A 286,432-nucleotide genomic window follows, 5' to 3' on the forward strand; every position below is an offset into this window, starting at 1 on the left:
TCTGACAGGTTGAAGTTACTGACTAATGAAGTTTTTAAACCTGGTCAGAAAATTTGTACCAAATGTAGACATGAAGAGGCCCAAAAACAATCATCCCACCAGGATAAGCAGGAACCACCATCCACTGAAGACATGGATGTTGTTGATGCTTGCTTTACTGCTAATACTTCATTAGCATCAATTGGAGAGTCACCATTAAAGCTTAAACGGATCAGCAAAAAGGATTCAATGGGATACATAAAGTGCAAAGTTCTGAAAGCCCAAGACAGTATTACTAAGGTAATTGCCCCAGCTGCTGGTGTGAGCCAAGTAGATGTTGCTCAGATGCAAATGGAAGAGTGCCAAAAATGTACAGACATGGACATCTTAATTCAAGAACTGAAGATTAAGCTTCAGACTTCAGGCAATTGCAGTAAAGTTCAAATTTTGACCTGGCCCAAAACAGATGGACTATTGAAAAAAGGCTAAAGAATTTACTGTTCAACTAAAATGGTGAAGAAGGCTAGGAAACTAAAGATGGAAGATGGGCTTTTCCCCTTTTCAGTTTTGCCAAAATCCCAGTGTTGAAGTAAAACAATATGTTCTCACCTTTCTAAAAATGAGTTGTATGTTTATGTCCATGGAAAAAGAATTGTGTTGTAGTAGGAATAAATAGGCAAAAGAGTCACAAGTAGAAACGCCTGCTCCTTCGTAAGCTGAAAGAAATGTACATTGCTTATTGTAAGCAATATGGAAATCAATTGAGATCCTCTAAATTTTTTGAGCTCAGGCCGATATGGTGTACTGCAGATGGTGATCTGAATCACATTCAGCATGTGTATCTGCCATTCATCAAAATTTCAAATTAATGTAAGCTTCAGCAACATCCATCCAAGATGACTACAAGAATTTTATGAAAAATAAAAAACTGTATGCAGTTTGGAATCAAAAGAGTGTATGCTGCAACATTCTGAGGAATGTTTAGGAAACTAGAGGCTTTTCTTGAAGATGCTTTTAAAGATGATGACTCTGAAGAAACAATGGAATGCAAGCAATGGTCCATACTGACAGACACACATTAGAGACATATCAGAGAACTGTTGAAGATTTCACGGAGGCACCAATTTTGAAAATTACCGGTTTAAGACCACTTTGTGTCAAAACGCCGAAGTTAATAATTTAAGCAGTTAAAAAGAACTCTTGCAGAAAATGAATTAATTATATTGATGGAGTTTGCTGAGAATTATTTATTTATTGTTCAAGATGCTGTACAAAGATTCCATTGGGACAATAGTCAGGCCACATTACATCCATTTGCTGTCTAATTTGGTGGCAAAGAATATCAGAGTATTAGCATTTGTGGATCAGAAACTGTCTCTGTGATGATACTATTGCTGTTCATGCCTTTCAGATAAAGTTAATAGCATATTTAAAGACAAAGTTTGAAAATATTAAGAACATTTATTATTTTAGTGATGGTTCAGCTGCTCAGCATAAGAATTTCAAAAATTTCATCAGTTTATGTTTGCACAAAAAGAATTTTGGTATCACAGCCAAACAGAATTTTTTTGGGACAAGCCACAGTAAATCGCCTTGTGATGGCACTGAAGGAACAGTAAAAAGACTAGCAGCCCGTGCTAGTCTGCAGAGCCCCTTGTTGTTGTTGTCTTCAGTCGTGAGACTGGTTTGATGCAGCTCTCCATGCTACTCGATCCTGTGCAAGCTTCTTCATCTCCCAGTGCTTACTGCAACCTACATCTTTCTGAATCTGCTTAGTGTATTCATCTCTTGGTCTCCCTCTACGATTTTTACCCTCCACACTGCCCTCCAATGCTAAATTTGTGATCCCTTGATGCCTCAGAACATGTCCTACCAACCGGTCCCTTCTTCTTGTCAAGTTGTGCCACAAACTCCTCTTCTCCCCAGTTCTATTCAACACCTCCTTATTAGTTATGTGATCTACCCATCTAATCTTCAGCATTCTTCTGTAGCACCACATTTCAAAAGCTTCTATTCTCTTCTTATCCAAACTATTTATCGTCCATGTTTCACTTCCATCCATGGCTAAACTCCATACAAATACTTTCATAACGACTTCCTGACACTTAAATCTATACTCGATGTTAACAAATTTCTCTTCTTCAGAAATGCTTTCCTTGCCATTACCAGTCTACATTTTATGTCCTGTCTACTCCGACCATCATCAGTTATTTTGCTCCCCAAATAGCAAAACTCCTTTACTACTTTAAGTGTCTCATTTCCTAATCTAATTCCCTCAGCATCACCCAACTTAATTTGACTGCATTCTATGATCCTCGTTTTGCTTTTGTTTATGTTCATATTATATCTTCCTTTCAAGACACTGCCCATTCCGTTCAACAGCTCTTCCAAGTCCTTTGCTGTCTCTGACAGAACTACAATGTCATCGGTGAATCTCAACGTTTTTATTTCTTCACCATGGATTTTAATACCTACTCCGAATTTTTCTTTTGTTTCCTTTACTGCTTGCTCAATATACAGATTGAATAACATCGGCGACAGGCTACAACCCTGTCTCACTCCCTTCCCAACCGCTGCTTCCCTTTCATGCTCTTATAACTGCCATCTTAGGTAACAAAATATTGGCTCCATACAATTTGTTGAATCCATGGATAAAGTTTTTTTTATGTACCAAAAGAAGAGATTGAAAAAGAAAAAAAAAAAAATCTGCCCGATCAAGAAACAAGTTTGCCATGGGACATACAGTATCTGGAGCAAGAGAAAATCATCAATTTAACCAAATTAATTGCAATCAGTTTGGAGTAAGCAGAGTTTCAGGTGACACCACAGCAGTTGAGTTCAAGCCGTTGAAGCAGATGAAGAAATTCCAGCAATCTCAATTGCAAGTTTACAACCAACAATATATTGCATGTATGTATGACATGTTTTGGTGGATTGGAAGCTTGTGTGAAGTTTCACATGAACATCAGCTTTATGCACTCACGTGGTTCTGCTCGTTCCCTCCACTGGCCAGCTGCTAAAGACATCTGCTGGTTTCCTGAGCTACATATTTTCATGACTTTAGAAGCACCATCATCATCATCATCATGAAGACAATACAGTTATTCACAATCTGTCCTTGACAAAACTGTAGAACTGTTTAACCATAAATAGAACTGACTCTTTAGTATTTTTTATTATTTTAGTATTTTATATTAGTATTTTTTGTGAATCTGCTGTGTTGTGTATTATATTTGTTTTTATGGTATGTGTTAAATTAATTTTTGAAACTGATTTATAATCTGGAATAAAAAAATTAATTATGGTGCTTAATGAGCAAAATATTTCACATTTTTATCTTCTCAAAGTGCTAAAATAATAAATTTTGAAACGTATTCTTACTCACCAATATGCAAGATCCAGGAATTAAGCAATATAACTTTGAAAGCCTAAAGCATGCTCTTTCCACCAAAGACAAGAAAAAGGGATTGAACAAGACAGAGTTGAGTTAATGCCCCCCAAAAATTACCCTAAAATTTGCACATAGAAAGTTTTGGCCAACTTTGCAGATGCATATCTTTTCATTTAGGCACCAAATGTTAGTTAAAACTAATACATACATAGACATCACAGGTAAGAATAACTCTCTGAAGTTTTGGTATGATTGGTTCATATGACAAGCAGCAGTGGTTGGTCAATCCTTGGCCCGCAGAAAAGTGTGGCATATCTTTTAGCCACTTTAGAAGCTTGTATCCCTATTTAGGTATGGCTAAATCGCTAAATTTTGCCATCGTGTGATTCACATTAAAAGGTGTCTATGTATATTAAAGCAAATGACCAAATGTTTTCTATAACTTCTAAAAAAAAAGCCTAGCAAACTTGGCACATTTGCACCTTTGTATGTGGTGTGAAGATGAGTAACCTCTCTTTAAAAGCCCATAAAAATTCAACCACTGAAGATACTGGACTGAAATTTGGTATGCAACCATCCAAGACCATATGCAATATTCGCACGAAATTTCATTAGATTTGGAGATGGTCGAGTGGGAATCCCTGGTTCCCTTGATGTGGAATGTTTATTTCTTTTAAGTTCTTCACAGGAGGACATCTCTCAGTTTACACTCATCTGTATTTGTTCCTTCCAAAACTCATAATATTTATGAATGCAGTGTCTCTTTAGCCTCTGCAGGATTTTTTTTCCGTCTGTAGGAATACACCTGCAGTAAACTGCTCATCATTTTCAACTGAGTTGATCGATTTCGATAAACTTTTCACAGCCAAAGGACCCAGTTGTAAGTTGATGAAAAAAAGTCATGCACTACTAGGCAATGACATGAAGCTCCTTTATCAGGGTATATACGTGGACAAGGGGAAAAATCCGGATTTTTCCCGGATTTCGCGGTTAAAAATTAAGCTTTTTTCCAGGTGAAAATACACTTTTCCATGTTAAGTGACATTATACTTTCCCACGGAACTTATTAGTCCTTTAAATGGTTAACGTTTTGTACGTCATCGGCGTAGAACTTCCCGCCGCCACTTTAGTAAACGAAATCCATCAGAAAAGATATCTTGGATGATGTGCACAACGTGTACGCTACATATTTTCGTAATTACGAAAGTGTAAAGTGGAATTTTTCAGCAGCTCGTGGTCTTGCGGTAGCGTTCTCGCTTGCCGCGCACAGGGTACCGGGTTCGATTCCCGGCTCGGTCAGGGATTTTCCTTACCTCGAGTTCACTGGGTATTGTTCATCATTCATCCGCAGTACGGTCGAAGGAAGGCAATGGCAAACCACCTCCACTGCGACCTCTGGGCGTCCCGCATCGTTCCCTACGCTCCTCGGAATATGGAACCTCCTCCTCCTCATCATCATCATGAAATCCGAATTCCACCAAAGAAAGCACTGAAATCGAGATTGCGAAGTCCTATTGTAAGCCAGTCATAGCTCATGTCGCGTGATCTCGCCAGCCGATATTTACAGCATAGGACACTTGATGTAGTCAGCCAATACGTGGCGCGAATACACAAATAGGAAAAGTTGATGGTCTAGATTAATATACATAGTGTAGCTACAAGAAAAGCGAAGCTTTCGCACATTATATTGATCTCGAAGATTAGTAAGCTACAAGAGAATCTAAGATTTCACATGTAATATTGGTCTTTCTTTTGCGTGTGTTATACTATGTAAACAAGTCAAACGCTCTATGATGTAAAAAATTCATCGCACATTCTCACACGTAACGTAATTTATCTTTCGTAAAAGGAAATTTACTTTGAAAGTAACGCTTTTGAAACCACCAACTGCAGTATTTTCCCGAGACCTGTTAGAAATACAGTAGGTTCTTTTATGCAGTTGCCATGGTGTGCCAGAAAACAGGCGTTACTACGCTTGCGCAGCTACGATAGCGTAGGAAGCCCGTATGTTCGTACGTATAATGCATTAAGATATCTTACATTACATCATAAAAGAAACAGGGCATCAAAAGTTCGTAAACCATATTAAAATGTATAATTCGGATTGAAGTACACATTTGTATGTCCATATTCACAAAGAAGTAGGACCCAACCTCATATTACCCTTTCTAGTGTGGTTTTCGGGATGTCTATTTTCTCAGAGTACCAGTACTGTACTATCTCATGTTTGGTTCTTTATTATGGCAAAATGCCATACTTGCCAGAAGACGAAAACGTGCACTTGAAATTCAGCACACTGGACTATACTGTGGAATGAAAAGTTTTGTTTCAAAGGAATTGACTGCGTCAGCGGAAAACTTTAATAAAAGCCCAATTTCTCTAGCAAACCGACAAAAATAACTTCAGTGTTCTGCAAAGCAAGTATTGCTTGACTGTCAAAGATGAGGAAATGAAATAAAATCCGAAAATTGAAACTAGTAATATATTTCAGCCTTCCCTAACTATGTGAATGTATTTTAATTCACTTGATAGCTCCCGGCCACAGAAATCAGTTTTGTTTTCATTTGACAGGCACAGCAAAACGGGCCACGTGGAGACTAACCACCTCCCCACTACAACTCGGACTGCTCCGCGCGAATCCGGCAGCTTGGGAGCACCAGAAAAAGATTTTCGGTTAGCATCTGTCTTCAAGTAGCCGGAGAACCGGGAAAGACAGCTCTTGTGAGACAGAACTGCGCATGCGCCCCCTGGCAACCTCTCAAACGAACCTATGTAATTAGTTGTGACGTTACGCTCATCGGAAGCAGTTTGTTGTTACGAAGTATTGCAGTCTTCGTTCTAAGGCCTTCGACACATTTTGCTGTTTGCAGATGCTTGTGTGTGCACGGTGTTTTGTAGTTGTAAAAGGCACATTTCCTTTGGTATTTTTCTCTTGTGTATGTTTTATTGCTGCAGTATTATCTTGCAGTAGCGGGATATAGTAATATTCTCTGTTAGAGTATCAATTATTACCAGTCAAAATTACAAAAATTTACCTGAATATAAAACCATGAAAAATCACCGGTATTCCGAATAATTTCCAGATGACAAAAATTGTAGGGTTTTCCCGGATTTCCCGGTTGTCCCGGGGCATATACATTCTGTTTATGTTGTGAGAAAATAGTTATTTATTCATCTCATCATATAATTTATTAATATTCTAATTAGAGTACATGAGACATGCCAAAATTCAGTCAAATAATCCACTTAATTAAACTACAGCTAATGAGAACCGGCAGTATTGTGAAATTAATATATCTTTTTCTGAGAACAAAAAAATGGTTCAAATGGCTCTGAGCACTATGGGACTTAACTTCTGAGGTCATCAGTCCCCTAGAACTACTTTAACCTAACTAACCTAAGGACATCACATACATCCATGCCCGAGGCAGGATGCGAACCTGCGACCGTAGCGGTCGCGCGGTTCCAGACTGTAGCGCCTAGAACCGCTCGGCCACCCCGGCCGGCTGATCTGAGAACAAACAGTTATATACACGTAAATGGGTAACTAGTATCGCCTATGATCGAAATCCGACCATTCGTATCGATGCCATAAAACTGTAAGTGCACATAACATGGTGAATTACCGTATGTAGAAGTGACTGATCTATGATAAAAAAAAAAAGGTCATACATCTTAAAGTCACACACTCCACATAAAAGTGTCTGAAATTTTAGTTTCAGAACTGACGATAGCAAATTCTGCATTGTAGCTATGAATATTACTGAAATAATTCTTTGATTCCTCTTTAATTGTTCGATCATTTGAAGTGAGTCCTTGATACAGCGCATTGAAAAATAAATTTTGTGTTGACAGTGGCAAATTAACTTTCCTCTTACGACAACACAAAGCCGGCCGGAGTGGCCGAGCGGTTAAAGGCGCTACAGTCTGGAACCGCACGACCGCTACGGTCGCAGGTACGAATCCTGCCTCGGGCATGGATGTGTGTGATGTCCTCAGGCTAGTTAGGTTTAAGTAGTTCTAAGTTCTAGGGGACTTATGACCACAGCAGTTGAGTCCCATAGTGCTCAGAGCCATTTGAACCATTTTTGACAACACAAAATGAATCAGGCAAAATAACCTCACACGCAAAATGGCAGAATGTTTTGCTCTGTCTGCACTATAAATTTAGCAAACAGCAATGCGCCATTTTCCGCTGTTATAAGTATGGTTCGAATTATGTTATTCTGATAGATTATAATATTTCAATAGCATCTACTGTCAATATTCTTACCAAATACCTGTTACTTTTATGTAATTAAAGCTCAAAAAGTCATTAAGTATCAAGATCTGGTCGCGTGATCGAAAACGTTCTGTTATTGACTGATGCTCTGACGAAGTCACAGGCAATAAAAAGATCCTTGTGTTATCGGAGCGTTAAATGAAGTTACGAAGTTTTTACGTATTTTTACTGAAAACAGTTTAGCTATGTAGTGACAGAAAACGCAATTACAACTTTTAAGTAACAACAGAAAGGAATTTTGTGGACGCTGATAATGGAAGCCTTGCGAAAGTTGATGCGTTTATGCTCCACCCATTTAGAACTGCGATATCTGCTACGATGTACATTGTTTTCCCTGTGCCCTGCAACGTCATTAAACTCGCTCAAAACTAAGGAATTGTATAACTTTGGCACATGGATACATATATTATAAATAGATTGTCGACTATCAGTCATGAACTACGACCCAAGCGCAAATTATTCCTGGTAAAACTGATTTCCTGCCCAGAAGGCACTCAGCAGAGATTCTGTACCTGTCAGCCGTTCTGTCGCGCAAGTGACAGCGCATTCGACTGCAGTATAAAGGCGGGTGTACACTGAGCGCGCCGTGCCGCGCCGCGCTGCGCAAAACTGCTGTGCGCGTCCAGTGTGGACGGCGAACCGCGCCGCGCAGTTTTCCGGCTGTTGTCGGTACATCAAAGGGAGTGGCGCGTTTGCGCGCGCTCAGTTTAGACGGGGTTTCGGCTGGCGGGCGCGGTAGTTTATTGCGTGCGTCAATTTGCGGTGACAGGTCGTGTGTTCTCGCGTAGGTGTCCTCGTTATGGAGTGGGACCGGAAGCAAAGTGAGAACCTCATAGAGCTGTATAGACAAAGGCGGGAACTGTGGGACCCAAAAGACAATAATTACCACATGAAAACCAAAAAAAGTGATGCTTGGCAGTGGGTTGCGAGTGGCGTCGGCTGTGGAATCGACGAAGCAAAAAAAAAAAGAATGACATCATTGTTGTCTTCCTACAGAAGGGAGAAAATGAAAATGAAAAAGTCGAGGGGCACTGGAAAAGGTAATTATTCATAAACGATGTTTGTAACAACACAGTTTCCCATTTACATTTATTATAACATCGCACTATTGTTTCAGGGCTGACAGACACAATAGTAACTGGTTTGCTTTCCCATTATCTGAATTCCTGAAGGAACGAGACACTCCCACTGGTACCATAAACACAGAATATGTACGTACATGTTATGTAACAATTATCTATACTATACAGTCAGGTTCTATTAGCACTTTAACACAATAGATAATTAGGCCATAAAGTGTGGTCTTCACAACGGTGTAGTGATAACAAACACGTATATGCTTTCATGCTGCCTCATCTTGCCAAGGTATACGTCCATTTTTGATAAAATAGTCGGCTATCTCTTTGCGAATAGCTCGGGCATTTGACGAACTTTTTCTTGGCACTGCCTTTAAATTGCATAATGACATTGGTTGTGCTTCCCGTCTCCATGTTCCTTCCACTAAAGTACCATCTGTCCACTGTGCCGTCTGGAGCATACAAACTGGAAGATTTCTTGCTCTGTCTCAAATAATTATGCAAGTAAATAGTTGTCAGTACAATAACACTGGCTTTTTCTGGGTCCAGAAGCATTGGTTTCCTCATGACCCTAAAAACGGATGTCAGGATTCCAAAACAATTTTCGATAACCCGACGGGCTCTTGAAAGTCGATAGTTGAATGTTCTCTCTTTTGTACCTTTCGCATAGACGCCTGCGTATGGTTTCATCACATTCTCATGCAAAGCAAATGCTTCGTAGGCCAATATAACATATGGTGTCATCTGTTCACGTTCACTAGCGGTTCTAGGCGCTTCAGTCTGGAACCGCGTGACCGTTACGGTCGCAGGTTCGAATCCTGCCTCGCGCATGGATGTGTGTGATGTCCTCAGGTTAGTTAGGTTTAAGTAGATCTAAGTTGTCCCATAGTGCTCAGAGCCATTTGAACCATTTGTTCACGTGCAGGAAGTGGTTCAGGTCGAGGTATATTAAGGAAGTTGTCTTGCAATTTCTTCCACAATTTAGTGCTTTTGAATATTCCGCCATCAGATATACGACCTTGTGAACCTACATGTGCACACAAGAAATTGAACTTTGCATCCACCAGAGCAAATAACACAATGCTAAAAAAGTTCTTGTACTTATAGTACTCGCTGCTGTTATTTATTGGTGCCTGTAACATTACGTGTTTACCATCTGTAGCAGCCAGGCAATGGGGGAAATTCCATGTTTTATCAAATTCCTCCGAACATCATTTCCATTCTTCTGTAGTACTCGGCAACTGAAAAGAAAGGGTTTCAAAGAAGTTACAACATATCTTGTCTTAAAAACTGAAGAATTGAAAAATGTCTTCGTTAAATAATCGTGTCAAGTGTGGTTGAAATGAGCGTCTACAATGGGCAGTTCTAGAATGAAAGCTTGCCGATAACAAGAATTTCTCTTGTGCGGGGTTCACAGTGATATAATATTTTCTGAAGGAAATCATGGCGCGATTGACTGTTGACAAATTTTTAGTATCACGTCACAACTGCAGTTTCGGCGTTAAGCCATAGTCCTGCATTTTACATAGAATTTTCATTCCATATATGAAATTCGTACTGCAATATTTTATGCTCAGAACAAGTGCATGCCGGTTACAATGATATAACTTAACATATTTCGAAATTCAACTTAACGATGGCTTACGGCCGAAACTGCAGTCGTGACATTGTCATAAGAGTTTGTTAACAATCAGTGCCATCATGTGTGCCTTCAGAAAACATCCGATATCAATCCATCGACCACTGTTCACAAATTTAACCGTACTTGTCACTATAGTGGAATTTCCGAGTTCGCCAAGAAATATTGAATTAAAAGAATAGAAATTACTTCGTACTGTACCATAATGAAATAGAATTCTGGCTGTGGCATTTACTGTCAAACCTAATACATTATAGCCTAATGTTTCATTTCAGAGTTCTGGTGATGAAGAAAGCCAACAGGATTCTAGGTAAATGTCGCCGAAGAAGTATTACATCTAAATGACACCACTCCGGAGAGTCCTGGAGAGTCACCTCGTATTAACAAAGAAGAAGGAATGGCGTACAGGGGAAAGGATTTCCAGTCCCCCCCCCCCCCCCAAAAAAAAAGAAACCGGCCAGTAAACGTAAGAAGAAAGAAGATCCGATGCCCATGAAGGCCTATGGCATCTTGGAAAGTGTGGGAAATGTACGTCCCGACGAGTGTTCCACATTCGGAGAACATATTGCAATGAAGCTCCGCAAATTTGACACCCACAGGCGATCAGGGCTAATGCACAGAATAAACAATTTGATTTTCGATGCCGAGACTGATTTGTATGCACATCATCTGACATCAGATAGTTCGTCTCCTTCTGCCGTCCATTCTCCCCAAAGCAGTCCTGTTCCCCACCCACCCCTCTCCCGAATGCAGTCCTATTCTGCAACTTCTCCTTCGAGTCACTCCCAGTCACCTGTGCTCATCAAACGGTTGTCCCTATTCAACCAAGCAGCAGCAATGAACAACATGACTCTATCTCGCTCCGTCTACCAGATTCAGCTCTGCTCCAAGAACCTCCATCATATACTTTTCTGTAGTGCTTCATAAATACATTTGATTAAGCACATTCTGTTAACAATAACGTGTTTCAGACATTTTTATTTGTATGCGGATATTTACGTACATAAGGCTGTAACGAATAACAAAACTACAGTCAATAAATAATTGTTTGTAAGGAACTTTCTTTGATGTAAGTCTTTCAGCCCTCAACCTCTTTTACCTTGTACACATTTGACTTCGGACAGGTATCAACTTTATGCAAATAACGTAACTACAAATCCTTTGAAAAGGATGGTTTCATTTAACGACAATGAACAATAATAACTTCTTATCTTCACAAAGGGTTTCAGTGCATTATTGAGAGCGGTGCAAACTTCGATGACATTCGTTGATATACTTTGTTTAGATATTTGGAACAGATACATCAGACTTGTAAAGGAATCTCCAGTTACCAGAAAGCGCAAAGTTATTGCCAGTCTCTCTTTGGTAGATATAGCACATCTACAATTTGTGTCTTTCTTCATTACGTCTGGTTCGATCACTTTCAACAGATATTCGAAGTCTTCGAAAGACATTCGATAAAAGTTTTCGAACTGTATACTGTCCCCTGCAAGTAGTTCACTGAAAAGACCATGTCCACCGTATAATGCACTACTCTTTAACACTGGGGTTACCCAATGACGACGATTCTTCCTCTTCTTCCTTAACTGATGGTACAGCACAATAAATGCGGCACTCACAATCTTGGCTCGCTCCATCTTCAGACGTGCGCGCGCTCCAACTGGAACCACAGTGCGCGCCTCGGAACGGCGCGGACGGCGCATTCTACTGTGCTACAGCAGTGCGCAGGCTGCAGCGGCGCGGCGCAGCACGGCGCGCTCAGTGTGGACCCGCCTTAAGAAGTTCGAATCCTTGCCAGCATGGTTGCTCAGCGTGTTAGATCAGAGGACTAGCTGCCCTCTGTAATAAAAAACTGAATGAAAGGATCAGCGATGAAAGTGAATGGATGTCATGGGACGTCTGACACAGACAAATACAACGAACAAAATGAGGTAAAAAAAAAGAATCCTGGGAGGATCATATATTTTTAAAAGCTTTACACGAAATACGAAAATAGCATTATCAAGAACTGATTGTTGCAGTTGTTTCGAATGTGGGCTCTGTTATACACAGCTTCACATTAATCTTGGTCTGAGAAACCAGCAACAGAGAAAAAATGCATTTACTTTGTGAACAAACAATTTACTGTTTTTGGAAAGCATTGTTAGTAGTGATGGTATAACCATACATCTACAGTACAACGAAATGTAGGACGATGAGGTTATACGGAGAGATATAAAAGCGTGTACAACACTCAGGTGTGACAAACGTAAGGGCTGTGATGTTTGTGAGCGTAAACTAACATTAGCGTCTGAAGCAGACTTACCGTAATTCATCTTCATGTAAGATGATGAAATTGCAAAACTTTAAACAATAAGGATGCAAACTAGACAGTACGAAGATAAAAAACATTGTTTCAATACAGTAAAAAATGTGTGGTCACATTAACTAGAAATATCATTTTTTAACGTGACGCATGTGAACAGTGATTGCAAATATAAGCGCATGTGAACAGCAACGACTAGAGTACTATCCTGTTTCTGATCGGCATGGTTAAGTTTTGTAATTGAGATTTGGTTTTCGTATGAGAGGACTGTCGAGTCGTTAAACAAGTTAAAATGTTCTTTCACGTTTCGCACCAGTGATCTATGGACATTGCCTTATAAAATTCGACGGTTAACCCCTCTAAGAAATGAGCTACCGAATAATTGAGGTGTAGTTAGGTAAAACGTCAGTTTTCAGTTGGAATTTAATTTCGTTGCATAACGACATCCTTCGTTGTAACAGTGGGAGAACATACCTCGGAGATGAGTTAATGTAAACTTCAAAATGCAACAATTTTTAATTAAGTTAGTAAACTTGAACGTCGACGTGTTGGAAATTTGCTGGTATAGGGCAACCACATATTACGCATCTTCTCATACTCCGGACCATTAAAAAACAATTTCCCACGAGTTTTTTTAGATGTATTTGTACAGTATGGTACAACACACATTTTGTAACCCATTTTCCAAAATAAGACATCACTGTTAATTGGCATTATGACAGTAGGAGCAGCGAAATAACCAGTGGAATCACAGGGATAACATGACTCAAATGGAGCGTTGTAGCGAGCGTTCAAATTATTTGATTTTAATTTCCGTTTTTATAAAAGAATACTGAAATTGAAGAGGAAAAAAAGTATGATAGGAACATAAATGATATAACTAACCATTGAGACAATTTCCAGAAAAAATCTGCAGTTATAACTCACAAAATTATTTGGAACTAAGATCAGTGTACATTTAAATGTATCTTTCAAAACAACAACAGAATTAGGAAAACACGTTTGTGCCATCAGCTGAACAATTTAATGTTTATTCTCAACTGGTTTTAATTGTTACAATCATCTTCAAGGATAAAAACACTGTACACCAATGGAGCAACCATACATCTGCGTCATATATGTATATAATGAGCCATACAAATGTAGAACATGTCTATTTTTCATAATAGTCTGTCTTAACACAACCCATGTGAACACACTGTGCCATGGCAAAATCACAGCAGTACAGTGACAGAAACGGATGGCTGATCCATTGATGTAGATATGCTTCTCATTGATGATGGTTGTAACAACCGAAACCAGTAGAGAATAAACATGAAATGTACAACGGATGGCATAAATATGCTTTTTCCAAATTATTTAATGTCTGTAGACAGTCACCTACGAAATTTTGTGTTAACAATAGACTTATCGTTATCAGTATCCACATTATTCCTGTTTCTTTGTCTATGCGAAGACTGTGTCTCTCCAGCTCTTTGTCTTTCAGTCCGACTCTTTAATGTTCTTCTTCGAGACATAGTTATTCAAAACGAAGAAATTAAAAATTAGGAACTTACTTCGGAATTTGTGGTAACAGCAGCAAATGAACACCAAGTTAATTCCGTTCACTCACTGAAAGAGTTAAGAGAAAAAACGACTCCAGTACACAACGTTTTGTACTGTTCGTGTTGCCCGCAGAGCCTTCGTTTCTACATTTTATTTTCCATTGCTGATAGCATCAACCCCCCCCCACCTAGATGTTGGGGCAGATTAATTATGGCATGCACAGAGGCATTAAAACTATAATTCTTTCTGTGCTCCATGTGTGAATGGATGGGGAGAAAGGCTAATAACTGGTACAATAGAATGTACTGTCTGCCGTGCCTTTTACAGTGGTTTGCAGAGTATAAATATAGACATAGGTGTTGAGGGCACCACATTTGTCATGTGATACAAATTGTATGATTGTCTCTGGATGAAACCGTAATTCCTGATTAAAAGTAATCAATCATCATTCTGTTGTTACAGAGTTGACATTCACATTTTCTCTAAATTAACATCTTCTTCTTTGCTACTAAATTATTAAGGTGCTTGTGAATCTCTATGGCCTCTTTGTACATGTATACATGATAATACATTATCTTTGCTAAAATACTTGTATCACTGAATTTTATTTTGTGATTTTCATCTCAAAAAATATGTTCTGCTATGGCTGATTTGTCAATATGTTTCACATAGCAGTTCCTTTTGTGTTCAACTAAATGGTTGTTAACACTTCTTTTTGTGGTTCCATTGCATACTTACCTATATTTATATGGAATTTTATACAACCCAGGTGTCTTAGTGTATGCCCTACATCTTCTGCTGATCTTAAGCATTCCTTTATCTTCTTGTTGGGCCTAAAGGTACATTTCAAATCCGTTCTTGTCCAAAATTTTTCCAGTCTATCCAAAAGTTTGTTAAGATATAGAAGGAAAACTTTCCCATTAGATGGCCATTGTTCGTCATTGTATATGGCTTTCTCTCCTCTTGGTTGGAATGCGCGTTACACCTCCTTTCTGGACAAACCATTCTTCTTGAAAACTGACTGTAAGTGATTCAGTTCATCTTGTAAATAAACTATTTTACAAATTTCATTAACTCTGTCCATCAAGGTTTTAATGACACCTTTATTGTCTTGGAAGATGATTGGAATTCTTATGGAGGTATCAATCAGTGTATGTAGCTTTCCTGTATGCCTTATGGCCCAAAGTACCATCCACCAATTTGATCACACATACATCCAGGAAATTAAGTTGCCCATTCCTTTTTTTTCATTGTAAATTAAATTTTTTGGGTTGAACTTACTGAGATACACCGAGTGGACAGCTTACTCCTCTTCACTGTATGACCACACTAGAAATGTATTATCCATATAATGATGCCACTGAGCTGGTCTTTTACTGGCTGTCTGCAGTGTTCTTTGCTAGAAAATCTGTATAAACAAATAGACAATAGCTAAATTAAGATAGCTGCTCAGCATTAAACCATCAATATTCTCATAAAATTCATTTTCTGCAGTGGAAATAGGTTGTAGTGAGACAGTGTCTAAATAAAGCTACTGTACCAGTCAGAAAAATGTCTACATCTGAAATATCTTCATTCAAAAGAACCATCAAAAATAAAAACACAGTATTAAAGCAGGTAAGATGATCACCTGGGCCCATGTTCATGTCATCTAGTTTTTCCATAACATGTACTGAGTTTTTAATACAACTGTAAGTTCTGTGAGAGCGCAATTGCACAAGTGGCACTAGATATAACAGCACATCATGCATGGATGCCCCATTGCACTCACAATAAGTCTCAAAAGAGCTTCCAGTGTGTGCACTTTTCGTAGGCCGTATGGTCTGGGCAGAGAAGCTTCTGTCCTGCAGAGTCATTTCTTATGATCTAAAAGAAAGAAGACACTTTTACCAGTTGACTGGTAATTCTTAAAACATTTGTTCTAGGGATTTACAAAGCCTTTTATAAGTAGTTGACTCCAAAAGGTCATTAATCTTCTTATGATAATCTTCACTATTCATTACAGCTGTGGCATTCCCTTTGTCAAAGACAAGGACAGGCATTAAAACCTTGATGGACAGAGTTAATGAAATTTGTCTACATTGATATCCCCCATTGCCTTCTTTTTTGCTTGTAAATATTATTACCATAGATGGCTCAGATTCAATAATATTCTAGTGGTTTACTCCATAATTTCATGTCATTTCACTGTCTCATCTTGTCCTTTCCAGTCACAAACAAGGTTGTCCTGCAGTACATCTTTGTGGTAACTCATCAAGTCAAGCTAAAGTTTTCTGAGTACAAAAAATGTATAATTAGAATCATTGTCTAATGCGAAATCAAGATCATCCTACAGATGCCTGTCTAGGAAACAAAGTATACCAACTACTGCCTCCCAATATACTCATTCCTTAATGAAATTTGTAATTAAAAATTATATACCTCTTTTTCAAATGATGTACTTAGTTTATGGAATTAATATTACAAATATGAATAACCTTCACAAAGATATGCAGTCAACCACTTTGGTCAAGAAAGGTATGCATTATTCAGGAATGCACTTTTTCAATAACTTGCCAGCAGCCATATAAAGTTCATCTACAAATGAAGTTCATTTTAAGAGGAGCCTAAAGCATTTATTGATGGCTAAGTCCTTCAGCTCCACTGATGAATTTCTTAGCAGAACGGATTGATGTGTATATGTTACAAAATAATATCAAATAATGTGAGTATTATGTACAATCAGACTTCTCTACAAATTCGGTGCAATAATGCAATCACTGTAAATAAGTATTGTAAAATGACTTTTCTATCTGATGGTGCATTGCTATAACAGCCTAAGAATTATCTTATTCGCCTCAGTGTATTAGACATTTACACGTATAGTAACAAGTTTGTTATTACAGGGTGTCAATATTATTGAACTATATTAAAAAATGTAAATTAGTTACAAACTACAGCATGTCCATACTTTGTTCAACATGTAAACATCACTATATATATTCAGATTTAGTTTATGACTTATTCGATATGCCTGACATCATTGATGATAATGTGGCGCAAATGAATAGCAAAATTCTGCATGACCTGCTGAAGCGTCGGAACATCGATGCTGTTGATGACCTCCTGAATGGCTGTTTCAGCTCAACATTGGTTTTGGGGTTATTCCTGTACACCTTGTCTTTAATATAGCCCACAAAAGAAGTCACACATATTCAGATCTGGAGAATATAGCAGCCAATCGAGGCCCATGCCAGTGGCCTCTGCGTACCTCAGAGCCAGAATGCAGTCCCCAAAGTACTCCTCCATGACATCAAACACTTTCCTGCTTTGGTGGGGTCAAGCTCTGTCTTGCATGAACCACATCAGGGTCACTTTGGATAATGGAAATCACATCATCTTCCAAAACCTCCACATACTGTTTGGTAGTCACTGTGCCATCAAAGAATATCACAACAATTATTCTGTGACTGGACATTGCACACCACACAGTCACCCATTGTGGGTGAAGAGACATCTTGATCATAAATTGCTGATTCTGAGTCCCCAAAATGTGCCAATTTTGCTTATTGATGAACCCATACAAATGAAATGAGATTCATCGCTAAATCAAACCATACAGTGCGTGCTAATTCTCATCATGCCCCATAGCCAACCACGCAGTTTGAACTTCCTAATGCGAACCATTCAGAAGTTATGATGATTTTATTTCATATAGTTCAATAACTGTCACCCCATACCATTTAAATGAACATATATTTAAGGCTTTTTAACTTATTTGACATCCAATTTTTGTTTTATGTCGTGTTCTACACCCTGGAGTAAAATTGCATCTAAAAAATACAAAACACAGCTGAGCCTATACTGTGCATGATGTCGTATAGAACCGTATTGAATAGTGTTTTATTTGCCGAAGAAGTTACAATGCTGTATAATGCATACATATGATTTTGGGCCATTCAGTTACACAATTTATCAAGTACAGAGCACAAGTGGTTGGTTTGTTTGATGGCTAGGTAGCCTCCACTGTGGATAAATCATAGGGGTAGGTGTCTGCAGTGCCAGGGGAATTGGATCTACTATTTTGGACTGCATTCATATCAACAGGTCAGCCATCTTCGTTTCTAACATCACTGAAGATGTCATGATTGCAATATTTTATTCTGAACCATGCAGGTTAGTACTTGTGCAGGAATAATGATATCCTCCTCAGTAGTTTATTGTCTTGGAGAAGTGCTAGAAATTCATAGCAGAGCCTTCATTCTTGATGCGTAGGAAGCCTGGATGCTACAGGTAAGCTGTAGATACAAATCTGCTGGAAATCTTAGATGTCATACATACAAGCCTCACTGCCACCCTATGTGAGCTGCAAAATTGCCGCCTCCCCCCTCCACCTCCATTTTTTTAAAAAAGTTTGTGTAATGTTAAAAAACGTCCATTATTTGGTATGTGTGGTAACTTGACTTAAATAGTTAGTCACATGATTTAACAACTCCAGCTCTTAACAGTTATTTTAATAAACAATGTGACTTTATTGTTACCATAAATGAACAGTTTTTACAGTTATGTCTCAATAATCTACTCTGTGGGAAACAAAATATATTACAACACAGTTTAAAATTTTCATGTTAATTTGCTTTGAAGAATAAGGTATAAATAATAATTTATTTCACATTGAATAAAATAAAGCATAATATTCGAAAGAACTATACCTCTGAATACTAAGAAAAGGAAAAAAAAAACAGACAAATCAGACTTTCCTGGCTTTTGCTTATGCAAACTCTTTCACTTGATCCACATAATTTAAGTCCTCTGCAAGCTTGTGCTCAGTAAATATTGTTGGAGGTTCACTTAAATGAGATTGGCTCATTGTTGAACTGAGATATGTTTTCATCAATTTCAGTTTTGAGAAACTTCTCTTTATTTATTTATTTATTTCATTCGTGTTCTGTAGACCCAGTAGTGATAAATCGCTTGGGTGTAGAACATGTCATTTAGATAAATTTGAGACATTTCTTTATAATAATAGGTTGTACAATGAATAATATATTACATAGAAAAAATATTTACAAGAATTGTTTTTTTGTAAAAAGTTACAAATTACATTGAACAGACTTACAATAGATCAAAATCAATTCACATATTCTCTTAGATAAATTCGTCCAGTGAGTAAATGGTTTTACTTAGCAGATATTGTTTAGGTTGATCTTTAAAAGTATGTGGATCAGTAACTGACATTTTTATTGCCTGAGGGAGAGCGTTAAATATTTTTATACAAGAGTAGTGTACTCCTTTTTGTACCATGCTTAGATTCTTTTGTTCAAGATGAAGATCATTTTTTACCCTAGTGTCATAGTTATTATACATGCTCTTCATTTCAAAAAGGGAATGGTTTTTACACAAGAAACACATGAGAGAGAAAATGTATTGAGATACTGTTGTGAGTATTCTCAGCTCTTGGAAGTGTTTCCTGCAGGAACGTCTGTACTTGACACCACACAGAATCCTAATGACTCTTTTCTGGGTTATGAGGATTTTGTTTGCCTTTGGCTGGTTTCCCGAGAATACAATTCCATAGGCCATCAGGGCATGAAAATAACCAAAATAGGCAGCTTTCAAAGTATTTAAGTCACTGAAGGATGCAATCGCATGAATAGCGTAAACTGTTGAGCTTCGTTTTTTATATAGGTAAGGAAAGTGTAAGGACCAGTTTAGATTGCTATTAACAAGAAGACCCACGAACTTTGTTGACTCCACTCTTGCTAAATTCCCATCATTTTATTTAACTTTAATCTCACCTTCGATATTTTGGCTTGTATGGAACTGAATCAAAAGAGTTTTCTCAAAATTTAGTGTTAGTCCATTAGAGGTAAACAAGTTAAAGGTCTCCTGAAAAATTGCATTTACAGTGATCTCAAGATTAGTATTTGTTGAATTGTCTACCAGAATCGTCGTGTCATCAGCAAAGAAAGTAAATTTTACCATAGCCCTTGTACACATTGGAAGGTCATTTATGAAAATAAGGAAAAGTAGAGGACCCAGAATAGCGCCCTATGGGACTTGACAGTTTATTGTACCCCAAGAAGACGACACTGGTTCCCCATGAGTGTTGTTTACCATGACTTTGTGTTTCTGGTCCTTTAAATAGGAGGCAAGCCACATCCCTGCTTCTGCAGTTAACCCATAAAATTCTGCCTTTCTCAGAAAAATCTTATGGTTCACGCAATCAAACGCCTTAGAAAGGTCACGAAAAATTCCAGTTGGAGAAATTTTATTATTGATTGATTCAAGAATTGCGTTGGTGAAAGTATATATTGCATCTTCTGTTGAGATGTTTTCTGGAAACCGAATTGACTTTTATTGAGAATATTGTATTTACTAAGATGTTCAATGAATCCTTCTGTGTACAAGTTTCTCGAGAATCTTGGAGAAACAAGTTAAGCGTGAAATAGAACGATAATTGGTTACTTCGTTTCTGTCACCCTTCTTGTACAATGGTTTCAACAACTGTCATCAGAAGTGTTTGGAGAATTCTTTGAGAAATGTTAATACCGGGACAAAAATTATGTCTTTCTATAAACTTCGAAGTATCTGTTGGACTTATTCTGGGTTTTGCAAACGCTGAAAGGACTTTAAGTTCTTGCCTTAACTCCAGCACGTCAATGATGCTTGAATCATTAACTGTACCTCTAAATGTAGTTGCGTGTGTAGAACTAAACGTTTCAGTAATAGTAACGTTAGATCTTCTAGCTCTAATTCTGTGGTATGTTCTTTGGAATCTGTCAAGAAAGACACAAACTTTTCTTCTGTTTTGCAGTTCTCAAAATATACTTTCATACTTTCAAGTATTTCTACAGCCTCAGAAATATTTATGTCAGTACTTTGCAGGAGGGTCTTACTGACTACACTGATGTGAAGCAGTACATCATATCAGATTACTGGAGAAGTTAGAAAGGTGTAATTTTTTATTTGATTCACAAGTCCCATAGCTTTGTGAGCAGTCATACAATTGAATTCTTCTGATATGTGAACAAACGTGACATAAACTCCTCCAGCCTGAAACTTCAGGGGAGTTGTGTGCATCAATATAGCTTTCCCACCTAGTATTGCTCAGCAGTTTTAGTGTCAAGTTAGAAAGATACTTCTTCAAGGTAGTCCAACACTGAAATGGAGGAGGAGAAGAAATCGTAGAAGCTATTCACTGTCAAAAACATGGAAACAGCATATTGAGAAGACATAGCAGAATCCTTTACCACAAGGATGAATGACTGACTGCTACATGGTGCATAAAATGCTCTTTTGTTCAAATATAAAATTCTTTTCTGGAGACCAGAATACTTTCCATTCATGGTCACCCCACTGTCACACCATTGACCTCTCATATTCTAAAATGAATTTTTTTTTATCTTCCAAGGACTTGAGTATGAACCTGCATCAGAGTGGAGCTTGAAGAATTGGATATTGAAAGGAATCTCAGGAAATGCCCCAGAACTCAGGTGTCGTATACCCCTCCAAGTCATGTCTCCTGGATTAAGCATACCACAGTTGTCATAAGCTCAACATTTAAAATACCTGGTGTGCAATCCAGAGTGATACTGTAATACTTTGCAGACATCATCATTACTAAAATAATGACCCTTGTCTTACCTTTCTTTGTTCTATACAGGTTCTCTATCATCACAGCTCCAAACTTTTTCAAATAATTCAATGACTTTAAAGAACTATCCATTGTCATGCTGAAAAAGTTTATCAGTACTTCTTCTCAAGGGCAGACATTGCTGGTCCAGGAAACTTATTATAATTATTAAATGCTGAAGAACATTTTTCCAATGTTTGCTTTCAATATTCAGTAGCCTTTTATGATGGGTGTCAACAGTTCATGAATTTTTCAGTCCTTTAGAAAACGCAATCACCTTTTTGTGTGAATTCAAATCCTCAGTAGACTGCCCATGAGTTTTGAGTTAAGAAGTAAGATGCCATCAGCTGCTTATACTGGTCCTTGCAAGTTTTACTGTAGATGACAAAAAAAGTTTGCAACAAAAGCGGAAGATAGCTCTTGGAGTTCACCAAGCAATTTCTGTCTGCTTTTCATAGATTTGTTAAAGAATAGCTGTAATGTACAGGGCTGAAGCGACAGTTGTCCACGTTTTTAGGACGTTCTTCAGCTTCTTTAACATGCTCTGGAGGAGCTTGTATGACCAAGATCATTCAAATGCAATCATTAATAATTTCCAGCTATCTTCTGGAATCGGAGTCCACTGTGTCTTCAAGTTTAGGCTTGCCTTCAATCCCACCTGTGGTGATGCCTGCTAAAGCTGATTTTCCCCTGGTATTTTAAAAGTCGAGTCATCTAATTTCATTTCTGCATGATGTGTCATTCTCGGAGCTTCTCTCATAAACCAGGTCTTCAGTCGAGTGGAGGCCTGTAGAACATCCTGTGGATGGCCCACTCTCAACATTGCTGCTGTCTTCACTGGTCACAAGGATGTTCTTGCCAGCTTTGTGGTGCTGTCCTGAAGAACTACGTCTTATTAAATTCAGTAGTTTTGCCAGTCTCTTTGGTCTATGGCTCAGCATACATCTTTCCATTCTCGATGCTCCTGGATTGTTCTCCCTTTGGGCTGAAATATCTTTGTAGTGCATCCTTTTACTTCTCATTGTCTCTTCTGTTGCACGTGTCTTGACCCAGCTTGTAAAGAATGAGTACATAAAACTAACTGTTGATGTCAGTGCTACTGTAAGATTTATCTTCATTTGGCTTTCATCATCTCCACTTGCCCCTTTTTTAAACTAAAAAATTATAGAATAGTGGGAAGGATGTCCCTTGGTGGAAACTAAGGAATGATTCCGGCATTGGTCTCATGGAGCTGAGGAATCCTTTTCTTTTCCTATCATTTATTGAGATTATTTTCCATTTCATCATACCCATAGACTTTTCTTTCTAACTTACTAATTAGGCCCTCGGAATTTTATGTAGATTGGGTTTCTGGCAGTTCTTAGAAATCATTTTTTCTGAATTAAAATTTCTTGAACTCACACATTAACAAAACTAATCAGAATATTATAGAACTTCATACCATGAGTTATTGATGATGTAACAAGTCAAAATTTATACAAGGAGTGAGCTGAAGTACAGTGAACATAATAAATAACTTGTTGGCACAACAATTTAAATTTAAAATTCTATTCAAACAACTAGGCTGTTCAGTTTGAGTTCAACATATTTTTTGTTGGGGAAAAAATGCTTACACACAGGGCTCTCTGTGTTCACTAGTAATTTCTATAAATATAAAAAATTGCGTTTCTCAATCAAATACTTTAGGAGGAATAACCACTTAAAGTTGTCATCCCAACAACCTGTACTCTTGATTGACTACGTGATATAAAATTTGATTTCTGATAACCAAAATATACAATATTATTATGTTAAAATCAACTTAAATCCCTCTCTCCAGTTGCCTTTTTGTCCACCCTGTGAAACATGGTCTTTTCCTCCTCATTCCTATGATATTTTTCTGAACTTCTCATGCAACAGCAAAGCAAGCATTTCAGACAAGTGCAGCCTGCTGAGAGGATCTGACTTCATGGTTCAATAAGGCTCAATTTCATAAATTTTTATCACTTTCTTTGGAATTTGCTGTTTCATATGTAGGACGTAGTGGAGACTATGTGATTCATAATAGCATCTTCAGAGATAAGGAAAAGATTTCTCGCAATGCGAAGCAAACTGCATGATGTTCTTTACCTTTTTGCTTTATAATTCTGAAATTAAGAACATCATAGAAGGTAAACAGAAAAGTATTAACGCAGGGCACCACAGTCACTAATTAGAAAGAACTACCACTGGACATATGTCACCCTTATGAGGTAAGTCTTTCATGTCTGATTATTCAATAAAGGGTAACAAACTAGTCTTCATCATCATATAATTTCACTTTTCTTCCCTTTATTTTCAGTCTTGCTATTGGGGTAACACATGCTTATTTGCAGCCCTGCCATTTTTTCAAGTAATAGATCATAAGAAAACAAAATTTTCCTTTCTGCAACATTGAAGGAAAAATGTCTTAACTTATGAGCAACATGCATGCACAATATTAATTGTACTGTACATAACATCAGTTCAAATTACATAATCCAAATTTATAACAAGTTTTTTTCTGTGGTTAGGGAAAGTAATGAATGTACATCAGATCAGTCTTGACTCTCTCTATTGTTGTGACTCGCCAATCTTTCAAAGTGCGTCCTCTACATGCGGCGCTGTCTGCCAGCCATGCAGCACCCGCCCCACCTAAGCGGCCAGCCAGCCAGCAGCCGCTAGACTCGGACTCAGTTGTGATTTGACTGTGAAAGTGTACACCCGTCTTACTCTGTTTACTTGATCTGTGACTTTCATGTATTGCATCTTCCTTGAAATACATTTCTTCAACTTGAAGTTATAACAATTGGCGACGAGGTATTGAATTTTCTTTTCCATCGTTGACCCACATGTTTCCATGGCTACTTTAGAGCAACTACTGCAAGATCTCATAGAACAGCAAACGCTTCTCACAAATGCGATTCGTGATTTCGTCACGGCATCAAATGCGGGGCGTCTCTTGTCGTTGTCTATACCTCCTTTTCCTCCTTACGACGAGACGGCGGAAGACTGGTCTGATTACGAAAACCGTCTTCGACAGCACTTCTTGGCATTTCATGTCGCGGACGAACAAACGTGTAAGTCTCTGTTCCTTTCATGGATTTAACCTCAAATGTATCGGTTGTTGTCGCAATTGGCTCCTTTGAAAGAGCCTGCGTCTTTGTCCTTTGCTGAAATATGCTCACTTCTCTCCGTCTATTTTCAAAAGCAAAAGCATGTGGTAGCCTCTCGTGTTGCCTTTTATCGTTGCAAAAACAACCAAATCAATCCCATCGCGCTTGGGCTGCTGATCTTCACGGCCTCAGTAGAAAGTGTCAATTTGTTACTGATGTTTACAAAGAATCCTACGCCGATTCCTTGGTACGGGATGCTATTATGCCATCGGCGCCAGACAAAGAAGCTAGGCAACGTGCCCTTCAGTTGACAAATCCGACTCTAGATGAAGTCCTATCCACCACTCAGTCTTTTGAAATTTCTCGCGCCGCTGGAGCGCAAATAGAGGCATGGGGCGACGTCGGGGAAATACTCTGTGCGATGTTGACGAAGCGTGCGGCGTGTCCCCCACCGGCCGGCGTGGCCGCAGTACGCTCCCAAGCGCAGCCTTGGCCTAACCGTAAACAAACTTCTAACAAGGGAACCTCCCCATCGCACCCCCCCAGATTTAGTTATAAGTTGGCACAGTGGATAGGCCTTGAAAAACTGAACACAGATCAATCGAGAAAACAGGAAGAAGTTGTGTGGAACTATGAAAAAATAAGCAAAATATACAAACTGCGTAGTCCGTGCACAACATCAAGGACAAATGTCAGCTCAGGAGCGACGTGGTCCCTTGGTTAGCGTGAGAGTGAAAAGCTTACATTCTTTATTTTCGGAAAGTTATGATCTGTCCGTTCGTTCATTGACGTTTCTGTTCACTGTAATAAGTTTAGTGTCTGTTTTGCGACCGCACCGTAAAACCGTGCGATTAGTAGACGAAAGGACGTGCCTCTCCAATGGGAACCGAAAACATTTGATCGCAAGGTCATAGGTCAACCGATTCCTCCACAGGAAAACACGTCTGATATATTCTATACGACACAGGTGCCGGCATGTGCTTCACATGACAGAAATATGTTGTCGACCCACCTAACTTGTACACTTGGCGAATGGGTTTTAGCTTGCACGATTTAGGTTTTCTTGTGGATGTGATAATCACTCCCAAAAAAGTGATGAAAACATAAGAGTGTCACATAAACTGCTACAAATGAATGCAACAGTTTCACAGTCGCACGGTTTTCCCTGTGCTCTGTCAAAACATATGTTTTAACGGTTTTTAACGTTTCAAATTTTTCCTTGTGTAGAGCGTCAAATCCTGAATATGTCCAAGCAAATCTGAACATGTCCTGGAATTTTGGAGAGCGAAGTTGATTATGTGTGAGTGCCTGAACTTTGATAATTGTCTGAAAATAAAAAATTAAACTTTTCACTCGAGGAAAGACTTGAAGCAAGATCTTCTTTCTCCGCAGCTGCACACACTAACCACGGGACCACGTCGCTCCTGAGCTGACATTTGTCCTTGATGCTGCCTATGTTGCGCACGGACTACTCAGTTTGTATATTTTGCTTATTTTTTTTATAGTTCCACACAACTTCTTCCTGTTTTCTCGATTGATCTGTGTTGAGTTTTTCAAGGCCTATCCACTGTGCCAACTTATAACTAAATCTGAGGGGGGTGCGGTGGGGAGGTTCCCTTGTAAGAAACATAAATTGGGTTCAATAGCTGCTGCAACATCATTAAAAATGAGCACCCTTGTACCCAGTAGAGCATTACATATGTTAACACAATACTGTAATATTGAAATCTTATACTTTCGTTCTTAACTACTGCAATTTTTTTTCTTTGTTAGTAACTTTTACAAATTCATTCTGTCTCATGCAAGGAAGAATTAAAATTGGCTGCGTAGAAGGAACATCTACCTACCACACTGTGCGTCACAGACACAGCTATAGTTCCATGGACTGCACATTGAAAATGATTAAGAAACTGTATGATACCAAGTTTAGTTGTGCAAGGGCAAAAACAGAATGTATAGTTCACAATGTATTGGATCCATCGTGCAAAGAGCTTCTTACTGAAGACCTTAATGAAATGAATTTTATAAGCATTTCTATTGATACCAGCAATCATAAATCAACTAAATTACTTCCTCTCATTGTCAGATATTTCAAACCTGTAAGTGGGGTACATGTGAAGTTATCAGATTTCTGTTCTGTTGAAAATGAAACATCAGCCGTCTTATCAGCATGTACAACATGTTCTACAGGCCAATAACTGGAAGTCAAAATTTGTGTGTCTCTCAGCTGATAAAATGAATAGTATGTTTGGTGGAGTTAAGAGAGGGGCTAAACAAAATGTTTCCAGCAAATCAAAAGTCAGTCTTAAAAAGCCTCCTATAGGGATTGATTGCATGGCATATATAATTCACAACACCACAGTAACAGCAGTAGCCCACTGGTGTGGAAAACAATGTGTGTAAAATTTATAAGCATTTCCACATATACAGTGTTCTGGTGGAACGAATACATAATTCTGTGAAGTTGTGAGTATTGAATATTAGCAAGTACTGAGTTACAGCAGAGCAAGGTGGTTAGCATTATTGCCTGCACTTTTAAGGATTGTGAAACTGTATCCTGCTTTAAAATCATTTTTCCTGTCAGAACCAGTGTGTTCTGCTACTTTGTATTCATTTTTCAGTAATAAGGAATCAGAATTATGGTTATGCTTTGTGCACAGTCAGCCAAATATCTTTTGAACAAGCATTCTAGAAACTTAAAGGCAGAATATTTGTGTTGCGTAAGCATTGCATTGTTATAAGCTACTAAAAACAAAGGTAAAAAATCTACATCTACATTTATATTCCGCAAGCCCAACGGTGTGTGTGCGGAGGGCACTTTACGTGCCACTGTCATTACCTCCCTTTCCTGTTCCAGTCGCGTATGGTTCGGGGGAAGAACGACTGCCAGAAAGCCTCCGTGCGCGTTCGAATCGCTCTAATTTTACATTCGTGATCTCCTCGGGAAGTATAAGTAGGGGGAAGCAATATATTCGATACCTTATCCAGAAACACACCCTCTCGAAACCTAGAGAGCAAGCTACACCGCGATGCAGAGCGCCTCTTTTATTTGTTAAACATCTGCGTAACGCTATCACGCTTACCAAATATGCCTGTGATGAAACGCGCCGCTCTTCTTTGGACCTTCTCTATCTGCTCTGTCAACCTGACCTGGTACGGATCCCACACTGATGAGCAATACTAAAGTATAGGTTAAACGAGTGTTTTGTAAGCTACCTTGTTTGTTGATGGACTACATTTTCTAAGGACTCTCCCAATAAATCTCAACCTGGCACTTGCCTTACCAACAATTAATTTTATATATTCATTCCACTTCAAATCGTTCCATACGCATACTCCCAGATATTTTACAGAAGTAACTGCTACCAGTGTTTGTTCTGCTATCATATAATCATACAATAAAGGATCCTTCTTTCTATGTATTCGCAATATGTTACATTTGTCTATGTTAAGGGTCAGTTGCCAGTCCCTGCACCAAGTGCCTATCCGGTGCAGATCTTCCTGCAGTTCGCTGCAATGTTCTAATGCTGCAGTTTCTCTGTATACTACAGCATCATCCGCGAAAAGCCGCATGGAACTTCCGACACTATCTACTAGGTCATTTATATATATTGTGAAAAGCAATGGTCCCATAACACTCTCCTGTGGCACGCCAGAGGTTACTTTAACAGCTGTAGACGTCTCTCCAATGAGAACAAGATGCTGCGATCTGTTTGCTAAAAACTCTTCAAACCAACCACACAGATGGTCTGATATTCTGTAGGTCCTTACTTTGTCAGGCGACAGTGCGGAACTGTATCGAACGCCTTCCGGAAGTCAAGGAAAATGGCATCTACCTGGGAGCCTGTATCTAATATTTTCTGGGTCTCATGAACAAATAAAGCGAGTTGGGTCTCACACGATTGCTGTTTCTGGAATCCATGTTGATTCCTACAGAGTAGATTCTGGGTTTCCAGAAATGACATGATACACGAGCTAAAAACATGTTCTAAAATTCTACAACAGATAAATGTCAGAGATATAGGCCTATAGTTTTGCGCATCTACTCGATGACCCTTCTTGAAAACTGGAACTACCTGTGCTCTTTTCCAATCATTTGGAACCTTCTTTTCCTCTAGAGACTTGCGGTACATGGCTGTTAGAAGGGGATATAATAATTTTTTGTCCAAGTTAAATCCATCTTACTGAAATTGTATGTGTGTGACCGAGCAGCTGAAGATAGATTTTATTCATCTGCAAATATCTTCTACTGTGTAGCATATGACTATCTAGTTTCATGGAGTCAGAAATTTCCGTATAACACTGACTTATGTTGGTCTACTTTGAAATCAGAACTAAAATGGTCAGATGAAGAGGCCAGTATTTCCACAGTACAAGACATGGGTAATACAATCCTTGATTGTTCACTCTTGTTTGATGAATTTTGTATGGCTAAAACAATTACAGTAGAAAAATTATGTGAATGGAATGCTAACACTGTAGCAGTACAGGATAGGTGGGTGGGAATTTTCGATCTATTTAAGGAGAAAAACATTCCAATAACAATCCTCCCTAAGGTTAAAGAATTTATCATTTGCCTTCCGGGCTCAAATGCACTCATATAACGTATTTTTTCAAAAATGATTAAGTGCTGGTCATGTAAAAAGACCAATGTTTTGGAATCTATGATCGTGAATTCTTTAATGCTGCAATGTAATTTCACTTTCCCATGCACAGAAACGTATACCAGAGAGTTGACTCTCAGAAACATTTGTGAAAATATTCACTGCAGTGCAAAATATGTAAATAAGCAAACATGAATGACTGCATGAGATTTGCACTATACAGAAAAGATTTATAAAAATGTTAAATGGTTTTAAACGTGATAGTGTTCTTTCTTTTAACTACTTGTTACTTGTTTTACATAAATAACAATGGCTCTTTGTTATCTCTGAAATGCAATTTCCTTACATGAATATCGATGGTAAAAGTCATTATTATCATATTCCAGTCACAAAAAGCAATTGTTGATCCATTTCAGTTCCAGTTAAAGAGGATCAATAAGTTGTTTTAGTGGATGCCTAGGTCATCTTTGTGTCAGAGAGTGACACTGGAGTATTTTTGTAGTTGTCCCGTATATTTGAAAAAAATATATGGTAGGCTGAGCCAAAGTCGTCCACACATCTGTATGGACTATTATAGCACTTTTTCTTACACAAGAACCTTTACAAATGTGTTGCGTGTGGTGTTAAAAACTTTGATGCTGCTTCTGCTATGCCTCAAACCTTAGAAAGATAGCTGTGTATAGTCTACAAGCCTACATACAACACATTGTGGGGAATATCTTAAATTACTGCTAACTGGCCCCTTTTGCTATTCTACTTGCATATAGAGCAGTGGGAGAATCGATATATACCACTGACAAGTACCTTTAAGTGTTCAAATGGGGTGAACACATGTGACTTGTACTCTGCAATATGGATCGTTAAGGAGATACTACTTATGGTCGACATATCTGAACTGATGTTCTATTATGTCAAGTATTAGCTGGAGTTCTTGACATGTAGAGAGAGAGAGAGAGAGAGAGAGAGAGAGAGAGAGAGAGACAGGAGACAGGAGACAGAGAGACAAAGACTGGAGACAGAGAGACAAAGACAAAAGACAGGGAGACAGACAAGAGACAGGGATACAAAGACAAGAGACAGGGAGACAAAGACAAGAGACAGGGAGACAAAGGCAAGAGACAGGGAGACAAAGACAAGAGACAGGGAGACAAAGGCAAGAGACAGGGAGACAAAGACAAGAGACAGGGAGACAAAGGCAAGAGACAGGGAGACAAAGACAAGAGACAGGGAGACAAAGACAAGAGACAGGGAGAAAGGAGCGAGGGAGACAGGAGAGAGGGAGACAGGAGACTGGGAGACAGGAGACAGACAGAGGAGGGGGAGGTGTTTGGACCCTTTTGCTACTCCATGTGCTTATGGAGCAATGGGAGAACAAATACATGCCTCTGTTAAGTACCTTCATGCCTTCAATTGTTGTGAGTCTACGTGATTTATACTCTTCAATATGGGTCGCTATGGGGAGACTCAGTCTGTGGTGGACATAGCTTAAACTACTCTTTGATTATGTTTATTTATTTATCTATGTATTTAGCTTTGGTCCTGTGACATCTTGTACAGATATTGGACAAGTCAATAAATGATTCACGAAGTTAAAAATTACACACACACACACACACACACACACACACACACACACACACACACAGGGTGGTCCATTGATCATGACTGGGCCAAATATCTCACGAAATAAGCGTCAAACGAAAAAACTACAAACAACGAAACTTGTCTAGCTTGAAGGAGGAAACCAGATGGCGCTATGGTTGGCCTGCTAGATGGCACTGCCATAGGTCAATTGGATATCAACTGCGTTTTTTTTAAATAGGAACCCCTGTTTTTTATTACATATTCGTGTAGTACATAAAAAAATATGGATATTTTAGTTGGACCACTTTTTTCGCTTTGTGATATATGGTGCTGTAATAGTCACAAACATACGCCTCACAATTTTAGACGAACAGTTGGTAACAGGTAGGTTTTTTAAATTAAAATACAGAACGCAGGTACGTTTGAACATTTTATTTCGGTTGTTCCGATGTGATACATGTACCTTTGTGAACTTATCATTTCTGAGAACACATGCTGTTACAGTGGGATTACCTGTAAATACCACATTAGTGCAATAAATGCTAAAAATGATGTCCTTCAACCTCAATGCATTTGGTAATACATGTAACAACATTCCTCTCAACAGTGAGTAGTTCACCTTCTGTAATGTTCGCACGTGCATTGACAATGTGCTGATGCATGTTGTCAGGCATTGTCAGTGGATCACAATGGCAAATATCCTTCAACTTTCCCCACAGAGAGAAATCCGGGGACGTCATATCCGGTGAACGTGCGAGCGATGGTATGGTGCTTCGACGACCAATCCATCTGTCATGAAATATGCTATTCAATACCGCTTCAACCGCATGCGAGTTATGTGCCTCACATCCATCATGTTGGAAGTACATCGCCATTCTGTCATGCAGCGAAACATCTTGTAGTAACATTGGTAGAACATCATGTAGGAAATCAGCATTTAGATTTCCATCGATAAAATGGGGAGCAATTATCCTTCCTCCCATAATGCCGTACCATACATTAACCCACCAAGGTCATTGATGTTCCATTTGTCGCAGCCAACGTGGATTTTCTGTTGCCCAATAGTGCATATTATGCCGGTTTACGTTACCGCTGTTCGTGAATGATGCTTTGTCGCTAAACAGAACGCGTGCAAAAAATCTGTCATCGTCCCGTAATTTCTCTTTTGCCCTGTGGCAGAACTGTACACTTCCAAGTCGTCGCCATCGCCATGCAATTCCTGGTGCATAGAAATACGGTACAGGTGCAATCGATGTTGATGTAGCATTCTCAACACCGACGTTTTTGAGATTCCCGATTCTCGCGCAATTTGTTTGCTACTGATGTGCAGATTAGCTGCAACAGCAGCCTTCTTGGGCATCATCATTTGTTGCAGGTCATGGTTGACGTTTCACATGTGGTTGAACACTTCCTGCTTCCTTAAATAACGTAACTATCTGGCGAACGGTCCGGACACTTGGATGATGTTATCCAGTATACCGAGCAGCATACATATCACATGCCCATTCGGCATTTTGATCACAATAGCCATACATCAACATGATATGGACCTTTTCCACAATTGGTAAACGGTCCATTTTAACACGGGTAATGTATCATGAAGCAAATACCGGTACTGTCCGCACTGGCGGAATGTTACGTGATACCATGTACTGATGCGTTTGTGACTATTACAGCGCCATCTGTCACAAAGCGAAAAGAGTGGTCCAACTAAAACATTCATATTTCTTTATGTACTTCATGAATATGTAATTAAAAATGCACTCACTCTGTCTTCTGCCCACGAGTGGCCTACCGGGACCATCCGACCGCCATGTGATCTTCATTGGAGGATGCGGATAGGTGGGGCATGGGGTTAGCACACCGCTCTCCCAGTCGTTATGACGGTATTCTTGACCGAAGCCACTACTATTCTGCCGAGTAGCTCCTCAATTACAAGTCTAAGTACACCCCGAAAAATGGCAACAGCGCATGGAAGCTGGATGGTCACCCATCCAAGTGCCGGCCACGCACAACAGCGCTTAACTTCGGTGATCTCAAAGGAACCGGTGTATCCACTGCGGCAAGGCCGTTGCCACAATAAAACATGGGGGTTTCCTATTTAAGAAAAACGCAGTTGATATTCATTTGACCTATGGCAGCGCCATCTAGTGGGCCAAACATCTGGTTTCCCCCTTCCAGCTAGACGAGTTTAATTTTTTGTAGTTTTTTCGCTTGATGCTTATTTCATGAGATATTTGGCCCAGTCACTATCAATGGACCACCCTGTTTCATTCTGAGTGGTATTCATTTACAGAGTAGAAACTGTGGTCCATCAGAAATGACTTCAGCTTTTTTTTTGAACAAGCTGTCTTGCTTTACCAACTTGATGTTGTTAGGGAGGTGGTTTAGACGATTGTGTGCTTCTATGAAGGACACTTTTCTGGTAGGCTGTTGTTCTAGCATAGGAGACACGAATGTTATTGCCATTTCTTCTTGTATAATTGTGCACAGATCTCTTCAGCTGATAGGCATTGGAGGTTCTTAAATATTCTGTTATATTCTGTTACAAAGACTATTGTTTCAAATATATATAGGCATGCAAGGTTCAATATCTTTAGAGTAGGAAAAAGAGAGTGACATGATCCTTGGCTCTTCATGTTGCAGATGATTCTGATAGCTCGTTTCTGGGTTTTGAAAACAAATAGACTATAGGGTGCATATTATTCCATATCTGATTGCTGACTGGAAATGTGCATGATGTGCCTGTATTACTATTTCTCTATTACAGCTTGTGCTTAGTATCAGATTCAACAGATTGATGATAGCTTGATTGTAAGAGCTTTAATGTGTGTATTCCACTTGAGATCACTCTGCAGATATATTCCAAGGAACTTAACATCACCATTAATTCTACAATCTTGTTGTTTATTTTCAATGCGTGTTCATTTTGTTGTTTATAGTGGGACATATGAAAGTTCATGGCCACCATTTTCCCAGTGTTAATTATAAGTTTATTTTTCTCAAACCAATGTGTTAGCTCCAGCAATGATGCACCTGTAGTTAATTGAAGCTCTTTTCGGTCTGACCCTGTAATCGAAATAATGGTATCATCTGCTAATAAAGTTTTCTGTTTGGCATGGACAATGTCATTCAGGTCATCAACATACAAAAGAAATAGGATAGGACCTAATGTTGATCTTTGTTGCATACCATATGTAATGGTAGTTTTTTCTGAAGTGTATGTTGTTGTTCTTGAAACGTTTTCAGTTATAGCGTCCTGTCTGAGAACAACTTTTAATTGACAGCTAGTAAGATATGATCCAATCCATTGATTTGGAATACCTCTAATTCCCTTTCTTTCCAACTTACATAGCAGGATACCATGATCTAAAATGTCAAATGCTTTGGATAGGTCCAAGAATATTCCAGTAGCCATTTCCTTTTCATCTACAGGTTTTAGAATGGTGTGCAAATATTCATAGACTGTTGTGGTTGCGGATCTAGATTGCCTGAAGCCATGTTGATAATTTGACAGCAATGAGTTTTTGTTAACAAACTCTAGCAACCTATTATAAAAGAGCTTCTCAAAGAACTTTGAGAAGCCTCTAAGCTGTGCTACAGGTCTGTAATTGTTAACATTGTCTGTGGCTCCATTTTTGTGCAAGGGTGCTAATTTTGCAATCTTTAGAAAATTTGGAAAGGTACCTTTGGAAAAGGAGTGGTTAACAACATGCTTCAGAGGTTCTACAATTTATCATTTTGTTTGGTTTATAATACAATCCGGAATCTCATCAAAACAACATAAAGTTTCCTTAATGAGCTCATTGCCAGTATGAGCTCACTCTGTGTGACCTGCTTGGGTAACAAAGACCCCATCAGTGGTTTATAGTTCTCAATGTAGTTCATATTAGTATTCTGAAAGTTGCTTTGGATAAGATCATTTGCAGTTTTGCCAAAGTACTCATTGAAGATATTAGCTACAGAGGTAGCATCTGATACTTGTTTGTTTTCCAGCTTTAAGTTAATATTTTTTGCCACTGGTTTTATGTGTGTTTCAAATCTGATGATGTTCCATGCGGCCCGTGTTTTGTTGTTTGATTTGCAGATATATTCATCATTCCCCCTTTTCTTTGCCTCTTTAATAACTTTGTGGTAGATCTTACTGTATTCTTTGATATAATTTTGCATTTCTAATGATAAAGTGTTTTGTTTTTTATACAAATGTAGAAATCTTTTCCTTGCACTGGAGATTTTTATGCCATTAGTAATCCAACTTTTGTTTCTGGTTGGTTTTAATTTATGTTGCTTTAGTGGGAAGACTGTGTCAAAATAGTACTTATATGATCCATGAAAATTATGAAACATTCTATTTATATCTGTTTCATTAAACACTTCAGCCCATGTTCCTCACCTTATTATGTTGCAAAAGTTTGTTATATTGCCATCAGTGAAATCCCTGCACTCAGTTATTTTAATGGGAGATATTTTCTCTGAACATAATTCCAGTGATAACAACACAGAATCATGATCACTGTATCCCATCTTAACTGCTTCACTACTGTAGTGAGAAAAGGCTTCTTGAATAAAAATTTGGTCTGGTGCAGTTTTACTACGCCTAGTGATTCGTGTTGGTGTATTTACTGTGGGGATTAACTTGAAACTCTTTGTCATGTACAGTAATTCATCTTTGTAGTTTGAGGGTTTCAAAAAGTCTATGTTGAAGTCTCCACAAATGATTTTCTTTTCTTTAGTTCTACAATATTTAACATCATATCAAATTTATACAGGATTTCTTTTATGTCAGCATCAGGGGATCTGTATATAGTTATAATAACTTGTTGAATGTCAGTAAGTTCAATAACCACCATTTCAAAGACTTTTTCTTTATTCAGTTCAGAATATGTTTGGATTGCTTTATACCTCAAATGCTGCTTTGCAAAGATAGTTCTCCCTCCATGATTATAATAAGACCTGCAAAATGAACTGACTAGAGAAAAACCATGGATCTTTAGAGTTTCTATTTGTGGTTCTTCTAGCCAATGTTATGTTATGCAGATAACATCAACATTTAGGTCAGAACATAGTATTATTTCTAGTTCTTGCAATTTGTTAGTCAGAGACTGAACATTATGATACATTATATGAAATGGCAGAATGTTAGATTTAATTTGCTTACTGCAGCTACTGCTTTTAGTCATTTCTGATGAACCATTCACCTCCAATAAAGCCCTGACCCTGTTTATCTTGTGTTGTTCTTCTTTGCTCTGTTTTCTACTAAAAATCATTCAGGTGGGAAGGTGGTACCATCAAATGGGGATACTTTGACCAAAATTTTCAATATAAGTGTGATATCAGAACACACAAACAGTTCCTGAAACTGAATATTGTATATTGGGGGCTAGCCACCTAGCTACTGATTAATTTACCTAATAATTTTTTCATGTCACTGGTCAAAGTTACCCCATGGTTGGGGGTTCGCTGGAGAGCTTCTGAAAAGCTTGGAAGGTAGGAGACGAGACACTGGCAGAAGTAAAGCTGTGAGGACGGGCCGTGAGTCATGCTTGGGTAGCTCAGTTGGTACAGCAGTTGCCCACGAAAGGCAAAGGTCCCAAGTTTGAGTCTTGGTCCGGCACACCGTTTTAATCTGCCAGGAAGTTTCAACTCAACAGATCTGAGCTGGATTATGATGTTATAGTGCCTGTTCCAGTATTCCAGGTCAGCCAGCATGACAATGGACCATTTTTAATTTCCTTCAAATTTATATTTTGGACCACAGACCTCCTTCCATAGGAAACCCACCAAGCTGTTGTAAATAGCCCAAAAGGTCTGAGCTGGATTGTGATGTAATACAGCCAGTGCCAGTATTCCTGTTCTTGGATTATGATGTTGTAGAGCTCGTCCCAGTATGGGCTAGCCGCCATCTTGCATTTTTGAATTAATATAATGTCCTACTTCAACAGGAAAGATGCTAGCACAGTTAGGCTATGTTTTGAATTGCCCATCAAAATTTGAATTTCCTGCCAAAATTTGCACTTTTGACCACTTTATGGAGGGGCAATTGACCTTTGTCAGGCAAGGGAGGGGTGGGGTTGGGAACATCTGATGACCCATCAAGTGCATCATCGATGACATCATCAGCAACATACTTTGTATAGTACCTCTACTTGTTAACCTACTCATTACTTCTATCAAGTCTTCCCATAGTGCGAGAAAAAATGGCGGGCCCCACACTTGCCTCTACTTGTTAACCTACTCACTACTTCTATCAAGTCTTCCCATAGTGCAAGAAAAAAATGGCGGGCCCCACACTTGCCACCACCTAAGCATGTTGATTAACTTTTTGGGCTATAATTTCTGTAAAGTATTTATGATTTGTAGAATATTATTGTCTATTAGCACTCACAATGCACTCAAGTAACACCCTCTGTCTATCACCATCTGTCTATAAGTTTCTTAGCATTACATGTTGGCCCTATAGTTTCCAACATGTTATGATGCACTGATCTCCCAGGTGCATGACATGGTGCAGTCAAGTCCACACTTTTCCACTTGGTGCAGTCTCTTCACTCTAGCTTCTAGATGCTGAGATGAATGTGATTATTTCCATTTTCTTCCTTGACTGTGAGTAGGGGTTTGAGGCACCACAGGAACTGAATCTATAAGAACTGGATTATTTGTGTGTTGTTTTACAGGTTCTGAATATTCATCTTGCACCTCAGATGATTCCCCATGTTCTGTTTCATGAAGCTGATATTCTGTGTCATCTTTGACATCTTTATCATCCAACTCATCAGAATCATAAATATCTTCTCGTGCAGACTCTTCTTCTGGTAAACTGTTCAAGTAGTTCAGTAATTCTCTACACATGTGGAAACACCAATGAGCCACAATAATGAGGAGCCCTGAACTTCTGCAGAGCACAACAATATACTGACAGAGAGCAGCAAGAAACACACGTTTACACTTCCACTACATCAAGTAAAATGGAAAGAAAGATAGGGATGATCAGAAGAATGAAATAAAATAAGTTAAGCAGATGTAAAAATCCATTTTTGCACATGTAGAGATGATAAATGTAAAAAATACTCTGCAGACAACATAACTGGGTGCCATTTTATGATAAAAATGTTTATAGTTATCCACTTTTTGTAATAGGTTTTTGTCTTTTGCAGAAGCTATAAACCACCAAATTACATTAAATACAGGCATACACTATTTATTGAATGTTAAACAATGCTCACCAGTCAGAATGACTGGTACAGACCTTCTAATGATAAACAGAAAGTGATATTCTAGCTCTCTCTCTCTCTCTCTCTCTACACACACACACACACACACACACACACACACACACACACACACACACTCCCCCCCCCCCCCACACACACACATACACACACAGTGTAATGCTTTCAGGGTGTGGACATCATTATTAGCCAGATGTCCAATTCTGCCCTAGAATGAAGTGTGTGGGAAGTGTGGTTTGTGTTCCACCAGTATCACAGCAAGTGCAGATCAGGAGAACTCAATCAGTAATAATATTCTTTATGCTGCAAGACTTCTGTACAGAGGTTGATGACAGCATCCCAGTGGTCACCCAGGCAATGGTCACTATTTCAGTATAGCTCCATGCTACATGTCCAGCTCAAAGGAGTGTTTGTTTACTAAAGGCAATGATGCTTGCCTCAGCAGAAGACCACAGCTAGCGCCCCAGCTATACTATGTATGGTAGGCACCTATGGCAGCCAGCAGGCTTATGAGGCAATGACTGTGAACAGCAAGTCAGATTCACAGATGCCCAGCACTTGGCCCAGGGTTCTTGATGGTGGCTAGGGTAGCAGATGAAGACACCCTAAAGGAGGTCTTCCCTTGGTAGTCCCAGTTCCAGACCCAAAACTATCAGTTCTAGCAGTGGTTCCTACAATGTGCTAGGTGAAGTTGAAGCTGATTTGCCCCACAGAGGCAGCTGACCTAGAGGTGGTGTCAGCTGTTGTTGGACATCCCAGAGCCAATCATAGTATGAATAAAAGTGCTGGTAGGTGCTGAGTAATGAGTATGTATAGTAACTCTGCACAGCTACGGTATGATAGGGCCCCGTCTCTAGTCATGTAGGTGACCATGAAAGTGTAGAATTGTGTCATGACATGTGGAATTTCAGCCCACCACTGTGGCAGACTGTGGTCTTGCAGCATGCTGTGCCAGCAGAATTCTAGCACCCAGTAACAAGATTTCATATTCAGCTCACCTGCCTGACTCTCAATGGGTTGTGAAGTCTGGACTGTGTTACACAAAACATCTTCCTCTTCAGGAATATTCAGTCCTCTGAATCCCTGGCTTGTTCTAAGCCTGTTAATCATTTAAAATAACCTAACACTGTAGCATCTCTGTCCTCTGACACCATTATTTACAATTTCTACATTGAGCGCCTTCTTTCTTTGTTCACTTGATCACATGGTTTATGGAGGCTGGTAGACCCACAATTGTTCAGCACTCTGGGGCTGACACACTTGATCAGTATGTAATAGACTGGAATTTTGGGTCGACAGTTGGTTCTCTAGCATTCATAGACAGAGGTTCGGACTGGGATTAAGATGGTGCCCCAGGATTAAATTACAATTACCATGAATCTGTGCTGGTACCTGCTGCAATATTACTGAATCTATTGGAACATCTGTTCCACACTTATGTGCCCCTTTCTGTGCAGCTATATGATCAATGAGTGATGTCAGTATGGAGTGATGTAGAGGATTATCAAGAAAACACAGCAGTAAATTTGTTATGTTCAGAGTCATAGCTCTTGTTATTGTTGCTGGGAGCTGAAAAGTCAGTCCCAAGATGTCACATTTTGTACCATTCAACAGTGGCCCACTGTTCCATAGCTCTAAGCACTCTGTTCCCCTTGAACATCCCTGCTCATAGCAAGTGCTGATAACTCTAATTAGGTCACACACAGATTGTGCCCAGTAGGGTCCTGTGTTTTGGAAATATGCTTGTGCTGTGAGGATGCCTGTGGACATCTTCTTGCTCCTGTCCCCTTGAGAAACAGCTGTATCTTGCACATCTCTGTGACAGTTTGAACCATTGTCACAAAATCACTGCACACCACCCCATTACAGTAATACAATTTCTCTAATGCTGTACCATGTACCAACTGTGTGGGTTACTTCCTCTCCCAATGTTCCATCTAAATCTACAACCTGAAAACATTAGTACCTATACCTCACTTACAGTATATTTATAGAGAAAAATAAGCAAACACCATCTCCCACCATTGCAAAACAATAGAAATCCCCAAATTACTATACTAACAAAACACTAGAATCAATTCAGACAACCCAAAAGATATTTCCTGCACAGCTGTTAAAATATCACAAGAATGAAATTCATCCACTAATTGCAACCACCAAATTAACATCTCAGTCAAAATACATACAAATTAAAACAAAACTCATTCATCATGTGCACATAATACATTCAGACACTCTCATTATCATGGTACATGAAGCAATAAAATATAAGCACTGCTGTTCTTGCCACAGATGAGTGAACTGTGCCTGACCAACCACTGTGTCATGTATCAACTAATGGCATCATGTGGATGTGGTATGGAGGAGCGGGAGTCAACACACCTAACCCCCAGACATTGTTGAATAAATATGGTGTCATTATGATGTGGTCGAGTATCTCCTCAGTTACTGGCATCATGAACCTGCGTGTAACCTGTTCCAGTCCTCCCACCAATGAAAAATTTCTGGCAGCATGGGGAATCAAAACCAAGTCCTCTGTATGGTAATCAATCATGCTGACTTCTCAGCTATGGAGCTGAATGTGATACATGATATGAGCTATAAAATGCATCTTATAAAACTATAAGAAAATTTAGTACACTGTCATTTCCTCTATACATTTGCTTAACTGTCTGTCTTAATGTGAAAGTGACTTGTATGCAGATTGCACAGAAGTAATCCACTCCACTTGTGTTACATTCTCCTTCCTACATCTTCCCCTTTTTTGGAAATGACACCAGTAATGGCAGTAAAGAGTCGAGTACACCCTAAGGCAGATGGATATGCCCAATATGGATGTCTCGTGTACTTGGAGGAGGTTGTAGCTTCATGTTCACTAATGAAGTATGGACCTCGGTAATAAGTCAAGAATTTGGTACCTTTCCCTCTGGGGTGTAACATACCAGCTGTCCTACATGGTATTCAGGTAACTTAGCATTTCATTACCCATCCACTGAAGATGTTCTGGGGCCTTTGTATTTGCTCTTTGCACTTCTGTAAGGTTGAGCCAGATAGTAGGGGATTCTATCTTTATTTTATTTCAAAAGGTTTATTTCATTCTCTTGTTATGGTCAAGCATTAGCCAGTAGATCCAGCTGACTGTAATTTTCTCGTCCCATGGTCTGGCAGCAGCAAGTCACCACCGAGGTGGGCAATCTCAATCACGCACCTCCCTCGTGTGCTGATGAGGTAATACCACTTAGGCAAAGCTGACCAAGTCATGCTTCGGAACTTTCCATGGTGCTGCTGTGGTTTTCTCGGCTCCTGGCCAATCAGGGTGGAGGAAATTGCATGGCTGCGCTGGAGGTACCCTGCTGCCCATCAGCTGAAAACGCTCTCTGCCACGCGCCCTGTGGCTGTGAACATCATCTTCTCTTCCCGGTGCTGCGGCACCGAGGACTTTGTTTCTGTAGCTGCCATGGCATTCAGACTTGTCCGAATGGCAGCCACCACTTTTCTTTAACTTCACCTAAGTTTGCTGCAAATTATGTTTTGCCCACCACTACATCTTGGCTCACCCTTGCCTTCCCAGGCCTGACTCATGTTGTCCATTTGAATTCGCATCTGTTGGTTTTTCTGCCAATAAATGGCCTCATTTCAAGAAAAGGTGTCAGAACAAATTCTTTCAACAAATTCGCCCACCGCCTTAGCCCCTCCTAGCAGAGCCGTTCCTGCACACTTCATTCCATACCTTCTGTAAAGCTCTTGTGGAATTCCATACCTATTCTCCATTCCTCCCTACTTTAGCCTTCACTACCTCAAATAGTGAAGGCATTTTCTGGCCATATACTACCTCACAGTGTGACAGACTTGTACTCTCAGAAACCTTAGAAGAGCCTAAGATCTCCATATCAATCATTGCAAATGATTTACTAGCCTCTGTTAATCTTTGCAGTGGAATATGCTGATGGCTTAATTCAACCCACTGTGCACATGATACATGTACAGTCTTACATCTTCTTCAAGTGTCCACTGCCAATATTGTTTTGCTATATGCTGCTCCATGGTTCTTCGACCCCCATGGCTGGCTAACAAATGATCATGTACCTGTCTCAACATTTCCTTCCACAGTGTGGCTGGAATCACAAGATGGGGGTCCTTGTTTTCTTTTCTTACATAACACTCCACCATGCTGAATGAACTGTAGCTGCATAACTTGCAGTCTTCATCGGATCTTGTGCTTTCTATCACTCTGCAGCTGTGTGACCCACTCACCATAATACACAAACCTTGAGACTGAGGCCATCTGCATTCCCTTGTGTTCTGTCTGGTCCATGGATTACCTCAAAATTGAACTCGCTAAGCTTCAGTATCCAGTGCATCAATCTGCTTGATGGATCCTTCAAACTTAATATCCGTGTCAACACCACATACCTGTTATTACTTTTAGTATACTACAATGTGAGTAACATCAAAAGTATGTTATGCCACATATGAGGCTTAAGCATTTCCTTTTTTGTTTTAGAGTAAATTCTTTACAATGTATTCAATCAATGTGAGGAATAGGCAACTGCATGCTCTGCTCTGTCCACTTCCTAACTCAATAAACAGCTAAGCAAATTATTGCTTGCATCATATGACAATACAAATTCATAGTTTGAAAAAATCAACACTGTACAAGATCTTAACAATTCTTTTAATTTACTGACTGCATCCCTGCACTCTGATGTACAATGACACATCATTCCTTTTCTCAGTTGGTGAGTAAGTGGCCATGCTACCTCTGCAAATTTCACATTGAACTTTCTATAACAATTCAATAAAACCAAAAACTACTATAGCTCTTCCTCAGAACACAGTGCAGAAAATCTTGCATGGTCCTTACCAACTAGCATCAGTCCAGACCTCTTCATGATTAATCACATGTTTCAATACTCAGTCTTGGGCAAGATGGCGGCTCGTATAGAAGTTTTAGTAAGTGGCTCCGTGAAAAACATGTATACTGCCGATATAAAGTGCATCTTATGCAGTGAAAGACTTTTTAATGGTTTCAGACTATGTTCAGCGAGTCAAAAATGGATTCATTCAAAATGCATCTCGAGTTCTGCCGCGGTAAGCGCAAAATGTGACTGTGGTGTAATTGGCTGTTGTTTGCGATCGATGTGCTTATCAAAACAAGATACTGTGCGAGAAGAAAACGTTGTTTCCACATTAGAACAGGATTTATTGTACGCTAAAGAGTATATACATAATTTGGAAACAGTGATTAGTGATCTCAAACAAAAACAAAAAGTGGAAAACGAGCCTTTTCTTAGGCCTAAAATAAACAGGCGTGTGAAACAAAGTGGAAATCGTTTCGAACTAAAAACAAGGAATAAATATGAGCTGCTAGACACCTATGAAGAGACGAACAACCAGGGACATAAGAGAAATGAATACACGTCTCTAGGGCATACTCTGAAGAGTGAAGAAAACACTAAATTTTCGCAAAATGGTTCACGAAGTGAGAGTAAGGGCGATGTTTACATTTTTTCAGCTAGCCACGGAAGAGGCTTAGCAGGTAAAATGGCCACTATGCAAAATAAACGAAAAGTAAGTGGAACCACCAAGCCTGGGGCTCCTCTACGAGAAGTGCTAAAAAACTGTGAAACATCAGTAACAAAAGGTTCGAAATGTGTCATTATTGGAGGAGGTAACGACGTTTATAGAAACGAAAGTGTCAATGCAACAAGGGCTCTACGTGAAACCTTAGGGAAAATTACACATTCAGATGTATATGTTGTAAGCATTCCACAAAGACACGACTTGATGGAAGCTTCATGCGTAAATAAAGAAATTATTCGAACAAATAGAAAATTTAGAAAGATCTGTAGCAGTTTCGCCAATGTAACATTTATTGATGCAACAAGCTCTCAGAGAGATCATTTTACAAAGCATGGGTTGCACAGAAACAATTTTGGTAAAACAATTCTGTGTAAAGAAATATTAGAAAAAATTGACAAACCACAAGAACAGATACATCCACCCATAACACTGCCAGTGAAGGAAGAAAAGGAAGAGTCACCACTTTGCCCTATAAAGGAAAAATCAGTGTTATTACCAGCAGAAGAACCAGTGTTGTCACCTCCAGAAGAAGAAGTTGTGACACCACCAGCTGAAGAAGAAGCACCACCTTCAGAGATCCTGCAGCCAAGATATGGGAGAGGAGAGAGAAGAAAGAAACAGCTAAAGGACCAGGATTTTGTATACAATGAAGCCAGCAGCAGCCGACCAATTCACAAGAGGCAACCACCTGCGAGAAGTCAGGATTTTTGTTGGCCCCAGATCAGCAACAGCACACCATAACAGACATGGGGATCAACAATCTGACAAGCACACCACTCGTAGGTAATGTAAAAAATATAAACTGTGATTCAAAGTCAAACTGTATCCAGATAAACAAAAAGGGAGATAATATGCTGACATTACTTCAAGTTAATATTTGTTGTATTAGAAATAAGATGTTAGAATTGGAACATTTCTGTAAGATTAAGAATGTTGATGTAATATGTGTATGTGAGCATTGGTTAGTTGCAAATGAGGTAGATATGTTTGTACCTCAAGGATACGTCACTGCAGACATAATGTGCAGAAAGCAGAGGCGAAATGGTGGGGCTGGGATCTTTATCAGAGATAATTTCAACTTTACAAAAATAGATGTATCATCTTACTGTACAGAGTTAGATGCAGAATTTAGTTGTATAAAAATGACTGATGAAAATCTAATAATTGTAAGCCTATACAGATCTCCCAATGGCAACATTGATACATTTTTTGAAAGATTTGAACTACTGGTTAGAAAAATACTAATGCATAAAACAAAGATTGCCATATGTGGTGATCTTAATATAGAAATGGTAAACACAAGTAATGAGCCCTCAAGAACTTTTCTTAATTTATTAAGGTCCCTTAATCTGTACTGTACCATCCAGTGTCCAACACGTAAAAATTCATGCATAGACAATATTATTGTGAATTTTCCCCGTGGCAGCTACACTGTTAGCCTTGCAAATGGGTGCTTTGCAGACCACGACCCATTGCTTCTCAATCTCTTTAGTAAGCAACCAAATTCCACTAGTGTGCTCAATATGACATGGGTAAGAAGACAAAAAGAAGAATACATTATGTCATTTATTCGTATACTAGAGGATGCAAGTTGGGACTTTGTCTATAAGTGTTCATCTGAGAAGTCTGATGTTGAAACTACCTTTGAAAACTTCCTTAAAAATTATACAGAATTATGGTATTCATGCTCACCACTAATTAAAACCAACTCTTCTGGAACATATAAAAATAAAAAGCTGGAATGGTACACAGACGAACTGGTCCAGATAAGAAAAAACATGCTCGTACTATACACAGCATATAAAAATGCATGTAAACAAAGATCAGAGCAGGAGGGCACCTTTTATGCAGCATACCAAAAATGTAAAAAATTCTACAAACTTAAGCTGATACAGACAAAAAAGGCTGCTTATGAAGGGTACATAGAAGGTGCAACAAACAAGTGCAAGGCAGCATGGCAGATTGTAGCACAAGAAAATCCCACACGTCACACACATGAAACTCAGCTCACTCCAAGGGAACTAAATGACTACTTCATTAGCTCAATTAAAGAAATTGAAAGTAAGATAGAAAAAACAGATACATCTGCAAGCGATTTACTTAATGCCCTTCCACCAGTAGATCATGTCTTTAACTGGTATAGTATCACACCTGCTCAGATTAAAAGAACAGTCACAAAATTTTCAAATTCTAAAAGTATGGACTGCTACTGGCTCTCCAATTACATAGTAAAAAAAACTGTAGACTCGATCGCTAAACCATTGGCATTCATATTTAATAAATGTTTACAGTCAGGAGTGTTTCCCGACTCCCTCAAAATTTCCAAAGTTATTCCAGTGTTTAAAAAGGGTGACAAACATCTTCCTAAAAGTTATCGCCCAATCTCAATTGTGCCAATATTTTCTAAAGTATTTGAGTCACTTATGTACACTCAATTAAGTAGCTATTTTGAGACACACAACCTTTTGAGCAATAGTCAGTTCGGATTCCGACAGGGCAGAAATACCACTGCGGCCATCCTGGAAATTGTTGACCAGACATTAACAGCCTTTGAAGACCGGAATATGGTGTCACTTGTCTTGTGTGATCTGAGCAAAGCTTTTGACTGCATTCCCTTTGGCACCCTGGTTGCAAAACTAGAATTTTATGGTGTATGTAACCCAGCATTAGCAGTAATAGAGTCATATCTTCATAATAGAAGACAGTTTGTCTCAGTTAAAAATAATTACTCCCCTGTAGCAGCAGTTAGTACTGGTGTACCACAGGGCTCAGTTCTGGGACCCTTCTTCTTCATCATAGCCATCAATGACCTGCCTCATCACATAAATAGTACTACCATATGCTATGCAGATGACACAACCCTCCTCACCTCACATCAGAACATCTCAGCTTTGGACAATAACACACAGGAATCACTCAAATCAGCCATCCACTGGTTCACATCCAATAAATTACTGTGTAACTCAGAGAAAACACAACAGCTTCTCTTAGGGTTACCCAAAACCATAGAAAACAAAACTGTAAAACTATTAGGAATGCATATTGATTCCAAACTTAATTGGGAAGAACACGTAAATCAGGTTTGCAAAAAGCTTTCAAGAGTCTCCTATCTCCTTTGGAAACTTAGGGACATGATTAGCATGAACTTTCTGAGAACAATGTACTGTGGACTCTTCCAGTCACATATTACATATGGCCTTCTCATATGGGGGCACAGCTCTCACAGTAACAAAATTTTGTTGATGCAGAAAAGAATGCTGCGCATAATGTGTAAAGTCGGTCCCACGGAGCACTGTCGTCCTCTCTTTATAAGGCTAAGACTGTTGACCATTGTAAACTTGTATATTTATATCTGTGTGTTACACATTAAAAGCAATGGTATGGAAGGTGTTGTCAGGGAAGAAATTCATAACTACAACACTAGAAGGAAGGCAGATTATGATATACCAAGACACAGACTAACAAAAAGTAGTAACTCACACAAAGTGAATACCTTAAAAATATTCAACAAACTACCGCAATCTGCTCGGGACATGCCCACAAAAATTCTCAAACAAAATTTGTACAATTGGTTATCTGACAATCCATTTTATTCTATGCAAGAATATTATGATCTGAGTAGCACAGAGATCAACCTGTAATTGCATAATTAACTTAATTAACTACTATATATACTGTTACAAAATATTTCATATCTAATACCTTTGTATTTCAACTGTGTTAGGTAACTACTTTATTTGCCAGTGTTATGATGTGTTACGTAACTACTGTGTTTGCTACTACAATGTAACTCATTTTTGGTACCTTTGTATGTATCTGAAACAAGAATATGTATTAAGCATTGTAGTCACCTGCTTAAGGTTTATGTTATTTGTAAGTTACTCATATGCTAATTATATCTATGCCTTATATATAGTGTCTGGAATATTAATATTATTTTATGTACTGACGAAGCCTATTTCATCTTGCATGATCAATGGCTAATAAAGAATCTTGAATCTTGAATCTTGTGCTGTGCGCAACTGTCAGACACCTTCATTAACAGTAGCACTTGTTCTTCCATATCCTGAGCAAGGTCAGCAACGTCATCCAAATGTACCGTACACTTCCTTGCTTTCAAACCTTGCTAAAATCCATGTGGCAAATGCTGAAATGTGGCTGCCACATTCTTTAATCCAAATGGCATATACCAGTATTGGTAGTTACCCATAGGAACAATAAATGCATTTTTGGCTGGTGTTCCAGTATTGCTTCTAGCTGGTGATAACCACTCTTTAAGTCCATGGTGGAGTCTATCCAAAATTATCCATAGTTTCTGCTACATTTGAGATCAGATAAGCACCTGTAATCATGCGACTACTGAGTTATCTGTAACTAAAACAAAACTGATATGATTTTGAGCTATCCATACACACTCTTTTTTGGGGATGATCACCACAGGTGCTCCACCGGATTGATACTTTCCTCAATAATGCCCGCAACTGCTGATTAATGAATTCTTCAGTAGTTGGGCTAGGCCAGTTTCAGGATAGTCTGCATTTTTGCTAGATTCCCCCCTCATCTACATCATCGTTAATGATGCCATGCAACTCTGACAGATTTTGTCCCCTCCCCCATCCTTCTGACATAGGTAAACTGCTATAAGTGCAAAATGGTGCGAAAATCAAAAGGTGGTGGGAAACTCAAAAGAGCCAAATTTTGCTACACAGTTTTCCCCCACCCCTTTGACATCACTGTGGAAGTAGGACAGTTCTCCTAAGTGCAAAATAATGGGAAAAAAATATTGTGACTCGTCCATTTGGTTCTGACTGAGACAATACAAAATGGTTTCACAATAATTTATCGATGTCTTTCAGGAGATGACTTTGTGTTTTAGATTGCTTTTATGCCTGATGTGCTTTGTTGAGTTCTTGCATTCACTTCCAAAGTGCTTCTTTTTTCACTCAATTTTCTTTGATGATCTCCCCAAGGTACCTAAATTTGTGTACTTTGTTATCTTTGTATTTTATACAAATTTGTGGTGCATCACCAATTGTACTGGTCATTACTTAAGTTTTCTACAACATATTTTTAAGCTAATATGTTCTAGAATTTCTTGTACTTTATCAATTTTGGTCCTAGTAATGTGTATGTCATTTACATTTGTACTCCACTAGGCACCACGCAGTGTGTGACACCATCATTAGCCAACCTAATGTGTTTTCTTTGGATTTGGTTCATTTTGATTTATGTACAGATTTGGGTGTTAGCACAGTGCATTTGTATACAAACTGCATGGCTGGCTCAATAACTTAACATATATGCATGAAGTTCAACAAGACTGGAACAGGAAAGGGAGGTAATGACAGTGGCACGTAAAATGCCCTCCGCCACACACCTTTGGGTGGCTTGCAGAGTATAAATGTAGATGTAGATGTAGATGTAGATGTAGACATGTAAACTACATGTTTTTGGGGTACTCATCCATTTCACATAAATATTTCTGGTATTTATGATGCTAATATATCATTTATCCCATATCTCTTATATTGTATACCATAGGTTGGTTAGGAACAACAATTTAAAAAAGTTTAGAATATGCAACAATGAAAAATGATTAAGTTAAAAAATAATGTATGAAAAGGGATAAGGAAAAAATATATTATCCATTCTAAAGCTCCTTGGGCTCATTCTGATACCAGAAAACTGCCCATATAAAGTACATAGGACTAACGCTGACAGCCAAACGCTACAATAAGAATTCTTTCTTCTTAATGAGAATGAGGCAAAACAATTTTCATATCTTTGTTCGATTCTATAGAACACACCACAGTAAATCTTAACAAATAGTCCAGACACAATTAGTAAATATTTTGTTTCAAAAAATGAGCAAATCAGTAATAATGGTTAGTGAGTATGGGAAAGATTAGTTTAAGAATACCATACATGGATAATCTTTATTTCAGTCTGAACATGCTAGAAAATTATATCACATGTCATTTTACACTTCATAAAAAATAATCATCACTTCAAGGTCTCTAGCAAGATCCAAATTCTTCCATCCAAACTTCATATTTTGCAATGTCTCCTGCTGATACACTTTTTTTACATCTTGTTAATGCTTCATCAAAATCCTGCATAGTTACTGGTAGATCAACATCTTCTTTCTTGATTTTCTTAATTTCTTCTGGACTCCTGCCACATATTTTATGCCTCATTGCCATAAGGGCAGCATCCCTGAGAAGAGCACACAAAACATGAATAATTACACAAAGGTTTAATTTACTGTTTCAGGATCAAGTGGGGTGGTCTTTTTAGTAACATTTCATGCATTTTATACTGAGCTCTGGAATCTATAACACATTAGAATCCATAACTCAGTACCACAACATAGGTGACCTTCTGCCATTTGTGTTTGAATCCTCAGCATCAATTTGCATCTGAGTCAATACTCAAATGTCTGGTACAACTAAACTGAGCAATCATTATTTTCTCTGATCTTGCCCGCTTCAAGTTTCTATACCATTCTGACAACAGCAATGATTGTCACTGCAAAGCACAACAGGTAATTAGTACTGGTTCATAAGCATCATGTGTCAGAAATATCAAGTGCTACAGTCTGATGTGACACCAGTTACTGTTTGTTATCACTTATTGTGTTCACTAGAGGCTGTGAGATAGACAGTGATATATTACAACTGTCCAACTGTACCATTTATTGCTATTTCATTGCATGATATACACTGCAATTTTTCACCATTTTAAATCCAATGTTTACTTAACACACAGCTTGTTGAAAAGCTATGATCTCTATCCATTGGCCTGCAATGTCATCTAAGTTGTAACCCATTGAGAATACTTATTATGTGATGAGGAAAAATTCCTTTCACTGTAGATAGAAACTGAAATTGCCAGAGAAATAGTGGAATGTGTTTTTATTTATTTATTCTGATACACATTCCATTTATCCATTATTGTGTGATCACACATGCTTGTGGAATGACTTGAAACTGTTAACTCATTTTGTATGTTTATGTCAATACAGAGTTTAAAATGTAAATTTCAGATATTACCTAAACACAGCCTTTGATTTATAAAATACAGTAACCATCTTTATAACTTACAGGACACAATGTGATTTATAAGATCTAATTAAAGAAGAAAGAGACAATAAAACAGCAAAACACAGGTAGATATGGAAAATGCTCTTACCTGTGTCTGTTAAAGAATTTGTCTAGAGAACAGAAACTTTTTCAAGATGAAACTGCTCCAGCTTACTTTTAAACATTCAGTTACTGCCTTGTAGGGATTTAATATGACTTGGAGGTGAGTTCAAGATTTTTGTGCTAGTGCATTTTACACATTTTTGCACTAGAGAAAATTCTTCAAGTTTTATTGTATGCCACATTTCCTTCTTGTGTTATGGCGATGGCAGTACTCATTCATTTATTTCATATTGAGAAGTATTGTGACGCATGAATGGCACGATCAAAAAGAGATTATGAGAGGTAGTAATTAATATCTCTATTTGCTTCAAAAGATTAGGACATGAAATTTTTAGAGGCAGTCCACACACCACTCTCACAATCTTTCTCTGGATGATAAAGACTTTTTTCAGTATCAGTGAACTGCCGCACAAGATGAGCGACTGGAAGTAACCAAAATAAGCAGATTTTGAGACGTTGATGTCTCAGAGTTGGGAGATTATCCTTTTCAAGATTTGAAGGATGTGATGTTCACAGTTAAACCTGTTATTCATTAGTATGCCTAATTATTTCAAACAATATGCCCACTGTATCTGATGGCTCTCAAGTGCAGTGTTAATTTCTTATGGGCTTTCCTGATTAGAATGGAGGTAAATATAATTGGTTTTGATGAGGTTTATTGTCAGGGAATTTACTGTGAACCAGTTCAGAACATCTGCAAGTAATAATATGGCATTAAACTCTACATCTGTGGATGTTTTATAGTGTATCACAATGCTTGTGGATAAGAAATAGCAGGTGACTGAGGACAGAGTCTTGTAGGGCTCCGTAATTTACCATTCCCCATTTGGACTCCAGCCCTCTTACCTACATGTTGATCCCATCTGAGATTATTTTCTCTTGTCTGTCATGTAGGTAGGATTTTAGCCTGTGGCTCAATTGTCCTCTGATTCCATACTGGCATCCATAATTCATGCTTCATACTGCGCAGAATTTTTCCTCTTTGAAAGTTAAACAAGGCTGCTTGTTGTCTGTCGGACTTATTAACTCTAATTTGTTATACGATATATGAGAGAATGATGGTTTCATGAAGTAGCTTAACTCATAACAGTGAGCAGTGATTTATTCATATAATGGTCTATTATGTAACAGAGATAAGTGTGACCTGTTGTTATTTATGAAATGAAATTACTGTGTCAACCATTAGCAGTTGGGTCACTGTTACATAAGCTGCCATGCAGCATGACTGACAGTAGTACAGAATATTCAAAGTCTTTCAGTTAATACTATTACTAATATGTTTAACTACTTTATTTAGTATTTTATTAGTGACAGTCTACATTTATAAGCAAGAATATACTGATCATTCACGTAATTTTCTGTGAGTCAACCACTGGCATAAAAACTTGATCATAACAGGGATATTACTAATTGCCTTGTGTAATGCTGAGGTAAACACAGATGGATGCCACTCATAACATGGTATTGTGATCACTGGCCTATTTATTTATGTCTCATGATGTGTGTGTTGTTCAGGTGATCTCCAAGATGCCAGTATGTTCTGGTGCATCATTTAACATAATGAAACAAGAAGCCTGATTTATTAGAGAAGATAACACATTTCTCTTACACTATTTTCTAAGGTGAATTCTGTAATGCTGAATGACATAATATGTATTTGTGTCAATGGATAAATTAGTGCACACACATGGGTGCAGAAAGACATGAGCAATCATGAATCATGAATTGTGTGCTCTCAAGCACCATTATCTCCTCCAGCACTGTTTCATTTTTCAAGCCATGTCACATCTGTGATATTCACTGGAAAATCATATTTGTCAAGTTGCTTTGGTTATCAGCTTCCCTCATTTAAATGGAAGAAAGATGGTCATAATGTTCTGCCTTATTAGTGTACTTTGATTTTCAACAAATTGTATTTTACTTACCTACATACATTACTTATGTCTGATCCTGTGTAGCCCTTAAGGCTGTCAGCAACTTTGTTAGTATCTAGAGGAGGATCAACATTTACTCCTTCTAGGCATAGTTTCACCAAGGCAGATCTTGTTTCATCTGAAACAACATGAAACATCCTGATATCAGTAATGACAATCTGTGTAAAAAAGGGTCCATTACACAAAGTCTGTGAAAGAGAAATTGGAAAGGAAGAAACTGCCACATACAAATAATATAGGATTTATTCTGTGTAATGAAGGCGAATTAATTCTCATCAGTAACACAGACTGTGTGGATACACCAAACTCTTTACGACATCCACTGTCTCTAAGTCAGTTTACGGAATGTGCTTAAATGATGCAGTGGGTTTAAGATACATAACATAGTCTTCACTTGTCCAGTAGAACAAACTCTGCATATACTCTGTGTAGAGTAATTTGTTTTCAAAATTATTTTATACGCATAACATCCTCAAGATCACTACACAAATCTTGGAAGAGAGCCAACAGGTGGATAATTTACTCCTTCCTGTGCATTGCTAGGTTTGTATAAATGTTAGGAAATGTCATTTTTCACTGTTGTATTATATTTATGAAAGATACTGCTGTTTCTGTTTCAACTGCTATTGATTAATGTCAACAAACTTCCTTTCACTGTCATTTCCTGTTGCATTTTTCACTATGAACGTACTATTTTTTGCTCCATTAAAATTTTTCTTTATTGTGGTAATGGAGGATGTCCGTGAAGAACTGTGAGACGTACTCCAACTGCCAGTATTGGTGTGGCGTACACGTGGTATTATTGTACTGAAATACGTGAGTTAGGGGCTTGTGGTTGGTGAAAATTACAAAGGGATGAGCTTCTACTGATAGGCGGCAGAATTTTACTGCCTTGAACAATGCAAGCAACTCACAATCCTTAGCACTCCATGTGTGTTACCACTCTGAAAGCTTCCATGAGAAGAAACTGAGCATCTGCCAGCTGCTGCCAATGCGCTGTTGAAGCACTGCACCTATAGCTGTCTGGCTAGCATTCATGACCACAGCCAGTTGAGCGTCGTGCACCAGGTGAGAGAGCAGTGTCACTTCTGCAAGGCTTCGTTTGGAGTTAATAGATCCTCTCTCCATTGCATACTACCAGTTAACAAGGGTCTCTCCCTTCAAGGTAGGAAAAAATGGTTCAAATGGCTCTGAGCACTATGGGACTTAACATCTGTGGTCATCAGTCCCCTAGAACTTGGAACTACTTAAACCTAACTAACCTAAGGACATCACATACATCCATGCCCGAGGTAGGATTTGAACCTGCGACCGTAGCGGTCACGCAGTTCCAGACTGAAGTGCCTAGAACCGTACTGCCACACTGGCCGGCTTCAAGGTAGGACCACGTAGCACCACAGTCAGAGGTTCCAGCAATGTGGTGGCATTAGGCAGATGGCACCGATAAAAATTTATCATGTCAAGATAGTGGCGTAAGCCTTTGTGTGTCTGTGGGTGCACCTTGTTCAACATCCCCTGCACCTTACCCAGTAGTGGCTCTGAGTAAATGCCCTTGAAACTCAATTTGTGTGACCCCAAACATAATTTTTGAGGGATTAATGACTATGCCGGCCTCGCTCAGCCACTGAAAGATGGTCGTTATGTGGCAGTGATGGCATTCAGATGACTTTGAATAGATGAGGATATCAGTGAGGTACATAAAATACCACAAATATGCCTCGTAAAATGCCATCCAGTAAATGCTGCTATGTCTGGGCAATATTCTGTAGACCGAATGACAAGTATAAGCTTTCAAAAAGAATGAAGGGCATTATAATTACTGTTTTCTGAATGTCTTCAGGTACCACAGGGATCTGCATGAACACCTTCGTGCAGTTAATTTTGCTAAGTATAACAGAGCCCACCAAGGCGTGGCTACATTTCTATAGGCGTGGTTTGAGGTATCGGTCTGGCACCGTTTGTGCATTTAAGGTAGGTAGTCTCCTCATGGGCATGGCACGGCCGACTTCCTTCCCCGTCCTTCCCTAATCCAATGAGACCGATGACCTCGCTGTCTGGTCTCCTTCCCCAAAACCAACCAACCAACCAATCTCCTCATGGGCACCAAAAATTATCTATCTTTGGCACAAATTGCAAGGCAGAGGACCATTGGCTACATGGTGGACGAACAATGCACTGTCACAACACGGCCTCGAACTCAGCCTTTACTACAGCAAGTCACTCGGGTGCAAGTTGATGTGGACAGCATGAGGTTGGTGGTCCACATGTAGTCATAATGTGGTGGACTGCTGAATGTTCAACATGCCTCAGTGCACAAGGCAGACAAGTGCGCTCTGGAAATTTGTCCAGTATATCTGCATATGGTCTGGGGAACTTCACTAGTTTAACACTGAACGAGGCAGCCAGCTGTTACTGTAACTCTATTTTCAAATTTGTTGTCAAATCAGAAGGGCACTTGTAATGTCAGCTAATATGTTGTTGTGACCAAGGAAATTCGCACCCCGGATTGGTTTGTTGACATCAGCCACAACAAACTTACAAGGAAAGGTGCGACACAGTCCAGGATCCAAATTTCTGTGACAAGTGCTGTACATTTTTATTGTTGAGTTGTTTGCCACCATAAGCGATTGTCTAGGCCTTCCAGCAAGCTCTTAGCATAAATCAAGGGGAAAGAGACAGATTGGAACCCATGCAGATGAGGTACTTCACGCTGCTAGGCCATTCCATTTTGAGGAGATGCCTGGATATTGCACTGCAGCTGGGTGAACCTAGGCCCATTTGCAGCTGGCATTTGGGTGCAAGCAGAGAGGCCGACACTTTGTCGCTTTATAGCTAAAGCAGGAATGATACCAGCAGTGCCCACTCAGCTGATGCTCTAATGTTGTCGGCTTACCACCAGAATGGCTGGTAACACGCTGATGGTGGTGGGAGCCACATCGGTGGTATCGAAATCTGTGCCACTATGGGGACTGCTGCTCTCTGTTTGTGAGTGTGCCAACTGGTCGACCTGTGTACTGCCACCTTTGCGGCCAGGTCTCGAACTAGGTAGGGCAGGTTGGCATCTGTACTGGTAACTATGGGAGACACATATCACAACAAAGCCAAATTTGCAGGCACGGCGACAGCATTGTAGGCTGCCACGGCGGTGGTATTGGGTGTTGTTGCCGGTGCGTCACACACCCTATCAGCCAAGTCCATGACAGTGTCCAGCTGCATTTCTGTTTGTGCAGCAATGGCTGCTTGCACTTGTGCTGGAAGGCTGCGCATCCAGACAGCACGCAATAGCAAGTCTAGGACCATGTCGGACTGTGCGGGGCTCTGAAAATGGCGCAGGAACTGCGATGGCCTCCTGTCATTGCACATTGAAATAAGCAGTTCTCATAATATGCAAAGATCAGCACATTCCTCAAACTGGGAAACTATCAAGAATGGGGTTCCACAAGGGTCAGTCTTGGGTCTGTTGTTGTTCTTAATATATATTAATAACTTGCCATTCTATATTCATGAAGAGGCAAAGTTAGTTCTCTTTGCTGATGATACAGGTATAGTAATCACACCTGACAAACAAGAATTAACTGATGAAATTGTCAATAATGTCTTTCAGAAAATTACTAAGTGGTTCCTTGTAAACGGACTCTCACTGAATTTTGATAAGACACAGTAGATACACTTCCGTACAGTAAATGGTATGACGCCATTAATAAATATAGACCTTAATCAGAAGCATATAGCTAAGGTAGAATATTGAAAATTTTTAGGTGTGTCCATTGATGTGAGATTAAATTGGAAGAAACACATTGATGATCTGCTGAAACGTTTGAGTTCAGCTACTTATGCAATAAGGGTCATTACAAATTTTGGTGATAAACATCTTAGTAAATTAGCTTACTACGTCTATTTTCACTCATTGCTTGCATATGGCATCATATTTTGAGGTAATTCATCACTGAGGAATAAAATATTTATTGCACAAAAGCGTGTAGTCAGAATAATAGCTGGAGTCCACCCAAGATCATCCTGCAGACATTTATTTAAGGATCTAGAGATATTCACAGTAGCTTCTCAGTATATATACTCTCTTATGAAATTTGTTATTAACAACCAAACCCAATTGAAAAGTAATAGTAGTGTGCATAACTACAATACTAGGAGAAAGAATGATCTTCACTATTCAATATTAAATCTAATTTTGGCACAGAAAGGGGTGAATTATACTGCCACTAAAGTCTTTGGTCACTTACCAAATAGTATCAAAAGTCTGACAGATAACCAACAAGTATTTAAGAAGAAATTAAAAGAATTTCTGAATGACAACTCCTTCTACTCCATAGAGGAATTTTTAGATATAAATTAAGAAAAAAAGAAAAAAAACCAAACAAAAAAATTATTAAAAAAATTAAAAAAAAAACAAAAAATAAAAAAGTTGTTATATTAACTTAATTATGTTGTTAAATTAACTTAATTATTATCATGTATTGGAAAATTTGACTCGTTCCACATCATTACAAAATATCGTATTCATGATCCATGGAACTAGTATTAATCTAATCTAATCTAATCTCTCCTGTTGTCGCAGCAACTGATTCACCTGTTGTTCCCGCAGTGATGCAATTCACCTTATTAACTCCTCTGTTAGTCACTTATATGAAGACTATGTCGGCGTGGTGGTGATATCCCACACTTTGGCTGCATAGTCTTGATCTAGCTGGCTCATGACATGTCCAAATTTGGCGAGGTCACAGGTGATGTTGCTCATGAAAACTGCCTCCACTTGGCTGAACCACATGATTGGGCCACGGCGCCAAATGGAGGGCAGCCTAACCAAAACACACATCCTGTGCTTTCTGCCACTCCCGTAAACTTGTTCTCCAGTCTCTGGTTGCGCACTAGCAGCTCAAGTATTGTCTGTTGTACACTGTCTATTGTCTTTTGCAGTTCTTCCAAAGCTGTCACCTTGCTTTAGCGCCTAGTTCACGAAGTTTTGTTCGTGAACTCACTCTTCATACGCGAGGACGAAAGCGTTAGATCACTTGTGGTTCTGCATCACTCCACTGATGAAAGTTCATCACCGCGTATTTAGCGTAGCGATCGTGTTGGGGTCACCAGTGAAGCGGGAACGTGTGGGTATCGCCGCTTACATGTCAGTTGTAGAGTGATCCGACTTTACTGACACCCACGCACTTTGTTCGACGGTGTGGTAACAGGAAATTGATAAGTACACTTTCCGAAAATTATTTTGTCAAATGAGTAAATGAACAAGTGACAAAAATGAAATTGATTCGCAATGTCCATTAACCGTCGATCGCGATAATTGTCTTTGCATAACAGTTCCGCTCGAACACCGACCCCAGACGGTGTACCCTCCTCGGTGACGAGCGTGTCGTCTGGTTGTGTGAGGGCAGGAGAACAGTGGAAGCATGTCCGGAACAAAACGAATCTTTTTCTCGTGATCGTGGGGGTGCTGTGTGTTTCGCAGACATGATGAAGCAAAGGGAGAATGAAAAACAAAGATCCGTATGAGTCTGTGGGGAGCTCGCGTTAAGCTCGACCCTCCTGATCCGCGGACTGAAATTACAGAATCTCGAAATTCGCGTCTGTACTATACGACAGCTCAGTTCGCACAGCCGTTGCTTCTTCTGCTGACTCGCATGTGTGCGTGCCACGTGGGACCGTCGTGACAGCTCTGGTCCTTTCACGCATTTTTGCGGCACCCCTTCCACAGACGCACCTGGAGCGATATTAGTTTGTTTTATTCACAGTGCATAGTTTAATTTTTGTTCCCACGTATTTCTTCGAAAAAGTGAATTGTACCTTTGTATTTTACTTTCTAGACTAGTGTTTACTATCTTAAGGTTTTTTGTATAAGTCTTAGTGCATTATCTTTGTGGGAGCCAACATTCTAGTGCAGTTTTGCCCCGTCATAAGCACTACAGTTATGTGATTCAATTTGGATATCGTGAACACTGGAGACAGTTCTCGCATAGTCAGTGTCTGGTAGTCTCAGCAGAGCGATGTGTGTGTAGTGGGAGGGGGGGGGGTTGAAATTCACATTAGGGGGACTTCCGGTAACATGACCTCGATTCTCTGCCATGACATTTGGAGCACTGCAAAATTATCAGTACATCATCTCGCTTTCTTATCGAGTGTTTTAATGTCTTCCGTATTTGATTTCGTTTCGCAGTAAACAGAAGTGGGTTTCATCGCATTGTGTTCCTGATATATGACTTCCCGTGTGTATTGCACTCTTTGAACTGCACTGTGAATAAGCTGATTGTATTCTGCTCGATTTTTGCTTGCATCTGTATTGATTGTTGGAGTAAATAATTCCATATTTGTTTTCGTTTCATATAAAACAGAAATTGGTTTTGCTGCATAGTGTTCTGTTGACATTTGTTCCTGCCTACGAATACGAATGTGAACTGCCCAGTTTAAGTGCATTTTAAGTATATTTCTCATATCCTACTTTATTTTAGTTCACATCCATTCTTCATCTTTCTCCCATTTCACCCAGTGACTTACTAATATTTTTCCCACAGTTGACCATACATTTACTATTTAAATTTACGAAAATCATCATATGTTGTCTTACAAACTTTCCTCAAAGTTATATATATTTTTGATTACAGTTCTTTATAAATCTATCCTCACTATTTATTGAATTGTTGAGGAATGAAGATAACACTGTTTTAGAAGTTTTTGTTGGTGTGATATACCCAAAAAATGCAGGCATGTTCAACGCCACTAGAGTTTCTCACATTCATATCGTGTATCACTTTTCTTCTTCCTTGCTTTACACACTGCACAACTTCTGGGGGGTGTTTCCTTGATGGGATTGGGGAGAATAAACCAAACAAAACCTGAAAGTGTTTGCTTAAAACTCGTAAAATATCGAAAGAAATCGTGTGTGGTACTCACCACCAAACAGACCGATTTCTCAACTTTCCAATGGTATATTACATTCATGCCATCTAGTAACAGCGAAGAAGAAACACTAAGGAGGCGCTATAGCTGCTCGGTCCGTCTCACAGCTAGCAATGTAATGACGGACTTGAAACCTGTGGCTGGCTGTGACACAGCTGTATAAGCTGTATAATCCAATGGGTTTATGGGGACCTCCATTTAGCAGCTTTTGACAGTAATGTTATTCAACTTTATTACATCTTTTCACGCAATGTGTATGTATTGCTGCATTGAACTGTGTTGCTTCTTGCCACTGATCAGGAAAGTACTTGGGCTCGAACAAACACAAATACACCAAAATAGTGTGAGAAATAATGTAAAGGTCTCTTATTGCACTATTGATACTCCCGCATCTGCAAAACTCTGCAGTCGTCCGTTAGAGGCACTGCGTATGCCATGCCGCATTGCACTCTGACCTGCCGGTACGCCAGTCGGGACCAGTAGGGACGGTGCAGCGTGCCTCTGAAGTTGCGTTTTGTGACATTATTTGTGTATTGAAGCGTCAGATGGGTCGGCGATTGATAATCAATCCTGCTAATGTATTGCGATTGGTTGAGAAGAAGTTACGAAGAACCCTTCTTCGCGAAGATGGTATTGGTGTAGAAGACGAATCATTCGCATGTTTTCTGGTGTCTATTATAGCGCAGAAATATGAGCATAAGTTAGAAACAGATACTGTTTTTACACTAACACATAATGATGATGATAGGGATGATAATGACGAACAACTCATTGCAAACGGTAGTGCTGCGGCAAGTGCGGGAAGAGGCGATGGAAGCAGTGACAGTGAATACCAACCGTCTCCTAAGAAGAAGGTTAAAGTTGCAAGTATCATCACGGCGTGTGATGACAACACACTCGAGAACATGTACGATGATTATTACGTAAGAGGTTTCGACACATACGACAAGCTTATGAAAAGATATCCTAAACTGAAGTCTAAAAGCAATATTAAAAACATACTGGATTACGTGGCAAAGAAAAGAGAAGGAAATACAGTTTTCAAAGGAAATCGTACACTGCTGTTCAAGACCATCAAGGAGCGTGTAATGGCGAAATTCGATGAAGCGCGAGAATGCGGTTCCACCGTTCATTATTGGCATTTACAACATTGGGCATTGGACGTAGCCAGAAATCTCGGGTGTACAAACTTTACAGCTTCACTAGGATTTATTACTAATTTGAAAAAGGAGTATAGGATAACATCACGCCGTATCACTATGCTCCAAGCACAAAAAGATAAGGATGACGAAGAAGAGCTGATTGAAAGAGCTCAAACGTTTGTTGCTGACGTCAATGAGCATGTCACGAGAGAAAACATCGATATTAGTTCTGTATGGAACTGTGATCAGTCAGTTCAACTATGAACTTTCTTGTGACAGAACACTATCCACGAAAGGGGAGAGAAACACTGTCGCGGTGTTGCAATCAGTTAACTGTGCAACACATACACTGCTGGCCACCGTAAATGCAACACCAAGAAAGACAAGAGGTAGCACAACAAAATTTATTTTGTAGATAACATGTTGACCAAGTATCAAATGATTACGTTTACAGACGTCTGTGACATGTGGTTCCTGCCAGAATCAGTAGCCAGAGTAGCCGCCATTGTTGGAGATCACCGCTGCCACACGTCTCGGCATTGAGTCAAAGAGACGTTGGATGTGTTCCTGGGGTACAGCAGCCCAAGCAGCTTCCACACGTTGCCAAAGATCATCTGGTGTGGCAGCTAGGGATGTAATCTGGGTCACTCGTTGAGCAACCATGGACCACATGTTTTCTATCGGCGAAAGATCCGGAGAGCGAGCCGGCCAGGGAAGCACTTCAATCTGGTTATTGACGAAGAACCTTTGGACAATGCGTGCCACGTGTGGTCGCGCATTATCCTGTTGAAATACGGCTGTGGCCGAGCCTTGAAGGTAAGGAAGGACAACTGGCTCCAGCACCTCGGATATGTAGCGCCGACTATTTAAAGTACCGGCAATGCGTACTAGAGGCGTGCGAGAGTAATATCCAATACCGCCCCATACCATAATACCCGGTGCAAGACCAGTGTGGCGGTGCATAATGCAGCTGTCCAGCATCCTCTCTCCACGGTGTCTCCACACTGGAATTCGACCATCGTGGTGCTGCAGACAGAAGCGTGCCTCGTCAGTAAAGACGTCATTCCATTCTGCCGTCCACATCCGTCTGTCATCACACCATTGGCGACGGAGACGTCTGTGGTTCTGCGTCAATGGTAGACGAAGCAATGGACGTCTTGCGGACAGACCACTCTGCTGTAAACGGCGTTGAATGGTACACGCAGACACTGGATGATGCGTTACAGACGCAATGTGCTGTACTATGGTTCGGGATGTCACTGAGCGATCCGTCACTGCCATGCGCACAGTTTGCCCATCAGCACGTGCAGTGGTGCACCGAGGTGAATGCGATCGACCACGTCGGTCCGTCGTACCCTCCTGCACCCAACGGTCACATATCCGCATTACAGTTGTTTGGTTTCGTCCAACATGACTAGCGATTTCTCTGTATGATAATCCACAATCTCGGTAAGCCACTATCCTTCATCTGTCGAACTCGGATACTTGATCAAACGATGTTCGCTGTTGTCTACGAGGCATAACTGATCGTCTTGTGAAACAACCACAAGGTAAACACACGTGCCGAACATACACTCGTCGAAATCGCCAAGCCTTAAATGGCGCTATGAGGTGGCGCCACAGGCGCGCATGATGTGCGTCTGCGCTGAAATTCTAATCAGTTGCATATCTCATCACTGCAAACCCACGGTGTAAATTTCACTTGATTCGGATGCTTCCTTCAGGGTGTTGCATTTACGGTGGCCAGCTGTGTAGTTACACGAGCGATGTTGCTATATCAATGGACGATTCCACGAATCCAGTGGAAAGTTTGGACCCCGCGTGTCAAGGGAAATAGAAACGCGGGGCCCTCCAAATGTCGTCGTCGATGCAAGTGTGATGGGAAGATGACGAAACAACATCTGAAGACGTTTTTTCTGTCAGTTTTGAATCCACATTTGTCGAGAAAGTCATTAGTACTTTGTGACTCCTGGTCTGGACATAAGGATGAACGAGTACTACTGGAAGCACCTGGTGGAAAACATGTAGATTTAAAAATCATTCCGCCTAAAACTACAAAATATGCACAACCTCTGGATGTGTATTTCTTCAGGCAATATAAAATATATGCCGAGAGAATAAAACACTTCATTAAACTACGCTCCAGTAATATGCAGCCGAAATTGCTCGACAGGTTCTTTATCATGAATATGCATTCTGTCATTTACAATCAGTTATCTGCGGGAGTGTACAGACCAATGTTTCGTTACGTGTGGCAGAACGCTGGCTACGATATTGGTGAATCATCCAACAACTTCAAAAGTGTCATTGACGTGGCGTTCAACACTGATATAGAATATGCAAATACGCCATGCGATCAACTTGCATTTCTTCACTGTGCGTTTTGTAGTCATTCGTATTGCTCGGAGCATTTTAATGACATTCCGCATTTACATTTATAGTTAAGATTGCTGCATTGCGTATGGCGTCTACAATTACATCTACAGTGATATCTAGAGCATGACTGCAGAGTTTTGCAGAAAAACGACACCCACCAGCACATTCAGAGGAACATAATGGTCCTGTAACCAAACGTTCATACAGATCTGTTTGTTCGAGCCCAAGTACTTTACTGGTTAGTATGTTTTGTAATATTAGTGACAGAGTTCTTAGTTATTGTGCCATATATTATAACTAGAAAAATTATTCTACGTCGAAGTACATATTTGTACATCGGATTGTGTGCTATAGTTTGAAAACACTTTCACTGAACTGAATACTACTGCATCTAGCAAACTCTAGTTATAGAGGATTCACTAGTAGATCCGATTATGAAAGCTTGTGTGTTTGTGTGTGTGTGTGTTTGTGTGTGAGCGTAATGAGAATGAAACGGAGGATGACACAGAAAAGGCGGAAATGACTTTTTCTAAAATTGTTTCACAGAGGGAAAGAGCACTGTAGTTCCTTCTTTAAATCGTGGCACAAAATGACAGATGTCGAAATAAGTGACCATGCGATAGAAAGTCTACTGGAATTACTAAACAGAAGAAAGACCAATGGATCTAAAGGAATACCAATTCGATTCTACATAGAGTATGCAAACGAACTTGCCCTCTTCTAGCAGTCTACCGTAGGTCTTTGGAGAAACAAAGCGTTCCTAATGATTGAAATAAAAAAAAAAAAAAAACACAAGTCACTCCCGTTTTCAAGAAAGGTCGTCGAACAAATACACAGAACCATAGGCCTATATCTCTGACGCCGGTCTGTTGTAGAATTTATGCTCGCGTATTATGACATCTCTGGAGACCGACAATCTCCTGTCTGTAGGAATGAAACAGCTATAATGTGAAACCCAGCTCGCTCTGTTCGTCCACGAGACCCAGAAAGTAGTAGATGGAGGCGCACAAGTGATGCCGTGTTCCTTGACTTCCTGAAGGCGTTTGACAGAATTCCGTAATGCCGCTTAGTGAACAAAATATGATCATACGGAATATCACAGCAATTGCGTGACTGTAGTGACAAGTTTCTAGGAAACAGAACACATCATGTCATTCTCACTGACGAGAAATCTACAGACATAAAAGTAACTTTGGACGCAACGCAAGGAAGTGTTTTAGGACCATTACTTCTCACAGTATATATAAACGACCTAGAAGATAACGTCGGGAGTTCTGTTAGGTTGATCGTGGATGATGTTGTTATAGACAGAGAAGTCATAAAGCTAGAAAACTGTAGCAAAATTGCAGGAGGAACTGCAGAGGATCGGCGCTAGGCCTCGTACATAAACAAATGTAACATATTGCGAATACATAGAAAGACCCATTATTGTATGATTACACAAATGCAGAACAATCACTGGAAAGCGATATGCGTAGGGAGCAATCTGAAGTAGAACTGCTGCATACAGCTACTCTTGGGTACGGCAGATGCCAGACAGACCCATTAGAGGAATTCTTAGGAAATGTAGTCCATCGATAAAGAAGATGACTTACAAAACACTCGTTTGACCAACACTTGAATTAATCTAAACATCTATATCTGTACTTTGCAAACCACTGCAAAGAACACGCATTGTCATTAGTCTAAGATGTGTGACAAACAGGACTAATAGAGGAAACAGAAAAGATCCAAAGAAAAGCAGATAATTTAGTTACACGTTCATTTAGTAAGCTTGAAAGTGTCAGAGATGCTCAGCCAACAGTCACAGGGACTGCGAGAGAGTAATTTTGGATCACAGTGTAGTTTACTGTTAAAATTCCAAAAGTGCATGTTCCTTGAAGAGTCAACCAATATAGTGCTTCCTCCTACGTTTAGCTCATGAAAAGACCATGAAGATAAAATCAGAAAGATTTGAGCCAACATGGAGGCTAACCAGCAAATGTTCTTCCTACGAACCATTTGTAACTGCAAGAGAAAAAGAGGGAAGTGTCACTGGTACACGAAGTACCCTCCACCAAACATGATGAGGGTGCTTGCAGAATATAGTGTAGATGTCGACAATAACCCCTCAGGTTACTTGGTGCCCTTATGACAGCTGGGTCATTTCATGGCACTCATATACTGTTCCAGTAGCAGGGGTTGATGTATGGTCTGCTGCTCAGACAGACAGCTCCACATGCTAACTCCTTACGGACTACGCGCATCTGTGTTGGCACTCCTGATGCATCGAGCTGGGTCACCTGTCAAACCACCACATGTCTAGCCACACCTGTCTTTCGTGTCTCACTATCCTATCCAAACTGTGAATAACGTAAAAGGCAAATGACTTGGATCATCTCCATCTGCTTCCCAGTCTCTCTTAGTTGGTGCTCATATTTCATGTGAATGTCGTAACAATGAGAAAATTGGGATTAAGGAAGCAGGCAGGTGTGTTCTGAGTCTTTCTTCTCTCACTAAATTTACAAATTTGGCGGGACGGGGTCTGAGTAATAACGGTAGAAAATTTTCTTTACCAGGGGATAAAACTCACATAACACTGACTCATGTAAGATGTTGCGGTGACAGAGCTTGTATAATACAATTCTTCTGTTTTGACTACAAATAATGTTTCAATCATTTCTTACGCATTTCGACCACTGGGCCGTCCTCAAAGGACAAAGCTATTTAAAAACAATGTTTGATCTCGGGAGCAACAGTTGAAACACTATGTAGTTTAAGTTTTGCACAGAATGGCATTACACCATACGAGAGGCAACATGTATTAAATTTAAGTCTGATAATGTTTCTTGTAATACCTCTATTGCACATGTTTTAGCGCTTAATTTTTTAATTGCCTGCCCAGAGAGAATCTTGGAAATATATTGCATAAAAACACCATGAGATACAGCAGCCATGTTGCTCTTCAACAACATATACTGAGGTGACAAAAGTCATGAGATACTACCTAATATTATACCAGACTTCCTTTGGCCTGGTGTAGTGCAGCAACTTGACATGGGATAGCCTCAACAAGTCATTGGAAGTCCCCTGCAGAAATACTGAGCCATGCTGCCACTACAGCTGTCCATATTTGCGAAAGTGTTGCCAATGCAGGATTTTGTGCACGAACTGATCTCTTGACTGTATCCTATAAAAATTCAATGGGATTCATGTCATCTGGGTGGTCAAATCATTCACCTGAATTGTCCAGAATGCTCTTCAAACCAATCGCAAAAAAATTTGGCCCAGTAACATGGTGCATTGTCACCCACAAAAATTCCATCATTGTTTGGGAATATAAAGTCCATGAATGGCTGCAAATGGTCTCGAACTAGCTACACTTAGGCATTATCAGTCAATGGTTGGTTTAGTTGGACCAGAGAACCCAGTCTGTTCCATGCAAGCACAGACCACACCATTATGGAACCATCACCAACTTGCACAGCACTTGACAACTTGGATCCATGGCTTCATGGGGTCTGCACCACATTCAAACGCTACTGTCAGCTCTTGCCGGCTGATATCGGGAATCATCGGACCAGGCCATGGTCTTCCAGACTTCTAGGATCTAATTGGCTGCCATAGCCCACTAATGCCATATTTCACCACACTGTCCCAATGAATATGTTCTTTATACATCATACATTGATTACTGTTGTTATTTCACATAGTGTTGCTCATCTGTTAGCACTGACAACCCTACGCAAACGTCACTGCCCTCAGTCATTAAGTGGATGCCATCGGCCACTGCGTTGTCCATGGTGAGAGGGGTTGCCTGAAATTTGGTATTGTCAGCACACTCGTGACACTGTGGATCTCGGAATGTTGGATTATATAACGATTTACAAAATGGAATGTCCAACGCTTCTAGCTCCAACCACCATTCCACGTTAAAAGCCTGTTAATTTCTGTTGTGTGATCATAATCACATCAGAAACATTTTCACATCAATTAGCGTAGTACAAATGACAGCTTAGCCAGTGCACTGCCCTTTTACATCTACATCTACATTTATACTCCGCAAGCCACCCAACGGTGTGTGGCGGAGGGCACTTTACGTGCCACTGTCATTACCTCCCTTTCCTGTTCCAGTCGCGTATGGTTCGCGGGAAGAACGACTGTCTGAAAGCCTCCGTGCACGCTCTAATCTCTCTAATTTTACATTCGTGATCTCCTCGGGAGGTATAAGTAGGGGGAAGCAATATATTCGATACCTCATCCAGAAACGCACCCTCTCGAAACCTGGACAGCAAGCTACACCGCGATGCAGAGCGCCTCTCTTGCACAGTCTGCCACTTGAGTTTATTAAACATCTCCGTAACCCTATCACGGTTACCAAATAACCCTGTGACGAAACGCGCCACTCTTCTTTGGATCTTCTCTATCTCCTCCGTCAGACCGATATGGTACGGATCCCACACTGATGAGCAATACTCAAGTATAGGTCGAACGAGTGTTTTGTAAGCCCCCTCCTTTGTTGATGGACTACATTTTCTAAGCACTCTCCCAATGAATCTCAACCTGGTACCCGCCTTACCAACAATTAATTTTATATGATCATTCCACTTCAAATCGTTCTGCACGCATACTCCCAGATATTTTACTGAAGTAACTGTTACCAGTGTTTGTTCCGCTATCATATAATCATACAATAAAGGATCCTTCTTTCTATGTATTCGCAATACATTACATTTGTCTATGTTAAGGGTCAGTTGCCACTCCCTGCACCAAGTGCCTATCCGCTGCAGATCTTCCTGCATTTCGCTACAATTTTCTAATGCTGCAACTTCTCTGTATACTACAGCATCATCCGCGAAAAGCCGCATGGAACTTCCGACACTATCTACTAGGTCATTTATATATATTGTGAAAAGCAATGGTCCCATAACACTCCCCTGTGGCACGCCAGAGGTTACTTTAACGTCTGTAGACGTCTCTCCATTGATAACAACATGCTGTGTTCTGTTTGCTAAAAACTCTTCAATCCAGCCACACAGCTGGTCTGATATTCCGTAGGCTCTTACTTTGTTTATCAGGCGACAGTGCAGAACTGTATCGAACGCCTTCCGGAAGTCAAGAAAAATAGCATCTACCTGGGAGCCTGTATCTAATATTTTCTGGGTCTCATGAACAAATAAAGCGAGTTGGGTCTCACACGATCGCTGTTTCCGGAATCCATGTTGATTCCTACATAGTAGATTCTGGGTTTCCAAAAACGACATGATACTCGAGCAAAAAACATGTTCTAAAATTCTACAACAGATCGTACTTTGTGTATGCAATACTACTACCCTCTGGACATGTGTACTGCTATCCACTGACTTTTGTCACGTCAGTGTAATAGTCCTATCTTGACAACAATCATTTATGAATAACACATTGTTATGACATAAAATTTCATGAATGGTCACATGATATTGTTGTATGCACTGGACAACACTTAGTTTCAGCAGCGCACAAGCTGGTCAGCTTATGTTCTTGTGTTGTAATTATAGTGTATTTCTTAGTTTCACTGTGCACCAATTTGTCCACTATGACTATCATGTAGAAAACATATTGGGAGGTTGTAGTGAGTATCCAAACTTTCTGGAAAAGGTTACAAAGTGGGTTATAGGTGGCACACTGTATGTAATTTGGCGAAAAAAAATTTTTTAGACAGAAAAACAAACAATGGGACAGGGTCCCATCTGTTGTCATTATGAACACAACTGCTAGGAATTATATATACTTCTAATAGAAACTGCTTTCTAAGGGACAAAGCGTTCATGTCTTTCTTACAACACATTATGAACTACCGGTATGTTTTATTTAGCACATCTGTTCACTTAGCATACCACCAGTTTCATTGTGCTGTATTGTATTGTATTTTTACTGCTCCAGATTTAACAAGCAGTAGGCCCTAAAGGTTGTACAGACAACTGAATAGGTCTATATAAGATACAGTAAAGTAATACACCAGACTTGAAGTAATTGTGGGGGAAGGGCTGCAAAACAAGTTGAGTAAAGCCAGACAGTATGTTGAAAAATTTGATGCAGTTGTGGACATTCCCACAGAGATGCAAAGCTGCAAACAAGAATGTGTACTATATATATTAGGCGTAAGAAATTCTCTCATCCTGTGTTAAGAACAAACGTTTTTCGTGTTCCACTAATGAGCGAGTACAGGGTTCGAAGTGCAGGCAGCCCAAAAAAGTCGAAAAAAAATTCAGTGTCAGAGGAAACTGCTCAGAAAAATCTATTGACCAAAAAACTGCCAATGGAAACTCATTACCACCATGTACAGTACTATTAGAAGTAAAAATTGTATTAGTGCAACAAATGATGAAATTAAATGCAGTGCAGAAAACCAGACAGTGAATAAGAAAGAAGAAACATACGTACTATCAATGAGTCATGGTAGGGGACTAGCCACAGTCTTATCTGATATTAAGTCAGAATATAAAGTGAATAGAATTTGAAAGCCTGGAGCTCGATTACAGGAAGTGCTCAAAAACCGTGAAACTGCAGTAAAAAGTGATGTAAACTGTGTCATAATCAGAGAAGGAAATGATGTATATAAAAATAAAAGCAGCCTTATTGAAGGAGCACTGATAACACCATACATAATTCTTATAACACACTACCATCATCTGAAAATAATATTGCTCATATAAGTAGAGCATCCCCATAAAATGATCCCATAACTCATTATTGAATGAAAATGTGCAGAAAAAACTAGTTTCTTCATTTTTAAATTACGTATGGCAGTAGGAATTGAAACATAGCCGAACTAATGCACTAAAATAATTCCAGGCCACAGTCCTCCAATTAAAGTTGTGATCCAAAACAGTGAACACTTTCTATTTCTTGTACTTCATTGTTTCAGTAGACTATTTCTGTAGCTTGTAGAGTTATATGAGATGTACTGAACTGAATGTACTCAACATAGCACAAATATCATTACATTGCATTGCATTTGTGTTAAAACAACTGATGACGTTTTCTAATCTTTCAACAGCTGCCTTTTCACTTAGGAAATTGATATTACCTCTTATTTCTACACTTATATCATCTACAGAAAATAATAAAATTTGTACTTTTTGAAACTGCAAATGAAGGATTGTTTATGTACTGGTAGATCAGAAACAACAGAGGACCCAAACTTGAACCTTACAGTACACCATGTCTGATTGGTTCTAATTCTGAATGCCTATTGTTAAGTGACTGACAGGCAACAGATACACATTGCTTTCTGTCATTCACATAAGATAAAAACCAGGAATACACATTGCTTTCTGTCATTCACATAAGATAAAAACCAGGAACCTGCTGTGTCTACTACTTCATAATATTTAAGCATTTCCTTGGGAATACTATGGTTCCCTTAGCTAAGTCACAAAATTTCCCAATGGTAGTAGCTTCTATTTTACTGATTCTAGTATATTGTATACCAAGGAAAAGACTGAACATTATTTTCAGTTAATCCTATGCTGAAATGAGTGCACATCTGCTGAACTCCTTGGCATACATTTCGAGACTAAATTTACTTCAAATAGTCACACGGACGGTATATCTATAATTCTGTCACTTGTTATTTATTTGTTGGGGAAACAATGCACATATGTTTTTAAACAACTATCACTGAGTTCCTATTATGATATCTTCCACTTTCATTTAAAATAAGGTATTGATTTTAGGGTGATTCTCCCTGAGGAAGAAAAAGAAGAAGAGAGAAAAATTAAGAGGGAGAGAAAGGGGGAGGGGGGGAGCATCTGTTTGAACAAGACCAACAGGTGCACATCTGGAATTTCCATGACTAAAATACCTTATAGGCCTTATTCCACACAGTTAAATATATTAACAGTTTATTTCTCTCCATATGCAGTTACCTCTTGCATATAGAAGTAAATTATAGAAGGAATAGCCTAAGGCAACCTGTACACCAAGATAATTCTTGTCAAACATTAAAAATAGAAATACATACAACTCAACTAAATAAAATAGAGTGTACTTACAAATGTCTAGGCATCCTTTGCATGCAGATGCTTGAAGATGGACAAATAAATAAACAAACAAAAGTGTTTACAACTTATATGATCTTCTAAATTTTTTTTTTTTGAAAATACTGGCAATAATAAGACAGATTGGTAATTTGGAATAGTGTCTTGACCCCTTTTTTTGTGAAGTTGCAGAAAACAGAACGCTTGTCTCTCTAGGAAAAGATTAGTTGCATAAGTAAGCCAATATATTACTAACTGTAAGCTCAGCTGAACAACATTTCATTATTTTACTTTTGATTTCTTCATAACCACTTGACCATTTATTTGTAAGAGAATTAATAAAATTTGGAAACTTATTTTGGAAATGTAGGAGGATGCTGAATTTTATGTAACTTGTTTTGGAAAGTACTCTATGGAAATATTCAAACCTAATCTATCTGTTACTGGCCAAATAAATTTATGCAGAATTCCTCATTTTTTAAAGAAATTTCTCCATTTTCTGGATTCTTTTCTCCTGTCTCATTTTTTTGGTGGGTTCCAAACAGTTCTTATCTTGTTCTTTAAGGAGCTTATTTTATATTGATAATACATACCATTTGGCACTCAGATGACTTTACTTGGACTTTTACAGCACAGTTTGAAATGGGCTTTAATCCCATCATCATCCATGTCCCTTGATGACTAGTAGAGTTTTCTCGTAGTTCTGCATGATATTCTGATTACATACGTAACCCAAGGTTCAGATGCATTTAATCTGCTTCCATATTTTAATTTCTTAGGAATGCAGTTTCTATTAGTAGCCTATTACAATGTTACAGAATACATTATGTTTTTCATTAACACCAGGAATGTTGTACATATCTTTCCAGTTTGTATCTGACAATTTCTTGTCCATTTATCACCCTTGTATTTTCCAATTATTTTTATTTATGTGGTGCACTCTGATATTAAACATCAGCAATTGACTATAATATTCTGAGAGGCCATTAACTATGGGAATTTCAATAGCACTTTGTAATCTCAATGCATCTATAAAAATGTGGTCAGTAGCAGTAGTGCTCATTCCCATAATTCTTGCTGCAAATTGCATAAAGGAGCTGGATCACATAAAATGGCAAGGAACTTAAGTAAAGCTCTAGAACAGGTGTTCTCTGAAAAATTATATTTCCACATAATATTACCTTATTTTGCTTGGAAGTCAAGAAGTTTAATAATGCATCAATATTTCATAAATAATTCAAAATTAACAGATGGAGTCCTGTATGCTATTATTATTATTAACTTTCCAAGAAAATCTACTTTTGCAGCATAAGTTTTAAAACACTGATCACTGTAAAGTATATGGGTATCAGTGTTTTTATAGTTTCATGCCTTCTTAATGTAACTGGCATCTCCTCCTTTCTCCATGCTTGACCTGCAGTTATTTCTGCCCATATTCAGCATTCCTGTATCAATGGTCAAAGGATGTTCGGAAAATCATATTACATCTACATGATCTGTGTCAACCTGTTCAAGAGCCTTCATGAGGAATCCTTTCTAATCACTCACAGTCCTGAAACCCTTAGTTAGTTCTGATTTACTGATGACATATTTATGATTTAGAGACCCACTGAAGACATCCCACTGTCATTCATTCAAAATCTTAACACCGGTCTACCACCTGTTTTATATTGTCCTCCTTGGCCCCTAGAGCCACCTTCACTTCACTGATGGCCACTTTCAGACTATTTAAATTAAACCCATCACTCACCAGAAGTACATCCACTCTGCAGCTGCTACCCGTCTTATATAAAAAACGTCTCACCTCCCTCCCCCATACAGACTGGCAACCAGTGGATACCAAATTTTCAGTGACAAGCAATTCTTTTCCTAGGGTACTGAGGATCGTACTGAAGCATCAGCAGAGTATATCAACCCTTCCAACCCTGACTTAAACAGAACTCCTCTACCCCTATTCAGTTGTCCACCAAAATTATGCAGTATCTTTGTGTGTCCTTATGGCCATCTTGTTTTCAATCCCTTGACCTCTGGGTGACATTCCTGTATAAGACCCAGATGCAAGACCTGTCCTATACATCTGCCAACCATTCCTAGACCAATTCTATCACTGGCATCACTCATCACAACTAGAGCCACACATGGAAGCAGTCACAGCATATAACTATGTTGAAAGTACTATGCAGCATTCTATGTAGATATGAGCACTAAACTATCCACTCACATGAACAGATATTGTCAAACCGTGACTGAAAGTTAGCATGCTATGCAAGTGGTTGTCCTCAGCATTTGTTTTACAAGCCATGCTACTTGGATTCTTGCCAACAGCCTTAAGTTTTTCTGAATGTTGTGGGTGGGAAATCTCCCTTCTACATATCGTTCATTCCAGTTAAGATTTCAATATTTGCTAACTCTTGTGCCACACTTGTCCTCCTTCTCTTCTCCCTTCATGTCATCAACTAATGTCACCAATTGTTCCCATAACATGCTCTTACTTTTCCTGTTTCCTCTGTCTACTACTCCATCCTTACTCATAACTTTGAACCTTTCGATATCTCCTATATGTATCTACAAGTTTGTATTGTTACCCCAGTACTCTCCCATTTTCCTCTCTGTTTTCATCCTGGCACACCTATCCCTAACTTGACCTTGCAAAACAGTTACATGTTCCATCCTAGCACTATCCTTCATAACCCCCCCCCCCCCCACCCCACCTACTGTACCATTCATCCATCTCCTCACTCTACATATATCTCTGTTCGCCCACCACTTATCCCATTTGACATCATTGCTGACCTCATTTAGATAAACAGCATTGCAATACAAGAGCCTGTGCTGAGTTGAGCATGTGCATTGGTAGTCCTAATAAAGGACATTCTCCAAAAATAAAGCATTTTTGTCTTTTATAAGCAATTACCTACTGTTCAGAATTGCTTCTATTTGGCGGGCAGTGTTCTATCCTACATACATACTATCTCTATTCCTGGATTTTCAGTTACTGATATTGCATGTACATGCACAGTTGTACATTATATGTAGATCTGAGTGTATATGTGTATTGATTTTAGGAATATAATAAGGAGAAAGTTAATATCTTTCCATCAAGTGATGCTAGAGTATGTGTAACAATTCTGTGTGTCATAGCTCAATGATTTGGGTTTAAGTACACCCCTGTGAATCAAATACACAGCTGTATGAATACCATTATTATGATGAATTATGAATGCAGATTTACCGTTTGGAAGAGGAATATATATCCTTTTCTCAAATCTTCGGCGAAATGCCTCATCAATGTTCCATGGATGGTTGGTTGCTGCTAGTACCATTATCACCTTGTTATCTGAACTGAAAAATTTTTGAGAGCACTTTTGTTATTTCTGTATGATGGAGGAATTACACACACACACACACACACACACACACACACACACACACACACACACACACACAGACACACACACACACACACACACACCTAAGAAATGCTCATAGACTTGATGCACGTGCAGACACATGAAAAGACAAATGGACAGGTATGATATTTACTGCACTATGGCTATAATGCCCTTTAAGACCTGATTTAAAGATTGTTATGTATCCATATTTGAACTTCAGCTGTACCCTGATCAGAAGATTTATATTTGTTATCATTGGAAGAATTATATGCAAGGTAAAAGTGAAGTTTTTGTGTGCTTGGAGGCTTTATTTAATATATGTGCAATGTAACTTGGCATTTTACATGGGGGATGCAGGAAGCAGGGGAGTAGGTATAATCCTCTCCATTACTCCTAGCACAGTGTAAAAGGTTACAGTGCACATTTTGTAGTGACAATTCTTCTTGTTAGTTTGATCACATGGTCAAAGAGAATTACATGTAGCAAAATATGCTACATTTGCATCACTGTGTAAAAAAGCTTCTTGTGTTCCAATACTGATTTAGAGATGGCTGTAGATCACACTTGAAATCAATAATTGTATAAACACAATCAGTGATTATTGTCTGGTATAAAAAAAGACAGAAAAATAAATAATTTTTTCAATCATTGCCCTACAACTATCTTTTATTTCACAAAAGATGCGCACTGTTTACTTATTGGTTTTAACCTATATTTATTAATACATAATATATTTCCATAGAAACATTGAAATTAAAAAATGAAATCAGTTAATTAACTCAGTTCCTGCAAAATCATTTTTATATTGTGACAACAGAAAAATTGTAACAGACTAGTACTTGAACCTGGATTTAAATTAGACTCATAAATAATAATACAGTAGTAATTTGATTAATGAATCTGTTTCGTAGTTTTCAATGCTCCCATGGATGTTAATGTCCTTGGGTTGGTGGTACAGGGTACAATGTCCATTACCCCTGTGATGCTGCTACCACGTATGCCTTGGAAGAATCTCTTGTTGTAATGTTCAGAAGAAATACAAGGGGAATAGCAATCATACTGAGGCTTTGGGTCACTCTTGGAGACATAACTGGATAGGCTTGCATAACCACTGTAACCAGATGTGTCTCAAAATTCTGATAAATATTGTCTATTCAACTCTTCTATGGTATAAATGGAATTGTCCAAAAAATATACGTCTACACACACACTCTGCCAACTACTGTGACATGCATGACAGAGGGTACTTCTCACAGTATCACACACTACAGTTTCTTCCCAGTTAATTTGCATATGCAGTGTGGGAAGAATGACTTTGTGTACGTTCCAATTAAACTAATTTTGTATTTGCAGTTGGTATGTGAGTGAATCTTTTAGGCATCTGCAATACATTCCTAGATTCCATATATATTAATAGTTCTTGAAACTTTGTGAATAGGCTTTCACAGGATACTTGGTCTCCATTTTAAAGCATCTGCCAATTCAAGTTTTTCAGTATTTTCGATGGTCTCCTTCGAGTCAAACAAACATGTGACCACTTGTATAAGTTCAGTATCCCCAATAAGTCCTGTTTAGTATGGTTTCCACACACTTCAACAATATTGTGCTGTGGAACACACAAGTGTTTTGGAAGCAGTCACCTTTGTAAACTGATAGCATTTTACCTAGGCCTATACATTTTCTGGCCAGTTACATTATCACAACACATTATTACACCCACATAATAGGATGAATGGACTGACTCCAACTGTGACTGCTGCTTATGCCATTGCTGTTTCTGTTGTGTGAATATTTCTTGTTATTTATTTTGTTTGCTTCAGTTGTAAAATTAATACCGTATTTTCAGTACAGGTACTTTATTGTTAGTGATTTTATCCTTTTTGAAGTGCTAGAAACCTGTTGCTTATTGTAATAATTAAGGAAGAATCATTCGCAATTCTTTTCACAGTTTTAAATGTTTTTTTAGTCGTAATATATTGTTCAGTTCTCGTAAAGGTTTTCTTTGCAGGGAATTGGTTTTTGCATAATTTAGCGCCAATTTTTTTGTCTCTGCATATTTCGCCATCATTTTATAGCTTCTGTCAACGGAGTTCGTCGATTTTACTTCTTAAATCTTTAACTTGATCAATGAGCATACTGATAAAAAATGTAAGTACCATCTTTGTTATTAAAATTTAGTCCTAGCTCATCTTCCATGCACAACCATATCTTCCATTTCGAATTCACATTTGCACAAGAGAAATGAAGCAGTTTTATATTTGATGCACACAATTCCTTTAAAGGAACGATTTCCACAGTAGCAAAGACCTGAAACTCTTCGACTTAACGTCGCATTTTGTTCGCTTCTGTACTCTCGAATTTCTCTGATTCTACATGCCTCTTTTCCATAATTTTTGATATTACAGTGCAAGCTAGACACGTCCTGTCACTAAATATGTTGATTTTTTTTTTTTTTTTTTTTTTTTTTTTTTGCATGTTCAACACGTATTTGCTCATAGTTTACTTTTGTTTGGCGAGCAATTCGACTGATTGTTGGTGCTTAACGCCAAGATGGGGAAACGTTCTGCAGCTCAGAATTTTCATTTATTACATGCGAAATCTTATGTCTTATAAAGCCCACATTTTTTTCTAAATTTGTAATGCATTCTTTCAATTTGACTGTCATAATCCCCATAAATAGGCTACCTGTTTTTATGGCAGAATTGAAACTTTTAGTCCGTAGCTCGTGGTCGTGCGGTTGCGTTCTTGCTTCCCGCACCCAGGTTCCTGGGTTGGATTCCTGGCGGATCAGGGATTTTCTCTGCCTCGTGATGACTGGGTGTTGTGTGGTGTCCTTTGGTTAGTTAGGTTTAAGTAGTACTAAGTTCTAGGGGACTGATGACCATAGATGTTGAGTCCCACAGGGCTCAGAGCCATGTTTTTTTTTTTTTTTTTTTTTCCTTGCTTGGTAGAATAGAATAGAAACTTTATTGTCTCACAACATCTAATTGTAAGTGTACAGAATAATTACAGGTATTTTGTCATTTTAAGTACCACAAAATGGTTTAAAATAATCATGTTGAAAATAAAGTAAAATTAAGAATAATTATTTACTTAAAGTACTTTTTTAGCATGAGAGAATAAAATGTAACACCAGGTACAGTTATTTGTAAGTTCTTTAAACCATGCAGAGCTTTTGTATGTTTACAAACTTTGCCATTAATTTTACTGCAATAACCAGTAGTCTCCAACTATCTCTCCATAGAGAAATGCACTAAAGACATCCAGTTGATAGATGGAAAAGTTATTCTCATTAAAATTAACCAGAAAAAATTTCAATGAAACCAGTTTTGCTACTGCACTGTATACCTCTAAATAAGACAAGCTTTGTAAATTGTCTAAGACTATTTACAAGACATCCGCCAGGAAAGCTTGAAGAGTCACAAGACAAGCTTTGTTGGAAACCTTTGCTACAAGACAAGCTTTGTGAGAAACAACATTACCCTTTTCATCCCTTTTTTTGCCTAAAAACCCATTTTCTGTCAATAACATCACATTCATTTGGCTTACATACATAATACCATGTGATGTTTTCTTCTAGGGCGTGCAGCTCTCTTGGTTGAGCATTTTCCAATATTTAGCTTCACTGCTAGACATTGCTTCAGCATAGGTGCTGGGGTCTTTGTCAATCACTGCTGTCAACAGCTCTGACACATAATCCTCCAATTGATTTGGGTGTTGAATTTTCCTCCTGGATCTAAGATTGTATGTGTTCTTGGCCTCTGCATCCTCTAAAAAAATTTCTGTTTTCACTGTCTTCACTGATTTCTTGTTCTCCTCTAGGCTGACTTTTATTTTCTTCCACAACATCAGTCCTCATTTCTTCTTTCCATTCCTCTAAATCTGAAGCTTCATCTATGTTCTTTTTATCACAATGAATAGTATCTGACTATTTTACATGAACATCAGCTTTCTTCTTCCTTTTGGATACTGCTGGAGGCAAAAAATAATGTCTTGCTGCATCTCAGTTCTCTTTGTGGGAGGTATAAATATTCTGTAGCCCTTCACATCATTATCATAACCCACAAATAGATCTATCTTGTTTTTGGGGCCTAGTTTCAGTCACTTTTCCTTGGGTATGGGGACAGACATATGCGTTTCAAATATTTTCAAATCTGCTAAGGGCAATTCTCTAACATAAAAAGCTTCAAAAGGAGTTTTACTTTCTATAGGGCTTGGACCAGTTTGATTTAATAAATAAGCCACCATGTTAACTGCTTCAGCCCAGAAATGTTTGGGAATTCCTGAAATCATTGAATGAGCAGCTTTAACCAAGGTGTGCAGTTCCCTTTCAGCTTTTCCATTTTTCTGTGGAGTGTACACAACACATCTTTGATGGGCTATGCCATTTTCACTCAAAAATGTACCTAAGTCAGTACTCATAAACTCCAGTCCATTATGACCTCTTAGAACTTTAATTTTCCGACCATTTTCTCTCTCAGTGTTTGCATAAAATACCTAATCAAACATTTTACTTTATTCTCCTGTTTCATAAAAAATACTTTGTGTTAACCACAGTTGTCATCCTTCAAATGCAAAAAATATCTTGCTCCTCCAAGAAGCCGGCCGCAGTGGCCAAGCAGTTCTAGGTGCATCAGTCCAGAACCACGTGACTGCTACAGTCGCAGATTTGAATCCTGCCTCGGGCATGGATGTATGTGATGTCATTAGGTTAGTTATATTTAAGTAGTTCTAAGTTCTAGGGGACTGATGACCTCAGATGTTAAGTTGCATAGTGCTCAGAGCCATTTGAACCAGCTCCTCCAAGCTAATGCATCTCCATGGGTCCACAGACATCTGTACGAATCAGTTCGAGTGAGGCATTAGCTCCAGAGGAACTGACAGGGAAAGCAAGTGATGTTGTTTACATACTAAACATTCTTTACAAATGTTTTCAATGAATCTCACTCCTTTATATGATAAAAACTCTTTCATGTGCGTAATGCTCTGATGTTACAATTATTTGTGCCAGACACTCAAGTTTTCAATATATATAGACAAATTGACATGTTATTACTGTCAACCACAGTGTGTGTTTCATCCACATGCATAAAAGGAACCATTGACAGTTGTGACTGTGTTCCGTTTAGTGAAAACAATGTATGATACATTTTGTTGACATGTTTGAATTATGCACAAACTTCGCCTTTACTCTTCAAGAATTCACATTGTTCCTTGTTTGAAACTAAACACATATCTTTGTGTAACACAGTTCTTACAGAAAACAGATTGAATTTCAGTTCAGGAACAAAAGGCACTCCACTAAGTACTGTTTTGATAAATTTAACTCTGATCCATGCATACAGTTCCACAGTACCATGCTCAGTCACATCAAGAAGTTTACTGTCACCCACAGTAACTTTCATTGAGCTTTGCACACTGTCCAGTTTTGTAAACAGTTCTCAGCACATATGCTCGCTAGCACCTCATCCAATAATTTTCTAGGTCAACTCCTTGATTCATACACATAAAGGCATTTACATTCTGAGCCTTTTTGCCTTCCTTTGATTTCAACAGCCTGCAATCTGACTTCAAATGACATCTTTTCTTACAATAATTGCAACTTCTTAGTTCTATATTTGCTTTACTTTTGCTGTCGTTTGCGTAGTAGCTCGTCTTACCACAAGCATAACAGGTAATTTTTTATTGCCTGCTTAGACTGACTAAAGCTACCTCCGGCTGATTGCACTGATTATTTCTCTCTTCCTCAATGAGCAATCATGAAATTAAGTCATTAAACATTTCCTTCTCAAAGAATATGGACTCCCAGGCTGAACAGAAATGTTTATATCACCCTTGCAATGACATTACCACTTTTGTTATGATCATTTTATCTGAAAGTGGTTCTCCCACTTGCTTCAATATTGTGTTGATTTTTTTGTATTTTCGACACAACGGTAACCACTGCGTCATCATCAAACTGGAGCAAGAAACACTTTTGCTGAAGTAGGTAAATACTGTGGACTCTTTTTCATACACAGTCTCAGTTTTGTCCACATGCCAGCTGATGAGTGAGTGGTGCTACCTCCATCCAGGTCACAATAAACTCCTGTGTTTTTGTGTCCTTTTCCTGCCATGTTTTTACTTCTGCTTCTCTCTCCTGTGGTGACTGAGTAACAATGCTATTGGCAGTATCTAAAAGGTCTTTTCCTCTTAATATCACATCCATTTGGAATTTCTACACCACCTAATTGTCCCCTGCAGACAATATTAAAAGAAACTGATGTGTAGATTGTTCCATTGTGCCACGCCAACACTATGCCGGTGACATTAAAAGTTTTGCTGTTACGCATGACACCAGGAAACAACTCTCTGCCACTACACTGAAAACAGACTTATGCACCTACAACCATAACCTGTGATCAGGAACAGTAAATGAACCATGAAAATAAGCCCATTTGTACGGAGTTTATTGCAATGTGTAACAGCTTACAACTAATGGCAGACAACAATACAAACACAGAATAAACAGAAAATGCGAAAGCATTTAAAAATGGTAGATAACACAAATCAAAGATAAACAGTGTTGCTTCTTTAAGATATCATTAACATTGTACCATTAACAATTCTTCTGTGGGTCTGACAAATCTGTGACCATTCATACTGTCCTTACACCAAGGACAGCACAAATGGTCACAGATTTATTAGACCCATGGAAGAGCATTATAGAACTACTGCATAGCTTGAGTGTTTTGTAAGCAACCTCCTTTGTAAACAGATTATGTATTCTTAGTGTACTACCAATGAGACAAAGTCTGCCACTTACTTTATCTACAACTATGCTTAGGCAATTTCTCCATGTAATATAACTACAAATTGTTACAACCTTGTATTTGTACAAGTTGACTGATTCGAGTTGTGACTGATTGTTATTGAAGTTGATGGATACGACTTTTTTCATTTTGGGAAATGCACAATTTTATATTTCTGAAAATTTAAAGCAAGATGTGAATCCTTACACCACTTTTAAATCTTATTAAGATTTATCTCAGTAACTGTGCAACTTTTTCAGGCAGTTCTTCATTACACATAAATGCATCTGTGAAAAGTTTGAGGTTAAAAGAAATGGCTCTGAGCACTATGGGACTTAACATCTAAGGTCATCAGTCCTCTAGAGTTAGAACTACTTAAACCTAGCCACCCACGGTGGCTGAGCGGTTCTAGGCGCTTCAGTCCGGATCCGTGCGACTGCTACAATCGCAGGTTCGAATCTACTGCCTTGGGCATGGATGTGTGTGATGTCCTTAGGTTAATTAGGTTTAAGTAGTTCTAAGTTCTAGGGGACTGATGACCTCAGATGTTAAGTCCCATAGTGCTCAGAGCCATTTGAACCATTTGAACTTAAACCTAACTAACCTAAGGACATCACACACATCCATGCCCAAGGTAGGATTCGAACCTGTGACTGAAGCAGCCGTGCGATTCTAGACTGAAGTGCCTTGAACCGCTCGGCCACAATGGTTAGTGTTTGAGGTTATTATGAGTGTTGTCTGATAGGTCATTAATATGCAACGTGAACAGCAAGCATCCCAAGAAACCTACCTATGGGTTGCCTGAAGATACTTTTACATTTGTTGATGGCCCTCTAGCCAAGATAACATGCTTCATCCTCTCCACCATGAAATCCTCAGTAAGTCATAAATTTCAATTGATATCCCACAGAATCATACTTTCGATAAGAAGTTTAGGTGAGGTACTGAGTGAAATGCTTTTCAAAATTCAAGAAATAATGCATCTGCTTGACTGCTTTGCTCCATAACTTTCCAGATATCATGTGAGAAAAGTGTGAGTTGGGTTTGCATAAACAATGCTTTTTAATCCATGCTGGTTACCTTGCAAGAGGTGATTTTGTTTGAAGTCCTAGTTATGTCTGAACTCAGAATATGTTCTAAGTTTCTATAATGATGCATGTCAATGATATTGGACATTAGTTTTGTAGATAACTTTTGCTATCCTCCTTGTAGATGGGTGAGAGCTGTGCTTTCTGCCAACTACTGGACACAGTTTTTTTTGTTTGAGAGATCTATGGTATATAATATTTTTACGAGGGGCACTAACTCAGCCACAAATTCTGTATAGAATCTAATAGGAATTCTATCAGGTCATGGAACTTCATTCAGTCTTAGCGGTTTAAATTTTTTCTTAATAGTAGTGACCCTAATATCTATATCACCAATCTTGGCAGTGGTGCAAGCATTAAATTGGGATAGTACTCCTGGAGTTCAGCATTTCTGCTTTTTAGGAGTGCTATTAACCCTGGTGCTTTGTTGCAAGTGCTTCAGCAATTGATACTGATAACTAGGACTTCTATACTTTTTTGGGTGGATAGGGGGAAGGTGGCAAGGGGAGTGCATTAATTTTGACCTTACACTGATGCTTTTACAGGTGTCATTACTCAGACAGCATGAAGAGTCAGGGAATATAAAAAAAATCTTTTGTGCACCCCACAAACCATCAACTGTCTTGGTAACAGCTTCTGATGTGTAGTGCACACCTGACACATCTAGACAGACCCTAGATTTCTCTACTCTATGGTGCAATTCTAAGAATTTGTAGCCTAACTTGTCGCAGAACCTCCAAAGTCAAAGTGATTCAAGCCGCCTTCTCAACTGAGAACCAGGGGAAATGCTGCAGAATGTATGTCTGTGAAAATGGCTATTCTTTTCAGCCTTTCCTTCCAGTCGTGGAAGGATTCAAGTATGATTTTGAAGCTTGCCTGACAAGCACTGTTTGTTCAAATATGCTCCACAATACACAGTTGTCTGTTCCTTCAATGGGTGCTGGAACGGCCTCCTCAGAATGTTGAATGGGCATACGAGTGGAGTGCGTGTGGTGATCCTTCCCATCCTTTGCTGAAATTTTTCTAAGGGTACAAGTATTCCTGTATGTTATAAGTGTCAGTGCTTAATAGACCCCATACTCTTTTAAATTTTCTCCCCTTGACATGATACACAGCAGATTCCTAAATAAGTGAAGTGAGTCTTACTGGCTCAGTTTCAGTTTCAGTGAAAGACAGAACCTTGAATTCATTGGTTGGGGGTGGGGTGGGTGGCTGTAAAACCTTGAGTTCTCTCTGGTCCCTGTCTCCTCTGTACAGGGCCCTGAGACCTATCACCCCATCCACAATGGCGAGTAGTGATAGATCCTGTACTTGCTGTAGAGGAAACAATGGGAGGATTGTATTCGAGCTATCATTGGTATCTTTGGTACATGTTTCTCTGTAGCCCTCCAAGTACACCTGTTTGGTGCAGCTCCAGTCATCTAACAGTTGTCAGATCTGTTTCCAGCTGTCTACAAACAGTAAGTAACTCATCGCAGGCCTGAGAACAACATTCGCAGTTGAGCGTATTGTGACTCATGGAATGTTTCACAAAAGAGTAAACTTATAACTTTAAATGAAGCTTGCTAATTTGTGTTTAATTTTTGGATTTGTTATGCTACAAGTATTACAAGTGCCCATTAAGAACTGAATCAATTAACACCCAAGGAAGACATTTCTATTATGACAAAAGAAAAACCTGGGATAAAATCTTCTGATTTCCTGAAAGAATTTGTTTTCTGGGGTTACACTCAATAGCAAACTCAGCTAACTAACTAAAAAATAGTGGACACATGCAGTGCACAGTCTGTTATTTTTCAGAGTGTTTTCAAACTTGTTCTTATTTTGAGTTTTAAACACCAGTGGAGTAGTTTGGCATTTTCTGTGACAGAATGAAGCACTTTTTGTTTCAAGGAAAAAATCTGGTCAGATATTCTTTAATTTATAGAGTAGCAGTTGTAGTGACCAAGAGTGCATAACAGCTGGGACACCCAAAAATCCAATACACTACCTGGGAAAATATAGGCTATATTTAATATCCCTTGTATTTACTAAAAATACATCAACACTCAACAGATTCTTGAGAGTATCAAGAAATCGGCACCCTGAATCATGTCATCTGAGAGTTTATCAGTTAAAAAAAGTCTCAGATGAGGACAGGAATCTATTTGGTGCCAAAACAGTATGCTGAGGAATGACACAATAATAAACAGTTACATTTTCTCTCTCTCTCTCTCTCTCTCTCTCTCTGTGTGTGTGTGTGTGTGTGTGTGTGTGTGTGTGTGTGTGTGTGTGTGTGTGTGTGTGTGTGCATGTTTCAGAACTGCTTATTGTATTTTATGTGCAAAATTTTCACACTGTCAACTCATCTGGAATTCACAACAATGGCTTAGGGACTACATATGTTTCACAATCTCTGCATTATTAATCTTCCAATGTGCCTGTACCCTAACCTTTTTCTTTTCTCAGACTCTACTCAAACACTGATTGCAGTGTCAACCAACTTATATCTTCATTCACACAGGCAACACTTGTCCATATAACTTAATTAATGGATGTTTCTTTACCATTTGAAGTAAATATGGTGTTCATACCTGTTAGAATTAAGACCATCCATTTGAATCAACAGTTCTGCCTTAAATCTTCGGGAAGCTTCATGTTCTGAATCTGTACCACATTGTGAACACAGTGAATCTATTTCATCTATAAAAATAGTGCTTGGGGCATAAAAGTGAGCCTGAAATATAATGCATATTATTAAGGAAATATCTTATTCATTGCAGCAAATTAAAATGTTCAAGTTGAAAAACTGGTATGAGTGAGACCCAGAAAACAAAATCACTTTGAAAAATTAATACAAGTATTCAATCACTATTCCAATCATATTGCCTTTTTTCTACATGTCATTATATTTTGAAATGTACATTGTGTATTTGTAATGTAGCAGTATGAGCTGTTAGCCTAGAATATACAGTATATTATAAGAAATGAGTTGATTGGCATATATTTTAGATAAACTTGTTCTACCAATATTGAAACATGTAGACAACAAATTAGCTTTATGTGATCATATGAACTGAATTATTTGTTATAAAGTACAGGCCACAGCATATGCAGTGGATCTCCTGAAACACTGCTTTACAGAGACACTTTAATGGAGCATTATGATGTGGAGATGCTTGTGTCAAAGTTACTCTCAACTATTTTTAAATAATTAAAATTTTTGATATTTATATCCAGTCTGACAGGACAGTAGCACTGAGCATTTTCCTAACTATGGGTACCAGAGTCTAGGTGTACAATGAATATCCTCTTTAGTTTCTTAATATTCAATCTGGAGTTGCCAAACTTGATTATCTATATTTCTAGTTTCACACTATGCTCCACTTTTTTCTGAGTTGTTGGCTATCCTCTCCACCACTTTCATCTTCTAGTTTTTAAATCTTATCCATTGGTTTCATTATTTATTTATTTCTTATCCTGTGACAATATGACTTTTTTGACTTGGGAACCTGGTTGGGTCTCCTGCATATCTCTTAAATTGCCCCTTTTCTTTCAGCCCTTTCTTCTATTTTAGTCAATAAAGGAACATCTGATTCCAAAGTCTACTATCTTTATCATCTGCTGTTCTTGTGTTTTTCTACTGGAACCTCATAAGTGTCAATTTTCCATTTCAGTTTAGAATTATTAATATTAGTTGAACTGAGAACAAAGAGTATCAACTTAGTTTACAAATTCCAAGGATTTTAGAAAAGGGAAGGGAAGGGAGGAAAATGCATTGAAACCTGTAAAATAAAGTGTGAGAAGGATGATGCACTGAAAGAATCAGCTCAGAGGACATTAAAAAAATCAGAGTGTAGCAACAAGCATATCAATTCTGAAGAAATTAATGAAATGCTATTAAAAACAAAATAGTGTACAATGTAAATGCCTTGAAGTTGTTCTCAGAATGAAACATTAAACCTGAAGTAAACTTTAAGCAACAATAAAAATTCCCAATGGGTTAAAGCTTTATGTCAGACTGAGACCTGAGTATAGATCTTTGCTTGCCTTCCACATAAGTCACATAATTTTAACCTTTCAGGAATATTTCTCTGCAATAAATGTTATACTAGAGAGTAATAATTTAGTTTTGCCAGCACTGTGATCTAGATTGTTCCAGCTTGAATGCAAATGGAGTAGAGAGTATTAAAATGTACTATTAGAATCTGCACAGTTTCAGTTTTTTAACTCAACTGTCCTGTTCTTGAGATTAATAGCAAATTATACCAAACCAACTCCAAAAAGACATACTGTGCTGCATGGTTTGTTTGTAGAAATATGCTCTATAATCTCCTCAGGCTCTGTAACACTAACAGTGCTGTCTTCCCTACTAGATGTGTTGAAGACAGGATTCTTCATTATAATGTCAAATGTAAATATATGTAGTGTTAATGACAGTCTACTTTTATGACAGTGATAGAACTGATTTGTTCTTTATATAATTAGGACAACTGCAAATGAGTATTTACCCATATACAAAAGAGGGCACTACTTTTTAAAAAATCTGCTTACTTCTAAAAAATAAATTATTATCCATGAACTGGAAAAAAGGAAAGTTACTTTATTTAGACCATTATGGTCTATGATATGCATATTCCTATTGCTCTCTGAAAAACCCTCAAGTTTTGTACAGATTCTGCATTATCTCACTAACATAAGCATAACTGATAAATACACAAACTGCAAGCTTTACTTTTCATACACGTCAGATGCTTACTTTCGAAATTTAGTGTACCAAAGCAACCCAGGCCACTTTTGTTCCTATATATTTTTTTCTTATGCTGCATACACTGCCATTGTCTTCAAATGTCTGAAATACAGCTTTTCAACTGGTTCTATAACTTCATTGTTAATTTGTACAATTTTTTTCCTGTGTACTGATTACAAATCATTTGCAGGCAAACAACACAATGTCATCAGCAAAATGAAGATTGTTCTGTTACATTCCATTAACAAATATTTTTCACCATATGTACCTGAAAACATCACCTAGGGCTGCTGTGAATAGCATCGGTGATACAAAACTCCGTACATGCTTCTTTTCTCAATTTTAAAATTCCCGTTATCCTGGTTAAATCTAATGATAGTCATTGCAGTGGTTTATGCATTCATCAGCATAATAACATAGGTTGAATCAATGTATTGTCTGTCAAGGACTGTCAGAAGAGAATTTACTGACATTAAATTTAAAGCTTTCTCAAAATCTCTGAATCGTAGGCAAAGTGCAACTACTTTCATGACTTATAAATGGTTGATTGTGCTATACTGACTTCTAAAACCAGATTGCTACTTTGACTGATTAAAAGTGATTTTTATGCAGTTAGTGAAAACTTAAGTGAATTTCCATTATTGTATAAGTGTACCATTTCAAATAATAGTCGCACAAGCTTTTCTGAGTCTCCACGGTATTTTGAGGTAAGCGTTGCTGAAGAAATATTGAAGAATGTTGAACCACACTCAGTTGCAACTGCCTTAGCCAACATAGTCTTTCCTGTTCCTGGAGGTCCCACCATAAGAATTCCTTTCCATGGTCTTCTTATTCCACAGAAGAAATCAGGCATCAGCATTGGGAGTACCATGGCTTCCTGAAACATAGAGTGCTTTTTCAGCCTATGTAAATGTCAATATGCCATTCACTGGTCAGTAATTGATGATTATATAGAACATTCATTCTGGAAGTTCTCCATTTATCAGAAGGAAATGAGTTTGTAAATTAATAATAAAGTAGATTTAATGGCAATGTAAGTTCCGGAAATAGAAATAATTTCACTTGACTGATGCATGTTCTTTGAGGATCTTGGAAAGAATATTTGTAACATTCTCATAGTGGATTTTTTGGCTTCAAAATTAAATTAGTTACGCCAACTTTCTCACTGTATGTCCTACTCAGTTAAGTAACTAAAAATATGACTCAATTAAAATAAAGTAAGTAAAACAGATTTCTTAATAGCACAGGTTTACAGAGCCAGTTTTTCTACAACAGAATATTTGCATCTGTATGAGGTCAGATATATATGCTGATGGGAAACTGATTGCTACCACATTGGAGTAATAGCACTTTTGTTGTTTCACTGAATTGAGTGTTTCAGTATGGTACATGACTGAAATGTAGTCAGACCATGCACTGGCTGTACACAGAACAGCTGCACACAGAAAGGCAACATGTTTGACTGACAAGTGACACAAGTCAGATGCGAGGGACAGCTTCATCCCTGAAGCTATACAGGTACTGGAGCTTTCATTGGCCACAATTTCCTGTATATACAGTGGCTATGTTGATCCAGGTAATACTGCAACTACAGTTATCAAAATTTAGCTGGTAGGGATTTCCATCACTGGGCTGAGAATTTAACCTTAGATAGACAAACCACAGCCCTCCAGATCACTTGCTATTTTTGTACACAATATTTGGGAAACAATACCATCAAGACCTATCGCATCACCATAAGGTACAAAAACCGCCATCACACAATAAACAATTTGCAAACCACACCTCGCAGACCAGAGCAATTAGCATAAGGGCAAAAACACTGCAAATGGATGCTCAACAAAAGGAAAAGGTCACTAAGGCAGATGAGTTCCAGTACAGAATTGCATATTTCTAAATGTGTGTGTAATCCTATAACGATCAAGATGCAGTCTAATAAGTGGTAGTCTCTTCATCTGATTAAATTCATATGAGACTGAACGTGACCTCTGGTGCATGTACTCCTATCATTCATAGGCTAAGGATTCAGGTAGTGGCTGGCAGATCATGTGTTTATATTTGTGATTTATAGGGTCCTACTGGAGATATGTATTTTCAGCATGATAATAATACACCCATCAAAAAAAGTTTTGCATCACCTCGGTTCCAAGAGTTCCAGAACCTGTACAGAAAATTGGAATAGAGATCAACATAAACATAATTTCTGCCCTTTTTATTGCTCATAAAGACCACATATTGCATGTTGTACCATCACACAGCGAGACCTTCAGAGGTGGTGGTCCAGATTTCTGTACACATCGGTAGCTCTAATACCAAGTAGCATGTCATGTTGCATTGATGCATACCTGTATTTGTCATGGCATACTAGCCACAAGTTCATCAAGGCACTGTTGGTCCAGATTGTCCCATTCCTCAATGGCGATTTGGTGTAGATCACTCAGAGTGGTTGATGGGTCTCGTTGTCCATAAACAGCCCTTTTCAATCTATCCCAGGCATGTTCAGTAGGGTTCATGTCTGGATAACATGCTAGTCACTCTAGTTGAGCAAAGTCATTATCATGAAGGAAGTCATTCACAAGATGTGCACGATTGGGGTGCGAATTGTTGTCCATGGAGACAAATGCCTCGCCAATATGCTGCCGATATGGTTACACTATCAGTTGGAGGATGGCATACACGTATCGTACAGCTACTACAGCACCTTCCATGACCTCCAATGGTGTATGTCAGCCCCACATAATGCCATGCTAAAACATCAGGGAATCTCTGCCTTGCTGTACTTGATGGACAGAGTGCATTCAACCTGACTGGGTTGCCTCCATACAGGTCTCCGACGATTGTCTGGTTGAAAGCATATGCGACACTCATTGGTGAAGAGAACATGATGCCAATCCTGAGCAGTCCATTCAGCATGTTTTTGGGCCCATCTGTACCACATTTCATGGTGTCATGGTTGCAAAGATGGACCTCGCCATGGACGTTGGGAGTGAAGATGCGCATCATGCAGCCTATTGCGTGCAGTTTGAGCCGTAACACGACGTCCTGTAGCTGCATGAAAAGCATTATTGCACATGGTGGCGTTGCTGTCAGGGTTCCTCTGAGCCATAATCTATAGGTAGCAGTCATCCACTGCAGTAGTAGCCCTTGGGTGACCTGAGCGATGCATGTCATGAACAGTTCCTTTTCTCCCTGTAACTCCTCCATGTCCAAACAACATTGCTTTGGTTCACTCTGAGACTCCTGGACACTTTCCTTGTTGAGAACCCTTCCTGGCTAAAAGTAACAATGTGGACATGATCAAACTGTGGCATTGACCATCTAGGCTTGGTTGAACTACAGACAACATGAGCCGTGTACCTCCTTCCTGGTGGAATGACTGGAACTGATCGGCAGTCGGACCCCCTCCATCTAATAGTCACTGCTCGTGCGTGGTCGTTTAAATCTTCAGGCAGGTTTAGTGACATCTCTGAACAGCCAAAGGGACTGTGTCTGTGATACAATATCCACAGTCAATGACTATCTTCAGGAGTTCTGGGAACTGGGTTGACACAAAACTTTTTATGATGTGTGTAAATACCCACATCATCACATCACTCTTGAATGTTGTCAGTGTGGTGCTCTATGGATATTAGAGTATGGTCTAATTTCAGTCCTATTGAGCAAGCCTGGGATTCTACACATCATTAGACTAGTTTCCACTAGATGTGAATCATCAATCAGTAAGAGTCCATGGGGTAACTAGTCTCTTGCAAACCCCATGCCATTACAAGTGTCCACCATCATCATGGTACTGTATGTTAATAAGGAAATGTGTATCATTCCATTACTCTTCAGTGTCTATTTCATTGATGTATACATCTTCATAAACAATAAATAATGCACAGTATGTGAATGTCTAAGTACCTCCACACTTGTTCTCCTATATCTTAGTTCTTCATCGTGATCATAGATGTTAACCTCGAAACTTTATTATTAGGATTTTTGCTGTATTGTGCTTATATGCAAAGTTAACCATCTGAAATGTTAGCCTGTCATCTGAAACACCAGGAACTTTATGCCATACTTCCTAAAATGAAAGCAGCTTCTTGTACCTTTACTTATTTTCTTCAAGTGCTACTAAAAACACTTAAGAGCCAAAGAAACCAATTCACCTGTCTAATATCATGTAGGCCCCCCAAAAGCATGCAGAAGTGCCACAACACAATGTGGCATGGACTTGACTAATGTCTGAAGTAGTGCTGGAAGGAATTGACACCATGAATTCTGCAGGGCTGTCCATAAATCTGTAAGAGTACAAGGGGGTGGAGATCTCTTCTGAACAGCATGTTGCAAGGCATACCAGATATGCTCAATAATGTTCATGTCTGGGGAGTTTTGTGGCCAGCAGAAGTGTTTGAACTCAGATATGTTCCTGGAGCTACTCTGTATCAATTCTGGATGTGTTGGGTGTTGTTGGAATGCACATTGGACATGAATGGATGCAGGTGATCAGACAGGATGCCTACGTACATGTCACCTGTCAGAGTTGTATCTACACATATCAGGGGTCCCATATCACTCCAACTGTACATGCCCCATACCATTACAGAGCCACCACCAGCTTGAGCAGTCCCCTGCTGACACGCAAGGTCCACGGATTTTTGAGGTTGTCTCCATACCCATAGGCGTCCATCTGCTTGATATAATTTGAAATGAGACTCCTCTGACCAGGCAACATATTTCCAATCATCAACAGTCCAATGTTGGTACTGACTGTCCTAAAGCTTTGTGTTGTGATGTTTCATTGAATGGTTCACACCGACACTTGTTGATGGCCCAGCATTGAAATCTGCAGCAATGTGCAGAAGGATTGCACTTCTATCACACTGAACAATTCTCTTCAGTCATTGTTGGTCCTGTTCTTGAAGGATCTTTTTATGGCCGCAGCAATGTTGGAGATTTGATGTTCTACCGGATTCCTGATATTCACAGTACACTCGTGAAATGGTCATACAGTAAAATCCCCACTTCATCACTACCTTGGAGATGCTGTGTCCCATTGCTCATCTGCTGACTACAACACCACATTCAAAGTCACTTAAATCTTGATAACCTGCCATTGTTGCAGCAGTAACCTATCTAACAACTGCGCCAGACACTTGTTGTCTTATATAAGTGTTTCCAACTAGAGCACTGTATTCTGCCTATTTGCATATCTCTGTACCTGAGCATGCACACTTTTACCATATTCTTTGGTGCTTCAGTGTATATTCTGTTAATTTAATAACTGAGGTTGCACACCAGGGTTGATATTTTGAACAGCAAAAGATTTTAAAATTTCTGATTTTTTTTACACATTTGTAAATGTATTACTGCATATTTTTCTTTTAACCACTATGCCAGACATAAACATTGTGTTTATAACTCGATGTCTACTGACACATGTTATGCAAGGATGTTGTTCGTTGGGCAGGTGAACTGACAATCTCCCATGATATTCTTACCATTATTTTACTTTATCTTACAAATCTTATATTATGCAATTGAAATCAGTTAAAAATGTTACAGCTACTGGTTAGAAATAGATGTCAATGGGAATACAATAAATGAAACTCTATGTAAAAGTCTAAGCATTCAGATGGATAATAAACTGAGTTGAACCAGCATAAAGGGTAAGTTCTCCAAAAAGCTCCTATCTGTCTGCTTGGCATTTGAAAATCCCTACCACTGTGTAATCTGCAGATTGTGTTTACATACTTTCATTCAGTACTGCACTATGGTGCAGTGACATAATTTCCTGGGACAGTGCAGGAAAGGTTAAAAAAGTATTTTTTCTAAGGGCACATGCAGTTAAAATATTTTGTAAAGTTTCTAACCAAGCATTTTGCAGAATCCTCTTCATAGACTCTGGGATTTTTATACTGGTGCACCAATAAATTTACTTCCTAACATTATTTGTGGTTAATAATAAGTGCAAATTTAGACTACGCATACCTGCCTAGGGTTCAAAATGTATGTGTCAGCCATGAATGTTAGCAGTAATATTGACACAGTTCATAGTAGTTATGTTACTTTCTGAAATGACCATAGGTCTCACAGAGGTCTAGGTAAGCTTTTACATAATATCCACCACAATCAATTTATGCTACATGGTGCATGTGTCATGAAGAAATTACCATGAAAGACAGTTTTCCCTAACATGTATGAATCTGGCAGTGTAAGACGATAGATAATGTTTAAATAAACAGCAATCCTGTTACAAATATGTTAATGTAGGATATGATGTCCTTTGATTTTTCTGATACACCGAGCTGCTCACTTGGTAGGTATAGGAACTTTACCTACATATTGCTGTAAACACTGATAAATGTTTAGTCACTGCCAAAGAGTTTCAGAGGACTGTCATCTGCAACAATAATTTCACACTAAATGTTTAATTTTTTTCTCTGTTGCTATTGCCATATTGTTGAAAAACACTAAAATTTAATTTATGCTGACTAGTCTAAGCTATATGACATATCATGTTTTTACATGTCACCTAGAAAGCAAGAGCAGCTTTCTATATTCATTATCGAATGAGTTATCAAGAATGAAGTATGGATCACATCAACATTATATTCAGTTGATAAAAAGTTAGTTTCAGTATAAATTTTATAGTCTGATCAGCCTGAAGTAATTACATGCAGAACTGTGAGTAGTATAAAATGTCTATTTTCCCTAGCTTACTATTATTCCGTGAAGAAATGAGATCTATCTGTTTGTTGAGAACGGAGAAGGTCACTCTTCCAGGTGAAGCACCATACATTAGTATTTGTGATTATGGGGCAACTATTCACAAGTCTGAGCTGCAAGAGATGGCTGTCATGTATGTGTGAGGTGTGCTTGCTTGTGTGAATGAATGTGTGTGTGTTTTCTTATTAAAAAAGGCTTTGGCCAAAATCTAAATGTGTAATAATATTTTCATTGTGCCTGTCTCCAGCTCAACATGTCATCTTTATGGTGAGTAGCAATCTATCCTTTTCTTATACAGCTGATATTTCAACCTGGTGTTTCCATTGTTTTACACATGAGTGATTTCAGTTCAATAACCTATTCTTCATTATGAATTATGGGAATATTCTGCATCTAAGAAAAAATAAGGATTTTTTAAACCAGTATGCTTAGAATACTATCAGAAATTCCTATGCGTCTTATGTGTGATTAACATATATGTATTCCCGAAGAAAAAAATTAATGTTTAAATTGATATGATTCCTAAAGTAGCAAGATTATGAAACTGTGAGACTCCAACGTGTTCAGAACCCATACCATCTGTAACTTCCAACTAAAGGACAGATCTTTTACACAGATGCAAAATGTTCTACATAAATGGATAATGTCCATATAGAACACCCAACATTCCTACATTATCCTTTGTCTGAACTTCAACAATATTATGTAATCTGCCTAGCTCCTTCTGCTTTCACACCACTGACTCTGTCACACTGTTCTTCTTTTTTCTTCCTATTACTATTCCAGTCCTCCCTAACATTGGTTCTATAGACTGATATTTTTCTGAATACCTCTAAATTTTATGTGTGTAACTCACTTTTTACATTAGTATTTATTTAATTTGATATTTATTTAAATATTATGTTTTTATTTTGTTCCAGTATCCAAAGCAATATATCAGCAACCTCAAAATTATGTTTATCTTCCTGATAACCTTTTTGTTTGAGGAAACGATGTCTTACCGCTCAGCAAGTGGAAATCTCCATTTTTTTGTGTGCCTTACTGTCACTCAGTACTATTTTTAAAGGCAAATTGTGGCTGTCTCTACATAATTGCACATCATCATGAGAAACATTCATTGTCTTGCTAGTTAGTGATGATTACATGAAGTAGTAGTGGAAGGCTAACTATGTTATGTACTTAATTATGGAGACAGGAAATGGCGTATCCCATTTCAATGAAATACTACTGATAAAATTCAGCATATACAGGAGATTAAAAATGAGTATGGCTCTGGCAAGGCTGCATTGGCAAAGCATATACATGAAATTTAGAGATGAATACTGTAACTCCCAATAGCATGTCTGGTCCAAGTTAAAGTCTTTCAGAAGATTTATAACATAGAATGTTAAATTTTGGATGTTCTTTCTGTGGAAAGTTGTTAAGGAAACTTTTGAACACCGGTGTGTTATGGAATTTGGTTTTACTTTGTTGTTTTTGTACCTGAAAGGGAAAATCCACATGAGCAAGATAAGAAGCAGTAGGACACACATAGGTCTCATCATGCTTCCTCTACATATAGAACACAGGAGGAAGAGAATGGTGGTCGTGTTAAGCAGTACCTGACAGCCACTAACCAGTGGCATGAAGAGTGCAGATGTCAATCAATATCCAGGGCACCTGAGATGAGGGTATTTGCTCTCATGTCTGATGCAATGATTTAGTATTAAACTGTTCTTTTTATTAAGCAGGAGATATAAAACATAATTTCTGATACCACACATCCAAAGTGTATTTTAAATACAAAAAGTTATTCAAGCAGTAGAGAAACATTTCTCATGTACACCTTCTTCTGGTTTTTTAATACTTTCATCATATTTTGCTGAAATTTTTGATTATTCTTGAGTTGTGTTAGTAATAACATGTAACTCAACAAAATATTACTGCCTAAAATAAGTGTGTAACTGAATATTGTTCATCACCTGAAGTATTGCTTTTGCTTCGCTCAGCCCAGCGACACGGTTCCACTGCACATTAGGATTTCTATGAATGATATCCTTTTCAAGTGTCTCTACAAGATGCTGTTCATACTGGGCAGCCTGGAACACTTTTGGTGGGGTTTCATGAGAATCACTATCTTGTGAAGGTATTGCAGATGGTAATGAAGGTGGTCCCTCATTGCTCCGTCTTACAGGTCCTTGTGTTTTCATGCTCACTGCTGCTCCAGGATGTGACCGCTTTGTCAGGCATGGAGTGCGGTCCATTGAATGAGACTTCCTGGATCGGCTACAATGAAAGAAGTCAAAAGTCTTAATGAAAAATTTACTTGGTGAAATTGTAATGACTTATTGTTAAATGTGTAATGAATTTAGATATTCACTAATATAATACTATGACAACTAGCTCGAAACTGAAGTTATGGTATGCATTTTTGTTTATAAGAATTAATTATGAAGCACATTTATGATTCAAACTTTCAGAAAATATTGATGGTACTTCTTTCCTATCTTTCCACATTTTCAGTCATTGCAAAATTTGTGGTAATCAAAATTCAGACACATCTTAACCACATTTTCATTAATGAATAGCTATCTAAACCATCTTAGAAGAGGTGATATACTGTGTGAGGGTCAATTTAAACATAGGACAATGTAATAAACTCTTAGTCAATGAAGAACCATCAAACACAGTGAAAACATGAAAGCATGTGACAGTATGGCTTCATGAACTGCCAGTAATGGAGGAGATGCATTGCAGTTTAAGAATCACTAAGTAAGAAATGATGCTGTCCCTTAACTAAAAGTGGCTCATGTCAAAAGTGTGGCTGTGGTGGTATGCTCCTTCAGAACTACTTTTAGTAAAAAAAAAAAAATCCAAACTTAGCGACATTAAAACTATATTATAAACTGTACCATACAGATATGAGTTACTGAATATTAATGACAGGATATAACCCTCTATGGTTGTGCTTAACAAGTTTGTAAGCTTCCAATACATTGTAAAATAGTGCTGTGACAATTTGTTGAATCACTTGAGCAATTGCATCTTGGGAATGTGGAAACATTTGTTTCAGCTCTTCATACTTATTATGAATCATCTTACAAAGGGTAAGCTGTGAACTTTTAAGAAATTCTACAAAAAGTGGATAATTTTGAGAAATATCTGGATAAAAAATTACTATGATAGATATTATTCCAAAACATTGTGACTATTTTCTTTAAGAATTACAAATTTGTTAACTTAGGCATTCACAAGAAAAGTTGCTTTTATATAAAATCAGCCCTACAGAATTTTATGCAAAGAAGAGTAGTGTATTTGCTTGTGTGGCACACAGAGCAGATGGAGAGGGTGGCAACAGTTACTTGAATGGCTCCTTTAATTATACTGCAGCTGTTTTGTGCTAACAAATAGGTGAGCTACAAGAAACATTTCTGAAAATGGTAAGGTTTTGGCTTTTATCTCCACATTTGCTCTGCAGCATTATTTAAAATTGTTTCTGCGATACTAATTTTCTGTATACCTTTTATGTAGCTCTCAGAGATGAGTTGTCCATCAAGACAATGTTAGACAATAAGGAACTGTTTTCTGGACTTCCACAAAAGATAATGGTTATACAGGTCACAAGTATCTCATTATTGTGTATTTCCATGTGTCAGAAAAATGTATATACACTGCCTGACAAAAATAGTGAAGCACCCAGTTGGGGAGGAGGGAACAAAACGAAACTTCATGGGTTGAGAGGGTATGTGATATTATTTCAGTGATTACAAGATTGGGGCAAATTTACAAAGAAGTTGACAGTAAAGTGGACCCACCTATCAGTATGACATTGCACTCTCTTTTGCCTGGCTTTATTTACTGATACAATTGTCAAGGGTGTCATAAAGCCATTGTACCATCTCCAATGGCAAGTCATTCCATGGTATCCTGGATACTGGCACTTTGACAGAGTTGATGTCTCAGCTGGTCCTCAGCATTTTCTATCAACAACAAATCTTGATGTTGCTAGAACAGGAATACCTCAACATCACACAGAGACTTCACAGAGGCACTTTCCATGCATGGATGAAAATTGTTCCGTTGAAAAGTAGCACCACAATACTGTAGTACGAGTGGTAGTATGCGAGAATGCAGGATGTCTGTTATGTATCATTTTGCCATCACAGTTCTGTAACCAGTACCAGCTACGATGTAAAGTCATACCCGATGGCTCTACACACCATGATGCCAAGACTAATACCACTATGCCTCTTCAAAACATTGGAAGAATGGGACATCTTCCCACGTCACTACCATGCTTGTCGATGATGATCATCTAGCCTAGCGCATAATCATGATTCATTGCAGAATACAATGTGACATCTTTCATCAGCAGTCTAGGTTCCATGTTCATGGCACGTCTCCGAACACTGCTGTTTGTGTTGTGGCGTTAATGGGAGCCTACATATGGGAAAGTAGTTCCCTAGTCTGGCTGCTGCTAATCTCTACTGAATGATGCAGGATGATACAGAACATTGCAGGGAATCCATTACTTGTTCTTGTATGGCAGGCACAGATGTGGAGGGGTTACAGTGTGCTTCATGCACTAATGAACTATGGTGGCTGTTCTACCTGTCACAGAGAATTGCAACTATAATCTTTTACACAAACACTGGTGTTTTATATGTTTGACAGCCGACCATGTCTTCTGGGTGCTTCACTGTTTTGTCAGACAGTATATATAACTACTAAGAAGCCAACATTTAATTCATCTGTAAAATCATTTCTGTAAAAAATAAATAACACTGCATAATATATTATAAAAAACTTGACCAATATGTCTTTTTATCAAATATCAAAATATCTTATATCATACCCTTGTATATTACAAATAGAGCACATACAATATTTTGATTTTATTGATCAATAATTCTGTCCACAAAGAGTTCAGCTCATGGGGAAAGATATCAGCTATCCTCATAAAAGAGCCCTATTGTCACTTTGGAATTCTGTAGATGACATAGAACTAGTAGCAGGCACTCATGTGACCATCCACCATTGACAAATCATTTCAGGCAAGTGATGTCAGTTGTACGAATCACTGCAGTAAGCTAGGTTGAGAAGGAGATGTGACAGAATGGAAAAGGCGATATTGTATTTGGATGTGCATATAACCACACTGTGACTGATGTTGCCCAGTTTGTTAGTGTATCAATGTGGAATGTCGAATGTGTTTACAGGGAATAGTGTACTATTCACAGCCAAGTAACAGCATTTTAACTATGGTCATGATAAGGTCTTAACTAACAGGGATGTCAATGATGATCAGTTTCAAACTTGCCAGGAAATGGCATCAGTGAATGCAGTTTCATCTCAATAAGTTGTGAAGGGAGAGCAATGGACATTTAGCGTAGGGTGGTACCTCACAAAAGGCCATTACTCACAAATGCACATAAATCTACTTAATGAGCCAAACAACACAGAGGAATGGAGGCACATAGTGTGGCCTGATGAGTCATAGTTTTTCCTCTTTTCAAATGATACAAGGTGCTGAGTGCATTGGTGGCTCAATGAGGCATTTAAACTATAATGCACTGAGGGTGTAGGTCAGGATGGAGGTGGTCCTGTGATCTTCGAGGGATGTTTTTTTGTACCATGGCTTGAGCCCATTCATTCAGGATACGGATGTATATTTCAGCATTCTTGCCAAACAGTTATCTTCCTTTCTTCTATATATTCATGGTGATATGTCATGGACACTACCATCTTTCATGATGGCAGCAGCTATGTTCACAGGTCTGCAAGCATTTGTTCCTGGTTTGATGAACATTCAGGGACCCTATCAAACCTCAGCTTATAACAGACCAGAAAAGTTCAAACAAAAACTACCATATCACACAAGTATACCACACTGATTGAAAGAAACCGGAAAATTAATAGGTACATCTTTCTACCAAATTCTGTGACAAGGATCATTTTTCCACACAAGTGACAATATGTCATTTGCCAACCCCCCCCCCCCCCCCCCCCTCCCATTTTTCAACACAAGAAACATTTCATACCCCCTTTCCCTTCTACTTCCCTTGCACGTACATTACCTGCCAAGCTGCAATTCCTTGGGCTCTTCATGAGACCTGTCAAAATAAACCTAAATCTACTGAACATGGAAATGGATTGGTTTTGCTACTAATTATGATACACTCTGTGTCAAATTTTTCACAAGAGGCACCTCTAGTGTGCCTCAGCCTGGTGCTTCAAGTGGCCCTTGGACCGTAAACAGGGCCCTCCTGTGGCAACGTAGAGATTATGACTCAGAAACATCCAGACGTGACAGAAATCTATGTAATGGGGAGAGTAAATGATTTTGAATAAACTTACAAAGTTTGTGGAAGTGACCTGGTATGATAAGATATCAGTAGTATGAAAAAGGCAACACCAAGTACTAGTACTGAACTAAGTGTTATTAGTGTTCTATGCCCCACAGAAAATTGGATATAGGTAGATGAGTTAGTTTCAATTTCTACATGAGGCTACATACTGTCAGATTAATTGTGTAAAAGCAGTTATGAGACTAAAAAAGAGTAGAAATGCAAAGCTATTATAAAATTCTTTATACACAGAGATATATGCAAATACAGTTGTTGCTTACATCTATAGCTATGCAAGAAATCAACACTTCTATGTGGGAAATTCAACACTGATTTATATTGGAACTAGCAGTAATGGAGTAAGGTGGAACTATTGACTTGTTCTTATACCATTCCTGATAGTAATATACACATAGGGGACAATTTCACAAAATAGTTAATTTTGTATTCAGGTTGTATTTTATCAGAATTAATTGTTCAAAATATTGTTGCAGAAGAAGCTGAGTAGTGCAGCCGCTGTAGTGTAGTGGTTATGATACTAGACTGTTGCATGGAGGGTCGTGAGTTCAAAACTCACCTGAACTGAAACATTGCTATTCTAGAAGTATCCACAAATGGCAAGAATCATTGTACCGGAATGTTCTGTAACAGTATATATACTGTATGTGTTCCGGCTGGAGGCAGTTCACTCCGCGCTCTTGTATGTGCAAGTGCTGAATAAACCTTCGTTAAGTAAAGTTAGTGTTCGTCATTCATCTCCTAACACCTTCCTCTGCGTGACATTACTCTGGTGGAGGCGCTGGGTATTGGAACTTGTGATACCACACATTGTCGACGACACAGTGGCTCCCATCAGGCCATTTACGTGGCGAGAAACCCGAGTTTGAGGCATATCTATAGATCCCAATCTATTAGAGACAGAAGAAGAAGATGACGTCACGATAACAGCAACTGTGTGCCATCACATGAGACATCCTTCCGGGTTCTCTGGTGACGATGGTCAAGATCCAAACAAGTGGCTGAAGCTATACGAGCTTATAGTAAAATTTAACAAATGGGATGACACCGTGTGTTTGGCTAACATATTTTTCTACTTGGAGGGCACTGCCAAGCAATGGTATGAGAACAACGAGGAGAAGTTCACAAGCTGGGAAGTATTCCAGGCGGAACTGCGCGAGTATTTTGGCGACACACAACGACAGAAGTGCAAGGCTGAAGATAAATTAAAGTGCAGGGCACAGCGTCCAGGAGAAACTACAGCATCCTACATTCAAGACGTCTTGGAGCTGTGTAAAATAGTGGATCCTCAAATGAAGGAGGAAGATAAGGTTGCACATCTCATGAAGGGTGTCGCTGAGGACATGTATCAAGCCCTACTCCTGAAGGAGGTTTCGACAGCAGACGACTTGATAAAATGGTGCTAGTATATCGAGACAATGCATCAAAAAAGAATTACACGCAAGAAGTTTGAACGGCTTCCAAGCGTCGTATCGATGTCTGTGATGGAGGAAGAAACTGATTTCACAAGTGTTCGTTGTCGGATAGTGAGAGAGGAAGTTCATAAGGCACTTGGATTGCACGTCGAGCAAAAAACCGAGACGGTTCAAGAGGTCATAAGGGAGGAAGTGGAACGGACATTGAACCCAATCTCTCGTCCTTCATTTCTCTTTAAAACAATAAAAAAGTCGAGACCCAGGCGAAGTTACATTTCTACAATGCCGCATGAGGAACCTGTTTAGGTACCAAGGAAGACTGATGTCTGGAGGACCCAGGGTAACCGACCAGTATGTTTCCACTGCGGACGACCAGGGCATTTGATGCGTTATTGTCGAGAAAGGATATTTGATGGAGCCCGCACCAAAAGACAGCAGAACGATCTTAGCCGTCGCCAACTCTGGGACGACGAAGATGAACAAGAAGAGGTGGGCGCCAGACGACGTAGGTCACCATCGCCGCAAGCTAGCCGCTGGAGAGGACGCTCCCCAACACGCCGATCAAGGTCCACATCGCCGTTTAGAAGCTGCAGCCGATCACCTAGCCGCCGCCACCTGGAGTGCGACCTTCCTTGGAGGTGAGACTGTCCAAGAGAAAAATCCTCCGCCGTCGATCACTACGAAAATGATAGGAAACTACGTCGATGTCCTTATGGATGACCAACCAGCCCAAGCTCTTGTGGACTCTGGAGCATCATAATCAGTCATTTCGGAGAAGTACCATCGCCAGTTGCAGAAAACCGTATTCGTCGACAGCAAAACATCTCTGCTGAAGGAGGCTAATGGGAAATATGTAAAACCTACAGGAAGATGTGTCATTCATGTGGGTATAAGTGGCCATACACAGCTGTTAGAATTCATCGTCTTCCAAGAGTGTAATCATGACGTCATTCTCAGATGGGACTTTTTGATAGCTTCTCAAGCAATTATAGATTGTGGTCGCTCAAAGATTATGGTAGATGAGATGAGGTACTCTGGACAGGAAGATGCGCATTCTAGTGTGTGGAGACTATGTGTGCTGGATGAAGTGATCATTCCTACAGTCAGCACTAGGAAGGTAGCTGTCATGTGTCATGCCATGCATCAACCAATGGATCTGGAGTGGAATGTAAGAGAAGCAAACCACTGGAGAATAACTTGGTCATCCCAGCCTCTGGCATCTCGTTTAAGAACGGATTCGGTGAATTGTGGATAGTTAAGTGTCGCCGAGAACCGCAGATCCTTCCAAGATGCATGTGCGTAGTAAATGCTGAGCTGTTAATTGCAGAACAGCTGAGCGTCATAGAAACTTCCCAGGCCGGGTCTGTGGGCGAAATTAGCGCTACTTTCGCGCTACCACTACGAGACAAAATCTTCTAGCTCGACTATCACCAGATCTCACTAAGGAACAACAGAAGAAGCCAACTGCCATTCTTCAAGAGTTCTCTGAATGCTTCAATCCACAGGTGAAGAGCAAATTAGGCAAATCGTCAGTGAAGCACTGGATTAGCACTGGAGACCATCAACCAATAAGCCAGAGAGCATAACGTGTGTCAGCAACGGAACGTCGAATAATTTGCGACGAAGTAGAGAAAATGATGAAGAATGACATCATTCAGCCTTCGCATGGTCGTGACCAGTGGTTCCTGTCAGGAAGACAGATAGTAGTTGGCGCTTTTGTGTTCATTACAGGAAGCTTAATAAGATAACTACAAAGGACCTTTACCCTCTTCCATGAATTGATGATACACCAGATTGTCTGAAAGGGGCTAAGTTTTTCTCAACCATGGACATGTACTCGGGATACTGGCAAATCGAAGTAGATGAGGCTGATCGTGAGAAAACTGCATTCATCACCCCTGAGGGCCTGTATGAATTTAAGGTAATACCGTTTGGTCTGTGTAATGCACCAGCAACTTTGGAACGAATGATGGATAATCTTCTAAGGCACCTGACGTGGACAATGTGTCTTTGTGAATTAGGTGACATTATAGTGTTCTCAGAGACATTTGATGAATTCATAAAAAGACTGAGGGCCGTTCTTAAGTGCCTCCAACAAGCCAGACCGTACCAACAAGCCGAACTGAAACTTAATGCAAGAGAGTGTCCCTTGGAGCAAAAGAAATCTAAATGGTTGGACACCTTGTGTCAAACGAAGGTGTACGGCCAGACCCAGAAAAGGTGAGAGCTATGACGGAATTTCCTATCCCTAAAAGTATTAGAAATGTGAGAAGCTTCCTCAGATTGTGTTCTTATTACCGTCGTTTTATCAAAGACTTTTGTATCAAAGTAAGGCCACACCAAGACTTGTTAAAAGCCGATGCTAAATTTATCTGGGGTAGTGCTCAACAAGATTCTTTCGATTTGCTGCAAAAAGCTCTGACGACTGACCCTGTACTTGATCTGTATGATGAGAGAGTACCTACAAAACTACACACAGATGCCAGTGGGTATGGGATCCGTGCTGTTGTAGTGCAGATTTCGGATGGAAAAGAGAAGGTTATAGCCTATGCGTCTAGGACACTTAAAAAAGCCGAGAGAAACTACTCAACTACAGAAAGAGAATATCTTGCTGTGATTTGGGCCACGTGCAAATTTCGACAGTATCTCTAAGGAAGGCCATTCACAATTGTTACAGACCATCATTCACTTTGTTGGTTGACAGATCTTAAGGATCCAACAGGACGACTCGCCAGGTGGGCACTACGACTTCAAGAATATGACATTACCATAATGTGCAAAAGTGGGATAAAACACCAATATGCCGACTGTCTCTCAAGAAGCCCTGTGCCAGACCATCAAGACTTTGATGAAGATAATGACTGTCTCGCTGCACTCTAGGATCTCTCTGCTGAGCAGAAGAAGGACGCCAAGATATCTCAAATTATGCTTCCTTAAATCGGTCAGAGGATGTGAAAGGACAATTTAAGGTAGTTAAAGGATTACTTTGCAAGAAAAACTTTGATCCGTTTTTGAAAGAGGTGGCTACCAGTGATTCCTAAACACATGCGCTTAGATGTTCTACGAAATTCCATGACACACTTGAGGCCGGACATTTAGGATTTATTAAGACATACGATAGGATCCGCAAGAGACTTTTCTGGCCGGGTTTATTTAGAGTGTCTGTCACTATGTGTCGCACTGTAGCTAGTGCCAGAGGAGAAAGGCAGTTCCTCAGAAACCACCTGGCCGACTCACGCCAATTGCACCAGCCGAAACGCCTTTCCATCGTATTGGGCTTGACCTCCTCGGACGGACGCCAGGAGTGGCCGAGCGGTTCTAGGCGCTACAGTCTGGAGCCGCGCGACCGCTGCGGTCGCAGGTTCGAATCCTGCCTCGGGCATGGATGTGTGTGTTGTCTTTAGGTTAGTTAGGTTTAAGTAGTTCTAAGTTCTAGGGGACTGATGACCTCAGCAGTTAAGTCCCATAGTGCTCAGAGCCATTTGAACCTCCTCGGACGATTTCCAACGTCTGCTTGTGACAGTAGATGGATTGTTGTTTGCACTGATTGTCTGACGCACTATGCCATTACCAAAGCCGTGAAAACAGCCGAAGCATTCAAGGTAGCCAAATTCATCGTAGAAGACATTGTATTGAAACACCGTGCCCCAAGGTCGTTAATTACGTATCGAGGGAAAGCTTTTCAATCGAATCTTGTGACAGAGATAAACTGTCGGTGCATTACTCATCACATGACGACTGCCTACCATCCGCAAACTAACGGGCTTACTGAACGCCTTAATAAGACCTTGGCCAACATGCTATCAATGTTCGTCAATGTTGAGCAGAGCAACTGGGATTAGGTGCTACTTTTCGTGACGTTTACCTACAACACCGCCAAACAAGACACCACAGGATTTACGCCATTTTTCCTGGTGCATGGGCGTGAGGCGACTACGATGATCGACACTGTGTTTCCGTTACATCCTGATGACGTGGAAGACGTCTACATCGGCCAGATAATAAACAGAGCTGAGGAAGCTCGGCAGTTAGCTAGACTCCGTACGTTGCAGGCTCAAGAAAACGATCGCCGAAGGTATGACACAAGCCACCGCCCTGTTGTCTACCAGTCTGGTGACCTCGTCTGGATCTTCACTCCTGTTCGGAAGGTTGGTCACTCTGAGAAACTCCTCAGGCGCTACTTTGGCCCTTATAAGGTTGTAAGACTGTTGTCTGATGTTACGAAGTTGAAGACTTCGAACCTGTCACATGACGACGAAAGATCAGAGATACGGTCCACGCCCTTCGAATGAAGCCCTATAAGGCTCCTGCAACCCAGGGTACAGTCGAAGCTCCAGCGACAGGCAACAAGTGGAAAGGTAACAAAGATCGTAGCGGCAAGGGAAGTTATAAGAAGATCACCAACAGGGTGAACATCAGTCATCGGGAGTCAGAGTATGCAAGACCGATGACTCATTCCTGGACTAGGAGGATGTAACAGACGCTGTTCTCTTAAGGAGGGAGCAATCTCGCAGAAGAAGCCGAGTAGCGCAGTCGCTGTAGTGCAGTGGTTATGATACTAGATTGTTGCATGGAGGGTCGTGAGTTCAAAACTCACCTGAACTGAAACATTGCCATTCTATTAGTATCCACAAATGGCAAGAATCATTATACTGGAATGTTCTGTAGCTGTATATATACCGTAAGTGTTCTGGCCAGAGGCACATCGCTCTGCGTTCTTGTATGTGCAAGTGCTGAATAAACTTTCGTTAAGTAAAGCTGGTGTTCGTCATTCATCTACTTACACCTTCCTTCAAGTGACAATATGGTTTCTAAATCACTAACAATGATACTTATATTAAATAACCTGGAAATAAAATTTCAAGAACTTGTAGAGATGGAACTTGTAAAGTGAACTAATAACTGATTTTGACTGACAGATTATTATTCAGTTTAATGCTTTCACCCTCCCCTTCTTAGAGAACATCTTTATTTCTTCTAAAATACCATATTTCCCCAAATATTTGTAATTAAAATTCTTATTTGATTTCTGATTTTTAATCAGTGGCTGTTTTCAAAATTCAGTTCCACAATTTTGTAGCTCTGATTTGTCTGAGTTCAAAAATGCCCCTCTCACTAGCAAAACTTGTTAATTTACTATTTATTCTATCTACAAAATTTGAAATTTTAGCCATTTTTTTCCCGGGATTTGCAGATCCCGATGAGTATATGTATGGTATTTACAACATAATTCTTATAATATTGTCATTTTCCTTGATAAAAAACACATAGTTAATGACACTTCTTTGTCTGATCGTAATTTTGTGTCCACAAATTTTGCTAGTTTCCCTCTATAAAGTAAAATATAACAATAAATTTTGAATTTTATTAATACACACTTCTGTAACTCACTGTGCAGAACAGTGTTCCAGTTACTCCTTGTCTAACCACCAGACACTTACATGTAAATATCTTTGTGAACTTCTTTTAGCTGACCAGTCCAGGTTAACATCTTATGGTCATGCTCAATTAAAATATACTATTGGTCAACTAAATGATTCCATCCAAATGTACTCTTACGATGTGATTCACTCTGTAGTTAATTATTATTTTACAAACATAATATAAACTGTTCATATGAACACCTACTGTGTGCAGTTTTTGTATGACAGGATATCAAATTTTCAAATTCCCCCATACGCGAACAAGCAGTTTGTCATCCTTTGCTAGTTTTTTAAATAATTTACTATGTGTGGCTTTGTCTGATGCATTTCTCAAACATTTAGAGTGTTTGATGTGTTTGAGAGAAGTTTTGATATTTGGTGTTGATGTTTCATTGTGCAGATTTAGCAAAAAAGAGATTATTACAATACATCTCACTATCATGAGTTTTTGCAACTGTGGAAACTATGATCAAGGATAAAGACAAAACAGTACCGGCAATTACCAAAAGGGTAGACGTCTTGCCTCTTTCCCAGCCATATATGGTATTATGCTGGAAGAGTTAAAAAAAAAGCAATATTTTATGCACAACACACAAGAAGGAGTGCAATAAAATAAAAAAAAATATCAAAATTCACATCTTCTTCCAAACACAATGTATATGTTTCCACAGTGTGATATTTTAATAAACTGTTGTTAGGCAACAAACTAGATGAAAATAAATTTTTGCATACTTGTGTCTTCTTTTTCAGTGTGAGGGCCAAGTAAAAAAAAGAAAAAAAATTCCTTTAGCAGAGTTTCATAGCTATATGTCTCTCAGTTTTAACTATTTCCTTGACTAGCATCTCGTTTTCTTTTTCTTTTTTATACACAGTGTTAAAGCCAATGCAAGGAATGCTTTGTTTGCATTGGTTGCCATTCCCTCTAGAGTCAAAATACTTTGTAACATGCTATGCAACACACCTGCATCCATCATTGCCAAAGCAGTATGCACACATGCTCTTAGTTTGTATCCATCCATTGGTGGAATACTATAAACTTGTTCCTTTAGGTGTCCCCACAAATAAAAAGCTAGTGGAATAAGGTCCGGGGAACATGGAGGTCAGAATATTTGACCTCAGTGACAAATCTATTTCCATGAAAACGCTTAATTTAAATAGTTACACACATTCATTGTGAACCGTGGCTGTGCACCATCACGTTGAGACCATAGCTTTCGCCGAACACTAAGTGGGATGTTTTCCAATGAGCCAGGCAAAGTGCTGTAAAGAAACATACAATACAGGAGCAGATTCAAATTTTCCAGTAATATGTAGGGGCCCAAAAGCACTCTTTCCATGATTCCAGGCCACAGATTTATGGCAAAGCATGCCTACAAGTCATGCTTACGTGTGACATGTCGGTTGTGTTGTGACCAATAATGTCTGTTGTGGAGGTTAAAAATACCTTTGCGAGTGAAGCTAGATTTGTCTGTCCATATCACACTCTTCATAAAATGTTCATTATCTTCCACTTTTTGCAAAAGCCATTCACAAAACTGCATTCGTTGAATGAGGTCTTCTGGCCACTGGTGTTGAGTAAATGTGTAATGATACAGGTGCAATTCTTCACTAAGCAACGCTTTAACAACCAATTTTTGAAATATCTGAACTGCCTTGCAATATCATGGGTATTTCACTGAGGTGAATGGTGAATGGTATCAAGAATTGCATCCTGTGTTTGTGGAGCATGTCTAGTCCTTGAATGACACCTGTCCATTACTTGTGGACAAAGACTACTGCTTCCCTGATGACATTGCTCCAGGAGACAAAAACATTCTTATCAGGATGTCACCTTTGAGGGTACTGTGCAGTATATGTACGAGCAGCAATAGCAGCTTGGTTATCGAATTCACCCAGTATCAAAAGCATAGTGATGTATTCATTGTTTGTCTACTCCATCTGGAAGTCACCCTACATGAACTGGACAGGACTAGTTATGGTTGTGCACAGCCCAGTTAGTGGACACATAGAACAATGTCCTGATTATTAATGATAAGAAATGATAAAGAGTAGGGAAGAAACATCTAAAAAATAAAAACGTAAACTGATGAGGATTAGAACCATAAATGTGGTTTTGATGTCCCTTCAGTCCACTCAGTGACTTCCAATGTCTGGTACAGTAGTGCAGGGTGATACACGTTCCTCTGCACATTCCAATGAACTGCGTGCCAAGGAAGAACAAACTGCATGTAGGGGTATATGTGGTTCCCGAGAATAGATGGATAACTGTGTTAATCCACTGTGTCTTCCGACATGACAAGAACACCCAGGGAAGCCACGAAGACATTCCCCAGACCGTCACATTCCCCTCTCTACCCTGGACCCGCCTGACGATTGTTGCAGGGTGTTTGCTTTCAGAAGTTTGACATAATGGAGCGTAAAACTGATTTATCTGAAAAGACCTTCTGTCACCATTTAGTGGATGTCCAGTGGTGCTATTGGCAAGCAAATTCCAGCCTTCGTCGCTGATGAACAGCAGTCCACATGGGTGCACCTACATCTGCATCTACATGGTTATGGTTCAAGTAACACTTAAGGTTGTGGCAGAAGATTAATCAAACAAAGTGCACTCTAATTCTCTATTACTCCACTCTAGAACAGCACGCATAAAAAATGAACACCTATGCATGAACCATGCACCTTCTGCAGAGACCCATACATGCACTAAATGGCCATGAGGAGATACTGTTAATAGTCCCTTGGTTCATCTTGTCAATTGCTCAACAGTTTTACATCTATTTGTCTGTACACATCTCTGCAGGCATCGTTCAGCCCTGTCATCTATAGTGCATGATGCACCACAGTTGCACCACAGATTTATAACCACTTAGCATCAGTTTTGGATATTGCAATTTGGCCATGCATGGTATGCTTTAACCATGGTGGCACGTGAACAGTTTACAAACATAGCCATTTCGGAAATGCTTCCACTCTTTTAAAATTTTAGAAAGCATTTTTGACTGGAGCACAGTGATTGGTATAAAATGTTAAAAATCAGTAGAAAACAGTCTCGATCACATTTTCAGACTTTTTATTTCTTGACAACCCCTTTTAGCCCTTTCCTCGGACCATCAGGCTCAAATCCCTGTCATACAGTAATGATACATATTCAGTATAAGGGGATGAAAATATGGCTAACGACGTCTAAAATATAAGCTACAAAGTATGATGTTATGCGCAGTACGTGTGGCGGCAGACAGAATGAGATACTTTGAAGTACAGCTGTTACTACTGAATAAGGCCTGAAAGCAAATGATCGGGCCCTTTTAGACATTAGATAAATCACACCATTTCTGCACTGACAAAGATTGCGCTGTTCCTGCATACCCCGACACACATTATACTCTACACTGCTAATGCTGCCACCTGCTGTCTGTAATTGGCTATAGCACTTTGATGTCGAACGTAGGTAATGGTTACATTAGTGTGACTGGGTCATGTACACTGATCCAGCCACAACATTATGACCACCTACCTAACAGCTGGTACGTCAACATTTGGCACGGATAGAGTGGCAACGTTTGACGGTACTGAAGCAATAAAGCCTTGGCAAGTCGCTGGAGGGAGCTGGCACCACATCCGCCCACATGTCACCTAATTCCCATAAACTCCAAGGATGGGGGTGACAAGCTCTGACTCCACATTCAATCACATCCCAGAAGTGTTCGATCAGGTTCAGATATGGTGAATTGAGGGCCAGCACATCAATTGGAACTAGGCACTGTATTGAACCACTCCATCACATTCCTGGCCTTGTGACATGGCGCATTATCTTGTTGAAATATGCCACTGTTGTCAGGAAACATGATCGTCATGAAGCGGTGTAAGATCCTGCTTGGCAATCATGGTGCCTTGCACAAGCTCCACTGGATCAATGAAAGCCCACGTGAATGTTCTCCTAAGCATACTGGAGCTGCCACCAGATTGTCTCCGTCCCACAGTACAGGTGTCAAGGAAATGTTCCCCTGGAAGGTGACGGATTCGTGCCCTCCCATCAGCATTGGGGTTCATCGGACCGTGCAGAGCATTACCACTGTGTCATTGTCCAGTGCTGATGATCACGTGCCCATTTCAGTAGTAGTCGCTAAACTCGTGGTTAATATTTCAACACGAAAAGTAGTATACTTCGCATATTTTCATACGCTTATGTCATATGGTATTATTTTTTGGGCAAATTCTTCTGATTCAAAAAGGGTATTTTTGGCTCAAAAACGGGCTGTTCGAGCTATGTATGGTGTAAGTTCGAAAACCTCTTGTCGACCCCTATTCAATAGTCTGGGAATTTTGACATTGCCCTCACAGTATGTATTTTCTTTAATGTCGTTTGTTGTTAGCATTATTAGCTTATTCCCAAGAGTTAGCAGCTTTCACTCAGTTAATACTAGGCAGAAATCAAATCTGCATGTGGAATGCACTTCCTTGACTCTTGTGCAGAAAGGAGTGCAGTATTTTGCTGCATCCATTTTCAATAAGCTACCACAAGAACTCAAAAATCTTAGCAATAGCCCAAACACTTTTAAGTCTAAACTGAAGAGTTTCCTCATGGCTCACTCCTTCTATTCTGTCGAGGAGCTCCTGGAAGAGCTAAAAAATTAAGCAAATTCCAGTGTTACATTCTTGATTTTCTTTATTTAAACTAACGACTTGTCGCCTGAATATGTTTCTTATATTTCATTTTATCTGTTTCTACAATCGTGTTATAATTTCATGTATTGACTCGTTCCATGACCATGGAGACTTCTCCTAAATGTGGTCCCACGGAACAATAAATAAATAAAAAAAAAAAAAAAACATTGGCACATGCATGGGTCATTGGCTGAGGATGCCCATCGTTAGAAGTATTTGGTGCATTATTTGTTCAGACTCACTTGTACTGTGCCCAGCATTAATGTCTGATGTTATTTCCACCACATTTCACTGCCTGTTCTGTTTTACCAGTCTGCAACATCCGATATTCATACTGAAGGGTGGCTGCCCAACCCCACGATGTCTCGAAGTGGTTTCAGTTTTTCGACATCTATAATGAAGGGTGGCCACCCAGCCCCATGATGTTTGGAAGTGGTTTCACCTTGGTTCCGCCATGTGTTGAAAACCCTCACGATAGCACTCGCCGAACACTCGACAAGTAGTGCAGTTTCCAAAATGCTCAAGCTGAGCCTCCAGGGCATCAACATTCTACACACGGACAACACATTCACTGATACTGCATGCACCATGCGTGTGTCTGACTAGCAGTCACTCCTTGTCAGATAATGCTGCTATCGTCTGGATGGGTTTATATCAGTAGTAGGTTGATGGTCATAATGTTGTGGCTGATCAGTGTATATACACTAGTCCTTTCCCCCACCTTCGCTCATGTATACATATTCAGCACATTTCTTCCTCTCCACTCTCTGTGTCCATCCCATTCTATGTAAACACAAACCCTCTCTCACTTCCTTTCTGTCTGTCTCTCTCTGTCTCTATCTCATACACACACACACACACACACACACACACACACACACACACACACACACACACACACACACACATACAAGCACAGTGCTTCATTTGTGACAGTGCGATTCAGTACCCAATACCGGTACCTCTGACAAAAGAAAGCTTTAAAATAACGTTTTGGGATGTCTAAATTAAAAAAAAAAGAAAAATCACCCCCTAGAGTGCCACAGTACCAGAACGTTTTTTTGTTTTTGTTTTTGCAAATAAAGCAGTATGTAAGTTGCATTTTTGTTCTTGCACCAACAGAAGACCACTACGCTCCAAGCCAGGCATCGTGGTGCAGCCTGATGTGCTTGTGGTCGCCACCGCCAGACACACTCACTACAGGCAGGAAGCACAGGAACTTGGCGACGCAGCAACAGCTGTATAGCAGCAGAACGCACAGCAGCTGGAGACCATCGCCTCTGGGAAGATGCTGTCACATTCTCCATGTCACACACTAATGATTGAAATCAAATCTCAATAAAGAGGTCATTGTATCCATCACTTTACCTTCTTCAGCTGCACAACATTCTCCCTCAGCAGCGAATCCTAGACCCCACTAAGCTATCAGAGCCGTCATGTTATAACTTATGTTAGGGGGACTGCTGGGGATGGACATAAAGAAGAAGATGAACAGCCAGACGACAGCAGCCATAAGCTCGGATCTTCTGCAGCACGGACATCCTATGCAACAACACAATTTTTGTTAGAGCCTGTATGGTTGTTTTCCTATCCTCTCTCAGTAGGCAACATGGTGGAACAAATTTCGTCTCAGGGCGCTTATTTAGCAGTTAATAAACCAAGTACCTCAGCTACTAAGTGAATCAGGGCAACTAAAGGAGGAAAGGAGAGAACAGACACTTCCTAGTGCACTTGTCCTGGGCACCAGCACTGCTGAATTGATAACACCATTTTCAGGAAAATCTGGAGAGCATATTTTGGCGTTTGTCGATAGTTTGGACACAGCTGCTATGTTAGGAAATTGGAGTAATGAGCAATTGTTGAGTACAGCCAAGTTAAAACTACTGGGGGCACATGGACACATGTGATGTACCACAAGAATTTAAGCAAAACGCTGTTGTTTGATGTCTTGAGAGAAGTGTTAGTAGGCAGATGTAGAAGGAAGGATACATCGAGACACTACCGTGAGCAACTTAACAGCTTGTTTCAAAAGCATGGGGAATTAGTAGAGTGTTTTGTAGATCGTATTAAGAAAATGAATGTCAATACATAAGAGCTCATGGAGGACGATAATGCTAATGAAGCCTACTTGTAAGAAGCTGAGCAAAGAGAACTTGACGCCTTATTACTGGGTTCACACCCAAAAATGTCTCATAGAGTCGCGATGGAATTTCCAAAGACTCTAAACAAAGCAGCAGAAACAGTGTTGGTGCTAGCCAAAACTGATGTGGTCACCGAACCTTTGAAAAATAAGGTCCTATTTAACACAGATCTTAAATGTTTTACATGTGGGTATATTAGGCCTGATTGCAGAGAATGGCAGTGCCAGATATGTACATGGCTTGGACATTCTGAACAGAATTGCATGGACAGAAACTCGGAGAGGCATGGAACATGGCTAAAGGCCAGACCTCGCTCCTCTCAGTTAAACAAGGCAGCCACTAAAAGTCAGCGCAAGTGCAAAATCAGTGGCAGACCCTTTTCTGACCAGCTACATGAAAGGGGACTTTGTAAATTTTTGTAAGACACCGGATTGCAGGTATCTGTGGCAAGTAAGGCTATACCTGATAAAGTGAAAGTGAATCCGCCATGTTGGTCACTAAGCAGCATAAGCTGGGGTCTTGTAGATTCAACTGGTTCAACTTTATTTGGTTTCTGAGTTGGGGAAGATAACTTCTGCGTTGGTGTAGACGTTTTTCCTGTGTTCGGCAGTGGCTATGTGGTCATTCTCGGTTTAGACTGCCTGGTTGCACATCACACCAAAGTTGACATTGAATGGCATATTGTAGAAATGGATGGAGTACCGATTCATCTTTACTCTATGACCAGAATGCCATTACTGTCGTAAGATTCACCCCTAGGTCAGTGGCGACCACGTGATTGGTTTGAAGAACATTCTGGACAATTGGAGTAGGTGATTTGGCCAATTCGAGTGGATGATTTGGCCATCCAGATCATATGATATGAATGCCATCAAATATTTATGGGACATAATCGAGAGGTCAGTTTGTGCACAAAATTCTGCACTGGCAACACTTTCGCAATTATAGACGGCTACAGAGGCAGCACGGCTCAGCATTTCTGCAGGGGATTTCCAACGACTTGTTGTGGCCATGCCACACCGAGTTGCTGCACTACAGGGGGCAAAAGAAGGTCCAACACGTTATTAGGAGGCATCCCATGACTTCTGTCACCTGTGTAGACCTCAGTTGCCACTATAATTTTCACAGTAACTGGAATCATATACTACCAACTTATGTGGAAAGTAAACCCAATCCCATCCCTGCCGACTTCCATCTATGAGTTCAAACTTGTCGCAATGGCATCAACCAGAAGCAATGATATGAGGGACAAAGTGTACCTTGAACATAGACCTCTGCACAGAAATAAGTGCTACTGAATTCGAGCAAATAATGTACAGTGTGATACCATCAGTGGGGAAATAAATCCGAAGTGTAAATATTTGTAAATAACTAGTGTTTTTATTGCAGTAAAATTTGAGGCCGAATTTTCTTCGTGGCAGGGAGGAATATAAAGGGATAAAGTTACAAGCGAGTCTTGGAAACAGCAAAAATTGCATCATGACGAAACCAGGGCACCGCTATTTCATTTGTAGTTGGCAAAGGGGCTGCACGGTCAGCAACTTCGCAACAGTACAGTGACGACAGACGACACGTGCCACTTGACGTAACCTACACAATTACTGAATCTCAGTTATGACAGCCGGAAAGTCATTGACACGTTACAGACAGTTCAGTGTGGCACACTAGCCGTGGTGAACAGCACGGAGAATCAGTATTTAAGGACGCTCAAAGCAGCCCGTCGTCTTCGAACAGGTGGCTAGTGCTATGACGTTGAGGCTATGCTATTCTGTCTCAGTGACGCAGATACTTCTGCCACAGCTGGGACATTAACCGCTGCCTGATGCCTAAGCCTCTGGGCACCAGGTGCGACTCCACACTTGACCACCATCCCGGGAGTATGATAGGTGGTTCCAGTCATGTCTGACCCCGCCAGGGTATTGACAGAAGACTGATAATCTCTGTGATGCAGGCTAATGTCCCTGCGTTAGCTGCAGCCAACCACACTCACTACAGCGAGGAAATATGGGAACCTGGCGATGCAGCACCTGCCGCCCAGCAGTGGAACCTGCCATCAGTAACCTGAGGGAGACGCCGTCATACTCCCCACGCCACACACTAATTATTGTAATGAAGCCTCATTAAAGAGGTCATTGAAACCATCATCGGACCTTCTTCAGTTGCCCGACATTTTCACTCAGCAGCGACTTCTAGTCCACACTAAGCTAGCAGTGCCATCCTGTTTGTTTAAATTCTGATACATTACTTTTAAGCATGCACTTGAAGCTTGTTTGGAATCAATTTAGCATTTTTGGTAAATATTTGTAACTTCTTATATTGCTGCAATCAGACTTCTGCCATATTAGCTCGACACTGATAAGTGTGCGGCAGTATCGGATACGTAACGACATGGGATTGCCAGCTTGTTACCATTGAGCGGTTTGGCATCTGGCGGCCCCCATACACTGTCAGTCACAACGCTTCTTACACACCTGATTTTGCTCCCTCTCTGCAATTAGGTAGTAACATGGCACTTACCTCAGCCTACCTTTTGCATGATTCATTTATACCTCGGGCTTATCGCTTGTAATTGCACAATGTACCTTTGATGAGAGATGGTCTTTGTCGAATGATCATCTGTCGGTTGGAACAGAATGCATTAATATGCCAGGTGGTGGCTAGCTACCGTCTGACATTTTTACCAGTCGAAGAGACTGTATCTCCAGGATTGTGGCCGACCGTGAAGAAGTGGTCACTGGTACCTGCCTACACCACAGTAGAGATCCCTCGCTCTCCACCAGAGATAATAACACAATTCTTCACTCACAGCTCGAAGAAGATCGTAGCGTACGTTGTATTCAAGGACCAATATGAAGCAGTAACAAACAATCAATAATTCTACCAAGACCACGTGCTCTGAGATACACTGGGCAAAAAGATGAATAACGCATTTGTTTCTTTTAATGTATGTGGTACTCTATTAACTCACTTTCTTTCATTTAACGTTTTCCCAACACCACATACCTGATCGTTGTTAATTTACCTTCAGTGATCTGGCGTCCAGCAATTATTAACAACGGCTGATAGGAGAGGTGAGATACAGTATAAATAGTCCATGAAGTGGGACTATGCAAGTTGCTATCTACAAGATGAAGCTAATAAAATGGATTGAGGAAACCATTGGACTTGTGTAATATAAATTGTCACGATGCTGAGTTCTGTCTGGGAAAGTAATGAAAGCAATTTGATTGTTTTCAAAATTATGCAAACATTGTTGGGAAATTCGGTTTTGCATTTGATTTTGGTAATCATTCAAAATATGTGGCAACCTTTTGTGTTAATAATAAAATGGTGAAACCCTCATGTCTCTCTGTTTCTCCATTTAAACACGCTAATCTCCAAAACTATTAGACGAATTTTCGTAGGGTTTTCACAGGTAACACGAAAGTAGCTTGGTGCAATGCAAAGACTTTATTTCATCCATATCAGATAACGGAAAAAATATAGCGTGATTTAAAGTTTTATCTAAAACTGTCGTGTATGTATGTTTGTTTGTACATGCTAATTTTCAAAACTACTACACGAATTGTCATGGGGTTTTCACAGGTAACTTGAGCGTGACCTTTGGCAACATGTCGGCTTTATTTCATTAAAATCGGATCACGGAAAAAAGATATCGGAATTTAAAGTTTTATCCAAAATCGTCTGCTCACCTAAAAGGAGAGGAGGAGCAAACTATTGTTTATAGTACCATCGACAACCACACTCATGCTCATAAATTAAGGATAATTGCAGAATGTGGTGCCACACAACGTGGCACTACACAAAACTGCCGCTAACAGCATAGGCACATAGGGAACACACACGACACAGATCTGTAAGTCCACGGTATTGGTGATAAGTTGAGAAAACCGTCCCGAAACACATGTGCTACAAAACGTCACTGTTTCCTGCGCATGTACCCCTACATCAATATTGGATATGATCACCAACCACATGTACACAGGCCGCACAACGGGTTGACATACTCTGGATCAGGTGGTCTAGCAACTGCTGGGATATAGCCTCTCATTCTTGCACCAGTGGCTGTTGGAGCTCCTGGGATGTCGCAGGGGTTTGAAGACGTGCAGCGATAAGTCGACCGAGAGCATCCCAGACGTGCTCGGTGGGGTTTAGGTCTGGAGAAAAGGCAGGCCACTCCATTCGCCTGATATCTTCTGTTTCAAGGTACTCTTCCATGATAGCAGCTCGGTGGGGCCATCCATTAGGAGGGAGGTGGGGCCCACTGCACCTCTGAAAAGGCGGACATACTGGTGCAATATGACGTCCCGATACACCTGACCTGTTACAGTTTCTCTGTCAAAGACACGCAGGAGTGTACGTGCACCAATCATAATCGCACCCCACACCATCAAACCACAATCTCCATACAGGTCCCTTTCAAGGACATTAAGGGGTTGGTATCTGGTTCCTGCTTCACGCCAGATGAAAACCTGGCGAGAATCACTATTCAGACTATACCTGGACTCCTCTGTGTTGGGACCACTGTTCCAATGACCATGTAATGTGTTCTTGACACCAGGCTTTACGGGCGCTCCTGCGACCGGAGGTCAGTGGAATGCACCTTGCAGGTCTCCAGCCGAATAAACCATGTCCGTTCAGTCGTCTGTAGACTGTGTGTCTGAAGACAACTGTTCCAGTGGCTGCGGTAAGGTCCTGAGCAAGGCTACCTGCAGTACTCCGTGGCCGTCTGCGGGCACTGATGGTGAGATATCGGTATTCTTGTGGTGTTGCACACTGTGGACGTCCCGTACTGTAGCGCCTGGACACGTTTCCTGTCTGCTGGAATCGTTGCCATAATCTTGAGATCACACTTTGTGGCACACGGAGGGCCTGTGCTACGATCTGCTGTGTTTGACCAGCCTCCAGTCGCCCTAGTATACTACCCCTCATAACGCCATCAATATGTGTTCTTTGAGCCATTTTCAACAACAGTCACCATTAGCGCGTCTGGAAACGTCTGCACAATTACTCACTGCACCGTACTCTGACATGCACCAACACACCTCTGTGTATGTGGACTGCTGCCAGCACCACCGTGCGACGACGGCAGGTCAAATGCAGACTGCCCAACAGAGCGTTGTTTCACCATGTATCAGCATTATCCTTAATTTATGAGCATGAGTGTAGATCACCAGAGACGGAGCAAGAATGGGGAAGGAAATCGGCTGTGCCGTTTCAAAGGAACTAGCGCGGCATTTTCTTGAAGCAATTTAGAGAAATCATGGAAAACTGAAACCAGGAAGGCTGGATGCGTGTTTGAACCGTCATCCTCCCGAATGTGAGGCCAGTGTGCTAACTGCTGCGCCACCTCGCTTGGTCCCACCCAGAGATCTCAATAAAAACAAGATACAAAACTGCTGTGCTTTGGACCCTTGAAAATAGTGACGATCAATTTGTATCAGATTGGCAACTCTGTACGTACGGGTGTAGGTCGTGTTGTTTTGTGCTTTCTGTTGTTTGATAATCATTCATTCGAGAGCGATTTATTAAGTTTGTGAAGCTATAATGGTGAAATATTGAGTAGCTTATGGTTGTAAAGAACTCTAGAGGAAAGACAGCGGAGTTCATTTTCATAGGTAAGTTATGTTTTTGTTTAGAACTAGTGTTCCTGCCGCACTGTATTTCATGTATAAATTGCACTACTGAAGACGATATTTCTTGGATTTAGTTCTGTATTTGCCTCTTGTTTATACAGGTTTCCATTTTCGCGTTCGGAAATGCAGAAATTGTGGGCGCAAGCAATTCGTAGAGACAAGTGCTCACCTACTGCGTACAGTACAATATGCAGCAGACACGTTACCGAAAATTGCTATAAAGTGAGGCCAGGAGCATCATTAAGACTGTTAAAAGAAGATGCCGTCCCATCCATCTTTGATTTTCCGAAACATATTCAGAGAAAGATGACTGCAAGGCGACAATTGGTTCGTAAAGAACCTGCTAGTACTCAAGTAAGTGGAATATATTACAAGCTTTTAATTATAATAGTATAGGCCTGAACAAAATAAACGTCAATAGGCCTATATTTATAATTATTGTTTTAAGCTTGCTTATGAAGGTTTTATAATTTTGAACTGTTGTGATGAATGCAAAATTACAATGACCTCCTTTCTTGCAGGATGTAAATCACACAGGTGTACAACTGGAAAAGTCTCCTGAAGCAGTTGCTGAAAATAAAGGAATTCAGGCAAACCTCCCTTCACTATCGAAAACAAATTTAAGAAAGAAGATAAGAAGATTGCAAATGACTGTAGGCCGACGAAACAAAAACATTTCGACAATGGCACAGCTGATTAATGAACTTAAAAAAAAGGACACCTGAACAATGATATAGAGAATCATTTAAAATTTAGTTTTAGTGGTTTTCCTTTGCACTTCATCGTTAACGAATTGGAAAACTCCATGTGTGACGAACAAGTAAGAAGATACTGAGATATTATAAAACAGTTCGCTCCGACACTACATTTTTATTCACCTAAAGCATATAGTTACGTTAGATCATTATTTAGTTTGCCCCATCCAAATTGCATCAGATCTTTGATCTCATCTGTCAGCTGTGAGCCTGCTTTCATCAGTGAAGTGTTCAGTTTCTTAAAAGAAAATATAGAGAAAAAACCCTGCTTAAAAGAATGTGCTTTAATTTTTGACAATATGATGATTCATAAACAATTCTTATGGGACAATATTAAAAAAGTTAACAGTGGTTATGTAAATTTTGGTGGCATTAAGCCAGTAGATTTGAATGAACTAGCTATAGAAGCATTAGTATTCCAAATTGTTTCGTACAGAAAAAATTTAAATGTCCAGTTGCATATTTTTTTGTAAATAGTATTCGAGCTGAACTTTCAGCTGAATTACTCCATACATGCCTCCTAAAATTACATGAAGTTGGTGTAGTCGTATGGTCCGTTACTTGTGACGGCCTAGTTGTAAACCTGCAAGCTTTGAAAAACATGGGCTGCAACGATGAACCTGATAATATTATTTCGTATTTTAAGCACCCTTAAGCTGAATGCAATGTTTATGTAGTTTTGGACCATTGCCACATGCGTAAATCAACAAGAAAGGTTGAGAAACAGATTTTGCAGATAGTTGATGGTGAAGCACAGTGGAGCTACATAGTTAATTTAAATGAACTACAGGAGAGTGAAGGCTTGAAGTTTGATAATTGAGTCACCAACTAGCATGTTAAGTTCCACAATAAGACGATGAATGTCTCTCTTGCTGCTCAAACCCTGAGTTCAAGTGTAGCAGATGCTACTGAATTTCTTGAGTCACATCGACATACAGGTTTTCGATGATCAACTGCAACTGTTACTTTTATCGGAAAAGTAGACAAACTTTTTGAGTTGTTAAATAGCAGAAATATTTTTGCTAAAGGCTTAAAACCACCTTTACATAAGTTCAACATTAATTTCTGCCATAATTATTGCGAAGAGATGGAATATATTTTGAAGTCTATCTCCATTGAAGGTTTATCCATTCTACGGCATCCCCGTAAGATATTTGCTCTGGGTTTCTTGCTGTCTATTAAAAGTGTAGGAATGTTTGCTACAGTATGTCTTTCCCATGACACAGACCCATTTCAGCATTTTTTAACGTATAAAGTGTCTCAAGATCAACTGGAATTACTATTTTCATGTATTAGAGGTAAAAGAGGCTGGAACAATAATCCAAAATTTATTCAGTTCCAGTCAGTTTTCAAAGCCATTAAAAAATAGCATAAACTCTGGATGTAAGACTAATGTACTTGATTTTGAATCAAACAGTGTGTTTTCAATTGCTCACTTTAGGTACCGCCATGTTCAAACAGAAAATTTAGTGTAAAAGATGCTTCATTGAGACAGTGTTTAGATTATTGTAGTAGACTGAATGACGTAAACCTTAGTAATTATGTTAATAATATTTTGTATTACGTAGAAGGATTTGTAGTTAAAAATGTTAAAAAATTTGAAGTGTTGTGAGTGTGCTAGTTTGTTAATTTTTGGTAATGACAAAGTAAGTGACCACACATATTGTAGGAAGCCTTTGTCTGACCCAACTGCTTTCACTCAGCAGGTTTCTAGGAGAGGAATTAAGTTTGCAATTTACAAAATTATTGTTTATTGTGAGAAGAAGTTTCGTGTGTTTGCAAATGTGGAAGATTTCGGTAAAGTTTATTCCCAGTTCGTAAATTCGGTGTCTCACCATTTTTCTATTAATGAAAAAAATATTTTTGGACCTAATGCACATTCTGTAAATTCTGTATTTGACCTAGACGACATGCACGAAACAAAACTTATTAAAGAAATTGCGTCAGTATATATTGGAGTTAGATTAAGAGCAAATGCAAAAAAATGTAACAAATAAGGTCAATGGGAAAAACTGTTCTGTTCGACAGAAGCTGACAAAAATTATTTTGTTTTCAAATGTCTAACGTAAATGAAAAATATAAATTAATGTTGAACTGAAAATTATTTACTTTTGAGTTTTTTTCACCCTTTCCACAAAAGCGAGATCAAAATATCAGAGGTTTTATCATTCCAAAACTTTTGTTTAAATAGAGGAGAATGGGGATGGTAAAAGTGGACACAAAATAATTTTAATTAAGTGATCTTTTTGTTTTGGGAAAACTGGTCTTATTTATATATATAAAAGCGGTATCAACTTTTACCCTATGCCATTTCAGTTAACGTCAACACTTTACAATGGAGTAAATGTGGACAGATTGCATTTGTTTAGGTTTTTCCATTTGGTGATCAAACTATTGAAGAAACATAGAATCACTTTAATGATTCTTTTAGTATGAAAACTGGCTAATCGAAATACATTAAATCTTAAAAATCTGCCTCAAATTGTTTCGAGATAAATCGTGAAATATAAAAACTATCTGTACTAGCCCCACCAACTCCCTACATAGTGCATTTTTTTTCGTATGAAGGTCGTCAGACTTTAACGAAACATGTAATAATAGGTACAATCAAATTACAGAATTGCTGTGACTTCAAGGAAGTTTTGCTTTACAGTTTTTCAGCTGATAATGTGAAGAGGATATTTTTAAACAGTAGGCTGCGGTTCTTTATTTTCTGTAGGTATTTAATGCTTCCTGGTCAATTAATTGCCAGACTCAGCAATCAGGGATGTCAAAAATACTTAATTCAGATAAAATGCGATGTTTTGTGCACATAATGATGGCAAAATAAAATTTTACTCGTTTACTTGCGGGACAGCTGTATACTGACAGTTGGATAGGGAGAGACAGATATATGTTCAGCAAAATGGCGGCTAAAGATGTCGAGCGTCAAGATTTCGTAACACATATAGTCCAGTAGAACTGTCAGAAAAAAGCCTGTTCCTTGCAAAAGGTGGGGTAGAAGATTTTATTTTTTTAACTCGTTCAAATTGTTTAGAAAGGTTACAAAACTAAGTTTTGCCAACAAAATTTCTCGTGGGAAAACTTTCTGCAGTTAAAAAACTTCGAAAATTTCATACTTTTTTAGTTTTTTCAAAATACCTCAGTTTCATTTGCTCCTATCGCTTTAACGTCTATTTTCTTTTTTAAAGAACACAAAATTCTCTACAAATTTGGTTCTTACCATTTTTTTCTACTCCCAGTATGTAAGGCGCTACAGCGCGTCAAAAATTACCAATTTTTCAAATTTTGAGCAAAGTGGCAAATTACCTAATTTTTGAACACTGTTATTTCAGTTTCTATATGTGTAGTATAAACATATTACTCATCATGTTATTCATTGGAATTTACCATCTCACTCTGCTGCAGGGCCAGGACAAACAGCATCATATTCAGTAACTACGAACACATTCACGCCGGATTGCGTGAAGTTTATTTATGTTACAATATGTAATACGATTGCATGCAGGTGCCGTACATTTTCTACAGTTGATTGACGTTAATGATCAGTTATAAGAAAAAGTATGTAGGAATTGTTCTTTAGCAGGCAAAAGCGTATTTATTCTTTGGCGGGCGGAAGGCAATTATCTCTGGTGATTGTTCACAGCGCGCTGACAGCTATTAGCACACAACAATAAGGGTCTTACAGTTTAGAGTCGCTTCCATTCAGTATATGTTGTGGTGCTGAAAATGAGTATGTCTGACATGAATTTGTGTTTCATTTGCGAAAAAACTGTGGTGAGTGGTGGACGCAATGTGAAAAAGAAGCCGGCCGGTGTGGCCGTGCGGTTCTAGGCGCTTCAGTCTGGAACCGCGCGACCGCTACGGTCGCAGGTTCGAATCATGCCTCGGGCATGGATGTGTGTGATGTCCTTAGGTTAGTTAGGTTTAAGTAGTTCTAAGTTCTAGGGGACTGATGTTAAGTCTCATAGTGCTCAGAGCCATTTGAACCATTTGTGAAAAAGAAAGGACTGAGCACACTTATCGATTGTAGTGCTAAACGCAGAGAGTCTGCCCACACCCGTTTTTGAAAACGCTCAGTGAAGTGATGTTGCGTGAAGCATGCTACAAGAAGTACATTAATGAGAGAATGATAGCAGCTAGCCTTCTACATCCTCAGGAACCAACAGGCGTGCTACGTCAGTCGCAGGAAAAAGGTCAGTTCAATTTCTAAGAGAAATGCTTCTTATTTGCAAAAGGCAATTCTGATGACTTTTTAACCAAGCAGTTAAGATTGCCATATGCCAAACGAAATTTTGTTTACAAAGTAATGAAATTGGAAGTGCAATCGACAGTATTAGAACAGGCTAAACGACGTGGTGATGAATTTGGTCAACAAGTGATAGAGCGGATTGAAAATGTAAATGATTTGGTTGCTGCAGATGGGCGATACCACAGATTTTGCTACAGAAAGTTCTTTCACCGTGTTTCAGCTACTGGACAGAATCGAGGTAACCGACCTGCAACACAAGTAGATGAAGGCATGGAGGCTATATTTGCCTACCTGGAAACCAGTACGGAAGAATGTCAGTTTTCTATGGACGATCTGTTAGAGCAAATACCCACATCATCTCGTCCTGATATTCGAACTGTCAAGGCTCGCCTTTTCCAGAAATATGGTGACGATTTGGTGATGGCTGAAACAGCTTCAAAGCCAGGCACAAGAAGATGCTGACGTTATGATTGTAACATCTGGCATTTCAAGAACCAAAGATTTTGGAAGTGTTGTCATTGTAGGAGATGATGTTGATCTGCTTTTGCTCATGACCGGTTTGGGGCAAGGCATTGAAAACTTATTTTTCTTAAAGCCCGGAAGAGGAAATGCAGAAGACAAGTGGTTTTCCACTGCATCTTACAAGTTTGACAGTGAATATATTCTGTTCACTCACGCCTTTAGCGGATGTGGTGCAACATCCGCTTTTTTTGGTCAAGGACAAATTAAGTGCTGCAATATTGTTGCGAAAAATGAACACCTAACCTCAGCACTTTGCACGTTCAATAAACCACATGCTACCAGTGAAGAAATAATAACAGCAGGAGAACAGGTTACTATCGCATTGTATAGTGGAGGTGTCAGCAGTTCCGACACACTAGACCATTTGCGGTACCAGCTATTCGCCAAGTCTGCCACAAAAAGCAAACTGAATCTTGCACGGTTGCCATCTACACAAGATGCTGCACAACATCATTCGTTGCGGACTTACCAACAAGTCCAAAGTTGGATGGGAAACTGGAAACCTCCTGAGAAATGGGGCTGGAATCACAGTGACCACGGTCCAATATTCGTTATAATGAGCCAAGATCCAGCACCTGAAGCACTTCTTCACATTGTTTCATGCTCATGCAAGCTGAACTGTGGCGAAGCGCGCTCCTGCAGAAAAGCGGGTTTGAAATGTTCTTCAATTTGCAAGAAGTGTATTGGGGTCCACTGCGAAAACGTGCCAAAATTTTTATATGAAGACAGTGAAGAAGATGTTGAGGATGTTGAGGAAACCGCTGACGAAATCAACGAACTTGCTGAGGCTGACTCGCTGTTTAAAGAAGAGGTCAATCTGGGATCAACTCTATGTACAGACCCTGAATCCGTAACTCAAAGTATTTCTGGTGACACTGAGGAACCTGGCCCATCAAAACGTTGGAAGTGATGCTCATACCTGTGTCAAGTGCGCTAAAGTGCGATATTACAAGTATTACAAACCCAGAATTGTCAACATTTTTTAGTAACTGACAATGTATTTTAATTGTAATAAAGCTACTTATTTTTAATGTCAACTGTGTGGCCTTTATACACAAGAATAATTACCTACCTAATTAGGTTGCCTATTGCACTAATAATAGTTCAGTTTCCTGAGACAATTTATTTTGTGTGTGTGTGTGTGTGTGTGTGTGTCTTTAATGATGCACATTTATATTTATAGTTTTACAAATACCAGGGCTGAGGTGGCCCATAGTGAACTTCAGGTAGTGATGTAAGAATCACAATAGTTGGTTGCCCAGCAATCCTCATGTTGCATACAGAGATATTGAATACCTGAAAGTGAGGTGGTAAATTCCAACATATAGCACGATGTATCGTGTATTTATACTACACAAACAGAAACTGAAAAAATAGTGTTCAAAAATAAGGTATGTTGGCACTATGCTCAAAATTTGAAAAATTGGCATTTTTTGACGCGCTGTAGCGCCTTAGATATTGGGAGTAGAAAAAAATGGTAAGAATCAAATTTGTAGAGAATTTTGTGCTCTTTAAAAAAGAAAATAGACGTTAAAGCGATAGGAGCAAATGAAACTGAGATATTTTGAAAAAACTGAAAAAAGTCTGAAATTTTCGAAGTTTTTTGACTGCAGAAAGCTTTCCCAAGAGTAATTTTGTTGGCAACACTTGGTTTTGTAACCTTTCCAACAATATGAAGGAGTTAAAAAAATAAAATCTTCTACCCCACCTTTTGCAAGGTATATCTGCAATTTGACTGGATTAATTGTGCTGCCTCTAGATTTTTCTTCTTTGAGCTCACTTGTCTCACCTTAGGAGTTCGGATGTTAAATCATCACGGTTTAGTACACCAAACAACAAATAGACTGCGCTGTTAGTTTGGTTGTACACCAAAGAACCAATAGATGGTGCTGTCAGTTTTTTTCTTTCTTTTTAACTGCGCGTAAAAATGCATGTAAGTTCTCTATGGCACACGACAAAATTAGGACTATAGTAGGTATCTTTTCAATTAAATATTGATTTCCCGTGGGCCCTGCACGGAGCCGAGTGTCGCGAAGTTTGGCAAGCAAGACTACTAGTGTGATGCCCAAGTTCGTTGCACGGCCCGTATATCTCGCTGGCTTTGATTTTCAGAAGTTCAGGTCAGTGACAGAGTTACGCGATACAGTCTCATCTTTACAAATACAAATCAACAGCGAATTTACTACGTATATATGGATTTACTGGTTTCCGTTTGTGAATTTAAAACTGAACGATATTGCTTTGCTTCTTTCGATAGGTTTGACTTACGTTCTTTGCTAGGAAAGACGAATTTATTAAATTTGCTATGTGATTTGGGTACTCATTACATTTTGCCGGCCGCGGTGGTCTGGCGGTTCTGGCGCTGCAGTCCGGAACCGCGGGACTGCTACGGTCGCAGGTTCGAATCCTGCCTCGGGCATGGGTGTGTGTGATGTCCTTAGGTTAGTTAGGTTTAAGTAGTTCTAAGTTCTAGGGGACTTATGACCTAAGGTGTTGAGTCCCATAGTGCTCAGAGCCATTTGAACCATTACATTTTGATTTCGTTTTGTTTACGAAAACGGTCGAGTCTTTCTGAAAACGGTCTCAAGAATCCAGTGAAGATTACGAAATGGGACTTGCTGCAGGATCTAGATTTTTCTTCTTTGAGCTCACTGGTCTCACCTTAGGGCCCCTCCCATCGGAGGTTCGAGTCCTCCCTCGGGCATGTGTGTGTGTGTGTGTGTGTGTGTGTGTGTGTGTGTGTATTTGAACATCGAAACCTTATGCGACAAAAAATTCCGCACGTACGAAGTCTCGGGCACAGGTGTAAATGAATACCCAAGAAATGCTGGGTTTCTCAGCTAGCATTACATAAAGGTTGTCACAGTTTTCCACTGAAACTATAATCTCCACTTTTACACCATATACATATGAGGTAAAATATTTCATTCACCTTTCATTGCCACTCTTCAAATTACACGTTATATGGATGTTTTCAACTGTGGTTCAGTTTCGATACATTAGATAATCTTTAGAAGTAGTATGGTCACGTTTGAATTCAGTCGTTTACTCCTGATCCCTTGAAAATGAAGAAACTCAGTCCTCATAAGCCTTCATCAATCTTAGACGAATTGCCACTGCCGATTTCTAAAATAGTAGGAAAGATTAACCCTATAATATTTACGGTGAACCAGTATTCCATCTCAACAACTGCAACAAAACATGTACGACTGCTATAAAAAGCTGCACAAAGAACAATTCTGCATATCAAGTTCATATTCAACTTACACGTATTAACATAAGAAATACAAAATGTCATTGATATGTAAGTCGTATTTGTGGTAGGCCGAGAAAATTTCACCTGTGACCACAGAGTAGAATGTCAGTTCACACAGCTGTACTTTAGCTCTGTTTAATGTAGTGTAGCCTAGATCTTAGAGCAGTGCAATAGAATTACAAGAAAATACCAGTCCAGGAAACATTTTGGCTGCAAATCTGGATCCCGTCTGCGAAGGGAGGCTACCCACTAGTCGGCTGGCATTCTATTGAACCCAGATGGCGCTTCACTTTTCTGTGTAGAGGTGTTTGAAGTATGACCTGTTTGAAGTCAAAGTACACCAACAAAGGACTTGTAATGAATTGTTACATAAACATATAATAGAGTTATGTTCTATGCAAATCAGAAAATTACAATACTTTCATTTAAACAGTGGTCCTGTTACTTTATTTATTAAATACTAGGGACGTTCAGTAAGTAAAGCAACTTATTTTTATCTGAAAGCAGGTTGGTTTTATTCGGGATTCCAATACACCATATTATTTCTCCACTCTCTTGGCTATATAACTCTATTTTTTTAACATAATCTCCTTTCAATGCGGTAATCTTACGCCACCCTACTGGGAGGGCCTGTAAGCTCCCATGGTAGCACTCCACTGGTGTAAGTTAGGACCAACGTCTTGCTGTGTCATAACCTCCACATCACCCACGTATTGCTTCCTGTGGAGTGCATCCATCATTAGCCATAGATGGAAGCTCTTTATGGTCTTCTATTAGGTGACGCGAAACCCTGTGGGCACAAACCTCTGAGTACCCCAGATGGTGGACAACTGTGTCAGCACTACCAACAGAGACGTTCAGTTGAGTAGCGAAGTGTTTGTGATCCGTCGATAACCTCGAATGAGAATGTCTGCGTGTTCCAGTATTGTAGGAGTCACAGATGTGTGCGGTTAGCCGGTACGGATGAGATGAAACAGCTTTGCACGACCTCGTTGCGATGATGACAGATGCCTAGCTTAACAAGTCACCGTGCCTTAGTCACAGCCAGGTCTCCGTAGGCATACTGCAAGCACCTATGAGCATCTGCGATGCTCTGGTTTTCCGCCAAAAGAAACTCAGTGACAGCTTTCTGCTTAGAACGCGACTCACCAGGAAAGTACTTGGGCCCGAACAAACACAAATACACCAAAATCGTGTGAGAAATAATGTAAAGGTCTGTTGTTGCACTAGTGATACTCCCGCATCTGCAAAACTCTGCAGTCGTCCGTTAGAGGCCTCTGCGTATGCCATGCCGCATTGCACACTGACCTGCCGGTACGCCAGTAGGGACCAGTAGGGACGGTGCGGTGTACCTCTGAAGTTGCGTTTTGTGACATTATTTGTGTATTGAAGCGTCAGATGGCTCGGCGATTGGTAATCAATCCTGCTAATGTATTGCGATTGGTTGAGATGAAGTTACGAAGAACCCTTTTTCGTGAAGATGGTACTGGTGTAGAAGACGAATCAAATGGTTCAAATGGCTCTGAGCACTATGCGACTTAACTTCTGAGGTCATCAGTCCCCTAGAACTTAGAACTACTTAAACCCAACTAATCTAAGGACATCACACACATCCATGCACGAGGCAGGATTCGAACCTGCGACCGTAGCGGTCGCGCGGTTCCAGACCGTAGCGCCTATAACCGCTCGGCTACCCCGGCCGGCAGAAGACGATCATTCGCATGTTTTCTGGTATCTGTTATAGTGCAGAAATATGAGCATAAGTTAAAAACAGATACTGTTGTAACACTAACACATAATGATGATGATAGGAATGATAATGACGAACAACTCATTGCAAACGGTAGTGCTACGGCAAGTGCGGGAAGAGGCGATGGAAGCAGTGACAGTGAATACCAACTGTCTCCCAAGCAGAAGGTTAAAGTTGCAAGTATCATCACGGCGTTTGATGACAACACACTGGAGAACATATACGATGATTATTACGTAAGAGCTTTCGACACATACGACAAGCTTCTGAAAAGATACCCTAAACTGAAGTCTAAAAGCAATATTAAAAACATACTGGATTACGTGGCAAAGAAAAGAGAAGGAAATACAGTTTTCAAAGGAAATCGTACACTGCTGTTCAAGACCATCAAGGAGCGTGTAATGGCGAAATTCGATGAAGCGCGAGAATGCGTTTCCGCCGTTCACTATTGGCATTTACAACATTGGGCATTGGACGTAGCCCGAAATCTCGGGTGTAGAAACTTTACAGTTTCACTAGGATTTATTACTAATTTGAAAAAGGAGTTTAGGATAACATCACGCCGTATCACTGTGCTCCAAGCACGAAAAGATAAGGATGACGAAAAAGAGCTGATTGAAAGAGCTCAAACGTTTGTTGCTGACGTCAATGAGCATATCACGAGAGAAAATATCGATATTAGTTCTGTATGGAACTGTGATCAGAGTCAGCTCAGCTATGAACTTTCTTGTGACAGAACACTATCCATGAAAGGGGAGAGAAACACTGTCGCGATGTTGCAATCAGTTAACTGTGCAACACATAGTTACACGATCGATATTGCTATATCAATGGACGGACGATTGGCAGACAAACTCTATATTTCCTTCCACGAATCCAGTGGAAAGTTTGGACCCCGCGTGTCAAGGGAAATAGAAACGCGGTGCCCTCCAAATGTCGTCGTCGGTGCAAGTGTGAGTGGCAAGATGACGAAACAACATCTGAAGACGTTTCTTCTGTCAGTTTTGAATCCACATTTGTCGAGAAAGTCATTAGTACTTTGTGACTCCTGGTCTGGACATAAGGATGAACGAGTACTACTGGAAGCACCTGGTGGAAAACATGTAGATTTAAAAATCATTCCGCCTAAAACTACAAAATGTGCACAACCTCTGGATGTGTATTTCTTCAGGCAATATAAAACATATGCCAAGACAATAACAGACTACATTAAACTACGTTCCAGTAATATGCAGCCGAAATTGCACAGCAGATTCTTTATCATGAATATGCATTCTGTCATTTACAATAACTTATCTGTGGGAGTATACAGACCAAAGCTTCGTTACACGTGGCAGAACGCTGGCTACGATATTGGTGAACCATCCAACAACTTCAAAAGTGTCACTGACGTGGCCTTCAACACTGATATTATAGAATGTGCAAATACGCCATGCGATCAACTTGCATTTCTTCACTGTGCGTTTTGCAGTCATTCGTATTGCTCGGAGCATTTTATTGACATTCCGCATTTACATTTATAGTTAAGATTGCTGCACTGCGTATGGCGTCTACAATTACATCTACAGTGATATCTAGAGCATGACTGCAGAGTTTTGCAGAAAAACGACACCCACCAGCACATTCAGTGGTACATAATGGTCCTGTAACCAAACGTTCATACAGATCTGTTTGTTCAAGCCCAAGTACTTTCCTGGTCAGTTACCGATATAGTTTAGAAGGTTGCGTACAGGGGCACCATCTATCGGAACGTCATGAACTATATGGGCTGAAGCGGGAATATTCCACAATGTCCCACAACAAATTCCACATTTTTTCATCTGAAATTGGCCGAAAAAAGTGTCGTATTGCTTATCTAACACCCCTCTTATGTTACAACTTATTAAAATAAACAAAGAAAGAGAACAAGATTCCACTTAGAATGAGCTTTTCTGTCTCAATACCTCAGAGTAGCTAGAGCGAAATAAGGAAGACGAATGAAACAAATATTGCCATAATTAAAAATTTGTACTCACCCCCCGCCCATTGCCGCGCCTCTATCACTGTATCCCTCCTTCTCTCCACCTCCACAGCCTCCATCTCCTTCATCAGGGCAATTTCCAGCGCCTCCCCCTCCCGGATGATGAACTTCGCCGTAACATCTACCCTTCCTTCCAACTATAACCTGGCCTTGCCCCCACCCCTCCCCAGGGCCCCATTTTTCCTCTTCCCTCCTTCTCCCAGAGCGGATTTTCCTCCTTCCGCCCCCCCCCCTGAGACCCTGCACCCCATATTTGCCTCTTTCCTTCCCACATCCCTCCCTACCTGGCCCTCTTCGGCGCGCCCCCGTCGATCTCCCCCCCTCTCTTCCCCTCCCACCCTCCCGGTCTCCCTCATCTCCTTGCGCCTGGCAGATCCACCGTTTTGATCATTGTCAGAGTACCACGTCAGTGTTGTGTTTAGCGCTGTTTCTCCTGTGCGTCGAGAGGTGTGATTTTAATTGTGTGCTGGCATTGTACTTCGTGTCACTGTCAGTGTTTGTTTGTGCTACGCCATCCGGCAATACTTTTATGCTCTGGTCATACTATGCCTTGTGTTCTTTTAACTGTCCCAGTGTGTAGTTTTTTGTGTGCACTACTTTTTTACAGTTTTTATCTCCATTTTACAGTCGCCCCTTTTTTGTCTATTGTCTTCCATGATGTTCCCCCTTTTTTAAATCTATGTTCATCATGTTTTCTCCTTTTTATATTTTTAAATGTCTTCTATTGTTTGTTCTATGTCTTTCGGCTGAAGAGCAGTGCATATGCTGCTGCCAGCCCACCCTGATGGGGAATTGAAATACAACAAAGGGGGAAAAAAATTTGTACTCATTTCTCTGTCACCTGTAGTACCTTTAATGCATCCTTATACTGAGCTGAAAATGTACATTTTCTGTCAAAATAAGTTCAGTTTTGATTTCTCTCCGCTGTTGTATTTTCATACGTGCTTTGTAGGAAAAAATGACAGCCTTCCAGTTTTCCGAGAAATTGATTTGTATGTGACAGCCCTGCGGTAACTTATATGATAAGTAATTTTCTATATTTGAAGCTATCCACAGCAAAGTACTAGAATAGCAGGTCAGAAATTAGATGTAGGCATTTGCAGCATGTTAGTGCAAGAAAAAATGCACAATGGAGTGACAGCACTAGGTGACTTTCGTAACATTACCTAGAAACAGTATCAGCGTTTGTTTGTGTGGCCATCTTCCGCAGCAAACATATAAATACTTGTTTTGCAAACCAAACTGCCTTTTCCTGCTGCTCTGACGTGAAGTGAGCTACAGAAACAGCACGTTTGACATTGCTAACACTAGTGGAATCCAATTGGTAATTCGGTTCTAGGAGAGTAACTGCTCTCCCAAGTACTAGTACTATGAAAACCAAGGAAAAGAGACTGTGAACACAGTTTTATCGAGAGACAAAACTGCAGTTCGCCGCACGGGATTAGCCGAGTGGTCTGAGGCACTGCAGTCATGGACTGTGCGGCTGGTCCCGGCGGAGGTTCGAGTCCTCCCTCGTGCATGGGTGTGTGTGTTTATCCTTAGGATAATTTAGGTTACGTAATGTGTAAGCTTAGGGACTGATGCCCTTAACAGTAAAGTCCTATAAGACTTCACACACATCCGAACATTTTTGAGAACTGCAGTTCTAGGGACTAAGACACACTTCCTGAAAATAAAACAACAGTAACGAAAAGAAGGCACAGTGACGCAGCCTCAGAGAGAACAAGAAGCAAGGCTTAGAGTTTAACGACCCATTGACGTTAAAGCCGTTAGAGACAGCGCAGTAAATCATTTAGAAAAGAATGAGGGTGAGAAATGTGACCTACTTGAGAATCCTGTCTCGGCATTTACCTAAAGGGAAACCAGCTAAAACTTAGACTAGGATGGCTGGAAAGGGGCTTGAGTTAAGGTTACTCACTGCACCACATTACCCATTCAACATGCATTGAAAGGCAAAGATCAGTAGCTTCCTGTGACTCGTGATGGTTTTCCATGACTAAGAAATGTATAGAGGTAGCGATGTAACTAAGAAATGCCACGAAGAGTGGTAGTGTAATGATTTCCGAGGAGTACTTTTGATCCTTGCAGTTCTACAGTCAGAGGGTGAAATTCATTGTGTTGCAGTAACTCACAAGCTTGACTATGTTTGAAGCGGTGATAAGATGGTTCAAATGGTTCAAATGGCTCTGAGCACTATGGGACTCAACTGCTGAGGTCATTAGTCCCCTAGAACTTAGAACTAGTTAAACCTAACTAACCTAAGGACATCACAAACATCCATGCCCGAGGCAGGATTCGAACCTGCGACCATAGCGGTCTTGCGGTTCCAGACTGCAGTGCCTTTAACCGCACGGCCACTTCAGCCGGCTCGGTGATAAGACACAGAGGTAAGTATGTACACTGATAAGCCAAAACATTAAGACCATTTGTTTACTTGCGTGTTGGTCCACCTGTAGATCGCAATACACCGCCGATTCTGCGTGTCATGGTTCGACAAGACTTGGTAGGTGTCTTGATGCATGTATCGACAGACGTCTATCCACAGGTGACGCAGTTCCTACAAATAACGGGATGGTGGTTTTTGGGCGAGGAGCTGATGCTCGACTGCATCCCAGATATTTTCCATCAGGTTCAGAGCAAGCTAATTTGCCGGTCAAGTTGCGTTGCGACAAGGACAGTTACAGAGCTCGAAGGTATCGTCGCCGTCAGTGAAGACATCAAACAAGAAGGAATACAGGTTTTCCATAACAATGTTCACGCATACCATACCTGTCACCGTGTGTTCGACTACTATCACAGATCCCGTGGAAGCCCAGGTGAATGTCCCCCATAGGATAATACTGCCTGCGACCATGGCCCATTGCTTGCTTCGTGCATACTAGCTGCCACAAGATAGTATGAGTCATCCGACCGGTCGACACGTTTCCAACGATCCACGGTCTAATTTCGATGATAACTTGCCCACAGTAATCATAACTGACGATGTTGTTGGATCAACATGGGAAGACGTAGGAGTCGTCTGCTGCAGAACCCTATGTTCAGCAATGTGCGCTCAACAGTGTGTTCTGAAGAACTTGAGCCTGCATCATCACTGTACTCTGTACTCAGATCTTCCACATGTTGTTGTTGTTGTGGTCCTCAGTCCTGAGACTGGTTTGATGCAGCTCTCCATGCTACTCTATCCTGTGCAAGCTTCTTCATCTCCCAGTACCTACTGCAACCTACATCCTTCTGAATCTGCTTAGTGTATTCATCTCTTGGTCTCCCTCTACGATTTTTACCCTCCACGCTGCCCTCCAATGCTAAATTTGTGATCCCTTGATGCCTCAAAACATGTCCTACCAACCGATCCCTTCTTCTAGTCAAGTTGTGCCACAAACTTCTCTTCTCCCCAATCCTATTCAATACCTCCTCATTAGTTACGTGATCTACCCACCTTATCTTCAGCATTCTTCTGTAGCACCACATTTCGAAAGTTTCTATTCTCATCTTGTCCATACTAGTTATCGTCCATGTTTCACTTCCATACATGGCTACACTCCATACAAATACTTTCAGAAACGACTTCCTGACACTTAAATCTATACTCGATGTTAACAAATTTCTCTTCTTCAGAAACGATTTCCTTGCCATTGCCAGTCTACATTTTATATCCTCTCTACTTCGACCATCATCAGTTATTTTACTCCCTAAATAGCAGAACTCCTTTACTACTTTAAGTGTCTCATTTCCTAATCTAATTCCCTCAGCATCACCCGATTTAATTTGACTAAATTCCATTATCATCGTTTTGCTTTTGTTGATGTTCGTCTTATATCCTCCTTTCAAGACACTGTCCATTCCGTTCAACTGCTCTTCCAAGTCCTTTGCTGTCTCTGACAGAATTACAATGTCATCGGCGAACCTCAAAGTTTTTACTTCTTCTCCATGAATGTTAATACCTACTCCGAATTATTCTTTTGTTTCCTTTACTGCTTGCTCAATATACAGATTGAATAACATCAGGGAGAGGCTACAACCCTGTCTCACTCCTTTCCCAACCACTGCTTCCCTTTCATGCCCCTCGACTCTTAAAACTGCCATCTGGTTTCTGTACAAATTGTAAATAGCCTTTCGCTCCCTGTATTTTACCCCTGCCACCTTTAGAATTTGAAAGAGAGTATTCCAGTCAACATTGTCAAAAGCTTTCTCTAAGTCTACAAATGCTAGAAACGTAGGTTTGCCTTTTCTTAATCTTTCTTCTAAGATAAGTCGTAAGGTTAGTATTGCCTCACGTGTTCCAACATATCGTCTGCCACATATCGTCGGATATCGTGACATACAGAGCGAGCACGCCTCCGGCCATCATGTTCTATGATGTGGCGTAGACTACCGACACCTCATCATCTACTCGTGGCTTCACCATTCTTCAACCACTTTTCATACGCATATGCTAATAACATACCATAGAACCTGGCGACTAGCTCCGTTGTTTCCAAGATGCTCGTTTCCAGGCGACTTTCCATAACAATTTGCCCTTTGTCAAAATCACTTACGTCACTGCATTTCTCCTTGCGGCTCATATCGTCGCTAGAATGGTTCCTCATTCGTATTCGCTATAATTATACAGCGTTATTCTAAAGTACATCCGGGTTTTCAGAAGACATACAGAAAGTAGACACATATGAGTGGAGAGAGCATTTTCCCAAGTTTTAAATTCACTTTACAGATGCTAAATATGGGCACAGTTTGTGGCAAGGCAAATGTCAATACGTGCGTGCAGTGCACTTAGGTTGCTGCTACCGTTGCTACTTGGGAAGGTGCAACGGTAGCAGTCCTCTTTGGAGATTTGTTCAGTGGGTTGCGTATCTGCAGGCGTAAACAAATTCGATGCAACAATCCGGAGTGAATGGTTTACGAGTATCTACACTGATGGAGAAAAACCGCAACACGAAGGAGTTGTGCTACTTAAAAGCAAGTTGGCAGGCCTGCAGCCAATCTGTCTGCGTGCTAGACACGCTGGACCTATACCTGGAGTTGTGGTCTCGGGTGCGATTTCGTATGACAACAGGAGCACTCTCACGGTTATATTACGCACCCAGACTGCAAAACTGTACGTCAATCTACGTTCATTATGTTTTGATGTTGCGATTTTTTCCATCATTTTATGTTCTGATTTGCCTACCCCCTGATACTGCACTCTGCAACTACTTCACGGCATGTTTTACTGATCGAAATTTGGAGGGATATTCTGATGCGTCATTTTATTGTGATGTCTTGTAGAGGTACGGAGCTGCTTGTGAATAACTCTATATACTTTCATTACTGCGTCACATGAATGCGTCATTCTACATCTGTATCTACACTTCGCAAAACACTGTGAAGCGCATTGCAGAGGGCACGTCCCATTGTACTAGCTATTACCGCTTTTTCCCTTTCCATTCATGCGTGGAGCGTAAGAAGAACGATTGCTTAAATGCCTGTGTACATGATGTAAGAAGTCTAACACTGTCTTCGCAATATGTACGGGAGATATACGTAGGGGGTTGTAACATACTCCTCGATTCATCACTTTAAGTTGGTTCTAGAAACTTTCCAGACGGGTTTTCACAGGATAGTTTGCGTCCATCGCAAACGTGTGCCAGTTCAGTCTCCTTTGTGGATTGAATGCATTTCCCTAGAATCCTACCAGTGAACAGCGCAGTATTACGCCTGCTATACCTAGCCTGTGTGATCGGTTCATTTCATACCCCTATATACTGTTACATCCAGCTATTTGCATGAGATGACCAATTCAAACTGTGACTCTTTTATATTATAGTCATAGAAAACTAACTTTTTTCGTTTTTTGAAGTGCACAGTGTTTAATTTCGCACACTTTGAAATCTTATCAGTATTTGACTGAATGTTTGTGCGGATTCTTTCAGGTAGTACTTTATTATATAACTGTCATCTGCGAGGTTACTGTTAATATTGTCCGCAGTGTTATTAATAAACAATATAAATAACAAGGGTCAAAACCCACTTTCCCAGAGCACAGCCGAAGTTACTTCTACATCTGTTGATGACTCTGCTTCCAAGATAACTGCTCCGTGCTCCCTCCAAAACATCCTCAATCCAGTCACTAATTTTGCTTGATACACAATACCCTCGAACTTTTGCTAATAAGCGTACATCTACGTCTACATCTACGTGATTACTCTGTTATAAAGTGCCTGGCAGAGGGTACAATGAAACACTTTCAAGCTGTCTCTCTACCGTTCCACTCTCGAACGGCTCGCGGGAAAAACGAGCACTTAAATTTTTCTGTGCAGGCCCTGATTTCTCTTATTTTATCGTGACGATCATTTCTCCATATGCAGGTGGGTGCCAACAGAATGTTTTCGTAATCGGAGAAGAAAACTGGTGATTCAAATTTCATGAGAAGATCCCGTCGCAACGAAAAACGCCTTTGTTTTAATGACTGCCTCTCCAATTCGCGTAACATGTCTGTGGCAATATCTCCCCTATTTCGCGATAGTACAAAACGAGCCGCCCTTCTTTGAACTTTTTCGATGACATCCGTCAGTCTCACCTGATGCGGATCCCACACCGCACAGCAATACACCAAAATAGGGCGCACAAGCGTGGTGTAAGCCGTCTCTTTAGTAGACCTGTTGCGCCTTCTAAGTGTTCTGTCAGTGAATCGCAGTCTTTGGTTTGCTCTACCCACAACATGATCTATGTGATCGTTCCAGTTAAGGCTATTTGCAATTGTAATCCCTAAGCATTTAGTTGAATTTACAGTCTTAAGATTTGTGTCTTATCGCGTAATCGAAATTTAGCGGATTTCTTTTAGTGCTCACGTGAATAAATTCACACTTCTCTTTATTCAGGGTCAGTTGCAACTTTTCGCACCGTGCAGATATTTCATCTATATTTTGCAATTCGTTTTGGTCATCTGATGGCTTTGCAATACGGTAAATGACAGCATCATCCGCAAACAATCAAAGAGGGCTACTCAGATTGTCTCCTATGTCGTTAATATAGATCAGGAACAATAGAGAGCCTATAACACTATCTTGGGAAACGCCCGATATACTTCTGTGTTACTCTATGGCTTTCCATCTATTACTACGAACTGTGACCTTTCTGACAAGAAATCACGAATCCAGTCGCACGACTGAGGTGATGTTCCATAGGCACGCAGTTTGGTTAGACGACGCTTGTGAGGAACGGCGTCGAAAGCCTTCTGGAAATCTAACTACGTGGAATCAATTTGACGTCCCCTGTCGATGTGGACTGTGGTGTGTCCAAAGCGATTCCGGCATCAATATGGGGAGTCTGGGGAGGACTGAGTATCTTAAAGTGGCGTCGATATTTTCATCAGGACGGTTTCGCCGCCACCTCAACGGCCATCGCGGTCGACCCGATGCAATGCGTGGTTATGGATGGTCACTCTGTCAGTGTCGGTCATGCGCGGCTCAGAAAGGCACGCTACATCATTTCCGTTGCGACGAAGCAAGTGCTCCAATTCGTACTTCTTGTCAGAAACGCTAGTGGATATCCAGTTTAGGGTATGGAATGCCCTCAGTCTAATCTGAGCCATCACTGAAGACAGTTATGACAGCGTCAGCCACAATGACGACCTAGGAAAACTTGTCAGTGAGGGCCCGTAGTTTCGTGATGGTTTGCGTCGTAACTCGTGGATACTAAATTCTTTAAACAAATCTTTGATTTATTTCAGGGTTCCTGCGAATTCTGAGGGTATTTGCAGCTGGTAATGGGCCCCGGAGTTGTGTCGTTTTGATAACGGTGGGGTGGGGAAGCAATTTCGGCGTTAAATCCGCTGCGGACTCGTTCTGGCCGCTGCTGCTGACTGGTGACAGTTCATTAAAGCGGGAAACTGTTCGGGGGTTGAGGTGTACATGGTTAGGCGTGTTGCAGTGGTGAGTGTGTCTTGCACGGAGCTGCAGTACCGGTATGTCGTCAACTTTCCAATATTTTAACGTAATTTGGCACTGGCTATAATGTGCTCGATGTGCTTCACCACATGGCACTCACGTTTGCTGAGTTATTCCTCAGTGTGACACATTTTCGAGACAGGTGATTCCCAGCGTACGTTACGCACGCTGGTTTCACGTGACACTGCTGTGCGTCATGATAAAATACCTCAGAGCGTTAGTACTGCGTGGGACCTTCAAATTCCTCGTAGTTCGTAACTGTCACCTTAAGGTGCAATAAGTTGGTAGGTCGACAAGTTCTTGTGTTTGTTCAATTAGGTCGCCAGGAACCGGAGCTGCCTAATCCTGCCTTCATTTGGACGTTCAGTGGTGGACACTTGGTCATGACTTTCACGCTGTCTACGGTGAAGTTCTCGGGAAGCGCTGCCACTATGGCTCTGTTTTCAGATCTGTCAGGCCGGATGTCACGGACGACCACCTGAATCTTGTATTTCTGTCCAGTAGGATATATGTAGAATTAGAAACTTTGTTTCCCAAAACCTTGGAGAAGGAATATATTGTCTTTCAAGGTGTCTGCCGGAAACCTAAACGTTTTAGGTTTGAACGCTGTCTTCAGCTGACCAGTGAGACCAGTGGGTAGCTCACTGAGTTCCTCGTAGTTGCTGGTCGTGCATCGACAGGTGGGGGTAGCCTCCCAATGGCCGTCTTTTATCATATCTCTTCGTTAATTCACTCCTCAGCAAGCAGTGATAACTAGTTGCTGGTCGGAACGTTGTCAGTCATCTGAGGAATGTCCTATGCGCCCATGTTGTCGTCAGAGTCTTTTGAGTCAGACTCTTCTATTCCCTGGGTGCCAGCATATCGATTTCACTCCACCCTCTGTTACTGAATAATTTCGCGCGCTTTGTGCTTAATGTGCTCACTAGTCCTGTAACGAACGCGGTAAACAAAGTTTCGGTAGTGTTCAGCGAGTGATTCAGCATGGGCGCTAAGCAGTTACGAGACCAATAATTTATCACCAGTTACCCTTAGAGCTACTTCAAGGTAGGTTTCATGTGTTTAATACACGCATAGTTCATTCTTTCTCACATGTTATTCGAGAGAGGAATGATCGTATTCGGAGAAAACGGCATGGAGTGCATGGAACAAACACCGCATCTAAAAAAGAAAATAGCGACAGCTCAAGGAATAAAAGTTATTTTGTCATCCTGCCACTGGATTGTCTGCAAAGAAAGAGGGCGGTAATGACGTAGTTAAAAAAAAACATGCATCTATCATTGCTTTGTAGTCCATATTTAAAAAAAGAAAATCATGACTGACAGTAGAAAAAAGTTTTTTGTAAAAAAATATTACATTTCTTTCCAAACACTGGAGTCTGTGTCTATCATTAACCCCCGTCACTGTTCCATGTGTTGACCTGTGATCTTGCAATGTAAATCACTTAAATATGTTAGCCAGTCGGTGTGAAAAAATGGTTCAAATGGCTCTGAGCACTATGGGACTTAACATCTATGGTCATCAGTCCCCTAGAACTTAGAACTACTTAAACTTAACTAACCTAAGGACATCACACAACACCCAGCCATCACGAGGCAGAGAAAATCCCTGACCCCGCCGGGAATCGAACCCGGGAACCCGGGCGTGGGAAGCGAGAACGCTACCGCACGACCACGAGATGCGGGCGGTCGGTGTGACCGAGCAGTTCTAGGCGCTACAGTTTGGAACCGCACGACCGCTACGGAAACACAGTGGAGTTTGAGCCTGACGGAATAACTACATTTAATGGTAGTTCACTTGAAAACGTTGTAAACTTACAGTTGTACATCAAAAAATACGTGGAGTGCATTAACAATATTTACTTGCACATCTATATGAGCAGACATTAATAAAGAGTGGAAGCCATCTTAAATTAATTCGAAATAAATTCACTGTTTGCAAATATCTTGGCATTGGCTGTGTTAGGTATAGACTTACTATCTGTTAGTGAGATATAAGAACTTGTGCCGGACAAGGACTCAAACCTGCTTATCGCGAAAAGTCGCCTTAACCACTATGGCCATCCACCCACGCCTCCCGAACGGACCCATACTTCCATATGTCCGCTATCTATATCCCTATGACATTGTCCAGTATATTCATCACTTAATGCCTACAGCTTTACTCAGTATTCCCGCACCGGTGAGGACGAGACTGTGAGGAATCGAGACCCTTGCGATCACAGTGGCATGTAATATTTACTTTCGTGTCTGGATGAATAGACGTTAATGACGACTTACAGCCGTCCGAAATTAATTAGAAAGCCTACCATCAGCTGTGCCTCATAGACCGACTCAAACTTTCACTGTATAGGGATGCAGACAGTGTGACATATGGAAGTTTATGTCGGTCCGGGAAGTGTGCATTGATAGCTGAAGCTGTTAAGGCGACCGCTCGTCATCATTGGGAAATTCGAGTACGAGTGCCGGTCTAGCATAAATTCTCTTACAGGAAAAAAATTAGATACGTATTACAATTCGGGATCTGATTACTGGTTGGAAAAAGAATGAGAAGATTCTGATGCAGATTAAATTGTAATTTAAAATTAGCTAGAAATTATCAAAATTACGCCAAAAAGATGAAGGAAGAAATGTATCTTGCATGTAAATATGTATGCAACAATTAATAAAGATTTTGTACAAGAATATTTGTTTTCATATTCAATACACTATCAAGAATGGGTTGGTTTCTTTGACACCGAGTTGAGATTCGGATTTCCCCACCAAAGTTGTGTACCTACAAAATATTTGCAAGAACACTCCTTCTTCTTCACCATTATCATTTTCTTCCAAATAACTGCTCAGGAAAACTTTAGTCAACACAATGCTAGCTGTCAAAGCTACCCCTTGCACACAATAAAAGTGCACATTACATCCACACGAACTTCCTGTCGCATTATACATTCCATCATGTCACTGAATGCTGACCAGTTATCTGACATATTCTGTCTATGGCAAAATACAAAGCTTCATATACCCTTCCCAGGTCACATTAAATTTTATTTAATCATATACAACGTTGGGCGACATGCATGCGATCGTTTAGTTGGCGTCACGGATTTTCTAAACAAACTCCAATGGTAGACATTACAAGAGTGGCGTTGTGTTTCACAGAAAGGTTTACTGTAGAAAATCCGACAGAGTATGTTCGGAGAAAGATGTATTATTTCCTGCCACATACATCTCGTAGGATGTTCACAAAGAGGAAATCAGAGGATTCAAATTCAAATTGCTCTGAGCACTATGGGACTTAACTTCTGAGGTCATCAGTCCCCTAGAACTTAGAACTACTTAAACCTAACTAACCTAAGGACATCACACACGTCCATGCCCGATGCAGGATTCGAACCTGCGACCGTAGTGTTGGCGCGGTTCCAGACTGTAGCGCCTAGAACCGCTCGGCCACTCCGGCCGGCGGAATCAGAGGAATTAGAGATAATACTAAGGCTTACCTACAATCATTCTTTTCATGCACCATTCACAAATGGAACGGGGATGGGGTTAAATGATAGAGGTAGCAGAAGTTCCGTTTCTGGAACGAAATGTAAGTAATGGATTTGTTTCTAGAATAACTGTATTCTAAAGTCAGTCACGATTTTATTTTTTAAACACCGCCCGTGTTTCGACCTGTCAGTGGTGATTGTGATGCATTCCATGCTGTCTTCTTCAAATATAACCATTCCACTCTTGAACAGTACACGAGAACAAATTAACAATGCATGATGGAATTGCTCTGCATCTCATGATTGCTTACTGTTATGGTCCTCTGTAATATATAATTGTTTAACATGTGTTGCACATTATGTGTGTTCAGTAATGATAAATTGTAATCGAATTACACATGACAGTGACCAAAGTTGGAGTCACTATGGTTGAACGCAGTGCTTGGCAACGATGTCTTCAGCAGAACCACTTTTTCAGCATCACTCGCTCATCGTTTCATTGTAATAATTATTAATTATTAGGAGAGCAGGTTACCAGGTTTGGCTGTAGGAGTTGGCTGTGTATTTAGCTTCTGTGATCCAGGGACCGAGGGACATGATTGGGGCGGATATAATGCACAACTGGTTCAGGGAGTGGGGTGGGGGGTGGAGGCGCTTCATGTGTTAATTCAGGCTACAACCAGCAGCAGCTACCCCCGCGATGTGTTTCCGCCAGTGCGCTCTTAGCTGCATAATATACATCTGCTGTAGGTCCTTCACACAATCAGTGATAGTTAAATACCACTGCTTGCATGTCCAAGGAGGTAGTGGTAACTGTTAAATCTAGAACCAGGGGACTATCAGTGTAATACTGCTACATATATGTTGAAGGGACTCGGAGAAACATTACGAATGTTTTAAATAAATAGATTATTCAATATGAAAAGTATGTTTCTCCGATTTTTTAAAAATTTCCTGCCTTTTTTACAGCACTGGCGTGTTTTGAACGTATCACTGCTACACACATATCTGGAGGGACCTAGAAAAAATAAACAGTCCGTTTCATATTGAAGCTATCCCACTCGTATTTGTTTAATCTTCCGCTGTTTTTACATTCGGTGACGTCCATTTTGATGTCAAAATGTCAGACTTTTCTTGGGCAGCTGTGTTTGAATCCTACAGCCATATTGGGTAAGAAATTGTCGTGATAAGGACGATAAATTATAGGAGCAAGAAATGCAGTAGTTCTAATAAGGTAATAAATTATAGCAACAGCCATAGTAGTCTGTGCAATAAATTAAATCCTAAGTATACACCAACATATGCAGTCCAACTCATAGGATAACACACCATATTCGTAAGTTAGATCCTCAATAAACGCAGGATAACAGCACAAGCAACCTACAGGGAAAAGGGGAAGAAGGTGGAGGGGGGCAGGGGGAATAAGAGGGAGGCAGATAGTAATGATACGAGGGGCGTTTGAAAAGTCCTTGCAAAATCCGAGAGATGGCACCACCGGTGTATATCGAGGTCATGTTTAGCTAGTAGCATCTTTGGAAAGAACGCACACCAAGTTTCAGCCATATTGGTCTATTTCTGTGTGTTTGGCATTCGTGTGAATCAAGGAATTCGAGCGATTGTCAATAAATGGACGAAAAAGAATTTCGGGTGGTGATTAAACATTACAAAACAACACAGGAGACTAAGGAGAAGCTTGATAAACATTACGGTGTCTCTGCACCTTCAATTAGAACAGTTTATAAGTGGTTTCAAAATTTTCGGAGTGGCCATATGGGCACAAGTGACGTTGAACGCTCTGAACGCCTCATGGAGGTTACGACTCCAGAAATCATTGATAAAATCCATGATATAGTGATGGATGACAAAAGAGTTAAGGTGCCTGAGATTGCTAGTGCTGTGGGCATCTCGAATGAACGGGTACATAATATTTTTCATAAGCATTTGGACATGAGAAAGCTATCCGCAAGATGAGTTCTGCGACTGCTCACGCTTGACCAAAAACGGAATCGTGTGAAGTGTTGCAAGGATGGTTTGCAGCTGTTCAGGAAGAATCCGCGGGACTTTAAGTATGGTTTCGACAGTGTGGATGAAACCTCGTACTCCAGAGACCAAACAACAATCTAAACATTGGGTTTACCAAGGGAGAATCTGCACCAAAAAAGGCGAAGACATTTCCTTCGGCCAGAAAGATTATGGCTACTGTCTTTTGGGATTCACAAGGGATAATCCTCATCGACTATCTGGAAAAGGGTAAAACTATTACAGGTGCATATTATTCGTCATAATTGGACCGTTTGAAAACCGAGCTGAAAGAAAAACGCAGGCGATTGGACCGCAAAAAAGTCCTTTTCCATCATGACAATGCATCAGCACACACCTCAGCAGTTGTGGTCGCAAAATTAATGGAAATAGGATTCTAACTCGTTTCACATCCCCCCTATTCTCCAGACTTGGCTCCATTGGACTACTATTTGTTCCCCAATTTGAAGAAATAGCTGGCGGGACAAAGATTTTATTCAAATGAGGAGGTGATTGCAGCAACTAATAGCTATTTTGCAGACTTGGACAATTTATATTATTCGGAAGGGATCAACAAATTAGAACAGCGTTGGACGAAGTGTATAAGTCTAAAAGGAGACTATGTCGAAAAATAGAAAAGGTTTACCCCAAACACGTAAGTAGTTTTTATTTTTGCATGGACTTTTCAAACGCCCCTTGTAGGTCATAATCATTGCCCAGGACCCTCTCAGTCAAGTTTGATTGTGATGTCATAGTGTTGGCCGTACTGCATCCGCCATATTGAGTCACAAATTATCCCAATTGGGTAATAAATATCAGCGATAAGGTAATAAACTGTAGTGATAAGGATAATTAATTGGATAATATATTACATTCTAAATAAACACCAACATTTGTCCTTCAACCCATAAGATCCACTCCAGGGTAATAAATTAGGTCCGAAATAAACAATGGATAACAGCCCAAGTGGCATAGAGGGGTGGTGGCGGGGATTTGGAGTAGGGAAGGAGTGAACTAAGGACAATAGTTCATAAATCTTTGCCTCAATTACGGTGGCTAAGAGGGTATGTGGCCAGAGTCACCAGCTTCAAAAGTGGAGGGGTTTGCTGCCAGTGAACCTGGTTGCCCTTTCGTTAGTACCTGCAAGGAGGTTTCCAGAGCAGAGCCAGTCCCTCAGAACTAACGACACAAGCGGGTAACGAGGTAGTGCCACGGGCTGTGGTATGCTGGTTTCCTACACTCAAACCCCATTTTACACCAGCGACTTTCTCGCCACAAACGACTACTCATTGTTGGTGCGCATTCTGTGCTTGCGTGTAAATCAGCAGCCAGCTAAGTAGGGAGCGGAACAGTGACGTCAGTGACCGACTGCCTGTGCCTAGTGTGGAGCTATGAAATCTTGAGCATGTTTCAGACTTTGCATGCGCAGAACAGATTATGTCGTCGTCTGCTATCATCAGAAGTTAAGGGAGGTAGACCAGGGTGACGCTCGATTTGGAACCGATGTACACGTTCCTTTTTTTTCCAACTAAAAACAAACAAATTACCAAACTGACTTTAGACATTTATTGTACACCCTTAAGATTGTTTTCTGTCTTTTTAAGTAAAAGATTTGCGCCCAGAAGACACTACACGACATCGACGAAAAATCTTCACAGAGTGCGAAGGCAGCTGGTGGGAGCTCTGAACGCCACAATTTTCGACCTAGAATAAAATTTCAAAAACTGCTTTGAAACTGATGATATTGTCTATCGTAATACGTACGGATATTTTAAATGTTTTTTAACAAAATGGCTTCACTCTGAAGTACAAGTCAATGTTTTGGGAAAAGAATCGTTATAAAAATGCTGGCGCCCGATAGCGTCCCAGTTGGGTTTAATCTGATTCAGATAAGCCGAATTTTATGACCAAGACATCAACGTGAGCTCACAATCATGCTCCTCAAACCATTGCAGCACGATTCTGGCCTTCTGACACGGACTGTTATCCTGCTGGAAGATGCCATCGCTGTTGAGGAAGACATCTAGCATAAGGAGTTACAGGTGGTTCCCAATAATGTTCATGGAGTCCAGATGTGTCATGGTGCCTTCGATTACTTCCGCAGGTCCCATGGAAGCCCAGGCGAATCTCCCCCATGCCATAATACTACTCAGACTGTCCTGCGTCCGTGGTGCGCTGCATGTTTCGAGCAGCAGAGCGCCTGGATGACAGCGTATCTGGACACGACCATCGACTTGGTTTATCAATAAATGGGATTCATCCGACCAGGCGACACAGTTCCACTGACCCGCTGCCCAGTCACGGTGATCCCGTGCCCACTGTAATTATAACCGACGATGTTGTTGGGTTAACGTGGGAGCACGTAGGGGTCCTCTGCTGCGGAACGTCACTGTGCGCCGAATGGTGTGCTCCAAAACACTTGTGCCTGCACCAGCACTGTACTCTGTAGTTAGATATGCCACAGATCGCCACCTATCCTGCTTTAGAGAGCGGGCAAGCCTCCGTTCCCTATGTTCCGTGATGAGGTATGGACGTTTATTCATTTACGTTATTATTTACGCATTGTCTAGGCTTTTACTTTGTACACATATTGTAAAACGTATTGTCATCTGCTCCTGGTTTCATCATTCTTCAACCACTTTCCATAGACGGTCACGACAGTAGCAAGCGAAAAGCCGACTAGCTTCGCCGTTTACTAGATGCTCGCTTACAGCCACTGGGCCAAAACAATCTGGTTTTTGTCAAAGTCGCTTAAGTCAGCGGATTTCCGCATTTGCGCTACTTATCGTCGCTAGAATGATTCCCCATTCGTTACTGCTCTGCTCATATACACTATGTGATCAAAAGTATCCGGACACCCCCAAAAACATACGTTTTTCATATTAGGTGCATTGTGCTGCCACCTACTGGCAGGTACTCCATATCAGAGACCTCAGTAGCCATTAGACATGGCGAGAGCGGAGAATGGGGCGCTCCGCGGACCTCGCGGACTTCGAGCGTGGTCAGGTGATTGGATGTCAGTTGTGCCATACGTCTGTACGCGAGATTTCCACACTCCTAAACATCCCTAGGTCTACTTTTTCAGATGTGATAGTGAAGAGGAAACGTGAAGCGACACGTACAGCACAAAGCCGTGAAAATGATGGTCCCTCGCAAAGTCACTGTCACCTTGCAGGTGCCAAACTGCACAGCAGACAGCTCTGACAACGCACGAATTTTGGTGCTGCCGTGTAAACGAAAATGGTCACTCGTGACGGACGAGACAGAGTACAGGATAAAACGTCCGAGTTGTTGCAGTAGACTCACTTGCCACGAGTTCTCAACTGAGACAAGAAGTTGTTCGTGTAAAATGGGCTCAAGGTGAAACAAGAAGGTTGCCTCACAGGGGCAGTGGACGAAAGCAGGTCGGTAAGATCGGAGCCAGTTGGCACCCTTGGCCCTGCAAATTGCGCAAATGGAACTACACTCATCAGGAAACCGCCAGAGACCAAAATTACACAACTGACAATTTAGAAAAACGCAACAGGCAAATAAAACAACCACGAAAGCATGACAGTCGTGCTCGAAAAATGTTACACAGCGTGGCAAACAAGCCCTACGGCAGCAACAACGACATCAAGCTCGTGAGGCCTCACAACACACACGCTTTGTACCACAGATGATGGGTATCTGGCGGCGGAATGCGTGTCCGGCACTCCTTGTGAAGCCAAGCCAAGTCCGCTGAAGCGGGCAGTGGCGCTGCGGTGGTCGTGAGCAGTGCACTCTGCACTCGTGCCGACGAACGCTTATCCGGGCCGCCGGGCTCTAGATGAACCGGCGCGGCGTTTCAATCTATCGCGCGGTAGAACACAGCAATGAGCATGTTTCAAACCGGTCGACACTAAAATGGGCTAGGGGGAGATTAGCAGTCGGATGTGCACAGTCGTGAGATTACGATGGAATCTCAAATACCACATTCATCTTCAGTCATGCAATGTAGTATAAGGGGCAGTTGTATGAAAATGAGGCAGATGGATAAAAGTAAGTAAAGTGTTCATTATTTCAGATGTTTTCGCCATAACTGTTAACACTTTGCCGTCCGCCCGTCTCTTATAAATTTATTCGCTTGGTGCCGGCAGCGCTAATTCGGATTGGCTTGTCGCCGGCCGCTTGTCACCTTTGGGTTAATGACAAGCTTCAAACACATTGATTTTTGCGAGCTTTAATTTTTCCGGAAATCCTCCATTTTGCTGTATCGTTCCACAAACTCGAATTTTCTTTTCAAGTAACTTCTCTGCAAGTTCTACACTGTTATAATAATTATCTATGCAGAGGTGATGCCACTTTCCATAAGAAGGTGTCAATAGTTCCATCATTGTTTTTGCTAAAGGTTGTCCAGCGCCGGAACATATCTCGAATGAGGAAATGTATCCCTTACTCGAATCACACAGCTCCGAAAGCCATATTTGGTAATTTTCGACGGATTGTAAACTTTAAAATTTAACTGTCCACGCCATGGTTTCATTCCTTCATCAACTGAGATGTTTTGACTTAGATTAAACGTTTCTTTAAACTTTATGGAAAAATAATCAGTTGCGAATTGCACTTTGAAAAGCCGGTCGGCATTATTCGGTTTATTGTTGATGTCGGAAAAATGTAAAAATGATAATATTTGTCTGAATCGTTTTGCGAAATATCGGTGTGTCTATCAACGAAGTTCGGGCCCCATAACGTCGACAAATTTGGCATTTTTTAAAATCCAGTTCCCTTCTATTGAAATTTTGACTGTAATACTTATTGGTTTCGTTGCTAATATATTCAAACAGATCGTTCCCAATACATAATTCTACGATATCCACCACGCTCTGTGTATCTTTGGGAAACATGTGTGGACCCGGAGATCCTTCAAATTTGTTATTGGTCCTCAGTAAATTCTTCCGAATCAGATGGCAACCGTAGCGTTCGCCGAGTTCTTCTTGGACGTATTTCACTATCTATCCTCTGACGGTTTTGCATCAGTCCCCTATAACTTAGAACTACTTAAACATAACTAACCTATGAACATCACACACATCCAAGCCCGAGGATGGATTCGAACCTGCGACCGTAGCGGTCGCGTGGTTCCAGACTGAAGCGCCTAGAACCGCTCGGCCACTTCGGCCGGCGGTTCCAAAAATCTGGAAATCGCATGGGGAGGGATCGGGACTGTATGGGGTACGTGTAAGGGATTCCCAGCGAAACGACTGCAATGTAGCCAACACAACCTGTCAACAAAATGCCCGCCCTCACGTTTCGACTACGCTGCAGAAGTTTCACTCGGATGCCCTTACACATACTCCATGGAGTCCCATTCTCTCCCCATGCGATATCCATAATTTTGGTGCCCTGAAGTAAGATACTAGTGGCAGTCGATTTGCTTCGGACGAAGAGGTACAAGCCTGGGTAAAATCACGGTTCCGTAAGCAACCGCAAACTTTTACCGTGAAGCCACTGACCGTCTTGTCTCACAGTGGGATAAATGTATTAACAATTATGGCGATTACTTTTGAAATAATGAAGACTTTTCTTCCTTTTTTCCCATCTGTCTAGTTTTCATTTGTCTGCGCCTTATACAAATGAAGGAATGTGGTCAAACCCAAAGTTCTGTTAAGAATCCAGGAAAACTGACAAATAGTAATATCTGAGTCGTTCAATGTATGTTGAAATCCGACAGGAGACTTGTAAGATTCGTGGCAAACGCAGGCCACAGATTTGTCATTTGGAAGCGGAGCCAGCACTCCCACCACCCAGCCTGGTGTAAGTCCTTTCAGCCTGACTCAATTTCGGCGGCTCATGTGTCAATGTTGACACTTACTGATTCACGCAGCATGTCACGCGCCTTGGACCCAATTGCAGACCTCTCAATTCAAGAATAGTTACCGGAAATGAAGCTCCTACCTAACTTTCTAGTAACAATCAGCAACACTAACTATTAGAGATAGACGGTGACAGCACATAAAATAAGGCTCGTGAAACTAAAGAACTGCCGTGCATCAAAACTATCTAAACCGTAGCCTACGGAGTAGGCTGCGACTGGATTCGTGATTTCCTGTCAGAAAGGTCACATTCGTAGTAATAGACGGAAAGTCATCGAGTAAAACAGAAGTATATCCGGCGTTCCCCAAGGAAGTGTTATAGGCCCTCTATTGTTCCTGGTCTATATTAACGACATAGGGGACAATCTGAGTAGCCGTCTTAGATTGTTTCCAGATGATGCTGTCATTTACCGTCTTGTAAAGTCATCAGATGATCAAAAATACAAGCAAAATAATTTACATAAGATATCTGTATGGTGCGAAAAGTGGCAATTGACCCTGAATAAAGAAAAGTGTGAAGTTATTCACATGAGTGCTAAAAGAAATCCGCTAAATTTCGATTACCCGGTAAGTCACACAAATCTTAAGGCTGTAAATTCAGACAAATACTTAGGGATTACAATTATAAATAACCTAAATTGGAACGATCACATAGATAATATTGTGGGTAGAGCAAACCAAAGACTGCGATTCATAGGCAGAACACTTTGAAGGTGCAACAGGTGTACTAAAGAGACTGCTTACAACACGCTTGTCCACCCTATTCTGCAGTATTGCTGTGCTGCGTGGGATCCGCATCAGGTGGGACTGACGGATGAAATCGAAAAAGTTCAAAGAAGGGCAGCTCGTTTTGTATAACCGCGAAATAAGGGAGATAGTTTCACAGACATGATACGTGAATTGAAGTGGTAATCATGAAAACAAAGGCGTTTTTCGTTGCGACGGGATTTTCTCATGAAATGTGAATCACCAGTTTTCTCCTCCGATTGCGAAAACATTCTGTTGCCACCCACCTACATAGGGAGAAATGATCATCACGATAAAATAAGAAAAATCAGGGCTCACACAGAAAAATTTAAGTGCTCGTTTTTCCCACGTGCCGTTCGCGAGTGGAACGGTAGAGAGACAGCTTGAAGGTGGTTCATTGAACCCTCTGCCAGGTACTTTATTGTGAATAGCAGAGTAATCACGTAGATGTAGATGTAAATGACGTCACTGAAGGAGTATGGATTTTTCAGCTAGTACCAGTCCAACGATGGTTTTTAGTCAAGTTAGTTCTAGCTACTGGAGTATCTTGTTCGCTGAGAGAAATATCGTAGTTGAGACACTATGGTATGTCAATGCGTTCTGGTTTTTTTTCAGCTGATGATAACCCCTCGGATCCTGAATTATGAACATTTTGAAGTAATACGGAACAGCTGTCTGCTTCTCACACTGTGTAAACCAAGTGGAAGTGGCTGATGCCCTCTTCACTGGACTGGTGGGTCGGAGGATCGAGTTAAAAGTCTCAGCTCAGATTTAGATTTTCCGTGGTTTCGTCCTAGCAAGTGGGATAGATGCTTCACTACGGCCGGAACAGCATCCCCCTCATGATACTGCCACAATTTTTGTGGTATCGATAGCTACGATGCGACGGCTTAGGTACAAGTTCTTAGGTTGGCACTACGAGAGCGGACGAACAACTCCGACCACAGCGCCCTCTAGCCGACGATGTGGAGCTCGACGAGCGCCGCTCCACGTTCAGCCCATTTGATTACGAGCAGACGACCTAGCAAGATTGTTTCTATTGCATAGTGGACGAGCCACTACAGATTTTGCCTTTGAAACTTCTAGTCGATGTTAGCTTTGATTGATGTACGGCATCGCATGAACGCCAAAGTTAAGTAACAATTTAAGTATTCATATTCTTCCTATAGTAAAGGTGCTTTAAATTTACACGCAGTACCGAAGTACTTCACCCTTTCCTGCTCCTACTCGCGTCCTTTACTCTCGGCCTTTTTTGCAGAAGCGGTTCACAGGAGCAGATCCACGCGCTGGAGCAGATACAAAATTTTTAATGAACTCGAAGACGGGGGATCACAAGCGCTCACCCTCTTCTCTTTTATTCCAGCATACTATCATTCATAGAGCGAAGGCTGTGGCTGGAGATTTCATGAAAAATGTTCCAGGGAAAGCAAATGGCCAACTCATAGCTGTAGTATCAACATTCACTATTTGAGCAGGAGTATACGGTTACCCTTATATAATACGGAACTGACCACTGGATGTCACGTGAGGCGGATCCGCCAGTAGAAACGGAGGTGTGGAGTGTGTTGTCAGTAGAGGAGTAGTAACGGCAGAATGGGTCGGTCAGGAGAGCTTAGTGACTTCGAACATGGACTGTATAGTCACTGCATGTCACCTAAGTAATGAATCCATCACGGATATTTCGGCCGTTCTAAAGCTTCACAAGTCGACTGGTGATGCGATTGTGAAGTGGAAATGCAAAGGAACAACAACAGCTAAACCAAGCACGTGAGGTGAATCCGCCAGTAGAAACGGAGTGTGTTGTCAGTAGAGGAGTGGTAACGGCAGAATGGGTCGGTCAGGAGAGCTTAGTGACTTCGAACATGGACTGTATAGTCACTGCATGTCACCTAAGTAATGATTCCATCACGGATATTTCGGCCGTTCTAAAGCTTCACAAGTCGACTGGTGATGCGATTGTGAAGTGTAAATGCAAAGGAACAACAACAGCTAAACCAAGACCATGCAGACTCAATGTATCGACCAACAGGGACCGTCGAGCACTGGGGTAGGCTGATTGTAAAAAGTCGTATGAAATCAGCGGTAAAAATTACTCATGAATCTCAGTCCATCTAGCATAATGACTGCATAAGGAGTCGAAAAGAATGGCGTACTCTTATGGAATAATTCCTGTTAAGTCACAAATTTCTGTAGTCAGCGCAAAGAGACACTTGTAGTGATGTAAAGTGCGACGCCACTGAAGAGTGAGTTGTTGGAAACGAGTGATTTTGAGTGATGAATCACGCTACACCCATCGAGAATCCGATAGAGAGGTGTTAGTTTGTTGAGTGCCTACAGAACGTTGCTTGCCATGATATATAGTGCCTACGGTGAAATACGGTTACAGATGGCCGTATGGGTGCATTTTTCGTGGCTAGGATGTGGTTTCCTTACTGCACTTAAGAAAGCGCTGTACTGCGTACAGCAGGGGAACACTTCAGAGACAATCCTGGTTTATACCAGCGGGACAATGTTCCCTGTCGTAAAGCAGCATCTGTGAGATAATGTTTTGTGGCCAATAATATGCCTAAAATGGAGTGGCCTGCTTAGAGTGCCGGCATGAACGCAAAGAAAAACCTTTAGCGTGAGTCAGAACGTCAACTTTACTCCAGACCCCAGCATCCAACATCACTACCATCTCTGGTTTCGACTCTCGAGGAAGAATGCCATTCCTCCACAGTCATTGAGACACGTCATTGAACGTGTCCCCAGCAGAACTGAAGTCGTTATAAAGGCGAAGGAAGCACGCACCCCTTATTAACGTCCACTAATAGGTGTCTGGATACTTTTGATCATATAGTGTATGTAAATATTGTACGGTACCCGTTGACAAACCGCCACAGCCACAAAGTGAGGGTAGGCGGTTTGCGAGCGACTGACCTGTGGCGGGTGACTTGTTCCTGTGCAGGCGGGCGCGTGGGCGGTGAGCGGGCTGCGGGTGCTGCTTGGCGGCTGTCCGGCGCTGTGGCTGCGGGGGCGGCGCGTGCGACTGCCAGCGCGTCGTCGTCATCTTGGTGAAGGCGAACGGCTCCAGCAGCGTCATCGCGTCCATCATCCGCGTCACCTGGTGCAGCACAGAGTGCGACGACCTCGGGCTGCAACACAGCACGCAGTCGGCTAAATGCGTTCTGCCGATCTCTGCCTATCATGTGTTAGCATTGCCAGGGGGAACATTTGCTGTATGCTCGGACAACGAATGCACAATAAAAATCTCTACCAGTTCCATTATTTATATGACTGAACATCTCCTGGAACAGAAGTAATATCGTATGGGAAAGACGTGGAATCTATTGTTTCTTGACGAGACCACAAGTTGCGGTAATAAGTTACACGTATAAAAGACAGAGCTATTTATCTCGAGATAATATAGACAAATGGTGATGCCAATTCGCACGGGTACAAAATGGAACTGTTGCTTTGAAATAAAAATACCCCACTTGGCGACAGTAAGTGATACGTACGCAAGACAATGTCTGTTGTTTGTATGGGGTGATCCAAACGTCAGTTAAAATTAGAAAATTCAATACTTCGCGGGGAAATGTAGACAGAGAGGTAAAAATATACACACATGCTTGGAATTAGATGGGGTTTTCTTGAAACCAAAAAAGTTCAGCAAATCACCAGCGCATGGCGTTTCACATAATAAACACATCAAAAAAATTTTGCTTCACCTCGGTTCCGAGAGTTCCGGAACCTGTTCAGAAAATTGGTATACAGATAAACATAAACATCATTTCCGCCATTTTTATTGCTCATGAAACCCACACATTGCATATTGCACCACCATACAGCGAGGCCTTCAGAAGTGGTGGTCCAGATTACTGTACACGTCGGTACCCCTAATACCCAGTAGCACGTCCTCTTGCACTGATGCATGCCTGTATTCGTTGTGGCATACTATCCACAAGTTAATCAAGGCACTGTTGGTCCAGATTGTCCCACTCTTCAACGGCGATTCAGAGTAGATGCCTCAGAGTGCTTGTTGGGTCACGTCGTCCATAAACAGCCCTTTTCAATCTATCCCAGGTATGTTCGATAGGGTTCATGTCTGGAGAACATGCTGGTCACTCTAGTCGAGAGATGTTGTTATCCTGAAGGAAGTCATTCACAAGATGTGCACGACGGGGGCGCTAATCGTCGTCCATGAAGACGAATACCTCACCCATATACTGCTGATATAGTTGTACTATAGGTCGGAGGATGGCATTGACGTATCGTACTTCCGTTACGGTGCCTTCCATGACCACCAGCGGCGTACGTCGGTCCCACATAATGCCATCCCAAAACAGAAGGGAACCTCCACCTTGCTACACTCGCTGGACAGTGTATCTAAGGCGTTTGGCGTGACCGAGTTGCCTCCAAACACGTCTCCGATGATTGTCTGGTTGAAGGCACATGCGACACTCATCGTTGAAGAGAACGCGATGCCGATCCTGAGCGGCTCTTTCGGAATGTTGTTGGGCAAATCTATACCGTACTGCATGGTGTCGTGGTTGCACAGATGGATCTCGCCTTGGACGTCGGGAGTGAAGTTACGCATGATGTAGCCTATTGCGCTCAGTTTGAGTCGTAACACGACGTCCTGTGGCTGCATTATTCAACATTCTGACGTTGCTGTCAGGATTCCTCCGAGCCATAATCCGTAGGTACCGATCATCCACTGCAGTAGTAGCCCTTGGGGGGCCTGAGCGAGGCATGTCATCGATAGTTCCTGTCTCTTTGTATCTCCTCCATGTTCAAACAACATCACTTTGGTTCACTCCGAGACGCTTGGACAGTTCCCTTGCTGAGAGCCCTTCCTGGCACAAAGTAACACTGCAGAAGCGATCGAACCGCGGTATTGACCGTCTAGGTACGGTTGAACTACAGACAACACGTGCTGTGTACCTCCTTCCTGGAGTAATGAGTGGAACTGATCGGCTGTCGGACCCCCTCCGTCTAATAGGCGCTGCTCATGCATGGTTGTTTACATCTTCGGGTGGGTTTAGTGACAGTCAAAGGGACTGTGTGTGTGATACAATAACCACAGTCAACGTCTATCTTCAGGAGTTCCTGGAATCGGGGTGATGCAAACCTTTTTTTGACGTGTATACAAAAGTAATAATTAGCATAAAAATTGATTTTTGGGAAAGACGGTGTTTTTTGTAACACATGCTCAACATATCGGCTGTCATTCATCAACAATACCTGTAGTGGAGCGACAATGTTGTGAACAGCACTGAACAGTAGGTATGGTGAGAAACTGCCGTCGGATGTTTTCTTTTAGCATTCCTAATGAAATCGGATGATCGTGGTAGGCTTGCGACTGCAGATGACCCCACAATCAATAATGACACGGATTAAGGGCTGGGGACTTGGGAGGTCAAGGATGACGGACGTGACAACGCAGCATTCGATCCTCACCAAGCGATGTACACAAGACGTCTTTCACAAGCATAGCAATATGGAGAGGAGCGCCATACTGAATAAAGGTCGTACCTTGCAGCACGTGTTTATAAACCTTCTCTCATTACAGCTCATTTTATACACGATTCTCATGCGGCGTCACCGACATTTTACTGTCCAGCATTGTCTGTTAGCCAGTTTTTGCACTCGTTTTTGGTTTCAGTGAAACACCATGTCATTTCAGGCATGTATATCAATTTTTACCTCCCTATCTACATTATTCCCTGAATTAGCGGGTTTTAAAATGTTAACAAACTTTTAGGTCACCCTGTATATTAAACGGAGTTACACAAATGCACCGTACAGCACTGACCTAGTTTGTTAGACCTCACTACATTACGTGAAAAGCGGCAGGATTGATAACAAGTGTCAAGTGCATTTGGGATCATGGCAAGCGAGTGCGCGTTCTTTAAATATCTGTGGCTGCATCGTTGTTACAACTGTAATGATATCAGTACGCTACATGGGACTCCAGGTAGCAGTAACTGAACATTTCAGTAGTAACTAACTTCTAGTACTAATTTGTTCGGATACTATAACGACGATGGAGAGAGGATATGAGAGCAGGTGAAAAATTAATTATTTAATATTCTACCTATGTGTCGAAGCTGGAACTGCTATAATTCCGACTAAGAAGTAAGCATATATTTGAACTAACCGTGATTATCCTTAAATTAGAAGCCTATTCTCGCTCACTGTCTGTCATCACTCGCTCATAATTTTAAATATTTGCTGGCATTCAGGTTAGATTTGATGGGAGGCTAAAATTAACTACGCTACCACCAACAAAATTTGATAAATGGAGCACAAAATAACGTAAACGTAGATTCAATTCTGTTCAAAATAACTGCAACTTTCCTTCGCTCCGCTCTTTGAGATTCCGTGGCGTAGCGCATAGTGTCAGGGGACTTGAAAGAGTTACACGCGTCGTCCCAGGCTAAGATCATTACGCAGCACGAGTGGCGCACTCTGAGAAGAGAGCACATGTTCATGGTCTGCTGCAGTGGCAGTGCTGCGGTGTGCATCACACTGTGGGAGCGGCAGTTGGAAACGAACTCCAGGGCGTAAGTGAGCGCCAGAATTTCACGTTGAAAACGTGTACAATTTAGATATACAATTCTTATAGGTGAAACATCTAAATGATTCACAGGGTCACCGTGAAATTCGGGCGGTATTTAAACTAAATGCGATGTCACGTCCAGCCATAGTGAAACAGAGCTGGTAATCTGACAACGGCGCACAGACATGAGTCATGCTGAACGGGAAGGAAGACCATCGATATGGGCCACAGACGGAAATTTTCAGTCAATCGAGAAAGTGATTCACAGCAGTTACAAAGTTTCCGACGATGAGGACGTTCACACAGTGGTTCTCGAATGACTGCCTCAGTAATGGATGGATCGTCGAGGTGCTGAACGATTGGTTGAACATCCGTTCGTTGTTTTACAAAGAGCTGGTGACTATGTCGAAAACAAGTGTCACGTATGTCTGCCATTATAAAGAGTAGTACAGCATTCAATAAAAGTTTCTTTGCCTGCCATAATAACGTATAACTTACATTCTGAAGTCCTCTCGTATCATCTGGACCGAGCAAGATGGCGCAGTGATTAGCACAATGGACTCGCATTCTAGAGGACGACAGTTCAAATCCCCGTCCGCTCACCCAGATTTAGGTTTTTACTGATATCCCTAAACTTCTCCGGCAAAATGCCTAGCTAGTTCCTTTGAAATGGCCACGGCCGATTTCCTTCATCATCCTTTCGTATTCCGAGCTTGTGCTCTGTCTCATACCGCCACCACTAGTTTTCGGTGCTACTAAGCGGAATTGCCGCAGCTGTTGTAAGGAGACCGCGACCGCCACTCGGCACGGAGCGAACCAAAACACCATTGCATGAGATGCGGCAGTAACACCCTCTGGTTTCCACATTGCGTGTCAGAGGCCAGTACTCGCAGTACTGTCGGCGAAGCAGAATGGCAGGGCGACCACGGAAGTCGCAGGCCAGTTGCCCACATTCTGGCCGCAACACTGTCTTGGGGTACGTGTTTAGAAGCAATGCCCCGGCACTATTGGACACCAAACCTGTATAGATACCCATTATTTCCAGTAGAGATAATCGGAGTCTCGCAGCACCTACTACGGCTGTAGGTTGATATCAGGCAACAGGGTGACATGGTCGACGAGCCGACTACTGGCTCTAAGTCTACTCCCGTGAAGTTGGCACCTTCCACTGGTGGACCACCTCGGGTTCACTTCGGCAGTAGCTGGATTTCTGCCTCGGAGGTCAGCCGTTCGTGACCGGAGTTGTACAGCCGACATCAGCCTGTACTTGCGCTGTACGCCTCCGCTAGGAATGGCGAACACTACCGATGTGAGCTGTCATCCGCTACAAGAACCATGGCGGACTACCCTGTCTACAGGCGCGCCCTGTGGTCAATGAAGGAAAATTACGAGAATAAAAACATAGACACAAAATTTTGTATAGTTGTATGAGGAAGTGTCATGAACGACATACTATAAATCCCCACCAGTTGGGTGTGAGCGTGGTGGTTGGGGGGGGGGGGGGGAGGGGGTTAAATGTAACTTTTTTTAGGTTTTGTTTGAATGACTCAAAAACCATAGCTTCTAGCAAGACTGTTTCCCAGTAAAAAATTAAAATAAAAAACGTACTATTCGTATTTCCTCTACGACCAATAGTTTCGGCGTTGCTGAGGGATGGAAAACCCGCAGTTTATTAAAAGTAGTGTTCTGATGGTATCAAATTAATGCCTGTTGTTAGATGAAGTAGATTAAGATGAAATGTTAAATGTCTGTACCACGTATAAGTATCTTAGAGCCTACTGAGGCATAAATTATACTCGAGTGTGTAACAGGGTGGAGAGGGTGAAGATAGAAGTGCGAGGGAAGATAGTTCGCCAGACTGTGGTCATGCCATTCCCTCCTGAAGACAGAACAGGTGATTTCCACTCGCTACATCACAAGAAGCAACTACTGGGTGTTTCACAAACTTATTTAGACCCTCTGCAGCCCGCCATACTAATCACTGGCAAAGCGTAAGCGTTTCTGCGTTAGTATTAGTGGCACAGTAACTCATAACTGTATCCCATGTAGTGCAACACACTTTTGTGGAAAATAAACACACCATCCTGTGGAGGGCAATTGTAGTATAACGTTGTGAAACACCCTATAGTTGCTTCTTGGGAGGTGGCGAGTTACATAGAGTGGTGGGAAGTCACCACTCGCTCTTCGTTTTGCAGACATATGAAGGAGAGAAGTGCATGACTACAATTCGGCAGCCTACTTCCCTTGCACTTCTGTCCTCTACCTATGCCTCCCCACTCTCTTACACCCATAGAACACAATTTATCCCTTATTGCATCGCTACTGCACTTAAACGTTGGACACAAATTTAATATTTTTGTTCTTACCCCACCTTATTTAACAGTAAACAGTAATTTTTTACCATGAAAACAGTATTTTTAATAATCTTCAGCTTTTCCATCCCCTGCAACGCCGAAAATGTTAACTCTAAAGAAAAAACATATAATACCGTTTTTGTACGAAATTTAATGTAGTTTCAATTTGTACTGGGAATAATTTTCGCTAGAAGCTGCGGTTTATGAATTATTCGAGAAAAACTTAATAAAGTGACCTTTAAATGCCCCCCCCCCCACCCCCACCCTTACACGCCATTAATGTGGAGTTTTAGTACGTTGTCGTGAAACTCCTACCACCGTAAAAAATTGCGTCTACTTCACCTTGTTTGGTCTTCATTGTCTGGGCTACTGCCCTGACCTGCAGAGACGGTGTACGAGCTGCCGCAGGTTACCAGAGTCAGTCCTGCTCTGCTGTTGACGTTAAGCCGGCTGCTGATCGGCCACAGTATCAGTAACCGCCGGCAACTGTCGTCACACGACAAGCGGGTGTAACTGTTACGGAGCAACGCTAGGAGTGTTGTAACTTTTCTAATAAAATGAGTGAGTGTTAATGCTGTTTTCTTGGTCGACCACCGGTCAACAGCCTGGCTCAACCCACCACCTCGTCTCAACCCTGCTACTGTAGATGTCATCAACCTCGGGCCTCTACATTTGCGTGTCTGAAGCAACTCCGATACGGCTATCGGCAGCCCGACCCAGCATCTCATACCGGCTGCAGCAGTTAGCAGGAATAATTACAGTGGACTAACTGTTTTGTTTAGTTCTTCTACTTTAGCGTGCAGAGGATTTCTAAGCGGGAGTGTTATCGGAACTTTAGAGTAGTGTTTATGAGGTCGGAAGAACGGCTGATTTGTCAAAATTTCGTGGCAATTTCAGGGAGCACTCTTTATGACCAATAAGGTGCTTGTAGTGCAAACTATTAGGGCACAGTGTGTGTACCATGTACTGAGTCACTACTGTATCAATAGAGCATTTTAGGTGCCGACGTTATGACGATGGTGCTAGGCAGTGTAGGGAATTGAAGTCTCATGATTATGCGTAAGATGTAAGATAGTATTGTAGATTTGCGAGAGTCCACCTCCGTAGTTGAGTGGTCAACGCGGCTGACTGCCAGCTGGAGGACCCGTGTTCGACTCCTGGCACTGCCAGGATTTTTTCCTTGCAGGGAGGTTACGGGGTGCACTCAGCCTCACGTGGGTCAATTGAGGATCTACGCGACCGATTAGCAGCTATTCCAAGATCAGGAAATCCGACAACGACCGGGAGAGCGGAGGGATTAGCACATGCCCCTCCATCTCGCATCCAGTGACACCATTGGCAGAGGATGACACGGCGATGGGTCGGGCACGATTGGGCCAGAAGGCGGAACTTTATCTTACCTTAATCGATGATTGTGAGAGGATATTGTCCTGATGTTGTTGCTGTTTTGGCTGATTTGGGGAAGGGGACCAAACAGCGAGGTCATCGTCCCATCGGGTTAGGAAAGGATGGAAAGGAAGTTGGCCGTACCCTTCCAAAGGAGCTATCCCGGCATTTGCTTGAAGCGATTTATAGAAATCACGGAAAACCTAAATCAGGATGGTCGGAAACAGATTTGAACCGTTGTCCTCCCGAATGCGAGTCCAGTGTGTTAAGCACTGCACCATGTCACTCGGTGTGTTGCTGTTTTATTATACTTAATTGTGTATTGGGGTCAGTGACAGAGTCCAGGACGCATGGTATTTCCGGGCGGGAGGTGATTCGTACGTTAATAAATCAGGTAAAGCAGTTAACAATGGACTTGGCAGAGACGTATAGGCAAATGGTTGATGTGAAAGAAGATGGGCTATCGTCCAGTTTATCTACTACATCGGTGGATTCAGCCGCCGCTAATTTGATTTCTCCCTTTTCTGGCAAACCAACTGACGATGTGTTGTCCTTCTTGGGCCGGCCGGAGTGGCCGTGCGGTTCTAGTCGCTACAGTCTGGAACCGCGCGACTGCTACGGTCGCAGGTTCGAATCCTGCCTCGCGCATGGATGTGTGTGATGTCCTTAGGTTAGTTAGGTTTAAGTAGTTCTAAGTTCTAGGGGACTGATGACCTGAGATGTTAAGTCCCATAGTGCTCAGAGCCATTTGAACCATCTTTTGTCCTTCTTGGGTGGTTTGGAGGCAGTAGCAAAGATTGGCGTTTACACAGATGATTAGCTATTACAAATGGCTTAGTTGCGGCTGGCAGAGGACGCAAAAGCGTTTGATAGGTATAACTGGGAGTTGAAGAAGTACTGTCTTCTGAGCGGTTTGAACAGTGGATCAATAAACGCTGTAGAAAACAGAATAGCGCGAGGTTTTTACGGAAACAGTTGAGTGGAACGTCGGGGAAGCACAATGATTCAGTCGAAAGTTTCAGCGATGGGATAATAAAAGTCAATTGGCATACTTACGAATTAATGGGAAGAGATGAAGCAAATAAGATTATCTTCCAGGACGAGGAGCATAAAGGTCCAGACGCTTTCCTCAGAGGTCTGCCGTCCGATGTGTATAAAAGCGTTCTGTGATGTAGCCCGAAAGACATTAACGCTGCCGTTAGGTTAGCTACGGATCAGGAGATAGATATAGCGACAGGGGTATGCAATAGGCGAGTCATTTTGTCTGCTGACGTGCGATCCTACAGGTGTGGGCGCTCAGGGCACGTCCAGAGGCAGTGCCGTCAGTCACAACGTGAGAACTGTCGTGTGGTTGGGCACCACGGGAAGAACTGTACAAGCAAGGGGCGGAATGGACGGGGGCGAAATGTTCAAGCGTTAAAAGCAAACGGGAACCCCATTCAATATCAGTGCTGCAGAACGTATGTGGAGGCGGAAAGTGGCGTTGTGGGAGTGGTAAGCGACTAGGGGCGTACATTTTATTGGGGACAGGGGCGCATGTGTCAGTGGCAAATCTTCACCTCGTTGGTAGGAAACAATTAAACGCCCTTCACTATAGTTTGCAGGGGGTAGGAGACGGTGACGAAGTAACTGGTTTCAGCAATATTATGTTTTAGGTGGGGGCAGAATGAGTTCATGAGTGCGTCGAATAGCTGTATAATGTAACTAAAGGTTGCTACGCAATTCTGAGTCTAGATTTTTTGCTCCACTGAACTTCTGTGACATATGGTGGACGTCAAGGTGACCATGTTCCAATTGGGATAAACTGCCACCAGCGAAATGCTATCGCAAGGTTCATCTACAAACCATTTTAACGACGGACAAAATCACTAAGGCTTAATACGTATGATATCTTCATCTATATCTAGATACATACCCCACAAGCCACCGTATGGTGCATGTCGAAAGGTAAAACATACAACATACCACTGATAGTCACCTCCTTTCCCGTTCCAGTAGCAAGCAGATCGAGGGAGAAACGACTGTCTGTAAGCCTCCTTACTAGTCCTACTTTCTGGTCCTTAGGCGAAATGTACGTTGGCGACTATGAAATCGTTCAGCAGTCAGCCTCAGAAGCTGATTCTTTAAATTTCCTCAGTATGGCATACGTCGCGAAATGAACGTCATCTTCCCTCAAAGGATTCCCATTTGAGTTCACGAAGCATCTCTGTGCTACTTGCTTGCTGATCGAACCTACTGGTAACGAATCTAGCAGCAAGGCTCTGAATTGCTTCAGTGTCTTCCATTAATACGACCTGGTGTGGATCCCAAACACTCTAGCAGTACTTAAAAATGGGTTGAACTAGTGCTCCACACACAGTCTCCTCTACAGGTGAAAAATTCTGCGATGAAACGAAGTCGACCTCTCGTCCTCCCTACTCCCAATCTGACGTTCTCGTTCCATTTCATGTCGCTTTGCAACGTTACACCTCGATATTTAATTCATATGGAGTGGCGAGCAGCACTACTAATTCTGTATTCGGAAGTCACAGGATTATTTTTCCTGCTCATCCACATTAACTTACATTTTTCTTCATTTAAAGCTAGTTGCCATTCATCACACCAACTAAAAATTCTGTGTAAATCATCCTGTTTCCTCCTATAGTCACTCAACGAGACACCATTCCGTACATCACAGCTTCATCAGCAAACAGCCTTAAATGGCTACTCACCCTGCCCGTCAGATCATTTATAGAATAAGAGCGGTCCTATCACACTTCCCTTAGGCACCCCTGACGATACTCTTGTTTCTGATGAACATTCACAGCCGAAGACAACTCACTGGGTTCTATTTCTTAAGAAGTCTTCTAGCCAGTCACACAACTGGAAACCTATTCCGTGTGATTGTACCTTCATTAGCAGTCTGCAGTGGGGCACCGGCTCAAACGCTTACCGGAAATCGAGGAATATGGAATCTGCCTGTTGCCCTTCATCTATGCTCAGCACGTGAAAAAAGGGCAATCCGTGCAACGAACTGAGGATATGTTAAAGAATTCTGCAGCAAATCGATGTTGAGGATAGTGGTCTGTAATTATGTGGGTCCGTACTTTTGCTTTTCTTGTATATAGGAGTCAACTGCGCTTTTTTCCAGTCGCTCGGAACTTTGCGCTGTGCGAGAGATTCGCGGAAAATGCAAGCACTCTCCCCGAAACCGAATTGGGATTCTATCTGGACCTGGCAACTTACTCGTTTGCAACTCTTTCAGTTATTCCCTACGCCAAGGATGTCTATTTCTATGCGCTCCATGCGGGAGTCTGTGCGACAGTCGAACGACGGTATATTTGTACCATCGTCCAGCGTGAATGATTTCTTAAACGCGAGATAAAAAACTTCACCTTTCCGTTTACTGTCTTTTATTGCCAACCCAGACTGGTCGACGAGTGACAGCATAGAAGCCTTCCATCCGCTTAGTGATTTTACATATGATCAGCAGTTTCCGGGGTTCTTGGCAAGATCTTTCGCTATGGTACGACGGTGGAAATTTTTGTATGCTTCGCGTATCCATCTTCTAACGGACGCACGAAGTTCTACTAATTTTTACCTGTCGATCGCTGGGCGTTCTTTTTTGAATCGAGAGTGCAACACTCTCTGCTTTCTCAACATTTTTCAAATTTTATTATTATCTGCGGTAGAACTTTTCGATTATTAATGCACTTACTTAGCACATACGTCTCCAGAGCGCGATTTACATTTACTTTGAATGCGAACATTAGATTAGGCTTTGCAATGACTTATTGATACCGAATAAAAAGAACATACATCAAAAGAGAAACAAATATCACTTTGTACTTCGAAATAGTGTTTCTGTTTTTCCTGTGTGTTTTTTGCACCTATCAGTTCTAGACACCATCTTCGTTTACAAAGCGGGAGAATTTATATGTCATGTGTTACGACAGACAAAGTAGCTTGTAACATCATAACTGAAATTGTCGAGTTTTAATCACAGTCAGTTTGATGTAACATTGTAAGATAGATATGTCAAAGCAGTTTTTAGTATTCCCATAGGGAAGTGGGGTAGATGCAGTATGAACTACACTTGAACTTGACAGTCAACAAATTGTAACTAAGGTTATTGGTGTTAGAATACTGTAACTATTTTGATGTACTTGTAAATTTTGAGTTTTAATGTGTATTGGTTGAACCCACTAATAAGTATGTTATGTGACACAGAAACCAGACAGCCTGTGCAAACTGTATGAGATGGATGAGAACCACGAGCGACGCATGTGGCTTGACAAACTGCTGCAGTTCATGGAGGAGCGTGGAACACCTATCTCAGCATGTCCCACCATCTCCAAGAATCCTCTCGATCTCTATCGGTTGTATGCTTACGTCAAGGAAAGAGGGGGCTTCATGGAGGTATGCAAGGTGCAGTGTTTAGTTCCATGGTAGTTCCATAGACATACTAACTAGATGTACTGTAAATAGATTTTCCTACTAACATATTTTTTAAGAATATTTTGTGATTGGAATTTAATGTGTTTCAATAAATAATAGAGCCATTGTGCAAGTGTTAAGTTTTTATCTGTGCGTTTGATAAGGAAAGAGAAATAACTGTTGCTTAAAAGAGGGTCAGTCAAAAAGAAATGCTTCTTGTGTGTGTGTGTGTGTGTGTGTGTGTGTGTGTGTGTGTGTGTGTGTGTTTGTTTGTGTGTGTGTGTGTGTGTGTGTCAAAGATTTCAAATGCAACTACATAGATTGGAAAGCACACATTGACAAGTAATCTACGACTTTTGAATATAATCTGTCCATTTCCATGGGTTTGGTCCATCTTTTTAACAAGGGCACGTAATCTGGATTGGTAAAATGCACAGTCCTGCTTCTGAAACCGTTGACACACTGATGTTTTCATGGCCTCCTCATCTTCAAAGTGAATCCCATGAAGAGCTGCTGTTAGTGGCCCGAACAGGTGGAAGCTTAATGATGCCAGGCCAGGGCTATATGAGGGATGAGGCAAAACTACCTACCCAGTTTTCACAATCTCTTTAGTGATGTAATGACTGATGTGTGGTCTTGCATTGTCGTTCAGAACAACAGCATCCACCATAGCTTATGTTGTGCAAACTCACTGTAGATGTGCTTTAAGCTATTTGAGGGGTCTGACATGGTTGACAGAATTAATTGTGCACCTCTGCTCCAAAAAATCAACAATAATCTTGCCCCCTGCATTCCAGAATACTGTAGCTATAATGTTAGCTGCCAGGCACGAAGTTTTGAACTTTTTCTTCTTCAGTGAGTTCCTTTGATGCCATTCCATTGACTACCTCTTTGAGTATGCTTCAGAAAAATAACCCATGTGTGGTCTCCAATCACAAATTTTCCCAAAACTCCTCTCCCTCCAAACAGAAGGGCTGCAAGAGTTGGCAGGAAATTGTTTTTCTTGGCCTTTTATTCTGCTTTTATTTCTTGGCCTTTTATTCGTCAGGTGCAGTTCTGAGACTCCTGTGTTCAGGCACAATGAGCGTAACAGGCAGAGATTTTGAAATCAGCTATTATTTCATATTTTCAACTTTAGTAACCTAAATGTGGTAGGTGGCTTTCATGGGAAAGTGTAGTAACACAACATATGAAAATGGATGCTGAAAAAACATTTTATTAAACACAGAAGAAACAGAATATAAATGACCGAACTTTTGAATCCACCACTGAACAGTAACAGTTTTCAGCACATAAATTTTATCAAACAATAAATTTATGAAAAAAACTACCATTTTAAGTCACTGTTTTGATGCTGGTGCCTTTCAACTTCTCTCACAATTACCAGAGGAAATACATCGGTGCACAGATAAGCAAAGTTGGCAGACTATATTTGTGACAGTTTTTACATTCATAGTTTGACATCCTTCTGCGACCCATTTCTGTAGTGCAGGTGATGCGTCTACGTATATTGGGATGTGGGAGAGGAGGTGATTTCTGTGTCTTTTTTGTGAATAAATCTTTTGAGTGAGCTTCGCAAGCTGGAGGGGATTCTAATCTTTTTCATACTTCCTTTGTGTAGCTCTCCAAGCACAAGTTGATGTGGCAGAGATTTTAGGTACACTCTTCTCTGCAATTTCTCCAATTGACTTTCAAGGTACATAACCTGGGAGTTGAGACCACCTACATTCAACATTGTGAATAAAAAACGATCACTGGCCAGCGCTTTGTGTTTCTGCTCATTTAATAAGTAACACACATTTGATATGCACTATCAATGCCACCGTCTGTTGAATTCTAGAAAGTGACTATCTCTGTTTTTTTTTCCATTTCTCCAGATTCAGGACCAGTGACATCATCATTGTGAAGCAAATGTACAAGAATCTAATTTTTTGTTATGGCGCAGTGTGTAGGAAACGAAAACCTTCCCATCATTAAAGCCAAACATACTGCTGTATTGTGTGTTCCCTTTTATGTTAAGAAAATCTGGTGGCAGGTGTCTTTCATTTTTTCAGACAGTTCCAACATACGACAGCTTTTTTGTCTTCAAATAGTCAAAAGATGAGAATCTGAATACCAGTTATCAGCAGTGATATTTTGGCTAGATCCAAATATGGGCTTAACCATTCTCTTGACAACTCCAGTAGGTTTGTTGCTGACACAGAAACCACTTCCAGACTGTAGTCCAATTTAGATCTCCATGTTCACTGTGTATATCATTTTAGCATCAAGAAGACCAAAATGGTTTATTCCATATTTGTTAGGTTTTGAGGGTATATACTGCCAAAAAACGACATAAACCATGTAAACCAGGAAGCATTTCATCTGTTGTGATGCTATCCTCAGGACAATAGCTCTTCTGACAATTTTTCATGAACTCTTCGAAAACTTCATGAATAGGAGCTAGCTGCTCAAGTTCCTTCTGTTGGGCTCTGGTAATTCAGGTGTCAAAATGAAGCCAACATATCAGACTGTTAAACTGTTTGATATTCATCACAAGACTTAATTTTTCAGTCTGTCACCTTCAGTCTCCCAAAGTTCCTCCAGACTTTGACCATTCCCTCCGTATGCACCTGCTGGGTACAACGAACCAATAAATGCTATTAGGTCAATTACATCTGTGTATCTGATGTCTCTCTCACTAGTGAAATGATCCTTGATAGTGTCAGTGTATTGATTTGCATATGTGATAATGGTGGCAAGGATATCATCGGCTAATAAATTATTCCAACACTCAACTGCACTTGTAGCATTCTAAGCATTTCCTATGACTCCAGGGAGGTGAGTGGTGATGATGTAAGATCCCGTTACGATGTCTTTCCTCAGGTGCCTTTTTGGCCCACATGGTCTTCTTATCTCTTCCCAAATAAAAGTTCCTTGTTTTGTTGTCTCTTCTTTCTTCATCTTGAGCAGTATCCTCACCATCTCGCTGCTTTAAAGAATCACCTTCACATTCTTCCATCTCATCTTGTGAATCAATGTCACTTTCATCACCAAGATCCTCAGACAGTATGGAGTCTTCCTCATCATTGTACATCAGCAAATCCTGTATTTCTTCGAGATGACAGGGGTTAGACAATTTGTAATAATTCTGAGCTGTATCTTTGAAGAATCTAGAGTCTAAAAGAGAGAACTTGAGGATAATTATGTACTCAGTCGGAATGTGCCTGAAAGGCCAAGCTTACTGAACTGTATATTTTTACAAGATATTCACAAAATTCACATTACTCATCCATTAAGTGAGCAAAATAACAACTCTTAAAAAGAACCAAAAATACACACCTCCAAAAGCAAAGATGTATTAAAGTGCAATGAGCATGAGAGGCCACTAACGTCACATCTGCTCTCTACAAAGGTCACGCAAAAATTTGTGGAGGGTGTTGTAAACACTGCCTGAAGATAGGAAGGTACTAATGGCAGGCAAATCCCACGCTGACTTATTTGGGAGAGAGGGAACAAAAACATTTCAGTTGTGCCTGTCGGGCCAATTACGCCCGACAGAGTGTTAATATTCTTGATACTCGAGTCGCACAAAGCTTTGAGTATCACATTTGCAGAAAAAATCATCATCATCACAATGCCATTACTGTGGGAGGTAATGTAACACAAATCATCCACAGTCACCTGGTGATCACCATGAATAATGTCATCGACTCACTTCATGTTGGGTGGAGTCACCTGCTGCTCTGCTTTTCATGAGCCAATGATCTGTCTTCAGCGTTGTTACGCCGACAAACAGTGCTGGTATCCACTGTTCCATCACTTTACACGTTTTTCTGTCTTTCATGAATGCCAATGGGCATTTTTACTTCTACATTTCAGGCTTCTATCACAGAACGCTGTTTAATACGAACATAGACTTTGACCACGTTGCAAGCAACTGCAGTACTGGCATCTGTTGATGCAGGAAGTTACCACTGCAGTAGATTAGAGAAGAAGCTTTGTAGAATAGTGCCAAATTCAAATTTTTAAATTAATAAGCATTACTGAAGAAAAAAAAAGAGGCACTGCTTGTTGACTGATCCTCAAAAGATTTTTCCGTATACCATGAGAGGTGGCTTGCAGGGTGTAAATCTAAGTTTGGATGTGTTAGGTTATGCGTGTGCTTGATCAGTTACACCCTTCTTCAGTACGAGTGTGGGAATGAGGTAAGATATCACAAGGAGCCATGTAGCTTTACTATGTAATGAATTGTTCTCTTTCCTCTTAATCTGAAACATCCATTTCCTGTACTTTTATTGTAACCAGTTTTATGATAATTTGCAGTCTAATGTCTGCAATAAAGAAATCCTGTTTTGTTTGTAGTGGTTAGCAATAAGATAAAAAATGAGTTTTGACGTATCTGACTTGTTCTGCACCAAAATATTCCCCATCTTGTTCATCGCAGATATTGAAATTTATGAACTCGTAACAAAACAAAACAAAACAAAACAATGCTTTACATTTTCTCTGTGTTTTTGTAGTTCATTAAACAGAGTAAGTAATTTGAAGACTGGTTACATTTCGTTAATCTTCAGCTTCACATACTGTGCTGGATAACCATTAGTAAAGAATTAATACAGTTCAGAATGAAGATAAAGAGGAGTGGCTGCTTGTCGTTTTAAGCCCTTCTTCAGTTGCTTCTTAATTGCTGAGCAGTATTTGCTCCTTTTTTTTTGTCTCGGATATTGAGATAGTAGGATTTTGTGGTCATTTGTGTGTGTGTGTGTGTGTGTGTGGGGGGGGGGGGGTTGTCTGTGTGCAAGCTGTTTTCCATAAACAGTAGCAGTTAGTTTTTTACTGTGTGAAATTCGACCAGTGCACAACATATTTCTATTTCATGTGTGTTCCAATAATAAGTGAAAGTTAATGTTGACCACCTCCTGAATTTTATGAATTACTTTGGAAATTACTTCCATTACTTTGGAAATACAGATTACAAAGGAATAAGGGTCTCACTTAAACCACTGAAGGTGGTGAATTACCTTCAGTTTGAGATTATTGTGTATGTAGTAAATGTTAAAGCTGAACTTTGAAATTTATTAAAAATGAATGCACATTAAACAGTAATGTAGTTAAGATTAGCTATAAAATTTGATGTCATAAATAGATAGTTGCTAGTGTTTTCTATTATTTGTTAATATCTTTGAGTTCAGATCTGTCAGTAGCATAAAAAATATTTAAATAACAGTTACCTTAAAGGGAAATTTTTAATTGTTAACCTGTAGCATAAGAAAGCTTATTACTTACAATGATTCTTCACTAGCAACCTACCCCTGGTTTGCATGGGTAACACTAAGTATCTATGGTCAGACAACTTGTCTGGCACATGGGTAATGAATTATCTACACAAACCTTCCTCATCAATCGACCTATCTATTAGTGAAAGCTGTATCAGTATCTGTACACTATTTCCTGAGATTATCCTTCACATTCATACAGAAAAACATGACAGGTGAATTTAATTCATAGTATGTATATTTTATAACAGCTATTTGTGTTTCAGCAAACACAGTTTTCTCATTTGTGTTTGATTACAAACTTAAATTCACAGGTCACAAAAAACAAAACCTGGAAAGACATTGCAGGGCTTTTAGGCATCGGAGCATCTTCAAGTGCTGCATATACACTTCGGAAGCATTACACGAAAAACCTTTTGGCCTTCGAATGTCACTTTGACCGTGGAGGTATAGACCCACAACCAATTATAAATCAAGTGGAATCTACTTCGAAGAAGAAGATGACCAAGACATCATCAGTTCCATCTCCAGGTAGTCCATAACACTGTACTGTTGAAATCCTTACAGAAAATTTTAATTTTATGTACTTAATTGATTTGATTTGTGCCTCTACAAAGCTGCTCTGAAGTGATTACTGACATGGGCTCTACATTGCTTTTGGCCCTTAAATTATGTAGAATATTGTGATCACATGCCATCTGATGCAAAAGAGTGGACAGAGGAATTGCAAGTTCTACTCTTCTCTCTTTCAGAAAAGCTTGCAGAATCTTATAACTTATGTACTCATATCCTGTTCATAACATATATTGTGTTAAAGTGAGTTGTTGAAAAAGGGCCAAAATGGCATATTTGGAAGTGAATCTGTAATAGAATATATTATCACAGTGAAGTGGGCAATGGACATTTTTCCATTGTAAGATAACGACAACAAGTGACAGTAGCATCATTCACGCTTTTGGTGCTGGTGGTGTGAAGTAAAAAAGATTTTTATTAGTTGTTGATAATAGTATTGGTATGTGTTGATGCATGAAATAAGTATTATACAAGGGAATAAATTTTAACTCTTGTGCATTGCTAAAAAGCACAGTTAAAAATACACATTTATATGTTGTTGAGGCTGTGTACTGTCAGTACTTACTGATGGTACACATTGTACAATATACGCATCAAATCATATAACAAAATTGAAGATACTAGTCAGTGAGAAGCCATTAGCGTGTTTAATATTACTGGAGTTAAATTCCGTGAGGTAATGTATGATCCAGTCACATCAATGCAACCACCTGTGAGAAGCATGAACAACCACCTTTTGCAGTGTGGGTGGGCAGAGAGAGAGTCAGTGAGGTTCTGAAAGGAACCAACAGGGATGAAGAGCCATGCCAACTCCAGTGCCATGGCCAGCTGCACTGGGTTCCTAGGCTGTGGACGCATTACGCAGACAGGCCGATTGAGATAGTCTCACGGATTCTTGATTGGATTTAACTGGTGAATTTGGTGGCCAGGGTAGTGTGGTAAATGCATCCTGGCACTCTTCAAAGCATGCAGCTACACTCAGAGTTGTATGACATGTTGCATTGTCATGCTGGTAGATGACTGTGCTGAGGAAAAAAAACAAACTGTGTATTGGGGTGGACATGGTTCCCAAGGGTATTTGCATAGTTGTGGTGATCCATTGTACCATCCAGAATGACAAGATCATTAAGGGAATGCCACAAAAATGTACCCCAGACAATAACGCTCCCTCCTCTGGCCTGGGCCCTTCACTTTTAGACGTTTCACGCCATCCGTGCCAACTACCATCTGCATGATGAAGCGTAAAACATGATTCATCAGAAAAGGCCACCTGACACCATTCAGTAGACTTCCAGTAGTAGCATTGGTGTGCAAAATACAGCCTACTGTGAAGCCGCATGCACAGCAATGTATACTAAAAGGTTGTTGAGACACTGTTGGTAATCCCTTGGTTCATCAGAGCAGTCAGTTGCTCAGCAGTTGCAGATCTATTCAATCCTACACTTTCTACAACCATTGTTCACCACTGTCATCTATGGCCTGTGTTGAACCACAGTTCCTTGGTGCCGGTTTTGAATAGCACCATTTTGCTATGCATGGTATACTTTAACCACGGTGACGTGTGAACAATTTACAAACTTAGCCATTTCAGAATGCTTCCGCCATTGGCCTGAAAACCAATAAACATGCTCTTTTGGGAGTCAGATAAATTGCTCCATTTTCAAATTAGGACAATGACTGCACTGTTTCCCATGTGCCCCCTGACACACCTTATATACCCTCTGCTGCCATCTGCTGTCTGTGAGTGGTTACTGTATGTTGACATCGAACATAGGTGGTGGTCACATCACCGTAACTGGACTTGTGCATATTCAGTGTAAGGATTTTTAAATTGATCCTTCACGGAATAATTTAATTTCCTCTGAGTGAACATCAAATGTAGCACACATGTTCATCTAAATTGCTCAAAAAGAAAAAAAAAAGTTTCACATCACCCACATATCTGTGATCGTGTTCACTCGTAGATTCGAGGGGAACAGGGAGTAAAAGAATTAACATTATGAAAATAAAAATGGTAAATATTGTGAAACAAAATAACAACAAAATAAAGGCAATCTGTTTATAAACATACATTTTAGCTTTGTAAATGCACATTTTAGCGAGTGTGAATTAAAATCTGTTTCTGGATAACATTCAGTATGCAGTTGCTCCACTACGTGTATTATAACATACTTTGATCCTCCTTGACAAGCTGTCCGTAAGGTGGTAGCCACATTACAGCTCAGATTAGCCTCTCTCTGATGAGGTAGGAGATTCCTTCCTCAGTACTGCGCAATGTTCAAATTACCCTCAGTAGCAGTGAGAGGTGCCTGACATTTATACATGGTACCAGTCCACAGCGTGACTGAGCCACCTCCGCGCTGAACCTATCGGTTGGCATGCCCGAGATGTGTGTTGGTACCTGGTAGTCTCTACAATCTTCTGTGATGACAATTGTCAGGTTTCAGACAAATTCTGCATCTACTGGCAAAGAGATCCGAATGCTTTTGGTAGAAGTTTCATTCTAGATGATCCCTTACCAAACCTGTCAATGTACAGAGTTGATTTAAGGTCTACTGTTGTCAATAACATATGTCTAGAGATGAAACTGACTATACAGAGACAGTCATGTGGCATCTGGTTTGACACAGTTCTCTCAGTTGCCTTTGGAAAGTCATTAAGCAGCTCTCTTGCTTTCTCCTTGGATATACAGAGTGAGTCACTAACTATTGCCACCTGGAATAACTCTGGAAGAATGAGAGTAGCTGAAAAGTTTGTGGGACAAATGTTGCATGGGACAACGGGGGCCATGATATGGCATTAGTTTTTTGTTTCTAGGTGGGGTGCTTCAGAGATATGAAGGTCAACTTTGTTTCTTTAAATGGGACGCTATAGATTGGTACTTATTTTCTGATAGTGGCTATCGAGACGAATCCAATGATGTGTAACACTATGGCCTTTGAAGTTCAACAAAGGTCAAAAAGGTGGCATGAACATCGGTTTACAGAATGTGTTTGAAGTGATGACCATTTGTATCAGTGCAGTGCTGCAATCTTATCATCATGGATTTGGTGGTATTCCTTATCACTTTGGCACTGATTGAAACACAAGCTCTGACAATTCTCTCTTGTATATCGTGCAAATAATAAATATTCACCGAATATGCGTATCCATCTAATGTACCATTGACATGTAAACACCATTCGACGGTTTCACAATAAAACACTAACAGAAACTGTAAGACTAGTAATGTCAAATCAAGCGAATGTTAATGATGTATTCCTTCAAAGAACAAATCGATATGCTTCTCATTTACAGAGAATGCCAACGAAATTCAGTGAGAGCTAGATACTTATACACCGAAAGATATCCTCCATGTACCCACCCTACATGTCATACACTTAAATGTGTGTATAATAAATTGAGAACAACTGGGTCTTTAACGCATGGGAAACATATCCGGCAAAGCAAAGTTACTAACAAGGAAATGGAAATTGGTACTCTTGCCACTGTGGCTCGAGATCCTTGTGTTAGTTCACATCAAATCACAAGGGAATCTGGCATGAGCCAGAGTAGTGTTGTTCGTGTTCTGCATAAATATCATCCTTAACATATCAGTCTCCACCAACAATTAACTGGTACGGATTGTATGGGTGACATTGAATTCCGCCAATGGGCTCAATTTCAGATTCAGAGTGATGACACATTTTTGAATTTGATTTTATTTAATGACAAGGCCTCATTCACGAACCGTGGAAATGTTAATTTGTATAACATGCATTATTGGGCAACTGAAAACCCATGTTGGCTGCAGCAAGTTGCACACCAAAAACTGTGGTCGCTGAATGTGTGGTGTGGGATTCTAGAGGCCAGAATTACAGGCACCTATTTCATCAAAGGAAATCTTAATGGTAGGAAGTACACCACATTCGTGCAAGGAACATTAAGTCTGTTGTTGGAAGAAATACCTTCAGGAACAAAGAACAGAATGTGGTATCGACACTATTGGTGTCCGACACATTTTTCGCTGATGGCTAGAAATGAGTTGCAGAGAGAATTCCCAAATCATTGGATTGGACACGGAGGAAATGTGTCGTGGTAGCCTCGTTCGCCAAACTTGACGCCTCTGGATTTTTTCTTGTGGGGATTCGTAAAAGACATAGTTTATAAAGACATTCCAACTACACTGAAGATATGCGAGAGAGAATTGTCAGAGCATGTGCTGCGATAAGTGCCAAAGTGTTAAGGAATACCACTAAATCCATGATAAGAATATTGCAGCACTGCATTGATACCAATGGTAATCACTTACAACATCTTCTGTAAATGGACGTTCATGCCACCTTTGTGACCTTCGTTGACCTTCAAAGACCTTACTATTACACATCATTGGATTCATCTTGATAGCCACTGTCAGAAAATAAGTACCAAACTATGGCATTCCATTTGAAAAAAACAAAGTTGACCTTCATATCTCTGAAGTGACCCCACATAGCAACAAAAAACCAACGTCATATTATGGTCCCTGTTTTTCCCATGCAACTTTTGTCCCACAAACTTTTCGGCTTCTATCATACTTTTGGAGTTATTTTAGGTGGCAATAGTTAGTGACTCACCCTGTATATTAGCCATAATGTATATGTTAGACACATTAGCTAGAACTGTTAACTGTCAATGACAACTACAAGGCATATCTCTCTCTCTCCTGTCTCGTGACAGATGTACAAATGACATTACTGTGATGTATGTTAGCAGGTGGGCATCTTCCCACTTAGACATCCTGCCTTGCCCTAAGATGATAAAGTGCACACAGTTTACTTTTGAAGTGACTCTTTGAGACATATCGACAAGCTAAATAGCGTACACAGACTAAATTATCATTCCATGTGCTCTACTAAATGACACAGAGAATGTAGTTTTATGTTTAACACATCTACACAGTTATTGTCGTATGAGAGCTGAGAAAGAGGTTGTGTGTGTGTGTGTGTGGTGGTGGTGGGGGGGATTATAATAAACAGAAATTTTGTCTCACAAACATAATTTCGTTATTCTTGTGTTTAAAGTGAAATGGATATTTTATTTTTTGCCCCAATCTCAAAATACACACATCAAAAAAAGTTTTGCATCACCTCGGTTCTGGAACCTGTATAGAAAATTGGAATAGATATCAACATAAACATCATTTCCACCTTTTTTTATTGCTCATGAAAACCACACATTGCGTGTTGTACCAACATACAGTGCGACCTTCAGAGGTGGTGGTCCAGATTGCTGTATACACCGGTACCTCTAATATGCAGTAGCACATCCTCTTGCAATGATGCATACCTGTATTCATCATGGCATATTGTCCACAAGTTCAGCAAGGCACTGTTGGTCCAGATTGTCCCAGTCCTCAATGGCGATTCAGCGTAGATCCCTCAGAGCGGTTGGTGGGTCACGTTGTCCAGAAACAGCCCTTTTCAATCTGTCCCAGGTATGTTCGATAGGGTTCATGTCTGGAGAAAATTCTGGCAACTGTTGTCGAGTGATGTTGTTATTCTGAAGGAAGTCATTCACAAGATGACAAGGGGGCGTGAATTGTCGTCCATGAAGACGAATGCCTCGCCAATATGCTGCCGATATGGTTGCAATATTGGTGGGAGGATGGCATTCACGTATTGTACAGTCGTTACGGCCCCTTCCATGACCACCAGCGACGTACGTTGGCCCCACATAATGCCATCCCAAAACGTCACGGAACCTCCACATTGCAGCACTCGCTGGACAGTGTGTCTATGGCGTTCAGCCTGACCGGTTGCCTCCAAACATGTCGCCGATGATTGTCTGATTGAAGGCATATGTGACACTCATGGGTGAAGAGAACATGATACCAATCCTGAGAGGTCCATTCGGCATGTTGTTGGGCCCATCTGTACCGCACTGCATGGTGTTGTGGTTGCAAAGATGGGCCTCGCCATGGACGTCAGGAGTGAAGTTGCACACTGTTTGAGTCATAACATGACGTCTTGTGGCTGCACGAAAAGCTTTGTGCATCATGGTGGACTTACTGTCATGGTTCCTCTGAGCCATATTCCATAGGCAGCGGTCATCCACTGCAGTAGTAGCCCTTGTGCGGCCTGTGCGTGGCGTGTCATCAACAGTTCCTGTCTCTCTGTATCTCCTCCATGTTCGAACAACATCGCTTTGGTTCACTCTTTGACTCCTGGACACTTCTCTTGTTGAGAGCCCTTCCTGGCATAAAGTAACAATGCAGATGTGATCGAATCACGGTATTGGCTGTCTAGGCATGGTTGAACTACAGAAAACTTGAGCTGTGTACCTCCGTCCTGGTTGGATGACTGGAATTGATCAGCTGCCGGACACCCTCCATCTAATAGGTGGTGTCCATGCATGGTTGTTTACATCTTTGGGCGTGTTTAGTGGCATCTCTGAACAGTCAAAGGGACTGTGTCTATGATACAATATCCCCATTCACCATTTGTCTTCAGGAGTTCTGGGAACCGGGGTGATGCAAAACTTTTTTTGATGTGTGTACCAGTAAACGATTGATGATACATTTTGGAAGTTAGTATCAGTTGATGCATTTGACTTATGTAGGCACTGGTTGTCTCATTCTTTCTCTACAAATAACACATTCTGCAAACTCTTGTGAAATGACAAGATAAACCATATGCTTCCCTTCATTATTCTGTTATTTTAGTTACTTCTGATGTGATAGTAAATCTATAAAGATTTTAAAGAAAATTGAGAGATTGATTGTGCAGTAATTTAGCAGAGTTGAGAGTAGGTCAGTATTCATAACGTTCAATGATAGCATACGGAAAGTTGGTTTTAATCATTGGGAGAGTGGTTCATTGACTGGTTTATCACTCACAGTGATGTAACACAGTGTAAGAACAGTGGTCATAAAAAGCTCTTAACATACAGGGTCCAGAGGTGAGTGTTGTGCCTTTTCAATGATGATAGGTCTCAAATTTAACATGGCTTGGTGCCGTGGGTGAGTGGTGGTCCATCTCAATCAGTTTCAAAGAAAACTATATGAAGGGAAGTGCGTGCAAAGAACGTTTGGAATTGTGTAACTCATGAGAGGCCATTGCTCAGAGCGGTACATAAAGCTGCACTTCTTCAGTGGACCAAACACACACAAAGAATGGAAATGATCGTATGGTGTCAGTGGCCAGGAGTTCCCAGTTGGGAAGTTCTGCCGCCAAGTGCAGGTCTTATTGAGTGTGACGCAACATTGGGCGACCTTCGTGTTGAGAATGGGGATGAAATGATGATGACAGCACAACACCCAGTCGCTGAGGGGAGAAAATTCTCTGCCCCAGTAGGGAATCGAACCCGGGCCCCTGTGTGTGGCAATCCAATGCACTGACCATTCAGCTAATGGGGCAGACAACACACACAAACTGGACATCAGCGGGATGGAGGTGAGTAGTGTGGTCTGTCGAGTTGCGATTTGACCTCTTTTACACAGTGCAAGGCATTGGGAGCAGTGACACCCTGATGAGACAGTGTGTGGAGGCAAGAGGTAGTTCTGTGATGTTTTGGTGGTATTTTTTCGTACCATTACTTGGAATCCCCCATTCGGGTTACTGTGAACATGAGCTGGGATGTTGATTTCAACACTGTGAGTGACTAAATGTCACCCTTTCCTCATAGCCATGATGAGAAAGCTGTGGACACTCCCCTCTTTCAACTCAATAACAGTTGTGTTCACTGGGTTTCACGCATATGTGCTTTGTTTGATGAAGACTTGGGGCCTTACTGCATTTCAGTTGGTGTACTAAATCATCTGATGGTAATCCCATAGAAACTGTGTGGGAAGGTTTGGAATAATGGGTGAAATGACAGTCAGCCTCCCCACATTTTGGTAGCTATACAGGATTTAACCATAACTGAGTGGCTTCAGTTAGGTATGTCACACCTGAAGAAACTTACAGGTTCTCTTCCTTGCAAAACTGGAGTGATTGTGAAAGCTAGAAATGTTGTGCAGTATTAGCATTGTACTGTTTTGGGGGGTGACTAATTTTTTCCCCAGTATGCTAATGTAACATAAAGATGTGCCACATTCTCTTCATGACATCATTTTCATCATCTGCCAGTGCCATTATCAATTATGTAATTAAATCATTTTTAAGTATGCAGCACTTGACAAGAAAAAAGTGAGAGATCATCCATATAAGTGTTAAAAGGAATCCATGAAACTTCGGTTACACTATAAGTCAGTTAGCTCTAAAGGCCATAATTGAACTAAATACCTAAGAATTACAATAACGAACAACTTAAATTGGAAGAAAATACATAGGAAATGTTGTGGGGAAGACAAACCAAAGGCTGTGTTTTATTGGCAGAAAACTTAGAAGATGCAGCAGATCTAGTAAAGAGACTGCCTGCACTGCATTTGTCCATCCTCTTCTAAAGTACTGCTGCACGGTGTCGGATCGTTACATGGTTCGATTAATGGAGCGCATTGAGAAAGTTCAAAGAAGGGCAGCAAATTTTGTAGTATCGAGAAATATGGGAGAGAGTCATGGACATGATACAGGATTGGGGTGGACATCATTAAAACAAAGGTGTTTTTCACAGTCACAGTAACTTCTCACGAAATTTCAATCACCAACTTTCTCCTCTGAATGTGAAAATGTTTTGTTGACACTGACCTACATAGGGAGAAATGATCATCATAATAAAGTAAGGGAAAGCAGAGCTTGCACGGAAAGGTATAGTTGTTGGTTTTTTCCACGCATTGTTTTAGAATGGAATAACAGTTAATAATAGAGATATTATTCCTCTACTTGCAATGATTCATCAGCATGAAATTGAAGGCCTTGGTGGTGTTCTTCTAGTTTTGGAAAAAGATTAAAGTTAGATGGGACCAAGTCAGAACAGTGTGGAGGACGATCGACCGACAGTGATTTCCCTAAGCATCGGATTACAGCAGATTTCACTGTGCTCGTGTGTGATTTGGCATTGTCATGCTAAAGAAGAGGTTGGACGAACTCTTCAAATTCAAAAATCGATTACAGCATTCAGTTTCTCACACACCGACATAGTTACATTACATACTGCCATGCTGTACACTACAATCCGGAGCCCTCTAGTGGCACACAGTTACATTACATACTGCCATGCTGTACACTACAATTCGGAGCCCTCTAGTGGCAGAGGGTTGCAAATATGTAGACACAAAGAATAAAAGTGTAGAATGGTAACAACATTAATTTTATTTAAAAAATCATTGCAGGCGTACTTTTCAGTAAGCCCTTGTACAGCATTGCTCCAAATATGTTATAAAGTTCCCTCCAGAATTATAATTCCAAACAGAATGGAAAAGAACAGCTTTTGTATAGTGGAGCAATTCCTGCCACATAACAAACTGATTTTTATTCAATAGCTCAGCACGTGCAGACAGTCCCAGTATTTGATGAACATCTTAATATGCAGGTCCTGGTCTGAATGTCTTGTAGAATTTTGTGTCCACTGTGACTGCTAAATATGCAGCAGTACCCGCGATGTAGCCCCTTTCCCCTCTCTTTGTATATATACTAATGCTGATCATCATGAATCTTTGTTAGCACTGAGTGATAAGATTCATACATTGGACCCACTTTATGTTGGGGCTGCTGATATTCAAGTCTACAATCCAAACTTCTTGATTTAGCGCTGTTTGAGTTACCATTGTCTTCTTTCCCTAAGCTCCTTAAACAAGGCCACAGCTGAATCCTTTCCCCATCTGCTCCTCAACACCTCCCCTTTTTTCAGCAAGTTCATGTTGATGGTTAATTTAATTGTCCTCTTTGACTTGTTGACAGGTCTCTATGTGCATGTGCATGAATCAGTGATAATTCCAAGACAAAACATTGTTAGTTATTTTGCTGTGCTAATGATTTGGTGTGAAATTTCTGAAAAATGTACTTCCCTGTATAACACCTTCGACATTTTCACATACTGACTGAATGTATGTTCCTATAATTTACACACAGTTTTTTTTTCTGTTCCTTGCTGAGAAAAGGTAATACTTTACTGTAATATGAAATCTTTTTGAGAGACTATTAAGCAGATTGTTATAAAAAGCAATTTGACACTTCTGTAGTTTGTGAATACTTGGAGCAATTACTGATTCAGATTTCGACTATTGTACTTCACTTGTTGAAGCATTTGTGTGTGATAAAGGATTCTTTCAATTACAGGCTCATCAAATTCACAGGATTCATTTCCAGCAGCTGGTTCAAGTGGAGAAAATATTTTGATATTACAGTTAAGAAACTATTTCCCATATCTTCTGAGGAGTCCAGTTTGCACTGCTTTTGTACAATTTCCAGAGGCAAAAATCTGAAATTCTGATAAATTTGTAATGCACAATCTTCATTTTTTATAAACTCAGTATCAAAATACTATGTCACATGTAGATATCTGCTTCAGATTGCTGGATAAATATTTCTCCCCTGCTGAGGTAGACCAGCAAGTTCTGGCAGGAATTGTTGCTTTTATATTTGTTATTTTAGGTGTGTGACCACTCTTTGGTGCCATTGAAGGGGGAGAAAGATAGGGTTATCATAATCTGAAAGTAAAGTGCTCCTCATGGGTAGGCATTTATTGATACTTTATTTTGTATTACATCTGTGCCTCATTTTGTGCTTAATTTGTAAAATATAGTATAATGTAAGAGATTGCTTTGCATTTTTGTGTTTATAATTTGATTTGTTAGTAGCTATGGAGGCCATGAGAAAACATACTTTTAAGTTTGATCTTCCTTCTCTGCTTTTATCTGTAAAACTCATAACTTGATTTTGACTGCAACCTGTTGGGGGAATTTGTGACAGCAGTTGCTTATTGTGCTAGGTGTGGGGGTGCCGATGCAAGGTGTGGGGGATAACATTAGCGTTTCCAACCCTTTTGACAACGTGGCGACTGGGCAGAGGCCCAATCCTTACTGCCCTTCTGGAGGCCCCTCTCGTCCCCAAGGTAACCCTCCCTAGATGTTCTTGGTCACATGCTTCAGTGTGAGTTTTCCTTTTGCTTTCTGTTTATTACTTTTTGTTCCATTTCACATGTCAGCATGAACTGACACTTTAGTCTTCTAAGAAAACTAATTTCCTTGTTAATTTGCCTATATATGTTAGCTTGAGTGGCAAAAATTCATAAAGGGAATTGTGTTGTTTCCTAAAACATGGGAGGGAATGGGTGGCTAACTGTAGAATGGTTTCTGTGTGATTCTGTCCAGTGTTGTTGCTTGCTTGCTGGTTTACCTCTTTTTGTACTGTTTCTTCCCATAGATTTATTTCTTTGCACTTTTTCGAAAATTTTTTAATATGCTGAGCTGTTGTTGTTGTATTGAGTAATGATGTTTTAAATCCATGCATTTTGTATTTGTTTTTCTTCACTAATTTGTCTTTAAGTCTGTATACCCAGTCTGTGTGAAGTAAAGTAATTGTTGCATTGTTGGTTATTGATATTCAGTAAGTTGCTCATCTCAGTAATTCTTTTAATTTGCAATATATAGAATATCCAAATTACACTGATTACAATTTACTACAAATATAGTACAGTTTTGGAATGGTACTCTGGTTAATATGAATTTTTGCAGGAATTCAGCAAGGCTATCAAGGCCAGTCCGGGTACTCTCAGTATCCGGATCAGTATCCCCATAGTCGTGGACAACCAACGAATATGGGGCAGGAATTCAATCAGCAGTACTCTCCCAGCAGCTCATATCCACCTGCTCGGCCTATGTATCCTCCCTACGCTTCTGAGACTGAAAGGTTGGCTTCGAGTTCCTCAGTATATAAACCCATGTGCATGTATTTTATCATGGAGTGATCTGATATTGACTTCTTGTAATGTGTTGTCAGGATATGTATTGTTCTGTATTGTTCACTGACATGCATTTGTGACTAATTTTTGCTTCAGAATAATAGAAAAGAGAAGTACCACAGATCTCTGAAAGGTAAACATCCCTTAGTTGGAAACAACGAAGTATATGAGAGGACAGTGTAGTGAGGCAGCAGTCGTGAAACAATAGTGAGGGAGGGGGGGGGGGGTGGGGGGGGATAGAATGGTAATAAAATTGCCCCATATTTGGAGGAGAGAAAGTCAGATATTTTTGTTTGTGTTTATTTATTACTCTGGAGAACAGCCAGAGTGGTTCTTCCTGGAAAATGTTTATGTTTGGAGAAAGAAACTGCAGGTAATGTGTAATATTAATGAATGAATCTTGTGCAAGCTCCTGTGCAGTGGTGTAGTCATTCTCACCGGAGGATTACAAGTGTACTATTTGTGCTCTGTTCCTCTGCCATTTTCGCAGGGGAATGAAAAATGTGAACTCCACCACAACACATTTAAGCTGTGGTAAGTGGCTTACATAGAATTACCAACAAATGGAATATTGTCTGCACTGTTTGGTCTATGCTGAGGAAAAGTTGATGTTAAAATATTTCACATAATCAAAATTTGAATTGTTGCTGTAAGATGCTGCTTATATTTTACCATCTACTGTTTCTTCCCATAGATTTATTTCTTTGCACTTTTTTGAAATTTTTTTAGTATGTTGAGCTGTTGTTGTTGTATTGAGTAATGATGTTTTAACTCCATGCATTTTGTATTTGTTTTTCTTCACTAATTGGTATTTAAGTCTGTATACCCAGTCTGTGTGAAGTAAAGTAATTGTTGCATTGTTTTTTCTCCACTACAAATTTTTGCTTACAACATTCAAACTGTAATGTAACAACTGTAATATGAAGAGCAATCAAAGGAGCTGTCTCTGTTTACTGCTCTACAGTATTGTTTGATGTTCTTTTATTTCTGTATGGGGGAAGGGGGGGGGGGGGGAGAGGTAGAGAACTAGTGTGCAGATGGCATAAATGAATTTTGCATGAGAGTTCAGACTGACTGACATGAACCATGTAACAAAGGTTAAAAAAAGTATTTTATTTATGGTGCCGCAACATGAATTTTCTATTGACTCCCACTAGAAATAAAAATGTGACAAGCATTACATTTCAGACGTGGATTGAAAATACCACCACCACCACCACCAGGACCAGGACCATTCCTCTCCACAAGATAAGTTATGACTACATATTCTGGGATACAACAGTTGTGGCAGTCGCCAGGAGAATGTCAGTTCCCCCAACCCTTGTACTTTCTTCTTCTGTAATTGCCAATGCCAATTAGAATTCAGTCCATGGCAGTAAATGCATACAGTTAACACAGTGTCAATTATGACATGGCTGTCATTCAGGCAGCACCATAAAAAACAACAGTTACTCAGGTGATACCTATCACTGACATGTATTATTTAGTAATACTATGCTTGATTCATTCAGTTGCTGTTAGTATGGCTTTCAAACTGTGTTGTGACTTTGAGTCACTTATGTAGTCACTGGATTAAATAATTGGCAAGGAGAATGTAGATTCCTCTTGAGTACTTCCTTGCTCATGTTTGTTAGCTAATGCTACTAAATTCCAGTACGCACAGAGGAAAATGAAAGGATCACATACGAGGTATTTAAGAATTTCATGCAATTTTAAAGAGAGTCCCAGAGGAGAAGAAATCGTGACCAGACAGCAGATTGCCACAGCAAAAGCATGTGCCTTTTCACCTTAGATACTATATAGAATATGTGCAGAAGTATACTGAATGGAAACGTATGATTGATATGGAACTTTGTCTCAGAATAAGGATATTATCAGGTACTGCCAGAAGTGAAGCTTTGAGGGCCGATCGTGATTCATGTTCAAGTAGTTCAGTTGCTAGAACACTTGGCCACAAAAGGTGACGGTTCAAGTCCTGGTTTAGTGTATGGCTCTAAACTGCCAAGAAGTTTCAAGTATATTAAGGAAAGAAGACTTGTGTTCATAATTTGCACAATTTCTAGAAAAAAACGTTTTTGATCTCGCTTTTTTAGAATTGTGTGATTGTTGTCCATATCCTATAAGCCACAAATGGCATATGTCTTAATGTCTTAAATGCATGAAATGATTTCACAGGGGGCCTTCATTTGATAGACAGAATTGTAAAATTTTTGGGATTAAAATACATAAAGTGTGTTGATAAGGCTTACAATCCAAAGAAGAATCCAATGTTGGATCAAAAATTTTGTGTGTGTTGAAGACCTGACGTAACGACAGTCACATTTGGTAAGATTTGAAAGACAGTAGTAGTTTACAAGTGTTTGCCATGAAAGGAAACAGACATTTTTGCAGTCTTTGTTATTTCAGTTGCACTTAGACAATAAATGTATATTGTTATTTGTATTTATTATTGAAGTGTGATTGAAATAGATGAGACTTTGAACAAATTGTCAATAAGTGCTTTGCAAGATACAACTAACTGAAGAAATGTGCAAAATTAATACTCCTTTCCAACAAATTCAATCTTTATCATGAGGAGGTGAGTGCAAGAAGAGGTTACATCCAGAAATTACACATGCGGGATGAATTTAAAATGTGCAGAGTTTGCTCCTGGAAGTGATTGATCTTGTAACTGTGGGAGATGTGTTCAAGTGAAAGGCTTACACCACACTGAAAATTTGCACAGTCAGAAGAAAGTTCTGTAGACAGTGTTACCACTGATCTGAATGATTTCTCTGATACTGAATTTTAAGATATGTTCTAAAGTTAATCAAAACATGGTAATTGCTGTTATATTATTTATTCCCTTTCTTGCTACAAAGCTGTAAAACCTTATCTCTTGCATCTTTGCTGTCCAGAAATTTTCAGAGAAATACATTTTATCTGTTGACATGTAATGTATACAGAAATTAGAGGACTTCTATCCTTTGTTGGTATGTCATCTCATTGCAAATGGATAATTGTGTACTGTAATCCCACATAGTTAATGTTAAACTCTTGCCTTTGTTTTTGCCTCTGAGCAGTAATCTTGATAGGTGTATCTCAGAACAGGGAGCCACTGTAAAGTACAGATTAAAATGATGTAAATTTAAAAAAAAAAAAAAAAAAAATGAACCATTGCTCAGAATGACATCTTATATCAATAAAACATTATTGAAGAAGGGGGAAACGTTATTTTTTTTTTTTGGGGGGGGGGGGGGGGGTTGAAAATTTTACCACTAGGCAGCACCTTAAGCGTCATAATGTAAGTGATTTTGGCTACTAACAAAAGATGAATCGCAATATGACAGCCATGATGTTAGTTGCATATGAAACCAACCATACTATGTAATGATGGCAGAAGTTTGGCATTCAATAGTTGTGGTACTTTAAGTTAGCAAAGCCCATCCACTGTGACATGGTTGTACTACGTCGGATGGGAAAAATTGGTTTTTAACTGTCCAGAGACCAGAAACTGCATAAAAAGCAACAACGACATCTGGTTTTAGTTTTCACAAGGCCAAGAAATGGCATAAAAAGCATGTCTTAAGACTGGCGCAAATGTGTTCAATTTGCTGTCCACCGTTTCCTGCCACAAGTTGAAATCTAAAAATGGCATGTTGCACAACAGATTGGAGTGTCTCATGGTTCACGTTCAGAATGTGGTGCTCAATGTGTGCATTCATATCAGTTGTGTTTGTTATCAGAGCACTAAACACTATCTTTCAGGTTACTCCACAGACAGAAGTCACATAGATAAAGATCAAATTATCCGAACATCCAGGCTGTAGGGAAATGACAGCTGATAATTCTAGCATTTCCAAAGTGCCTCTGCAGCATCTTCATCACTGACTGTGCAATATGCAGAGGAGCACCACCTTGCATTCAGTGTTTAACTGTGATGGCACAGGTAACAGGCCCTGCAGGACCCATCTCCTCAGAAAATATGGTCTTTATATTATCAACCTGCACCATGCAGTTCCTGTTGCAGATTGAAGCAGTAACGGATGTGTGAGCAGATTTCCCGTCGACCATATTCTGCAATTCTGTGTATTTTCATGTCCTTGTAGTTGGAAATGGGTTTTGTCTGTGTGCAGAATGTTCTATGGCCATTCATTGTCCACTTTCGTGCAAGTAAGAACACTAGAGAAAACGTTTTTGTTATTGGTAAGTCAGCATGAAGCAACTCCTGAAGATTGGTAAAATTGTGGATAGCAATGCAGGATGTTTTGTAAAAATTTATTCACCATGCTCACATTCATGTCCAAAGTTTGGGCAATTCCCCATGCACTGCATGTTTACACACCACCTTGTGACCTCTCCTGCAATGCTGTGGTCACTTCTACTGATGTTTGATCAGTTGTTTTTCTCCCTGTGCCACACTTTACTACAGAAGAACCTGTCTTTTTGAATTTTATAATAATTTTCTCCAGAACCTTGGCAAAAATTGGACCAATGCCTACTTTTGTACCCTTCAGCACCTGGAACTTTCTGCAAAGCAGCTGACACACCAAGCGAGATGGCACAATGGCTAGCACACTGGACTCTCATTTGGGAGGACAATGGTTAAATCCCGCATCTGGCCATCCAGATTTAGGTTTTCTGTGATTTCTCCAAATCGCTACAGGCAAATGCCGGGATGTTTCCTTTGAAAGGACATGGCCGACTTCCTTCCCCATCCTTCCCTAATCCAATGAGACCGAAGACCTCGCTGTCTGGTCTCCTCCCCCAAACAACCCAACTCAGCCCAACTGGCACACATCACTGTTCTTGTAGAAGAGCTTTACCAGTATCATGCAATACTGCTTTGAGACATGCATGCCGAGCATCTCAGGTTCAAAATTAGGAACAGCTGTTACCCTGTGTCTTTTATTTTGCTTATTCTGCCACTTTCAGTCCCATCTAGTCATAATTTTTTATTCATAACATTTTCCCCTTGTTCAATAATAATCTGTACAAATTTGGTTAGGTTTTTACTGAGTTTTGAAACTGGTACTTCAATCATTATCACCCTTCATATACTCTTTGAGGCTTCTGAATTAATACATACATTTATAGCAAACTAGGAAAACAGTCAGTGCCATTTTGATGATGATTTGTGAAAATGATGAAATTGTCTGTATGTATGGGAAAATCCAAACCTAATGACAACTCTACAATCAGTTGCATGAAACCAAGTTGCATTGTGAAGGGTACTTTCATTTATATGCTTCAGTTGTTAAAGATGGCAATGTGAATCCCGGTGAATTGAGCAAAATGGTCACACTACTGGCCACATTTCTAGGTAGTCCACAGCACATGCATGGGTACGCACAAGATGCAATAACGCATGTTTGTGCATAGGCCCACACAGATCTTTTTAAATCACATGCACATGAAATCCTACACAAGATAAAATAAAAGAACTTTTGTTAACTAGTCAATTGTCATTGGATCATCATTATATTTCTCCAAGGCTGTAAACAAAAATTGAAATCTTCAGTGGATTTCATTTCCAAGCATCACGGTTTTGAAGAGAAATGCTGTTGGTTGTTTTCCATTTAATGGCAAAATATAATTGTCACATGTAAACATTTTGCCTTAGTTGACAGAAAAGATCTCTCAATGTCAGGTTGATAGTGTCATCTCTGCAGAAACAGCAGGTATCACCAGTGATCAGGACTTCTTTGAAGTTGTCACCAAAATGTTATTTATGGTCCATGTGGCTTATTCAACAACCATTCTCCATGCAAATCTAATGGGAAATGAATGAGATGATACCTAGGAGCATTACTTGCTGAGACTGACTATCAGTGGCAGTGAAGGATATCCACTGTAACACGACACTCCACTGAAGATGGCTGCAAATCCATCACTTAAAAAGTATGAAACAATGATGCTGAACTCTGTAATTGTTGGGCGTTTCTGTACTCGCCATTACTCTCAAAAACATACAAAGCACTCATCAGTGTCGAGTATTGCAATTCAGGGAAACTGATAAAGTACATTTGCAAATATCTCAATGGAGGAAATGATATGGCAATTTTTGGAGCAGTAAATGCAACAGCACCTATAAATGGAATCGACCACTATCAACTGGAATGGTACATTAGTAGGAATGAAATAGTATGGTGCATTTTATCATTTCCAATCCATGAACAATGTCAAATAGTTACTCATTTGACAGTGCACCTTGAAAATTGACAGTGTGTGTACTTCACAATGGAAAATGCATGTGCAAGAGCATTGTCATGTTTGCCAACAATGTTAACTGTGTTTTTTTCAATGTGTGAGGATGTTACATGCATAAGACAGTAATCTGAAGTGCCGACATGTTATTCACAGAATGCATCAGAAAACAAGTTTAAACAATACAAACAGTGCAAAGCAGTTTCAAGACATCCCAATTTAGGTTTGATTGACATCTTAGGCCATCAGTACACCATTCACCAGACAATGCAGCATGCTGTTACTTGCAATTACTGTCAATTAGTCTACATGGCCCGACAACCTTCCAAAAACTGGGAATAGTAATTGGTCACGTATGTGTGTGTTTCAAGTGTGCAATGCTTGCCAGGAACTAAATTTTGGAAAATCCACCAGTTATCCCATGTAAAACAGCCATTGATGACATTAACTCATGTCTCAAATCATCAGTTTTATTACAACATTTACAGACATTGATTTCTGAAGACCAATTAACATGTGCAATTACGACATGAAGCATCTGCTGGACATTTGCAAAACAGTTGTTGGATACTAGAATGTTTAAATAGCAATTGATGAATTTGCACAACTTTATGCATTGTCAACAAACTTCTATAAAATCACAGCAGCTACAGATGAACTGATTCACTAAGTTCTACCAAATATCACACAGAATCACAAAAATCACTAGTTGCTCATGCAAGTGCTACATTAACAGACAATACCAATGATGTCAGTGCCATCAATTCCTGCATCTAAAATGAAACACCAGGTAGAGTGACAACATATGAGTCCATTGATACCGTAATGAATCAAGAAAAAGCTCTTAATTATTCAACTCGATTTGCCAGGCATTCCACGACACATTTCAACATTGAAAAGTGGCATGCCTATCATTCTTCTGTGGAACATAAATCCACCACTACTTTGCAACAGCACCAGGGTTGCAGTGAAAAAGATGTTGAACAATATCATCAAAGCTTCAGTTTGAAGTGGAAAATTTACAGGAGAAGATGCACTGTTGCCACACATCCCAATGATTCTCTAATGGACATGCCATTCAAACTGAAATGTTTGTGTTGTGACTTGCATTTTCTGTGACCATCAACAAAATACAGGGAAAATTGCTATGAGTGTATGGACTAAATTTGGGAAATTCGTGCTTCTTATGCATACAGCTGTATGTGACATGCCCACACTTTTGGAAACCTTGTGATTTATTTGTTCATACATCAGACGCAAAAGGCAGAGATCCAGCACACAGTTCTAAGGATCAGTGCATAGTCTGTTGCAGAGTGAAAATTCATTCTGAAAGTAACTGGCTTGTTTTATATAATATTCCATTTGTTTTGTGGTGAAAAATTGTCATGGATTTGGTACTCACTTTTTTTGCCTGTATTCATTTGATTGACCTGAGGGCTTTAAATAAGAAAATTCACTATTAGTTGCTTTGCTTTAGGGTATTTTGAGTCTGTAACTTACCAAGTTCAGATAGCAGACATAATTTCAGTGGGACAGTTATTCTGTGTATAGTTATTTAGTTTTGTTCTGCACTTAAGTACTTGTTTATGTGATATGTTTATGTGTATGCTACAGTTGCTGATCAACCCTGTGTTCACTATGTTGTTTGTGACACCTTTTAGTTACAGATTATCATGCCTGCAACCTTCGACCTTGCTCAAAGAACTTCTTGCAATTTCTGCCATCTCTCTCATGTGTCTGTTAACAAACATTTTAAATCATTTTGTGGATGTTATATTTATGATGTAATAATTAATGGCTCTGGACCTTAAAATTCTTTTTATTGGAACTTAAAGCCTTACAGTGGAACATTTGCTGTGGGCACTTTAACATTCAAATTCTGAGCTGTTCACTTGGACACTTGCTTGCAACTTAAGGAGATAGTTAAGGACAATACATTGTGACAAATAGATCATTACTAACACTTTCAAGATTGGTCTCTCAGGTCTATCTCAGACTATCCACACTATCATTTTTAGAGGATTTCTGAAAACTTGCTTCTTTGGAACAATAAAATAAATACGTTGAATTATTCCATAAAAATCTAGACATTTGTTTATTGAAATATATGTAAAGATTTATTGTATTCTATCTTATCAAATGAAAACATGGATTATCTGTATTAAAATACCATGTTTATGTCATCTGAAAAAAGAAACGCATCATACACATTACATGTATTTTGTCTGTGTGTGATACATTTTGAAACAGTTTAGCATCTAGAGAGCTCCACAACTCAGACAACATACCACAAGAAAGTGTCTCTCCATGGGGATTTACACCTCTGTTGTCTGATTACTTTGTTACACTCTATAAAATCAAGGTTTGGATTCACCTTCTTTTGGGATAAAACTGACTGCTAGTTCCAGAAGAAAATTTGCTAATTTGTATTTTTTCCTTTCAACATTGATTCCTGGTTTCCTAATACCAGATAAAAAGTACTAGCAGCACTGATCATAAAAAGGTGAAAGAATAATTTTTCCCAACATTTCAGCTGTTTTCTTTTGAATGGCTAATGTGCTGTTATCTGGTCTGATCTGTCAACACCTTTCTTGTAAATATTATAGTGTAGCAAACTGTTGAATCTGCTGGAAGTAGCACAACTACTCAAGTGAACGCTGTGTGACAGGTTAGCAGCTTCAATGTGTCTCCTTTATTAGTCCCGTTTTACATACAACAGGCGTTTCCTTCTGCTTGGAATTATTTCAGCTCTTTTTCGGTTTTTGTTTGATAGTGCTTTGCGGAAACTTGCTGTTTCCGTACAAGTAACAACTGGTGTTACATCTTTATTTGTACAGAAACATTGAAGCTGCTGGCACAATATAAAAGGAAGAACATACAGAGTGAATATGAATGTGTAAAGTTTCACCTGCAAGTAATATTTCAACATAGTAGCATACTGATTATGTGCTTGCTTTCTGACTGACTCATAGCAGCAGACCCAGTTACTATCTGTATATATTAGTTACTGAATATGTAAATGGGCCATTTATTGGTAAATGAATGTAAGTGTATGGTATGTACTTATGTGGGGGATGGCTGGATGTAATTTATACGTTACTGCTGGCATACCAATTTTCACTTTGTTTATGCAGCTTTATTTTTATCACATGGATGGCTGATACATTTCTGTACAGATGCAATTTGGAGTTTATATTCATTTTTGTAACTTGACTTGTACACTCTTACAGCTGATGATATCTGTATCTTATCACATGATAATTAAAACACAAAACAGTGTCAAGGTTTTTCTCCTTTTTATGTCAGTCTCTTGGCTTCCTTAATAATGGCCATCTAGAGGCTGACATCAGCCTTTTGTGAAAGGCCCTCAGGGGCTCAGGATTCGTTTCCTGGGTACAGGCTTGGTGACCCTAAGGTTCCTGAGCTGGGGACTGGTAAGTGTCACCAGTCGCCTGTCACCATAAGCTCTGGGCATGCTGCAGCAACCACTGTGCAGCATGATGGTGGAATGTTGTGTGTCATGGGCTTTACCACCCGGATCACATGGATGGTACAAACTGCTGTTAGAAACCCCTCAGTCTCAAGGTGTGCTGTGCGCTGATGAGGTGGAACAGTCATTTGCGGGCAACTTCTGAAGAACCTGGTGTGCCTCTGTTGTATAAGGCTTACTTTGTTATGTGGGGCTCTGTCTAGGTGAACTTTTATTCCCCTAGCTGTTCATGGGACCAAAATGGATCCTTCGAAATTTTCCCTTCCTCCTCTCAGTGGAAAAGGTAGACTGCTGGAAGGTACCCAATCTAACAAACGGGCTCATGTAGCCAGTCCTTCTGATTCATTCTAAAAGTATTGTCTTGAGTAATAGAACACGTGCTGATTATCAGAAAGTGGTTTTAATAGTGAGAAGAAAAGAGTGTAGTTTTGAGAAGGTTTCCCCATCCTATATCCCAAAGGGTTTTGAGGGAACCTGTGGCTCTTTAAAAACAGTAAAGTGCTTGTGCAATGCGACATTGTTAGTGTAAACTTCTAGTTCCCAACCGTCAGCTAACCTCCAAGAAGGTAGCTGCTTCGGGGAGTGTGCAATAGACACTGAACTGTGCAACACGTTGAACTACAGCAAAGGTGTTGTGACTTGCAGGGATCTCGTTCACATTCCCAAGGAGGTATTGTGATGTGAGTGGGCTCCAGAAGGTGTAGTCGATGTGAAAGACATTGTGAAGAGGGTAGATGGGATCTTGTAAATTCAGATTCCTTTATCTTGATATTCAATAGTATGGAAGTCACTGAGTACATTAAGGCAGATTTCTTTCATCTAAACATGCGGCCTTATGTCACCAACCCAATGCCTTCTTTCAAATGCCAGCACTTTGGACATACTAATTGTGGGAGTCGTGGAGAAGCCACTTCGGGAAAATGTGGTAAGGCTGCCCATGAAGAGTCGCTTTTACATCTCCTTTGAAGTGTATGAACTGCTCTGGGGCGCACTGTGTCTTTAGTCAGGATTGTAGTGTATACCTTGAAGAACAAAAGGTGCGAAAGCATAAGACTCTGTAATGCATTCCATATAATGAGGCCAAAAAAATAATAAAGCTATGCCGCCCACCAATGTTCACTACTTGTACCTCCTTTGTTTCAGTTTCTAAACAGCTGATGTTGCTATGCAAACAGAGGTTGCTACTATCAGCACTAGTACCTGCGTTGGTCAATGTACTTGTGCTGCTGCAGTCATTTTGAAGCCTGTCCCTCCCTCCAAAACTTCAGAAAAAGCGTGGTTGCTGACAATGCAGAAGTCCTGCCCCTCCAAAGACTCAGTCTGGTCCACTGTCCAGTACTGACACTACCACTTCTGCAGTTGCCTCCTCGGACCAAAAAATCAAAGTTGAAGGCAAAGAATTGTCCACTGGTGGGGATGGGAAGTACACAGTCTGACAGTATTGATGTCATCCTTTCAGACACCTGTTTTGACTCTTCTTTGGAGGCTATGGACCTTGATGTGAGACAGGGACAACCATCTCAACCAAAGACTGAGCTCCACCCATTGTGGGCTCCCCTCCCAGGCCAAAAGTTAAGGTGAAAGTGTTACCTCATGATAGACGGCTCCCATCTAAAAGTGGAACATTAATGGGTTCATATAATGTTATAAAATGTGACACCTGCAGTCGTCCTTTTGATGTTATTTATTATACAGTTACCAGTTTTGGTGACTCAATATATGATCTTCAGGCCTTAACTGATGCCAAGGGGGTTAACTCCAATCGTATACACAATCCCATCAGTGGCAGACATCTCTGAACTGGTTTCCATAGACTATAACATTGATGTGTCTCCAACCCAAAAATGCCAACATAGCTTCTGAGGTGTTCCATTTTATTACATAAGTGGATGACCGAAGTCCCTCCAACCTTCAGTCAGAAGGATGGACATACGAAAACTTAATGTGTTCAGGACACACATGGAGGAACCGAAATTCCTTACAAAGGCACACTCCCTGTGCTTGTGTTTAAGGAAACACATTTCAAGGCCACTGGTGCCCCTGTGCTACTGGGCTGTACCCTCACCTGACATGGGAAAGAGCCAAGATTGGGGTTACTGTCTTTGTCAGTAACGCACATCAATCCTATCAATCCTCTGCTCTCTCCTTGGTTACCAGTCTAGAAGCAGTAGCTGTTGCTCTTCACATGGGTGATAAGATCACTGTCTTGCTCCCTGTATCTACCTCTACAGGATGTGATAGACTCTGAGGCTTATATGTCTTATTGCACAACTCCCCTGCCTGTTTCTGCTACTGATTAATTTCAATGCCCATAATGTATTATAGGGCTTGAACTATACTTGTCCCAGGGGTCGAAACTTGGAGAACCTCATGATATCTCAGGAGCTGTGCATCCTCAACACAGGCAGTCTTACTCTTCTATCAGCTGCTACTGGCTTGTCCTCAGACAATGACCTCTTTTTCTGCTTTCCAGCCATTGCAGTCTCAAAACAGTGGGAAGTAACTGATGACCTTTGTTCCAGTGACCACTTCTCAGCGTGGATTCACCCACTGGAAATGGATTGCTTGAACAGAAATCACCGAAATGGATGGGCAGCAGGGCTAACTGTACACTGTTCAGTCAGCTGGTTGTGTTTGAACACCATGACAGTGTCCAGAAATGAGTGGATCACACATCAGACGAGTGATCCTGCTGACTTTCCGTTCCAAAGTCTTCAGGTCATCTTAGGAGGCAGCCTGTGTGCTGGTAGACTGATGAGTGTTGTTCAGCAGTCTGGGTGTGGCATGCTGTTCTTCGATGGTTTAAATGCCTCACAACAGCAAGCAACCTCACAGCCTTTCAAGTTGCAGGAGCCAAGGCTCAACACGTAATTAAGGAGAGCAAGGAAAGGTCATGGCAAATGTTCCCGGGCTCCATCAACGGTTCCACATATTCTACAGAGGTACGGACAGCCATCGGGAGGATTTTCTGGGGCACAGTTGTTTACCAATAGCAGCAGTGCTGAAATGAGGGTGTTTTCCAAACAATGCCTGGTGTCATCACTCAGACAATGGCAGAGCATTTTACAGCAACTACTACCAATTCCAGCTGGGATCCAGTGATCTACCGTTACTGTGTGACTGCAGAGAGGGACAATATGGACTTCAGATTCCACAATTTTGAGGCTTTCAACTGGCCTCTTGCCATGTGGGACCTGGAATTAGCACTGCCTGAAACTCAAGATACTGCACCCGGTCACAACCAAATCTAGTGCTGCATACTTCGACATTTGCCAGCAGCATCAAAGGAAATCCTTCTCGAATGTTTCAATCTTATATGGCAGACAGGAAACTTTCCCAACTCCTAGAGAGAAGCAATTCTGCTACCTCTCCTCAAACTAGTAAAAGACCACACATGTACCAGTAGTTATCAGAGTGTCGCCTTAATGAGCTGTGTAGGAAAGACCCTGGAGCAAATGGTTAACTGTCGTCAGGTCTGATTGTTAGAGACCAGGTAATTCCTTAATCACGCTTGGTGTGAATTCCAGATTTCAGTCCACTGTTGACAACCTTGCCGTACTGGAGACGGCTATTCAGCAGGCTTACTTACAGTACATCACTGACTTGATATCTTCTTTGATATAAGTAAGATGTATGATACTACTTGGAGAAAGTATTGTCATTCAGCTCCATCAATGAGGCGTTTGTAGCCATCTCCAGATCTCCATGCAGTCTTTACTGTCTTAAGTGCTTTTTTTAGATCCCAAGTTGGTGACATGCTGTTGGATCATTTTGTGCAGGATAATGGTGTTCCTAAGGACAGTGTTTCAAGTGTTACTCTCTTTGCTGTACTTTAAACAGAATCATGTCTATGGTAAGGAGTCCTGTATGTGCTCCTTATTTGTGGATGATTTTGCTATTTATTTGTTACTCCTCCAGTTTGCAGTCGTGCCCTGTCAGATGTAACTAGCTGGCCCTTGTGGCCAAATGGTTCTAGGTGCTTCAGTCTGGAACCACGCGACCGCTACGGTTGCAGGTTCAAATCGTGCGTTGGGCATGGATGTGTGAGATGTCCTTAGGTTAGTTAGGTTTAAGTAGTTCTAAGTTGTAGGAGTGGTCTGCACAGAGAGGTTTTCAGGTTTCTGCAGAAAAGTGTGTATGTGTTTTCATTTTAGTCATTATCATAGTATTTTTAATTTACCTGACTTGCATATGGCAGACACCATTTTACATTTGAAAGACTCAGTCAGGTTTCTGGGCCTCATTTTTGACTCCAAACTGTTATGGTTACCACACCTGAGAGAGCTGAAACCCAGAACCCAGAAAGCACTCAATATCATAAAGTGCATTAGCTACAGGTGTTGGGGAGCAGACAGGGCACATCTGTCTAGTTTTATAGGGCTTTTGTGTGTTCACGCTTTGACTGTGGATGCACATTGTACAGCTCAGTGATGCCTTCTTATCTGAATATCATTGATGCTATCCATCTTGAGGGGATTAGACTGGCCACAGGTGCTTGCAGGACCAGCCTCATACTCCAAATTCACTTGCATACAATACTGTTGCTCGTCCACCTTTGGAACACCTTTTCTCTAATCGTCTATGTGCAACAGTGCCATTTGCAATCTGCGTGCAGTGTGTGCTGGAGTCACTTAATATGGGAAACGTAAGTCCTCAAATCCAGGATTTTAACTACCTGCCACTGTCATCATTGCATAGTCCCAGGGTAATTTTAGAATTAGTGCAGTACAGGAGAGATTGCACTCCTGCATATGTTTAAATACTATATTTTCTGCCATTTTAACTGAGCGCCACAGCTCTACAGCTGTCTTTCTGGATGGGTTGAAACAGGAGCCCCATTGTTTGCTCTGTTGTTTTCCCTGATAGTGTCCTCAAGGTTTAACTGCCTTGAGACTCTACTGTCTTTGATGCGGAACTGTACACGATCTTGTGGGCACTGGAGCAGATGAGGTGTGCTTAGTTTGCTAAGTTCCTTGTTTGTTCAGATTCTCTGAATGCTCTGGACTCTCTACAATGCTCGTATCCAGCAGATAAAGTAGGCCAAAATATCCAGGACATCCTCCATCAATTACAATGGCTGGGTGGGGAAGGAGGTGTCCTGCTGGGTACCAGGACACATGGGTATTGAGGGGACCAAAAGGGCGGATGTAGCAGTCAAGGAGGCATGGAGCGATCTTCAGTTATTTCAGTGTGCTATCCCCCTGCATGCCATCACCTCGCTGTTTAAGTAGAGTTGTGTGTGTGGTGTCACCGCCAGAAACCACACTTGCTAGGTGGTAGCCTTTAAATCGGCCGCGGTCCGTTAGTATACGTCGGACCCGCATGTCGCCACTATCAGTGATTGCAGACCGAGCGCTGCCACACGGCAGGTCTAGAGAGACTCCCTAGCACTCGCCCAGTTGTACAGCCGACTTTGCTAGTGATGGTTCACTGAAAAATTACGCTCTCATTTGCCGAGACGATAGTTAGCATAGCCTTCAGCTACGTCATTTGCTACAACCTAGCAAAGCGCCATTACCAGTTACTATTGATGCTGTAAGACATGTACCGTCAAGAGTGATGTTCACCATTTATGGATTAAAGTTAAGTATTCCAGCAGCTACGTTCATTTTTTGTTAGTCTCATTTCCTTGACCTGTTCCAGACCTCATGCCAGCCTGCGTGAGCTAAAACGTGTGCCTTTCGGCTTCCTCTCATAGTGGGTTGGCTGTCTTGCCAATCCACAACAGTGTGTCAATGGGAAGATGATTGGGTGGGTGGAAGTGATTGGTAATAAGCTTTGGCCACAAAGACGGGATGAAGTCCTGCTTACTTGTCTTCACATAGGCCAATCCTCTGATGCATGGCTTCTTGCTCTGCCAAGAGGATCCTCCAGTGTGTGCTGCCTGTAGCATACAGATGACTGTGCACCACATTTTACTAGATTATGTTTTATTTTTAGACCAGAGGGCGGCAGCAGCAGATGTCCCCTTTGTTTCAAGTGACATTGAAAGGAATGTGTTTGAGAGTTTTAAGATGTTGTGATATCTCCAATGTGTTTCCAAAAATTTTAGGATGATGTTCCTAATCTGTTAACAGGATGACTGGGTCACTCATGTTTTTGTAAGTGGTCGACCAGTCACTTTTCCCTGTGCCTTTCCTTTAGCTCTTCTGTGGTTTTACTTCTATTTTAATCCCAGGAATGGTGCCTTTCACCCTTCTCCATTGTATTAATTCCTGTGAGACATGGTGATTGTGTGGTTCCATGTGAGTGGCATGGGAGTGAGTGAATGAGTGTCATTTTATAGGTTTCCTTCACACTGTTAGACAACAATTTTGGACATTTTAATCATATTTGTTTCTTTCAAAATATGTAAGGGCACTGATAGCCTCAACACTGAGCACCCGTAAGCTCCAAAAAGAAAAAAAAAAGAAAAAAAAAAAAAACACACACACCTACCTTTGTGTGAAAGTAAAAACAAGAGAATATTAAATTTTCATTTGGGTCTATTGCATATTGTCTTTGGCTTAGCAAGAACATTTGTTCTATCAGAGAATAGGCTGGCAGTAGTCTAAAATTGAGCAAATGTGAGAATCTATATTGAGGTAACAGTTGGTGGCATTGTAATTAGGAAAATAATGTGTTGCAATTAGTCTTTTATTATTTTCAGGAGTTATGGACAAGGTAGAGGGACGCAGCAGTCGGCTGGTGGTCAAGATCCCTTTGGACACAACCGGTACGGGGGGCCCAGACAGCCACCTGGCTATCCTTCACGTACTGGCTCTCCTGCTCCACCTATGGGACCACCAGCACAGCAACCCACAGGGTATCCACCACAGCAAGACTATTACCGTCAAGATCCGGTAATTATAGTCATTTGTATAAAAGTAAATCATACTTCTTCATTAAAATGTGAAAGAAATAACAATGCTGATATTCATTTACATTTTCTGGATCAATGCGATGTATTTTTGAATACCTACAACTGTAAAGAAGATGACAGAAGATAAATATGGAAATGGAGTGGGATGTTTCTTTTCAAGTAAATCATCCCTCCATTTACTGTAAGCTTTTTACGGCAACCATGTGTAACCAATATTTGGGTGGATGAATGTACCTGTGGTACACTAATCACTGTGTCATGTTAGTCAGTGATTATAACTGTAGGAAGCAATGCAATATTAAATATTTTGTTACATCACATAAGGTTTTACAGCTCCAAATGCTATGCCACAGAAATTGTAAATGCATGAGTGTGTCATACCATTTCTTAAGTATATGTGTAATTATGTTCTATGTTGAGTGAGATATCTAAATTATATGGTTTCCCTTTTCATCCATACATAATTGTACCATTTGTGTTACTGTGCCTTGTAACTTTCTCATTGAGGACATAGACAATTAAGGGATTGTATATTCTTTCTTGAGTAGTTCTATTTAAGCCTTGTAAATGTTGTTACAGCCTGTATTGCAGTTACTGAAAATTTTTAACTTCCAAACAGTCTTACCGCAAGTTCAACAGCCCACAATTTTTCAGATCTCTAAAAGGTTTACTGCAATGTTTGTCTAGATGTACGTGGTGCCCAAAACTTTTAATTTTGAGACTTCCGAGATTTCCATCCACATTTTCTTAATAAGTGTTTCATGATTGGTTAATTTAGACACGAGTATAACCCATTATAAAATATATGTAGCTACAGTTTTATAACAGCCTCGGCTGGTTTCATAGGACAGCATTGTAACACTAACAGTTTCAGTTTTTATTAGCTGCCTTTCTTTTAAATTCTTTAATTCTGTGATATGATTTGCTCCCTCGTTTGTCACATTCTTTAGACTGATATCCTGTGTGTCAAACTACTGACTTTGTATTTGAGTGCCTCATTGCCAAATCAGTATTGTATATTAAAATTGCATCTAATTGTGCTTCATTAAGTTTTCACTGACTAAGCACAGATCATGAAGTGAATTCACATTTCAACCAAGAGGAAGGTGGATCTTCATGACTGTAATCACTTGGTGCACGTGTGAAACTGTGCGTCTTCTGTAATTTGTTTTTCTTGTCATTATAAATATTGTATGTTTTGGGCCTGATTGTACCAATACCACATCATGCAATACTGTTCACACCTGTTTGTATGGTATGCTACAGATACTGCACAGTGCATAACAATATAGTACAGCTGGTATGTACATAGACACATTATTATATATTTATGTTATAGAAGTACTGTGCATGGCCTTTTATCAATAGAGTTCATGTAGTGTTACATTACTCAGTGCATATTCAATCATTTCTTATCAAAACATCAGTGATACATGGCATACACTTTTCTCGAAGTTTTAGCTTCCCTTTGAAGTTCACTCATTTGAGATTTTCCAGCCCCTTTCAGATGTAATGGTAATACTGGCAGGTTTCTTTAACATTTTACGGAACAAAGTTGAATGGTACAAAGAGAGCAAATCAAAAGAAGGTTGTAGAGGAGCAGTGATGATGTCTACCAAAATGCTGACTTTGCCTGTGGCATTCCAAAACTCTGAGCACACCCATTACTTATTCAAGACTCTTACAAATAAATGTCAATGATACATTGAAGCTACTTAAGCTAAATTAGTGCTCAGCCTGAGAGGTCTACATTTTTAAAAACTCAGAGGGGAGATAAAAAAAATCTACATTTCTTGAAGTTGCTTCTAATGCAGTGTCGGATGCACTGTTGGCAGAAGGTTTTAAAATTGGAGAGAAAATAAGAGAGTAGTTGGGAATGTATTATCATTCCCCCCCCCCCCCCCCCTCTCTGCCCTCCATGTGCAGATGGAACTAAATACAACATGTCAACAGAAAATTTCTGTTGTCCATTGAAAGGTAATTTTCTAATTATGTTGAATAGAATAATTTCTCTGTAGTAAGCTCTTTGAAAGTCACACATTTACATTATCATTACAGGTAAACTTACTGTAAGAATGAAGAAGAATAGTGTGTGTACTTGTCATTGAACAGATAACTTTCCACACAGTGTGTCTCAACATAGTTGAAATTTTATTATAAAAAATGTGTATTTGCAGTTGATAATTTACTGTTTAATGTACTCGTCATTGGTACATAATAATAATTAAGGGTAGTTAGTATATACAGTAAAAATCATGAAAACACGTCAACCTTCTACAGATCATAGGTTTTTTAAAAAATCGAATTTCACAACTTGTTTTAGTTTTGCTCCTTCTACACAGTTATTTCTGGGTAATCAAAAGTTGCCGTAGTTCTGTTGATATTCTGATGGAACTCTACTGTGGCATAAGTTCATTAGTTTTGTTCTTTTTATAGATGAGAGAAGCAAAAATGTTTACATTTACAGTTATTAGGACTTCATGGTAAGGAATGTTCTTCTTAGGATGTAATCTGACTTTCATGTTACCTCATGAGTAAACTACACAGAATATGTCACTTGATATGATAGAAGTATACGATACAAAAACAATCACTTTGGACACAAATTTCTATTTGCACTTGATGTAGGAAACACTATGTGAAATCTTTTACATACATACCTGATGTTACCATCAGTCTGCATTTTTAAAACTGTCAATAAACAGTGTAATAATAATATGTAATGGGATAGGTCAGTATTCACTACATAGAGGAGGCTTTGAAGTGCAGAGACATACACTGAAAGAGGCCTACTATATACGAGGGTACTTGAAATAGTAAGTTACACTGGTTGTCCCATGTTAAGACTATTGTGCAACAAGAATGGCACATTGTCAAAAGAGAGTACATGTTCTAGATGTCCTGCAGACACTGTTCTACTGGGGTATGGATAACAACTGCATCACAGTGTGGAAGTGAAATGGCACGGAAACTGTAAACATCTCCAAAGCTGCAAAGTCTTAGTACTTGAGTCTGTAAAAATCTTATGGATAAAAGTCTAATTTTCTCACAAATGCAATTTGAAATTCTGGTAGTATATGGACAAAATGCAGTGTTGCATCCAGCCATAGCAAAATGGTGCTTACAATGTGACCAAGGCCGCATGGGTGTGAATGGTGCTGATAGGGCAGGATGACCAGTGGCATCTACTACAGATGACAATGTCCAAGCAATTGACAAACTGATTTGAAACGGTCACAGATTTTCCGATGATGAGGATGTTCACACAATAATGCTCAAATGGCTTCATAACAGAGGAGCAGATATCTGTTGTCGAGGGACTGACTGACTGACAGACAGAACATTCTGATCATTATTTACAGATAATTGATGATGTTGAAAAATATCGTGTATCTGTGTCACTTTGAAGTGTAGTGGAACATTCAAGAAAATATACTTAGACTGCAATTATATTATGAAACATACTTTTTGAGTCTCTTTGTAATATCAGCTATCAAACTATTCCCTTTGTCAGATGTAGGCAACAAATTCTCCTCCTCCCCATCCCCCACAGACACACACACACACTGCCACTGCCCCCTCTGGGCATTCACTGATAGTATGTAGCAGTCTTCTTTCAATGTGCTTGTCTTCCACTCACCACCACCATTGTGTAGTGAGTAGCTATCTATCATAACTCTTTATTTGTTATCATCTCATCCTAGGTTTTCCGTTATTTGAATAAACAGTGTAATGTACTCTGCCTTAAGGAGGACAATATGCCTGCAACACTTCCACCCTCGAGATTAATAATACAGTATTCTCAGTTGAAACCAACAATATTATTATCTAGTTAGGCTTCATTATGTGCAAAAACCTCAGTTGAAATGTAAAAATTAACAGTCTTAATATTCTAAAACAAAGTTCTTGAGATTTGATCACTTGAATTCATGTGATTCCTACTTTGTAATTGTTGCAGGTAACAACAATTCATATAAATTTTATGATTTCTTGAACACCAATTTGAATTTCTTCCCAATATGAATTTCTTCCCAATATGAATTTATAACACATTCTGGGACACACAAAGCATACTTGTTACTTTTCTGCCAACAAGTTTTAAGCTAAAAGCCCACCCCTACCTAATTCTGAACAGAGTTTGAAAATTTCAAGTCGTCATAAACAAATGTGTATTTTAATTTTTTTTATTTTATACATACACTGTCTGTACATTATGTATAATTGGGGATCATTTATATCTTTTTAGCTTCCTCATAGTTATTATTCAGGTAGATATGAGATCACATTCTCACTGATACAAAAATGTTATGATTCTGATGTACTGTTTCTAATAAGGGGAAAGTGTGAAAACGTACAGCACAATTGCAGGTCATTACCAGGAATAATTAGTGCAGTTAACAGCAAGGAGCTTGTGAACAGTAACGTATAAACACTTTTTTTTTTTTTAAATGTTATTCATGAAGAAACAGAAGTTATAGTTTTGTTACAGTTTGTGTTGTTATTTGATATTTGTTTGTGAAAAATAGTTACAATTGAAAGTAAATACTGCCAACAGGTATATTCTGGTCAACAAGCAGCTACTGCAACTGGCCCAGGTGGTCAGATGTATCCTGGAAGCCCTCATAGTAAATCAATGCCACCTCCAGCTCCACAGACCCCTAGAAGGCATCCAGATTTTGCAAAAGACCCACAGCAGTCTCCCTATCCACCATATAGTCAACAAAGGCCTTCTATATACGGTAAGTGGTAAGCACTGTAATTTGGAGGGTTCTTAAAAGTTTAAAGATTGGGGACAGGAAAAACAAGCTAAGTCACATAGTTCTTGGTGCTGTTAGGGGTCTCTCCCCAGCTTATGAGGACAATATGAACTTTCTCCCTCTGTTTAGCTATTTTATGTGATATTCCTCATGTTTTAAAGTGACAGTAAAGTTTCATAATTTGATATTGTGGACATATCATCATCATCTTTGTTTTTCCCTTTACTTTGTGGTGTAACAGCCAGGAATTATTTGTTTCTGGGATTTTTTTGTGCCATGTATATTAGACTTAATTTTTGATAACCACAGTTTGTCAGTTGTATTGATTCAACCCAAACATCTTCTATTTGTTGTATGTAATGAAAATAATTCATTAGTTACAAATGAGAAACTATAGAGAGGCAATACTTGATTTCAAAAATTTAACACTTTAACATAAAGCCAGAGTTAGTTTTTATTATTCTGACAAAAACTTAAAATCCCAAGTGTATTCCAGCAACTTAAGAACAGACCTCTGAAAAAGTAAAGCCTTGCTTACATCCGTTTCAGCATGGGTAGTTAAGTGTTCGGCCACTAGGGGGCATCCAGTCCCGTATTTGTAGCCTAGATATTGTGTTCTGGTTCAGTTGTTTGCCAATGGATATCACCTTTACTGTTTGTAGCTTTGGGTACTTCAAAATGGATGGCTGTACAGTGATCCTAAGTTTGACATTGAGTTTAGCACCCCAGAAAGTGAAGTAGTATGTGATGTTATTTCGTTGGAGACTGAAAGTGATAAAAGTTGAACAGATGACTGACAAGTACTCACCAGTGGTACGAGATAAATACTTATACTGTACTGTGACTAGCTCCACCAATATTTCCATTCAAAGGGACACACTGTGAAACACATGATTTGATTCCATATCTACACACAAACTACAAAATGACTTTATGATTCAGGATACTTCAGTGAAAGTCCAGTGCACAAGTATATTCTGGATTTTATTAACAGTGATCTTCAAAAATTTGTAAGTCACACTTACTTCAAAAGCTATTTTCATTAATAATAAAATACATTTTTGGAACAGTTTGTGAAGAAAAGTCAATATATCAAGGGATTAATTTTCCAATTTTGGAAATATGAAATACTATACGTTACAGTTACACCAGTTTATTGCCGCATTATATGGAACTGCATAGAAAGTAAATAGAATTGAGTAACACGGGTAATTACAGTACTCAGTGATAATTTTTTCTGGTTCTGTATAGAAGGGCAAAATGGATGGGCGCGAGATACCTTGCAGAAAGCTGAGCATCCATCATCTCTGACTTATGCTTAGAACCATACAGATATATGTTTTGTGTTCGTGTGTCCCTGTGCCACCATTAACTATTTGTTGAAGGGCTCGTGTATTGTTAAGCATGGAATTTAAGAGGAAACCTTTCCAAAATGTCTTGACATCCAGCTTCTCAGAGCTCTAAAAAACATTCCAAGTAAATAACTATTGACCATTTCTTGCTTGCTTGATGAATTCCGACGTAGCATTGGTCCATTGCTGCTTTTACTTCATGTTAATGATGTGCCATTTTATTTGCATTGGGAAGCAGAATTGATTCTATTTGCAGATAATACAAGCATTTTTGTGAAGTTGAGCAATGAACCATCAACAAAGAAAGCAATGAACCATCAACAAAGAAAATGGTAAATGATGTTTCTGTGAAAGTTACTGAATGGTTTTGCACAAATGGGCTTACTGTAAACTTTCAAAAAATGCATTTAACCCGCTCTTGTACTGTTGAGAATATCCTCCCTTCTATTAACTGAGTACACCAACAGTAAATAATAAACTGGGATGGAAATTGCAAAGTGTTTGGTGTGAATGTGATGAAAACATAAACTGGAAAAACCATACTGTAGACCTGCTAAGATGTTTAAGATTTGCTACTTTTGTCATAATAGTAATTGCCAACTTTGTGAATGTAGAAGTCAGCAAGCTAAAATATTTTGCTTGTTCATTGATGTCATATGGGATAATACTCTGGGCTAACTTCTCGCCTAGGCAAAAAGTGGTTGTGGCCCATTATAAATTAAACAGAGTTATGTATGGAGTGTGCACATGTAAATCTTGCAGATATCTCTTTAAGCAGCTGGAAATATTAACCACAGCCTCACAGCACATTTATTCACTTACGAAACTTATAATCAGTAATCAGTCCAAATTTTACAGTTACGTTGATCTTCACAAATACAACACTAGAAGTAAAAATTACCCTTTAATGAATCTAACTTCGGCATAGAAAGAGATTAAATATGCAACTGTACAGCTCTTTAAAAGTCTACGTACGGGAATAAAATGTTTAACAAATAGCAGAAGTGTTTCCAAAAGTAGATTAAAGAGCTTTCCGCTTAATAACTCCCTATACACCATAGAGCAATTCTTGAGTAGAGATAATTAGTCATTAAAAGAAGCAGAAGAAGATCAAGAAGAACTGTAAATGGCAAACATGCAGCCATTATTTTCAATTTTTTATTTAGTTGCAGATAAAAATTATGTGTTTGTTGTCACATTCCACATCATAATAATTATCATGAATTTTATGTGTGGAGCAATTAACAAACTTTATGGAACAAGCAACAAACCAACTGATAGCTTTAGTGTGCATGAGGGGGATCAGGTAACATATACAAAAATAAGTGTTTCTCACTTAATAGTTTTTGAAAAAAGATTTCATAGAACACTGTGTCTCGGCACAGGCACCAACATCTGGAGAGCAGTAAAGCCTTAACAAAAGCCACCTCAACACAGAATGCAAAGAGCACCTCTGTAGCAATGAAAGGGTTAAGTAACCTTCCACAATAGCTCACCGAGACTAGTTATGCTAACAAATGTGTCTTCAGGTTGAGTTTAATGTAGGTTCATTTGGGAAACAAATACATTACAACATTTATATATCTTCCAGAGTATGGTACATTAGTTTGCCTTTGATATAAGGATTGTGTACCAGTTGTCTTCAAAACTAATGCCTAGAAATTACATTTTACTGTTGCACTCATGTAGATAGAGTTCTCTCTTAGGAGAGAAATGATGCTTAACAAGTTTGACTTCATAATGAATATAATTTCTGGCATCATTTGTATTTCTACCTATGACATGTTCTTCATGAACTATTTTTCAGTACAACTACCAGTTTGTCTCAATATTTTTCAAACCATTACCTACAAATCAGGATATGGATTCCAGCAACAACAAAATAATGAAATAGACCCTAAGAAATGAGATTTGATCAAGGTATAATTGATGTTTGGTACATTTCACCACTACCTCATCTGTAGGAGCAAGAAATACCATCTCCTACAGCAGAAAAGACTGTATTTATCATATTGTTTAAAACACACACATAATCAGTGCTATTATTTCAGCATCACATAAAATTAATTTTACTTTACTTCCCTGTGCAGGAAGTTTAGTTAGCAATACTGAATTCAATGTATCGAAGTAGTGTAGAATCAAGTGTCATCAATATTTGTATTTCATTGCCATAACTTTAATTGAATTTACTCCATTAACTTCAAATGATTTGATTCCACACAATTTCATCATTTATTTTGTGATTTTTCTTAAAGATAAACAGTTACTCATTTTGAACAAAATTTGTAAAATTTTGTGATTTTGCACTTTGCAGAAAATAGGTACCTTTAATAATGAGTCATTACTTGGGACTGGAATAATTCACATTTTCCGATAAATCCAAAATAAATGTGAATTCTGCCTCAAAATGCGAAATTACTTAATAGATGCCATTTCATAGCGAACTGTATCCAGATGAGCTATTTGTTAGCGAAAGTTTGAAATGGCTGTATTTTCTGCGTAGAATATCGAAAATGTAAGCAGTCACTGGCATTATACACCATATGACGAAACCCAATTTGGACAGATAATGTGCACAAGGACCTATGTGCAAAACAAAGTGTACAAATGCAAGGATGTATCAATACACTCAATGATCTGGTGTGATGCCAATTGTGGATGATTGAGTGGTCTGTTTAACACACACTGCAATGTACCGCTAGAGTTCCGGCCTGTATCATTAACAATACTCTGCAACTTCAACAAGCAATTGTGTGGTAGCTACCCCGAATGTTTTGTGTTGTGTGTTACTCATTGTTTTCTTTTCTTATTTTGAAATAAGTGAAGTGACTAATCCTGCTCCATCACAGATTTCAATTATGACTCTTACAACACCAGAAGAGATCGGCAATCCCTGTGACAGTGTGTCAGTTCTGCTGTAGGCTGCTGCCCAATGAAATGGATGCGGGGTTTGTTTCCCCACACTGCTCCTTCCCCTGTGGTGGTCAAAATTCTAGTCTGTTTACACTTGCTGCCGTCTGTGACTATAGCCTATAATGCCCTCTGTGCTATAGTGATTGGAAAACAGTCTTTAATGTTTTTTGATGGTGCAGAAATAATTCTTCTAATGTTAAAACCAAGCTAACGTATGATTGATTTACTTTATGCTAAGTGTCTTGTCAGTTCTATCTGTAGTGTTGTCAAGCATGGGTTGTAGGGCTATGAATGCCCACAGAAGGTCGAAATTAATAGTCTGCAGATTTTTTAATCTTCAGATTGGGCAAGAAAAGACAAATAATGTCCAGAAACACCTTAATCTGAGAGGAATTCAGTTAACTGGTGAGAAAATGCTGGTGCTTTGCAACAGAACAATCTTTTTTGAAAGTATAAATACAGCCAAATGAAGAAAACAAAAGCCATTTCAGTAGAAAAAGTTGTTGAAGTGTTTTCAAAAACAAACATGCCAGTCAAAAGCCCCCAATCAGCACTCTTTTTAACAGTTGATTTCAAAGAACTAATAATTTGTCTATTTGCACTCATGTAGTGTGTCAACCTTTTAAATTTGTGTGTCTAGTCATTTACAAACTAAGAAACTGGACACGAATTTTGCCAAAAATAGGTGCTACATTTTCCAGTCCCTAGTCATTACACATGCTTGTCCAACACCCTTTGCTGTGTCTAATGTCCTATTCCGCTTCCTGCTACTTGCTGTTTTCTGTGTATGTTCCTCTGTACCAACAACTCTGATTGATACCTTAACCAAGGAGGCAAATTGGTGTCTGTGCATGTGACTAGGTGACTGACTGGGTAAATGTTCATACATGCCTGAAGGAAAAGACACTGTGGTGACTACAGCTGTTATGAAATACATTAAATGTATTTGCAGCTGCAAATATGGACAGCCATTGCTGTTTAACGGAGTGACAACAGTGAAAATTTGTGCCAGACCAGGACTCGAACCTGGATTTCCCGATTACCACAAGTGGTCGCCTTATCATTGTATGCATGTCCAAAGGAACAGTGCATTGTAATTCTGAATAACACAGGTACTGAAATATAATATTTATCTACTGACACCGGGCAAAGTGACTTTTGCCTAAAATGTCTCCCCTGTACGAGAATATACATATGAATGTATGAGTGCAGGTTGTAGACACGTGGTTGGAAACATGTGGAAGTTTGGGTCTGGCCATGAGTCGTGCTTATATAGCTTAATGGTAAGGCAACTGCTCACGATAAGCTGGAAATCTGGTTTGAGTCCTGGTTCGACACAAATTTTCTCTGTTGTCATTCCGTTATACTGCTGATGGTTGTCCATATTCACAACTGTGAATACATTTAATGTATCCGGTTAAATTATAGCTGCCCAATAACTGATTGGTTGAGTTAGTTCACAGATTGTAGGAAGTCGGTGACATTACCACCATTAAAAGTTCTGTATTTATTAAAGCACTGTAATGTTCAAACCCATCTTAAGCTTGAGCACAGATTTTTCATGTGCTGTTTTGTCTGTGGTGCCTCCTTATATCCCAAAATCTACAGCCTGAGTAATTTCGGGGGAAAAGCCCCTTTTCAAACTTACTAGAGCATATCGTAATCATGATCTAGAAGAAAAGGCGATATCCACTTTTGGCATGCAAACTTGGCATTAGTTTGGAAGGAGATGCACTTCAGTGGCTGTTAGGTTTTTAGTGCCCTTTCTTCACAAATTAGGTTTGGCAGATGGCAAGACGAGCTCTTGTTTAAAGAAATTTAAGTCAGTTCCTGTTGTGTGTGTCATTTTAGACCATAGAGTGTTTATGATCCTGTCTATTTATTGTTGTAAATGTATTTATTTTTATATTATATATGTACTGTAATATTTACATTTTCTGTAATATTTATTTAACTGCAAAATTTGTTTTTTAGTGTTAGAACCTGAGCTTTAGATATTAAAAATGAATAGTAGTACTACTTTTATAATACCATAACACATCAGTAAAACTGACATGTTCAGTACCCTGTGATATATCTACAACACAGCTCTCCGGAACACAAAATATATAAATAAATCGTACAGCTCATGGTTCATTGTGGTTTTGCAAGTGTTTTCAGATGTATTGTATCAATGAAATGTACTTACAATTTTCCATTTCAGTACTTATAAATGAGAATTAGTGTTTTATGGAATGTTACAAAAATGTTTTCTTGTGTTTGGGATGACTGAATGAATTGGCAACTGAAAAAATGTTGATCTGTGTAGGTTCGTCAAACTTGATTTGTTGGACAGTAATATGTTAACTGGAAGTGTAAGAATGTATAAAAAAAATTAGTGCCTTGGAGACTTTTATTTACTTAGTTTTTAACTTTGCGTTGGTTTTCAAAAGATTTAAACCTGTAATCAGTTTCAGATTAATAAAGTTAACAGTGAACATTTAAGAGAGCTAAGTTATGCAATTCTGTTTTTATAATTTCCTCAGATCCAGACACTTTGTTGTTCCATTCGAAATACATTGCAGCAGGATTAATAACGAGCCTCTTAGGTTAAACTCTCATATTCTTGGTTGTATGTAGTTATTGGAGGGATTCACATTAGAGTGAGATGTTCTAGAATTTGATGAGACATAAATGCATCTCATGAGATTGATTTAAATGTGGTGTGATTAAAATAGAGAATTTGTTGTATTGTAGGCTGGAGTAGTGGTAACACTCAGTATCGGGCACAGTACCCTCCACAAGGACCTGTTCCACAAGGGCCTCCACAGTGGAACCAAAATGCTCAACGAGCTGGTGGTCCTGAGCCTGGTCAGCCAGCTAACAGCCAGTGGGACCAGCACCGCTACCAAGCTAGTGGACAGTCACCGTATCAGCCTCCACAACAGGTATTGTGTTACAGTTTGAATTACGATGTTCTCTGTCACTTTTGCCCATATAGGGTTGGCTGTTTATGGTTGAAGACATCCGTAACCATAATTTTTGTGTGAACTGTGTATTTCTTACTCTTTTTGAGATTGAAGCTGTTAGTGAAACTGTCAGAGATGTTACTATAAATAATTTTAGTAACACAAGTATTTTATTCAGAGTCTTATTTACTTCTTTCTTTCTTTTTTCCTTAAGGCACAGCAGCAGTGGGTTCCAAGTATGCAGACTCCTGGTATTAATCAAAACTCACTCCTAAGGCCACCGATGGTTAGCCCACGTGCTCCATTCCAACCGGAAGGAAAGCCGTATTCGATGCAGCAACTACCGGGTTCAAAGGTTCGCTGCTTCTAATTTTTTCTCACTCATTCTGAATTTTCTACACACATCATGAGTCTACTTATGGTGTTGCTTTTTGTACCATGTTGAGATACTGAAAGACATTTAGAGAAGCCTTTGTTTCGTGTGCTAACAACTTGAGGACAACCTGTGTTATAAAAAAAAATTAAGAGGCTTGTACATTACAGTATGTCAAAGTCTTTGCTTCGTATTGAAAAATAAACACATTCAGTGTTTTGTAGACACTGTTCCAAACCATTGTGTTAAACTCGGGTCATGTCGTGAAATGATTTTGCAGCACATTGTGAAGTCGATGTACTTTTATTTCATTAAATGAAGTGCCCATAATAAAGAGTATGTGCATTTCGTCTTACATCACATATGGCTCGTTTTGTCTGTTCTATTAATAAATAGTCATAAATTGATTCCGAAGCACGCATTTGAAGTCAGCATTTAACAAATATTAACACTGTCGAGGGCGTGTGTCTCTATGGTAGGCATATCTGGCAAACACATAAAGCTTTCATGTTTGTACTGTGTTATGACCAATAAATAAACCTGTTACAGATATTTAGTAGGGTGCCCTCAGCCTCGTGAACACTAATGGGGAGCTTTGTTATGGCATAGTGGTAGCTCTAATTCAGAAACTTGACACTAGCAGCTGACAAGGTCATGTGCTACCTGTGAGTCTTCGTAATACTACTGCACAGTGCTGATTGAGTGGATTTTCAGAAGATGGTGTCCCACAGCTCTAATGTATTTGAAAAATGTCATATTACCACCTTGAAGTGCTGGTAAAATTCTGTATTTACCCAGCTAGTTTGTCATCCCACATCATCAGGTTCATAAAAGTACTCACAACCTAAGATTAGGTGAAATATAAAATAATCATCATCAGATGATAAAACGGTGGAATATTCACTGTTATTACACCATAATATAAATTACATCCTCAGTCTATAAAAACTGTGCTATGTAGTGTGCTCATTCATGTTATAACCGTAACCAACATTAAAACTTTGAACAGATTAGTACTGCACATCTGGTATGCGGTATGAATCTGTTCACAGCATTAATGAGGATTACAGTTATAACATGAACAAATACACTACTTAGCATAGTTTTTATAAGCTTACAATGTAGCTTATATTACCTTGTGATAGCAGTCAATAATTTGTGGTTTTATCGTCTAACGATAATGATTTTTAATTTCACTTAACATGATGCCATAAATATTTTGATGAACCTGCTGATGACCAGACAACTGAAACTGGTTGATAAGGAATTTTACCAGCAGCTCAAGGAGGTAATATGCAATTTTTCAGATGTAGTAGCGGTCAGACAGCAGGTCAATGTTATATAGTGTGATAGTGCCATAGAGTTTTAGTTCTTATGATGTGTAAGTGTGAGAATAATTCTGCATAGTGCTTCAGCTGCAGTCCAAGATTTCTTAAGTTCAACCATGAGTAAGCTGCATGGTTAATAAGTGAGCCATTTAGTAGGTTGTAAATGAGGCATTTAAAATTTGAGAAAGGAACAAATAGTGCAGTGTCAGGATGCTCAAATGTAGTTGCTTCATTTTTGCCCCATTAAAGCAGCTTGTACAGTTGGTATTCTGTATTGGCTTTTGACTGAAGCACAGAGTGACTGAATGGGATTGCCATCAGATGTACATGGCTATAGGTAAGAGAGCAACTCGGCCGCTGCTAGGACCATGAGGTAAACTGCAGATACAGAGATTTCAAAGATCATATAAGGTTTGTGAATCTGTATCACTATTGAGATTTCATTTAAAACAATAGGCCCTGATCTCCCACTCCACACACACATACTTTCTGGTTCCATCAGGAAACAGGTTAAGATGAGTAAAATTAAAGAAAAGTAATAACAAATCATATTTTCTTAAAGCGTTTATTAATGATTCTGTCAACAGTTGCGGTATTTATGTTAGGCGGCTAGTTTCAAACCTTACAGGTTCATTTTAAAGTCTGGCCTACTGAGGCTGCACTGACAGTGCCTGATATTAATAATAAACATCAAAGAGGCAACATAAGCTGTATAAATGTTTCCAGAAAAAGTGCTACAATCCACACATGCCTTTTACTAAGTCAAAATCAGACTCATGCATTGCCTCTTTGATGTTTATTATTATTGTTCAGGCACTGTCAGTGCAGCCTCAGTAGGCCAGGCATGAAAAAGAACCTATAACATTTGAAACTAATTGCCTAATATAAATACAGCAACTGCTGACAGAATCATTAATAAATGCTTTAAGAAACTTAATAAAGTTACTGTTTCCTTGGCAACAAAATGTTGAAACTGGAAAAAAAAGGTCATCTTGATTAAGGCACTACTTAGTTTGCTGTGTTAGAAATCAGTATGCATGTTGACAGTAGGTTTTGAGTATTTTTTTATGGGACTATATACACTGCTGAAAAAAGCAACAGCCTCAAGGACAGTCGTTTTACTGACCATTGAGGTGACAGGTTGTTCATCATTCGGATCAAACGAAACTCCCATCGCAGTAAATAGTGCCCAGTCGCATCAATACACAGTGTATTCCCCTCTGGTGGTGATGCAGGTGTGTTTTCTCACATGCAAACTATCATAAAGGTGTCAAATGGCATCCTGTGATAGATTGTCCCAAGCATCTTGTGCCTTTTATAGTAATTTGGTCGTGGTTCTTGCAGGCCCCCAGAGAACAAGTAAGTTCCCACTTCATCATGTCCTGTACATGTTCAGTAGCCGAGAGATCAGTTGATCTTGCTGGCCAGGGCAGTTTCTGTACACCACAAAGAGCTTGTGTTGCAGCAGCTGTATGAGGATGTGCATTATCCCATTGAAAAAGCACATCCCTTTCTATGAAGAAATGGCAGTAGTGTGGGGATAATAGCCTGTGTAAGGCAACGGGCACTGTTTGCTTTGGTTACTTTAACCTGCAGAAACACCAAATATGACCATGACTGCTCCCCCCCCCCCCCCTCCCCCAATGAGACCTGGGATGTGACCAGCGTGTTCAGGGCAAATACACTCTGGAGTAGGCAGCTCACCAGGTCTACACCATACAGGTGTGTACATCCATCACTAGTGATGCTTGACAGTGTTGTGGTATCAGTAATAGTCTGGACAGAGCCACATGTGATCTTATCCCTGCTGCAAGCAGATGATTCCCAGTGCTCCATGATGACACAACAGGTGCAACATATGCACAGATTTTGGCCCTGGATGATAATCGATCAGACACCAATGCTCGCACAGTGCACCTATCTCATCGTGCATCTGTACTGTGAGGATGTCCAGAGCCTGGTATACAGGTATGGGAATGTTCCACAAACCTTTGTTGAAAGCAGCAACACGCCACTGATATATTGTGTCCAACATGTGCAGCAATCCGTTAATACGTCCGCCGCTTCCCCCAGGACCCCAATGTGACACCATTCAAATGGCTGAATCTGTTCAACAGGAGTGCTGACTCATCAGTAGGGCGTGGTTGTACCCTAAAATGATTATGGCAAACTTGGTATAGTTACTGCCTGCAGAGTCAAAACAGAGGGTGCACAGACAGGCCTTCAGACTGCCATCTGATCACTAATGACTGTGACAAATAAAGCAATAACACAACCACCCCTCTGTATATGCACATACTATACAGTGGTGCCACCAAACCCAGTCCTTTGAGGATATTTTTTGATATTCATTGAGTTTGTTCATGTTCAGTTTTTATTCAGGTATACACTGTTAATTCTTTTCCATTCTCTCTCTTAAATATGAGCACATTAATTTACAAAAATGTGGCTCTGATCCTATTATAGCCATCCTTAATGTGGAACAGAAGTGACAGTGGTTTGGTTCAGTTAATAGTAGTGCAAAGTCCAATTTATTTATTATTTCTCATTGTAGAAAAGAATGAATTAAAAGAATAAAGGACATAAATTACCATCTTCAGCTAAGAATTGTCGTTTTAAAAAATCTTGCACGCTTGTGCTCCACTTTGAATGCTTATGTTCTGCAGCTTCTCAATCTTTGTTAAAAGCCATCTACAATGTTCATATTAAAGATGAAAATAGATTTGCACCCATCATGTATGCTACCTACAAAAAATAACAGAATTTTCCTATTGGATAATATATTGCATTACACAACTTACTTCTTCCTACTTCATATCACTTTACCCCAACCTTATTATGTACCACACTAAACTTATAAATTTTGTGGTCTGATAGGTGGAGAATGATAATGAGAAATAGTGAACTCGGCTTGTGGAAGAATAACTCTTTCGAGTCGCGAATATTAAAAAAATCATTGGTGGAGTTATTGAATCCCTACTGGCATTGTGGTGTTGAAGCTTCACTACAGACTCTGAATGAAAAGAGTTCATCTATAGATTGCTGAATGAGAATACCATCAACAGGTACCAAAAGTAGTTACGTGGAATGATCGTGCTGGTAACATTAAAGAAAATAGAAATTCAGTGAACTACATGACTTTATGAAACAATTGCAGTCACCAACTGTTTCGGTACACATTATACAAGTAGAATTGGAGAGGCTTTATTGTTTATCAGGCAGAACCATTGGAGACTGTCAGAATTTTCAGATACCTGCCTAGACTGTACATCCCCACAAAATATGATACATGCCATAAAAATAAGAACCTGGCTAACCACTAGTAAGATCAGTAGTCAGAAGTTCATAACTTACCCTCCACTATGCAAATAGTCTGTGAAATAACTTAATGCTGTAGTTATATAGATTTCAAAAGTTGTATGTCTCTTCATTTTCTGTTATCCTTGTAGCAGCTCCACATGACCACACCACTTACCGAGACAGTTATAAGGAACAAGCCCCCCTCCCCAGCCCCTTCCCCAGCATTACAGTCAGAATATTTCTTCTCCTTTGTCTGTTTCTCTTTCTTGTGCAGACTTTGAATCATGAATGCTTTTTATGCACTTTTTAAAAGTTATATTGCGTATATTCATTTTGATCACTTCATCCGAAGTCAGCTCTCATATTTTTTTGGTGGAGTATACAGGATGTTGTACTGTTATGACTCATTATGGCATATCGTTCTAACCCATTACACTGTATTAAAGTACCGTAGGTTGCCACTTGTACATAATGGCTGACGTTACATATACTTGCCATATCCTTTTTAATGTTCAAACTGGACTGCTATATGCAAGTTACTTGTACTTTGTGCAGAGATGCCACAGTGCCACCATACCAGCAGAACAGCTTGCCTCTGGCTGTTATTTAGTAATGACTGGGTAAAACAAAGGAACAAATTGCCAATCATTCCCAAAACATGAATCACTTCATTCCACAGAGAAGCATGACTAATAAATTTTGCAAGGTAACTTGGAGGCTATTATAATACAGTATTTGTTACAGTGTTTAATTTTTTTTGCCTCATCCCTTTTCAACTTGCTTAATGATTGTGCAGTAAGTTATGTAGACTTTAGATGACACCAAGATAGGGGTTTTATTAGTTTCTGTAGAGGCATTTTCTCTCCTCCTGAGTATTTCATACAGGTAGATGATCTTGCATTACTCTTAATGTACCAATTTCTTTAATTCTCAATGCATGGGCCACTTACTCAAAGGCTTGCAATTTTTTAAGTATTAAGTCTGTTCTTCAACAAAGCATGATAATCCTGGTGAGTATAAATTTTGCACATGTTTAAACTTTTTGAATTTGATTTTCTCCCATAGCCCATTTCATAGTATAAAGTAAAACTTATTAAAAAAAAAATCCAAATTGAAGTAGAAAAAATTACATGTGTTAAGTTTTGTCAGTTTTGCTGACCATGTTTCGTACCAATATTTATTTTCTACTGGTGTCTTATTTCAGGCGCAGCCACCTGGGATGAATAATGCGCAGGTCTACCAACAACAGAGTGCCCCAAAGCGAGAGATCGTTTTCCCTCCAGAAAGTGTGGAAGCAATATTGCCTGTTTTGTATAAATGCAAGCGAATGACACGAGGGGATGTAGCACCTGTAGAAGCATGGAGGCTTATGATGAGTCTGCGCTCTGGCCTACTGGCAGAGAGTGCTTGGGCTCTGGATATTCTCAACATCCTTTTGTTTGATGATAGCACAGTTGCATATTTTGGACTAGCCCACATGCCAGGACTACTTGATGTGCTGTTGGAGCATTTCAGACACAGTTTAGCTGACATGTTTGACTCGCCTCTTCCAGATTCTGGGAAGAAGTGGTTCCAGGCACCAAAGGTGGAAACACCGGAAGTGGACCTAGGGCAAGTTAGAGTGCCAGTTGATCCTGCAGATCACATCACATTAATGAAATCGACACCAAATTATACTCTTGTGACTAGAAACGGTGAGGTAGTTCGAATTGTGAACAGAGATAATGAGATTTTTGTTGTGGATAATCGGAAGAGCTGGGACATTGAAGGTGACTTGGCAGAAAACTATGATGTTGTTCAAGACCCGTGGCAGTTGACCTCTTCAGACATCAGTTCGACGAAGTACATTGTGTCATGTTTCCAAGGAGAGTTCGGTAATGTTCCATTTGCGAGACTGCTCGATGACAGTAAAACTGTAGGTGCCGAAGAGGAAGAAGATTGTCGGACAAAAGTAAGTGAAGAAGAATCGTATCCCATTGAAAACTTGAGTGTAACTCCTCCTATAGTGCTAAAAGTGGAATGTAGTGATGACAACGGTGTTATTGATAGTTCGAGCAGTGCATCTAATGTGATACTTAATGAGGAACATTTGAGTAAAGACAGCTCCTTCGTTGATGTGCAGGATAGTGATGAAGTGAAATGGACTAAAACTATTTTGAGTGATGTGTTTTCGCGGATAAAAACGGAAAATACGGAAGAAAATTCATTGCTGCCTGAACACTGCGTAGACCCCTTAGAGCCTCCTAAAGAAACTGTAGAAGTGAAAAAGGAAGCAAACTGTGTCGAAAGTGAGAGCAGTAGTAATTATGAAAGGGAGGTGCCGCATTCTCCAAATGTACCAAAGGATATTGAAACAAAGAGTGATAATGCTGTATCAGAAACTAGTGACACAAATAATTTTAGCAGCAGTAACATAAAAACAGAACATACAAACAATGACAGTAGTTCTAATAGCAATGAGAGTAGTATATTCAACATAAGCAAAGGTGATAACTGTAACAGCACAACACCGAATGAATCCAGTTGCGATTATAAGATCAAAGAAGGTGTTGAAAGTGAAATTATTGCCAGTGAAGAAAACAGTGAAGGTAATGAAAGTGCTGGAAATGCTGTTGGAGGAACTAGCCTTAACAATTGCGAATGTTTAGAAAGCAATGAAAGTAGTAATGGCAACAACAGTTGTGACGAAACTGTAAAAGAACACGAAGAAATGGAAACAGAAATGGAACAAGATGTGTTCCTCGAAGGTTCTGAACATGAAGGAAAAGACATAAACATGGAAGATGACTATGGTGACGAAGCTGAAGAAAAGTCAAAAGTAACAGATGTGAGACCAGAGATAAAGGGAGAAAACAGGGGCGGCATACAAATAAGGGATCCTGCGGGAACGTTGAAAAGAAGACGTATGTCAGATTATGAAGACGAATGTTACGCGAGAGATGAAGCGAGCCTTTACCTTGTTACTGATACACAGGATGCAAAGGCAAGGCGTTGTGTTTGTCTTTCAACTATTTTGAGGAATCTGACATTTGTCCCGGGCAATGAAGCAGAGTTTGCCAAAAATGTTACATTCCTTGATTTGTTGGGGAAGCTTTTACTCTTACACCACGAACATCCTCCTCGTGCACAGAAACAGCGCAATTATGACCATGAAGAAGATGCTGACTTTGCAGATTCTTGTAGCAGTTTACAAGGTGAGGCGGAATGGTGGTGGGACTTCTTGCACCATGTGTGCGAAAATGTGTTGGTGACAGCGGCTAATATTGCCGGTCATATGGACCTCGGTCAACATCCTGAGGAAGTGTCGCGGCCCGTAATTGATGGACTTCTTCACTGGGCAGTTTGTCCAGCTGCTCATGGTCAGGACCCATTTCCCGGATCTTCAGGCTCGTTGTCACCCCAGCGCCTCGCACTGGAAGCTCTGTGCAAATTGTGCGTAACGGACTCTAATGTAGATCTGGTTGTAGCTACGCCACCCTACTCCCGTTTGGAACGTCTGTGTGCTGTGCTGACACGACTTCTGTGCTGGTCAGAAGAGCAAGTGCTACGAGAGTTTGCAGTGAATATGCTGCACTACCTGGCCGCTGCGGACAGTGGTGTGGCACGTACTGTTGCACTGCAGAGCCCGTGTGTGTCCTTGCTAGTAGCATTCATCGAGCAGGCAGAAGCTACTGCATTAGGGGTAGCCTATCAGCACGGTATCGGTGCACTTATAGACAATCCAGATGCTATGGGAACCAGTCTGGATATGCTGAGGCATGCGGCTGGTACATTACTTCATCTGGCACGACATCCTGAAAACCGGCCGCTCTTCCTGCAGCAAGAACAGCGTCTGCTATCCCTCGTCATGAGCCAGATCCTCGATCAGCAAGTGGCAGCTGTAATCTCCAGTGTTCTTTTCCAGTGCTCATGGCCCTCTTCGTAGCATGCACAGCAGTTGTAGACAACTAAGTGGTGAAACTAGCACGGATGTTTCCTTCTCTTGTGATTTTTGCTGGAACATATTGTGAGAGATGACTTTTAAGTCTGAATGTAATGAGGACTGAGTTTCCGGTTCGTCAGTCCTTTATTCCTTTCTTTTATGCCTTAAAAATAACTATACATGAAATATAGATACAGTAAATACCAAACAGTTACGTAGTCTTGCAGCGAAACGGTTGCTACAGCAGTAACACGAGTGGGGCAGTAACTCAGAATTACCAGATGAGACTGATGGTGCCACTTCCAGCATTCACCAATATCTGTTATGAGTCAGAAATTTATTTTGTATTTATCATCAGATGTGGTTGGATGTGAATGAATGTGGAAGTTCTGTTATCTAGAGCTATGTGTCGACTGTCTTATTAGTGTAGGGCCATTGCTACAAATGCTGTTGAGGGACAGTGGAATAATATTAAATACCAGAATACACATTAAGTAATCATGCATATAGTTAAGTAAACTGAATTAGATTCTTTAGAATACAACACAAAATTGAGTCTAAGAAACATGACTTGGAGTGCAGGAAGTTAAGGTGCCACCACTGCCGTGTTACTTGTGGAACAGGTGAAAGTAAGTGTGTCTAATTATATACTTTGATGTGTGCAAGTGACGTGGGGTGTAACATAATTGAGAAAAGATTGTTATAAACATTTTCTTTCTAAACACGCCCTTGAAATCTGTTCATTGATACCCATTGGATAAAAAATGTATAGCCCATTTTATCCTACTGATGGCTGATTTTCATCCCTCATACTAAGACCTCTTGTGGTCATGCTAAGTACCTTTCCCTTTCCTTACTTTCATATTGGCATTACTGTGCAAATGCTTTATATATGTCGAACAAGTCAGAAATAAATGTACATAAGGAGTACTAAGGCAATTGTTATCATTCCTCCTTGGTGTGCCTGTTAGGTGGATGGCTGGTAAATGTAGTAGACTGAGGGACCTATCACATGATTTATAATTTATTTCTTTTACACTGTTATCTACATGTTAAAGTGTGCTTCAAAATTTCTTTTGCTTACTTGTAAGCTCCCTTTTCTACAAATAATTGAGATACATAGTATCCATTTGTGGTGGTCTCATTGTATTTTCTATTCATTCTGTTTGTTTCTCACTGGCTACAAAATTAGATTGTCTTGAGTGTACTTACTCTCCACAATTTCTTCTCTCTGATTAGTTGTACTTGGTTTCTAATACTTCAGTTTGCTCAGTATTAAAAGCAGAAGCAGAATGTGCTGTATTGATTCAAAAAATAAAAACTGAAGTATTAAAATGACCCTTAGTAAGTATTTTCTACGTTTTTGAGAGTATTGTTTCCTTCTGTGCATCTTGTCTTAACTGTTTCCTTTGTCTGATGCTTCTCCCATGTCTCCTTTATGCATGTGTTGCATCTGTTGAATATTTCAGAATGAGTGGTGGTTTGACACACTTTTAAGATGAAAATTGTTAGCACAAAATTTGTACATTATTTATTTAATGTTTTCATTAGTTAATGTATCTGTGGTCTCGTGTTCATTTTATTAGTTGTATGTATGTGTATATATTGGACGTTTTTCTGGAAGGCTTCCTCTATACAATTGCAGAACTTCATAGAGACATCTTCCGTGTGATGTGTTGAGAGTAAACAGTGGAAAAGTTATATGCTTGTCATTTTAAGTTGCTGTGATTTTTTTTTTTTTTGTCATCCTACTACCCTTATAATCTCCTCCACATGATTAAGTATTTTGTCATTTGTATACTTTTTTAAAAAATGAAGAAAAGGAAGAAACATGTTTGATATGAGATACTCAAGTTCTTGACAAGGTTGTTGTCAAAAATATTTGCTACAAATTTTATATTTATGGCTTCTGATATACTCATAATTGTTGTCTTGGTAGTAATTCCCTGGCACCTTGTATTAAAAGGCTATGCTATTATTTTGTTAAAATGGTTTCTGCATCGCTGCTCCTGTATCAAATTGTTGGCTGACAACTGTTGCATCTCATGTGAGAGCAAGACATTTATAGTTTTATTTTAATTGAATTTACATAAACACAACAGTGTTCTGTGCATGGCATTCTTCTCGATTTGTTGCAGATAAATAAAAGTTCTGTTTTGCTATGTTTATGCTTTGGCTGTGGAAAGTTTGCTGTTGCAAAAATTTAGTGTGTTACAGAGGGTTAAGTTCTATGTTTTTTGCATATACACCATCTGATCAAAAGTATCTGGATACCTGTTAGTGAACATTAATATGGGCTGTGTCCACCCTTCACCTTTATGTCTTGAACTCCACTGGGAACACCTACAGTGAGGTGTCAGACTGTCTGTGGAGAGGACTGGCAGCATGTTCTACCTCAAGAGTAAAAACCAGAGGATGTAGTGGTGTTGGATGCTGAGGTCTTGTGTGAATTTGACATTCTAACTCACCCTAAAGGTTCACTGGTGGGTCCAGGTCAGGACTCTTGGGTAAGCCAGTCCATTTCAGATGAGTTATTATCCTCAGACCATTGCCTCACGGGTGCTTTATCACTGTAGACTGTCATGCTGGTGCAAGTGATAATTGTCTCTGAACTGTTCCTCTGTTGTGGGTAATACACAATGCTGTAAATTATCCTTCCACACCTAGCATTTCCTTAACTACAATAAGGGACCACACTCTAAACGCATAAGTCTCCCTTACCTTAGCACCACCTCCTGTGTAATTCACTGTTGGCACTACACATGACCATAGGTAATGTTCTCCAGCCATTAGCCAAACCTAAACTCTTCCCTCAGTTTGCCACAGGGTATAGTGTGATTCATCACTCCAAATCACTCATTTACAGTCATCCACTGTCCTGTGGCATGGCTCTCTGCACCACCTCCAGTGTCACTTTGTACTGACTACAAAAACATGGGGCTTCTAGGGAGCTGCTCATCATTGTACCACATTCTTTTTAACTCCTTATGCACAGTCATTGTGCTAGCTGGGCTACTGGTGGCACTTTGGAACTAACACTAATAGTCAACATGGACAGTTATAGAAGGTTTGAAATGCCCTCAATGGATTTGTTACTCATATGACATCCAGTGACTAGTCCATGTTCCAAGTCAATGAGTTTCCATTCTGTTGTTACTGCTTCTTTACTGACAGTATTCTTCATCTCCTCTTATATTAGCGGGTCTGTCTCTAGAGATATCTAGTTGCCAGTTCCACATTATACAGGGATGTTCAGATATTTTGATCAGATAGTGTATGTAGTAGTAGTCATGGTGCATTGAGAAGTGAAGCTTGTCTACAAAAACCTGGAATACCTTCTACAATGTGCTAAAAGAACACAGTTGGGCAAAGTTATTGTTGGAGGAGAGCAGATATTTGTTTCTCCACATACGTCCTTCAGTGTTCTGCATTTAGAGTTTTCAGCTCCTTTACACTATAAACAATATCCAGTTCAACAATATAGTGATGGATATGGCCTATTTCTACAAAACATTCTCCTTTCACAAATAAAAGATTGCAATAAACGAAAGACAACTTTGAGACCACTTCATATAAAGCAGTTGTAATATTGTGCCATGAAGGAAATAATCAAACTGCTGTAACTGAAATGCGCACTCCTGTGAGTGTGCCCTCCCCCCCCCCCCCCCCCCCCTCCCCTCGTATTTTAAAGCATGCACTGTGACCTGTGCTTGATCTCTTACAGCATCAAATGTGGCTTTTTATGAAGTTTCTTGCATCTGGTGTTGACGACAACAACAATGCTATATGGAGTGGATACAAAAAATATTGTATTATTGGTAGGAATAGATATATTTCTTACCATTGTAATAGTCTAAAATAGCTCCAGAAAGACAATCTTCTGTTAACACTGGAGACAAGAAGCCACATAAAAGGGCATGTGAAGATGCTGTAAGAGCCAAAGCAGTTGAAGGTAATATCATAGTGTATAATTTAAAATGAAGTACATGAAGGCTGAATTTAAATCTAAATACAACAAAACAGTTTTATTGTTGTAACAATTGACTGAAGGCAATTGATTATGTATAGGATAATGCTTCCTGCCACCCTCCACCCCATTCTGCATAATTTCTATTTTCTTTGAGCCTGTTATTGCCAGCTGGTAAATTCGTGATATTTGATGCATTTTTCCAGTTGGCCAATGTTATTGCACAGTTTTATAAGATTTCAACCAGTATTTTGTCAGTGAAGATAATTGTCTTCTCTCCTAGCAGAGTTACGTTAATTTCATGCTGGCACAATTTCTATCAAAGTCAACACACTATCCCCTTCTATGCATTATTTTTTGTTTTCTGATTAATCTTACATATCATTATAAGGAACTCAACTAATTGTTATTTTGGTCCAGTCCTTGAATAACATGGTCAGTGATATTTTAATTAGATGCCACACCACTTTGACAGTTTTTTGATTGATGATAAAAGTTACGACTTGCCGACTGCATAATCCCGATAGAACTCGAGCTACACTGTCACATTTAAAGGTAGCCTTTGCATTTGAAATTATTTTTTAAATATACGGCTTTAGTGGTTTTTAAATCAAAATTTCCTGCAATTTATTGAGTAATTGAGCTTGTAAAAATGGAGAGAGAGTGTGAAGAAGGGACGGGGCAGGGGGGGGGGGGGGGGGGGGGACAGAGGGGCAATTAGGAAGCATTACTGTCTGTTGCGGTAAGTAACTGAATGTATGTGCTACGCTCTTTTTTGTACATGAAAAGCTATGTAAAAAGTTTTCTTTGCAATTCTTTTACTTGATATTCGCAATGCTAGTAATTTTCTTTAATACTACTAGACAGTGGATGTTTAGAAGAGTACGCTACTGGCTGCCAATGGCTGGGCTTTAACTATTTTCACCCTGTTGTGTGGAGGGAAGAAAGATACATGGGCTGGTGTAGTGGCAATAACTTCTTTTTTTCTGAAACAATAATTCAATTCTGTTTGGCAATACAGATTCTTCATAGAACAGTGATCTTATCTATTACTGCTTAGGACAGATGTATTTCTGACCAGTGTGGTAATGTAAAATAGCTCCAGAAACACAGTCTGTATTTTTGTTGATACCAGGCATAATTCAGACGCAGTGTGTTCAGAAAGTAGCTTTGCAGTTACATATATATTCAGGAAATGATGATCAGAGATATCTATACAAGTCTTTGCGATCACACTCTTAATTCTATTGGAAAACCCTTTCTACAGACAAGTGGGGGGGCTGGTTTATTGAGGTGATGCATTTCTCAAAACACTCTTCCAGAAGATGCACAGAATTGTTAACTGTGTATACAGTGCCATCTTGTTGAAACAATGAGTACTTGATTTTGTCTTCATTTAGCTGGCCAATGGAATTGTGGATCATTAAACAATAACATTTACTGTTCATGGTTTCTTTAAAAAAAATAAAGGTCCAAAAATGAGCTGCCTGGGTATTGCTACCCACACTCCAAATTTTTTGATCGAGCAATTGTGTTTCAAGCACAGCACGAGGATTCTCCATTGATCATAATCATGTGATTTTGTATGTTAATGTGATGAGAGGTGAAATGAGGCCTCTTCAGCACAGAAGGTGACAGCAAGAATTTGGTGTTATTCCTCTCAATAAAAGATGAAAACTATCTTCAGTAGCAGATTTGCTTTTCATGATATGCATCCGTCAGTTTTTGTATTGCTGCCATTTTATACATGAACAATTTCACTGTTTGCCTAATTGCTTTATATGAGGTTGCAAGCCTCTCTCTGGAAATTTCTCAATAAGTCAACAAACTGTATTATGGTGAAGTGCAGCTCTTTTCAGAAACTGTTCTGCGAATGCCTCCTGCACTAAATCTGTGTATTTATTGCCTTGTCGAAATGTGTTCAGTGGAAAAAATAAGTTCCTCAGTTGAAAGCACTGTAATTTTCAAACTTACAGAACATCGAAGCACTTAACATTGCATTCAATAGCTTTTGTAAACTGACCCAAACTGTTAAACGTTCCACATCAGTAGAACAAATTAATAAATAGTCATGTATCTATTGAAAAAACATCTGCCAACTTGCGTTCTTCCAACTTGTGTTCTGCCAACTTGCATTCTGCCAACTTTGTTTCAAACTTATAGTTTAATCTCGGCCCATAGTCCAATATGTAGCGAATTTCTAAATAAACTATGTTTCGGTTATTCTCCTGTAGCAAGACAAATCTGGGCTTAGAAGACATTATTTGACAACTGCAGGAGGTATGAAGAAAGCTAAGGCCCCTCTTTGTTAAAGATTTTATTAGATAATGAAACTCATGTGATTGCCAGTTGTGAAACACCTATTACAGCTGACAAATAAATTCAATTAAAGTGTTCATTATGATGCACAATCTACGATCATTTGCACAAGCAACCTGAAATGACTTAAAAAAGCTGCTAAAATATCTCAACTGCTAGTATGCACGAGTAGTCACTATTGCATGGTTTTCATGAACATGGTTGATATTACCACCACCAATAAACCTACAAGCTATCTACAATTTCTCTGTGGGTGTATGATAGCTACTACTTGTATTTTCCTGTTGAAATCTACTGTTTTGGCTGAGTACCTGTAATAAATGCAGAGGTACAGTATCCTCATATCAGATGAACAGATGTTAAAAATCAGGTGGTTGGTGCATACTGGGAATACTGAATGGAAACAGTAGAACAAGTAATGTCTTTGCTTTTTATTCATTAGTAAATCGCCACCCCAATTTTTCCATTACTCAGAATGGACATATTTCCCAGGCAACACAAGTTTTTAGTAAATTATGTAATATCAGTGGTCACTGGAAATTTACATATGTGAACTGAAAAAAGTTTGATATCAAAGTGTGTGAAATAATTTGTGGGCACTTAAAAGCTACAGCACAAGTATGTATGTATCTGAATAACTTTACATGTGGTGACTTTGTGTGCTACAAAAGAAAGTAAAAATGAATACCTTATGTGTGCAGAAGTGTGTTTGCTCAACATTGTGATGAGGAGATAACTCAAAGAATGTATTGTTGTTGTTGTTGTTGTTGTCGTCATCGGTGGTAGTGGTGGTGGTGGTGCTGGTGGTACCATTGTCCGTTTATGTTGGAGAACTGTGGCAGATTAAGGTTCGTTGTTTTGAATAAACTGAAGTAATATTAATGTAAATGTGAAACTGCCAAGGTAAGATACGATCAGTTTATTGTTAGACTGACCTTATCTCATGGCATTATTTTAGAATTGCTCATGTAAAGTGAAAAGGAATTTTCCATCCACACTAAAAACTCTGGTGTGTCAGTGATTTAAGGGTCAGACAATATAACCAAAGGTCTGGGATTTAATTGTCAGTTGGTCCTAGGAATTTTTTCCTATCACTTCTCGCTTCTTTCACCTCTGGCAATAATATCAAAAATTGCCAAGCTGCACCACTGTTTGGAGTGCACACCAAACTGTACATCACCCCCTCCCCTCTGTCTGTAAATCTACAAGTCACTTCAAAAGTTGGAGGAAAGCAAGGACATGATATCTGCAATAGGACTGCGCCTAGTAAAGCACTGTAGCTTTCAAACCAGCTTTTGGTTGATGACGAGTCTACCTTTTTAGCACAAACTCCAGCTTAGAAAATGGTTTTTAGAAATCTGTGATCAGTTGCAATGTGTACTACTACTACTACTACTACTACTCTATTACTAATACTTGATAGGAAAATCATTTGTATAATCTGAATGTTGTAACTGGAGTGGGGAGGGGGTCCATATCGGAATCCAGCCACCATTGTGCTTACTGACCACAGTGTCAGCAGGGCATTAAATCATAACAGAAAGGAAGGACAAGAGAGAGTGCCATTGTGTTCATTGATTCTTTTTTTCTTTTGACTGCACATTGGAATTTATTGTGGCTGCATTTAAGTCCAGAATGTTGCAAGTCCAGAATGATGCAACCCATGCAAGGTAATACTGTTTATCTGCTCAACACTATGATGATATTATCAATATCTTGAAGCAACATGCTGTCAGGATTAAGAAAAAATTATATTTCACTACTGTATAAACTGCTTCACAAATGTAGAGTGCATAGCCACATATTAAGATCATTTATACATAGTCTAGTCACATTAATGTGACCATGACCCACGTTCAAAATCATTGTGCGGTAACCATTCACAAACAATATGTTGTAGCACTAGCAGTGGAGGGTATATAAAGCATTTTGGAGGGACGCGAAAAACAGTGCGGTCGTTGTCGTAATGCAGGAACAGAGCGATTTATCTGCCATCCGAAAGAGGATCATCATGGTGTTCAGGGCAAGGGTGGAAGAAATGGCTATGTTTATAAACTGTTCAAGTGTAACCATTGTTAAAGTATACTGTGCATGGCAAAATGGCACTATTCGAATCTGGCACTGAGGCATGCACCACAGGCCCTAGATGACAGGGGTGAATGGTGGCTGCAGAGATGTGTAGAGGGGTTTAGATGTGCAACTGTTGAGCAACTGGCCACTCACATGAACCAAGGGGCCACCAACAGTCTGTGCAATGACTACTGAGCAAGCGTTGCTGTGTACGGATTTCCACAGTAGGCGCCTGCTTCGTGCACTCGTGCCGACTAATTGGCAACAAAGGCTGAAATTTGCATGGCAATACTGCAACCGGGTATCCACTGAGTGGTCACAGGTGGCCTGTTCAGGTGAATTACATTTCATGCTCCATCGGATAGATGGCTGTTGGTAGGGACAGTGTGAAATGCCTGAAAGCAAAGGGTCCAGGCCAGAGGACAGAGCGTTGTGGTCTGGGGAATGTTTTTGTGGCATTCCTTGGTGATCTTGTCATTCCGGAAGGCAAAGTGGATCAACGCAAGTGTGCATCTATCCATGGAGACCATGCCCACCCCTGCTCATTGTTTGCTTCCTCAGCACGATGTCATCTACCAGCAGGATAATGCTACATGTCAGACAGCTCACTGTGTATGTGTGTGGTTCAGAGAACACCAGGATGGGTTTACTGTAATCCCCTGCCCACCAAACTCATGAGAGCTAAACCCAATCTAGAATCTGTGGGACCATGTCAATCGGGCTGTATGTGTCATGGAGCCTCAGCCTAGAAACCTAGTGCAGCTGGCCATGGCACTGGAGTCAGCATGGCTCAACATCCCTGTCATTACCTTCCAGGACCTCTTTGACTGTCTTCCTGAACATATCACAGTGGTCTGTGCTGCAAAAATTGTTAACAGCCCGTAAACAGACTGTCTCCCCATAGTTAGCAAACACCTAACAAGCAAATTGTTTAGAGCTAAGATTTCAGAGGGAGTTCACATAATCTGTTGTGTAAGCTGAGATGTCCATGAACAATACAACACATTGAGCAAGTGGTAACTATATATTATTGTGTTGTGTGCAAGGTTACTGAATCTTGTAAAAGACAGACAAAATGAGAAATTATAATGAATGAGTGTGGACATGTGAGTGGCAGATTTGTTATAAAAGTCATATAATTGAAAAGTGGACAGATAGTGCTACAATTGCCAGTGAAAGCCAAAGCCCCAAGCTGCTATAATTAAAATGAGATTTCTGATGTTTAGCTGAGTAACAGTGAGATAGTAAATGGGATGTGCTACAGTAGGAGTTCTGTTTACAGCAAATATGCTAAGTACTTAGGTATAATAACTGATAAAACACTGCCATTCAAGGAGAGTCCTAAAGATACAGCTATCTCTTAAATAATCATTGAATGGCGTCTCACAAAAAATTACACATTACAGAAGTGCTGTTGCTCAGCCAGTACTTACCATAATCCACAGATTTGAAGGAGTGGTCCATATGAATTGAGTAGATGTGCAACTGATTGACAACATACTGATGACTACACAGTCTGATTGTGCAGGGGAAGGTACATTGAAATTCCTGCTCAGTCATTCAGTTTCCTTCAACAAGTCCAATAACCTTATTCAACTTGGTACCGCTCCTCCTGTTAAGATGTTGCAAAAATGTTAAAACTGATGTTGTGTGTGCTCCCTTTCCAAACACATCATCACTTTTATCTCCATGTCTCACGATGCAAAGTTAGAACCTGTTTTCACCATGCATATGAGATGTTTTGAAGAAATTTCTGGAACTTTCAGTTAATACAGTTATGAGCACAACCACTGTGTAAGGTCTTCATAAGTGAATGCATCTGCTGTGGCTAATCAATTGACAGATGCTTTACCTGTCCCACTTGTAATATATCTATGCTTTAAACTGACAAGAAACTACAAGGAGGAAGATAAGAGGATGTTAATATTTGGTAATGATGGGTTTGGCATATAGAAGACGGTGAAATCTATAAAATTTCATTTGTATTATGTTGCTACACTATTATTATTATTTATTTTAAAATTCAGGTTATATGCAATTTGTCCATATATGGGTAAATTGAAAAATGATGTCTTCATAAAGATTTTTGTTTGAGAACATATTCCTAATTGAAATTCATCAAAATTTGGTGTATGATCCTTCATTTTTGATGGGTAAGAATTGTGTGACTGAATTCAAATATGGATGTACATTCCTTGAAGGTAACTCATGTGAAGGTTGCGTCAAAAGTTGAAAACAATATAGTATTGGAAAATTATTAAAGAATTGAAAGGATATGGCCTCAGTTAAAACTTCTAGTTTAAGAGACCATGGTCAAAGAATTTATCAGGTGGATATATACGTTTTATTTAGACATTGTGTTACAACAATTATGTGCAGTACAACATTGAACTTTATAATAAAATTGATGGGTTTGCCATTGGCACCCATCTTCGTCCATTTGTTGCCAACTTCTTTTTGGAGATATTTTACCATGTACATCATACAGAACAGATCAACTAAGTGGTACTGCTATATGAATGATAACTTCATAGGGTGCACCCAAAGCAAGAGGAGTTGGATGTCTTCTGGTACATCTCATTAGCATCAACCCAAAAATGCAATTTACAGTAGAGAAAGTGAGCAATGGGAACTTAATTGTCTAGATGCATTAAGAATCAAATAGGTAGATGGTAACTTAGTGCCATAAATTGTACAGGAAAGTAAAAACACAGATTGATACTTCCATGAGCAATGTAACCCTCATCCAAGACAAAAATTGATGGATGGAGCTGGTAAAATATGTGAGCAGGTTTATTTACAAGAATAACTGTCCAGTTACTTTTTTTGAAAAAAAAAAAAGGTTATTCCAATAAGGATAGTGGAACAAGCACTACACCCAAAAAGTATAAAAATTAATTCCAGTATGTATCAGGAACAATGGCTGCCCACTGGAAAAGTTTTCCTGTCTGTTATTAATGAAGTTTTCAATCGAATAAGTAAATATTTGGCCAAGAACTGGCTTCAAATGATTTGCAAGTCCAACAGGAAAAATAAAAGAATGCTTAATAGTAGTCCAAGATGTCTGTCACTAATGAATGCTGGTGTGTATAAAATTCTGTGTAGTTGTGGCCAAGTACACAAAGAAGTACTACTACTCAGCTGAACTATCGTTTTGGACAAAGTGTTAAATCAATTGGAGTGGGAATGCTTTTTAGATTGCAGGCCATGAAGTAAAATTTAATGATAGCAACATTTTAGCTAAGATAACACATTATGATGTATATTTTAATAGAGAGGTGATTTAAATTCATGAACACCATGATAACATTACGAGAAAAGAGGAGGGAGCTACACAAAATATGGATGCAAACATTGTGACGAGAGTAATCAACATTATTTTTAAACAAGAATGATGCCACCAGCCAAGGATAATACCATAGTCAGTTCTTCAGACATCCATGGATCTTGGAATATTAAATTCCCTAATGATTTCCAAAATGGGATATCCCATGTGTCTAGCTCCAATTACCATTCTGTGTTCAGAGGCTGTTAATTCCCATCCTGCGACCATAATCATACCGTAACTGTTTCACATAAATCATCTGGGTACAAATGACAACCCAACCAATGCACATAACTAATGAGGAGGTATTGTATAGAATTGGAGAGAAGAGAAATTTGTGCCACAACTTGATTAGAAGAAGGGATCGGTTGGTAGGGCATATTCTGAGGCATCAAGGGATCTCCAATTTAGCATTGGAGGGCAGTGTGGAGTGTGAAAATCGTAGAGGGAGACCAAGAGATGAATACACTGAACAGATTCAGAAGGATGTAGGTTGCAGTAGGTATTGGGAGATGAAGAAGCCTGCACAGGATAGAGTTGCATGAAGAGCTGCATCAAACCAGTCTCTGGACTGAAGACCACAACAACAACCACCACCACCAATGCACTCCCTTTTATACTGCGTGCGCATGATAGTATTGCCATCTGTATATGTGCATACCGCTAATCCATGACTCTTTTTGTCACTGCAGCATAAAAAGCTGTGCAGTGTTTGCAACAGAGTTGGTATATGACATTACTGATTTCACAGGTGACCTGACCTCTGTTATGTTGCTTAAGCCTGTGACAGGACTGGAGTAGGAGGTGCTGGGTGGGTGGATGGGCAGGTCTTGCACATTGGTCGGGGTTGAGAGTGGCAGAAGGACAGATGAGATGTTGGGTGGGGGATGGAACACCACTTTAGTGGGGATGGGAAGAATCTTGGGTAGGATGCACTTCATTTAAAGGCAGGATGAGAGGTAGTCAGAGCATTAGCGAAGGATATGGTTCAGCTGTTTCAGTCCAGGGTGATATTGCATGAAGAGGAAGGGCCCTCCTTTATAGCTGTTTCTTGGGGTGGTGGGAGATTTGGGGGTGTGTGTAAGGATGTCATGGGAAATCTGTGTGTGGACTAGGTTTGGAGTGTATTGACTGTGAAAACCTTCATCATGCCTTCAGTATACTGGGCTTTGGGGTTCTTTCACTGAAGATACATTGCCCCTAGATGGCTAGGCTGTGTGGAAGGGATTTTTTTGGTGTGGAAAGGATAACAGCTGTCTTTTGTTTGTGCATATTGGCAACTCAGTGCTACATTTTACAAGAAATTTCGTACAACAGATACATACTTTAACTTATTTAAATACTAAAGGAGTAAGGTAGACCACTCACTGAAAAGCTGAAGCATGGAGTCATCAACAGGCACACACAGAAGGGAAACAGGCCTTGCTAGCTTATGGTATAAATTCTTTTTATGCATGAGCTAGGCATGTTTCCTCCCGTAAACATACCAGCCTCAGTCTCCATTAGCCCACTGTCCCCATACCCTCTACCTGACAGCTCTCCCTTCCCAATCCATGTCTCAGCATAACCATCACCATGTGCCGCAATCCATGGATTCTGGTACACATGTATCACATGCCTAGCCCATGCACATGCCACCACTTTCCTCCATCCCAAATTCCTAGTCAACAATCCTGTTACCTCCCTTGATACTGCTAGATTCCCACCCAAAACCCTCTTCCTGCCTCTCCCTTATCCACCACACACAACACAACCCTCACTAACTCTAGCCCACCTTCTGAAACGCAATCCTGCAACTGTGTTTCTAGTAACTGGCACAGATGTGTGTGCATGCGTCTATGTACTGTATGTTGGCAAAGGATTTATACCGAATGCTAGGAAGTTTACTTTCTCTTTTGTATGTTTCTGTCAATGACTCAACAATTCTGCTATTTTGTGGGTGGTCTCCCTTACTCCTAAAGTATGTAAGTTGTGCCAGAACTTTCCATATTTGAGGACTATTTTGATGAAATTCAACAAGTGCCATTTACAAAATTTTACAGGAGAGGTATTTTTTTGTTTTACTTAACGTCACTGATTCAAAAAATTTCAAAACTCTACCATAGCTATACATTCTAGGCATTTAAAATCAGTGAGCTCTTATGTTCATTGTATTTTGTAGACAATATCAGAATAAGAAGTTAACAATAGATTTGTAAATTGAACAGAAGTTTCCACAGTAACGAAATCTGTTTCTCACATCCTAAACTTATAGTCATACGTTCAAATGACTTCTAAAGAAAGAGTACATATTTTAATATAATAGCTAGACTTACTTTGTTTCCAAATTAAAAAAAGAATGCTGCAACACGGTCGTCTTTAATGTAAAGATTCTTCATTATACAGAATTTTTTCTTCAGTATCATTAGCATTCCCTTATACAACTTTTGAAGAGAACTCTTTACTCTCCTATTGGTAATTATCAAAATAAGACATCAATTTCTTCACATCAAAAGCTTTATTACTGCTCCCATGTGATCACTGATGGAAGTTGAGGTGCTTCAAATATTATTGAAACGCTTCTCTCCCCAGGTTTCCGCACCTCAACATCTATTTCTGAAGTAAGTAAGTATTCTGAAAAGGCATTGTGTCCTGGTTTTAGGTCTTATTACATAATGCACTACTCTTGTCTTAGGCACCATAAAAGACAATTTGGCTTTCATTACATGTTTGGAGATTGATTTCATGTTGTGACTATAGCAGTCTTATCCCAAACTCTAACCTCCCTGCACTTTCCCCAATATATCATGATATTCTGGGACAAAGTGATTGTTTCATGTTTTATTAGGCCTTTTTCAATAAGACCAAAAACCCCACCATGAGACAAATAGCTATGCCCACTTATTGGGAAGTAAACTGAATTCCTCCAAATGTCTTTGAGCTTTTAGTGTAACTCATAAGCATTGCCATGATTGTATAATTTCTGTTTAGAATTGGAAAACATCCCAAGACTTAAGATTTTGTGCACCTCCTTTAATTAGCTATTTTGTTTAAGGGAGTTAAGCGATCTCTCCTGCAGATGCAATTTTATTTGTCCCCCCCCCCCCCCCCCCCCCAATCCCATCCTGAGTCACTCTCAACCCATGTGCAGTTAACTACATTGTGTGCTTTCTTTTGTGAATACTTTAAGATTGTGCAGTTATAAAGCCAAGCTAGTCTGGAGTAAAATACTTCTCCAACAGACAGTTCAGATACAGGTTGATTCTGCTGGCAGTTGAAACAGGCTGTCAGTGTTGTTTTGATTTTCATTTAAAATATCAGAAAATATTTTTGCCCCTATTTTGTGCAACATATAATCTGTTCTTATGTTATTTTTTAATTCCAAATCTTGAGTTGATGTACAACAAGAACTGCGCAAAGGTTGAGAAACTATCACTATGAGGATTTCCGAAGCCTAAGTTGAAACATTTGCAGAATACCTTTTCATACTTTGAAAGAGAGCAGCCCAACAAACCTTGTATAATGTGAGAACTACGGTACCCATCATGCATTTTTTTAAAGATTTAACTCTGTTGGAAGATACAACTGCCTAATTTTATTTCTAGAGTAATGAGATGATCTGCATTTATGCTTTAAATATATCATTCTTAATTAACTCTGTGCATTCTTTGTCTCTTTCCTGCAGCTTGTGAGCTTGTCCATCTCGATTATCCTGAGTTTGTACACTGTCCAGTTTATATATTTTGCTAATAGGCCTGAGTGTCTCCTACAGACGTTTTGCTTAGGCTATAAATAAAATCACTCTTACCTGTCAGTTTATTGACTGTTGAGGCACATACATGAATGCTTTGGCCTTCTTCTTCTCTTATATAATATGAGACTGAGGCAGATCTTTGTTTATTTGTATTGTCTTCCTTCCCCGTGTGTTGTTTAGATGAGTCCATTCATGTATTGTAGAAACAAATTATCCAGTTAAACTTTTGTCTTATATGTGTACAGGCACTCTCTAAAATGAATATGATCATTGAAATGTGAACATCTTTCTTTGCATGTTGTTTCCTTTGTTGTTTCAATGTGGTTACAGTCTATATTCAGATCTTCATTTGAAGGTGCAGTCATGCTCTTCTTACTCTTTGGCATTGTCGACTCCTAGTGTGTGTTCCACTTTTCATCTCCTGAATTGTTTCAGAATATTCTGAATCTTCTAACACCTTACTAATGATGATCCAACAAATGTGTTGTACAACAGCTGCTAATATTATAGTAAAAGACTGGCTGAATATGAAAGAGAAATATGCGGAACAATATGCATTTTGTCCAACAACTGCTTAGCAAACATTTGCTTTATGTTGTGGAATTTCCTGACAACAAAAGCATGGAAGTGTAAAGGCTATTAAATATAACTTTTGAATTTTATGTTCTAAGTTTCAACTGTATAGTAAAATATAATGATTCATTGGTTTTTTTTTTGGAATATTGAAAAATGGAGATGTCGAGTTTCTTGGAAATTGCTGTATTCAGGCACTTTTTACAATGGATAACACTCAGTTTTGTCATATTTTCTATTATACATTGTGTGAAAGTTGGATGACTTTTGCACTTTACAAGAATTCATTGTCATATTGGCATTACTGTGGTGCAATTTCTTCTTGTGTACACATTCACATTTGTGCACTACAGAGCCCAAAGGTTAGTTCCACCTGATATGGATGGTGTGTGTGTCATGTGTGTATATTCACTTGTAGTCAGACTTCCATTATTATATCTAGATACTCCCTGATTAGTGATATTTCAACCAAAATGCAAATCCTAGGGGCTGTTGAGTGTTTCGTGATTCACAGATTGAGGTTTTTAGATTTTGAATGCTATTCTGCCCAAATCAGCATCAGTTTGTTCCAACTGCACCACCTTTCTTGGATTCAGATCTCAGTGTGAAGTGATTTGGTGGTATTAAAACAGGTAGTTGGAAACAATCTAACTGTATTTCAGCAAGGTCCTCTCCCATACTTTATCCTGTTTTGTTATAACGTAAGAAGGTTTAATCTGCTGCAAAGTAACAATTATTCCAGTAGAATTGAATCTACTAACAGTCTGTATCTCCCATTCAGGCATAGCAGGTTTCAAGTCGTCGTCTAGATATCCTGACGTAAGTTTTCTGTTTTTACTGTAATTCATTCAAGTGAAGTTTCAGGATCATTGCATCAATAAAGCCATTGTGTATATCCTTCCTCTGTCTGGCAATTTTAATATTTCTCTGAAACTGGTCAGTGAGGTGATTAAGTAATGTGTAAATTGGATTTTATAATAAAATTTCTCCCTCTGGTTTTCTTCTTTTTGGTATAACTTGGAGTGGGAGCAAAGGGTGGTAGGTGGGTAGGGGGTGGGGGGGAGAGGGTGGGGGGAGGAAATTGGAGGCTGCCCAAATGAAATATAGTAATCAGTTGATCAGAAGCAGCACACACAGTTTTTTACTGAATGATTCCAATACAAGTCTAACACAGAGAAGCACACATGTAAATATTTGGCAGCTCAATTGTTCTTCATGTTACTTCATTTGAGAATATTAGTATATTTTTTAGTGGAAAGCTGAACTATTTTTAGACATCTCAAAATCAAAATTGATACTAAGTAATTTTTAAAGCAGAATTATCATACTGATTACTCATGAACATTCTAGTTATATTGAAATAATAATAAATGTTTAGTGAGTTTTCTCTCATGCTAATTTTGTTCTAGTCTTACATAGACCAGTCAGGTGGCTGTTTACTGAAAATTATTTTTCTGCACTAGACATAACCTACTCACCTGTGGCAGGGCAAGAAAACTTATTTTCTTTGTGCATCTGACAATTCTTTGAAGTTGGTCCTCTTTTTGAATGACTGTATAAAAAAGCACACCATTATTATTATTATTATTATTATTATTATTATTATTATTTAGGAAGACACTAAAACTAAAGAAAAATATTTATTACTTGGAATAAAATGTATTTTGTAATGCTTTTAATTCCTGCATTTTAGCTATTTAAAAAAGTTCACACTGTCTTTACCTAAACAAACTGCATGACTGTTGATTACTTTTAAAGGTGACAAGCATTGGTAAAAGGGACCAGCTTTTCAACTTTTTCATCTACATTTGAGCTTATGGTATCAAATAAAATTGACTTGTTATGTGAAGTAGGAGGGGAGAGCCTCAGCCTGCTGTCGGTCACAGTAGGTTACAGCAGACTTACAAAAAAGGAACTAAGTGTAGGTTTGTGTAAGCCAGATGGGGAGACAAACTAGGAACAGGATGACAGGTCACAGATATTGTGAAGCCAAGTGCTAGGCTTAGCCAGGTGACAGAGGATATACAGTATTTATACAAAGATTTTAGCATAGAGGGTCATATTACTTAGTATGTATACTGAGGAACAGCTTGGCTAAGGATAGAAATTAGAGCATTAGGGGTGACCTGGATGAAATTAGGAGCAGCAATTACACACACAAATGTGAGTCTTCTGGAGCTTCTACAGTGACATGACCAGACTTGAATTAACTCTGTTGTGCGTGTTGTGAACAGTTGAGAGGGCTGCTGCTGACTAAAATGGTATCTCATATGAATGCAGTGCCTGTTGCTACAATTGGGAGATGAGGATGTAAAAGACATGGCCTACATATGAGTAGCGGAAGTGAAGTGGCTGAGTTTTTTGTAGAAAATGTATGGGGAGGCCACCATCGGACAATGCAAGGGAGAGTATACGGAAAAACTGTTCAAGGTAAAATTTGCAGCAATATTTGAAACAGCAACCAGCATAGAATTCAATCAAATGAATGTATCACCAACTTCTCCTTTTGAAATTAAGAAAATTATACATTCACTCAAAAATAAAAACTTATTTGGATTTCATGGTATTTCCAATAGGGTACTAAGGATTTGTTCCCATATCATACATCCAGTCTTACCTGAAATATGCAATGCATGACTATTGCAAGACATTTTTGCAGAGAAACTGCAATATCCACTGCTGCCATTTTCCAAAATTTCTGAGAAGGTGGTGTATTCGAGACTAGTATCCCACCTGAGCAACAATAATATCTTCAGCAAATCACAGTTTGGATTATATAAGAGTTGCTCTTCTGAGAATCCCATTACATGTTCACTTACCAAATTTTACAAGCATTAAATAATAAAACAGTACCAGTTGGTATTTTCTATGATTTATCTAATGCATTTGATTGCAGAATCAATATTCTTCTACATAAAAATGGATAGCAACATATCTAACCAAAAGCATGCAAAAGTTGTACTTGGTAACCCAACTGATGTAGTTGAGGGACCTTATTCTGACTGGGGAGAAATCACATATGATGATCGCCAAGGCTCAATCTTAGGCCTGATATTGTTACTCGTGTATCTAAATGATGTTTCATGTAATATACATCAAGCAGAATCAGTTCTTTTGGCAGATGACATTGGTATTGTTATTAATCCAAGCATACATTCAGCAAGATAAGAAGTAGTAAACAATGTTGTTGAAAGGGTCATTGACTGGTTTTCTGTGAATGGTCTCGCCCTCAATTTTTGAAGACACAACATATTCAGTTCTGCACATCTAGGGACATTATACAATGATAAGTATAACACATGCTGAGGAAACATAAATAGGGTGGAAATTCAAAATTCTTAGATGTCCATATTGATGAGAATTTAAAGTAGAAAAAGCACATTTCAGAACTCCTAAAACAAGTTACTTCAGGCACATTTAGTTAGTTAGTTAGTCTTATGTTCCATGGATCAATTGCACAGTAAATTGTGATGACATGGAATGAATAATATTGCATGCACAGCACAACTTAATTTTTAAATATGGCTATATGCTGAACAGTTGTAAACTGCTTTTTTAATTCTTTATAAACATCTACAAATGTGAGCTACTAATTCCTCCCACCACCTTTTACACATTACGGTAATAGAAATTATTCTACAGAACAAGAGAAGTTGCCAAGGATAAACTTTTTTAGTTTGTTTTCAAATTTTACTTTTCTGTCTGTCAGACATTTTGTATCACTAGGTAAGTTACCAAAAATTTTTGTTGCAGCATTGTGCACACCTTAATTTGCTGAAAACAACCTTAATGTGTAGTGATGAATGCCAATTTTCATTCTGGTATTGTAATTATGTACATATTGTTCCTGTTGAACTACAGTGGATTATTTACAACAAATTTCATGAGATAGTAAATGTGCTGTGAACAGTTCCCAACCCTTTCGATAGATGTCTACAAGATGATCATGGGTGTGTGACACATATTACTCTTACAGCTTGTTTTAGAACAATAAAGACTTTTTCTTAAAGATGACTTTCCCCAGAACATTATTCCATATGATATTACTGAATGAAGATATGCAGAATGTCAACTTACAGATTCGTCTCTCTGTAAGATCTGCAGAGATTCTAAGTACAAACTAAGTTGTTTTGGTGTTCCAAAATGTGCTTTTTCTTGTTTAAATTCTCATCAATATGAACATCTAAGAATTTTGAAGTTTCTACCTTTTTTATTATTACCTCACCACACGTTACACTTGTCAGTGGTGCAGTACCTCTAGACCTGCAGAACTGAATATGTTATGTCTTTTTAAAATTGGGGCTGAGACCATTTGCAGAAAACCAGTCAATGATACTTTTATGAACATTGTTTACTATTTTTTCTGTTTCTGTGTGTATGCTTGGACTGCATCTGCAAAAGAACTAATTCTGCTTCTTGTCTATCAGACGGAAGATCATTTACCTATATGAGGAACACTAGTGGGCTTAAGGCTGAGCCTTGGGGAACCCCATGCATGATTTCTCCTCGGTTAGAGTAATGTACCTGGACTACATGGGTTGACTTACTAAGTAAAACTTACTGCATGTGTTTTGTCAGATATGACATTATCCATTTGTTGCTTATACCATCATCCCCATAAAACATCAGTTTATCTAAGAGAATATTGTTATTAACATAGACAAATGCCTTAGATAGGTTGCAGAAAATACCAACTGACACTGTTTTATTATTTAATGCCTGTAAAATTTGGTGAGTGACCATGAAAATGGCATTTTCAGTGAAGCAGATCTTCTAAAATCCAAATTCATGTTTGCTGTGGATATTATTGTCGATTAGGTAAGATACTATTCTGGAATACACCACCTTCTCCAAAATTTTGGAAAATGGCAGCAGTGGACCAAGTCATTAACTACTGACATCTGTTCTATCACCTTTCTTACAGAGAGGTTTGTCAGTGGAATATTTCAGTTTCTTTGGAAAAGTGCCTTTCAATAGTCATGCATTACATATTTCAGATAAGATGGGGCTTATGATATGGGAACAAATCTATAGCACTCTATTGTAACGATCATCAAATCCAAATGAATTTTTAATTTTGAGTGAATGTATAATTTTGTTAATTTCAGAAGGAGAAGTTGGTGATACATCCATTTGATAGAATTCTATGTGGGTTGCTTTTTCAAATACTGCTGTGAATTTTCCCTTGAACTGTTTGTCCCTGTACTTTCTACTGTATTTAATAAGTTAGTATTAAACATATTTTCTACCTGTGACTCATCATTTATAGTCTTTCCATTTACTTCAGTAGTGATGATGTACAATTCTGTGACTGGTTGTCCTGTCTCGTTTCACTACATTCCATATAGCCTTAACTCTGTTGTCAGAATTACCAATTTCCAACATAATGTGCATGTTCTTTGAATTTTTAATAACTTTTCTTAGTAATTTTGAGTAGTTTTTGTATTGTGCAAATATTGAATGAAATCTCTTTGTTCTTGCCAATGGGTACATTTCCCTTTTCCTTTCACAAGATACTTTAATTCATCTTGTCATCCACAGTTTTTTACATGGCTGTTTAATGTTCTTTCTGGCTATGTGGAAAGCTATTTTGAAATAATTATATGACTTTATTGTGGAATGGATTAAATTTTATGTCAGCATTTGGTTCATTATAAATTACATCCCAAGTCATCTCTTGTAAATCATTCTTAAAAACATTTGGTCTGGAGTCATGAATTATTCCAACTGATTGTCACTGAATATTGATGCTGTAAGGCACTATCTTATTCATCCTAACTAACTGAGCGTCATTATCTAAAAGAGCATTTGTTAAGATGTACACAGTTATTTTCTTGCTTTAAAGAAAATATTATCAATTAAGGTCCAACTGTCTTCTGCTTCTTGTGCTGGAATGTTAGTTACTGAGATAAAATTTTAGGCTCCAAGTAAGGTTTCCAGATCATTTTTCCTTTCAGAATCCTTTAGAAAATCTACACTGAAGTCGCTGGAGACTATTAACTGTTTGCTGCTGTCTTATAGCATAGTAAGGAATCCAGATTCCTCATAAACAGTTAGAAATTTCCCAATATGGATTTATATACAGTTGCAGTTAAAAGCAAACTATTTTTCAGTATTAATTCACAAGCACACACTTCTTTGTGCTGATCACCACAAAATCTTATCTCATTGTTTCTGAATTTGTGTTATGTTTTATAATACGTAACAACTCAATCTTTTCCTAAATTAATTCTGCATGATGAAGCTGATAGTGTAATGTTTTATATGTAACTTACTTACATAACCCTGTGGTCATTGTAAATTTTTGGGAGAGACGAATCAGTAAGTCGACATATTTTTTTATATTTTCATTCAATAATGTCATATGGAATAACCTTCTGGGGTAACTCATCATTAAGAAAGGAAGTCTGCATTGCTAAAAAATGTGCTTTAGGAATAGTGTGTGGTGCTCACTCATGATCATCTTGTGGACATCTGTTTAAGGAGTGGCACATACTGGCTACCACTTCACCGTGTATTTATTCTCTCATGCAGTTCATTATAAATAGTCCATTGCAGTTTAAAGGGAATGATATTGTACATAATTATAATACCAGAAGGAAAAATTTCCTTCATTACTACACTTTAAGGTTGTCTTCAGCACAAAAAGGTGTGTACAATGCTGCAACTAAAATATTTGATCACTTACCCAGTGATTTAAAATATCTGACTGACAGCAAAAGAAAATTTGAAAACAAAATAAGGAAGTTTCTCCTTGACAACACCTGTTCTGCAAAAAAATTTCTTTTAATGTAATGTGTAAAAGGTGGAGGGTAGGTATTACTAACTCACATCTGTAGATGTTTAAAAATGTAATAAAAAGTTTAAAAAGAGTTCAGCATGTAGTCATATTTACAAATTAATTTGTGATGGGAATGTGAAATACCACATTCCATATCACTACAAGTTTATCATGCAAATTATCCTTGGAACATGAAACTAATGAACTTTACTTGTACTTAATTGTAATAAACCTTTCCATCAATGTGTGACAATTCGGTCGTGTAAAAAACAAAAATATCAGATTACAATATTATGGAAAGGATAGTTGCTACTCACTATATAGTGGGGATGCTGCTTCACTCTATGGTGAGTAGCAACTATCCTTTCATAATATCATTACGTTCCGTCCTGGATTTTCCATTGCTAAAACATCAAGTTAGTTTTATACATTGTTCTTTATTCTGGAACTGGAATTCCTAGCCTTGTGGAATTAAAGATACAGTATTAGATTTCCAACATACTTTTGTGCAAATATGTTAAACTTATGTCAAACAATAAATAGTAGTTCCACACAAATTTATTGGCGTTCCCCCTCGTCATCCTCAGGTGGAAAAATTGTGTGGCACCTCTGATTGGAGGTACAAGTCCATTATTAGTTCTATGTTTTAATGTCTGAAATGTCAGTGCTTCATACAAGAATTTTTCTTCTTTTTGTATAAGTCTTCTTATAGTGCATATCTGGTATTCACTACTTCCAGATTCCCCCACAAATTTTCCAGGTAACAGTTATCCTTATATTAACCTTCAACATCTTTGGTTCTTCAGGTGTCTGTAATATTTATAACAAATTACCTACTACAAACAAGCCCTTCATGTTGCATAATTTTATTTTGTCCTTACAGATTGTGGCTTCTACTCATCTGCAGGTATTTTTATTACTAGATTACAACTCTCTCTCTCTCTCTCTCTCTCTCTCTCTCTCTCTCTCCCTCTCCCTCTCCCTCTCCCTCTCTCCCCCTCTCCCACCCTCTCCCCCACTCTCTCTCTCTCTCTCTCCCCCACCTCTCCCCCCTCTCCCTTCCCTCTCCCCCCTCCCCCCCTCTCTCACTCCCCCCCCTCTCCCCCACTCTCTCTCCCCCCCTCCCTCTCTCTCTCTCTCTCTCTCTCTCAGCACTTCATGCAACAAATTGTCAACAAAATTTCTCTCATAGTCGATGATCAAATGAAACATACGTGTTGAAGATGATACAGAAATGTGAACTGCCCATGTAGTATCCTCTATTCAGTACTGAGAGAGGTATTTACATATTGCAGAAACATCTCATGTGGTGATATTTGGACCTTCTTCAGTGTTATGTAGAATGTGTCCATCATGATTAGACAGTATGAGTGAATATTGGTCTACCTCAAACCATCATTTGTGGGTGCTACTTATCCTGTCTCAGTTACATCATGATAAACAGCAGAAAAGGTTAGATGACTCTGCTGTATTCTGGTTGGAAATGCAACCAAATTGCCTCATGTCCATTACCAGTTACAACTGAAAAAATTTGCTACTAATGGGTCAAGGAAATTTTTCAGTTTTCTGTAATAGTACCGTACCTCTTGAGTAAAGTAAGCTGTATCCTTAGAGACACAGTGTTGTTACAGTCAGTCCCATGGATTGTACCATTCCTGTAGATTTCGTAGCTCTGCTGTACTTCATTTTGATATAGACATGGTATGCAAAACTTACAGACAAAAATAACTATCACATGATATGTCACTGCCACATAGTATAGCTTGATGAAATTTGGACCCTGCACACACCTTGTATCAGAGTTGTGTTACAGCTGTGGCTGTGAAAAATAAAAGTAATGGATTATGTTCACAAATTCACTGTATTTATTCAAAATTTTCTCATCCTTTATCAATACATGCTGACATTGTTTTAAAAGTGTTTTCAAATGGTCATTGTAGTCCTTTTGTGGAACTGCATCTAGTACAGCAGTACAATTATCTGGAGCTTCCATAAATGTGTTGTAGTATTGTCCTCTCAACTTCAATTTGGGGAATATCAAGAAGTTGGCTGTGGTCAAATCCAGCAAATATGGTGGGTGATCCAGGACTGTGATCCATTTGCTGGCCAAAAAATCATAGGCAGTCTTTGCTTTGTGGGTTGGGGTGTTGTCATGGAAGAGTGAGCAGGAACCTGGCTCTCTCTATTCGGGTCAAATACAGCGTGTTCAAAAGAAAGTGTTGAATATAAACTTGGGTCTGGAAATCCATACTTTCCAAGGTAAACACATGTTTAAAGGAAGGGCTTGCGTGATGCGTGGTTACGGATGTTAGCACAGTCATTGCATTGGCGCTCTGTCAAATGTGTCTGCATGGTATTATGATATCTTACTCACAGTGCTCTACCTACAATTAGGTGGTCAAAAGTTAGTTGTGTGGTTTGAGTTATATTGTAGCCTACATTAGTTTTCATTGTGTTTTTGAGCCGTGTTGTACAGTACTGTCAACTCTGGGAACGTATCATGGTCTTTTTACCTTCTTCCAGATGTGGATTCAGTCATATGTTTACTGTTATTACTCTGTCTGTATGTACAAATGGTTTAGTAGATTTACATTTCCTCTCTTCCATTACTTGTTAGCAATGGAAGCCTACTACTGGGCAAGTGAAATGGTGCATATGCTATTCTGCTATGGTCTAGCAAATGGACATAGTCTGTGAGCCCACACTGAAAAATATTCACAGTGCAGAGTGCCCTCTGATAAGCTGTTTGGTAGACTTTTCAGCATCTGAGGGACACACATACTCCTGCACCTTGGAAGACTGGCAGCGGAAGGCCCGCACAGTCTGCACATCTGACATGGAGGAGTGTGTGTTACCTTTGGTGGAAGAAACATCTGGGAGCTATGTGCGATGATCAGCAGCAGCAGAAAGTGTGTGTCATTCTCTTATCTGGCAGGTGGTTCATGATCAATTGCTGTACGTGTATCATCTAAAGTGTGTTCAGCCCTAAGGCCACAGGATCATCATGGCAGATGGCGGTTCTGTCAATGGCTGTTGCAGAAGTGTGGTGCAGACCGCTGTTAACATCCAAGATTTTATTTACTGATGAGGCATGGTTGTCAGGAGATGGTGTTGTGAATTTCCACAACCAGCATGTATGGGTAGATATAAGTCCCCAAGCATTTAAGGAAAGAGGGCATCAACACTGATTCTCTATCAACATATGACCATATGTACTTGGCAAAAGATTAATAGGACCATACATGCTACCACAAAGGTTAACTGGGTGCATTGTCTGGACTTTCTCATTGATGTATTGCCTATGTTGCTAGAGGCTGCATGATTTTAGCGACGAATACAGATGTGGGTCATGCATGATTGTGCACCAGGACTGCTGGATTGATCAGGGGGCCCCATACCTTGGTATGCTCATTCCTCAGACCTCAGTCCCCTAGACTTTTGGTTATGGGGACACCTGAAGGAATTGATCTACACTACACCAATCAATGATGTGCAGACACTACAGGGTTGTCTCTTCTATACGTGCATGCATGTACAACAGCAACCAGATATACTTGAAAGGGCGCATCATTCCTTACTTGGAGGTCAGAAGGGTTCATTGTCATGAATGGATGCCACATTGAACACCACCTGTAAACATGTGTTTATTGCAAAAAGTATACATTTCAGGACCCATGTCTACTGGAGTTATTTTTCTTGTTTTGAAGCCGACTGGAGTGGCCGAGCGGTTCTAGGCGCTACAGTCTGGAACCGTGTGACTGCTACGGTTGCAGGTTCGAATCCTGCCTCAGGCATGGATGTGTGTGATGTCCTTAGGTTAGTTAGGTTTAAGTAGCTCTAAGTTCTAGGGAACTGATGACCTCAGACATTAAGTGCCATAGTGCTCAGAGCCATTTGTACCATTTTTTCTTGTTTTGATGCATACTACCACTTCTCGCAGTATTTAACACTGTTTTTGAACACCCTGTATAATAAAATTTTTCGCCCACAAATACTAAAATCAATATAAAACTTGATGCTGCATCACAGCTCCACCTCCACCTCTATGCACTGTTACTTTAGCAGCCAGAAAGTCTGCCACAGCAACACTAGCAATTTGTCCTTTGACACGGCTGTTGCTGAAACTTCAAGAATCATACCTTACCAAGAGATAACATTGCGGTGTGGAATTTCACACAAGCAGTCCTAATGAAACAGGGACTTGCTGTGTAGAAAGAACTGCTGCAGTATAGTATGGAAGGTAACTGAATGGTTATATTATTCTGAAATATCAGGTAGGCCACAATTGCTTATAAATCTTTTTATTACTTACCGGACTGGACAGATCTAGGCTGTTGTCATGGGACCTTGTAACACATTAACAGAAGTTCATGATCTTTACAAACTTGCAAGTCACATAGTGACATTGTGTCTCTTAGAATAAAAGATAGCAAGGAACGTCAGCACATCAAACATAAACCAGCACAAATATAAAACATACATCATGTTGTGCTGATGTATTTTAGCAGACATTCATTTAACATTACAATGTTGACCAGGCTAGTAATGTTAATGTTTTACAAGATGCAATGATAACAGCACAGATCTGTCAAAACTGGTAATCAATAAAAAGATTTAAAAGTGATCTTGGCATACCTGATATTTCAGACTAATATAATGATTCAGACTGTCACCTGCAGTTGGTACAACGTCAAACATATTTAACTGAAAGAAATATGCAGTAAAATAAACAGAAATAACACTTTTACTCAAAGACAATAATTACACTGAAGTCACTGCTATTCGTGATGCTCCCCTGGATGTTACAAGAAAAGATGAAACATGATTCTTAATAGGATGTGTGATCACCATAGACAGCGGTGTACACTCTGCAGTGTGTTCCCATGCTGACCACAAGGTTGTTAAAGGGTTCTCACTGTAGGACATTCCATTCATCCACCAGCACAGTTGACAAATGCTGGATGGTCGTTGGTGCATGTGGACGTGCTGCAATGTGTGTCTCCGATGCATCCTATATGCACTTGATGGGAATGGGCAGGCCATTTGATTCACCGAATATCCTCTCATTCAGAGAGCAGCTCCACATGCAGAGTTTGATGTGGTTGTTAACTGTCATCCATAAAAATGAAGTTGGGGCAGAACAGTTGCATGTGGGGAAAGAGTCCAAAAACTAAATTGTGCTTATTGCATCTGTGATTGGGAGTCCTCATTTGAGGAGTCTGGCCACCTGGTGCAAGTCTTTTTTTTTTTTTTTTTTTTTTTTTTAAATCGGATGCCACTTTGGTGACCCATGCATCAATGACAATGATGAAATACTGATGATGACAACATACACATCCTGTCCTGAGCAAACAAGACCTTGAGCTGCTGACGTAAGCGTACAAAGCCACAACAATGTTGACGGGTGAATGTACTTTGTCCAACGTTTTGGAGTTCTGCATTGTTATGCCTTCATACACCATAACACATGGACTGCCAAAATGATCATGTTTGACTATGTTTTTGGGTGCATTACATCTTCCCACCTCTCTCCACATTAGGATACATTCAGCATTGTCGAACATGATCATTTTGGTGGTCGATTTGGTGATTTATTTCAAAAATCATAATTTTTACTGCAAAGAAGAGATCCAAGTGAAGTTTCAACCACTAAAACATGCTCCTACTGACTAACTTGTAACAAAGTTTACAAAATGTAAAACTCATTGGAATAGTTATTTGAAAGCATAAAGTGGTTACAGTAGAGGAGATGATGGAAATTATAATGTGAAATGTGCTTTCTGAGTTTTATTGAGATATTCTCAGATATATTTTAAAACACCACTGTTAAAAATGTCCAGAATAAGGATGGAACAGGACACTCTTCAGCATCAACATGTAGCAAAATTTTGTGAAATTTGGTTGTCTCAATTATTTATTCCTGCAATTGTGAAAAATTTTGATGCAATAAACAATAAAAATTGACAGATAGATAATTTTTAGACACATTTCTTGGACATAATTAATTCTTGTAATTTTCCAGATCCCATTCCCAGTCTTCTCCGTAATATGGCTGAAGCCACGTGTATCAGGAGTGTTTTGAGGAAGTGATTGTTTTGCAGTGATTCTTCATTTGGACTGACAAAATTCATTGCACAAATGAATTAGATTAGAATTGTGTGTTGAATCCACAAATTTTGTAGGCCTTTGTTTGTTTGAGCAATTAGTAATAATGACAGGAGTATCACAGTACATTTATTCCGTAGTAAATCTGCTATTAACAATCTTTTCAAATCTGAATATAATACTGAAACAAATAAGGTATTGTAAAGAAGCTGATTCTTCTCATTTCCCTTTTCCTGTTTTTCTATGGCGTCATCATTGCTATAAAGGCTGAAACAAAGTTAGTGAAGTTGTTCCCTGGATGGAGTCTGGGTACCCCATCTCTCTGTATCTAGTGCAAATCTCATGTTCAAGTGTGGGAACATTTTCTAAATGTTTACGTAGCATGTATCTGATGTGGGATGTGGGTACCAGCCCAGTATTTACCTAGGTGGATACTGGGAACTGCCAAAAAAATGTATCCAGGTTGGCTGGCTTGCCACAAGGTGGATTCAATCTTCGGCAGACTCATCTTCCCGAACCCTGCAAATGATATGCTAATGCCCTCAGCTACCCGAGTGGGTCAAGTGCTCTAAAGGAACATGGTCTTGACTGTTATCTAACTTTTGTGACAGTAAGTAGTGACTTGTACAGCTATTAAAGTCTTCTCAAAAATGTATGGTAAATAACAAAGATATTTTCAAAAGCAAGTGAAAATTGTTTCTACCTGACAGCTGCTACTGTATGCTGAGTGAGTTCTTGAGTAGAAGTAGGTAAAATAGTAGTTATATCTTTGTAAATATACAGCTTTATGCCACAAACATATGTATGGCAAAAATGTATTACCATGTATTACCATCCAGCTCATAATTCTTGCGATTATCAACCACAAAGCCAACCACCCCTTCCACTCTTTCACACAGCTTTGTTTTATAATCTCTGCATATGCAGCATTAATGTTGCAGTCTGCCTGTTTGACACTTTCATTCTCTGGGTATTAACAATTAATGCTTCCCATATAATGTTGCTTAGAGGTTTTGCTGTGTCAAGTAATGTCCATATTGATACTGGTACTTTATATAGCATATATTTTATTACAAAAAGGATTATGTCTTACCAGTTTAACAATTTTCTTGTGCAGCAGTCTATTGGAATTATGAAGTTCAGCTTCTTTTACATGAGCACTGATGTGTGTTCAGGTTATGGCAGGCTGTAGTCAGGCAGCAATAATTATTAATATTTCGTATGTAACATAACTATCATTTTAAATGGTGGTTATACCACACAGTCTTTGATACTCTTTTATGTCGTCCATATAATCAAGAAAATTCATTTTTGGCTTGAGCATTTTGAAGACAATTTTACAAATTCACAAACTATGTCACAATTGTACACTGCACATTGGAAGAAGTCGGCTATGCTATATTCTCCTTAAATTCATGCACCAACAGACAGCTGTTGACAGCGAAGACAGATTAGTTTTGCTAAGAGCTTTGAAAGTTGTCTAAACATGTTCATGACTGCCTTTCTGATGCTTCGATTCTTACTGAGGTACAAAATCCATAAACAGTAAATATATGGAAAAAACCTTAGTTTAGATTAATGACAGATGAATGATGTAACTGACTTTTCTTTACAGCTTAGCTTAAGGTGATTGAATGGAAGGAGGAAGGTGTACATTTACAGAAATAAATACAAAATCAACAATGAGTGGAGATTTATTATATTGTGGCTTCTGCACACTTTCATGTTAAATGGCAAGGAGAAAGATTATGAATTCATAAATTTCAGTTATGGTACACTCTTCTTACCTGGTTTCTGATGCTGCTTAATTTGTGTCCCTTTACTCACTTAAAGTTTTCATGTGTCAGAAATAACAAGTTAACTATCCTGCAAAGGGAATGTTGTGACATACAATAAATTTATATGTTGAAAACCATAATGGAATATTTTCCTATACCAGTACTTGTAAACTTTATTCCTGTTATGCTGATGGTGAATGTAGAAGGGATTGGTGAACCCATTATGGAAAAACAGTCAGTATCAGATTAGTCAAACCTGATCCATTGTGCAGAACTGAGATTTTCTTTGGTAATCAGAGTGATCCTCATGTTGCGGGTACTTAAGCTATTAAAATTCTTTTTTGGGGTTACTTTGAGGTCACTTAAACATACTCTCAGCTTGGTTGTCAGGGTCATCAGTCTGAAGATGGGTGTGATACAGTTTCACCACCCTACTCTATTCTGTCTGAGCCTCTTTACCTCTGCATAACTACTGTAACCTATGTCCATTTAATTTATTTAACTGCTGAAGTGAAAGGAAACAGGAGGAACCTGTATTGTGGTCTGCAATCAAAATGTCAACTTAGTTGGTGTTAATCCACCTCACTTTAGTGAGCTATACTAGAATAAACCACATCACTTGTGTGAACTTCGCATCCATAAAACACTTCCTGTATCCTGCACTGTGGTTCTTGTGTTTTTGAATAGAGTAATTAAAATACAACAAGGGTATCTTCATTATACTCATTTGTATAAACTAGGAAAAATTAGCAGCACCATCACTAAGGGTGCTGACATTTATCATTTCTCGAACTGTGAGTGCCGAACAGGGAACATTAGGGTTTAATTTCTTGTGCAGGATAAAGTCTTCATGCAAACTTAACTATGTCCTTTTCATAGGAAGCATCCCAGTATTCATCTTAAGTGATTTAGGAACACTTAAATCTATAAGACCAGAAGGGAGTTTCAGACCCACTGATTTGAAATGCAAGTCCAGTGTCTGTGGGATTGAATCAATGTGATGATGAGGAAAGTAGGGGTGGGATGTAAATGCTTATCACATTAATATTATTCCTTAACTTAAACATGCTGTGTGGATGGTTGTTGTCATCATCAGTCTGAAGGTTGGTTTGATGCAGTTTCACCACCCATCTCTATTCTGTGCAAGCCTCTTTCTGTCTGTGAAACTTCTGCAAATTATGTTCGTTTGAACCTTCATACTTCACTCACACCTTGGTCTCTTTCTGCAATTTATTCCCCTCTCCTCCTTCCTCCCAACTCCAGAATTCCTTCTTTTAGTCTAGTTGTGCCACAAATTTCTTTTTCTTGCAATTCAGTTCAATACCTCCTAATTAGTTATTTGAAGGAAGGAAGGAAGGAAGGAAGGAAGGAAGGAAGGAAGGAAGGAAGGAAGAAAGAAAGAAAGAGTATGGTTTAATGTCCTATTTACAGCTCGATTATTAGACACTGTACAAAGCTTAGACTGAGGAAGGATAGGGAAGGAAATAAGCTGTGCCCTTTCAAAATAACCATCCTGGCATTTGCTTCAAACAATCAAGGGAAATCAAGGAAAACTTCAATGTGTACAGTCTGATGGGGTTCGATCTGTCATCCTCCCAAATGCAAGTTCATTGTGCCAACTGATGCATCACTATGCATCAGCATACCCATATAATTTGAGCATTCTTCTGTAGCACCACATTTCAGAAGCTTCTCTTCTCTTCTCTTGTCTGAATGTTTATTCTCCACATTTCACTTCCATACATGGTTATACTTCATACAAATACCTTCAGAAAAAAGGTTCAGATATTTCAGTTTATATTCAGCGTTAACAAATTCATCTTTTTTAGAAATGCTTTTCTTACTATTGCCAATGTCTGCATTAAATTCAGCCATCATCAGTTACTATGCTAACAAATTAGCAAAACTCATCTGGTGCTGTTACTGTCTGATTTCTTAATCTAATTCCCTGAATATCATGTGATTTAATAAGAGTACATTCCATTACTCATGTTTGACTTTTGTGGTTGTTCATTTTATAATCTCTTTTCAAGACTATTTTGTTTAACTAATCTTTAAAGTACTTTCCTGTCTTTGTCAGAATTACAGTTTCATTGTTAAATCTCAAAGTTTTATTTCTTCTCCCTGAACTTTAATTCTTTTTCACAAAAAATCCATTGTAGATGGTAAGTATGTAGCCATATTTACATGCCAGTGTGTGATATGGGTATAAAGTGACTGACTCCACATCATTATTATTAATCACACAAATGATCCATTGTACATCAAACTAACTTCACATCTCACTCAATATACAGTTTGAATAACATAAGGGATAAATTACAACGCTGTCTTACTTCCATCTGAACTACTGCGTCCATTCCTCACTTTGTAATCGGTTTACTTGCTTCAGCAAAACTGCTGTGTATAGTAGACCTAAACTCTGTTTTACAGGGGTACTTAACATGGCTCGTAGTAAGAAAGGGCAATTAATCATTACTTTGTTGCCCGTATTATAAAGAAAGTAAAACAATATTTAAAATGATCAGTGTGTTGCAAAAGTGAATAGGTATGTTGATGAAACATGCATTACCACATAACTTCTGTAACATCTGCTACACTTTAGTCTATTAGGAAGATGCAGTACTCTGTCTGGGTGTTGTGGACAGTTTACTTGCTGCCTGGAAACAAAATTATCTAATAATAATAATAATAATAATAATAATAATATAGTACTTTCTGTGCTTTACTACATTATGTGATCTGCAAGGTGGAATAGCACACATCATCCATGAACCAAGGACCTTGCCGTCGGTGGGGAGGCTTGCATGCCTCAGCGATACAGATAGCCGTACCGTAGGTGCAACCACATCAGAGGGGTATCTGTTGAGAGGCCAGACAAATGTGTGATTCCTAAAGAGGGGCAGCAGCCTTTTCAGTAGTTGCAGGGGCAACAGTCTGGATGATTGACTGGTCTGGCGTTGTAACACTAACCAAAACAGCCTTGCTGTGCTGGTACTGCGAACGGCTGAATGCAAGGGGAAACTACAGCCATAATTTTTCCCGAGGGCATGCAGCTTTACTGTTTGGTTAAATGATGATGGCGTCCTCTTGGGTAAAATATTCCGGAGGTAAAATAGTCCCCCATTCGGTTCTCCGGGTGGGGACTACGCAGGAGGACGTCATTATCAGGAGAAAGAAAACTGGCGTTCTACAGATCGGAGTGTGGAATGTCATATCCCTTAATCGGGCAGGTAGGTTAGAAAATTTAAAAAGGGAAATGGATAGGTTAAAGTTAGATATAGTGGGAATTAGTGAAGTTTGGTGGCAGGAGGAACAAGACTTTTGGCCAGGTGAATACAGGACTGTAAATACGAAATCAAATAGGGGTAAAGCAGGAGTAGGTTTAATAATGAATAAAAAAAAAAAAAAATAGGGGTGCGGGTAAGCTACTACAAACAGCATAGTGTATGCATTATTGTGGCCAAGATAGACATGAAGCCCACACCTGCCACAGTAGTACAAGTTTATATGCCAACTAGCTCTGCAGATGACGAAGAAATTGAAGAAATGTATGATGAAATAAAAGAAATTATTCAGATAGTGAAGGGAGACGAAAACTTAATAGTCATGGGTGACTGGAATTCGGTATTAGGAAAAGGGAGAGAAGGAAACGTAGTAGTTGAATATGGATTGGGGGGAAGAAATGAAAGAGGAACCTGCCTGGTAGAATTTTGCACAGAGCACAACTTAATCATAGCTAACACTCGGTTCAAGAATCATAAAAGAAGGTTGTATACACGGAAGAACCCTGGAGACACTAAAAGGTATCAGATAGATTATATAATGGTAAGACAGAGATTTAGGAACCAGGTTTTAAATTGTAAGACATTTCCAGGGGCAGATGTGGACTCTGACCACAATCTATTGGTTATGAACTGTAGATTAAAACTGAAGAAACTGCAAAAAGGTGGGAATTTAAGGAGATGAGACCTGGATAAACTGAAAGAACCAGAGGTTGTACAGAGTTTCAAGGAGAGCATAAGGGAACAATTGACAGGAATGGGGGAAAGAAATACAGTAGAAGAAGAATGGGTAGCTTTGAGGGATCAAGTAGTCAAGGCAGCAGACGATAAAGTAGGTAAAAAGACGAGGGTTGCCAGAAATCCTTGGGTAACAGAAGAGATAATGAATTTAATTGATGAAAGGAGAAAATACAAAAATGCAGTAAATGAAGCAGGCAAAAAAGAATACAAACGTCTGAAAAATGAGATCGACAGGAAGTGCAAAACGGCTAAGCAGGGATGGCTAGAGGACAAATGTAAGGATGTAGAGGCTTATCTCATGAGGGGTAAGATAGATACTGCCTACAGGAAAATTAAAGAGACCTTTGGAGAAAAGAGAACCACTTGTATGAATATCAAGAGCTCAGATGGAAACCCAGTTCTAAGCAAAGAAGGGAAAGCAGAAAGGTGGAAGGAGTATATAGAGAGTCTATGCAAGGGCGATGTACTTGAGGACAATATTATGGAGAGGGAAGAGGATGTAGATGAAGATGAAATGGGAGATATGATACTGCGTGAAGAGTTTGACAGAGCACTGAAAGACCTAAGTTGAAACAAGGCCCCGGGAGTAGACAACATTCCATTAGAACTACTGACAGCCTTGGGAGAGCCAGTCCTGACAAAACTCTACCATCTGGTGAGCAAGATATATGAGACATGTGAAATACCCTCTGACTTAAAGAAGAATATAATATTTCCAATGCCAAAGAAAGCAGGTGTTGACAGATGTGAAAATTACCGAACTATCAGTTTAATAAGTCACGGATGCAAAATACTAACGCGAATTCTTTACAGATGAATGAAAAAACTAGTAGAAGCTGACCTCGGGGAAGATCAGTTTGGATTCCGTAGAAATATTGGAACACGTGAGGCAATACTGACCCTTCGACTTATCTTAGAAGCTAGATTAAGAAAAGGCAAACCTACGTTTCTAGCATTTGCAGACTTAGAGAAAGCTTTTGACAATGTTGACTGGAATATTCTCTTTCAAATTCTTAAGGTAGCAGGGGTAAAATACAAGGAGCGAAAGGCTATTTACAATTTGTACAGAAACCAGATGGCAGTTATAAGAGTTGAGGGACAGGAAAGGGAAGCAGTGGTTGGGAAGGGAGTGAGACAGGGTTGTAGTCTCTCCCCAATGTTATTCAATCTGTATATTGAGCAAGCAGTAAAGGAAACAAAAGAGAAATTCGGAGTAGGTATTAAAATTCATGGAGAAGAAATAAAAACTTTGAGGTTTGCCGATGACATTGTAATTCTGTCAGAGACAGCAAAGGACTTGGAAGAGCAGTTGAACGGAATGGATAGTGTCTTGAAAGGAGGATATAAGATGAACATCAATAAAAGCAAAACGAGGATCATAGAATGCAGTCAAATTAAGTTGGGTGATGCTGAGGGAATTAGATTAGGAAATGAGACACTTAAAGTAGTAAAGGAGTTTTGCTATTTGGGGAGCAAAATAACTGATGATGGTCGGAGTAGACAGGACATAAAATGTAGACTGGCAATGGCAAGGAAAGCATTTCTGAAGTAGAGAAATTTGTTAACATCGAGTATAGATTTAAGTGTCAGGAAGTCGTTTATGAAAGTATTTGTATGGAGTGTAGCCATGTATGGAAGTGAAACATGGATGATAAATAGTTTGGACAAGAAGAGAATAGAAGCTTTTGAAATGTGGTGCTGCAGAAGAACGCTGAAGATTAGATGGGTAGATCACATAACTAATGAGGAGGTATTGAATAGGATTGGGGAGAAGAGAAATTTGTGGCACAACTTGACTAGAAGAAGGGATCAGTTGGTAGGACGTGGTCTGAGGCATCAAGGGATCCCCAATTTAGTATTGGAGGGCAGCGTGGAGGGTAAAAATCGTAGAGGGAGGCCAAGAGATGAATATACTAAGCAGATTCAGAAGGATGTAGGTTGCAGTAGTTACTGGGAGATGAAGAAGCTTGCACAGGTTCGAGTAGCATGGAGAGCTGCATCAAACCAGTCTCAGGACTGAAGACCACAACAACAACAACATATCAAGAAAGACAGTTGGGCCATGCACCCTGTAGATAGATGAATTCTATGAATAGTAATGAGGCAAAAGTGTGTTCTTTTAGTAGAAGAAAGATAAACAAGGATCCTTCTGAAACTGTCTTCTATGTATAACTGCATGTGTATTAAGATGGTTGTATAAATGTCGTTAAGATAACTATAATAAACCTACTGTGTAGACACATCCATTAAGAATCTTCCTAATGAAAGCCTTCATCACAGTTGTACTAAGACAGTCTTCAAACGCTGCACACAGTGCTGAAAAATGAAATATTCATTCCAAAAGACCATGTTTTGCTTAGTTTGAAATGTAACCTCCTCCTCCTCCTCCTCCTCCTCCTCCTCCTCCTCCTCCTCCTTTTAAAAATACACGCTGTATTGATGTGAAAATGGTGAAAACTGGATTTTGTTCTAATTATTTAGTTAAAGTGAAATATTTTTAAAATATACAGTTTTGTGCATGTCATAGTAGTTTATCAACATTTGTATTTCAAAAGCGGCTATAATAATGTTTCCGAGATGAACACAACAACTCAGTTACGTTCCTTAGAGGATTCCTTTGAATGAAATTAACTAATATCTGGAAGACATTTCTGTGTGTTAACTGATCCACTGCCATGAGGGAACTGGTGGAATGAAGATCTTAATTATATTTTACCTGACACTTTATTATGTGTTGAAGTAATATAATTGTACCGATTATCATTATACACAGCTTCCCCTAATGTGAGATGTCAGTGGTAAATGCACAGAGTTTAAAATGTAAATTGAAATGCTTGCTTCTAACACACTTCTCTAACTCTGTACAGGAGTGCTCCAGAATAGTTTTAGAGTGTTAGTGTGACAGATTATATATATCTACATCTACATGGTTACTCTGCAATTCACACTTAAGTGCCTGGCAGAGAGTTCATTGAACCATTTTCTCTACCATTCCACTCTCGAAAGGTGCATGGGAAAAAGGAACACCTAAATCTTCCCGTTCGAGGTCTGATTTCTCTTATTTTATTATGATGATCATTTCTCCCTATGTAGGTGGGTGTCAACAAAATATTTTTGGACTCAGAAGAGAAAGATGGTGATTGAAATTTTGTAAATAGATCTCGCCGCAAAGTAAACCACCTTCATTTCAGTGACTGCCACCCCAATTTGCGTATCATATCAGTGACACTCTCACCCCTATTGTGCAATAACACAAAATGAACTGACCTTCCTTGCACTCTTTCAATGTCCTCCACCAATCCTACCCGGTAAGGATCCCATACCGCACAGCAATATTCCACCAGAGGACGGACAAGTGTAATGTATGCTGTCTCTTCAGTGGGTCTGTCGCATCTTCTAAGTGTTCTGCCAACAAAGCACAGTCTTGGTTTCGCCTTCCCCACAGTATTATTTATGTGATCTTTCCAATTGAAGTTGCTTGTAATTGTAATTCCTAGGTATTTAGTGGCATTGACAGCCCTTAGATTTGTGCGATTTATCGTATACCCAAAATTTATTGGATTTCTTTTAGTACCCATGTGGATGACCTCACACTTTTCTTTGTTTAGTGCCAATTGCCACTTTTTGCACCATACAGAAATTCTTTCTAGATCATTTTGTAATTGGAATTGATCGTCTGATGATTTTACTAGACAGTAAATTACAGCGTGATCTGCAAACAGTCTAATGGTGGTGCTCAGATTATCACCTAGATCATTTATGTAAATCAGGACCAGCAGAGGGCCTATGACACTACCTTGCAAAACACCAGATATCACTTCTATTCTACTTGATGATTTACCATCTATCACTATGAACTGCAACCTCTCTGAGAGGAAATCACAAATCCAGTCACACAACTGAGACGATAATCCATATGCATGCAGTTTGCTTAATAGTCGCTTGTGAGGAACGGTATCAAAAGCCCTCTGGAAATGTAGGAATATGGAATCGCTCTGGGATCCCTTGTCGACAGGACTCATTACTTTTTGGGAGTAAAGAGCTAGCTGTGTTGCATGAGAATGATATTTTCTGAATCCGTGTTGGTTGTGTATCAATAAGTCATTTTCTTCAAGGTGATTCATAATGGTCGACTAAAGTATATGCTCCAAAATCCTACTGCAAATTGAGGTCAGTGATATGGGTCTCTAATTCAATGGATTACTCCTATTCCTTTCTTGAATATTTGTGTGACCTGTGCTACTTTCCGGTCTTTAGGAACAGACCTTTCGTCAAGTGAGCAGTTTTATATGATTACTAAGAAAGGCGCTATTGTGTCTGCATACTCTGAAAGGAACCTGATTAGTATACCATCTGGACCAGAAGATGAGCCTTGGACAACACCTAAGATATCTACTTTTCTGTCGCTCATGCTAACAGCTGTTCTGGTTTTGAATTCTGGAATATTTATTACCCCCTCTTTTGTGAAGGAATTATGGAAAACTGTATTTAGTAGCTCCACATCAGTGGGACCATCATCGGTAACATTTCCATCGCTATCTTGCAGTGACGGTATTGACTGTTTTTTGCCACTGGTGTACTTTATATATGACCAGAATCTCTTTAGGTTTTCTACCATATTTTGAGACAATGTTTCATTGTGAAAACTATTAAAAGCATCTCACATTGATGTCCACACTAAATTTCAAGATTCTGTAAATCTTAGCCAGTCATGGGGATTTTGCATTCTTCTGGATTTGGCATGCTTTTTTTTTGCTTCCGCAACAGTGTTTTGAGGTGTTTTGTGTACCATGGTGAATCAGTCCCATCTCTTATTAACTTATGTGATATCAATCTATCTATTGCTGTCGATAGTGTATCTTTGAATTTGAGCCATATCTGGTCTACACTTACATAATTACCTTGGAAGCAATAGAGACACTTTCTTAGGAAGGTATGAAGTGAATTTTTAACTGCTGTTTTAAATAGATATATTTTTCATTTATTGTTAGTGGTTTCAGTTGATATGGTTTTGAGCCTTGCTACAATGACCTTGTGTTCACTAATCCCTGTATCCATCATGACGCTCTCAATTAGACAAGGATTATTTGTGGCTAAGAGATCAAGTGTGTTTTTGCAACCATTTACAATTTGTGTGGGCTCATGATGTAATTGTTCAAAGTAATTCTCAGAGGAAGCATTTAGTACAATTTCGGAAGATGTTTTCCGTCTTTCTCCAGCTTTGAACATGTATTTTCACCAACAAATTGAGGGTGGATTGAAGTCTCCACCAATTATAACTGTATGAGTGGGCTACTTATTTGTAATGAGATTCAAGTTTTCTTCGAACCGTTCAGCTATTATATCATCTGAGCCAGAGGTTTGGTAGAAGGGGCCAATTATTATTTTGGTGTGGCTGTTGAGTATAACCTCTATCTATAGTAATTCACAGGAACTATCTGTTTCAACTTCACTACAAGATAAACTACTACCAACAAACACAAACACACCACCACCTACTTTATTTAATCTATCCTTTCTGAACATGGTTTGTGTCTCTGTAAAAATTTCGGTAGAATTTATCTCCAGCTTTAGCCAGCTTTCTGTTTCTATAATGATATCAGTTTCAGTACTTTCTATCAGTGCTTGAAGCTCTAGTACTTTTCCAACACAGCTACAACAATTTACAACTACAATACTGACTGTTGCTTGGTCGATTCTCGTCGTTTCTTTGCCCTGTATCCTTTGAGACTGGAGCCCTTCTTGATCTTTCCCGAAACTGCCTAACGTAAAAAACTGATCAATCCACACAACATAGCCCCTGCTACCCATTTAGCTGCCTCCTGACCTATTTAGTGGAACGTGAAACCCCCCTACCCTATGGCTCAAGTCAAGGAATCTGCAGCCTACACGGTCGCAGAAGTCTGAGCCTCTGATTCAGACCCTTCACTCAGCTGTGTACCAAAGGTCCACAATTGGTCCTGTTGACGAAGCTGCAGATGGTGAGTTCTGCCTTCATCTCACTAGCAAGACTGGCAGTCTTCACCAACTCAGATAGCTGCCAGAAACCAGAGAGAATCTCTTCCGATCCATAGGACAACCGTCATTAGTGCTGACATGAGCCACCACCTGCAGTTGGCTGCACCCTGTACCCTTCAGTGCATCTGGAAGGATGCTTTCCACATCTTGGATCTCCCCCGGTATGCACATGGAGTGCACGTTGGCTTTCTTCCCGTCCTTAGCTGCCATATACTTAAGGGGCTCCATCACCCGCCTAACATTGGAGCTCCCAATGTCAAGCAGTCCCACCCTCTGCACTTGTCCAGACCTCTCAGGATGACCGGCCATTGCCGCAACAGGTGAGGATGCCCTTGCCGGCTCAGAAGTACTTTCGGCAGTGGGCAGTACCTCAAACCTGTTACGGAGGCATAAGGGTACAGCCTTGGAGCCAGCACCAACTTTCACCTTCTACCCAGGGATTCGCGATCCTGCCACGGTTCGCCAAGCACTGTCAGGCAAATGTCGACCAACAGGGATGTGCGAATCCGAGGGCGCAGTGGCATCAGAGATGTCAGGCGATGCTACAGGTTCCAGAGGCGCCAAAGCACATGCCTTGGGTGTCCCAATGTCACCACCGCCCAGGGCAACAACCTGGAGCCTGTCGACCACGGCCAACATAGCTTCCAGCTGTTTACCAGTGGTGGCAAATTCCCCCTGAATCTGTACACAACAGGTGCAGTCCCTGTCAATCCCTAACAAATTTTTTTCCTCTCTTTTATCTCACAGGCCATTCAAAAGGAACAGATGACTGACGACTATGTGAATTTACGCTATACGGGTACTAAAACGTGATGATTCAACTCTAAAATACTATAATACACCTGAAATTTGTAAATTAAACTATGCAAGTACCCAAAAACATGCAAAGAAATTAAGAATTAAACTATAAAACAAATAAGTGTGCTAAGAGTGCGACTTGCTACTGGCTGCTGCTTATCCAATGGCGGCAGGGAGTATTTTATCACAAACTTCTTGTTTTCATTCATTATTTTTAATTTTTAAAAAATTTCCATCAGACTTACGTGTTTACAAAGCTCACAAGGATGCATAGGGTCTGATGGGGAAAACTGAAGTTCAATGCAAATATTCCAGAGTTTGAAACTGTGAAAATATTTCATGTTTCTCATTCCTTCAACATATTTGAATTGCTTTCCATGCAGCTTCTCTTTTAGCAGTCAAAATATGTGAAGAATAAGTAGAGTCAAAGTCAAGCAAATAGAGTACGTATGAATTACACTCAATTTTCACTTTCTTTACAGCATTTCCATATGTAATATTGGCTGCTGTTGCTCCGCTGCATTTGTGCCATTTCATGATAACCCTAGCTCCACACCAAGTGAAGTTTAGCTTTTAGGCTTGATGATAACTGAATGTAAAATGTTTTGGTTTTTGGTTAGGAGGTATTGCATTATTTCTTTCTTGTTCTCTTGGTTTCAGATTGACTAGTATACACATAAATGCAATTGCCTGTGGCAATTATTTTGTCAAGGACTTGATGCTTGTGGTTTAGAATTGGGATTCTTCCCCACAGGCTTAATCAATTTCGCAGCCAGTCAGGACTAATTTGGTTCTCATCTCATGGGCTCTTAATAGCATCTGACAAAGAAAAATAGCATTGGTAGCTCTTTCCTCCACATTTATGATATATGAATCACCGAATTCATGCATTAGGCCTAAAATGCTCATTATTTTGGACTCTTTCAGCACAAAATTAAATGTGATGTTGCATAAAAATTTAGCCCAATGCTTTAATTTGTGAAATTGTTTGTTTGGAAAATTGTGGCATTGTTAGTGATTCAACAGGTTTACTTAACTGAAACATGCTTGATGGTGACTGATTAACAATGTACATTGTTGGTCCTCAAAGATGCTATTATGCTTGATGTGATGGCACAAGATTTTTAGAAAAAGTTTGCACTGCTGGAAATTAAAATTGCAACACCAACAAGAATAACACACAATGAAATTTTACTTATTGTGCGTATACAGTACAGTAGGAAGAATATATGATTAAATCTGTAGCTCACTTTGGGATACAGAGACTGCAAAATTTATTACACAGAGCTGTCACTCCTGGCTGCAACTACAGCTCTAATTCAGCTGGCCATTGAGTCAAACAGAGCTTGGAGTAAGTGCTGCTTCATTTTTATGCCAGAGTTCGTTGATAAGAGATCTGGGAGCATGCTGTTTAATGCAACGGTCAAACATCCTCTGTTTAGAGATAGATCAGGCAGGACAGGCTACACACATTCTTTCAGTATCGTATTGAAAGATGTCATCATACCAGCTGTCCAGATGACCAGCTATTCAGACTAGAAATAGGTGGTAGTGTTGTGTACACAGTGGCATCTCATCATACCAGGTGCTGGGCCTGTATAATAATGACAAATGCAATCAAGTACTGTTCATTCTCCTTGGAGTCACACCCACATAGATACATCTGTCGCGATGCTGTATGCAGAACTGGAACTTGTTTGAAAAGATAATGTGCTGCCACTCCTGTGTCCATTGTTGTAGGTTGGCATATTACCAGTGGTGTGCTTCTCTCTGCTGCTATGTGAAGGGAAGCTGCAACAATTGTCAATGTGTTGACCGTCTGTGGTGCTGTAGATGCATGTCATTCTGCAAAGAAGTTTGTTTGTTGACTTCAGGTATTTGATGTTGCTGTATGATCCTACATGGCTGACTGAATAATATGTCTGTTTTTCTTGGTTGCTAGTCACATGGTACCATTGAGATCCTGCATGGAATTGAGAATGACCCCCATGAACCCACCAATTCTATATTCTTATCAGTCGTGGGATTCCAATCAACATGAGCAGCACTACTACAGAAGAATAAACTGAAGCCCTACAGACTGTGATTCTGCCACTACCGAATTCTGATGTATGCTGTCAGACAACTCTCCTCCTTGTACGAGGCATAACACAATTGTCTCACAGGCAAACAAAATTAAAATGCAATTTCTGAAAAAGAAATGAAATCTTTCCTTATATATGTAGATTGCATTACTCCTACCTACTGAGTGAGTGAGGAGTAACAGTGGTTAAAACATTGGACTTAGTCATGAGGACGGTGATTCAAATCCTTATCCATCTACCTAGAATGAAGTTTTCTGTGATTTCCCTAAACCACTTGAGCCACATGCCGTGATGGTCCCTTCGAAAGGGCACGGGTGATTTCCTTCCCCATCCTAATGAAAACAATCTGAGCTTGCACTTTGTCTCTAATGATCTTGTTGTTGAAGGGACATTAAACCCTAATCCTCCTTCCTTCCTTCCTTTCTTTTCATACCTGCTGTATGTAGCTGCACTGAAATGTTAATCATTTGCATACCGAAGCATGTAGTATATCTGAAGTTAATATGACATTTGTTGGATGTTATCTTCATGGTAGTCTAGTTATTAAGTTTAAATATGGAACTGAGAAGAATTTGAAGTAGGAAGATTAAGTGTTTGCAGCAATCCAGAGGATATGACTGGGAAACATAATGACAGAAATACTCATGTAATTCTGAGTAATGGAAATTGTCAAATTAGGAAACAGTTAAAGGCATGCTAGACATTGACAGAGAAAGAACTAAAAGTATTAAAATTGAAGGTGGATATGAAATCTATTGAATTCACATAACATAAGCAACAATAGGACAAAGAGAAACAGTAACAATGCAGGCTAAATTGTTTCTGAACTGGGCACCCCACACAGATGTATGGGAATTTTCAATATAAATATGAGATAATAATTGTTGCAAACAGAAAATTACATAAGATTTTTAACCAATTTGAGAATGCTATACTTACTTCAGTAATAGCTGATGTCAAAATTAATTTTGCATGACATGAATTTCATGTAAGTTACAAAAGAAAGGCAGTACTGCCTAGATAGTCACAATATTTCATTAACAGTCCAATAGTGGAAATAAATGGAACAACTCTGACTGCCATTAAAATATTGATAGCCCAAAAAGAAGCAAAATCAGTGGGAGAATCAATAACATTGTAACTTTCACCATCAGTAGAGAAGGGAGAACTGAATGGGGATGGGGTTGGGCGAGTTAATGGTTTCAGTCAAAACATTTTTCACCAATAAGCTTAGAAGAGAGAGATATACTATTAAATACTCTAAACATAACTTACACTTATCTGCGAGCAGAGGAAGCAGTGGAAGTTGGATGATTTTGGGCCAGTGTAGATTGTTTCGGCACATTGGCAAACTTAGCTAGGAACAGTAGACTGTGCTGTAGAAATATAGCACTGCATATGTAGTATTGAATTCAGTGTTGTTCTTGCCTTGCAAGAATGAGTTGGGGCATGTTTCCTACACACTTCTTCTATGGCGCAGTGGTTAGCACACTGGACTCGCATTCGGGAGGACGGCGGTTCAATCCCGTCTCTGGCCATCCTGATTTAGGTTTTCCGTGATTTCCCTAAATCGCTTCAGGCAAATGCCGGGATGGTTCCTTTGAAAGGGCACGGCCGATTTCCTTCCCCATCCTTCCCTCACCCGAACTTGTGCTCCGTCTCTAATGACCTCGTTGTCAACGGGACGTTAAACACTAATATCCTCCTCCTCCTACACCTATTCTATTCTAGATTGTTTCTCTCCTAGATTAGATTAAATTAGATTTACTTTCATTCCAAGTGATTCGTAGTGAGGAGGTCCTCCAGGATGTAGAACATGTCAGAAAAACAATAACACATGACAGATATTTACAACTAAAACAAATAAGCTAATGTGCCTTCCACAGGTCCCAAGTGGAATGATCATCATTTTTTTTAATTAACACTATATGAAAGGATCATTTTACAACACTCATTAACTAAGATGGCATTAATGCACTGAATTTAAAATTAAAAAAAAAGGTTTTTTTATTTATAAGGCAATAAACATATAATAGAACTACTACAATACTTATTTACAATTAACACATTACTGCACTGAAATGGTGGAGAAGTTAGTCAGTTGGTTCTACTGAAAAATTCATCAATGGAGCAGAAGGAGTTGGCCACCAATAAATCCTTAATGCTTCTATTAAACTGTATTTCATTGGTTGTTAAGCTTTTTATGGCTGCTGGCAAGTTATTGAAAATGTGTGTTTCTGAATAATGCACACCTATTTGTACAAGACTAAGTACTTTAAATCCTTTTGAAGATTATTCTTATTTCTAGTATTGATTCCATGAATTGAGCTGTTGGTTTGAAAAAACGATATATTTTTAATGACAAATTTCATTAATGAATGAATATATTGGGAAGCAGTAGTTAGTATCCCTAGTTCCCTATAGAGGCCTGTGCAGGATGTTCTTGAGTTCACACCACATATAACTCATATTGCACATTTTTGTGCCCACAAAACTTTTGCTTGGCTTGATGAATTACCCCCAAAAATAATCCCATATGACATTATGGACTGAAAGTAAGCATAGTATGCCAGCTCTTTCATTTTTATATCCCCTATGTCTGACAGAATTCGCACTGCTAATAGAGATTTGTTAAGACGCTTGAGCAGTTCTGTGGTGTGCTCCTCCCAGTTGAATTTATTATCAAGGTGTAATCCCAAGAATTTAACACTGTCCACTTTTTCTATCTGCTTGTCATCGTATGTCAGGCACATACTTGTGGGACACCCCTTACAAGTTCTGAACTGCATGTAGTGTGTTTTTTCAAAGTTTAGTGACAAAGAATTGGCTAGGAACCAGTGATTAATGTCCACAAATATTTTTCTAGCCGATCTTTCTAAGACTACACTTGATTTGCTATTTATTGGAAACAAAACAAACTTGGCATCTGGTAGATGATGATCACTTGCTTAAAGTCCCAGCATCCTGTGGAAGTGCCTAGTTATACTGCGTGTTTAGTAGTTATGACTAAATATGCAGTAAAAGAAAACAAAATGACTTGTTACAAATTACTGAATTATAAAAGATCATAACAATCTACATAAATGAACTTAAGCGAGGGGAATTTGTATCATAGTGACAGAACACAAGGTCCAAAAGTGACAAATGTAGAATAATGTAATACTGAACAATGATCATCTAGTGACTAGATTCTAATTAGTCTGTTTACAAATATACATATGTTTTATTTCACCTTTGAGCATATTCACATGCGATCAGTGTCAACAAAGTTAACATAATAATAATAATAATAATAATAATAATAGTAATAATAATATAATAATAATAATAATATAAACTTGGAGAAATATCATCAGTTATAAGAAAATGATCCAAGATAGATACAATACATATTTAAGTAAATACCAGTAACCACAGGGAGTGTTCTTACAGAGTAATTACAAGATAAATGATCTACATAGTTAAGTGAATGACAAATATCCTAAGTAGTCAAACAGATTTATGAAACAGTAATAAAACAGTTACACAGTGTACCATATGTAAAGTTTGTAGTTCATTCTTATAAGAAATGTAGGTCATTTGATACACACTCAAGGAAATCTTGAGCAGAGTAAATTATGTTACCTTTCGTCCATCACAAAAGAATAGTTTTAAATTTATTTACTGGCACTGGGAAGGCATTTTCAGATAATTTGTTGAAGTAAAGAGAACCACAATATTTGTAACTGTTATGAGTCTTTGCAAGCCTTACATATGGCACATTAATTGTACGTTCACTTCTTGTGTTATGGTCATGAACTGTCCTCAGGAATAATTAAAAATTATTCACATTGGCTGATGATTTCAATCATGGAAGAAGAAGTGTTTTGAAAACACCTAAAAATGTGAGTGAACATAAAAGTGTTTTGGTCATAGCCATACACTCTTCTCTTGATGGTAAAAAAAAATTCACGATAATTAGGAGTAATTGTTCTGGGTACTGATGGATGCTCATATCATAAAACTGTAACCAATTACTATTTTATCTGTACTTAAAGTAATGAAGGTTTTTGCAAAAGCCATAAATCTGAATTCTGCTGAAGGAAAAAAAAAAAAACCATTTTTTAATGTAAAAGAATATTAAGTAGCTATTAATTATAGAAGGTTATTTACCAAACTAGGAAAACTATCAATTAAAGCATTTGTGTGCATAATGTATGTAATGTGTTTTTATATAAGAATGTTTCTGCATATAAACTCTTGAAGTGAGGATTGAAAATTAATAATAAAGAAATGGAGTAAGTGGAAGCAGTATAAAAATATGTGTGCAAGTTGTAAGCAAACTTAATCATACCACCTTGATAGGAAAGGAAGCAAATTGATTGCATTACTAAGAAATAATTTGTTCAAGCATTTTCGAGCACGAAAATTTTTATTTATTTATGTTTTGGGTCATTCCATGTCAAAGTGACAATATTAAAACATGTCTCCATTCGACCCTCTCCAAATCTAATGAAATTTGGTTTGAAGGTTCTATATGGCCTTTGACGGTTATTTACCAAATTTCAGTCCAGTATCTTCAGTGGTTTAATTTTTATGGACCTTTAAAGGGAGGCTACTCATCTTCACACCACGTATGAAGGTGCAAATGTGCCAAGTCTGCTTGACATCTTTTTAAAAGTTCTAGAAAACATTTGGTTATTTGCTCTAATATACATGGAGAACTTCTTATGCTGAATCACACCATGGCAAAAATTATGGAATTAGCCACATCTAAATATTGATAAAAGCTTCTAAAGTGTCTAAAAAATTCGTCGCACTATTCTGAGAGCCAAGGTTTGACTGACCACTGCTACCTTTCATTTGAACCAATCAAACCAAAACTTCAGAGGGTCATTTCTACTTATGATGTCTATATGTGGATCAAATTTAATTAGCACTGGATGCCTAGTTGAAAAGATATGCATCACCAGAGGTGACCAAAATTTTCTACATGCAAATTTTAGGGTATTTTTGGGGGGCAATATCTCAACTGTGTCGTGTTCAATCCTTTTTTTTTGCCACAGCTGGAAAGAGCATGCTTTAAGCTTTCAAATCTGTATTGTTTAATTTCTGGATCTTGCATATTGATGAATCAGAATACCTATCAAAAGTAGGGAAAATGGATTATCGATCAATGCAAAAAATTAATACAATTTGAAGTTGTAAGTCAAAAAATGTGTAATTATAGTGTCTTTTAATGGTATAAGATTTGCCTTTGGTTTAGGGAGTGTAACTATGCTAATAAGAAGTGTTTTTACATTATTTTACAGTAGAGAATATAAGTATAATAAAACTTGAGAAAATGCTCTTAAGATTATAAAATCTAGATGATCACAATGGAATGATACACTGCTTTAGAATGTTTTAACCCTTCAATGCATGGTGATGCATATATGCTTTGTTACTCAGTTTCACTTGGCATTATAAAGCAGCAATAGTTTTTTAAGGCTCTATCCTCACAGTGGTGGTACATTGCTGAATCATCACTTTGAATTGCAGTTTTCAGTATTGCCACTTTTCATAATGTCAGTCTTCTGTGTAGTGTAATCTCTGGTGTTGACATTTTACAATCTTAGTGTTGAGTACTGAGTGTTTGAATAATCAGTAATCATTGTTGTAGCTAAAGGTAAGCACTCAACCAATATGTTTTGATACACTAATTTGTATGTTTTATATAACTGTACAAACAAGTCAGAATCTGCTGTGCTTCAAACCAGGATGTTCATCGGCTTTCAAAATTGTTTGTTGTAGGTTAATAAACTATTGTATAAAAATGAACCAAGAGACCCTTGCACCTTGCTGCTTTGGTGGATCAGATGGAGTTGATTGTCATAAGTCATCACCATTCTGTTATGACAAAAGTCAACTACAATCAGTTACGGAAATGTCACCAATAGACAACGAGCTTCTATGACATAGACCGGGGCTTGATTTCACTGAAGGTGCCCAAATTAGTTCATACCATAATGCCTTGTTGATGACAAAATTTCAGTTCCTACAGAAGACTTGCTGCAACCCATTTGGTAAAGAAAAACATCTAATGAAGAAGGCTTTAACACCAACAACCATTGCAATGTCTGACAGGTTGAAGTTACTGACTAATGAAGTTTTTAAACCTGGTCAGAAAATTTGTACCAAATGTAGACATGAAGTGGCCCAAAAACAATCATCCCACCAGGATAAGCAAGAACCACCATCCACTGAAGACATGGATGTTGTTGATGCTTGCTTTACTGCTAATACTTCATTAGCATCAATTGGAGAGTCACCATTAAAGCTTAAACGGATCAGCAAAAAGGATTCAATGGGATACATAAAGTGCAAAGTTCTGAAAGCCCAAGGCAGCATTACTAAGGTAATTGCCCCAGCTGCTGGTGTGAGCCAAGTAGATGTTGCTCAGATGCAAATGGAAGAGTGCCAAAAATGTACAGACATGGACATCTTAATTCAAGAACTGAAGATTAAGCTTCAGACTTCAGGCAATTGCAGTAAAGTTCAAATTTTGACCTGGCCCCAAACAGATGGACTATTGAAAAAAGGCTAAAGAATTTACTGTTCAACTAAAATGGTGAAGAAGGCTAGGAAACTAAAGATGGAAGATGGGCTTTTCCCCTTTTCAGTTTTGCCAAAATCCCAGTGTTGAAGTAAAACAATATGTTCTCACCTTTCTAAAAATGAGTTGTATGTTTATGTCCATGGAAAAAGAATTGTGTTGTAGTAGGAATAAATAGGCAAAAGAGTCACAAGTAGAAACGCCTGCTCCTTCGTAAGCTGAAAGAAATGTACATTGCTTATTGTAAGCAATATGGAAATCAATTGAGATCCTCTAAATTTTTTGAGCTCAGGCCGATATGGTGTACTGCAGATGGTGATCTGAATCACACTCAGTATGTGTATCTGCAATTCATCAAAATTTCAAATTAATGTTGGCTTCAGCAACATCCATCCAAGATGACTACAAGAATTTTATGAAAAATAAAAAACTGTATGCAGTTTGGAATCAAAAGAGTGTATGCTGCAACGTTCTGAGGAATGTTTAGGAAACTAGAGGCTTTTCTTGAAGATGCTTTTAAAGATGATGACTCAGAAGAAACAATGGAATGCAAGCAATGGTCCATACTGACAGACACACATTAGATACATATCAGAGAACTGTTGAAGATTTCACAGAGGCACCGATTTTGAAAATTACCGGTTTAAGACACCATCACTTTGTGTCAAAACGCCGAAGTTAATAATTTAAGCAGTTAAAAAGAACTCTTGCAGAAAATGAATTAATTATATTGATGGAGTTTGCTGAGAATTATTTATTTATTGTTCAAGATGCTGTACAAAGATTCCATTGGGACAATAGTCAGGCCACATTACATCCATTTGCTGTCTAATTTGGTGGCAAAGAATATCAGAGTATTAGCATTTGTGGATCAGAAACAGTCTCTGTGATGATACTATTGCTGTTCATGCCTTTCAGATAAAGTTAATAGCATATTTAAAGACAAAGTTTGAAAATATTAAGAACATTTATTATTTTAGTGATGGTTCAGCTGCTCAGCATAAGAATTTCAAAAATTTCATCAGTTTATGTTTGCACAAAAAGAATTTTGGTATCACAGCCAAACAGAATTTTTTTGGGACAAGCCACAGTAAATCGCCTTGTGATGGCACTGAAGGAACAGTAAAAAGACTAGCAGCCCGTGCTAGTCTGCAGAGCCCCTTGTTGTTGTTGTCTTCAGTCGAGAGACTGGTTTGATGCAGCTCTCCATGCTACTCGATCCTGTGCAAGCTTCTTCATCTCCCAGTGCTTACTGCAACCTACATCTTTCTGAATCTGCTTAGTGTATTCATCTCTTGGTCTCCCTCTACGATTTTTACCCTCCACACTGCCCTCCAATGCTAAATTTGTGATCCCTTGGTGCCTCAGAACATGTCCTACCAACCGGTCCCTTCTTCTTGTCAAGTTGTGCCACAAACTCCTCTTCTCCCCAGTTCTATTCAACACCTCCTTATTAGTTATGTGATCTACCCATCTAATCTTCAGCATTCTTCTGTAGCACCACATTTCAAAAGCTTCTATTCTCTTCTTATCCAAACTATTTATCATCCATGTTTCACTTCCATACATTGCTACACTCCATACAAATACTTTCAGAAACGACTTCTCTGACATTTAAATCTATACTCGATGTTATCAAATTTCTCTTCTTCAGAAATGCTTTCCTTGCCATTGCCAGTCTACATTTTATATCCTCTCCACTTTGACCATCATCAGTTATTTTGCTCCCCAAATAGCAAAACTCCTTTACTACTTTAAGTGTCTCATTACCTAATCTAATTCCCTCAGCATCACCCAACTTAATTCGACTACATTCCATTATCCTCGTTTTGCTTTTGTTTATGTTCATATTATATCTTCCTTTCAAGACACTGCCCATTCCGTTCAACAGCTCTTCCAAGTCCTTTGCTGTCTCTGACAGAACTACAATGTCATCGGTGAATCTCAACGTTTTTATTTCTTCACCATGGATTTTAATACCTACTCCGAATTTTTCTTTTGTTTCCTTTACTGCTTGCTCAATATACAGATTGAATAACATCGGCGACAGGCTACAACCCTGTCTCACTCCCTTCCCAACCGCTGCTTCCCTTTCATGCTCTTATAACTGCCATCTTAGGTAACAAAATATTGGCTCCATACGATTTGTTGAATCCATGGATAAAGTTTTTTTTATGTACCAAAAGAAGAGATTGAAAAAGAAAAAAAAAAAAAAAAAATCTGCCCGATCAAGAAACAAGTTTGCCATGGGACATACAATATCTGGAGCAAGAGAAAATCATCAATTTAACCAAATTAATTGCAATCAGTTTGGAGCAAGCAGAGTTTCAGGTGACACCACAGCAGTTGAGTTCAAGCCGTTGAAGCAGATGAAGAAATTCCAGCAATCTCAATTTCAAGTTTACAACCAACAATATATTGCATGTATGTGTGACATGTTTTGGTGGATTGGAAGCTTGTGTGAAGTTTCACATGAACAACAAGATGTCCTCATCAGCTTTATGCACTCACGTGGTTCTGCTCGTTCCCTCCACTGGCCAGCTGCTAAAGACATCTGCTGGTTTCCTGAGCTACATATTTTCATGACTTTAGAAGCACCATCATCATCATCATCATGAAGACAATACAGTTATTCACAATCTGTCCTTGACAAAACTGTAGAACTGTTTAACCATAAATAGAACTGACTCTTTAGTATTTTTTATTATTTTAGTATTTTATATTAGTATTTTTTGTGAATCTGCTGTGTTGTGTATTATATTTGTTTTTATGGTATGTGTTAAATTAATTTTTGAAACTGATTTATAATCTGGAATAAAAAATTAATTATGGTGCTTAATGAGCAAAATATTTCACATTTCTATCTTCTCAAAGTGCTAAAATAATAAATTTTGAAACGTATTCTTACTCACCAATATGCAAGATCCAGGAATTAAGCAATATAACTTTGAAAGCCTAAAGCATGCTCTTTCCACCAAAGACAAGAAAAAGGGATTGAACAAGACAGAGTTGAGTTAATGCCCCCCAAAAATTACCCTAAAATTTGCACATAGAAAGTTTTGGCCAACTTTGCAGATGCATATCTTTTCATTTAGGCACCAAATGTTAGTTAAAACTAATACATACATAGACATCACAGGTAAGAATAACTCTCTGAAGTTTTGGTATGATTGGTTCATATGACAAGCAGCAGTGGTTGGTCAATCCTTGGCCCGCAGAAAAGTGTGGCATATCTTTTAGCCACTTTAGAAGCTTGTATCCCTATTTAGGTATGGCTAAATCGCTAAATTTTGCCATTGTGTGATTCACATTAAAAGGTGTCTATGTATATTAAAGCAAATGACCAAATGTTTTCTATAACTTCTAAAAAAAAGCCTAGCAAACTTGGCACATTTGCACCTTTGTATGTGGTGTGAAGATGAGTAACCTCTCTTTAAAAGCCCATAAAAATTCAACCACTGAAGATACTGGACTGAAATTTGGTATGCAACCATCCAAGACCATATGCAATATTCGCACGAATTTTCATTAGATTTGGAGATGGTCGAGTGGGAATCCCTGGTTCCCTTGATGTGGAATGTTTATTTCTTTTAAGTTCTTCACAGGAGGACATCTCTCAGTTTACACTCATCTGTATTTGTTCCTTCCAAAACTCATAATATTTATGAATGCAGTGTCTCTTTAGCCTCTGCAGGATTTTTTTTCCGTCTGTAGGAATACATCTGCAGTAAACTGCTCATCATTTTCAACTGAGTTGATCGATTTCGATAAACTTTTCACAGCCAAAGGACCCAGTTGTAAGTTGATGAAAAAAAGTCATGCACTACTAGGCAATGACATGAAGCTCCTTTATCAGGGTATATACGTGGACAAGGGGAAAAATCCGGATTTTTCCCGGATTTCGCGGTTAAAAATTAAGCTTTTTTCCAGGTGAAAATACACTTTTCCATGTTAAGTGACAGTATACTTTCCCATGGAACTTATTAGTCCTTTAAATGGTTAACGTTTTGTACGTCATCGGCGTAGAACTTCCCGCCGCCACTTTTGTAAACGAAATCCATCAGAAAAGATATCTTGGATGATGTGCACAACGTGTATGCTACATATTTTCGTAATTACGAAAGTGTAAAGTGGAATTTTTCAGCAGCTCGTGGTCTTGCGGTAGCGTTCTCGCTTGCCGCGCACGGGGTCCCGGGTTCGATTCCCGGCTGGGTCAGGGATTTTCCTTACCTCGAGTTCACTGGGTATTGTTCATCATTCATCCCCAGTACGGTCGGAGGAAGGCAATGGCAAACCACCTCCACTACGACCTCTGGGCGTCCCGCATCGTTCCCTACGCTCCTCGGAATATGGAACCTCCTCCTCCTCATCATCATCATGAAATCCGAATTCCACCAAAGAAAGCACTGAAATCGAGATTGCGAAGTCCTATTGTAAGCCAGTCATAGCTCATGTCGCGTGATCTCGCCAGCCGATATTTACAGCATAGGACACTTGATGTAGTCAGCCAATACAAACATCACTGTTACGTGGCGCGAACACACAAATAGGAAAAGTTGATGGTCTAGATTAATATACATAGTGTAGCTACAAGAAAAGCGAAGCTTTTGCATATTATATTGATCTCGAAGATTAGTAAGCTACAAGAGAATCTAAGATTTCACATGTAATATTGGTCTTTCTTTTGCGTGTGTTATACTATGTAAACAAGTCAAACGCTCTATGATGTAAAAAATTCATCGCACATTCTCACACGTAACGTAATTTATCTTTCGTAAAAGGAAATTTACTTTGAAAGTAACGCTTTTGAAACCACCAACTGCAGTATTTTCCCGAGACCTGTTAGAAATACAGTAGGTTCTTTTATGCAGTTGCCATGGTGTGCCAGAAAACAGGCGTTACTACACTTGTGCAGCTACGATAGCGTAGGAAGCCCGTATGTTCGTACGTATAATGCATTAAGATATCTTACATTACATCATAAAAGAAACAGGGCATCAAAAGTTCGTAAACCATATTAAAATGTATAATTCGGCTTGAAGTACACATTTGTATGTCCATATTCACAAAGAAGTAGGACCCAACCTCATATTACCCTTTCTAGTGTGGTTTTCGGGATGTCTATTTTCTCAGAGTACCAGTACTGTAATATCTCATGTTTGGTTCTTTATTATGGCAAAATGCCATACTTGCCAGAAGACGAAAACGTGCACTTGAAATTCAGCACACTGGACTATACTGTGGAATGAAAAGTTTTGTTTCAAAGGAATTGACTGCATCAGCGGAAAACTTTAATAAAAGCCAAATTTCTCTAGCAAACCGACAAAAATAACTTCAGTGTTCTGCAAAGCAAGTATTGCTTGACTGTCAAAGACGAGGAAATGAAATAAAATCCGAAAATTGAAACTAGTAATATATTTCAGCCTTCCGTAATTATGTGAATGTATTTTAATTCACTTGATAGCTCCCGGCCACAGAAATCAGTTTTGTTTTCATTTGACAGGCACAGCAAAACGGGCCACGTGGAGACTAACCACCTCCCCACTACAACTCGGACTGCTCCGCGCGAATCCGGCAGCTTGGGAGCACCAGAAAAAGATTTTCGGTTAGCATCTGTCTTCAAGTAGCCGGAGAACCGGGAAAGACAGCTCTTGTGAGACAGAACTGCGCATGCGCCCCCTGGCAACCTCTCAAACGAACCTATGTAACTAGTTGTGACGTTACGCTCATCAGAAGCAGTTTGTTGTTACGAAGTATTGCAGTCTTCGTTTTAAGGCCTTCGACACATTTTGCTGTTTGCAGATGCTTGTGTGTGCACGGTGTTTTGTAGTTGTAAAAGGCACATTTCCTTTGGTATTTTTCTCTCGTGTATGTTTTATTGCTGCAGTATTATTTTGCAGTAGCGGGATATAGTAATATTCTCTGTTAGAGTATCAATTATTACCAGTCAAAATTACAAAAATTTACCTGAATATAAAACCATGAAAAATCACCGGTATTCCGAATAATTTCCGGATGACAAAAATTCTCGGGTTTTCCCGGATTTCCCGGTTTTCCCGGGGCATATACATTCTGTTTATGTTGTGAGAAAATAGTTATTTATTCATCTCATCATATAATTTATTAATATTCTAATTAGAGTACATGAGACATGCCAAAATTCAGTCAAATAATCCACTTAATTAAACTACAGCTAATGAGAACCGGCAGTATTGTGAAATTAATATATCTTTTTCTGAGAACAAAAAAATGGTTCAAATGGCTCTGAGCACTATGGGACTTAACTTCTGAGGTCATCAGTCCCCTAGAACTACTTTAACCTATCTAACCTAAGGACATCACATACATCCATGCCCGAGGCAGGATGCGAACCTGCGACCGTAGCGGTCGCGCGGTTCCAGACTGTAGCACCTAGAACCGCTTGGCCAACCCGGCCGGCTGATCTGAGAACAAACAGTTATATACACGTAAATGGGTAACTAGTATCGCCTATGATCGAAATCCGACCATTCGTATCGATGCCATAAAACTGTAAGTGCACATAACATGGTGAATTACCGTATGTAGAAGTGACTGATCTATGATAAAAAAAAAAAGGTCATACATCTTAAAGTCACACGCTCCACATAAAAGTGTCTGAAATTTTAGTTTCAGAACTGACGATAGCAAATTCTGCATTGTAGCTATGAATATTACTGAAATAATTCTTTGATTCCTCTTTAATTGTTCGAACATTTGAAGTGAGTCCTTGAAACAGCGCATTGAAAAATAAATTTTGTGTTGACAGTGGCAAATTAACTTTCCTCTTCCGACAACACAAAGCCGGCCGGAGTGGCCGAGCGGTTAAAGGCGCTACAGTCTGGAACCGCACGACCGCTACGGTCGCAGGTTCGAATCCTGCCTCGGGCATGGATGTGTGTGATGTCCTCAGGCTAGTTAGGTTTAAGTAGTTCTAAGTTCTAGGGGACTTATGACCACAGCAGTTGAGTCCCATAGTGCTCAGAGCCATTTGAACCATTTTTGACAACACAAAATGAATCAGGCAAAATAACCTCACACGCAAAATGGCAGAATGTTTTGCTCTGTCTGCACTATAAATTTAGCAAACAGCAATGCGCCATTTTCCGCTGTTATAAGTATGGTTCGAATTATGTTATTCTGATAGATTATAATATTTCAATAGCATCTACTGTCAATATTCTTACCAAATACCTGTTACTTTTATGTAATTAAAGCTCAAAAAGTCATTAAGTATCAAGATCTGGTCGCGTGATCGAAAACGTTCTGTTATTGACTGATGCTCTGATGAAGTCACAGGCAATAAAAAGATCCTTGTGTTATCGGAGCGTTAAATGAAGTTACGAGGTTTTTACGTATTTTTACTGAAAACAGTTTAGCTATGTAGTGACAGAAAACGCAATTACAACTTTTAAGTAACAACAGAAAGGAATTTTGTGGACGCTGATAATGGGAGCCTTGCGAAAGTTGATGCGTTTATGCTCCACCCATTTAGAACTGCGATATCTGCTACGATGTACATTGTTTTCCCTGCGCCCTGCAACGTCATTAAACTCGCTCAAAACTAAGGAATTGTATAACTTTGGCACATGGATACATATATTATAAATAGATTGTCGACTATCAGTCATGAACTACGACCCAAGCGCAAATTATTCCTGGTAAAACTGATTTCCTGCCCAGAAGGCACTCAGCAGAGATTCTGTACCTGTCAGCCGTTCTGTCGCGCAAGTGACAGCGCATTCGACTGCAGTATAAAGGCGGGTCTACACTGAGCGCGCCGTGCCGCGCCGCGCTGCGCAAAACTGCTGTGCGCGTCCAGTGTGGACGGCGAACCGCGCCGCGCAGTTTTCCGGCTGTTGTCGGTACATCAAAGGGAGTGGCGCGTTTGCGCGCGCTCAGTTTAGACGGGGTTTCGGCTGGCGGGCGCGGTAGTTTATTGCGTGCGTCAATTTGCGGTGACAGGTCGTGTGTTCTCACGTAGGTGTCCTCGTTATGGAGTGGGACCGGAAGCAAAGTGAGAACCTCATAGAGCTGTATAGACAAAGGCGGGAACTGTGGGACCCAAAAGACAATAATTACCACATGAAAACCAAAAAAAGTGATGCTTGGCAGTGGGTTGCGAGTGGCGTCGGCTGTGGAATCGATGAAGCAAAAAAAAAAAAAAGAATGACATCATTGTTGTCTTCCTACAGAAGGGAGAAAATGAAAATGAAAAAGTCGAGGGGCACTGGAAAAGGTAATTATTCATAAACGATGTTTGTAACAACACAGTTTCCCATTTACATTTATTATAACATCGCACTATTGTTTCAGGGCTGACAGACACAATAGTAACTGGTTTGCTTTCCCATTATGTGAATTCCTGAAGGAACGAGACACTCCCACTGGTACCATAAACACAGAATATGTACGTACATGTTATGTAACAATTATCTATAATATACAGTCAGGTTCTATTAGCACTTTAACACAATAGATAATTAGGCCATAAAGTGTGGTCTTCACAACGGTGTAGTGATAACAAACACGTATATGCTTTCATGCTGCCTCATCTTGCCAAGGTATACGTCCATTTTTGATAAAATAGTCGGCTATCTCTTTGCGAATAGCTCGGGCATTTGACAAACTTTTTCTTGGCACTGCCTTTAAATTGCATAATGACATTGGTTGTGCTTCCCGTCTCCATGTTCCTTCCACTAAAGTACCATCTGTCCACTGTGCCGTCTGGAGCATACAAACTGGAAGATTTCTTGCTCTGTCTCAAATAATTATGCAAGTAAATAGTTGTCAGTGCAATAACACTGGCTTTTTCTGGGTCCAGAAGCATTGGTTTCCTCATGACCCTAAAAACGGATGTCAGGATTCCAAAACAATTTTCGATAACCCGACGGGCTCTTGAAAGTCGATAGTTGAATGTTCTCTCTTTTGTACCTTTCGCATAGACGCCTGTGTATGGTTTCATCACATTCTCATGCAAAGCAAATGCTTCGTAGGCCAATATAACATATGGTGTCATCTGTTCACGTGCACTAGCGGTTCTAGGCGCTTCAGTCTGGAACCGCGTGACCGTTACGGTCGCAGGTTCGAATCCTGCCTCGCGCATGGATGTGTGTGATGTCCTCAGGTTAGTTAGGTTTAAGTAGATCTAAGTTGTCCCATAGTGCTCAGAGCCATTTGAACCATTTGTTCACGTGCAGGAAGTGGTTCAGGTCGAGGTATATTAAGGAAGTTGTCTTGAAATTTCTTCCACAATTTAGTGCTTTTGAATATTCCGCCATCAGATATACGACCTTGTGAACCTACATGTGCACACAAGAAATTGAACTTTGCATCCACCGGAGCAAATAACACAATGCTAAAAAAGTTCTTGTAGTTATAGTACTCGCTGCTGTTATTTATTGGTGCCTGTAACATTACGTGTTTACCATCTGTAGCAGCCAGGCAATGGGGGAAATTCCATGCTTTATCAAATTCCTCCGAACATCATTTCCATTCTTCTGTAGTACTCGGCAACTGAAAAGAAAGGGTTTCAAAGAAGTTACAACATATCTTGTCTTAAAAACTGAAGAATTGAAACATGTCTTTGTTAAATAATCGTGTCAAGTGTGGTTGAAATGAGCGTCTACAATGGGCAGTTCTAGAATGAAAGCTTGCCGATAACAAGAATTTCTCTTGTGCGGGGGTCACAGTGATATAATATTTTCTGAAGGAAATCATGGCGCGATTGACTGTTGACAAATTTTTAGTATCACGTCACAACTGCAGTTTCGGCGTTAAGCCATAGTCCTGCATTTTACATAGAATTTTCATTCCATATATGAAATTCGTACTGCAATATTTTATGCTCAGAACAAGTGCATGCCGGTTACAATGATATAACTTAACATATTTCGAAATTCAACTTAACGATGGCTTACGGCCGAAACTGCAGTCGTGACATTCTCATAAGAGTTTGTTAACAATCAGTGCCATCATGTGTGCCTTCAGAAAACATCCGATATCAATCCATCGACCACTGTTCACAAATTTAACCGTACTTGTCACTATAGTGGAATTTCCGAGTTCGCCAAGAAATATTGAATTAAAAGAATAGAAATTACTTCGTACTGTACCATAATGAAATAGAATTCTGGCTGTGGCATTTACTGTCAAACCTAATACATTATAGCCTAATGTTTCATTTCAGAGTTCTGGTGATGAAGAAAGCCAACAGGATTCTAGGTAAATGTCACCGAAGAAGTATTACATCTAAATGACACCACTCCGGAGAGTCCTGGAGAGTCACCTCGTATTAACAAAGAAGAAAGAATGGCGTACAGGGGAAAGGATTTCCAGCCCCCCCCCCCCCAAAAAAAAAGAAACCGGCCAGTAAACGTAAGAAGAAAGAAGATCCGATGCTCATGAAGGCCTATGGCATCTTGGAAAGTGTGGGAAATGTACGTCCCGACGAGTGTTCCACATTCGGAGAACATATTGCAATGAAGCTCCGCAAATTTGACACCCACAGGCGATCAGGGCTAATGCACAGAATAAACAATTTGATTTTCGATGCCGAGACTGATTTGTATGCACATCATCTGACATCAGATAGTTCGTCTCCTTCTGCCGTCCATTCTCCCCAAAGCAGTCCTGTTCCCCACCCACCCCTCTCCCGAATGCAGTCCTATTCTGCAACTTCTCCTTCGAGTCACTCCCAGTCACCTGTGCTCATCAAACTGTTGTCCCTACTCAACCAAGCAGCAGCAATGAACAACATGACTCTATCTCGCTCCGTCTACCAGATTCAGCTCTGCTCCAAGAACCTCCATCATATACTTTTCTGTAGTGCTTCATAAATACATTTGATTAAGCACATTTTGTTAACAATAACGTGTTTCAGACATTTTTATTTGTATGCGGATATTTACGTACATAAGGCTGTAACGAATAACAAAACTACAGTCAATAAATAATTGTTTGTAAGGAACTTTCTTTGATGTAAGTCTTTCAGCCCTCAACCTCTTTTACCTTGTACACATTTGACTTCGGACAGGTATCAACTTTATGCAAATAACGTAACTACAAATCCTTTGAAAAGGATGGTTTCATTTAACGACAATGAACAATAATAACTTCTTATCTTCACAAAGGGTTTCAGTGCATTATTGAGAGCGGTGCAAACTTCGATGACATTCGTTGATATACTTTGTTTAGATATTTGGAACAGATACATCAGACTTGTAAAGGAATCTCCAGTTACCAGAAAGCGCAAAGTTATTGCCAGTCTCTCTTTGGTAGATATAGCACATCTACAATTTGTGTCTTTCTTCATTACGTCTGGTTCGATCACTTTCAACAGATATTCGAAGTCTTCGAAAGACATTCGATAAAAGTTTTCGAACTGTATACTGTCGTCTGCAAGTAGTTCACTGAAAAGACCATGTCCACCGTATAATGCACTACTCTTTAACACTGGGGTTACCCAATGACAACGATTCTTCCTCTTCTTCCTTAACTGATGGTACAGCACAATAAATGCGGCACTCACAATCTTGGCTCGCTCCATCTTCAGACGTGCGCGCGCTCCAACTGGAACCACAGTGCGCGCCTCGGAACGGCGCGGACGGCGCATTCTACTGTGCTACAGCAGTGCGCGGGCTGCAGCGGCGCGGCGCAGCACGGCGCGCTCAGTGTGGACCCGCCTTAAGAAGTTCGAATCCTTGCCAGCATGGTTGCTCAGCGTGTTAGATCAGAGGACTAGCTGCCTCTGTAATAAAAAACTGAATGAAAGGATCAGCGATGAAAGTGAATGGATGTCATGGGACGTCTGACACAGACAAATACAACGAACAAAATGAGGTAAAAAAAAAGAATCCTGGGAGGATCATATATTTTTAAAAGCTTTACACGAAATACGAAAATAGCATTATCAAGAACTGATTGTTGCAGTTGTTTCGAATGTGGGCTCTGTTATACACAGCTTCACATTAATCTTGGTCTGAGAAACCAGCAACAGAGAAAAAATGCATTTACTTTGTGAACAAACAATTTACTGTTTTTGGAAAGCATTGTTAGTAGTGATGGTATAACCATACATCTACAGTACAACGAAATGTAGGACGATGAGGTTATACGGAGAGATATAAAAGCGTGTACAACACTCAGGTGTGACAAACGTAAGGGCTGTGATGTTTGTGAGCGTAAACTAACATTAGCGTCTGAAGCAGACTTACCGTAATTCATCTTCATGTAAGATGATGAAATTGCAAAACTTTAAACAATAAGGATGCAAACTAGACAGTACGAAGATAAAAAACATAGTTTCAATACAGTAAAAAATGTGTGGTCACATTAACTAGAAATATCTTTTTTTAACGTGACGCATGTGAACAGTGATTGCAAATATAAGCGCATGTGAACAGCAAGGACTAGAGTACTATCCTGTTTCTGATCGGCATGGTTAAGTTTTGTAATTGAGATTTGGTTTTCGTATGAGAGGACTGTAGAGTCGTTAAACAAGTTAAAATGGTCTTTCACGTTTCGCACCAGTGATCTATGGACATTGCCTTATAAAATTCGACGGTTTACCCCTCTAAGAAATGAGCTACCGAATAATTGAGGTGTAGTTAGGTAAAACGTCAGTTTTCAGTTGGAATTTAATTTCGTTGCATAACGACATCCTTCGTTGTAACAGTGGGAGAACATACCTCGGAGATGAGTTAATGTAAACTTCAAAATGCAACAATTTTTAATTAAGTTAGTAAACTTGAACGTCGACGTGTTGGAAATTTGCTGGTATAGGGCAACCACATATTACGCATCTTCTCATACTCCGGAACATTAAAAAACAATTTCCCACGAGTTTTTTTAGATGTATTTGTACAGTATGGTACAACACACATTTTGTAACCCATTTTCCAAAATAAGACATCACTGTTAATTGGCATTATGACAGTAGGAGCAGCGAGCTAACCAGTGGAATCACAGGGATAACATGACTCAAATGGAGCGTTGTAGCGAGCGTTCAAATTATTTGATTTTAATTTCTGTTTTTATAAAAGAATACTGAAATTGAAGAGGAAAAAAAGTATGATAGGAGCATAAATGATATAACTAACCATTGAGACAATTTCCAGAAAAAATCTGCAGTTATAACTCACAAAATTATTTGGAACTAAGATCAGTGTACATTTAAATGTATCTTTCAAAACAACAACAGAATTAGGAAAACACGTTTGTGCCATCAGCTGAACAATTTAATGTTTATTCTCAACTGGTTTTAATTGTTACAATCATCTTCAAGGATAAAAACACTGTACACCAATGGAGCAACCATACATCTGCGTCATATATGTATATAATGAGCCATACAAATGTAGAACATGTCTATTTTTCATAATAGTCTGTCTTAACACAACCCATATGAACACACTGTGCCATGGCAAAATCACAGCAGTACAGTGACAGAAACGGATGGCTGATCCATTGATGTAGATATGCTTCTCATTGATGATGGTTGTAACAACCGAAACCAGTAGAGAATAAACATGAAATGTGCAACGGATGGCATAAATATGCTTTTTCCAAATTATTTAACGTCTGTAGACAGTCACCTACGAAATTTTGTGTTAACAATAGACTTATCGTTATCAGTATCCACATTATTCCTGTTTCTTTGTCTATGCGAAGACTGTCTCTCTCCAGCTCTTTGTCTTTTAGTCCGACTCTTTAATGTTCTTCTTCGAGACATAGTTATTCAAAACGAAGAAATTAAAAATTAGGAACTTACTTCGGATTTTGTGGTAACAGCAGCAAATGAACACCAAGTTAATTCCGTTCACTCACTGAAAGAGTTAAGAGAAAAAACGACTCCAGTACACAACGTTTTGTACTGTTCGCGTTGCCCGCAGAGCCTTCGTTTCTACATTTTATTTTCCATTGCTGATAGCATCAACCCCCCCCTCCCCCCACCTAGATGTTGTGGCAGATTAATTATGGCATGCACAGAGGCATTAAAACTATCATTCTTTCTGTGCTCCATGTGTGAATGGATGGGGAGAAAGGCTAATAACTATTACAATAGAATGTACTGTCTGCCGTGCCTTTTA

General features: G+C 39.6%; 3 protein-coding genes across 3 annotated transcripts; 1 reads left to right on the forward strand and 2 right to left on the reverse strand.

Moving 5' to 3' along the window:
* Nucleotides 1–49,909: 49,909 nt before the first annotated feature.
* On the reverse strand, nucleotides 49,910–155,678 carry LOC126470831 (katanin p60 ATPase-containing subunit A-like 1). Its single transcript, XM_050098847.1, has 9 exons — nucleotides 155,670–155,678; nucleotides 155,333–155,594; nucleotides 97,144–97,345; nucleotides 96,196–96,499; nucleotides 88,179–88,400; nucleotides 85,368–85,510; nucleotides 74,756–74,865; nucleotides 53,076–53,202; nucleotides 49,910–50,161 (listed from the first exon to the last, which is right to left on the reverse strand). The coding sequence occupies exons 1-9, from the start codon at nucleotides 155,676–155,678 to the stop codon at nucleotides 49,963–49,965; spliced, it is 1,578 nt and encodes a 525-aa protein (XP_049954804.1). The 3' UTR covers nucleotides 49,910–49,962.
* Nucleotides 155,679–155,826: 148 nt separating this feature from the next.
* LOC126470832 (trithorax group protein osa-like) lies at nucleotides 155,827–222,177 on the forward strand. Its single transcript, XM_050098848.1, has 13 exons — nucleotides 155,827–155,898; nucleotides 166,907–167,095; nucleotides 172,686–172,902; nucleotides 183,120–183,223; nucleotides 183,314–183,434; nucleotides 184,517–184,691; nucleotides 201,069–201,261; nucleotides 205,528–205,699; nucleotides 205,808–206,020; nucleotides 213,040–213,230; nucleotides 213,472–213,606; nucleotides 219,457–220,840; nucleotides 221,102–222,177. Exons 1-13 carry the CDS (start codon nucleotides 155,827–155,829, stop codon nucleotides 222,175–222,177), a joined length of 4,242 nt encoding a protein of 1,413 aa, XP_049954805.1.
* Nucleotides 222,178–280,893: 58,716 nt separating this feature from the next.
* Nucleotides 280,894–281,361, reverse strand: LOC126470833 (uncharacterized). The gene has a single exon (XM_050098849.1). It carries the CDS (start codon nucleotides 281,359–281,361, stop codon nucleotides 280,894–280,896), a length of 468 nt encoding a protein of 155 aa, XP_049954806.1.
* Nucleotides 281,362–286,432: the final 5,071 nt, after the last annotated feature.

The sequence above is a fragment of the Schistocerca serialis genome, chromosome 3, assembly GCF_023864345.2.
Source record: "Schistocerca serialis cubense isolate TAMUIC-IGC-003099 chromosome 3, iqSchSeri2.2, whole genome shotgun sequence".
In the NCBI taxonomy this organism is placed as follows: Eukaryota; Metazoa; Arthropoda; class Insecta; order Orthoptera; family Acrididae; genus Schistocerca; species Schistocerca serialis.

Bases quoted from the DNA above. Each gene is read 5' to 3' on its own strand.
- LOC126470831 (XM_050098847.1), bottom strand. The intron at 97,346-155,332 runs GTCAGTCGCTCG...CACTTTTTGTAG, and splicing joins GAACAAGTCACCCGCCACAG to AATTTCTTAAAAGTTCACAG. The intron at 96,500-97,143 runs GTAACTCATATC...CTTTCATTGTAG, and splicing joins TATCCTGTCATTAATATTCA to CCGATCCAGGAAGTCTCATT.
- LOC126470832 (XM_050098848.1), top strand. From the start codon at position 155,827: ATGGTGATGCCAATTCGCACGGGTACAAAATGGAACTGTTGCTTTGAA. The intron at 183,435-184,516 runs GTGTGTGACCAC...GAATTTTTGCAG, and splicing joins TTTTATATTTGTTATTTTAG to GAATTCAGCAAGGCTATCAA. The intron at 213,231-213,471 runs GTATTGTGTTAC...CTTAAGGCACAG, and splicing joins CGTATCAGCCTCCACAACAG to CAGCAGTGGGTTCCAAGTAT.
- LOC126470833 (XM_050098849.1), bottom strand. From the start codon at position 281,361: ATGACACCATATGTTATATTGGCCTACGAAGCATTTGCTTTGCATGAG.